The sequence below is a fragment of the Xenopus laevis genome, chromosome 5L (assembly GCF_017654675.1).
Source record: "Xenopus laevis strain J_2021 chromosome 5L, Xenopus_laevis_v10.1, whole genome shotgun sequence".
Classification (NCBI taxonomy): domain Eukaryota; kingdom Metazoa; phylum Chordata; class Amphibia; order Anura; family Pipidae; genus Xenopus; species Xenopus laevis.
The window spans coordinates 99,244,450-99,532,807 of NC_054379.1; the positions used below are offsets into that span (position 1 = coordinate 99,244,450).

General features: G+C 37.4%; 4 protein-coding genes and 1 long non-coding RNA gene across 10 annotated transcripts in view; 2 read left to right on the forward strand and 3 right to left on the reverse strand.

The window, feature by feature from the left end:
- Positions 1 to 2,625, reverse strand: part of ptp4a1.L (protein tyrosine phosphatase 4A1 L homeolog) — a 22,523-nt gene extending 19,898 nt beyond the window's left edge. The window contains 1 exon segment of one of the 2 annotated variants that reach the window (NM_001093375.1): positions 2,407 to 2,539. The gene's annotated coding sequence lies outside the window, so the exon portion shown is untranslated. 2 annotated transcript variants of the gene reach the window in all.
- A 9,477-nt stretch (positions 2,626 to 12,102) lies between these two features.
- lgsn.L (lengsin, lens protein with glutamine synthetase domain L homeolog) lies at positions 12,103 to 25,553 on the forward strand. Of its 2 annotated transcripts, none has more exons than XM_018263505.2 (4): positions 12,103 to 13,212; positions 20,035 to 20,845; positions 22,990 to 23,180; positions 24,497 to 25,553. In XM_018263505.2, the coding sequence occupies exons 2-4, from the start codon at positions 20,098 to 20,100 to the stop codon at positions 25,475 to 25,477; spliced, it is 1,920 nt and encodes a 639-aa protein (XP_018118994.1). In that variant the 5' UTR covers positions 12,103 to 13,212; positions 20,035 to 20,097; the 3' UTR covers positions 25,478 to 25,553. The 2 variants fall into 2 exon arrangements, with proteins under 2 accessions (XP_018118994.1, XP_041419091.1); XM_041563157.1 differs by lacking the exon at positions 12,103 to 13,212 and adding an exon at positions 17,789 to 18,463.
- Positions 25,554 to 43,721: 18,168 nt separating this feature from the next.
- On the reverse strand, positions 43,722 to 61,294 carry LOC108716182 (isoaspartyl peptidase/L-asparaginase). The gene is made up of 7 exons (XM_041562372.1): positions 61,148 to 61,294; positions 56,784 to 56,989; positions 53,922 to 54,064; positions 51,292 to 51,455; positions 46,502 to 46,620; positions 45,263 to 45,373; positions 43,722 to 43,969 (listed from the first exon to the last, which is right to left on the reverse strand). The coding sequence occupies exons 2-7, from the start codon at positions 56,974 to 56,976 to the stop codon at positions 43,755 to 43,757; spliced, it is 945 nt and encodes a 314-aa protein (XP_041418306.1). The 5' UTR covers positions 56,977 to 56,989; positions 61,148 to 61,294; the 3' UTR covers positions 43,722 to 43,754.
- Positions 61,295 to 80,366: 19,072 nt separating this feature from the next.
- On the reverse strand, positions 80,367 to 90,114 carry LOC121393756. Its single transcript, XR_005961316.1, has 2 exons — positions 90,028 to 90,114; positions 80,367 to 80,688 (listed from the first exon to the last, which is right to left on the reverse strand). It is a non-coding gene; the product is annotated as an uncharacterized LOC121393756 (long non-coding RNA).
- On the forward strand, positions 89,507 to 231,388 carry khdrbs2.L (KH domain containing, RNA binding, signal transduction associated 2 L homeolog). 4 transcript variants are annotated; one of them, XR_005961314.1, is made up of 15 exons: positions 89,507 to 90,096; positions 122,745 to 122,872; positions 160,446 to 160,562; positions 168,130 to 168,276; positions 173,461 to 173,585; positions 180,100 to 180,292; positions 205,741 to 205,823; positions 216,607 to 216,665; positions 218,192 to 218,363; positions 219,001 to 219,685; positions 220,219 to 220,264; positions 226,404 to 226,454; positions 226,806 to 226,936; positions 229,100 to 229,183; positions 230,539 to 231,388. XR_005961314.1 is itself a non-coding variant. In XM_041563158.1 (9 exons), exons 1-9 carry the CDS (start codon positions 90,006 to 90,008, stop codon positions 218,287 to 218,289), a joined length of 1,041 nt encoding a protein of 346 aa, XP_041419092.1. In that variant the 5' UTR covers positions 89,508 to 90,005; the 3' UTR covers positions 218,290 to 218,935. The 4 variants fall into 4 exon arrangements, 1 of the variants encoding a protein (XP_041419092.1); XR_005961313.1 differs by having other exon boundaries at positions 226,404 to 226,936; XR_005961315.1 differs by lacking the exon at positions 219,001 to 219,685 and having other exon boundaries at positions 226,404 to 226,936.
- The last annotated feature ends 56,970 nt before the right edge of the window (positions 231,389 to 288,358 follow it).

A 288,358-nucleotide genomic window follows, 5' to 3' on the forward strand; every position in this document is an offset into this window, starting at 1 on the left:
GATCAGTTATCTGGAAACCCCTTATTCAGAAAGCTCCATTCTGGAAAGGCCATCTCCCATAGACTCCATTTTATACAAATAATTCAAACAGTACCTTGTACTTGATCCAAGCTAAGATATAATTAATTCTTATTGGAAGCAACACCAGCATATTGAGTTTATTTAATGTTTATATAATTTTCTAGTAGACTTAAGGCATGATCAGCCAAATTAGCCAAATTACTGAAAGATCCCCTATACAGAAACCCCCAAGTCCAGAGGATTCTGGATGACAGGTCCAATACCTGTACTTGGTGTGAACTGCAATGTGGCTTTGGCCTCTGCTTAATCCTAGGACAGCATGTTGGACTGTGCAATAGACAAGTCTCAACATGTTCTGATATTTAGTGATACAACACAGTGTATACTGAAAGAAAAATGTTTAAAATACAGAAAAAGGGAGAAAAGAGATAACCATCCAGTCTGTACTATATAAAACAACTAATGTTTCACTCCAGACTGCCAAAAATAAACTATATAGAGAGTGAAAGGTTATCAAAAGCAGGCAGACTATGCAAATACTACTAGGTACAGATAAAAACTGCATCTTTACAGCTCCATGTACATCAATGCCCTAAGGCCCCCATAGACGCAAAGATGTTTCTTTGATGAACGACCGATTTCAGTGCAAATTACTGTGAGGTTAGTGGGAATCGAACAATCGTGCATCCAAAGATTTTTCGTCTGACATCAATCAGAAAATTGATTGGCCAGGTTAGAAAATTTTCATTGGTTTCAGTGAAATCTATCTATTGTCCAATTGTTTGCAGGCCAAGCAGGCAGCTACCCTCAGTTTTCCTGGCTTCAATGATCGTTTCAAGATAAGCTTGGTCTTACCATAATGAAAAGGTCTTTTAAAAACCCAAACATCTATGTGATCTGTGATAGATGCACAGATAATATAGTACAAAACTAATTTTCGTTCGCTATTCGGTGTGTGTATGGTGGGAAAAGAGCCGATCTATATTGGCAGAAGACTTGGATATCAGTCGGCTCATCGATCGGGCTGGACGGAAAATTTTAATGGGTGCCTTTGAAGGCACCCAAACATCGGCAATTGTTAGTGCTGAATTGTCAGATACAGGTAGAAATCTATTGTTTCTACCTGTATATCTGACGATTCAGCACTACACGTGTGTATTGAAGCAAACGATCTTTCTTGGAAACATCTTTTCCAAGAAAGATCGGAATTGTTACGTCTATGGGCACAAGTAAAGCCAACTTTAGTCCAACTCCCAACACATTGGTAGCCCTGATGTAAAATATGGCTGACAGTAGTAAATCAGGTCATGACACAACCAGTCAACACTGGAGAGAGACATAATTATAGTACAAATCCAGCAAGCTCAGGCATAAAATAAACGACATGGGGAGTGTGATCCCAGAACCAACTGGGGGCCAAGAGACTGGGAGACACTGCCATGAAAGGTCATAAGAACAAGCTCCAGCAAGAAGTATGGGCTCGCACTACAAATGACAGCCATGGCAAATAGACAGACCACTAACTGAAAGTTGATGTTAAAGCACAGCAACAGTCTATCCATTGGGGCCAGAGATAAAGGGGCCTCTCGTTCTACAGAAGGCTTAACCCCAAATATCACAGGATCAATAGGTCTGGGAGACCCTATCTGCGACCCTGACGGCTAAGTTTACCTACAAACCCCAGCAAAAAAAAAATCATTACTTATTAAACAATTACAGGCTGTCAAAGTTAAAGCCTCTCTGCCGTATTTAGATAATCAAATGTTGGAGCAAGACACTCTAGTAGGTCACGTATGTCAGACTAATAAAAAGTAAAAATTATATTATATATATATATATATATATATATATATATATATATATATATATAAAAACACATCTCACACCTAACGCATTTCGCATCACTAGGACACTTAGTCATAGACAAGCCTGCCAATGTGACACAAAACAGGTTAGGCGTGAGATGTTTATACAAATACAATTTTCTACCTTTTACTTATTATTTATGCGTGACCTACTAGAGTGCCTTGCTCCAACATTTCTTTATCTACACACGGATTGTCAGGTGTCTTGGGCTGAGGGTCTGGGGCAGGACCACCTACTTAACTTGACTTATTCCATTGGCGAAGTGTTCTGTTTGAACATATATACCTGGAAGCCATTTACACATCCACAGCATTGCAGCCCACAGAGTCCTTTGTGTGTGACAGTGAAACAGCGCTAATATCCGAGTGACAGGCCACATGGAAGCACAAACGCCACCCCAAAAGGTATAGCGGCATTCTAATGTCAAACAGACCGAGCGTTTACACGGGCGAGTAGTAGTGGTGCGAGAGAAACACTGCATTTGCGTTAATACCGGCGCAGGTACAGCGGCATACTTACAGGGCTATGCTTACTCATTGAAGAGTGTATCTTAATCATACAGTCGGTTCCTAAGAATAAGGCGGTGATGGAGCATACAGCAGACTGCTGTTTCCCGGGCGTAGGGCGCGGTGATCCGGGCTCAGTTGACGCGGCCCAGACCTCCTTCCTTGATGTTCTCCTCCGTGACCAGTAAACAGCATGGGACGCAGATTACGTACAGCTGATACAGACGCCGGGCCGCCTGCGTCACTAAGGAATTATTATATATCTCGTGACGTACGAAAGGACCTCGCCAATCAGAAGGCAGAGAACAATAAGGCAGTGGGGGTTACGACGGAGGGACGTATCACATTGACGTCACGCCGCGGAAAGCCGGTGCGAACTGGTTGAACAAGCTGAAAGCTTCTGTCTACTATTATGGGGGTGGGGGAAAATTGACATATCCGATTGCCCTGTCACAATAGGTTGACCTTTATGCAGAGGCACGCCGTAGAGGCTCTGTAATCAGGAATGAAATAGTGTGTGCTGGAGCTTAAGTGACTCGCATTGTTCTTTTTTTTCTGTGTCGCAGTAGCCTAGTTCTAAGCAGAGGTCGGCGCAGTGCGTCAAAATATTTCACGTTGTTGTGCGATTAGTTGTTAGCGCCTGTCCAGAAGAACCATTTTGTACAGTGGAGGAGTGGTTAATTCTCCACGTACAGAGAATACAGTAACTTTAATGGCACAACAAGATGCTGTGTGTGTGGCTATTATTGTGTTTGTTGCAGTTATACCAGACATATTAATGAGCTGCCATTGCTGCCCATATCACTTGGGATACTAATTTAGTTTTTTGCTTTTGTATCTTAGTTGTTTGCTTTTGTATATTAATATAAAGCGGGCCTTGAGTGAGTTTCAAAAAAATAGTTCCAAACAAGGTTAGAGATCACCGCAACCCTTACATATCCTCAATTTCCTCTCTTGGTGCTCAGTGATAGAGGAATTGGCCACTGCAACCCTTGATTTTTATAGCCTTTTTTTCCTCAAAAACTGCTAATATTAAAGGCAGGCTCAGTGGAGCATTTGATGCATTTTTATTGTAATTTCTAATAATGATTCCCTCCAACCCTCCTGATATCATCCACCATTTAGTGGGCTGATCCTGCCAACACATTTAAACTTTCTTTCGCCTCTCACTCTGCCCTAACATTGTTGTGTAGAGTAGTGTTAAAGAGATATGTGACAGGCAAGCACAGTGCGCATCTCATTAGATTTCAATAAAATCGACTTAATTGAGCCAAGGGGCCAACTTTAACATAAAACAGAGCAGCCCATCTGGCCCAAATGGTCAGGCCTGGTGTAAAAGTGCCTTACCATCTGATACAGCTAGAACATGGACTCGTATGCAGATGGGCCCTCGCTAAGTGTTGGAGAAAGGGAGTTGGTGTTGTATAACGTCACCTCTGGACTTTGTAGAAATAAATATGCCAGAAGTTCTTGCAAACAAAACAAAAGGGGTTTTATTGAACCACACCACAAGGTTAATACTCACAAATAATACAGTAGCATTTGCAATCAGTTACAGTGAAAAGTAGAGCTGGGTTCTGTAACACCACTGTTGAAATGCTTGGTTGGTTTTAAGATACAGCTAGGTTACCAACTAGTGGCCCAGATCCAGGTCTGGACTGGCAGTCAAAATAGGCCCTGCCATTCCAAGTACACAGAGGCCCAAACAGCCCCCTACCAGCCCACTATATGGTAACTTTCTATGGAACCATATAGCAGCCCCTTTGGCATTTGCCAGAACCCACAGATTGCCAATCCGGGCCTGCCCAGATCCCCTACAGTGAAAACTGTTCAGGGCATGATACACCAATCCTGAATACCTTAGGCCTAAGGGTAAGCTACTTTCAACTATAAATCCTTAGGTGGTGCACAATCCGTACTAGCTTGTCTTACTGTCTTACCTTCATAGTATGAACTTCTGACAAAGCTAATCCTGAAATCTTGCTGAACCTCATTCATGGGGTCCTTGTTCCCCAATTTTCAATAAAGCGGTTGTCCCTCTAGGGCTGAACTTTTTACTGGGCCTTGTTGACACCAGGATTCTCAGACACTTCCACCTAGGTCAGAAATTGAAGGCAAAAGAGGAACAGCCACACCTCTCCAATCACTGTATTTAAGTGTGAGAGGAAGTGGTCAATGGATATATAATTACAATAACTTACATACATAAGCTTCTGCCTAGCAACTATGGGAATAGCACTTGTAGGGGATTTCCATCCATAGGGACTGGTAACCCTATGGGTCCATAAGCTTTTAATTACAATTTAGCTGGGGGGAAATTGTTTTTAAACTAAAATACAATGCTGCTATTTAACTGCTTTAATTATTTACAAAAACATACAATTTTAACTTTGTAACTGTATTCTTATGTATGAAGCTTTTTGATAGGCATTCAGTATGTAACCTTAATCTATAAACGTACTGTGTATTGGCCGAAGTAAGACTAATTACTTTAGGCCTTTCTCCAATTACCGCCTCCAATTTGGATTGGCAGTTAGACACATGCGACTGATTGGTTACTTTTCATTTAAATATGATTGTGTGTTAAATGTTTATTTAGCCTATACCCCCAAGGCACGAAACGCATGTGATGTTTTTGTTCCAATAAATTAACTTTTTTTTACTAAATCTATTTTTGAGTGTGATCCAGTTTGTGCCAGCCCACCACTATTTTTCTATTTTGCTACATTCCTTCCTGAGCCGAAAGTTTGGGGTTTGTGCACCTGGATCCCCTGTTTGTTGGGGTAAGTTAACCCCAAAATTACTGTCCAATGCACAGGCACTGAACATTTTTCTATATATGTATCCCTGAGTCTTGCTCTGTAGAGTTTGCCCTCCTATGCTGAGCCATTCGCTTGGTGAGCAGTTGTTTTGTCTCCCCAATGTATAGATCTGTGCTCTCCTCGCTACACTGAACTCTGTATACCACATTGCTTTGTTTTTCTTTTGGTGTTGGATCCTTTGGGTTTTACCTAGCAACACACTGAGTTTTTGTCTCAGTGTGTTGCTAGGTTTGAAAAACACAGGGACGTGATGTTTGTTGGAAATCCTCCTGAGTTTCTCCGACACTCCAGCTACATATGGGATGACTATGTTTCGCCTACTATGTGTCTCCGGCGGTTATTTCTATTGGTGTTCCTGTTGGGCTTGGTTGCTGCTGTTTTGACAAGGGCCCAGTCTGGGTAGCCACATGCTTTCAAAGCTCCTCTGAGATGCTTCTGATGAAGTGGCAGGACGCCACGAAACGCGTTAAGCGGGCAGCCAGGGTTGACTGCTGCTGTAACCTGTTTTTACATGTCTACTGAATAAAATTTCCATTTTTTTAATACTTTTACTGGACTCTCACAGTGCTCCGCTGTTTTTTCTTCTTATCCTTGGGATCCTTTTGACCGCATGGGATGGCGGCTGGCTGTGCAGCACGTTTGAATCTGGTGTCCGGTAAGTGCTCCCACTAAACATATTTTTTCTGGACAGAGTTCCATCAGGCAGTTCTTTTGCCAGACTCAGTTTCAGATGTTCCACCTTCTGCTTAAGGACATCAATGGTAAAGTTGATCTGTCTGACCCGTTCATTTAGTAGGAGTTTGGGCTTTTTGTAAAATCTTGTTGGCTCTTTTACTTTTTACGGTGGAACCTAGGCGTAGGCTACAAGGGGTGAGTCCCTGATGTCGGCATCTGAGATTAAAGCGTAGATGGTTTCGATAGTCCGCCACTTTTCTTGCTGTTCTTTCATATTCCCGAACCAGTTTTAGAGCATTCTCTCCAAAATGAATGGCAATATGACTATGAACATTTTCATTCATCCAGTCATGGTATATCTAGTATAGGTAAATCTAAAAACAACTGGACTTGCTGAGTAATCATTGAAGACGTTTCTCTACTCATCCGAGCAGCTTCTTCAGTTCAACTGACTGGTGTGGGAAGTTCACACATCCGTTCATGCAACTCTCACAAGTAACACCTGTTTCTATTAGTTGCATGACACATTGGATAATCCTATCACAGTAACTACACAGAATCAACACCTCTGTGAATTTCTTCAAATGTCACCTCTTAGAAGAGTTATAATGTGCCATTGTGATTGGATTAGTGAAAGAGTTTATATGATGAGAATTTCCCACACCAGTCAGTTGAACTGAAGAAGCTGCTCGGATGAGTAGTGAAACATCTTCAATGATTACTCAGCAAGTCCAGTTGTTTTTAGATTTACCTATACTAGATATACCATGACCTGGATGAATGCAAATCTTCATAGTCAATGTGCAGAATATGTTTTCCCACCAGAGATTTGCATTATTGCGAATAGGAAAGCATTTGCAGGAGATTAGTCAACCATGGTAGCAAAGATTTTATTGTGGGCAACTAATCTGTTCACATGCCAGTACTCTTAGAAATGCTAAATTTCTTTAAATTATATTGTAATTTACCCTGAAACCCAAATTTCAATTTCACTGTCTTTCCTAATGTGTGATTGCCCAATAGTTATCAGCACTCTCACAATGCCAACACAATCACTTTATATAGTTAAGACATGTCACAACCAATAGATTAAAAATGCAAATTGCAATTGCTGGACAAGAAAGGAAGATACAAGAACCTAAATTAAACTGTTAACCTCGTAGAAAGGTCCTAGACATGATAACTACAAAACCACAAAGGAGCCCTTAACACTAACAATAATAACAGTTTCAAATACAGGTATGGGATTTTCTATCGGGAACGAGTACGGAAATTGGTGAGAAAATATTGGCCTATACTAATGACAGATCCTAGTACACCCAAGGTATTTAAAGAGTATCCTAGATTTGCTTATAAGAGAGGGAAGAATGTAAATGATTTTCTGGTGTATACCGATCTGCAACCCCCTAGAACACCCAAAAAAAGATTTTTGGGTAAGCCAGTAGTTGGGACTTTTCCATGCATGTCATGCCAAAATTATAATGGAATCATAAAAGGAGATACAGTGCTGCACCCGACACAGGGCAATAAAATTAAATTACAAGGTTACTTTACATGTATGTCTAAGAATGTAATTTACTATCTAAAATGCCTGTGTGGAAAGGGTTATGTAGGAAAAACTGATAGAATAGTGAGGTTGCATATAAATGAGCATCGTAGCGCAATCCGCAACTTTCAGACAAAGGCTACTCCTATTAGCAAACATTGGGCAGAATGTAAGCACAACATGGCACAATTGCGATGGCAGGTCCTAGAAGAAATTAACCAATCATTCAAATGTTGATAAAAAACTTCTCCAAAGAGAGTCCTTTTGGATCTTGGATCTGGAAGCTAAACACTCTGTCCCCGAAGGGCTTAAATGAAAATTGGGGCCTAAACTGCTTTTTATAAATGATTATAAATGCATTAATATATGATCTTTGATATTTTTCTTGCAGTGTCAAGGTAGAACCCCACATATTTCAAGTAAGGTAGAGACATCTTTTTGTACTTATCCTTGTATATAGTCAGTGAGTAATTAATTATTAGTAAAGTAGATGACTTTTATTGATTGTATTTTATACTGATATTTATTACAGGTGGAATTTGATTAGGGATGCACCGAATCCAGGATTCGGTTCGGGATTCGGCCTTTTTCAGCAGGATTCGGATTCGGCCTAATCATTCTGCCAAGCCGAACCAAATCTGAATCCTAATTTGCATATGCAAATTAGGGGCGGGGAGGGAAATTGCATGACTTTTTGCCACAAAACAAGGAAGTAAAAAATGTTTTTGCCTTTCCACCCCTAATTTGCATATGCAAATTAGGGTTAGGTTCGGTATTCGGCCAAATCTTTCATGAAGGATTTGGGGGGTTTGGTCGAATCCAAAATAGTGGATTCGGTGCATCCCACTTTATACACGTTAGAGACTCACATGAATGAATTTTTAATGGCAAAGATGAAGGAAATTATATATTCTCTCGTATTGTAAAATGTTGTATAACACTTATGGACTTTAAGATGGACACAAATGGTTAAATAATTTTTTTATATTATAATTGTGGACCAACACTAGGGGTCAATTGGTTTGTCTATAAATTTTGCACAACTTCTCTGTTTGATTGTCACTGAGGAAGGGCCATGCGGTCCCGAAACGTTTGATCACTGTGAAGGACCCAGAAGATGGATGCCGTGAAATCCACTGCCAGAATCTGCAACGAGGGGTAAGTATAAAGTATGGGGCATTTCCATGGGGGGGGGCAGTTAGCCTGGGGGGGTGGAGGGAGGGGGGTCTACATGGGGTGGGGGGTACAGATTTTTTACAAAAGGGTTTCTCCTTTAACATGTTCCTCTTTTAACTGTAGTGTTTAAGATAACAATAGCTTTGGACATTATTATTGTCTAAGATGTCATCAAAGCCACTCTTAAAGACATTAATACAATTTGAGATCACAACATCACCTAGCAGGTCATTCCACAACCTCATTGCCCTCACTATGAAGAACAACAGTAGTGGGCCCTACTAACAATTAGGGTGGGCCCCCAATGAAAATTAAACCACACATGCATTGTCATACCCCTGACCTTGCTCCAATATACCAAAACGTCTCTTCCATGATCCACCCAAAACACTCCACCAGAACTTCCACCTGTTTTGTGACCTACTTATGCCACTTTGCATCTCTTGGGGTCCTATCCAGCCACAGGACCGTTTGCCACCCAATTTTGGCCCTGCTTGCTCTTATACAAATACACCAACTTGGAAGTTTTATCATTTTTGTGTGTCCACACACAAAACCCTACTCACCTACCCGACATAGACCCCCTCCCTCCTCCTCCCCAGCCTACCTGCTACCCCGGGCAAATGCCCCCAAGTCTTTACTTACCTCTCGGTGCAGATTATGTCCAGCGGAGCTCACGGGCACCATCAGCTGCTTCAGTAATCTTTAGGTCTTCTTCCGGCGCTCCGGCAATTTCCATGCGTTTCATTGCTCCAACTGCGCATGCGCCGATGTGGCACTTCTCGAAGATTACTGAAGCGAAAAAGATGGCGCTCGTGAATTCCACTGGACAGAATCTGCACCGAGGGGTAAGTAAAGACTTAGGGGCAATCGTGAATTCCACTGGACAGAATCTGCACCGAGAGGGTAAGTAAACACTATGGGGCATTTGCCCAGGGTAGCAGCTAGGCTGGGAGTGAGGGGGTCTATGTAGGGTATGGGGGTAGGGTTTTTTAAACTTGAGGGTTTGCTTCTTCTTTAACCACACCCATTATGCTCATGGCCATGCTCCTGCTCTGCCCAGTGCTGCCTATTCGCAAGTGTTTATTTGAATGCTTTTCAATGGTGGGGTTATTGTAAATTTGGGTGCAAATCACAAGGAGCAGGAGACTGGGCTGTTACTCAAAAATCCATGTGAGGTGAGATGCAACCTTTTAAATAAGTTATGAAATGAATAGCATCTCAAACAAAGTTAACAAGGTTATATAATTAAAGGCACTAAGGGGGCAATTTATCAACATTTAATTTTGAGTTTATACTCAAATTTAAAGCTACAAATTTGAGCTAGGGTTCTAATTTTCAGATTTAGGGGCATATTTATTAATAGTCGAATTGAAAATTTTAATTTTCGAATTTATTTTATGGTCAAAACTGTCAAATTCGACTAGGGAGTTATTAAAATTAAAAAGTTTTTTAAAAAATTAGATTTTTAAGAATTCAAATTCGACTATACACCCCCTAAAACCTGCCGAATTGCTGTTTAAGTCAATGGAAGAGGTCCAGGGATCAATTTGGAGCTGTTTGCATCCTTCCTGACATTAAAGTTTTTTTCAGAGAAAAAACCCGAATCAAGTTTAATCGAATTCTATTTGAATTTTCAGGTCATTTCAATTCATCCGAGTTTTAAAAATTTGATGTCGAAGCCAATAGGAGTTGTCCTAGGCACAGTTTAAGCATTTTTTGTTAAAGGGATCCTGTCATCGGAAAACATGTTTTTTTCAAAACACATCAGTTAATAGTGCTGCTCCAGCAGAATTCTGCACTGAAATCCATTTCTCAAAAGAGCAAACAGATTTTTTTATATTCAATTTTGAAATCTGACATGGGGCTAGACATAATGTAAGTTTCCCAGCTGCCCCAACTCATGTGACTTGTGCTCTGATAAACTTCAATCACTCTTTACTGCTGTACTGCAAGTTGGAGTGATATCACCCCCCTCCCTTTCCCCCCCCCAGCAGCCAAACAAAAGAACAATGGGAAGGTAACCAGATAACCGCTCCCTAACACAAGATAACAGCTCCCTAACACAAGATAACAGCTGCCTGGTAGATCTAAGAACAACACTAAATAGTAAAAACCCATGTCCCACTGAGACACATTCAGTTACATTGAGAAGGAAAAACAGCAGCCTGCCAGAAAGCATTTCTCTCCTAAAGTGCAGGCACAAGTCACATGACTTGGGGCAGCTGGGAAATTGACAATATGTCTAGCCCCATGTCAGATTTCAAAATTGAATATAAAAAAAATCTGTTTGCTCTTTTGAGAAATGGATTCAGTGCAGAATTCTGCTGGAGCAGCACTATTAACTGATGCGTTTTGAAAAATTTTTTTTTCCATGACAGTATCCCTTTAAATATAACCAAATAAGTAACGCTTGAACCATCTGTACACTGTGCACTGTCCCTCTTCTGTAAAGTTCTGTAAAGGGAAAATGGCAATTAGTCTAGGTACCCTTTTAAGGCTTACTCTGCTGTCATAGCAGTTAATCTTTGTTTTCCATCAGCAGAATGTATTACAAAAGAACAGTTACACAACACTGACAGAAGGGGTCCAGGTTAGTAATTTTTCTACAAATTACACAGCCTTTTCCTATCCTTCAAACCGAAGGCGTATTATGACAATAATACTACCAATAGTTTTTCCAGTCACTGTCAAAGACAGACTTGACAATGCTACGAATGGCTTCAAATCCAGTGTTTTTTTTGGAGAGACCAATTTTGACAATGCAAACTGAACTTGGGATAATTAAATAAACAACCAGTTACCTTCAGCAGAAAACTGCATTGGATCCAGAGATATCGAGGCAGATTTCCTAAGGGACGAAGTGACTAATGCTAGAGCAAATTCGTCAGCGCGACATAATTTCGGAAACGTCGCCAATTCCCTAACGGGCGCAGGCGTCACTTCTCTAGCGAAGGAGATAGACGTTAGCGTTGCTTCGCACTTTAACGCCAGGCAAAGTTTCGCTCTGGCGAATGGACGTAACTCCACAAATTCACTAAGATGCGAATTTTACTGAACGTTACCTCATTCGCCAGACTTGCTTTCGCCAGCTCAGACTAGGCGAAGTGCAATAGAGTGCATGGGACTTCCTCAATTTTTATGGCAATATTTTTCAAAGTCCCAAAAAACGCTGGTGTCTTTTCCTTTTTTCTGAGTGATAGACTGCAAAGGTCCGTAATTTTTTTTCTATGTAACCAGGTTCCCCCCTCCATTTTCTAACATATGGAACATTAACTATAGAGTGGGCTCATGTGTAGGGCATTATAACAACTCTATTTTATTTATTAAGGTTCCCTGAACTTGTGTAATGTAATGTATTTGCTGCAACAAATATGTCCATGTAACTTTATCATTTCCCGCCATATGCAAATTAGGCAACGTTAGTGCATCTTTGCTTTGACTGCCAACGTAACGCTAGCGAAAATTCAGCAGCTTCCGGCGCCCTGGATGCAACTTCGCACTTTAGTGAATCGGCGTAGTCGGAACGAATTTACGCCTGGCGAAGTGTTGCGATGGCTGCAAAGCCGTCTCTGGAGAATTTTTGCCGCATAGGGAAATTGCCCCATAGTCTTCTGAAATCTCCCCTAAATTCCATTTGATCATGCGCATATTGTGATTGACGCCCTTACTGACCTATAGACTGGCAAATTATAGCCCTTATTTAGCAACCACTAGGAATTTTATTTACAGTAGTCTAGCTACCGAAAACTTTTTATATTTGAGGGAGGAATGCAGGTCCAGAAGGCTGGGGACCTTTGTTTGAGTTTGTGTTACTTAAATGGTTCACTTAGCAACTTTCACATTTACATGATATTAAAATGCATTTAGTAAATATCACTTTCATACAATTTTTTTACATTACGTACATCAGCATGTCTGACAAAATTCAGTTATACATTGTAAACTAGCTAAGAAAAAAACAGCTTTAGTGTAAATTGCGTGTTGGTTGCAGCCATTGTTGGTTTGCTGGTGCACCCCTGTGAAAGAGATGCATCACTTTAGTGATTTATAACAGTATAATATTTGCAGAGGATTTGGCAGAATAGAACTAAGAGGTTTACCAGTGCTTCAGCAGTTGTATAACCACCTAACCCACCCCACATGGGCACAGTGCTGACACAGTACTGATTTTTTCACAACATCTGTGTTTGCATCTCATGGTCAGTATCTAAGCACTCAAAACATACAGTATAATTCCTGCTGCTCTGTAGATTCCTGGAGTTAAGAAGCAATGAGTTAGCGTTGGATAACAGTTTTTTCTTTAGTTTACAAGTTCCTGTTATGGCAGGGCCAAGATTATTGTAAATGGTTACTTGGCCAATAAGGTTGGTCTCTAGAAATTAAGAGATTTTCTGCACTCCTAGAGTCAAGACTTGATGCAGGTTTAAACATGTAACCATCATTTTGAATATTTGACACTTGATCTGCTCTGCAAACTGTTTCATTACAAGTGAAATGTGTCACACAATATTGTTAGTTAGTCCACAGGTGCTTTTTGATCATCCACCTGTTGCTGTCAACCCAAAAGAAGCACCCCTGACTCAGAATTGTTCTACAGGTGAGTAAATAAAATGAGACTTTTTTTTAGGCAATGTTTTATTTGTTTTTATGAATAAAAACATTAACAACAATAAACAATTGACATCTAAATGTGTGTCACTGAAATTAATTTAACATTGTTTCAGAATCTTAGCAGCACATCTTATGCATTTACTATGTGATTTCTTGGTTGAGTGCCAGGACCCGATTCCCAGCAGGGACTCCACACCTTATCAAATTTGCGGGTGGTACCTCTGGCTTCGTATGTGAGCTTAATCAAAGGTATGACAGAATCAACTAAGTTGATCCAGGAATCTCTTGTGCAGGGGGGTGGCGTACATTTTTCTCTGGCGTAGAATAGTAGGGTCTGGAATCTCAGCCTTCCATGTGTGGTAGGCACTAGGTGTTCAACTACACCCAGTAGACAGACAATTGGAGATAGCACCTGTGGGAAGTCAAGGGTGGTTGCAAGGGAGGCCATTACCTGAGACCAGTATGTTCTTATTACTGGGCAGGCCGAGATCATGTGTATAAAATTGGCCATTGGGGTTCTACACCTAGGACAGGTATCATCATCTCTTTTACCCATAGCCTTAAAGGGATACTGTCATGGGAAAAACATTTTTTTTCAAAATGAATCAGTTAATAGAGCTGCTTCAGCAGAATTCTGCACTGAAATCCATTTCTCAAAAGAGAAAACAGATTTTTCTTATATTCAATTTTGAAATCTGACATGGGGCTAGACATTTTTTCAATTTCCCAGCTGCCCCTGGTCATGTGACTTGTGCCTGCACTTTAGGACAGAAATGCTTTCTGGCAGGCTGCTGTTCCTTCTCAATGTAACTGAATGTGTCTCAGTGAGACATGGGTTTTTACTATTGAGAGCTGTTCTTAGATCTATCAGGCAGCTGTTATCTTGTGTTAGGGAGCTGTTATCTGGTTACCTTCCCATTGTTCTTTTGTTTGGCTGCTGGGGGGGGGGAAAGGGAGGGGGATGATATCACTCCAACTTGCAGTACAGCAGTAAAGAGTGATTGAAGTTTATCAGAGCACAAGTCACATGACTGGGGGCAGCTGGGAAATGGACAATGTCTAGCCCCATGTCAGATTTCAAAATTGAATATAAAAAAATCTGTTTGCTCTTTTGAGAAATGGATTTCAGTGCAGAATTCTGCTGGAGCAGCACTATTAACTGAATCATTTTGAAAAAATGTTTTTTTCCCATGACAATATCCCTTTAAGTATTTGTAAAGTTGATTGAAAACTTTATACTGAGTCTGTCTCTCACTGATATTATGCTATTATACATAGTTTCTGTGGCCTCATCCCAGTTTTCTTGGGTGAGCTCTGGGATCTGTTCCTGCCATTTAGTTTGTGCTGTATGAAATGCAGGGCAACACTGGCTAATAGGTTTTGGTAAAGTCTGGACACCAGCTTTGTAGGTTGTTCTATTGAGAGGGTGTCCTCTATTGCCAGTGTAGTCACGGCTGGAGAGAGTGTACCAAACTGAGCCTTAAATACGTGACAGATTTGAAAGTATCTAAACAGCGGGAGACTCTCTGGGGCACATTTAGCTTTGAGCAAAGGATATGAGATGAATGCATTGTTCTGCAGGAGGTCACCCAAGTATTTGATTCCCTTTTGTGGCCAATACAGGAAATCATCTAAGTTTCGGAAGTGTGGGAGATTGGCATTACCCCACAACGGCAGGATGGGGTTCAGATGGTTAGGTCCTTTTTTGAGTGTTTTCAATCCTTGACACCAGGCCATGTGGGGTGTAGTAATGGTAGATGGAATGTTGCCTAGATCTGAGAGCTTCTTTAGGCATTCTAAGGATCCTACTATGTTGGCTTGCAGCACCATATTGGGATTATATTGATCAGGGTGGTACCACCAGTGCAGACAGTATATATGTGCTGCCAGGTAATATAGTTAAAAGTTGGGTAAGGATAGGCCTCCTTACTCTTTATCAGCCGTCAGTTTCTCCCAGGCAATTCACGGCACTTTGCGATTCCATATAAAGGGAAGAATCAGGTTGATTTGTTTAAAAGTAGACCTGGGGATATAGGTTGGGGCATTGTGCAAATGGTATAACAATTTGGGGAGATACACCATCATAATGAGATTGATTCTTCCCCACAATTTGAGGGGAAGATTGGCCCAAATGTGGAGATTGGATTCTTGCTTTGAAATGATAGGGCTAAGATTATTCTGTACGAACTGAGAAGGGTTCGCTTGTATGTTGATCCCAAGGTATTTGAACTCCTGAACCCGCTTTAGCGGGGGATGGGGGGGGCTGGTTATTGATGGGAAATAACAAGGATTTCTTCAGGTTTATCTTTAGGCCCAAGAAAAATTCGAATTGTTCTACTATATTAAAGAGTGTGGGTAGAGAATTTTGAGTGTCTGCTAGGTTTATTAACAAATCATGCGAACAGAAAGTGTGATAGCGGGCAACCCTGGCGGGGTGCAACATCTTAGATGGAATGGGGTAGATATCAATCCATTAACTCTGACCCTTGCAGTTGGCTGATGAGATCACATTTGCAACCATTTGATAAATTGTTCCCATAGGTTGAACCAGCACAGAGTCTCCCAGCTCCCAGAGATAGGGCCATTCAATTGAATGAAAGGCTTTGGCAGAGTCTGGTGAGGCCACTACTCTGGTTCCCACCTGGTCTTGCTGTATTTCTATACTGGTATGCAGTCTCCGGAGATTAATATTTGTGGATCTGCCTGGCACGAATCCAGATTGGTCTGGATGAATCAGATCAATTTTTGCGAGTATTTTGGCGTCAGTGTTTATGAGGGAGATTGGCCGGTATGAGCTGCACTGATCTTGATCTTTGCCCGGTTTTGGAACCACTACAATGAGAGCTTTACTGAACGAGGGACGGGAGGGACCCTGCTCCAAAGGAAGTTTAGAGAGTGGTAGTATTCCAATTATCTGGAAAACCATCTATCCCTGGCGTTTCGTTGGATGGGAGCAAAGCTATGGTGGTCTTAACCTTTTCCATAGTTAAAGGTTGATTTTGTGCGGCTTTGCCAGCTGGATATAGAGCCAGGATGAGAATACTGTCCAGAAATGGGCAGTGTGTGTTATTAGAGTGGCCGGTACTGCGGTAGTGGGGTTCTGTGTTTTTGCAAAATATGCTAACATACGCCCGTTCTTGTCTCCCATTTCAAAGTATCTCTGTGATTGGTATAAAAGAGCTTTCTTTGTTAGGATGGTATTATGTTGTTCCAAGGCACTGCATTTCTCTAGTAATAGTGTGTATGACTTTGGTGTTGGGTTAGAGGGATGATCATTTTCTGCCTGCAGGGCTTCTGCTTGTTCTACCATTTCCGGGCTTGGTGGCAGGCTAGTAGTATTGCTCCGGCTAGGATGCCTTACTGCCTTAGATGCGACCCATAGGATTGCTTGAGAGGCTGACCCTGTGTAAGTTTCCCAGTAATTGGCATATCCCTCAGAATTGGCTGTTTGTACTAAGTCATTGGCCAACCAGAGGGGACACAATCTCCACAACCTTGAAGTTGTTGGGATTGACCAACGTAGACAGAGTGGGGAGTGGTCAGAAAGGATTCATGGGAGGAACTGCACTTTGTCAATGAGGGGGAGGACGTCTGTAGTTACAAAGGCCAAGTCAATCCTTGAGAAAGTCTGGTGTGTGGTCGAGTGACAGGAGTACTCTCTCAATTCTGGGTGCTTTCATCTCCAATCTACCAATTGGAGTGCTTTCGCCCATTGAGCTAGTTTTGTGGTGCTTGTGTCTTGTGATTTAAGGCGTTCTATTTGGGGGTCCATTGTGGAGTTAAAGTTCCCTATTATACACACTGGGGCAGCTGGTAAAGTTGCTAATTTGTTCCAGAGTAAGGTGGGAGCATCTAGATGTTAATAATTGTAATAGGTTTGTTGTATAGGGTGCAGTTTAGTATTATATATCGACCATAGTGGTCAGTCATAACCTGTGCTAATGTGAATATCGTGTTTTTCTTGATCAATATTGATACCCCTCGTGCATGTGTGGAGAATGTGGAGTGATAAGACCACCCGACCCAAGGTCGTTTGAGGGAAAGAACCTTTTGCCCTGTTAGGTGCGTTTCCTGTAATAGGAGAATAGAGGGCTCATGTTTCTTAATATAGTTATGCATAAGACTGCATTTAAATTTGAAGTTGAGACCCCTAATATTCCATGAAATAATGTTACAGACTGACATAATATTGGGAGCAATCATGTATGTGCAGTATGGGTCTTAGTACCTGTATATTAGGTGTATTGTGACCCTGCCTGGCTATTGACGATTCTGAACTCTTGTATCCTGACCCTTGCCTGAATTCCGACTACCTCTTCTGCTTAATCCCTCTGATTGATCTCCTGGTTTTGACCTTTGCCTGCCTGACTATGTTATTCTCTGCCTGCCTCAACCCGGCCTGATCTGACTACTCTATTGCCTAACGCCTTGTACCACGACCTTCTGCCCAAAGACTTTGCCTTAGAGTTGTGCCCCTCTGCCTGTCTAGAACCCCTCGCCTTGCACCTCTCGTTATAAGACCTGGCGGCATCTGAGTAGCTGAGGGCTCCTCCCGAGGCCAAAGGCGGATGCTACAGGCAGAAGCACGAGCCGAGACCAGGGTGCTTGGCTTTGGTTCTAGATTTAGGGAGCCAACTGATACACAAGGACTGATAGGAACCCTACACTTGACAGGTCTACTCATTGGTCTAGTATGTAATTGCTATACATCCTAACCTGCCTTTATCTGTAATATAGTTAAATAATAGCACAGTGGGCAGTTTTTCTCATAATTTTTCCTTTGGAAAAGATGCTAAAGCACAAAACTAGGAATTGTCAGTGAGAAAAATGATAAAAATAAAACTCCTATTCTGGTAAATTTAACTTGTTATCAAGCTAACAGAGAGAAAATGTGACTAGCAGCAGATTCTCTTTCCAGAAGGCATTCTGTGTCCAAAATGTCCTTTCATAAATGAAGCACAAATCAGCTTTTTTGCCTTCCTTTGTTTAACATTCACAATTAACTAGCAAAGCATCACTCGACTGTTCCACTTTTATTACAGTATACTCATGTGCAAATCACATCAATGTATTTACAGCACTAGAAAATACTGTCCTTCCAAATGTCACATCTTTCATTATTGTAAAATGACCTATAAATGTTGTGTATCGTTTATTTCATTTTGACCTGCAATTTTGCTCCTCATGGTGACCTAAACTGGCATTTACTTGTAATGGCTAATGAAATTAATGCTGTGGTAAGATTTATCCTACTTTATTTATCTGTGTAGTTGATATTAAACAAATCATACACACTTTCATGAGTAATACATTATAAATTTAGTTGTCATTTTAGCTGTTCCTTCATCATAAAAATAGTACGCAAACAAAAATGATTAGGTTTACAGGGAATATATATATATGTGCATGTATATGTACTCCCAGTGTGCACCTGTCTACATCGGATATATATATATGTGTGTATATATATATATATATATATATATATATATATATATATATATATATATATATATATATATATATATATATATATATATATACTGTATATATATATCCGATGTAGACAGGTGCACACTGGGAGCCTTTAAAAGTTAAAAACGTATTTTATTTATTAATACGTTTTAAAATTTTTTAACTTTTAAAGGCTCCCAGTGTGCAGCTGTCTACATCAAACTTTTTAATCATTTCAGATTGTTTTGTTAGATGACCTGTTCTGAGGCAGGTGTCCCAGGAAATATAGTTTTTTTTGCCCTAACCATAACTTAGCTTAATTACATTTTAAAACCGTACCCCTTTTCCTTCTCTACGCTTTATTCTCTTTTTTGTCTCTGCACTATTCATTTTTCTCAGTCCCTTTCTCTTTTCATTCTGCTCTGTTTCTCTTTCCTGTTTTATCTTTCTTGTTTTATGGATTGTTCCCATTAATCATCCTGGGCACCTACTGTGAATGTGATCGATCTCTGTCATATCAGGGAGCCATGCTACTAGTTTTGATAGTTTGTATATGCAGTCACGTTTCCTAGTGTGACTCTCTGATATACCAGTATAATTTTTTGTAGATTGCACCATGCAATGCAGCCTTCTGGGTGGCAGCTGGACAGCCCTGTTGTAGATGACTGTAGATCCTAGATCTAGTCCTGATTAAAGATGACTCTTCGTTTATTCTGAGGGAGGGCTAATACACCTTTAGAAAGATGTACACCCTTTTACATGTGCATTTGTTTTGGAAGCAACTGGTTGACCTGCTGCTGATAATTGCTATATTTTACAATTTTTGTATTATTGAACATTGCATCAGTTTACTTCTTACGTGAGTCAAATAGAGAAATGTGACCTATGGGTATTTTTTGCTGAAAGAGGCTTAGAGTAAAGCTGGCCACAGACAAAATTTCCAAAACACAGATTCTGACCTATTTTGGGCACACAAATCGCCAATATATGATCGTTTATTTGAGCTTACAAAAGGTTAACATGGTGGGTCCTTGGAGACCTGTTGGAAGATGACCACCTCCATAGTCTGCAATCCTTCCCCAAATGGAATATTCTGAATTGGATATTAAGTGAAGAGGTAATCATTATGGCCCCAATCACGGGCCATTAGGCTGTCAGTTTGGTTGAGTGGCATTCAAAATTGTCTTATATGTGACCAGCATTACTGTCATGCTTTCTTAATTAACAGGGTTAAATATGCACTTCTCAGTTTTAAGTAATTTTATGTTAAATGTTACATTTGGCTGCTAAACCAAACCCTAACTAATTAAGGGAATATATTAATGTTATATATGACTGGTTTTGGTGAATTCAGGACCTCTATGAAACAGATTTTTGTGAAGTTGATGGAAGTATAATATCAAGAATAAGAAGAAAGATGGGTGTTAAAGTAACTGGCAAGTATATACCTCCACTGGAATGGGAGAAGAACAATACCTCATCTTCTACAAGATACTTGAGTTGGTCACCTTTAGATAAAGATTGTACTGACACAGACAACAACAAAGATGCACATATTGAAAAAGTCAGTAATAGGTCTGCTGAACCACTCCTCAAGGATTCAAGAGAAGCTACTGACTACCCAAATTACAGAGAAGAAGAAACTTTTAAAACAGAAGAAAAACATATCATGGACAAGCAGCAGGTGGAATCTCTACAAGCCAATACTAGCCAGATATGTCTGGCAAAAATAAAAGATGCAAAAGGGACAAGTAAATATAATTTTGGGAAAATAAATGATAAATTAATTCTGTTTGGGCCAGCAATACCCAAGGAAACATTGAAAGAAATAAAAAGTATCTCCATGGAAAGACCATCAATAACTAATAAATGTAATATTAAATACAGACCAGTTGCAACAGAAATAAAACTGGCTAAATATTATGACACCAGGACTGAGAAGGCAGGTTTAACATTTGAAACATTCAGGCCCACTGTGCAAAAAAGCAGCCAAAGTCTGTCCATTAAAAATCCTGAGAAAAAATCACTTTGTGAGTCTGATTATAGTTCAAGTGAATCAACAGAGCCAGTGAAGAGATCATTAAATGAAAACCAGTCTCAAATACAGGAAAAATCAAGCACTGCTGCTGGAAAGCATTTGGACCACACATCCCCTGATATCTATGGTAAGGAAATAACATTTTATAAAAGTCTGAAATGCTGAAAATATCTATCAACTTAATGCTAGTTTTAGCACTTATTTAGCAGTATTTATAGCAAGTTTATTACTTAAATGGGAACTATTGAGAAAAGGAAAATGTAATATAAGCTTGATCATACTGAAATAAGAAACTTTCTAAATACAATTAATTAAAAATTCTGTATTGTTTCTGAAATAATCAAGTTTATCTTCACTATCCCTCCCTCAGCATCTGTTTCTTTTCATTCTGTCTTCTTGCAGCAGTTGGGTGTCAGATAATCATTGACAGTTAGATCCAGTAGGGGGGCTCCGTTTGCCTAGAAGATGTATTAAAGCTCACTCTACTCTAAAATCACAGACATCATATCTCTCTACATGCCAGATTTGTGCAAAAGGCAGTTATTTTGTTAGAATTTGTTTGTACTGGAATCAGTTATTTGAGTGAGCTCTAATACATCTGCTAGGAAAAGGAAGCCCCCCTATAAGATATATTGGACTATATATAAATTTAACTGTCAATGAATATCTGACACCCAACTCCTGCAAGAAGACAGAATACAGATGCCGAGAGAGGAATAGTGAACATAAACTTGATTATTTAGAAACAATGCAGAATTTTTAACTGATTGTATTTATTTCAGGATGAAGCTTATATTAAATTTTCATGCTAGTTCCCCTTTTAACTCATTTTAAAATGCACCTTTCATTATCTATTCCCATTATATCAAAGTAGGTGCAAACTTACTCTTTAGATTGAAAAAGTACCATGTGATATAATTAATTTTAAAACATAAAGTTGTCAGGTGTTGTCAACACTCTAAGGGGTTGTTTACCTTTAAGTTTTAGCACGATGTAGAGAGTGTTATTCTGAGACAATTTGCAATTGATTTTAATTTGTTATTATTTGTGGGTTTTGATTTATTTTATCAGCAGCTCTCCAGTCTGCAATTTGAACAATCTAGTTGCTAGGGTACAAATTACCCTGTTGACCATGCATTGAGTCGAATAAGAGATTCAAATATGAAAGGGAGAGAGCCAGAATAGAAAGAGAAGCAATAACAAGTTGCAATAACAATATGGTTGTAGCCTTACAGAGCATTTGGTTTTTAGATGGGGTCAGTGGAAAGAGCCAGAAGAAAAAGGCAAATAATCTAAAAAAACTGAAAAAATAATAATAAGGACCAACTGAAAAGTTTCTTAGAACTGGCCATTCTATAACTTACTAAAAGTTAACTTAAAGGTGAACGACCCCTTTAACAGGAATCTGTTTTCCATATCTTGCATTAGTTGCCTCCTCCCGCTAGTGTGTCACTAAAATGTCTGCTTCAAGCAACATGCTAAAATGTAGACCTCTTTTCTGCCCAGTGCTTAATAATGTGTGGCTTCTGCATATCTCCTCATGTTGTTATGTAACATTTCTTGTCTTTTATTTTTCTATTCAGCTGCACTTCCTTTTCTGCAGACACAACATACATTGGCAGGTGTGATTGATGAACCAACTGATATCCACTGAATTAAGATATTGGTTGGGAGCATCTAAGTACATGTACTTTACCTTACAGAATACATTTCGGCACAAGATATCACTAGAATATTCTGTCCCAATATGAATGTAGTTCAAGTGTAAGACAAAAATAGACAATTGGTGTTGGGGGCCCAAAGAAACTTAAAAATGTGATTCACTGGTTGCAAAGGAGGTGGGGCTTGTGGACAAGTGGGCAGGGTTTGGTAGATGCTGGGTGAGGTTTTACATAATGGAGCATAACTGGGTTGGGTCAGGGGCATGGTCTTCGGGCACAGGCCATTTTTTTATTGGGCCAATTGTACTTGTTGGCAGCACTCTACTCCCAGGGGCTCGGGTAGCCAATAGGTTAATAATAAATCGCTCTTGGGAATGGGGTTTGATAGTAGTATAGGGTGAAGTATACAAGTTGGTTTTGGTGGCACTGTTCAGATCAATACAATTGCTTTTCAGTTCCCCTTTGATCAAATTACTCCAAATAAATACATCACTTGCATCTCTAATTTTGTCACCTGGGGTAGGAATGCATAGGTATTATGTGAATGTTGTAAATAAATATAGTTTTTGTTTAATAATGTTTTAATAAACAAAGAAAATGTATGTTTCAGGTCACAGGTCTATTGGAAGTAAAGACCTGCATTGTGGCAAAATTGGAATTCCAGAACCTCTTTATATTAATTCCCATATTGAAGTGATTAAACAGCAGATTGCTCAAGAAGACATACATTTTATACGATTTGAAGCACCAGACCTTCATGGGTTTCCTAGATCTAAAACAATTCCTGAACGCTATTTCCATGTAAGTTACAGTAAGTTTTTAACAAGGGTGAATCTAAACAAAATGAGAAAATCACTTGCTCCTATGTAACGTTCACCCACTGATTTTCGGTACCTATTATAGACAGGGTTTCAAAAAGTTCCATTTGAGACACCATGGGGGTTATTTAGTCTGAATTTATCTCAATATTTTCTGCTACAAACGCCGGTCAAATCCGCTCAGGTTTTCTACGCTTACTTATTATTGCGTATTCCCAAAAATTTGCTTTGCGTGAAAAAATAGGATTTTCACTATTTTTTGGATTTTCTATCCGATTTTCACAATTTTTTCGGAATTTTCACCTGAAAACTCAGAAAACGTGGGTCTTCTCCCACTGATCTATAAACAACCTCAACAGGTCTGAGATGCCGGATTTTCCGATTCGAACTTTTCCATCCTCTGGGTTTAATAAATTCTGAAAAAATGAGTGATTTTTTAAAAGTCAGATTTTACAAAAAAAAAATTTTTTTGGGGGATTTTTGCATTCGGAGTTTAGTAAATAACCCCCCATGTGTAGTCGAAATCAAGTTTTATATATAATTATGTTCAATCCTAAGGCTTGTGCAATCAGTTTATTTGATTACTGTGATATGCAATCTAACATTCAACAATGTGAATTCATTAAAATGTCATGCATTATTTTTTAATTTTATCTGGAAATATAAATTGTACATTTTTTTATATGATTCTGAGGAACTTTTGCAGCCTGCTTTACAATGTTTTGCCCCACAACCACAAGTGCGCAAAGGGGATCATAGGTCTATTTCTGCTCATTGGTGCAAAAGCACTTGCATTCTAAGTCTGGCTGCATACACCACCTAGCACCAGATTTCCTAGATGCAGAGTGTAATGCCAGCAAGTGAAAGGCAGCCCTGGTTGGGGGATGTAGAACCATACGGGCCAACCCTTGTTCTCTCTCTCTACTTGCCAACCTACATTCTCTCATGAATCCAGTGCTGCCAAACACAGACAACATCATGGCAGCTTGGCAGTGAGCCTAGAGCAAAAAATGGCAAATTACATGCCTTTATTTGTATTGTGCACCCTGCTTTGCATTAATTAAATGAGCCCCAGTATTCGACACAAATTATTCCACTGTGATCCCCCCCATTTTTGAGTGCATAGACCCTGAGGGGGGTCAACCTTAACTATAATAATTATCAACCTCTACTGATAATTATTATGTATGGCATATTTATACCCAGCCTGTGCTCTGTTGAGTATATAATTATGCCAATGTGTTTGGAAAAATGTAAAATTGTAACATATTTTACTCTTATTTCTTTATTTTTGCATAGGAGAAAGCAGTCAGTGGTATTCACATGCCAAGAAGTTATCTAGAATCCAATATGAATCCAAAAGAGCCCGAAATAGACCATAAAAGGGCAACATACTTTAACTGTGATATTGTCTTGAAACCAGAGCTATCAACCTTCAGAGTTCTACCATGGGCAGAAAAAACTGGAAATGTTATTTGTGATGCATATACCATTATGGGAGACTTACTGTTAACTTCACCAAGATATCTAGCAAAACACTTACTCACACAACTCCAAGAAAGTGGGTTTTCTCTCCATGCTTCTTTCACTTATGAATTTAGTATTTTTGGAGTTGCAGAAACTGTAGATTCTAAGCAAGTTGTATTCCCTGCTGCAACATTAGTGACTGACAATGACCAGTCAATAATCCAAGAACTTTTTGATAGAATGTATTATATAGGTGTAGACATTGAAAGCTTTTGTTCATCCAGTACACCTGGGCAAATGGAGGTTTCTTTCCAGCCCGAGTATGGCCTGGCTACTGCTGATAATGCTTTTACCTTCAGAAATGGTTTAAAAGAGGTAGCTAAGAATTATGGGTACATTGCTAGTTTTTATAATGATGTAAGTGGTATTTTTAATTCTGGGGTTTTCTCACACAGCTTGTGGGATTCAAGTGGAACGAAAAACTTGTTTAATGATGGAAACCGAGTTCAGAAACTCACAGACATTGGCAAAAATTGGCTTTCTGGTTTACTTTTGCATTCAGCAGCTCTCAGTTGTTTAGTGTCCCCTGGTGAAAGCTGTCGCATGCATTTCGCAAAAGGTGCAAAGGATTTACAGCAAAGTATAGAAGTTACTTATGGATTTAATGATACCAGCTGTTCATACAATGTCAAATGTCATTGTTCTAATGGCACCTACATAGAGAACAAGCTATGCTCAGCCTCAGCAAATCCTTATCTAGTGCTCAGAGAGAAACAAATTTCTAGAGTATTTCATCTAGATCATAACATGTAAACATTCAAATTAAAAGTACTTATAAACACCAAGGAGCAGATTTATCAAGGGTCGAAGTGAATTAGAGAGAATTTTCAAAGTAAAAAAATTCGAAATTCGAAGTAATTTTTTGGATACTTCGACCATCGAATAGGATACTACGACTTCGATTCGATTCGAAGTGCTATGTTAGCCTATGGGGACCTTCTACAACCATTTTCTAAGTCTTCACACATCAAAGTTAAATCTTTCGATCGTACGCTAAAATCGTTCGATCAAACGATTTCACTTTGATCGTTCGATGGCCAAATTCGGTGAAAAATACTTCTACTTCAATATTCGAAGTCAAAGTATTTTAATTAGAGGGTCAAATTTCGAAGTATTTTACACTTGGAAATTTGACCCTTGATAAATTTGCCCCCAAATGTAATGCTCACATACGCTGCAAATTAATATTAGTATAACAGTGTAATCGGATTTAATAGATTAAAAAAAAACCTTTAATTCATAACAGGCTTACAGATACTGTATATGAAAACGTTGTTTAATCTGCCATTTAGCCATAGTTCCACTGATATATAGAGAATCAATTAACAGTTCACCCAAAGTCTTGCTCTAATGGACCTATAATATGGGCTTCCAGGTGTATCAAGTACAGAAAATAGGTATTCAAACAATATATGTCTCTAACTTGCCATCAGGCAAATCTTTTAGCAGTTTGGACACCACAGCGTCATACTGAAGCTCAGTGCTGTCCAACTTTTGTGGAACCAAGGGCCGGAATATTTCTGGCCTACGTGGTGGAAGGCCAATAATGGAAGCCAGTGTTGACACATTTATGGTAAATATCTGATCACTGATCAATCATATGTGGAAAATTTGTCATATTAAAACATATCCTTAAATCCATACGCCTCCTCCACTGTGGATAGCACAGCAACACCCAGCACATAATTAAACACCTTAAGGGGCCCCTAACAACCATTTCCAAATGCTAAGAAACCCCTACCAGGCTCATGTCCCACAAGTCGCTTAGGGCAGGCAGAGTATGGCACACATAGGGAAGGCAGAGCATGGCACACACAGGGGGCACATGACAGGCAGAGTATGGCACACACAAGGAACATAGGGCAGGCAGAATATGGCACACACAGGGAGCATAGGGCATGCAGAGTATGTCACACACAGGAAGCATAGGGAAGGCAGAATACAGCAGGAGACAGGGAAACCTATCATGACCTCTCTAAGGAACAGTTCATACTGTGCTACCTACAGTGACACAATGCTGGTGCCCTTCCAGCAGTTTGTATGAGGTTTGAACAGGTGGACAATGTATGCGCTTTAAGTCTGAGGTGTGAACATTACAGGGCTTTAAGGGTGTGAACAATTGAGGTGTAACAGTTGTGAACAATGCATAAGCTTACTGTCTGAATTTGAGGTGTAAACAATGCAGGGGTCGGTTAATATGATATCTTTTAAAACTTACAAAGGTAAGCAGACACAGCAGGCAGACTTTCATGTGGGCGCCTCACAAGAGGGGGGGTGGTTGCGGACCACCAGTTTGACAGCACTGCTGTAGCTTATCGATAAATAATGCCAGTTTACTCTTCCCATAATTTACAAAATCTGAGCCCATTTATGCTAAGTGATCAAAATTTCAGTTTCCTACTGGTACATTCTCATAGCAAAACAATATTAATTTGGTTCTACTAAGTCATGCAACAATCTTTTAATTTGGCCATATACTAAAACAAATCAAGACTATCTATACATATATGCTAGAATGGAGAAAATAACAATTAAAAGGTTAGGTATATGTAAAAGTCAGTATACTGTCCTCACATCAAATGTTTTTTAAATCTATGAGGAATACTAAAAAACTAAAAACAGGAATTATAATTATACCATCATCTAAATAATATAGTGCAACAAGGGTTTTACAATTTATTTTATTTTTTTGAAATGTATACTTAGTTTAAAAAAGAGAAGACTGTTTTTTCATCAATATATCAATGAAATCCACTTACAAACTATTTTTGCATAATGAATAATAATTCTAAGCTACTTTCCAACTTGTATGAAATCGTTCATTTTAAAGTTATTTGTAAATATGAATGGTAATGAAAGAAGTATCTGCCTCTAACTATAATTTACACTAGCTTGAATCAAAAATTGCCTCTCCTCCAGCCAGTGTTCAATTTCCCACAGTGCCTTGCTGGTTCTATGATTAACTCGTCTGAAAAGAAAGGGATATAAGTGCAAGACACTGAAGGATTCAATTCTATTACATTGTTTCTGGTCACGAGAATATCGAAAAAAAAAACAATTACTGCTTTTAACTACAAATAACTACAAACATCCTATAAATTTGCAAATTTATATACATATTGCAAAGTTGATAAGAATCATTTATTTCCTTTGTGCTAACCCAACATAATAGTATAAAACAAATACATTTGCGTTGAATGGTATTGTGTTTTTCCATAGGTTCAACGCTTTGTATAATAAAAGCTTCATGATGCTAAAACTGATAATTGTTTATTTTTTCAGCAGCTTAAATCAAATTTTTGAATAAAGATCGGGTATCCAAACACCCATCTACTTATGCATTGAAGTGGTTCCAAGTCTATGAAAAAAATTCAAGTAAAAAGTAAAGGTACTAGGGGAATGTAAACAACATATTAAAGAAATAAATCTTCACTCATATAGTTAACAACGCTGAAACAACGTTATGACTCCATAAGTATTCAAACCTGTCTTTAAAACAGATTTTTGTTGCAATAAAGCAATTAAAAGTAATAAAAGTTGAGCATTTAACATAATTTTTCTGTTTTTAGACTGGACGGGACTGATTGGGTTGTGAAAGTAGCAGAAATTAATAAACAAATCAATGTATGTTACATATAGGGTATACCAAAATTATGACTATGTATTTAAAGTATACAGCTCAGAAGTGGAACCACTCACAGATAATACAAAATTAATTTATTAAAGTTTTACAAACTCCCCCACTTCAACGTGTTTCGGTTCTCCTTGAACCATCGTCAGGATGCACTCAGAAGTCATCACCTGATGCATAAATTCAAACAACTACCAATCATTGAATACAGTTAGTTACATGTTGTGGGCAATTTATATAATATCATTAATGTGTTAATATATAAATATATATTTATACATCCACTACAAAAGTTCAAACACATATTTAAATGATTTGTAAAACTGTGTAAAATGTACAATCTAAGAAACTTTAAAATATGATCAAATCTATTTAAAAACGCCAAGTATAGGTTGCCATAATACTAATATCATATGGTTCTAAAAGGGGAGGTTTTATACCTTATATAATTACATCAAGATCTGAAATGTATCAAGTAGTAGCAATATTGTATCACTATGGTATTATATCTCTGCCATTTTGTGAGATCATCAGCCAGTGGCTACATACTGTATTTGCCATGCATCTTGTTATTTAATCAATTACATCCTACTACTATATTGGAATGGCTGCTTGTTTAGTCTCATAAGCCATTAGGGCACATTCACAATTCTAGTATTCAGTCTAGAAAAGAACAGATCCCTATTGCTAAAAAATGCTCATTCCAAATTTCCATTTTATCATTATTCAAGCTTCCTGTTCCAAAATTTCTTTTACAACCATCTTGTATATAATCAATTAAAGTGCAGACTAGTGTACTTAGTGTAAAAACTGTGCAAATACATCACAAATTCTACCTTGCCAACAAGGTTGAAAACTATAGCCCACAAACAATCCATTAGAATAATGTGATTAAAACATTTCAAAAAACGTTTTCAAGTAAACAGAGGGACATGACCGTTTCTATATAAAACGAATGACTACCCCTAGGGGGGACAGTGTCCAGAGTCCGAATCCACTTAGCCTCCTTTTGTAACTAAATTCTTCCCCTTCCCCTATGTTTCAGGAGGGGTACATGGTCAATCAGCACACATTGAATAGAGGGAAGTGAATGACCAAAATTCAGACAATGGGGCAAAGTGACTAACAGTAGCGAAAGTTTGCAAGCGTGATGTCATTATGGAACTTCGCAGATTCCCTAACGGGTCACAGGTGACATTTGCAGTGATAGCCTGCAAATGTACGTAAAAAAATTTTTGGGCAGAAGTATCAGATTCTTTGAGAAAAAAAATAAATGAAAGGCAATTTCACATTAATCTAAATACCCATATTAATCCTTACATTATTTATAGGGATAGACTCCTACCTCTGGCCTAAGAAGGCATGACTATAACCAGATTATACTAGGTTCTAATTACATATCAACACCTGCCAACACTGGTGCTGAACATCAGCTTTGGGCACAGTTTCAACTATTTTATCTTTTTAGATTTCTTAATACAAGGACTACATGATAAGAGCTAAGAAGTGATTCCTTTTTATTTTCTCTATCTTGAAAATATATTTGTCAAGATTCTCTTCAGGCCAACTTTACATGCTGCCACAATCTGCTTATTTATACAATATATATAATGGTGCATTCACTTACCTTGACACAGTATGTGACACTGGGGATGTAATTTGGGCTCCGAATTTGACACAACTGTGCTGTGTCCAGTGCAATGGTCTCTGATTTGTCAAATTCAATATTTTTGCAGTCTGTCTGGTGTCAGTTCCAGTAGTGTGCAATGATGATTCTTTAGATGCAAGTGTGCTGTTTCTTTTGGCGCAGGGTTCTGTGGGAACCCTGGAACTACCAAATGGTCAGGAGGTGACAGTAGCTCCAGGTTCACATAGGGGCAGATTTATCAAGCGTCGAATTTCAAAGTAGAAAAATCTTCGAAATTCGACCATCGAATTGGAATACTTCGACTTCGAATATCGAAGTCAAAGTTTTTTTTACATCAAATTTGGCCATTTGCGGTCGAAGTAAAATTATTCGATTTTCATCTAATGGATGTCATCTATAGATCGAATGATTTTGCTTCGACTTCAAAAAACGTAATTCTTGAAGGTCCCCATAGGCTAACATAGCTTGGCGAAGTATTGAAGTCGAAGTTTTTTAAAGAGACAGTACTTCGATTATTGAATGGCCGAATAATCAAAGTATTTTTACTTCAAATCGAATTCGAAGTCTTAGTAGCCTATTCGATGGTCGAAGTATCCAAAAAAATACTCTGAATTTTAAATTTTTTTACCTCTAAAATTCCCTCGAATTCACTTCGACCCTTGATAAATCTGCCCCATAATGTCCAGTGGTAGTAGCCACAGCAACTAAAATGTACAGGAGTACCAAGACATCATTAGGACTCAAGTTCCTTTAATGAAAATGGTTTTAGACACATCTCACTGCAGGAAAAGTGCAATTTGCCCACTGCATCTTTGGAAGAATATTAGTACTATAATATTAATGTATCATTTTGAAATGTCTTTATTTTGTTCTCTGCAATATCCTATTGTAGCCACTAGATGTTGCCCTGGTATAGTAATCATATAACGTTTTCAATATATTATTTTATTAAATGTAGCAATTCCTAAACAATGACACAATAAAACAAATATGTTTATTTGGTTTGATTTTGTAGCTACAAAAGACAGTGGGGCTTTGTATAAGGAGTGCAAAGTACATACAAACATATTCAATCTATATGCATTTTTGCATCCCAGAATTCCTAATTCCAGAAGGCATAATCTCATTGAAAAGGGGCTTAATGAATGGTAAAGTTCATGTAGCCCCCTATGCCTGCATAATGGTTGCACTGACAGCTCTGGTTCTGAGTTAGCAAAGCTGGTCATACACACAGCAATTAAATTATAAGAAACTAAGTCTTGTTTGTGGTGTATTTCTCATGCTATCATTAGTGAGCCATTGACTAGGGTGGCTTTAATGTGCTTGTGTTTTCAGGGGGTGGTGCAAAATTGAGATAGATGCACAAGGCCAGCCTTGGGTATCACAATCTAGTAAAGGTGATTGTAATACCCCATTATTACCACTAGATGTGGTCCTGACCTAACAATACCACTACATCACTACATTCCTTTCTACAGAGTGTTTAAAAAAAATATTTTACTTTCTCAAACATTGCATTTTCTTCTGGTTTATCAGACAATCAAAGAAAAACATAACCATTTGTTGAAGGATAATCTAAGTAGTGAATTGCTTCTAATTTAATGTTCACAAAAGTCAATCAAGACAGGCAAGAGCATTATCTTATAACTTATATAGTAATTATTATTATAGTAATTATGAATGTGTATGAATGAAATCTAATCTCTGTTTACAGAACTGTATAATATGTTGGTTCTATATAAATAAACGAATAATGTTCCCCATATTGTTTGTATAGTATCATATGTGTATGAAATATTCTACAATCTATATACACAACTGCCTTACATTTTATATAAATAAAGCTAATGGCAATAATTAAATAACTAAGTGGCATTCATTTCCATACACAGAGTGGAATGAGGAGAAGGAGAAAGACAGAAACAAAAGTATGTGTGTATGTCCTAAGCACAACATATCACATCTTAAACTTAGTGGCTGTAAAAGAAAGAAGTTAAGAATTAGGAATGGCTTAGATTTAACTACATTGAGATTTTGTGGCAGGACCTTAACTGAGCTGTAAAAGGATTCCTAACAGCAAACTTTATTACACATTTATAAAGATATAAAAGATATGTATGTGTAATAAAGTTTGCTGTTAGGAATCCTTTATGTTTGGACTTTCATGGACAGTAACAAGAACACAACTGACCACTGAATGTATGGATATTTAAGCATGAAATCTTAAGGTACGCCATGATATTGGCATGCAATTTTGTACAAACAATGCTGATGATATAATTTGATGGAATTTTTTTAAAGTAATTATCCCTCTCTCGGTTGTACCATGCATTTTAATATGCACAATATCAGGGCCGCCATTAGAACTCAAGGGGCCCCATACAACAAAATTTTCAGGTGCCCCTGGGCCCTGCCTTCCCCATCCCCCAAGCCCCACCCCACACCACAGTTAAAAGACCACACAGACATCAGCAAGGTAAAGGTAAAAACGGTAAACCCCCCTCACACAAGTTTTAAAAAGCTATTAATGGTCAGAGCCCCCATAAATTAAAAGAAAATGTTGGCACCAGGGCCCCCATAAAAGTTTTTTCTAAAAAACATTGGCGCCAGGGCCCCCATTACAAGTTGAAAAAAAACCATTGGGGCCCAGAGAATATTTTAAAAAACATTGGTGGCAGGGGCCTATAGAGTATTAAAATAATACATTTTTGGCTAGGGGTTTAAAAAATAAAAAAACACACATTGGTTTTCGGTATAACTGAACTCAGTACTTTAGCTTCGCACTTTTGCACTTTTCGCACCTTTGGGACTTCAGCTGTTTGGGAGGCGGCAGGGCTTTGGTGCTGTCAAGGGGGGCCCAAAAAAGTGCAGCACAGCCAGGCCCCCCTTTAGGCCCAGGGCCGGTACAGGAGTACTCCCTGTGCCCACCTGATAGTGGCCCTGAACTATATATTATTGATTTAATGCTTCACACTGAAAGATAACACACAGTTACAAGCCCTAAACATGCTACAGTATGTTTCCCATATTTGTATTTGATCTATAGATTTTTTTTGTGTTATTTGTTGCAATGATGATTAGTTCTTCTGCCTTCAGAAATTCATTCCTTTTTTTAGAATGACATTTTTTTTGTTCGTGGTAGATAAAAATATTTGTTCTTTTGGTTGTGCCTATTAAAAGTAGTATATTTAAATGTGAGTGGGGTGAATAAATGTACTTTTACCTCCCTTCAGTATTTTCAGTGTCCACAGTATTAACATGCACATGTGAAATCTAGCTGCAGGTACTCCTGGAGTATTGATAGCGGGAGTGTTTTTGATTGACTTATTATTTAGATCCTAGGTGATAGTGTTCTCACTAACATACCTGTATATGACAAGCAGGATCAACTGGTTGCTGGTCATTTGGAATAAATTTATGAAGAGAAAGATAAAGGGGTATACAGAGGCAAGGGAAGAAGGTCACAGGGTAAGGACTAGGTTGGAAATCTTGAGCTCCAGTGGAGATTGGTAGTGGACTAAGAATCCCAGAGGAACCCACCAGAACAATGTGTGACTCTGCCTGAAGCGTTCCAGATAGTCAAGAATGGCACATCCAATTATTAAGCCCTATCATTTATATACAGTATGTCTAGAACCTATGAAGTAAAGAAACCTTGATCTAAATACTAAACCACAAAGTGAGATGTGGATTGAAAAAAACAGAAAACCTCTAGAGAATAAGCCTCGTATATGCTTTGATCTTATTAGAAAAATACTATTCAGTTATACTCATTTCACGTGTTCCCATAACTCGATTGTACAGATTCTTTAACTCACTTAGAAGCAGCTATCATTGTTAGAATTGTTTATTGCAGCACTTTTTCTGCTTTCTTTCCTCTCTTAAAAGGTCTGATAACACTGAAAGATGGCTTGTTCCTGGGCAAACACCAAGAAAGTAGAAAAAAGCAGCACATTTTGTAGTAGTGTTTCATGAATACTTAATGCACTTTAATATATTTAGCTGTAGTCATAAGATGGTCATAAATGGGCAGATGTAAGATGCTGATTTGGCCCCTACAGAGCAAGTCAGCAGCTTATCTGCCCAAGTATGGACCCTCCTTGATTTTCTCCCTGGCAGATATCTATCTGGCAGGTTTAAGAAACCCTTTGGGGCAAGAACCATGTCAGCTCGTTGATATGGTCCTCCCCCAACAGCCTGCATTGGCCTCAGTTATGATCCAATCCTTGGATCAGCCATATATGACCCAGCCCATTGGTGGCCATATTGGCTAAAGATCAGCTTGTTTGATGACCTGGCCAAGCAAGAAGATCTTCAGGTGTTTGGCTACATTTAGTGCGTTGCAATCCTTAGTTAAGAAAGATAAGTTATCTTTATATTTTGATATCTAAATGCATGTGAGCCATTCATTTAATTACAGTAGATATATGCCATATGTTAATGAAAGTTATATGAAGTTTTGGATAGTAACATTGGCTGATTTTGTCAGTTAACCAGTAACAACTTATCTGCAGTCAGGAGCCAATTAGAGGTTTGCTTAGTATTTTTGCAAGTAGAACTGACTGCAGATTAGTTGCTACTGGTTATATGAGGCAAACTCAGCCCATCATTCATATAATGCCTTAGTAAACAAGTCTTTTGTAATTAACTTGTAATACAACTTTTGTTTGGCACATCTTGGTGTTGACAGCTGTTAAAAAGTACAACTGCATTTTTGGGGAAGTCCAGTTTGTATTAATATTACATAGGTTCTTATTTACCAAACTGGGTACATTTGCATTTGGAATGTAAAAATAGCAACCAATCAGTAATTAGCTTTGTTCAGTCAGCTGAAGGAAACATACTGGGTTAATGTAATGTGCATTTGCCCACTGTTAGTAAATAAAATTGCTTACTATATATATATATATATATATATATATATTTAGAGTAAATCGGCACTCACCATTCATATAGTTAGGGGCCGGGTGCAAACCAAATTCGTAGATATCAGTCCAGCGAAAGCACTCACGGCATTGACTCCTCAAATATATATCAAAGGATTTTTATTAGTGCACCATGCACTATATATATATATTTTATATATATATATATATATATATATATATATAAAAATTCTGGGTCAAATAAATATATACTTTAATTTTTACAATCCCCCATAAAAACATAATGCAATGCAAGGTCATGTCATGTACAACTGTATTGGTCTGGTTTGTTCAAATCTCTCTTCTTGTCAAAATCGTGAAAATAGTTGTTTAAACCATTTTATTATTTATTAAGTGTGTGTTACCATGGAAACGTACCTTAATGATTGTAAATGGCAAGTTGCATTTTACCTTCTCAAGGAAGCATAAATACTAAATATAGATATAGCATAGTGTTCAAGTTGTATGAAAGTATGTCATTCTTTATTAAATACAGTGGAATTGAGTGGAATTGAATGCTTCAGTAAATAACAAACAAATACATATATGATTGGACTGAAAAACATGGTTCCTTTCACTTAAGAACGTGGTTTTATGATGTCAAATAAGGTGTACTGAATAAAAGGGTCAGGCTATTAGCATAAGCACAGATGTCCTCGAAATATAATTGTCTTCTTTTTCTTCTGCTCTGCTTCATTGCATTTTTGGGCTGCACTCAGTCTAAATAACGTGGAGCTTGAACTGTCAGTAATATCCATATGTGTGTATCCTTTTGTGTGATGATGTAAGCATGTTTTTAATGTAACTGGGATCATTTTTGTCTATATTCAAAATGGGTTTGCTGTGTATTTGCCTATTATAAATAATAATAAATAGAAGAAAAAAATACATATAAGGGAGGTATTACCTGAGCCCTCAGCAACAGGGGAAGTGCAGCAGTAGAATCAGTATGGAAAAAGTGATTTCTTACCAAAAAACACATGTAATGTCGACCAGTTTTCATTAAAGGGAGTCTGTCACAGAAAATGTGTTTTTAACAAAACGCATCAGTTAATTGTGCTGCTCCAGCAAATACATTACATTACGTTACTCCAATGCCTCACCTAGTGGTAGATATGAGAATAGCACTTAATAGTAAACATCCGGCCACAACTCCTTCAGTTACATAGAGTCGAAGAACCCAGAGGAAGGCCAGGCCGGCCAGCAGCTCTAGGCAACCCAGCTGTCCAACTTGCCCCCCCCCCTTCCCCCATCGTGGATGCTTGTGCGGTGGTGTTGCACACGTACGCATGGGTCGAGGAGCGCGCAAGCTGTGTGACAGGTGAGTCCAGGCTAGGTATAGGCAGAAGAGGTATCTGCCCAATGCCCCCCAATCGTTGCACCCTAGGCAGCTGCCTCTTCTGCCTACCCCTAGTTCTAGCCCTGGAAGAAAAAATAGTTTATCTGAAAGCAGTTCCACTGTGTGTTGGCTCTTTTTAAAGCACAGGATCAGGCATAATGTCCTGAGAGGGCTGTTTCCATACCAATATTACAACAAAAAAATACATTTATTGGTTCAAAAAGAGGAGGAATAAAATATGTCTATATATATAACATACTTGAGTTTTTGCTAAAGTGAACTTCTCCTTTGACATGGTTTTCTAGGGTAGGTGTCATTTACAAAACAGGACACGGTGTGCAAAAAAGGCCACAGTTGTGATATACTGTATGAACAATATAATATTCGCCAGTGAATGGTTTTACACGCAGATTGCATAGCCAGGTGTCTGTGGAAAAAAAATATACCTTTAATTTGTAACACATCTCTTTGGGGCCCATTCACTAAGTTCGAGGGAATAGAATAAAAATTACTTAGAATTTCGAAGTATTTTTTTTGGCTATTTCGACCATTGAATGGGCTACTTCGACGTTCGACTACGACTTCGACTTCGAATCGAACAATTCGAACTAAAAGTCTTTCGACTATTCGTCCATTCGATAGTCGAAGTACTGTCTCTTTAAGGAAAAACTTCGACCCCCTAGTTCGCGACCTAAAAGCTACCGAAGTCCATGTTAGTCTATGGGGAAGGTCCCCATAGGCTTTCCAAGTTTTTTCTGATCGAAGGATAATCCTTCGATCGATGGATTTAAATCCTTTGAATCGTTCGATTCGAAGGATTGAATCGTTTGATCGAACGAATTGCGCAAAATCCTTCGACTTCGATATTCGAAGTCGAAGGATTTTAATTCGGCAGTCGAATATCGAGGGTTAATTAACCCTCGATATATGACCCTTAATACATCTGCCCCTTAATGTCCACATTAACAGTAAACAAATAATAATAAAGATGTTTAGCTTAATGTGCTTATTTTGAAGGCTTGCAAGGCAGGTCAATCAGTTTGTAAAATGTAAAGCCAAACAAAAATTAATTTTGTCTGAGCTCTTTTGCAGTTTACCTGAATAATGTTTTTGATGGCAAGGAAATATAAACAAGGCAAAATAAAAATTCTATATTATTAATATCAAAATACAAACAGGAACTACACCTTTTTGATGTGTGTCTTTTGATGTGTACATTTGTATATGTATAAATATGTATATTGTGGAAGCATTTTTTTGACTATAAAATTCATCCAGTAGCCTGCATTTAGATACAATTGTTCATCCATAATTACATTACTTTTTGTGAAGAGGATGTGGCAGATGCCTTGAAAAAAAAACAGCCAGCTGGTTTATAGACAAAACATCACAATCAATTAGGGCTACAGATTAAAAGTACATAAAACATCTGTACTCATCTAAAAGCTTGACGTGGTTTTATATCTTGTGCACAATATCAACCACAATTTCTATAATTAAATGCACATTTTGTTGATTGAATCTTCTAATTTATTCATTTAAGGTACCAACTTTCTGAAGGGCTTCACTATTTTGAGGTTAACACATGTCTTGCCTTTCCACTTTACTTTTAAAGAAAAAACTGAGACAGAAAAACTGAAAAATGTATTAATAAATGATGGTGGGTGGTGATGACCACCATGGTAGTTGTTAGGACACAGTGAGATTTGTTTGTGTGCATTCATGCACCATATGACCAGTGTTTCAGACTAATCATAGAGCAGAATACAAATAGAATCATGAATTAACCCTTGGATCATAAACATTTTTTAAAATGAGAGTATGGAGCTGATCTATTGAAAACCTTAGACGAATATTCTTCACCAATGATAACACTGCTTACATGCATATCTATAACAAGAGACAATTTGTGTGTCACTATCTATCTATTCGCTGTGCCCATGTGGCAGGTTGCATGCATGAATGCATTGAAGCATGTGCATGTCAAAGTGCATGCATCCATATTCACTGATGTGTGCGGATCAATATACATGCACAAGATATACAGCAAGCGATCTGTAGGATAAGTAACAAATATCAATTTTCTCTTTTTGGATGGGGTCATTGACCTTTGGTGACTACATAAACATTAATGTGCTGTCTCTTAAGAAGTCATCTGCATTCAAGGACAATGAGCAAGAATGTATACTAATGGGTACATCGGACATGACCTCTATTTATACCTCTTTACCCCTCAAGGAAAGTGTTATGGCCCTATGGAATTTACAAAGACCAGAACTGTGAATAAAAGGTTAGTTTCATTTAAAATTGTTATCAGCTGACTCTGAAACATTCTGAGCCCCAATAAAACAGGGATGAACTTCGATTTGGGATGCAGACAGTTTGGAATTTTCTCGACAAGCAGTAGTTTAATGCATTCCTATTCTGAGCACAGCTTCCAAGTATCACAGTGCAATGCGTAGCATTTTCCAATATGAAACAGATAAAATGAAACAATTATATACACATTTAAACTAACATTTCAACTCATTTTAATGTTAATTATAATTTAACAGCAAATTATTTGTTAAGTCGCACACCACATAATATCATGACGGGAAAAAATCATTTAAGTAGTTCTGCCTCTACAAGGGATATATAATTACTTGTACTTGACCTTTATTCTTAACTATCCAAAAAGACTATCTGCCTATGAAATTATGAATTGATTTATTCCATTAGAAGACATTCTAAGCAAAAACACTGAACAATGCTATACATTTAAATGTGGGTCATACTAGTATGTTTTTAAGACCCCACCTTTAAATGAATTCTTCTGGAGGAAATAAAACCTACATGAGTAGGATAATTTGTTTATAAGAGAAATTGCTACATTACAGCTTTCATATCTGCTTATAATAATTACATTGTACTAATTTTCAGTAGCCATTAAAACACTACTATAATAAGCAATTATTCTTGCCAGGCTATGCACACTAATCTGGCCTTAATTCAACAAAACTAACTTTGCGTAAGATGGATGATTGATTTGATGAATTTCTTCCGATCTGCCAACCTTCAGTGGTTTCTCAAATGAAAGTGTTTTGACGAGCAGCGAAATATTTTTGCATGATGTTGCTCGTCTATGTGTGTATTAAAAGGACATTTGTAAAATAGAATTTTAACCTCAGTAGGAAAAATTAAACTGGGAACAGCTTCTCATACTGGGGCAAAGTGACTAACACTAGGGAAAATCCACCAGCGTGACGTCATTTCGGAACTTTGCCAATTTACTAACGGGCGCAGGTTTTACTTCGCTAGCGAAGGAGATAGACTCTAGCGTTAGTCACAATCTGATGCCGGGCGAATTTGTGCTCTGGCGAATAGACATAACTCACGCTAGGTAACGTTCACTAAGATGCGCATATTACTGAACATTACCTGTTCCGCCAGACTTGCCTTCGCCAGCTCAGACCAGGCAAAGTGCAATGGAGTGTAAAGGGCTTCCTCAATATTTTGTTGAAAACGCTGGCGTCTTTTCACTATTTCAGGGTGATAGGCTGCAAAAGTTTGTAAAAATGTTTTTGGGCACCCAGGCTCCCCCATACATTTCCTACCATATGTCATATAAACTATACACTGGGCTCATGTGTAGGGCAATATAACAAATCTATTTTCTTTTATTAAGGTTCCCTGGACTTGTGTAATGTAATGTATTCGATGCAACATATACGTCCATTAAGTATTTAAAGTATTTAATTGTATTTATTCCAACAGGTTGGACTGTTATTTATGGACTATTTTTATGGGATTTTTTCACCGTTTTTGAGATGGTATTCCTGTTATTGGTATATATTTTTACATGCAACAAAGGAATGGAGTTATCCATGATGTCACAAGTATCACCTGGAACACCAAAGGGGTGGGGTTACAATTGTTATTTAATGTGTGGTAATTGCTTTTGTTCTTTACTTGAAAAAGGGACTGGCTCCCGAAACATGTCGTGAGTGAAAATACACAAGGGTGTTTGCAGACTAAAGTACTGCCTGTTCCTGGTCTGTTTCTTATATCTTCAAATTGTATACGTCCATTAAACTTGAACTTCCCGCCGTATGCAAATTAGGAAACGCTAGCGCAACTTCGCTCTGCTTGCCAAATGAACGCTAGCGCAACCTCGCCAACGTTCGGCATCCTGGACGCAACTTCGCATGTTAGTGAATTAGCGGTGTCTGATCGAATTTTCGCCTGGTGAAGTGTTGTGCTGCCTGCAAAGTTGTCGCTGTCGAATTTTCGACGCTTAGTAAATTTCCCCCCCTGTGTTTATATTTGTAATAGGAAAAAATAGTGAACTGATTTTGTGATGACGTGGTCATTCTTTGAGTATTAAAGTAGAATGAAATGCTAATATTATGTTATGTTTATGTGTAGTTTACTAAGTTTTACTAGTTCATTTACTTCAAAACAGAGCTGTCTATCTGGTAACCTGCAGGACAATCCCTGCCCACGGATGTTCCCTCTTTGGCCTGTAGTCTTGCAAAGCGCTTCTCCCTTTAAATGCTATAACAGAGAGAGAAAACAGTACTGTTACCTGAAACAACAGAGCTGTGTGAGGATTCAGGCAAGTGGAATGAGATTTAAACAGCTGTCAAACTGAACAAAACCCCATGTGGCTTTCTTGTCTCCTGTCACGTAATGGCACTATGTAATCTTTCTGTCATAGTGGTTCAGGACAGAATAACCTTAATGGAAAGGGATATGTATATAAACATTAAAAAAATAAGGGCGAAAGAGTCATAAGGTGCAAGCAAAATACAAAATGCATACAGAATGCATTTTACCATATGTGTTCTCATTTCTGAAAGTGCCCAAGAACTCAGACTCACTCAGGATGTCATAGTAGATTAGAGAGAGAGAAGGTATGTGAGCTTTAAACCTCATAGTAACTGCATGCTTATCTAGAATAAAGAAGAATCATGCCAAAAACATACAATTCATGAGCTACTGTATTTATCTTCAAATGAAAAGTAATATGATGAAACATAGTAATATACATAGTATTAGGTAAGCCTAGGGAGTCAATATACTAAGCGGCGAAAATTCGCCAGAATATAATTCGCCAGATGAAAATTCGCCAGATGAAAATTTGCTCAGACAACGCTAATTTAGTAAAATGTGGACGCTGAGCGCTGGCGAATTTTCTCTAGCGTTACTTCAACAATCAAATCAAAGATGCGCTAGCGTTGCCTAATTTGCATAAACCGGGAAATGATAAAGTTGAATGGACGTATATGTTGCTGCAAATACATTACATTACACAAGTCCAGGGAACCTTAATAAAGAAAATAGAGTTGTTATAATGCCCTACACATGAGCCCACTGTATAGTTTATGTTCCATATGTTAGAAAATGGAGGGGGAACCCAGTTACTCAAAATAATTTTTACCAACCTTTGCAGGCCAGCGTTTTTTGGGACTTTAGCACTAAAAATTGAGGAAGTCCTATGCACTCCATTGCACTTCGCCTGGTCTGAGCTGGCGAAGGCAAGTCTGGTGAAAGAAGTAACGTTCAGTAGAATCCGCATCTTAGTGAATTTGCAGAGTTACGTCCATTTGCCAGAGAGAAAAATTCACCTGGCGTTAGAGTGCGAAGTAACGCTAGCGTCTATCTCCTTTGCTAGCGGCCTGCCTGCGCCCGTTAGTTAATCGCAGAAATAACGAAATGAGGTCACGCTGGCAAATAGTCATCCTTTAGTAAATGTCCCCTAAGTATTTAAATTAATTCTGAAATGCTTTTCAATGTGGGGCAATATTTGAAGTGATTCTTTTGAATGATATGGGCTTGCAGCTTTCAGTGGAGCTAATTGTTCAAATCATTAGGGGGCATGTTCTCACCACATCACTGTTGTGAGCCTCCAAGGTTTGATGTCAGTTGTGTGAAAACCCCATTAATTAAAGGCTCCTTGCACTTGCACCATATAGTTGCACCTGGCGTGGTTGCTCCTGTTCTAAATTGAGCACAGTTGTGCCTATTACACAGACAGCTGAGAGAACCCTGAAGCTACTCTCTGTTTTGTAAGTGGGGTTGCTGTGGGTCCCCTTTGCGGCCTACATAATAGGCGCAACAGTCCTCAATCCAGAACCCACACCAATCTGTTTCAATAGGTGCCAAATAAAAAAATTACACAATTCAGCACAATTTGCATCTCAGTTATAACAATTTTAGTGCATTGGCAGTAGCTGGGTCAGGTGCATTTTCCCCGGTGGCCTTAATTAAACTGACATCATAAGAAAAACACTTAATTGTGGGAAGAAATACATGCCTATTGCATTTAATCCATTTACTGTTTAGACTGAACTAAGTAAATGACCCCTGTTTTCTTATTGCTTCTGTGGGATATCATATATGATATTCTGGTGCTTTCCTGTTCAATTACTAATTGTTCAGAGGACCAGTAACTAGTGATGGGCGAATTTATTCGCCAGGCGCGAATTCGCGAAAATTTGTGGCAAAAATTCGCTGGCATAAAAAAACGGGCGTCGGTGTCAAAAAAACGGGCTTCGGCGTGAAAAACGGGCGCCGGCGCCGTTTCGCGAATTTCATGCGAAATTCGCAAATTTTGCGCCGTTCCGCTTCGCCGAAAAATTAGCAAATTTCGCATGAAATTAGCGAATTTTTCTGCGAATCGAAATGGCGCAAATAAAGTAATATCTTGCATTAAAAGGAACATTAACTCAAGGGATGGAAACATAATTTTGCCTCTTTATAGGTCCCTGGTAAGGCCTCACCTGGAGTATGCAGTGCAGTTTTGGACTCCAGTTCTTAAGAAGGATATAAGTGAGCTGGAGCGAGATGAATAGAGACAAGCAATTAAACTAGTTAAAGGGATGGAAGAAATCAAGGGTAGAATGTCAAGGCTGAGGTTGTTTTCTCTGGAAAAAAGACTTTTGCGAGGGGACATGATTACACTTTACAAGTACATTAGAGGACATTATAAACAAATAGCAGGGGACATTTTTTCCTAAAAAGAGAATCGTTGTACCAGAGGCCACCTCTTCAGACTAGAAGAAAAGAACTTTCATTTGAAGCAGCGTAGGGGGTTCTTCACAGTCAGGACAGTGAGGTTGTGGAATGCACTGCCGGGTGATGTTGTGATGGCTGATTCAGTTAATGCTTTTAAAAGGAGCTCGGATGTTTTCATGGACAAGCATGATATCCAAGACTATTGTAATACTAACATCTACAAATAGTATAGATATTGGTATATATTGTTTATGTGAGTGTATGGAGGGATCAGTGACAGTCTGTGTATATATAGATGCTGGGTTTTCATTTGGAGGGGGTGAAGTTGATCAACTTTGGTCTTTTTTTTAACCCAATGTAAATTAAATGAGAATTGTATTTACTTAATGCACATAAATCAAAAACAAAACTACACCACCATGTTATCTTTCTAAACCATTTGTAAGATGGTTAAATATAATTTTCCATTTAACACATCTTCAGAGCTACTAAGAGAAATTGTCTAGAGATTCTTGAAATATTTCATCAGGGTTCAGGCCAAAGGTTAAAACTCCATCTTGAATGCTGGCCCAAGCCATTCTTTTCGTGGTAAACCGTGCTGCCCACTGTCCGTTCTTACTGACAACTACAAGCCCTCCTCTCCCATGTACTCGGTTTATCATGTACTCAAGAGCCTGGTCTGCAGCCTTCTGTGGTGTTTCACCTGCGCAATAAAAGTGTGTGTATTACACACATTCTGTATACAAATGTTACTTTTGAAGTATAAAAAGAATGTGGCATTCGTAAGAATGTTAAATAATTAACCCTGCTTCATATTGTATTAGTCATTCAAGATTTAAGATCAAGCATTCATGTGCATTCATTAAACTGGCAATGTTTCAAGGTAATGGGTTTCACTTAATGTACCAGAAACAGGCTTGTAGGAAATAAATAGCCTATTATTAAAGGAGGCAGGCTGGTAAAATACAGGGTGGCTCTTTGCCTCCTACATAAGTCGGATCTCATGAAATCACACATTAAAGTATTCATACTGGAAAATTCAGTTCTTTAAACATACGGTATCAGTTTTAGGGTTTTGCTTTCATCTAAAGTCTCCAAATGTCTTATTCAGGGGCAGAAACTGTGCTTAAACGCGTTTTGTGCCGTCACACCACTTCCTTGGAAGCAGAAAGTGTTGTGATGCCACCAAATACAAGAAACAAAAGTTAATTTATAACTTATGACACTCCATTGCCCCATGAAGATTTTCTCTCCTTAGATAAGAATAACCAGCATTCCACTTTACACCTGTTAAAGAGTTACGTAGAACTGATATTGAGCATCGCTGCAATTTTTCTTTCTATCTCAATTATGCTTCAGGCTCAGAATAATTATTAGTTCATTAGTCCAGTTTTTTCTTTATCAGGAGCATTTTAAACAGATAACTGGAAATGAACTGCAAGTAGTGATGCTGTGTGAAGAAGTAAATGCCAAATTCTGACATTTATACGTGAGATTTACAGTATGGGAAGCGAACATTTTCCTATCAGCACTCGATTTTTATAATAATATCAGTCTCTATTGTGAAATCTCTTTCTCTTGAACACTTACAACTGTATCTTAGGAACTATCCCTTTGATATGTATTTGCATTGGTTTACAGTACAGTTTGTTTACTACAGGTATGGGATCCGTTCTCTGAAAACCAGATATCCAGAAAGCTCCAAATTATGGGAAGGCTTTCTCTTGAAGAAAAATAGAGGCCAGAAGTGTTATATATCTTATTGTAAATGTATTACAGATTGTAGACTATTCTGGTTAGTGATATAATCAGTACCACAGATCATGCAATTGATAATAAACAATAGCATAACAATAGTGTATGCTATTTAGCAGAACTTACATGTTTTGGGGCTTTTTTTTATATTTACATAACATTAATGGTATGAAAAATGTTTACATTTTAGTAATTTTAGTAATTATAGGTTAGTTAATTAATGCTACTGCAGAGTTCTTACCTTGTTCCATATAAAAAAGCACAAGCCTTGCAAGAGTGACTTTCATAATAGACTCCCCATGTCCTGTGGTAGATACAGCACCAACATGATTGTCTGCATACCCTCCACAGCCTGGCAGAACAAAATATTGTTAAAGCAAGTAGCTGTGCATTGTAACAGATTAGGACAATGCCAATATACAAGCAAAGTGGTAGGCAGAAAATTAACTATCAAGAGTTGGATCCCGATTTTACGTTTTTCAGGGACTAGGAAAAAATTGTGTAAAAACCATGAAAATGGATTACTGTACTTGTAAAATCGGTGAAATGTGTTAAAGCAACTTATTCTTCAAGTACTAAAAGGATATAAATACGGGAGTCTGGTTTACTTTAAAATCTAATATTTACTGTATTAATTAGAAGGGTTAAGCATTGCAGCATTATTGTTACACTATCGGGGGAGGGCATTTGCAAGGTCAGTCACATGCCGGGCACCCTAGGCAACCTGGCTGGCAAGCCCTGCCCCTGGCCAGTAAGCCCCACCCCCTGCACGAGTGACGAGTGAAGAGATGGGCGGGGAGGTGTTAGTGACAGATGGAGGGGACAGCAATGGAGGGGAACGACACGAGAGGGGAGGGTGTCAAGAGGAAAAAAGTAAGACTGAGAGGTGCGGACTAGGGGTAAGCAGAAGACAGTTTTAGAGGTAGCTGCCCAGCGCCCCCTATTATTGCGCCCTAGGCAGCTGCCTCTTCTGCCCACTCCTAGTTCCAGCCCTGACCGTAAGCAATTGGTAGTTTGTGCATGACTATATAAGGTGCAGACTAATTGGACTAGACTATTTTCTGACAGAACCATGACAAAATATGCATCTGTTTAGTATTTTAAACATCTTCATTTCACTATTAATAACAATCGAGACGAAAACTAGCTATTTTTGGGAACATTAGAACAAAATTTTGGTTTAAAATCCGGGACACACATGATATAAAACCAAAGAAAGCATCCACTGAAATGCTAAAATATTGAAATATTGTTTTTGAATTGTAGCAGGATCACTGATATGACAATATTATTATATATTTATATATTTAGCCAAGTTATAAGATAATTATTAACTCTACTCCAGTTTCTCAACAGCTTCCATACATATGTATAGCACATTGCATTTCTCTAATAATCAAAAAAAGACAATAAAGCAACGTGTTGCAAAAACTCCAAAATTAACACTCTTTATTTTATTGTGTTTTGTATCATGCAATACCTATTATTGGACTGTCTCCAACACGACCGACCATTTTGTTTGTTATTCCTCCAGTTGATGTGGCACAGGACACATTACCCTGACAATCTATTGCCACAGCCCCAACTGTATCATGTACCCTGGAATATAAAATTCAAAGTTTTGTGAAGCAAGAGTGTTACAAATCATATTTGCAAATCTGTGATATCAGAAAAGTTTCTTAAAAACTGCAGACTAAATTTGTCCTATTGGCTTTATTGGGTTACTCTAGGTCTGGAGTAGTATATAATATAATGGTTTATTTTTAGATGTTATTTTGAAGGCTGGGTTCATTTTTGTTTTCAACAAAGCTTTGTTGTAGTTAATTGTAAATGACGGGCAGAACTTTTTTTTAACCTATTCTTGGACCCAAAATGCATAAGCAAACATCTTTATGAACAAATGTAATTTATAATTACTTTAATTATGTTGTAATTTGTCAGAAGTGATGGCTTTCTAGTTCGATTCCAACTATAGAAATAGATCTGGTATTTTAAGTGGCACCAGTTATTTTAATAGGAAATATGACAAAGAGACAGGAAAGACATCCCCCCCCCCCAGCAATTGTTGGGGGAAAACTTTGGTTTAAGAACAATGCAACATACTATAAATTAAGAAATAATGTTCTGGGTACAGTTAAACAGCATGTTTCACCTTAAAGGATTTTTTTTACCATGATACAATTTTTTTGTGTCTAAAATTGCAAATTCAAGTTTGCAGAACATGAATTTTTAAGTGCACAAAATTTGGCATCTAAAAGTTGGAAAGTTCACGTAGAAGTCAATTGGAGTTGTATTAACAAAACTAAAGTTATTTTCAATTGGAGTTCTCTAAAGTAATTTAAAATTTGGCAGACTCATTGAAAATGATGGGTTGAATATGATCTAATTTCTTTCACGTTTTCCTTTTATGTTTTTTCATGATCATATTTTTGAAAAGTTTTCTAGTTTTCAAGTTTTTTTTCAAATGAGAAGAAAACTAAAAAATTAACCTATAAAAAATCTCTTCCATAGCCACACATATGTACAGTATATTTTGTTTCTGAAGCACATATACAGTTTGTACTAGTACATCATATTTCAATGAATGTAAACCATTTTTTCTATTTTACTGGTCCTTTAAAGTACTATTTTCAGGCAGTGTTGCAAATCCCTTCTGCTAAACAGTAAGTTTAATCCCAGTTGTAATTGAGATCCTAGTATTCTGTTTTCAGATAAAAGGCTTTTCGACTGCCAGGACATTACTCAAAGTATTGTCATCAATAATGAAATAGAAAAGAGGATTAAAGGTATGAAATTAGCACATTGCTTCTTGGAAGAAGGCAGACTTTCTTATTACAGTTCTATTGAATGCTACCTTGCATTCGGTTATCACTAACGCAACCCCTCACTTGTTCCCTGTTCAGCTTTTATCTCTATAAATTCAAGGTGACAATGAAACACACTTCTGTAAAATCCTCTTGGCAGTTTTCCCTCTGCCTACTGGACTGATTTAATCCCATTCCATATGTCTGCAGTTTAAAATGGCCTTGCTGTGTAATGCAGCTCGGAATATTCCTTTTTTTCTTTAAATGTAACTTTTTGCATTGCTTTATTTTAATACCTGTTGTGATGTGCCAGGCATGCCACCATCCACATCACCTATACTACCCAATATGCATGTAGGCAATGCAGTCAACCACCTACCAGTGTCCAGTGATGGACTGGGTCTACCACCATAGTCATAGACCCTCAGGTACGTATTAAGAAAATACAACCCTGCCCTCCTGCTAGGATGTTTAAGTTAAAAATCAAAACCCCTGTACTACCCACAATTAGGTTATAATTCCCTGTGGCTACAGAATTTATTTAATGTGTGGTAGAATCCTGACGTGTCTAAAATACAGTATATAATATTATTAACCAAGGCTGATTTTATACATTTTTATTATGCAGAGAAAATGGGAGCAGATTAAATGAATAGATTAGACAGTAGAACTAAATAAATAAAAGAAGAGAGGTTTACATCATTCTTATAGATTTTGTATTCATGGATACGGTTTATGCATAATAATAGGCAAAAGCAAAGCTTAATTTTATTTTTTGTAAAGCATCTAAAATCCCTTCTGCTTCTCCAGAAAGATATTACATATATTGCTTATTTTACCATTTATATTGTATACAGCTTTGAAAATGAAAAATATGAATTATATGTTTTTTCATTCCGTAAAAACAGCAGTGGTATTATTATTTTTAACCTTTTAAATAATTGTTGACAGTTTTTGATCATAAATAAAAACGACATACTGGCAAGTTTATTTGTACAGGCTTTTTCAATTCCAAGCAAGGAATATTATAAGTTCACTAAATCATAATCAGTAAAGCAAATAAACCAAACCCAATGTTGTTTGGTCCTATATGTAACTCATATATAATAATGGTTCTGGAAACCTTGACTGTGGAAGACAGAAAGCAGTGCCATGGGTATTTTTTTCAGCTTAATAAGCTCAACTTGGACAAGGGCTTTTAATATTCTGTATAGCATGGATCAATTGTAAGGCATATCACTGTACTGCAAGTTATTACGTTTCTCAAAAATAGGGAATGCAGGCCAAGGCAATGAACTTTCTCTCTCCAAAGCTATAATACACAATTAAATAGCTGTAGCCACATCAGGAACTGGCAGAGCAAAGTGAAAAGGGTATGGGAATGTGTGCTGGAAAAATAATGATGAGTAATAGATTAGAGGGAGCTATCTTATCATGCGGAGTAGAGGGAAGTTTTTAAGGGTAAATACATTTGCATATAAAAAAAGCCAAAATACTGTAGATATTCCAGGGCAGGTCTGATCACTGGCTCATAATAATAATAAATATAATATAATAATAAAATGTCTTTGATAAAAATAAGTTGCTCAACATAAAAGAAATATTCTTAAAGCTGACTACACTTAAAACACAAATGTTACATACACATAAATATTCCAAGACCTCAACAGATGTTGATCAACATTGTGGGGGTTATTTACTAAACTCCGAATACAAAAATCATGAAAAATACCTGATTTTTTTTTTATAAAACCGGACTTTTAAAAAATCACAAATTTTTCGGAATTTATTAAACCATGAGGATGGAAAAGTCTGAATCTGAAAATCCAGCATCTCAGACCTGTCGAGGTTGCAAAAAAGTCAATGGGACAAAGTCCCAATGATTTTTGGACGTGCGCTGGTTTTCGTGCAATACCCCGAAGTTTTCAAAGTTTTTGGGTGGAAAAATTTGTGAAAATTGTATTTTTTTTGCACAAAGCAAATTTTCTGGAAAATGTTATAATAAATAAACGTAAAAAAACCCGAGCGGATTTAATCGGAGTTTATAGCAGAAAATATTGAGATAAATTTGGACTTTGATAAATAACCTCCTGTATGTAACTATTCTGAACATTGCTGCAAGCAATTGATATTGATTATTCGACAGTGTAAGACTTAGATGGTCTCTATAGGTGTCATTTATGAACGCAAGCGCAAATACCAAACTCAAAATTGTGAATACAAAAATACTTGTATCTATACACACTCATTTATACTTGTGCTTAGTGCCAAAACCTCCTGATTAAGGTGCATAGTGCAGGGCACATAAATTCATGGGAGCAGCTCTAGAATTAATACTTGCTTTGAGGAAGTTTTACTTCCATGGTTCACACACACATAACTGATTAGTACAGAATGATCACACGCCAGTTTTTTGGTGCTGCATTGCCATGCTGGAAATGACAGTCCACACATATATTGACACTAGAAAAACACACACAGATGCTTATTTACACCTGCCCTGGTAAATCACACACAAGATGCAGTACATGCTATTTTGTGGGAGCCCAGAGTAGTATGCTGAAAGCAGAAACAGAAATCTGGGTTTAGTTTTGAAGTTAGAAATGCCACACATGAAATAAAATCTTCACTCTTAAACTTCAACAAACAAAACAATTACTTGATATCCTCCAAGGGCTGTAAAGAAACAGAATACACTATCCAGAGAATTTGTGCTGGCAAAACAAAATAAAAAAATATATTTCAAAAATGAAATGTTGTGACAGTTTTATTTATACATAGACTTCTCTTACTAGGTGGAAATCCTTCTGCTCTTTTTAGAATACAAAATAGCTTGCATATCATATATTTTGTTTAGAGACGGAACTAGGTGGGGGCGGGCCCTGGTGCGGGCCGTGCGGCTGGGCCCACCCCCACCCTCTTCCGTGCGGCGCTGCAGTGGGGCGCGTGACTGCCGGGGGGCCCTGCGGGGTGCGGGCTCTGGCCCAATTGCACCCCCTGCTCCCCTGGTAGTTACGCCACTGATTTTGTTTCTTGCAGTCAAGCAGAAGATTCATCAAAAACATATTCATCGATATATTAAATATAGTTGTTTCTAAATCTCTATCAGTTATATTGTTATAGAAATAGCCCGAAAAATAGTATGTAATATGACACTTCTTTGGATATCTGGCAACTTTTTGGGCTGTTTTGTCAGTAAATTTACACAGCTCCTGGTGGCAGGAAGGGATTTCTGTACAAAAGGAGCCTTTACAACATCATTCATACTTCTGCTGTGCCATCTCATAGTTTAGCCATTATTTAAGCTATGCCATCAAAACAAAAATGTCAAACTTCCACAATATTGTAGATAAATTGTTCTTAAGGAACCTTAGCTACTTGCAGCTGAATCTACTGTTTGTACATTAGACAGCTAGGAGGTTTATTTATATTGAGCATGTCACCAATATAGTTGTATTCTACTTACTTTTCAGTATTAAAAAGGTTTGTGACACTTTGCTTATATTTATGGTACTGTTCCCATTCCTGAATGGCATGTTCTGTTACCAACTCATCTCTCGAGACTCTGGCAATATTCATCTTTTCAGCATATGCATCAGCTCCTTTTCCAGTCAACATTGTGTGCGAAGTCTATGAGAATTATAGAGAATTAGGAAGTATATTTAATGCTAAACATAAATTAAATGCATGTTTTATATTATATATGTAAAATGGTTCATATTGTTTAATGAAAATCATCCAAAGAGCGCAAAGAAAAAAAAGCCTAATCCTTGTTCCTTGGACTTGCTGAAATTACACTTAAAATATCAACATTTAAAATCTTTATTTGCCATGTTTGCACACTATACCACCACTAACTACAGAAGTTTATAATATTGCATTAACTATTGATTTTATTAATGGCAAATTTATACAATAATTTCTTGGTAAGAATTCAAAACTCTATGAACCTAAAGCTGCTCCATGTGTATTATGAACAGCAAAACAATGCAGCGCAGGCTAAGCACTCTGATCCTAGCGCTAAATCTTTAAATCTTGATTGGCTTGTGATTTAAGCCATTAAAATATTTTAAAGATATCAGAAGCTGAGTTGGGTGACAATAACGGTTGTGTACATATATATTTACAGTCTTCCTTTACCATGTAACCTTCAGCAAACAATAAGTATTTAATGCATTATTTAACTACACAAGCTCATTAAAGGAGAATTCAACCCTAAATTAAAAAAAACCCTACCCTTCTACCCTACATAGACCCCCCTCCCTCCTCCCCCCAGCCTAATTGTTACCCCGGGCAAATGCCCCTAACGTTTTACTTATCCCTCGGTGCAGATTCAGGCATCAGAGTTCACAGGCGCCGTCTTCAACCACTTCACTAATCTTTTGAATGAGACTGGCGCTTCAGCAATTTTCATGAGTTTTGGCGCATGCGCAGTTGTCACGAAACAGAAAACTGCTCCAACTGCGCATGCGCCGCCACTCTGGTCTCATTCTGAAGATTTTTGAAGAGAAGAAGATGGTGCCTTTAAACTCCGATGCCTGAATCTGCACCGAGGGGTAGTAAAATGTTGAGAGTGATATTCTGAGACAATTTGCAGTTGGTTTTTATTTTTTATTATTTGTCGTTTTTTTAGTTATCTATAGCATACTTAAAGTTAACTTAAATGTAAACCACCCCTTTAAACTCCTTATTAGTTTCTGTGTAGTGATGGGCAAATAAATTCGCCAGGCGCAAATTCGCGGCAAATAAGTTCGAACATACGCCCTGGCATCAAAAAAATTTAAACGCGCGTCAGAAAAGTCGCTTGCATCAAAACCGTTGTGTCAACACTATTCGGACGTCCATTGACTTTAAAGCCAGTGTCAAAATTGACATGAGCATCAAAATTGGTCGCGAATTTACGCGGGCGTCAAATTTTTCCCATCACTATTTCTGTGTATTATAGGACCAGGTCAAATATTGTGCGTAAACTTTTCAGTAGCGTTCTATCCCATCCACTACCCAGAGATTGTTCTCCATTTTCTGAGTTAAATTTTATGGATGTACTATATATGAAAACAAAGAAAATAAATCAAGCAAATAAACTTGTAAATTGGACGGGGGATTCTAATGTTAAATTATACAATAGACTGGGAGAATTTGTTTTAAAATTAAATCAATACCTGCCTTTTGCACTAAAGCTAAAGTAACTACGGAGATATATATTTTTTACATAGGTCCACCTCCTTCAATCATTAATATACTATGGGCTTTATGAACAGCTGGAACTTTTGAATCTAAGGAAATATTTCCATAGCTTTCATAGTACAGGTAGTATGTTTGCCCCCGTATATAACTATTGCCTTCTGTTTGTACCTGTAAGTAACCTACGAACTGAGACTGTAAGCTATACAGGGCAGGGACTTTCTCTTGTCTCTTTTACAGTTCAAATATAATCTTGAAAATAACTGTAGTTTGTATTTGTTTATATTTATATATAATACACAAAAGCCATGAATATCTTGTAAATTATTTCCTTATAAACGGTGAGTTCTGATGTCATCAGTTATAAACGGTGAGTTCTGATGTCATTTCTGTCACATGACTCACTGAAACTTGTGTATTATAATAAATAAAGAACCCCCAGTTGTAAAATATGAGGATATTAGAAGTTACCTCGGAGTTCCATGACCTGTATAAAAACACTCCGCCTTCGGCCTCGTGTTTTTATATGGTCATGGAGCTCCTCGGTAACTTATAATATCCTTATATTTTACAAGAGGGGGTACTTTATTCACTATATATTTTATTGTTGTATTAATATCGATCTGTTATGTTAATTATTTAATGAATTATTTAATGCACAGCACTGCATGTACAATAAAAATATACATATAGATACATACAGTATGCAGAGAGACACAATGTAATTGAAATGTGTGAGCACATACTGTAAAAGCTCTTTTTACTTTGCCTAGAAATACTTTATGAGCAAAAGTGTGCATTGTTCTCGCCATGGTTATTGATTACATCTTAGCAACTTTCTACTACTTTAGTAACTTGCTACGCTACTGTTCTTACCAAGTACACTGACATCCTATTAAAATGTTTACTAACCTTTTCTAGGACTGTACGAGCAAATGTGATTGGATTTGAAATATTTTTAATGCAGGAGACAGAACCGGCAGCAAGATTTTTGCCATCCATTATGACTGCGTCAAGCTCGACATCACCATCAGCATTCAGTACAGCACCGTGACCTGCAGGAAGCAATTCAGTTTGTAACAAAAACAAACGCATATGCCCTAAAGCTTTCAGGACAAATCAGACAAGCAATTTCATAGCTGTTTACTATAATCATTCCGACAGCTATTTGGAACTTATATTTGCTTTCATTGTCACAAGCTTCTTAGTAAATAAAAACCTTGCGGCAACAAGCAAGACTTTGTTTTTCTTTTGTTTAAAAACATTTATTAATTTATTTCATTTGTACAGTTTAAGTTAGCAGGGCAATGATTTCCCCATATGACACTTACTAAATGCTTTTCTTCACACCTGAGTTACTCGCAGAAAAACATGAATTTTAAAATAGCCCTGCCTTGTTAGTAGGAAATGTCCAGAGAAAAAGGCTGTAAATGTTGTTCTATAGTAAATAATGTAAATGCTTAATATATGCATGTAGAAATCTAGTTACAGACATCAATAAACATTCTGTAGGGAGTTTTAGTGGTCTTATTGTTCACTATGGGTGCCCTCATGTTAGTTGTTGGTAGTAACCTTAGAACTGACCATGTTCAAACCCCAGTTTTGTAGGAAGGCTCAAGGTAGCCTTAGGAACCATAAGAAGGAGGTTGAAGCTGGAAAGTCCACCAGAACTATCCAAGCAGAGGCCAGAGAAGGAGTCAGAACCAAGAAAGGGGCCTGTGAGCCTTAAAGAATAACTAAATCCTAAAAATGTATATGTTGAAAAAATGCCATATTTTATATACTGCACTTATTGCATCAGCCTAAAGTTTCAGCTTGTCAATAGCAGCAATGATCCAGGACTTCAAAATTGTCGCAGGGGTTCACCATCTTGGAAAGTGTCCGCAAAACTCACATGCTCAGAGGGCTCTGAGCAGCTGTTGGGAAGCTAAGCTTAGGGGTCATCACAAATTTACAAGCAGAACATTAGGGTTGTCTGTAATATAAGCCGATGCTACAAGGCTGTTTATGAAATTTTGATGCAAATTGCACTGGTTCTCAGCTGCCATGTAGTAATTATCTGTATTACGTACTAATCAGCCTTATATTATGACATTTATATTCTATGTGTACTGTATATTGTGAGTTGGTCCCTAAGCTCAGTAAGTGACAGCAGCACAGAGCATGTGCAGTGAATCAGCAGAAAAGAAGATGGAGAGCTACTGGGGCATATTTGGAAGCACAGATCTTCCCTGCTAAAGGGTTGTGTTTGCCTGGGCTGGTACAGAAGCCCAAAACATAATGTACAACATTTCTAGCCTATTTCTTTAGTTAGACTTTAGTTCTCCTTTAAGAGATCCATGTAGCAAGTGACTACAAAGAGGTCTGCCCAGAGATGCCTAGGTTTACCAGTAGCCCATAATATGACCTAGCTGGGAAAACAACCACCTGCTGGGGGCCCCAATCAGAGCATCCTTAAAAGACCAGTAACATAAAAAAACAATCCATTGTGCGGCGCTCAATTTCTCCTCCCTGCCTTCTATAGGAGATAGCTAGGGAGGAGAAATCCAGCGCTACACATTGGATCGGCGCCCTGTCGCCGTTTCTGACGCAAGCAGAGAATCCGTAAGTAATTTCTTAATAAAGAATTTGCGAATTTAAACTTAAAACTTCCTTGGGGTTTTTTTTCCGTTAAGTAGAAGCAAATTTTTTTTAAAGAGACAGGTAATCAAATGTAGTAATTTAGTAAATGCAGTTCTAGTGTGTTAAAGTACTGCTTGAAGATATACAGAGACTGTACCATTTTTACTATAAGTACTTTTAATAAAACTACGGTGGGACTTATTTCTGCAAAGATTGTTTCATTTACTATGTTTAGGGGTAGTGCTAAGGGGTCATTGACACCTTCTAAAACAAATGATTAGTGAGGTTACAAATGTATTGTTATTGCTGCTGTTTATTACTCATTTTTCTGTTCAGGACCCCTCCATTCATATTCTAGTTTCTCATTCAAACCAACACATAGGGGCACATTTACAAAGCTCGAGTGAAGGATTCGAATTAAAAAAACTTCGAATTTCGAAGTGTTTTTTTGGCTACTTCGACCATCGAATGGGCTACTTCGACCTTCGACTACGACTTCGACTACGAATCGAACGATTCGAACTAAAAATCGTTCGACTATTCGACCATTCGATAATCGAAGTACTGTCTCTTTAAGAAAAACTTCGACCCCCTAGTTCGGCAGCTAAAAGCTACCGAACTCAATGTTAGCCTATGGGGAAGGTCCCCATAGGCTTGCCTGCGTTTTTTTGATCGAAGGATATTCCTTCGATCGTTGGATTAAAATCCTTCGAATCGTTCGATCGCAGGATTTGCGCTAAATCGTTCGACTTCGATATTCGAAGTCGAACGATTTTAGTTCCTGGTCGAATATCGAGGGTTAATTAACCCTCGATATTCGACCCTTAGTAAATCTGCCCCATAGTCTCCAGAGTAATAAATAATAAAAAAACAAAAAAAACAATTACAAATTGTCTCAGAATAGCATATCTACATCATAGTAAAAGTTAATTGAAAGGAGAACAATGCTTTTAAAATAAATGCCATATAAAACTGTATTATTATCGTTAGTTAATGTAATGGGTGCTTTTTAGTGTCTGAGAATATTTTGTTAGTTTTTACATTTTTACAAAATTATCAGTACAAGATTTATACGTTTTAAATATTCCTTGGTCACTCATTGATTTGCTAAAGTATATTTACAAAAAAAAAAGCATATAGATGTACTCAAACCTGCATCAAAACTTATATCATCTTCCAATACCCGCACAGCAGATTCAACAGCCTGCATGCTGCTCCCTCTGTTTACAAGGACCGAGTATCCGCATTTTGCTGCATTTTTTACACCAATTTTGCTGCATTCTGCAAGATGATCAGGGATTGCCCAAGCACCACCATGGATCACTATAACTGGTTTCAAATCCATTTTATTTTTGGAACTAAAAGTAAAAATGAAATATTGATGTGATATACTGTACTATAATAGGAAAAAGGCTCATATTTTCCAGTGTATGATGCATATCTTATAATTAGAATAGATCAATAATATAATGTGTAGAATATGAAAGCAGAAGGAAAATAATGTGTTACAGAAAAATATGCAGTCTATCATCCTTAGCTACCTTAGAAATGTTTTGCTGCTGCTTTCTTTTATAGAATTACTATGTAGGAGTATATTTATCATGCTGCATAAAAAGTGGAGTGAAATATTACTGGTGATGTTGCTCATTGCAACCAATCACATCTTTGCTTTTGTTTTATAACTATTGAAATCTAATTGCTGATTGGTTGCTCTGGGCAACATCACTGGTAATGCTTCACTCCATTTTTTACATAGCATGATAAATAGGTCCTTTAGGGGGTTATTTATCAAGGTCCGAATTTATTTCAATATCGGCTGCTACAAACTCTAAGCCACTCGGGTTTTTAACGCTTATTTATTATTACATTTTCCTGAAAATTTGCTTTGCGGTAAATACTCAGATTTTCCCGGTTTTTTCGGAGGTTTCACCCGATTTTCACGATTTTTTCAGAGTTTTCAACCGAAACCTCAGATTTTTGCCCGAAACCTCCGAAAACTTCGGGGTTTGGCACGAGACCCAGCGCAAATCAATAAAATCATTGGGACTTCTCCCATTGATTTATATGCAACCTCGACAGGTCTGAGATGCCAGGATTTCAGATTCTGAGTTTTCCACCCTCGGGGTTTAATAAATTCTGAAAAATTTGTGAATTTTTAAGAACACGATTTTATAAAAAAAAAAATCAAGAATTTTTCATGATTTTTGATTTCAGGGCTTAGTAAATAACCCCCTTAGTGTTGTATCCTCCCATTCCTTTTATCCTCAGTGTGGCAATCACCAGCTCCTGTCTCTCGTAGTATAAAAATAGTGACAGTAACTGCTTTTGTTCTCCTCAGTAAGGGCATTGAATTGCAACTCTTTTGAAAATATATACACAGAATTAGAGATATTCCCTATGCCATTTTTAGGAAACTAAATTTTAGCCTAAAAAACATGCCACTTAAAGGAGAAGGAAAGCCTTCTTGCACTTGGGGGTGCCAAATGTTAGGCACCCCCGTGAATATATTTACTTACCTGAAACCCCAGGCTGATACTCCTATCAGCAGAAAACTGCACCGGCCCGGGGTTCTTCCAGTAAGCACCACGGAGCGATCCTCTCCTGTCTTCCTCTTTCTTCGAACGGCTGCGCATGCGCAGTAGAGTGAAAAGCCGAACCTTAACTAAAAAGTCGGCTATTTTGTTCTACTGTGCATGCGTCTCCCCCTGGGAAATTGAAGAAACAAGAAGCCGGAAGAGGATCACTCTGTGGTGCTCGCTGGAATAACCCCGGGCCGGTGCAGTTTTCTGCTGATAGGAGCACCGACCTGGGGTTTCAGGTAAATAAATACAATCACTTGGTGGTGCATAACATTTGGTACCCCCAAGTGCAAGACAACTTTCTTTTTCCTTTAACATCCATTCTTTGTAGGCATCAGTAAAAAAGTACCACAGATCTGATTTGTGTTGAAGATAAAAAGTTCAAGATAAATTCAAACATGAAGTGGTTTTTGCGGAATTCAAAAATTCAAGCTATTTTTGTTATTCTGTTGAAGCAAAATAAAAAAAAATGCAATCACATTATGCTACAGTGGAGATTAATTACAGAGTTTGAAGGATCAAAGAAAATATTATCGGAGAAAAGTCACAATTACATTTTGACGATTAAGCTAGTTTTCCCCCTAAAATCTAATTTGAATAAATATTTAATATGTTTTTTTCTCTCTGTTTTATTTACTTTATAATGCTGCAGTTATGTCCATGGTATAAACTGACACTCTTAAAGGCGAACAGTTCTCAAAGAAAATGTTTAACTTTTAAAACAAGAGAAAAAGTAATCTTAAGTCAATCTTTACATTTTAAATTAATGATTAAAGCAGAGTTTGAGCAAAGTTCAGTGTTAACAGAACATACATTTCATATCACAAAGCTACAGATCTTTATGAGGGCTGGAAAAATGAACTTTTCAGTATGATGTAGACAGCAGTCTTGATTTTTTTTTTTTTGGAATTGAAACTGCTGTGGTGGCTAGGGCTTATTTTCCAAGCAACTAGCCAACTATGGCAATGTCAGAATGAAGGTGTACAGGAAATGGTCTGAAACTATTGATCAATAATATAAGAATAACAATAAAATTGATCCCTTACTGTCTTACTGCCTTTGGCTGCCAGGGTCACTCACCCTGAGATTTAGACAGTATTTTCAGACTATAGTCAGGCAGACAAGAAACCGTAACCAAGCATTGCAAATATACATCTGAATTTTAATTATATATATATATATATATATATATATATATATATATATATATATATATATATATATATATATATATGGAAAGAAGATCAGCACTCTCTGTAGTTTTGGTGAAAATTGTGTTGATTTATTAATCAAGAATCACATCTTATCCGACGTTTCGGTCCCACATGGGGACCTTTCTCAAGGATCCTTGAGAAAGGTCCCCATGTGGGACCGAAACGTCGGATAAGATGTGATTCTTGATTAATAAATCAACACAATTTTCACCAAAACTACAGAGAGTGCTGATCTTCTTTCCACATATGCATTACGTTTGGATCGTGCACCTCTGGCTTCATTCTTTGGTTTGAGTGCAGGCACTGTGGGACTCTATATATATATATATATATATATATATATATATATATATATATATATATATATATATATATATATATATATATATATATATATATATATATAGAAGATGGGTTACCGGCACTCACGATTATACAGTATATTCTGCCTGAGTGTCAACCACAACAATTGTAGTATTAGACATAGCAAGAAGTCGCACTCACAGGATTTAGTAGGAAAAACAGATTTTTTTTTTATTATCAAAGCCCTCAAAGGCACAACTAACGTTTCGGCTGACTCCTCACTCCTGACGCCTTGGCTGAGGAGTCAGCTGAAACGTTAGTTGTGCCTTTGAGGGCGTTGATAAAAAAAAAATATAAATATATATATATTTATATAGGTAATGCTAGAATGCACATAAAAAATAAATAAAACAAGTTAGGGACCGCCATTCGGGGTTTACCTTGACGTGGTATGGTGGCTTATCAATTTTATGATCATAACTTTGTAACAAAATAACCCCTGTTTTGGGTACATATGCAGTAGCATTTATTATACTTATATATATATATATATATATATACTTTAAAGCCTTTAGAGTGCTCCCACAACCCCCCTGTTTTGATATTGTATATATATATATATATATATATATATATATATATATATATATATATATATATATATATATATATATATATATACTGTGTTTATATTTAGAAAATATTATATTTAGAAATATAGTGAGGCAAAATGCATTTCCATGTAGTGGGTATTTATATTATCCAGAGCTTGCTTACTATACCCTCAACATGGTTACATGCCAAAGAAAAAATAGCATAACAGGGTATAAGCTATGTTTAATATTATGTTCATGAGTTGCATCCAGTGTACCAGGCTATTCAGGCTAGTCACATGCTTTAATAAAACATAAAATATGAATTTAAATGTCATAACAACCACACAAAGTTATACTAACCTGCAGCTACTCTAATCACTATAGTACCAGCGTATTATGAAGAAAACATGGATTTCACCTAATATACAAAAGTCTAAACTTTCAACTATGCATTTAATATATATATTTAACTTATAAATACACTTTATCAAGAGTTCAAATATTGGGGATATTATGGCTCATTTACATCTGCTTTAATTGACCCCATACATTTTAGGTACATATGCTCAAGCCTGTGCCTCGCACTTCATATTTGCGCTCAGTTTAGCTCCAACTTCACCATCTTGCTGCAATTACAATGGAATTATGGGGAAATGCTACTATTTGGGTAAAAAGCATTGTGAATTGCATTCAAAACTGAACTTTGTGCATTGCTTGTAAATATTGTTTTTGCAACTTGTATATTTAGCTTTCAGAAAACCTGACTTCACAAAGATCCAAACATTTAAGTTGAAAGAACAGTATAATTGTATCAATTACATTACCTGTAGTTTGAAATGTAACCTTTCAAGTTCCTTATAACAGTTTAGCAAAAAAGAAAGCTTAACAATGTCCAAATGTGTTCATTGTAAATATTCTTCTTCCATTCCTTCTGTAGTTGGTACCTCTGTTCCTCTGTTCTTGTACAATTATATCAATGAGGCTTGTATTGGCGCTGACATACTAAACCTGTTAATAATTCTCTATGAGCTGTGACAAATCTGTATTTTTCAGCTGGAATGCAAAGCTTTGACAGTCATGCATGTCATGCAAAGAGTAAACACGGTACTCACTGTGTCCGGGTGTGTTGGTGTGGGTGGTTGTGAGAGGGAGGGGAAGCAGGGCTTACAAAATAAATATATGTGATACAGGTGTATATATAACTGGCCCCTTTACCAATGCACCGGTACAAGAATATTGTACATGCCAACAGTAATGAAGCAAGTGATCCCAGACATTCCCAACTTTTGCACTCTACAGGGGGTCATTTATCAAAGTCTACATTTTGTTTGCGGGAAAAAATCTTAAAAATCTGATTTTCACGATTTTTTATGATTTTTTACCCGAAAACTCTGAAAACTTCAGGGTATTGCCAAAAACCCAGTGCGCATCAAAAAATCATTGGGACTTCTCCCATTGACTTATATGCAACCTCGACAGGTCTGAGATGCCGGATTTTAAGATTCGGACTTTTCCCATCCTCAGGGTTTAATAAAGTCTGAAAAATTCATGATTTTTTTAAAAGTCAGATTTTATAAAAAAAAAATCACAAATTTTTCGTGATTTTTGCATTCGTTGTTTAGTAGGGATGCACCGAATCCAGGATTCGGTTTGGGATTCGGCCAGGATTCTGCCTTTTTCAGCAGGATTCAGATTCGGCCAAATCCTTCTGCCTGGCCGAACCGAATCTGATTCCTAATTTGCATATGCAAATTAGGGGCGGGGAGGGAAATCTCATGATTTATTGTCACAAAACAAGGAAGTAAACAATGTTTTCCCCTTCCCACCCATAATTTGCATATCTTTCGCGAAGGATTTGGGGGTTCGGCCAAATCCAAAATAATGGATTCGGTGCATCCCTTTTGTTTAGTAAATATCGCCCTAAATGATGTGCCAGCTGGAGTGTTCCTTTGGATTCCTGCTAGCTTCCCACAATGCAGACAGAACATACAGAGTTAGAGTTGCACCTTGCAACCAATCAGCTTACATGAATGGGACAAGGTGCGAAGTGCAATAAACACTGAGTCCCTTTTTTGCATTCTGTACCTTGTCTACTTGTTGTTAAATGAGCTGAGTGCAATATACCTTTTCTGGCAATTTAAATGCACATTTTCAAATTGGGGTTGTGTCACTGTTAGAGCATGTATTCAAAATGGAGTTTGCATCCAATTCAGTGGGAACTTTGGTGATACTGCCAGGCCCAGAATGGAAGTGGCTCCAGGGTTCCCCAATATCAATAGACACAGTTCAATAATAGGCTCCATTCATCAGTAAGGATGGATGCATCATTGTTCAAGTGCAGGAGCATTTGGACATGGGGCATGTGTGACAAGCCTCCATTTTGTGGAAATCATGGCAGATGGACTTGCTTTTTTGCGCACAGATTTTTTTCTGTGTGATAATATTCCTAAATACATAGCCAAATTTGATCCTGAACTATGCTACTCTGCCTGGTTTCCTAGTAGCACTTGTGAGAGGTATACAGGGTATCACTGAGCACAAAGTTTAGACCTGAGCACAAGTTAAAATAAGAGGAATTATTTATGAATGGATATTTTTTTATGAAATAGAATACATTTTTAATGATACATTGAAAGTGCTTCGTTATTCTTAACCCCATACATAGCTTCACTGTTGGTGCTGCAGAAAGAATTGGGTTTAAAGGACATGTAAAGCCTACATTTTCCTACCATGTATATAAGTTGGGCATATCTTCCCCACCCAAGCCACATCATTTGTACTGCATATACCCCCTCCATTTGCCAGCGCCATCGCATTTTCATAAAACAAATAGCAGATTTCACCCGACGGCCATTTTCCCTCTGACACATCATCAGTAACATTGAGACATGTATGCTGTAAAGTTCATGCAATGCAGAAAGCAGATTTACACAGGCACAACATGCTTTGATAAAATGTTGTGCTAGGGTTGAGCACTGATCTGAGCTCAGAAGAGGTGTTTAGGAGGTAAAAATAGGATCAGACAGCTAGAGTTTCTATGGGAACCAACAATGCTATTTCTTAATTGGCTGTTAGACTGGAGGGTGTGATTAGTAATTTGAGCTGATAAGAACTGAGCATGCTCATAAGTCAACAGCCAAAGCAAATTCCTGAGGGAGAGGGCTGAACGGGTTAGAGGAGGAGAAGGATTTCTAAGTGATTAAGGGGATGCTGCAGCTTTACTTTTAATCTTTTAACAACCAGAGTGGCAGTTATCTAAGGATTTCAAAGAGGCTGTTCACTGATTAAATGTTTGTGGAGGGGGTTTACATGTCCTTTAAGAGTAAACCACTATTGGGACAACTGCATTCTAGTTACCAAATTTTTCTCTCACATCAATGTTGGGAAATTGCTTTTGTGATTAAAATCCTGTTGTTTTTTTCCCAAATATCACCTTACTTTGGTTCTAACAGAACCAGCTGTGTATACAGAATTCCATATTGTTTAAAGTAAAAGAGGATGCAGGAATGAGTATGTTACAAAATGTGTAACCCACTCTAACAGCACCTTACCCCGTACCCTCTCCCCCCCCCAGCCTAGCTACCCTGGGCAAATGCCCCTATGTCTTTACTTACCCCTCGCTACAGATTCTGTCCAGCGGAGTTCATGGCAGCCATCTTCTGGCTCTTCAGTAATCTTCAGAATGAGACAAGTGTATCGGCGCATGCGCAGTTGAAGCAATCTTCAGCTTCAATACTGAAGAGCCGGAAGATGCTGCCATGAACTCCGCTGGACAGAATCTGTACCGAGGGTTAAGTAAAGACATAGGGGCATTTGCTCGGGGTAGCAGCTAGGCTGGGGGAGGAGGGAGGGGCTCTATGTAGGGTAGGGGGTAGGGTTTTTTTAACTTTAGGATTAAATTCTCCTTTAAGGTTAGTTCTAGCCCATAAAGGTGGGAGGGTGTTTAAAATCTTACTAAAATGAAGCTCAACAGATATACTTTTAACATGTAAAACACGCCCTACACATTTTTAAAGCTTACAAGCAACATCCATGTTGATATGCAGACACATTTTTTTTTAACAATCCTTCATGTTTAAAAAATAGACATATTAAAAAAAAGACATAAGCCTTGGGAATTGTTGTGTGTACAGAATAAACTACAAAGCATAAAGTGAAAGCTTGTACACCACAGGGCAGATTAATGAATCAATTTTTTAATCATACTGGCAAGAAAGCACATCCATAAAAGTAAAAGAACTTGCTTTTGGCGGTGGGTGATTCATTCTACCATTACAACTAGGGCTGTTCCTACTGTGGCCTTTTTATTGTCTGCATTAATTCTCTCAAAAGAGCAGTGCAGGTAATATGGAAAGGGTACATTTTTCATAACTGGCTGGCAGGTGCATTCTACCCAATAAACTTAATACACTGCAGTATATTAGGTTTTAAATTTGTTGAAAATATAGTTTCACGTATACATAAATACTTAATAAATATGTTCTTTAAGTGCATGTGCCAAGCTACACTCTGTTGTTATGCAAAAGTTGTGACATGTATAGCTACTAAAGAACATGTATATGAAGAAACAGAAATGAAATAACATTACTTCAAAATTGTTACATTAGTTAATATTAAAATAAAGCATTTGCATACATTTGGACATTAAACCAATGTTTGTTGTTAAAGGAAAACTATACCCCCCAAATGAACACTTAAGCAACAGATAGTTTACATCATATTAAGTGCCATATTAAAGAATCTCACCAAATTGGATTATATATTTAAGTAAATATTGCCCTTTTACATCTCTTGCCTTGAACCACCATTTCTAGATGGTCTCTGTGCTGCACCATAGATCACCTGACCAGAAATACTACAACTCTAACTGTAACAGGAAGAAGTGTTGAAGCAAAAGACAGAATTCTGTCTGTTAATTGGCTCATGTGACCTAACAAGTATAGTTTGTTTGTGTGCACCGTAAATCGTACAATCACAGGGGGTGGCCCTTATTTTTTAAAATGCCAATTTTCTATTTAGGATTATCCAATCTCCAATACTTCTAAAAAACTATATTGTTATGAAAATGGTTTATTTACATGAAGCAGGGTTTGACATATGAGCTGTTTTATGCAATATCTTTTTATATAGTTTTCATATAAGACTGCAGTTCATTTATTATATAGTAGGTAGTAGTAGGTGTAATTATATAGTAGGTCAATAAGCCCATGAACAAAAAACTTAAATCTAAGTCTTCCTATCTGACTGCTCCCCTGGGGTAGAAAGCAAGGACCTAATGGCCCACTGGAGTTGGCAAGTGAGATTTAAGAATGGGTCTGTGTGCATTTATACCATTCTTTTTATTATGAGGAAGACTCCTACTTTATATCAGATGCCAGTTGGACCTATGGATCCATCTCTAAATGAAATGCGAACTTGTAAATTTGCTGCCACAAGCAGGAACAGTTCAAAAATACAAGGTAGCTTCCAGTAGCAAGATAATGCAAACACACTGGAGGTTTTACAGACTTCTAATCAAGCAGCAATATGTACAGGCTCATAGACTCCTGTGTGTTTGATTCACAGACCCCACTCTCTTGCTCTCTCAGTGTCTATAGTCAATCTCTGAACAGTATAGAAACAGTATAGAAGATCCTGAGCAACTTTCTAAGACAATTTCTAAGAGATTTAACTGTCAATGTTAAAAAGTAACCTCTAAATAATAGCTTTGTCTTTAGACAACATGATAATGGCTAAACAAAATAAAGGGGGCACTATTTGATTTAATTCCCTATATCAGGGGTTTCCAACGTTTTTGTAACCGTGAGCCACATTCAAATGTAAAAAGAGTTGGGGAGCAACACAAGCATGAAAAAATCCCTTGGGGTGACAAATAAGCTCTGTGATTGGTTATTTGGTAGCCCCTATGTGGACTGGCAGCCTACAGGAGGCTCTTCTTGGCTCTATACTTAGATTTTATGCAATTAAAACTGGCTTCCAAGCCAGGAATTCAAAAACAAGCACCTGCTTTGAGGACACTGAGAGCAACATACAAGGGGTTGGAGAGCAACATGTTGGTCACGAGCTACTGGTTGGGGGTCACTGCCCTATATGAATAGGAGAGGTCCTTACAGGGCATTTGTTTTTAGATATGGTCAGCTTAAGAGTCAGAAGAAGAGGGCAAATAATTAAAAAACTATATAAAAAAGATAAATGAAGGCCAGTTGTTGCTAGGAATAGGACATTCTATAACATACTAAAAGTTGACTTAAAGTTAAACCACCCTTTTAAACCAAAGAAGTTGTAATACTGTAGCCTCTTAAAAGTGGCCTCAGATTTAACCTACAGTAGAAATTCAGACACCAAGTAGGTTGGCAGCCTCCACTTCATATGTATGCAATAAAATCATTGCTGTTCAGATTTGAGATGAATTGACTGAAGGACTGTTATGTACTGTAGTCATATTACTAAAAGTTACAATGGACAGAAAAAACAAACTGAAATATTTTAATTATTCTGCTGGAAATCTAACGAGAACCATATTTTAAACAAAAAGAAATAGCATATTATTGAAAAAAAAAACATGCTGGTGTGGCACCCACTTGACAGGTATGATGTAGGAATCTAACTGCTGCTCACAGCATCTGTTTGCAGTTACCAGATATCACCATAGCAACTACTGAAGAATTTAGCAGTTGATGCTAGATGCTGAAACTAATTTGCTGATTGTTTTCTTTCAGGGATGAATTTTATAAATGTCAGACAGGTGATAAGGAATTGTTTAAAAATACATTTCCCATTCATTTTCTCTTAGAATTAAATACTTGCATTGGAAATGTATATTAATCCAAAAGACAAAAGATCAGCCCCCTCCTCCCAGGAAGCAGAGAACATTGTCAAGGAAGAGATAATAATCTACACATTTCAGCACATATCCCTAAGGATTTAACTGCAGTTGGGCAAAGGTATTGTTCTGTCTCCTCGTATTGCAGTGAAACAAAGGAAAGTCATATCAAATTCAACATTGCACAGAAATGACAATAAACCAACAAGCATATTTTTAATAATAAAAAGAGAAAAACGATAACAAAAACAAATCAGGTGTGCAGGAAAACAGTCTTTTATTGTAAAATGCTGCTATGTTAATACAAACTGGGACAAATATGAAGCAAAAAATATAGCACAAAGGCCTTGTTTGTGTGCATAAGGACCAAAGGAAGAACTCTAAAGTCTGAAGAACACTGCTGGAGATTTTATTGTTGGATTGTATTTGCTATTGTGTACAAACAGCAAACGTGTATCAGTCAATGCTTAAAAAGACAAAGGGTGCAAGGGAAAACTCCCATAGTGTATCACCAATGATATAGTTACAAGGTTTCAAAATCCTGTTACCAAGTAGCAGGGAACAGTGTCTGACTGGCCCGGCGGGACACCGGGAAAAAACTAGGGATACACCGAATCCAGGATTCGGTTTGATTCCTTGTGCCTAGCCGAACCAAATCCTAATTTGCATATGTAAATTAGGGACGGGTAGGGAAATCATATGATTTTTTTGTCACAAAAGAAGAATTTTTTCCACTTTTTCCTTTCCTGCCCCTAATTTGCATATGCAAATTAGGGTTTGTATTCAGTTCGGTATTCGGCCAAATCTTTCACCAAGGATTCGGGCGAATCCCAAATAGTCGATTCGGTGCATCCCTAGACAAAACCCGCTGGGTCCTGATCCTCGTGGGCCCCTGTCGGGCCTGGCCCCCTTTTCCGATATTTAAATTTTGGGGAAAAAAAAGATTTTGTCGAGTGGTGCCGCTCGCACATGCGCATGTGCCGTTTACGCATACGCACTGAGCAGCCCATTCACACAGTCGTGTTGAGCTCAGCGCGTTACAGTAGGGGGCCCCCCAGTCTGACCCTGGCAGGGAATGTGAGTAATATGTATCAGGTCCACCACAGTGCTCCCCCTCCCACACCTTCCTGGAAGCCAAGAGCAGTCTGCATCTTCTCCTTTGATATTTTTACTATCCATTTTGCTATTTTGCTTTAATGCACGGTTGTATCTTTTATTGTTCTCACACACCGATTGAATGAATGCCACCGCTGAAACACTGAGGGATCAAATTGTATTTTGAAAAGTAACTCTCACCATTGTGCCTGTGTGTATATGAGTACATGTTACTCACATTCCCTGCTAATTGGTAACAGGATTTTGAAACCTTGTAACTATACCATATGGGAGTTTTCCCTTGTTCGCTCTCTCTTTTCTGGTTGGTGTGTATGAAGCTGAGGATTGTACACTACTGAGAGCTGCCTCCATTTAGATTTGAGTTCAGTGCGAAACCTTTTTCTTTTATAAGTGTTTAAACGTGTATCAGTACCTGTGCCTCCAACTCTTTCTTTTAGTCTCATTTGGAAGAACTAGAATCACATGGATATAACTTCACTGAAAACAAACAGTTCCTCTAAAAAAAACAGCCAAATGGCAAAGTCCTTGTAGTTTTAATATGTTTAACACGTAATTCCAAAAGCACTCTCTCTGGACCACGGGCTTCTCCACCACTTTCAGCCTCAGAACCTAATATATAACACAGTTACATAATCTAGTTAAGATGGGTTGAAAAAAGGTCCATCAAGTTCGACCCCTTCAAATGAACCCCAGCGCGCATACATACACACACTCATAATGACACCAACATACACTCACATATACAGGTATGAGATCCATTATTCAGAAACCCGTTATCCAAGGTCATCTCCCATAGACTCCATTTTATCCAAATAATCCACATTTGTAAAAATGATTTCCCTTTCCCTCTTGAAATAAAACAGTATCTTGTACTTGATCCAAACATAATATAATTATTCATTATTGGGAGCACAACCAGCCCATCGGGTTTATGTAATATATATATATGATTTCCTAATAGACTTAAGGGACGAAGATCCAAATTACAGAAAGATCAGTTATCTGGAAAACCCCAGGTCCTGAGCATTCTGGATAACAGGTCCCATACCTGTACTTTAGATTTTAGAATCACAATACCCCATGATATTATGCTTATCCCAGAAAACATCCAAGTCTCTCTTAAAAGCATTAACAGTATCAGCCATCACAAAATCATCCGGCAGGGCATTCCCCAAACTTACTGTGAAGAACCACCTACGTTGCTTCAAATGAAAGTTCTTCTTCTCTATTCTACAGGGGTGGTCTCTGGGGTGCTGATCCTTTTTATGGGAAAAAAGATCCCCCGTTATCTGTCTAATGTGCTCTAATGTATTTATAAAGTGTAATCATGTCCCCTCACAATCATCTTTCTTCCAGAGAAAACAACCCCAACTTTGAGAGTCTACCCTGATTGAAATCTTACGTCACATCTCTGCACTCTCTCCATCTCATTTATATCCCTCTTAAGGACTGGACCCAAAACTGCACTGCATACTCCAGATGAGGCCTCACCAGGGGCCTATAAAGAGGCATAATTATGTTTTCATCCCTTGAGTTAATGCCCTTTTTTATGCAAGACAGAACTTTATTTGCTTTAGTAGCCACAGAAGGAAACTATAATTAGACAATTTGTTATGTGCAAAAATCTCAATATCCTTCTTAACTATGGAAACCCCAATACATTGCCATTTAGTGTAAAGCTTGCATTTATATTATTTATACCAAAGCACATAACCTTGCATTAATCAACAAGTAACCTCATTTTCCAGTTATCAATTTAGTCAAATCATTCTGCAAACTTGCAGCATCCTGCATAGAAGTTATAGTTCTGCACAATTTTGTATAATCAGCAAAAGTACAATCAATGCCCACCTCCAGGTTATTAATAAACAAGTTAAAAAGCAAAGGACCAAAGACATACCCCTGCGGTACTCCACTAACAACACTGGTCCAATTAAAAAAATGTTCCATTTACCACCACTCTTTGTAATCTATTCTTCAGCCAGTTCTCAATCCAAGAGTACATACTATGTTCCAGGCCAATATTCCTTAATGTAAAAAATAACTTTCTGTGCGATACTGTACCAAATTCTTTAGCAAAGTCGATCACATCCACTGGCATCCCAGAGTCGAGGTTCCTGCTCACCTTCTCATAAAAGGCAATAAAATAAATTTAGTCTTGCAAGATCTTTTACACGTAAGCCATGCTTGCACAAACTCATAGGGGCCTATTTACTAACATTCGAATTCTATATTTTTCACAAATCAAATCTAACTAATTAAAAACTTGTGTATTTTCTTATTTCTCAAAAACTCTGAAAACATGAGATTTACTGTATATAATGTAAAAACCACCAAAAATTCTAATACAAAACTTCAGCAAGTAAAAGAAGTCATAGTCCTATAGAAGTCCATGGGAGCTGCGCTGATCCTTATGGACCTTTTTTTTTTACATTCTTTGCCATTCATGACTTTTTAGAGGTTTTCTGCTTTTTTCACTAATAATTGTCAGAAAAACAGGTTTTCAAGGTTTTCATATTTTTATAGCATTTTTTTTTATTTGTGATTTTTATATTCAAATCTTCTTATAAATTACATGGCATTTTTGGTTTTAGAGAAAATTCGTTTATTCGTGGTTCCAAAAATCTCTAAAATGAGAATGTTGATACATGGGCCTCTTGTATTGTAATTTCCAATTAAGTCAAGAATCTTATCCCTTAGGGTAGGACTATACGTACATTTTTGGCGCGATCCGAGACACTGCGACAAAATGCCAGCGTCAAATCACATGCGACGGAAATAAGGTAAGTGAATGCATTGTCGGATGAAGTCGCAGCGTTGATCCGACGCGACTGTCGGATGCAGACGCTGCATGCTGTATCCGACAGTCGTGTCACAATGGATCAATGCTGCGACTTCATCCAACATTTCTATCTCTTACCTTATTTCCTTCGCATGAGATTTGATGCTAGCGTTTTGCGGCATCGCGTCAGATCGCGCCGAAAACGTCTGTGTAGTCCTACCATTAATACCCCTTTGAAAAGCGTTCCTACCACTGATGTCAGAGTAACTGGCCATTATTGGATGTAATCCACAAACTAGGCAGGTTATATACAGGATGAACTTGATGGATGTGTGTCTTTTTTCAAATTAACTAACTATGTTACTGTGTTAAAATCTGATTTTGCATCTCTGCAAAGGGTTTTCCTCTCCTTTAAGTTTACTTTTCACAAATTGTTTAATCGTCACTTTAATATGAGACCTATGTTCCCCATAATGAATTTTGAACATACAATTTATTTTACCAATATAGCATAAGGAGCATGGGCACTCAATAAGGTATACACATATATATGTGTGGTGTCACAAATATAGAATCTCTTACCTGTATGCACGTGAAAAAATATTATCCTACCAAAAGTGCATTACAACTGATACAACGTGGCAATGGAAACAGGTCAAAACTGGCAAGCATACCAAACTTTCAAATTTTTTCTACAGGTCCTGCGTTTGATCACATATGTTGCAATGTCTTTGCAACCAAGACATCTAGAAAGGAGATTCTCTGCAAATGACACTCCATGAATGCCAACCTTTGAGGCCACCGTATATAAAAAGTCAACAAAGTTCAAAAGTTCATCATAGGAGCCCCAACACACCAAAAATATGTAATCAATAACACCACCAACAGGCAGTACCTAAACATTTAAATTCCTCAACTTCCCATTGAGGGTCTATCAACTTGTAAATAAAAGATATTCTCAAACCTAAATACTTTTCAATGTGAAACAAAACTCAACAGGTCAGTTCGGAATACACATGGTGGACCACTCGTGTGACTAATTCAGAAGAAATGCAGGAAAATAATAATAAGATAGTAACCCTAAGCAACCCTCAAATAACTGTATTGTGTGGTTCTGGGAGGCCCATTTATTAACATTTGCATTTAGTGGTTTTAGAGGTTTTGGAAATCATGAATAAACTCATAAACCACAAATGCTTATAATTTATTAAAAGATCTGAATATAAAAAGCAGAAAAAAATGTTGAACGATGCACTACAAAACACGTAAAACCCTCTAAGACTTCCAAAAATTTGAATTTCAATTACTCAAAAGGATGAGCACAGTTTCCATTGATTTCTATAGGACCTTGACTACTTTTTACTTTACTTTTTATATTAGAAGTTTTAGAGAAATTTAAAAAACACAAATATTTTGAGAAAAAAATTACCATTCAGGACTGAAATAGACATGTCAATTTTTAGTAAATTGGCCCCTTAATCAACAATTGTTTAAATCTTTTTCTGTCACCCAACCAGCCTGTACTGAAAACTGGACAAGACTCAGGATTTGTGATGTCAGGGATGGGGCCATGATGTAGCAATTAGTGATCGACTAATCGCTGCGTCATTCAAGGAGTGTGTTACAAGAAATTAGCAAAAATTTAGCAACTACTTTCCAGTGAGCACAGGTGCCTAATGCTTTTTCTGATTGCCATGTAATATTAATATATCAAATTGAAAAGTTTGTCAGTTATAAAACTTTTAAGTGTGAAAAAGGATTTAAATAATGTTATATCTAGTAATTAATATTCTGCTAAGTTTTAATTGTTACTTCAAGCTGTGTCTGCTTTCAAATATTGTTCATTTGGGTAAAAGAGTTATTGAACTAATAGACATTTTTTGCATCTATATTGCACTTTCAGCATATCTCTCGTTGACAATTTAATTAAAAACAATGTTAAATATGCATTATAAATATATTCCACTTAATGGTGACAAATGTTTTGTTATGCAAAAACATCCTCGTTCTTTGTCAGAGACTATCAAGTAATTTTTTCTTAAGAAATTAATACAATTTGTTGCTAAAATAGCAAATAAACAGCTGGTTGAATTTGCTGCTCAGGTCAGTTGTTTGAAAACAAATATTTGTTTGTACAGTATGTAGTAGAATTAAGTCAAAGGCAACTGGACATTTACGGGGTTATTTACTCAAAAAGGCATGCCGGTATTCCAGATATATACCCCAGGCCCATCAATCACCAGAATACAGCAATTAACCAATGGAGTTGCTGTATTCTGGTGATTGGTGGGTCTGGGGTATATATCTGGCATACCGGTCTGCCTTTCTTTATGCCCATGATTAAGTGCCGGATGGCAGAAAATGCGTAAGGCTATGTATTGTCTTATTTTTTGCCCTAAAATAAAGTTTTCAGTTTTTTTACAAGCCTGTTTGTGGGATCTGTGAGTGCCTGCCGCTTTTTTCTTTGGTTGGATACCTCGAGCTGTAGGTATTGGGCAAGAGCACCCAGAACCCACGTACCGGTGAGATAACTTTTTGACTTTACGTTGGGATTTTCTTCTTTAAATGCGTTTTTTACAAAAATGTAAATTTATCTCCTTATTTATTAATAAAAAACTTAACTTAATTGGATCGTGAAAAAACTCGACTGAAAACTTGAATGGTGCAAATTTTTAGGGCTTTTTCCCGAATCACTCAAGTTTTTTACGGAAACCTCAGAAAAAGTCGAATTTTCGGACTAAACCCACCGCAGACCACAATAACATCAAATTATGATAGGTGCCTCTTGCTTTGACTTATACGGGACCTCAACAGATCTGAGATGGCGAATTTTCAGATTCTGGCTTTTTTAAGCATTGGAGTATAATACATCTTGAAAAAAATCAAGGTTTTTTTCTCTAAAAATTCGAGTTTTCCAGTTAAAAATACTAAAATTTTTCAAGATTTCACAACTCAACCTTTAATAAATAACCCCCTAAGAGGTTTCGCCACTAGAATGTTTACAAGGAAAATCCTATGGGGAATATTTATCAAAAGGTCGAGTTTTTGATACCTCGAATGAACCCACAAATCGAATGGTTTCTAATATAAGAAAAAATTTGAATGGAAAAAACTTGATTCAGCAAGTTCATGGTTGTAACCCGAAAACTCAATTAATTCAAGAAAAAATATTTGAATCAATCGAATTGTTCCAGTTTTCGGGCAAAACCCTCAGAAAAAAACTAGAACATCACGAAAGCTATTAACATCTTCAACCTCTACCATTGACTCCTACATGACCTCGACAGTTTTTAGATGGTGTATGTTGGATTCAAGCTATTTCGAGGGTAGGGGTATAATAAATCTTGAAAATAAAAATTTTTTAACCTGAAAAATAGATTTTTGACCAAAAAAACTTATGTTGAAAACTCATGGAGAAGGCAGCCTGAAGAAGAGATGTCCTCAGTAAGGAAAAATTCTACTTTTTTGTGGAAAACACAACTCGATTTAATAAATCTGCCCCTAAATGTCCAGTTGCATTTGACTTAATTATACTAGATACTGTATAGGCATATAGGGCATTATAGAAAAGCCACTATGTGGCAGGAATAGAGAACTGGGCTAAGAGTGGCAAATGAGCATATTTTATCCTTTTCCCCACATATCCCCAATTTTGTTCACTCCCACCTCCATCGAGCACCCTGGGGGGTTAAGCCCAGCCATGCCCCCCATTTTTTTGTTTTTTGTTGAACCACAGTGGGGTAGAAGGGTTTGTGGTATGTGTGCCCATTCTACAGAGGGAAGCCTCATAAGTATTGCTTGCTTCTGTAGTAATGGGGTTAGGTTGTACTTGTGGCGATTTGGAGGGGTGAAGAAGTAGGGTTTGATAACCAAATGGGTAGTTTGGAGCTAGCAGGGCCCAAGTCTCCTGCAGGACTGTGCAGCGGCCGGTGGGAGTAACAGAGCCACCCTCTGCAATTTGAAATGAGAGGTATAGTGAATACATGTCCAGGGTCGGACTGGGCCAGCGGGACACAGCGAAAAAACTCTGTGGGCCCTGGTTCTTTTGGACCCCACTGGCACAGACCCACTCCTGCACTCCCTCTTTTTTCTGGTTGCACTGCAGCATGGGAAAAAGTATGTGCATCTGGGGGAAGTTGCAGCTGGGGGGCCCAGGGGATGGTGTGGGGGCACTGGGTACGCCATGTGTTATACTTTTCCATTACCCATTTTTGTAAAGGGGAGATGTTAGATTCATAGTAGTTTTGAATTAGAAGCTCTTCTTCCACTCCCAAATATGTGAATTTGGGAGAAATAAGATCTTCTGTGTCTCCTTAAGGGTCGACCAGTAATAGGACTGATTTAGATGGGCTTATTTTTAGACTTGGCACACTTCTATCAGAGTTATGTTGTGGCGTGGTTTGTTTGGAGTGTGGGTAGGGTGAGAGAGTGCAGAAAATGATCTATTTTCGCTGTCACTATTCAACTTGGAACAGTACAATGATGTACACTCAGTGCTGTCCAACTTCTGTGGTACCAAGGGCCAAAATGTTACTGGCCTATGGGGTGGAGGGTCAATAATAGAAGGCAGGGTTGGCCACTCCCCCTTTTAAACCACACCCACTGCAAACCAAACCCATGTTACCACAAGAACTTTTAAGATCATATCCACATTAACGGTGGTAGCACACCAAAAAACCAAATGGTTGGTGTTCACTGCAGGGTAATTCCTCATCACTTATATGTGAAAAATTGAAGTCATGTTAAAACATACCCTTAAATCCATATGCCTCATCCTCCACTGTGGATAATACAACAACCTCCCAACACATGATTAAACACCTAAGGGGCCCTTAACAACAATTTCCAAATGCTAACAAACCCCAAGAATAAACCCATAACAGGCATACATCCCACAGGTAGCAAGGTAGTAGGACAAGCACAGAATGGCAAACACAAGCAGCACTGGGCAAGCAGAGAATGGCACACACAAGCAGCACTGGGCAAGCAGAGAATGGCACACACAGGCAGCACTGGGCAAGCAGAGAATGGCACACACAGGCAGCACTGAATAAGCAGAGAATGGCACACACAAGCAGCACTGGGCAAGCAGAGAATGGCACACCCAAGCAGCACTGAGTAAGCAGAGAATGGCACACGCAAGCAGCACTGGGCAAGCAGAGAATGGTTCACCCAAGCAGCACTGGTCAAGCAGAGAATGGCACACACAAGCAACACTGAGTAAGCAGAGAATGGCACACACAGGGAGGGAAGGCAGTGACACAGTACTGGTGCCCCATTAGCATTTTGAATAAGGTGTGAACAGGTGAATAATGTGGGCAGTTTCAGTCTGGATTTCAGGTGTGAACAGTACAGACCTTTAGGATATAAACAATAGAGGTGTCACAAGTGTGAACAATGCAGGGGATTCGTCTGAATTTGAGATTTAAACAATGCAGGGGCCAGTTAATCTCTGTAGTGATATCTTTTAAAGTTTACATATGGTAAGCAGACACAGCATGTGGGGGGCCACAGAAGGGGGGGGGGGGTCAGCCCTGATGTACAGTTGGACAGCCCTGATGTACAGTATAAAAATTTGTGAGACTTTGCTGGATTTGAACGGGATTAGAAGTAAATTCTCTAGTGGGTGTGTTAAGCATAGTGATAGCAAGGGGTGTTGAATGTACCCTGACCAGGTATGCCAGCATTTTCTCTGCTTGTTCCCCGTATTCTAGTACAGTAAGCTTGGCGAACAGGTGCTTGCGCTGTGCCTTTTATTTAAGGTAATGTGCCAGCTTTGTTTGTGCAGTTTGCAGTTGCTTAAATTTATCAGGGTCTGGGTGCATTGCCAATTCATCTTCTAGCAGAGTAACTTCTCTAGGTCGGTTTGGTCTCTGCGATCTTTTTAAATTGTTTATCTCAGAATTGAACAGAGTTTTGCACAGTTTTGCACAGTGCCCCAACAGCTGACAGAATTTAGTACCAAACCTGAAACAGGAACAAGATAACTGTAAGTGGGCTGTGCTTGCTGCGCCTGGTCTCCCCAGACCGCGAACAGTGTAGCAGGGAAGTGTGTCTCTACTGAGCAGCCTCCGGGCCAAGCCATCGACAAGACATTAATGGGCATTTCCCAATTTGTCCTGGGCAAGGCTGCAAGTGTTTTTGAAAGAGGTATTTGGATCTAGAGGGAAGCTCAATATGGTTTTACCTTATGCACAATTAGCCTGTCATGGCTAAGGTTGCGTACCTCTTATGACAGACCAGTAACAGCTGTGGTTCGGAGCAGGTGTCGAGGCCTGTAGGGGAAGGATTTGGTTTTTATACTGGCCTGTTTAAGGTGAGGAGTAGGGATGGGCGCGCTGCGGAAATGGCGCCCATAGACTTGTATGGAGTCTTGCAAAAGAGGCGCGTCAAAATTTTTTGGTGCCCATAGATTTTGATGGGCGCCGGCGGCGAATTTTTGGAGAAACTAAACAGGTCAAATTCACCCATCCCTAGTGAGGAGACGGTGTAGCTCTGTTCTTGTATCAGAAGGTTGTGTGCCTTTATCTCCTTGCGTCAGTCCACAAGTGCAGAATTTTCTCTGTTTAGTAAATTTACCCCCAAGTCGGGTTTCTGGTAAGAGTGAGTAGAGTGTCTACTTCCCTGATGTTGAAGAATCTTGCAATGAGAGGTCTTGCAGGTGTCCTCCTTACGTTCATTACCATACTTTTCTGCCATGTTTTGTATATTGCACAACAAATACAGCAAGTTAGGGCATGCTTTTTCTTGAAACCAATAAGTTTAGGGTCCTAACCATTCAATTTTCATTATGTACGCCTGCCAAATAAAATGTGCACATTACATTAGTATGTGGTTTATTGTAGTTCTCATTTAAACTATCAATTAATTATTCCCTTAGGTTTTACAAGCTAAAAAAGGATATAATTGGTAAGTTATGCAAATACCTTGTGCTGACCATACATATCTGTATGCAGATATTATTTGCAGACCAATTTATTTTCATATATATATATATATATATATAGCATAATTTTGCCACAACAATTAGTGGCAAGGTTTATTGGATCCATAATGATCTCTTCTTCAGCTATACAATTCATATTTCCCTGGTGAATATGAACACATTTCAATCATACTAGTTGCAAAGTGCAGCACTCTGGAGAGCAAGTTAACCCTGTATTTAAAACCTGCCTTGAGTAGGTGTATGTACAATCCTACCAAACTGACGCCCTTCTCATAGCACCTGTGGAATGACAAAAAAGGAGGGTTGTGGGTGCACACCTGAGGCCAATTTCAAAAAGTCTTATTCCCTGTCTCAATAATTCAAGTAAATATGCTAGTGCATGTAAGCAGAGAGGTAAGATACCTATTTTACTATGATTAAAGGTAAACAAGTTAGGGACCACCTTATGGGGTTTACCTTGACATGGTATGGTGGCTTATCAATTTTATGATCATAACTTTGTAACTAAAAAACCCTGTTTCAAAACTACATGCACTTGCATATTTACTTGAATTATTGAGACAGGGAATTAGACTTTTTGAAATTGGCCTCAGGTGTGCACCCACAACCCTCCTTTTTTCTATTTGTATTTTTTGTACCTGTGGAATGACACGCTGGTAGTAATGAGCAGCATTTTTCTCCAGGCATGGATTAGTGATGAAATTCTGTGATTCGCAAACAAAAAATGTTTTTTTCAAAACCGCAGAAAAGTTTTGCAGTGAAAAGAAAACACCAAAACAACCCCCATTGACTCCAATGCAGTTTTGCTACAAGAAAAGAAAATTGTTTCCAAGGCATTTAGATGCATTTGTGTGAAAAAAGGTCCATTGTATCCTCAAAATGCCCCTAGACGCCAATGCCTATTGTGCAAGAGAAATGGAGTGGTGAAAAAACGCCCATTGACTTCAATGCATCTTGTTTCTTGACTCAGTACATCATGGTTTCAGGAATTTGTCAGCCAAGCTAATACAAGGTGTTTACATGAATGCCCATGGTCTATCATGTGCTGCCTCCTATATAATGTGGTAGAGGTATGGGCTCAGTTATACGGAAATCCATTATCCAGAAACCTGTGAATTACGGAAAGGATGTCTCCCATAGACTACATTTTATCCAAAGTTATTTCCCTTTTCTCTGTAATATAACATTACCTTGTACTTGATCTAAACTAAGATATAATTAATCCTTATTGGAAGTAAACCCAGTCTATTGGGTTTATTTAATGTTCAAATGATTTTCTAGTAGACTTCAGTTATGAAGATCCACATTATGGAAAGATCTGTTATCTGAAAATCCCCAGGTCCTGAGAATTCTGGATAATAGGCCCCATACCTGTATAAGAAATGCACATACATCCAGCAGGAATGTATTAGAGACTGCACAGACACTATTAGAGCTGCAAGGTCTTATACAAAGTATCCTGACAGATTTTGCAGAATATAGTCAATATTTGTCACCTCTGGTCAGTAAAATATCCCAATAATGATGAAAACTATTACTCAGAGGCTTTACCAGTAAGGATCAGGCCACACGAGCAGATTTGGGAAGATTAGTCGCCTCTTCTTCGGGGCGACAATCTCCCCGAACTGCCTTCCCCAAGCGCCGCATGTGAATTGCTGCAGACGACTTTCATTTTAGCCAGCGGAGGGCAGGGGGAAGGGAGATTGTCGCCCCCAAAAAGAGGCGATTTGTCGCTGGGGCGACTAATCTCCCCGAATCTGCTCGTGTGGCCTGACCCTTATAATTGACTAGCCAAAACAAATCTTTTTTGCACACTTGGTCATTAATGAGCAATTATATAATATCTTGGCCTTTGAATATAATTGTGCATATAACTGTCTCCTTCATTGCTTGTAATGTTAAAAACACAGTGTTTACTTTAAGTCAGTGCTTAGATTTATTATGCAGTGCTTAGTAAAATGAACTTATTCTGATTATGTTTTATAGAAACTCTGTATTAGAAACCAAATAAACAAATGGCTTAATAATAATAAGCCACTCTCCATTAAGCCTTAGCATGCTGTGTCATGACTGCGTTCTTTGGATCAACCCCATTAAAAAAACATAAACGTTTACTCGTGGGATATTAGCTGATTGTATCAGCAGATACATGCTGTTAAATGTTATTGTTGTATATTCAAAGGGCACTAAGCAGCATTTGTTGCTGTAGGTAGGAATAAACAATGAACTAAGGAAAAGTGATGATCTGACAAAAGAGAGCAATAGGTTGCACTTGGTTTGATTAAAATATATAGACAAAAGTTATGAATTCATTTGGGCAAATGTTTTTCTTGGTCTAGTAACCCATGTTAATCAACCAGCTATTTCTAGTCTAAGTAAGGATATCAAACCGAACTGTTTATTGACTACCATTAAAAAAACCTTTTCTTAAGTTACTAAAAATTGAGCAGCACCCTAAACCTAGGGGGCATCCTGGGAGCCACAGCTCTGCAATGGAGACAAGACTGTGATGAACAGTGTCGGACTGGGGGGAGGGGTCTGGACCCACCGGGGCTGTCACATCAGGGCCCCCTGCCATAACGTATCGGTGTGCATCAGACGGGGGTGGAGTTTTTTGGAGGGCAGGCTGTGTGGATCAAGTCTGGACTGACGTGGCTCACCGTGTTTTTTCCTGTTGTCTCGTCAGCCCAGTCCAACCCTGGTGAAGAAAACAAGTGAGGCTTAAATTTAAAAGTAACAATAAACAAGGGCAAATAATGCAGTCACAATAAGGCTAAGTTAGCAGGTAATGACCAGGAATTAGGAGCCAATAGAAGATTAAAATAAACTAGGGATACAGGCAGAATAAGGTTTAGAGCTCAGAAACAGGATGCAGGAACAAGGACTTTCAGTTGTTTTTATTCTGCCCCAGTACTTTTACAGTATATACTGTAGCCTGTGCGCTTCCATAGTAAAGGGGATGTAAGCACCAACATATATATTTGCCTAATGCGAGAAATTGTATTTCTAAGCAACTTTCTAATATAAATTCTTTGAAAATGTAATTTGTTATAAAGTTATTTGTAAATGTAACCTTGCATAAGTCTTCACAGGTCTGTTAGTTGGTTTCAGCTACATACAGTAGTTTCAGAAGTCAAAACCACCCTTTCCTCTACTTCCTTCCCCTCCTTCCTTCTCCCCTCCCCTTCCTGACTCTTTTTTTTTCTGCACCAAGGCTTCTTCAATAGAGTTTATTGCATATGTAGATTCACAAAATAGATATATTTCAAAAGTATGATGGGAACAAGTTTGTGATTCCTTTGCTATCTTTGTATAGGTATCCGGAAAACCGTTATTCAGAAAGCTCCAAATAACAGGACAGCCATCTCCCATAGACTCCATTTTATCAAATTTTTTAAAAATGATTTGCTTTTTCTCTGTAATAATTAAACATTACCTTGTACTTGGTCTAAACTAAGACTTTATTTGAAGCAAAACTAGTTTACTGGGTTTATTTCATGGTTACATGATTTTCTAGTAGGCTTAAGGTATAGAGATCCAAATTACAGAAAGATCTCTTATCCGGAAAATGCCAGGGTCTGAACATTCTGGATAACAGGTCCCATACCTGTACAGAAACATTATTGTCATAACCTATGGAAAACTCAAAAAAAAGTAAAGTTTAAAAAATCAAAGCCAATAGAGCAGAGAAAAGAAAGCAACAGAGAGATACTACTAATTGTTCAGCTCAATCTCGTCAGTGGCTGACTCAGGATATGATTCAAAAAGTTGTAATACAAATTAATGTAAACAAGGCTCCAGGGCCTGATGACATACACCCCCGGGTTCTAAGAGAGCTTAGTTCAGCCCTTATTTCTGATTTTCTCAGATTCACTGTCATCTGGTTTGGTGCCTATGGATTGGAGAAAAGCTGATGTTATTCCAATATTTAAAAAGGGATTACAATCTCAGCCTGGCAATTATAGGCCAATAAGATTGACATCTGTGGTGGGCAAATTATTTGAAGGCTTGTTAAGGGATCACATTCAAAATTTTGTCCTAATGAATGGCATTATGAGCAACAATCAGCATGGCTTTATGAAGGATAGGTCATGTCAGACGAATTTGATTGCATTTTATGATGTGGTAAGTAAGATTCTGGACAGTGGGGGGGCAGTATATGTGATCTATTTGGATTTTGCCAAAGCGTTTGATACTGTGCCCCACAAACGACTGCTTTCTAAACTAAGGTCTGTTGGGCTTAATGAAGTCGTTTGCACGTGTATAGAAAACTGGCTACAGGATCAGGTACAGAGGGTGGTTGTTAATGGGACATTCTCTACTTGGAGTAAGGTTCTTAGTGGGGTCCCTCAGGGCTCAGTATTGGGTCCACTTTTATTTAACTTGTTCATTAATGACTTAGGGGTGGGTGTTGTAACTAATTTATCAGTGTTTGCAGATGACACAAAATTATCCAGCCCAATTAATTCCATCCAGGATGTGGCATCCTTGCAACATGATCTTAATAAACTGGCAATCTGGGCAGCTAAGTGGCAAATGAGATTCAATGTTGATAAATGTAAAGTCATGCACCTGGGATGTAAAAATATCCAAGCCACTTATACCCTTAATGGGACTGCACTAGGCAAATCCATTATGGAAAAGGACCTTGGAGTCCTTGTAGATGATAAACTTGGCTGTAGCAAGCAATGCCAGTCGGCAGCATCAAGGGCAAATACGGTCTTGAGCTGTATTAAAAGGGGCATAGAGTCAAGGGAGGAGGGGGTCATTCTTCCACTGTATAGAGCACTTGTAAGGCCCCATCTAGAATATGCAGTACAGTTTTGGTCTCCATCACTCAAACAGGACATTATTCTATTAGAGAGGGTACAGAGATGGGCAACTAAGCTGGTAAAAGGTATTGAAAATCTTAGCTATGAGGAAAGACTGGCCAAATTGGGGATGTTCACGCTGGAGAAGAGGCACTTAAGGGGTGATATGATGACTATGTATAAATATATAAGGGGATCATATAATAATCTCTCTAATGCTTTATTTACCAGTAGGTCTTTCCAGCTGACACGAGGTCATCCATTCCGATTAGAAGAAAAGAGGTTCCGCCTAAATATTCGGAAGGGGTTTTTTACAGTGAGAGCTGTGAAAATGTGGAATTCTCTCCCTGAATCAGTTGTACAGGCTGATACATTAGATAGCTTTAAGAAGGGGTTGGATGGTGTTTAGCAAGTAAGGGAATACAGGGTTATGGGAAATAGCTCATAGTCCGAGTTGATCCAGGGACTAGTCTGTTTTTTTGCCTTCCTCTGCATCAAATGGCAGATAGGTAGTTAAAAAAAAAAAAAGGTTGAACTTGATGGACATGTGTCTTTTTTCAACCTTACTTACTATGTTACTACTATAATAGCAGTTGTTTACAAATAACCAGGCAACCTGGCCAGTCGCGAGCTGCTGCTCACGGCGCACATACGCACATCAACGCAAGTGCATGGGCAAATAACACAAACAGTTGGAGAGAGGGGACCAGACATGGGGTAGGCGACAGAGGTGGTATGTGCCTTGTGCCCCCCCAGCTTTTGCACTCTAAGCAAGTGCCTACTCTGCCTACTATCAGTTCCGGCCCTGCAAATAACCTTAAAACCACTGAAAATGTGTAAGTTCTACTCCATTTATCTATCATTGGTTGTGTCTTGTTGATTTCTTTTTAAGCTTCTACCCACATGATAACTATCATGGCATTTAAAAAATCATTTTGAGAGCAGAAATTTTGTCAACTGGATTTTAGCACAATTGCGCCTGAATTCTGTCAAAGCAATTTGAGAATTTTATTAATGCATAAATGATCCCTATAGTTGGGGTTACCAACTTCTGCTGATTGGGCAGGGGGTGGGTCTGGTGACATCAGGATGGGCTTTGTGACTCCAGGGGCAGGGTTATGATGTGGTGATCCCTGATTGGCCTGACCGGATTTCCTAATTTATAATTCCAGACAGGCGATTTCACCCAGATAACTATCCGAAAACCAGGCTGTCTGGGTGAAGAACGATCAGGTGGCAACCCTTCCTATACTGTGCTGCATGGCATTACTTACTATATATAAAATAGGAAAGGTTCAGATTTGGGAGCTTGCTTATAATTGTACAGGTACTTTAGTTTTCAATTTAGCATAGAAAGAACAATCAAGGTCTATCCTGCCATTTACAAAGGTTTGTACACCTTTTAGAAAGATTCTATAGCAAACAGCCATCTCAAATTATTTTGGTAGTCATTTTTAAGAAGCCAAACATTTGATCTCAGTTTTCCATTACATTTTATTAAATTACTGTTTCTTTGCTTTAATTTCTTCCGGAAAACCCCAGGGCCCGACCATTCTGGATAAGAGGTCCCATGCTGGGGTTTTCGGGATAACGGATCTTTCCGTTATTTGGATCTCCATAGCTTGTCTATTAAAATATCATTTAAACATTAAGTAAACCCAATAAGATTGTTTTTGCCTCTGATAAGGATTAATTATATCTTAGTTGGGATCAGGTACAAGATATTGGTTTATTATTACAGAGCAAAAAGGAAATCATTTTTAGAAATTTTAATGTTTTGATTAAAATTAAGTCTATGGGAGATGGCCTACCCATAATTCAGTGCTTTCCCAATAACGGTTTTCCAGGTAATGGATCACATACCTGTATTACATTAACACAAAGGGAAATATGCAGGATAAGTCAATTACAATAGCTGAACGTATAGCACTGTGAATTCAGCATGTTGTATAGTTTTTTTTTAGCAGTGAAGCCCACATTGTATATTCAGCAAATGAAAACAATATGTTTGAGTAGAATTAAGGCAGAGGTTGTGCTCAGTAAGCCTGCAGCAAAGAAACCACTTGTCTGAAATTGGGTGCCCTTGGCTAGCTATTGCAGGGTGTAATAGGACTACACAAAGCCTTGTTCCCTCAGCACACAAGTCATAGTGCAACTATACCTATTTTGAAATCTGCTCAAAAGCAAATACGGTATATTACATATTTCACCTTTTCATTTACAATACATTTAATGGCAATAGAGGATTACCAACAATGAAAAACTGCATTTATAAAATCATAAAAAACGGGATGCCTATACTGTCGGAAAAAAATGAACTACTGCAGGAATCATGTTTTTAGTTTAGAGAGAAATAGCCTTGCTAAAATGTCAGGCAAAGGAAATTTATGACGAGGTTGGCCTATTCCTTATAATGAACACGCTCAAATTTCTTGCAATAGGAATTCATAAAATGGAACTATTTCAGACATAGCAATGAGATGCTAGAAGGTTCAGGGGGGAGTCCTTTCACCTCTTGGATCTATAACTCATTACAGATTTTCTTTGCCTTGTGCCCCTTTATTATATGACCACACTAATGTTTTTATATATTTTTTTTCTGCAATAGAAATACAGAAACTCATATTGATATCTCACAGCTTGCATGAAATGAAGCACCACGGCACAACATTGGTTACAGCACTGATATTAAAAAAAAATATATGACAAAGTGGATTATAATGAGTGATTTAAATGGGGTGAGGCACATTGAGTTATCTTAGCCAAATGTCTAGAAGTTTAGTCTTTTTGCAGCTAGTCTAAAAAAAGACCATGTCATTTTCCATTTCACACTAGTTCCTTATGGTTATAAAGCTGCTTGCCATGTACAGTATTCCTTCTATAGGAACTTTCTGCCAAATCATGTGTGTTTTTATGGGGGTACCCTGTAGCCCGGAATCTAGATGATACTCTTCTACATCTAAAGAGGAGGATGGCCTCCCTTGGATTCAATTCTAAAAGCAGTCAAACCTGACCCTTCAAAAAAGCAAGGGGCTCAGTCACGTCCACTAAAGGAATACACTATGAATCTGCACAGAAATGTTGCTCTACAGTACATTTGATAGTTGGGAAACATAAAACTTTCTAATCAGGTTAAACCAAAACTGGCATTTTGAGGATTATCCCTAATCCAGAAGATATTTGAATTTTGACCTGCTCTCTGGCACCTCTTAAATACAGTGCATCGGTCTGACATCAAGGGGCAAATTTACTTAAGGTCGAATATCGAGGGTTAATTAACCCTCGATATTCGACTGGTAAATTGAAATCCTTCGACTTCGAATATCGAAGTCGAAGGATTTACCGCAATTCGTTAGATCGAACGATCGAAGGAAAAATCGTTAGATACACAATTAAATCCTTCGAATCGTTCGTTTCGAAGGATTTTAATCCATCGATCAAATGATTTTTCTTCGACCTAAAAAAGCTAGCAAAGCCTATGGGGACCTTCCCCATAGGCTAACATTGACTTCGGTTGGTTTTAGGTGGCGAACTATGGGGTCGAAGTTTTTTTTTAAAGAGACAGTACTTCGACTATCGAATGGTCGAATAGTCGAATGATTTTTAGTTCGAATCGTTTGATTCGAAGTCGTAGTCAAAGGTCGAAGTAGCCCATTCGATGGTCGACGTAGCCAAAAAAAACATTCAAAATTCGAAGTTTTTTTTCTTCTATTCCTTCACTCGAACTAAGTAAATGGGCCCCCAAAAGTTAAAAGTTTTATTACTCATCCTTCTATAGAGGCCTTCTCCTATTTATATTCCAGTTTCTTATTCAAATCAATGCATGGTTGCTAGGGTAATTTGGAGATTACAAACCGGAGAGCTGCTGAATAAAAAGCTAAATAACTCCAAATGAAAACTAATTGCAAATTGTCTCAGAATGTCACTCATACTAAATGTATACTCAAAGGTGAGCAACCCCTTTAAAAGAAAGGCTCTGAAATATCTGTAAACCCCAAAGCAGGTAAAAGTGAATCAATTATTGGAGTATTGTATATAAGTTAACTGAAAGGTAAACATCCCCTTTAACAGAGTTGTGAAGAACTTTGCAAGATGGAGTTCTACTGCAATGTTTCATTAGACAAAACCATTAGTGCAGAAAGGGACAAGCTAATAAATTCTTTCAACTACAATTACAGGCCAGGAATACATCTAACATAGGAACATATAATTACTAAATTGATTCTCAAGGGCTCTCTCAGTAATTCTTGTTTTTGATGTATGAATGCAGTTGACCAAATATGAGTACACCATTTTTAATACATAATTCAGTTTATTAAAATATTTTGTCAGATTTAATGATTAATATTATCTGTGCAGAAACTCATCAGGGCTCAGCCAAACAGGTAGCATTGACTGTCACCAATTTAAAAACAAGCGTCTTATTGGTTGCTTTAGGGTACTGCTCCTGGCCAAATCTGGTATGTTTTATGTCATATGGGGCAGATGTGTTGTGTTCCTGCAGTTACTCTTACATGGGTGGCTAGATTGAGGCATGAGTAGGGTGTGTGGAAGTGAAAATTAAATACAGAGCTGCATTATTATTATTATTATTATTATTATTAATAATAATAATAATAATAATAATAATAATTCAGTTTATTTTATCCAAAACCACCGACTTCCTTATTTGTTATTATATGGGGAATAATGTAAACCCCACTGTGAAAATAGAAAAGGAGATTAGAAATCACCAAGCACCACTGTTATATATATATATATATAATACACAAAAGCCATGAATATCCTGTAAATTATATCCTTATAAACGGTGAGTTCTGATGTCATCAGTTATAAACGGTGAGTTCTGATGTCATTTCTGTCACATGACTCACCAAAATTTGTGTATTATAATAAATAAAGTACCCCCAGTTGTAAAATATGAGGATATTAGAAGTTACCTCGGAGTTCCATGACCTGTATAAAAACACTCGGCCTTCGGCCTCGTGTTTTCATATGGTCATGAAACTCCTCGGTAACTTATAATATCCTTATATTTTACAAAAGGTGACCTCTAATATCCCCGTATTGTAACACAGGGGGTACATTCATTTTACATTGGATATTGTTTCAGTTAGTCATGTGACAATCTAGGGGGTGATAAACGGCAGTGGGCCTAGGGGTGCCCACTGTGTAAATCTGGCCCTCCCCTCTTGTAACAATGTATTATAAATTGCCGAGGAGTTCCATGACCATTTAAAAACACAGGTCATGGAACTCCGAGGTGACTTCTAATATCCTCATATTTTGCAACAGGGAGTACTGTAGTTATTGTAATGCACACGTTTCAGTGAGTCATGTGATAGAAATAACATCACTAAGCTCCGACTATAACTGATGATACCACTAAGCACCGTTTATAAGGATATAATTTACAGGATATTCATGGCTCTTGTGTATTATAAAATAATCCATCCAATGCTGAAGAATTTTAGTTATATTGGAGTCCCTTAATATACTATGTAATAATCTTATTGTTATTTACAATATATGATAAAATATTGAATATGCACGTTTTTAAGGAACAACGGATCTGCTGAGAGAATACTATATCACTGTGTACAGAAAACATCTCATATGCACCAAAATATCCTGTGTACTAAACCGCCTGTTCCAACCCCCTCTTGCCCGTGATTCTTACTGCAGGCAGAAGCAATCTGGTATACAGGTGATTAGGGGCCATATAATGGATATTTGGCTGCTACTGCTGGCAGGGCCGGATTTACATAGCGGGCACCCCTAGGCCCACTGTCATTCATCGCCCTGCGTCCCCTTCCTTTTATTAACTCAAATTTATATCATCTGGACTGGAGCAATTAAAAAACATTGTATCTCATAGTATTTCTGAACTAATGTGGGTGTGGTTGGGCAGCATTCCGCCCCCTAAAATCTTTTAGGCCCGGGCCTTGGTGGCCTCTCCACAAATCCGGGCCTGGCTGCTGGCACAGATACATATTTGGGGGCAATATGATGGATTTTTTGCTGCTGCTGCGGGCACAGGTACACACAGCCAATGTGATTGATTTTTGGCTGCTGCTGTCACAAGTACATATTTTTTGGCTGCTGTTGGCACGGGTACAGATTGGGGGCAATATGAGGGATTGGCTGCTGCTGGCTCAGGTATATGGGGCAATATGGTGGCTGCTGGCACATGTGCACAGATGTTTGGGGCAATATGATGGATGTTTGGCTCCTCCTGGCATAGGTACAAATTAGGGGCAATATTATGTTTTTTTTAAAGATGGTTCTGGCATAGGCACAGATTGGGGGGTAACAATATTATGGATGTTTTGGCTTATACTGGCACAGGTACAGATTTGGGGTTTGGGACATTCTGAGGAATTGACTGCCGTTAGCACATGTAAAACTGGGGGCAATATGATAGGTGCAGGCACAGGTACATAGCGCAATATGATGGCTGCTGGTAGAGGTACAGGGGTCAATATGAATGGTAAGGTGGGAAATGTTAATGCAGGACCAGGTGGGGGGGGGACTAATTGAAGCCCTTGAATAGGATGCTAAAATACCTTGCCCCAACCCTGGCAGAAATGGCATTTGCCTGGAGACTGGAGTACAAGTCCATGTGAGGAGCAGCGAGCAACTCTCTGCTATTAAATCGCAGTCAGCTACTCGCAGTGTGATGGGACAAGCTGGGAGATAATTGCCTGGCAGAGTTATGCAAGTGTTTCCTCTAATCCTCCAGCAGCTACACCTGTGTGTCCATCCATGAGCAGCCTTCCACTGTCACCCTATCTCCCTTGGAGCCACTTAGCGCTGCATACGTCGGACAGCTCCCGTTGCACCGCAGCTCATTCATTTCGTGGCAATCCGTCGACGTGACGAGACAACCCGACCAATCCGGTTTTCCTCTCTCTCTTTTTAAAAAAAAAACTCCCGTTGCCCGAGTAGGGGGCGGGACTGGTGGCAGCTTCTCCCCCGTAGGCCGCCTGTGTGCCGCGCTGCACTGGGACAGAATAGGGCACAAGTGTCGCTTTCATCTTGTATGCTACTGCTACTGCCGCTGCTGCTGTGTGCTTTAATCGCAAGGCTTATTGGCGAGGCAGGTGCTTGTTGGCTGTGCCAGTTCTACTACTGCATCTGATAAGCGCCAGGACTTGGCATATCAAGGGCGTTGCACAGGACTGAGCGCTGAGACGCTCTTACTATGGAAGAGGAGAAATACTTACCGGAGCTGATGGCAGAGAAAGACAGTTTGGACCCTTCCTTTGTTCATGCCTTGCGCCTCCTGGATGATGGTAAGGATTTACTTACCCAGGCGCTGCTGTGCTGTTATATTGGTGCTGCTACATGGGTGCTGTTATATAGGTGCTGTATGGGTGCTGTTATATGGGTGCTGTGGGTGCTGAAGCAGCAGCATCACTATGTGGGGGTACAGACTGCAACATCAACTACAGGAATTCACCTTTGTGCAAAGGAAACTAATGGACCAAACCATTTGGGACAGAAAGTAACATGTATGGCAGCCAAATATCACCAGAGCATTTATTATTTGTTTGCTATACCTATATTCCCAATGGGCCCTTTTATCAAAACAAAGGTTTTTTTACACGTTTAATTTGAAAGGTTGTATTTCATTTTTCCCTGGCAAAGAAATTGCCTAAGTTATAGTTGTGTCTTTCTAAAATGCACATGAATGTTTGTCCCCTGCACATGTAGGTGCTGCATTCCTTTCTCTTTTTGGGCTAAATGTACTTGGCAGATTCCAGATGTACACGAGTCTGAATTCTGTACAGAACAGGCATGTGTTTAAAGGGGTCTTTTAGCAAAAAAAAACTGTTTTTGGTATAATGAAATGAAATGATGAGTACTGCAGTATTCCAATATACATTAATGACAACTGAAATGGTTTTCAAGGTATTTGTGAATGTAATTGTAACTGAAAGTAATACAGATATGGGGTTTATTATCCAGAATACCTGGAACCTGGGGATTTCTGCATAAGAAATCTTTTGGTAATTTGGATCATCCTACCTTAAGTCTGCTAAACATAAATAAAGCAGTAAATAAACCCAAAAGGATTGTTTTAACACCAATATGGATTCATGCAGCATAAAGTACAGGGTCTCGTTTTATTATTAGAGAAAGTGGATATTTCTGGATATCAGGGATTCCAGATAAGCATTGTTTTATCTGTATTTGTTTTTCCCTTTTTGTTCTCTGATTGGAGGAAAACTGAGTTTTCCTCTAGGTCTATTAATCTGCTTGCTTCTGCTACATTATCATGAGTATAACACACAGGGATATACTGCTTTCATTTACATTAACAAATAACTTTAAAACTATTGAAAATGTGTTTTCCATTTACTTTCATTATGCAAAGCCAGTTTTTATGTTGAGTTTTTATGTCCCCATTAAAAGCAGAGAACATAGGGGCCCTTGATTACTTGTTTTGCGGAATGACAGTCTGTTGGAAGCCAGAACATGTTAGTTACATTACTGAACAGTTTTCTCTTGTGTAAATGTGTAGTGGTGCCAAGACTGCAATTTTTGTAAGTTGAGATCTGTTATGATCTGTGCCCTGATGCTGCTTGTTATGTCTGCCATGATTGCCTTACCTCTGCCAAGCAACATTAATAATACATAAACATCACAAAATGACCAGCGTTTGCTGATGATAGATAATGCACAGCCCCAGCTTCCCAAACTTATCAAACAATGCAGAGACATAAATCAACTTTTGGGTTTGACTTCAGGATATACTGTAAGTGTTTTTGTTTGTGCAGCAATTGGCACAAGGTACAATTTCTAAGCATGACACACTGTAATTAGGCTTTCCTACGTCATGCTATTACTATAAAGCGTGTTGGCCCATGTCTGAGAAAGAAATGATCTTGCAGTGGAATCATTTTGCAGCAGGGGGAGCATGTGCTGTATGGCATTTGTAAATACCTTCCTAGAACTATAGAGAGCGCAAATGAAAACACCAAACTAACCATGACATGATTTATGGGCTACGTCAGGTAACACATGACATTATGTTATCTTCTTTAAATGAATTCAAACTCATTACATACCATTTTATGTGACTCTCTTTTGTCTAGTTGTCTGTAATAAATCACTCAGTGCAAAAACTTCACCCGTTGACTTGCATATCAAGTAGAAAATGATGGAGCAATAGAAGAACTTTAATTGCATTGAACAATATGCACAGCATGGATTTGTAATATAAAGTCTAGTTCTAGTGGTGGAAGAAGAAGAAACGGGTATTTACATGCAATGCCATACTGCTTTTGTTAATGTTGTAACCAGAGACAATACTGTACTTTGGGTCAACTTTTACTGTTTGCTAGAATGGAATTCTGGTATTGGATAGTTTAGGGACCCGGTATGGTAAATAACCAATTATTTCTGAAGTGGTGACTTTTCAAGTTATTTATAGCCCCATCATATATATATTTTACAGTTTTAAACTACTGATAATATAGAAAAAATATGGCTAGGGGATTGATCTAAAGATTTTGGAGATATTGGAAGACTATGGGCTTTGATCTACGGACTATGGTGTGTTACACAAGAGGTTTGTTATGGCTTCAGGTGGCAGGAAGACTGGAAACATATTAAGACTATGGGGTAAATTTATCAAAGAGTAAAGTTCCGCCACTAGAGTGAAATTCCGCAGCTCTCAATTAATTTTTATGGGATTTTGAAAGGCGTATTTATCACCGGGTGAACGTGAAAGTTCACCCTTTGATAAATACGCCTATAAAAATCCCATAGAAATGAATGGAGAGTGGTGGAATTTCACTCTAGTGGCGGAACTTCACTATTAACTTCACTCTTTGATAAATATAACCCTATGTCCTTGTTCCTGGAAAAATGAAACCAGTGATTGGCATAGGACTGAAATGCCCCCATAGAGAAGCTCTCGGGGACTAACATTGTCTCCAGCAGCTGTCAGAACTCTAGCTCTCCTACACTGAGTGAAGACGGTGGCCTCATTCATTCTGGCTCAGCACCAGCCCCCTGCATGTATTAGATGAGCTAGTGCAATTTGTAAAAAACATCCCCCCTCATTCCTTGATTTAATTGAGCAGGCAGAACATTTTTATCTTATACAGAGGCTCTCACTGTACAGGGTTCTCTATTAAAGGCTGAAGCACACTAGCATTTTTCATACAGTGGCAGAACGACACTGTCCTAGTGTCCCGTAACTCTATTCAGCATACTGAACATACAGTATTTATGTAGCTATAACATATTTTCATATAATTTCTCTGTTTTTCAGTGCTATTTTAATTTTACGTTCCCTTGTCTTTTCAGTTGGACCTGAGAACTTGTAAGTTATAGTCAAATTAATACAGATTTGGGGGCAGATTCACTAAGGGTCGAATTTCGAAGTTAAAAATACTTCGAAATTCGACCCTCTAATTGAAATCCTTCGACTTCGAATATCGAAGTCGAAGGATTTAGCGCTAATCCTTCGTTTGATCGATCGAAGGATTTTTCGTTCGATCGAACGGTTAAATCCTTCGAATCGAACGATTCGAAGGATTTTAATCCAACGATCGAAGGAAAATCCTTCGATCAAAAAAAGGTTAGCAAACCTATGGAGACCTTCCCCATAGGCTAACATTGACTTCGGTAGGTTTTACCTGCCGAAGTAGGGGGTCGAAGTTTTTTTTAAAGGGCAAGTACTTCGACTATCGAATGGTCGAATAGTCGAACGATTTTTCGTTCGATTCGTTCGATTTCGTTCGAATTCGAACGAATTTAACCAATTCGATGGTCGAAGTACCAAAAAAATACTTCGAAATTCGAAGTATTTTTCATTCAAATCCTTCACTCGAGCTTAGTGAATCTGCCCCATAGTGTTTATTTAGTCAAAATGCAATTATAGTGATTACATGCTTTGGTTTTTTTGTATTGACTGAGATGGTCATGGTATGAGTAGCTTGTATGATAAGAACCTTTAATAAATATAAACAAAAAAGACACTCTTTGAAAGCAAATAAATTATGTTTTTTAAAGAATCAGACAAAAATACAAATATTTATACAAAGAATTAAGAAACGCTTTTGGGCTTTCTGTTTTGAAGGGTAATGAGATGTATGAAAAAGCCAATTAGTTATTGAATGCAAGAATAAAGAAATATGAATATATTGATATCATTGACAGGGAAATTATCCAAAGAGTATAAAACCTACTAAACCAGCTATGAAGTTACCAGGAAGAAGACACAGATGTATCTGGCCACATGCACAGTAAGGAAGATGCAGAGGGAGATAAAAAAAAATCCAAGGTCACAGTCAGAAATGAACAGTGTCTGCACTTTGGCTATAGCAAGGCTCAAAAGCAACAACAAGAAATAATTGATAGTGACTGGAGTTTGCCATATATCCTTAGATCCAAGTGATATGGGCAGATGATGCCAAAATGAAATTCCTTGGCTATGAAGCTATCAATAAATTTGCTGTCAAAAGAGGGAAGCACATCAAAAAACGAGCCTTCTAATGATCATGAAACATGTTAGGGAATCACTGATGTTGTCTAGCTAACGCTGGGGCCCTTTCTCAGTTGAACAGCAGTGAACTGTTATATTAGTATGATTTATTTATACAGTATAATGCTGTCATATTCTGCCGTGCTTTATTCCTAATGTTTAATCTTGTACATTAGTCTCATTAGTCGCGTTAGTCTCTGTCTCACTGGAGTTAGCAGTCTCATTTCTCTATCAAAGACAAGCACTAGGGTTATCATCACAGGGACATCAGAAATTATTATTTAGCCTACCATTATGTGTTTTGACTTTTGGAAGAAACTGTAGGGAATCCTTTGAGAACTTATGAATGCAAGTACTAGAAACTCAGGATTATTTTGTAAACCCATAGTTTAAGAAATACCTGTGCTAGAATAAAAGCTTCTAGTGGCCTTCCACTATATTTTCTTTGTTTGGCTTTTTAAAGAGGTAGAACGCAAAATGTAAGCAAATATGCTGAAAGTACTTTCCCGAACACTATTGCAATTTAATTTGAAGAAAAGTTAACAATCCTCTTTTTCTTTGGTATCATTTACGACCAGAACTAGGGGTAGGCAGAAAATGAACCTGCCTAGGGTGCAATGGCAAAATGAGCACCCCCCCCCAAATAAAAGCATGATTTGTCTCTTCAGGGCCAGTAACCTGACAGTGGTAGGATAAGAAAGCCTTTTGATTGGAGAGACCTCCTACATAGATAATTAACTCCTGGGCCACCAGCCTTTCTGCAATCCTCATTTCACTGTAGGAACTCACAGACAGAAGTACAGAAGTATTCAGTGAAGCACTTTCTGCACATTTACGTTGACTTTTGGTTACTGTATCTATGTATGGATACTTTTAATGTATCCCAGCCACTGTTTTCATTGATCATTTAATAGCAGACACATATTTACACTATACATGGGCATTTTGTGATGTCCAATGCATGTTTAATTTTATGAATATATGATCTTTTACATATTTTTACCTATACTAAAAAGTAAAGCATTTAAGCAAATATTATTCAATAATGATATAAACAAAAGTTAAAATGCATATAAAGGAAGGTGTAAGATTCAGACCATGGACAAGGGAGCAGCTTATTGTAATTTACTCTTTTCAGTGTGCTGAAATACCTTTACTTGTACAACAAAGACATGTATGTTATTATCCTTGTGCTATTCTGTATTGTAAGCCTGTGTTTACTGCTACATCTAATGCTTGCATTTCTACTCAGTAGTCTTTCCACTGTATGGAAATCATAGCTTTAAACTGGTTTTGAATTTGTTTTACAGAAATGTATTATCCCACATCATAGTCAAAAGATTTGAGCTATATTTTCTATTATGATAACCTTGAAGGCCTCATTTGCAAAACGGTGTGCAAAGTGAAAAAGAGGCAGCAACTGGGGATTTGCTTGCACTTTGCACACTGTTTTCAGTTATATGCTAAAAGCTGCAGGCCTCTGCACTCTATTTGAGAGTACAGAGACCATTGGCACAGTCTTGAGATCCAGTGCTGACTATGTTGGTCAACGCAGGATCCAAGTGAGGTGGGCAGGGGGAGACACGTATGTGTGTATTGAGACCCCGTCCTAAGGCAGGCAGTACGGATAGGGTTGAGCTGCGCCTTCTGCTTTCTATACTGAGCAATGGATTTCAAATTACATGCAAGTTAGGGGCAGGTAGGGGGATGCCTTTATGCCTCCCATCTATGACCATTGGGTCCTGCTCTGACTAACACAGTCAGCTCTGGATCTGAAGGCCGTGCCGGAAGTTTCTGTGCTCTGAAAAGAACTACAAAAGCCTGTGGCTATTTGTACAAAGCCAAATGCAGTGTATAAGGTGCACCGAAAACCCAAATTTTTGCCTTTTTATTGTACTTTTAGGGGCACATTTACTTAGCTCGAGTGAAGGAATAGAAGAAAAAAAACTTTGAATGTTTTTTTTGGCTACTTCGACCATCGAATTGGCTACTTCGACCTTCGACTACGACTTTGAATCGAACGATTCAAACTAAAAATCATTCGACTATTCGATAGTCAAAGTACTGTCTCTTTAAAAAAAACTTCGACCAAGTACTTCGCCACCTAAAACCTACCGAACATCAATGTTAGCCTATGGGGAAGGTCCCCATAGGCTTCCTAACAATTTTCTGATAGAAGGATAATCGTTGGATTAAAATCCGTCGACTCGTTAGATTCGAAGGATTCAATCGTTCAATCTAATGATTTTTCCTTCGATCGTACAATCGCCGGAAATGCGGTAAATCCTTCGACTTCGATATTCGAAGTCGAAGGATTTTACTTCGACGTTATATTCGACCCTAAGTAAATGTGCCCCTAAATGCTGCATTCAGCTTTGCAAATAAGGCCTTCATTATTTTTAACACAAGACCCATGTACAGATATACATTTATGTTTCTTAACCTGGAAATTATTTTGATTGTCAAATGACCAAATTGCTTAAAATCTAACACAACCATGAACAGTAAAATACACTTTTGCGAGACTGCCATGCTTCTTTTCCCTGAAGAAAGATAGATGATGAAACAGCTACATGGAACAAATGAAAGAGTGAATTTATAATCCAAACAACGAGATAGTTTAACACGTTGGCCATTGGACTATTTATTTTAAATGGCATAATGGAGAAAAGAAGCTTCTATGAATATGTTAATAGCTGTTCTAATAGAAGTTCTATTTAAGACCCTTTAGGAGCTCCATGTACTGGATATGTTGGGCAATACCCCATATGGTATCTGTTGTATTTGTTTTTTAAGGAACCATTGGTTATCCTAAAGAGGCCTAATAGATCACCGAGTGGTAATGCGTTATTGTTTTGCAAATCCATCACCTGCACTTGTTTGCTGAATGGCAGAATTCCATTCATTTTAATAATGATTTTCCATCTTTTCCTGCACACTGATTGACTTTATGTGGGTTATTCAGTTACAGAGTAATTTAGCACAACCCTCAAGTGACCATTTGCACCTGCAAGGAATGATAGATGAAGAAATGTGTTTGCCTTGCGTTTTAGCAACATATTCCTCTTAATTCAAATTAGAATTCCGGATCACAGGCAGATAAGAACTTCTCTGTTCTTTTTAATCAAAAGTTATTTCTTACTATAAAAGTTATGTCTAAGCCTGTGTAAGTTTTATAAATGTATTTGTAAAGGTTTCTGTCTTTTGATCACAGTTTTAGTTTTAATTATCATAACAGTGGCGATAATGTATCTAATGGAATTATGCTGTGTTAAGTTGATATATATCAGTCTAGTTTAACCATGACTGTTACTAATGTTTCATCTGATATTTATTATTTAAAAAGAGACAGGGCCTTTGCTCAACTTGCTGCTATAGTTTGTTGGAGATGGAAATTATTACGTCACATGAGTATATTTCTGATATTTCAGACAAATCCGGAAATCCTGTTTTAAACAAATAATTCAAATTTGAAAAAATAATTTTCTCTGTAATAATAAAATAGTAACTTGTACAGGTATGAGATCCGTTATCTGGAAACCCATTATCCAGAGTGCTTTGAATTACAGAAAGGCTGTCTGCCATGACTCCATTTTATCCAAGTAGTCCAAATATTTAAAAATTATTTCCTTTTTCTATGTAATAATAAAACAGTACCTTGAACTTGATCCAAACTGAAATATAATTAATCCTTATTGGAAGCAAAACCAGCCTATTGGGTTTATTTAATGTTTCCATGATTTTCTAATAGACGTAAGGTGTGAAGATCCAGATATCGGAAAGATCCGTTATCTGGAAAACCTCAGGCTCCGAACATTCTGGATAACAGGTCCCATACTAATACTTCATGGCTTCTGTGGAGACCTCATTAGTGCAGGACTAGTAAGGGGTGGCTAGATCCTGTAATAGTCTCTCTAGGAGAGCCAGCTAGGTTTAGGGCTACCTAAATTGAGCAGCTTTTGGCTCCAACAAGGAGTTATAGAAGTTATTAGACCCCAAGGGCATTGTTGCCTAGTTAGTGAACCAGAGACAGTGCATATGGATCCCACCTGGGTTCCACATAAGAGGTTTTCCCAGAGGAAACAGGAGAAACTCTGGGTGGACTGATATTCCCCTCTTGAGCACTACCAGAGGGAAGACTCTGCTATTGGTCACTATTGGGAGTATTGCACTGCATACGGTTACTGTTGTACACACCATTGCCAGGCTCATCCCTGAGAATTATAGGTCTCATCCAGAGCATAGGTAAAGCTACAACTTGGAGTAACGGTGCAGATCAATTTACTATAGCCTTATACATAGCAGTAGAGTACATATTATACAGAAAAAAAGAAGGGTTGTTTAGATATTTAGATATCCCATGTGCATTATCCCTTTGGTTCCCTTTAGACACTTTTTGGGATGACTGTCTTGTCCATAAAGGTGTATTTGGGTCATTTTAATAGTTTTTATACAGTGCTGATCATAGCAAATAGTCTGTTCTGTGTGAGGCTTCATTTGTTTTGCTAGTCCTGTTTTTTATTGCTCATCTTTTCCTGTCCAAATCATCTTCTATTTTCACTTCAAAACCACTGGTCATTTGCTGGGGAAAGTAAGCAACTCTATCGCTGTATTAATTCCAAACTAGAAAGCTTAAGAATAAATATTATAATAAAAACATACAAATGGTGAAATTGCAAATGGTTTTGGAAAACTACTCCCTTCATCATAGTAAAGGTGCACTCCCACTTCCACTTTCATCCAAAGTCTCTCATCTCTCTTAATAACTCAGTCTAGTACTGCACATTGCAGAATAGCTAAATATTTATTTTATTAGGTGTATGTAAAAGAGGAGACAGTAGTTTAATAAATATAGTGAAGGGCAACTAAGCTGGTAAAAGGTATGGAAAATCTTAGATATGAGGAAAGACTGGCCAAATTGGGGATGTTCACGCTGGAGAAGAGGCGTTTTAGGGGAGATATGATAACTACGTATAAATATATAAGGGGATTGTATAATAATCTCTCTAATGATTTATTTACCAGTAGGTCTTTCCAGCTGACACAAGGTCATCCATTCCGATTAGAAGAAAAGAGGTTCCGCCTAAATATTCGGAAGGGAGTTTTTACAGTGAGAGCTGTGAAGATGTGGAATTCTCTCCCTGAATCAGTTGTACAGGCTGATACATTAGATAGCTTTAAGAAGGGGTTGGATGGCTTTTTAGCAAGTAAGGGAATACAGGGTTATGGGAAATAGCTCATAGTACAAGTTGATCCAGGGACTAGTCCAATTGCCATTTTGGAGTCTGCAAAGCACATTGATCAACTAGGAGAAAAAAGGAGAGCTAATACTTGTTAGTTAGTTGATGTTTTTTTACTTATTATCTGTGATTTAGAGCTGGGCTGAAGGCTCTGCACGCCCTGCTCAAAGGACTCATATATACTCAGGTGCACCCAAGTGCAGGCTTTTATAAATAGAATTGAATACAGTCATTAGGGTCATTAGTAAAATTATACTAGCCAGACCATTAGGATCAAGCAAAAAACTGAGCCTGTCTTCCTTTGTTTGTACAACTTATAGGTATGGGATATTTTACCTAGAAATCTCTGAATTACAGGAAGGCCATCCCCCACAGAGTCTAGATATAATAATTCAAATAATTCTCATTTTCAAAATGATTTCCTTTTTGAATAAGATAAGACAATATTTTGTGCTCAATGGTAACTGAACTGGCATAACAACAAACAGCTCCGTTCATTTGTTTTCAGGTAGTACATCATGAGCTTTCTTTTTTTATTTTTGACAATATTTCTAATATTAAAGGCTGAAGTTTAGTTTTTCACCTTCGGATGTTTCCATAGAGCTGATCTGGGAGGTGGTTTCATTCGCTACATTAGGGGGCAGATTTACATATGGTCAAATATCGAGGGTTAATTAACCCTCGATATTCGACTGCCGAATGTAAATCCTTTCGACTTCGAATATCGAAGTCGAAGGATTTACCGCAATTAGTTTGATTAAACGAAAAATCGTTTGATCGAATGATTAAGTCCTTCGAATCGAACGATTTGAAGGATTTTAATCCATCGATCGAACGATTTTTCTACAACCAAAAAAAATAGGAAATCCTATGGGGACCTTCCCCATAGGCTAACATTGCACCTCAGTAGGTTTTAGGTGGCGAAGTAGGGGGTCGAAGTTTTTTTAAAGAGACAGTACTTCGATTATCGCATGGTCGAATATTCGAACGATTTTTAGTTCGAATAGTTCGATTCAAAGTCGTAGTCGAAGTAGCCAAAAAAAACATTTGAAATTCGAAGTTTTTTTATTTTATTCCTTCACTCAAGCAAAGTAAATGTGCCCCCAAATGATACATTTATTTTCTTTAGCTCTGCTGAGCACAATCCCTGAGTTTCATAGGCAGCTTTTATAGTTGAATTGATAAATTGCTACTAATATACCACACATGCTGCTGAGAAATGTATCAGCTAATGTAGTCCCACCTTGGCTGCCGTGGAATTACAGTCAAAAACAAAATAGAAAACAATTGAAAAAAAAATACAGTTTACTATATGAAACAACTGAACTAAAAAACATTTTGGAAGGTGAACAACCCCTTACTGGGTTTTCTTTAGTAGACTTAAAGAAGAACTAAACCCTAAAAATGAATATGGTTAAAAAATCCATATTTTACATACTGAACTTATTGCACCAGCCTTAAGTTTCAGTTTCTCAATAGCAGCAATGATCAGGCCCGGATTTGTGGCGTAACCACATAGGCCCGGGCCTAGGGTGGCAAAAAATAGGGGCGGCAAGCCGCCCAGCCGCATTATGGGGACGTGTGCGTCCCCTTTCAATTACACCAGCTGCGCTGGCGCTTTTTCGCGGCCTAGGGGCGGCTGGCAAACAAATCCGGCGCTGGCAATGATCCAGGACTTCAAACTTGTCACAAGGGGGTCACCATCTTGGAAAGTGTCTGTGACACTCACACGCTCAGATGGCTTTGAGCAGCTGTTGAGAAGCTAATCTTAGGGGTTGTCGTAAATCATCAAGCAGAAAATTAGGTTAGTCTGTAATATAAGATGATGCTACAGGGCTGATTATTAAATTCTGATGCAAATTGTACTGGTTTCTGTGCTGCCATGAAGTAATTATCTGTATTAATTACTAATCAGCCTTATATTGTGACATTTCTATTCTGAGTGTACTGTATATTGTGAGTTGGTCCCTAAGCTCAGTAAGTGACAGCAGCACAGAGCATGTGCAGTGAATCAGCAAAAAAGAATATGGGGAGCTACTGGGGCATCTTTGGAGACACAGATCTTTACTGTTAAAGGGTTGTGGTTGCCTTGGGCTGGTACAGAAGCCCAAAACATAATGTACAACATTTCTAGATAATTCTTTGGTTAGGCTTTAGTTCTCCTTTAAGGTATGGTGATTCAAAATACAGAAAAATCCCTGGACTCCCAAGCATTTCAGATATTAGATCCCACACATTATATTTCTAAGTGATAGTTGCTACATATTTTGTATTTGTTGGGAAACCCCTGGAACTGAATCACATTGATGAGTTTTCAAGTGATAAACCATGATATAGCTTTTTCTCACTGAATTGAATCCTGGCCATTGTGTACTAATAAGCACAATTTAGCAACCCTCAGCTCTCCACCACATGCATCAGTCTTAGTTACTATTAAGTACAAGGTAGTACAGTTATGGGATCTGTTATCCAGAAGCTTTAGAATTATGGAATGTCCATCTTCCATAGACTTAATTTTAGCCAACTAATCAAAATTTTTTAAAATGATTTCCTTTTTCTCTGTAATAATAAAACAGTACCTTGTACTTGATCCAGACTAAAATAGAATTAATCCTCATTGAAAGCAAAACCAGCCTATTAGGTTAATTTAATATTTACATGATTTTCTAGTAGATGATCTAAATTACAGAAAGACTCATTATCCAGAAGGTCCCCAGCATTCTGGATAACAGGTCCCATATCTGTATCTTATTGCTCTTTTTTAGCATTCTGGTAAAAAGATCACATACCAGTATTTCCTTCCCAATACTGTAAATAATTTGGCTGTTTTTATCTTGTTCCCTTATTTTAAACAGAATAAAAGAAATAAGAGGCATACAGATGGTGCATTATTAAATTATGGGTTCTCTGGTGGCTAGGTTTAGATTATCAAATTGCTGTCAAGTGTGCTTTTAATTGCAAAAACAAAATTAATTACAGCCATCAAAGTTTATAAATAAAATAGAATTAATTTAAGAATCTGTTCACACACTTAAGCCATGATATGGTCATATTCCTTTTAATCATGGGGAGGAACATTAATAATATATAAGTGTTCAGGTAAGCGCTTTTTTGACTTGTATGAGCAATTACAAACTGTGGTTTATTCTCTGCCTACATGTGGTAGAAATAAATATAAGTACATTACAGTTCATGTCTTATGGAAGTTATTTACTGTTGTGGAGTAAAAACAAATATTCTTTCTACGCCAGTTATAACAGACCTGGAAAGCATTATGTGATATTTCTTAACCGATTGACAGTGTTGGCTTTTAACAAGGAACAGCATGTCCACCACACTGGCTTACTAATTAAGATTGAATATAGCTATAAAAAAGGCTTTGAGCAACCTCTATAAGTCTATGAGAACATTGGAGGCTGATCGATGGATTTTGCAGTTAAATAAATTCATTCTCTTCATTTAAGCATTTGCTTAGCAAGTTTCTTTCACAGGGGGGCCTGGGTGATGGTGTGGGGCCCCCCTGAGGCTGCAGACCCGGTGGGCCCTGGGCCCCCCAGTCTGACGCTGAGTATGACTGATTATCTGTTTGTTAAGATCCACCATAGCTTTACAACCAGACACTGGTTTCAATGGCACAAATTGCCATGGACAGGGAGCACAATCTTCGTCAAAACAGCTTCACTGTGGGGCTGATTCACTAAGGGACGAATATCGAGGGTTAATTAACCCTCGATATTCGACTAGAAACTAAAATCCTTCTACTTCGAATATCGAAGTCGAAGGATTTAGCGCAGATAGTTAAATCCAACGATCGAAGGAATATCCTTCGATCAAAAAAAGTTAGCCAAGCCTATGGGGACCTTCCCCATAGGCTAACATTGACTTTGGTAGCTTTTAGATGGCGAACTAGGGGGTCGAAGTTTTTTTTAAAGAGACTTCGAATGGTCGAATAGTCGAACGATTTTTAGTTCGAATCCTTCGATTCAAAGTCGTAGTCGAAGGTCGAAGTAGCCCATTCGATAGTCGAAGTAGCCCAAAAAGAACTTCTAAATTCGAAGTTTTTTTTACTTCGAATCCTTCACTCGAAGTTAGTGAATCGGCCCCTAAGTGTTACATGTAACAACACGTCTCCATATAGTATATATATATATATATATATATACCAATTATTCTCAGACCAGCACTCCCTGTTATAAAAGTCAATTATTTTATTGTTGCATATTGTTGTATCTATGCAACAATATATATATATATATATTGTATATATATATGTGTAAACCGTGGATTCCAACATATTCCATGTTTATGACTATGTTTTAAAAGGTAAATAAACATTATTTTTTACTTATACTGTATATGCTCTGGTACTTTGTAGACTGCTTTATGCTACTCAAGTGAAAACCCGAATCGTACAAATGTTTCGAATTTGATGCCCGAAAACTCTGAATTTTTCAGATCATCAGATCAAACCCAGAGCAGATCACAATATACTCAAATTGTAAAAGGGACATCTCCCATTGACTTGACTGGTTGAGATGGTGGCTTTTCAGATTCAGACTTTTTGCAGCTTCGGGGTATAATAAATCTTGAAAAATGTGAGGGTTTTTTTCCTCTAAAAATTTGAGTTTTTGTCCAAAAAACCAGAAAAAAAAAATCGAGTTTAGTAAATAATCCACTAAGGGGTAGATTTATTAAGGGTCAAAGTAAATTCAAATTATAATTTAAAAAATTTTTTGGTGTCAAAATTCACACATTTCGAATTTAGTTCCTCCAATTCGAATGTAAAATCGAATGTGAGATTTATCACTCCTCGACCATGGAAACAGTTCTAATTCGAATATTCGCTACCTAAAACCTGCCGAGTTCATTTACAAGTCAAAGGCAGAGGTCCGTTGAAAACTCGATTAAAATTTTCGGGTTAGGACTATTCGATTGAATATAAGACGTTCTAATTTTTTCTTAACTATCCTCCCATTCAAGTTGTGAGTATATTTAAATGTATTTTGTTGAGTTAAAAAAAATTCAGATAAATTCAAAAGTCGACCTTTGATAAATCTGCCCATTAATGTCAGTCTCATAATAATATCCATTTTTCTGAAGGCAAGCTGTTGTTTTTACTTTAGGAAGTGAGAAACTCATTTAAAATGAGTGGTGAGCTCTTATTTCACATTTTGATAAATCCGACCCAATGTCTGAATCCCAGCATTGTGGAATAATCTTTTTATATGTATATAGGTTTGGTGGTGGTAATTATCCATTATCAAGATTTCATATGAATTCTCATATTCACTTAACCTGTTCTATTATTTGATTTATGAAACATTTTAAAGCAATGTTATTATCTACAGACCATATACAGATAACCTTTTATATGTTTACTGTAATTAAGTTTAAAATGGATATTATTAATCCCAAAATGTTTTTTCAATCGGATTGTCAAAAGGCAGGGACCTGGAAACAGTGTTTTTTTTGCCACACATGGTGAGTACAGGAGGGAAGCTCTAATATAAATAAAAATACCGTAAAAAAAGTTTGATGTTTTATAACCTCCTAATTCTTGAATTTGAAACCTGCACAGACCTTACATTTAAAGCTGCTGATATATACCTGAAGTCACAGACATATCAGACTCTAGTTTCAGGAACAGCTGGAGTTACAGGCATGGAAACCTGAGCAGTGGACTGAGATATGGAAGTGATTAGAATGAAAAAACAGTCCCTCTCTTTGTAATGTCCCGTGAAGAAGTCATCCATTCTTTTATATCCTAAATCACTGTCCTACGTACACACTTAAAGAAGTATCACCCATGCCACAAAAAAAGAGACATCTGGAAGCAGCAGATGAAGAGAAATATCTTTTATAGATAATTCAAAATATCAATCTTGCAGAACTCTAGGCTTAGTCCAGGATGACCTTTTTAACACATTAGGTAAGGCAACCGAAAGCTTTTACAGAAGCCCAGTGTCAAGGTGCTATAAAATGCCAGGTCTTAATTGTGCAAGGTTTCCATGGCATCTGTAAGGGAGACAAATATAAAAGCAAACCAAGAATTAAGACTTAGTAGTCAGATAGGAAAGACCAGAGCAGGCTTGTCAGTGCACACACAGGGGGCAGAAGGCAGGGGATGGGATTGAAAACAGCCTGCCTTAGTCTAATTTTTTTTATGCTTTTATTTTTCATTTTCGGTGTGATTAAGCAAACAGTTGGGTGCACAGTACAGCAATTAGATAGAGAGAACATAGAAAGGAAGAAAGAGAAAACAAGGGGGGAGGAAGGGAGAAAGCAACATTGTGTCTCGTATTGTATTTTGTTCTAGTAAGGAAGTTGTTCACAATACGTGGGGGCCATTGGTATTAGAGTTCAGAACCCATATTAACCATATACCTATGAACTTATTCTAATGTATGCTGCTTTATAAAATGGTAAGGCATTATTTACAGTTTCTTTCCATCCATCTAAGGTCGGTGATTTCGGTCTGTTACATTTGAGGATAATAAGCTATTTAGTGTAGTAGGTTCTGCTTTCATTTGGAGGAGACAATTCCAGTGGCTAGTCCCAAGAAAGCGGTTTCCTGGGTAGGTTCAATTGTCAGTACCAATACTTTTGATATAAAAGCAAAGATCTGTGTCCAATAGTCCTGAATCTTGATGCAGCACCATGTCAGTTGCCAGTTCCCAGGGCCTCTCCCACGTCTAGGACAAGCATTCTCTCTATAAGAGTTGATGCGGTTAAGTCGTTCGGGTGTTATGTATACACAGAGAATAAATTTAACTTGTATCAGCTTGTCCTTGGACGATGCCAATGGTTCTAGCAGATGAGTTTAACAACATCGTCCAGTCACTTTCAGTGAGAGTGGATATTTAAGAACTCCATTTTTCATAGCAGGAGAGCTGTTTTTGATTATTTGGAGGGGTGAGGACCTGGTATATGGTCAATGTTTGCAGCTGGAGTTTGGTTTTCAGACAAATAGATTCAAACTTAGGGCCCAAGGCTGTATATTGGCTGGTCGCCGCATTTTTAAGTTGACAGTATTTAAACTGTATGTAAGGAGTTGGTTGTTTAAATTGCAAAAGCTGACCCAGTCGGGCCCACCATTGATATTCAGGTAGCCCTATTAGATGCTGAAAACCAGGATTCCACCAAAGGGGGAATGTGGGGAGTGAATCCGTTCATCTTTGGGTAGCAAGAGTTTTTGTGTGGCAGTTCAGACTTTAGGTGTAGTGATCATTTAGGTAGTAATACCTTGGTGTGCCTCCCTCCCCCTGTATGGCAATAAACATAATGATTCCAGAGAACCAACCACTGACGCTTCAAATACAGTAGCTGGATTAGAGTATAATGACTCAAACCACCAGCACACTGACACCAGTACAGCTTGCCAGGTAATATATGTAGAAATCTGGTAAGGCAAGCCCCACGGTAGTTAACAACCTCTGTAAGGCCAATGGGCTAATTCTAGGGTTTTTTTTTATTCCATATAAATGAAATTACCAATGATTTAGCTGTTTAAAGAAAGCTTTGGTCAGCCAGCTGGGGGTTGTTCCTGAAGACATATAGGAACTTTAGCAGGTATTTCATTTTAATAAGATTCACACGCTCCAGGAGAGATAGTGGAAGTTTTTCCCAGTATAAAAGTTTGACCTACATGTCCGCCACTATGGAATAAATATTGTTGATCTTGTGTTGCTTTATATCATGAGTGACCAGTATTCCAAGGTATAAGAATTTATCTACCCAGAACAGGGGAGTGGCCAGGTTCAGGTAATCGTTTGCTTTCTGCTCTATAGCAAAAAAGTTGATTTATTACAGTTTTTTTTTAGCCCAGAGTAACTGACGAACTCTGTAATCATATCTAGCACATTCTGTAGGGCCGGCCTTGGGTTTGGTCTATTTTTTTGTTAGTGGGGTCAGCAACCCTGACAGACAGATTACTGTTTCATTTGCAGTCTGGAAAGGTGATTAGTAAAGATAAGATGAGTAGTAAAACAATACATTTAAAGCCAAAGATATGATATAATGAAGAATAACAGTATGTAAACACAAATCATTAGGTTGCCAAAATCAAATACAATAGGGAAAAAGTGTGGCAATGCAGATCCATCTGTAGTTTTTAAACAATACAAAACAATACATTTAGGGTTGGCATCTGCCCGGTATTTCACAGGCCTTTAAGATACCAGCTAAAGTTGAGGTTGCTATTACAAATTTACCAGCAATGTACATGTTTAATGACTATTTTTCCAACCTTGGCCTGCCTTTGAACCACCCCTGGCACACCTCTGCTTCCCTCTCCCAGCTCTAAAACTACCCATCAAACCACTCAACATGCTCACTAAATTTTCTTTATTTTCTAATTTGTTCTTTTGGCATTGGTCAGAACCCCATCTGTTTGGGTATAGCTCTGCTCCTCCCTCGGACTATCCTCACCCAGACGGTCAAAAGGTGGCAACCTTAAATACGTTATACAATGTTTTATAAAATTAGCAGAAAAACTATATAAGGGCTAATCTAAATAAAAGGACAATACATATGAATGTTTTGTTCAATTTATTTAATACTAATGATATTTATACAACGATCTTCTTATAGTGTTTCACAGCTTGTTAAAACAATGATACGCAATAATTCCACTGCAAGTAATATAATTGGTATATAAATACCAAGGATAAAAAAAGAAGTGTCAATCAGATACAGGTGAGGGACAAAATGGTTAATTAATCCATTATTTTATATCATCAGTTAATTCAAGGGCCTATTTCATGTTAAAGGAAATACTTCTAATGTGGAGGATCAAATAGAAGTCAATATAACTGTGAAAAAGGAAATTAAGAGAAGATCAAAGATAGATATTCAGAGTGGTGAAGCACTTGTGAGTGTTTATTAAGGATTTCTGTTTTGCAAAAGGTACATTACATTTCAGACGCTTGAAAATATGAATAATTTATAGACGGAGATGAGTGAGCTGGCACTGCAAGTTACAGGAATAACACCTGGATATTTCAGGTTTTATCACTGATCATTTTTCAATTTGCTATTTTTTTGTACACCTCAGAACTTTGCTTAAATAAGGTTCAGAACTAATAGTAGCCTTTGCAAATGTGTTTTTTGCTAAGTTGTTTTTTTATTGATTCTAAATGCACCTGGACGTGTCCAAAAGGTGTAGAGAAGAACAGTGTAATATAAACTGTATAGTATAAACATATTAGATTACATGACAACACAGGACCCAGTGCAGTCTGCCTATTCTGATTATTATTCAGTCTTGCTGTATCAGCTTTTGGCAGATATTATTTGACTTGTGCTAATCCCTAAGCAGCCCAGACCGCACTGAGCATGTGCACAGTCTTGGTCTTGCAAACATGTTTAACAAAGTTACAAGATGGTGACCCCCTGTGACCAACTTTGAAAGCATCAATCATTTGTTTGATTAGGCTTCTGGTGCAGTAAGTTCATGCTTATGTTTAGTATACAAAATACAGCATTTCTAGCCTTATTCTATTTTAGACTTTACGTCCGCTTTAATCAGGCTTGATATTTTAGGAGTCAGAACCAGTAGTGCAGAGAATCTAAACAATCATACAAATGTGTTTTTGTGGCTAACACAGTGACTACTTTTAGTATAAGAGTCCTTTTACTTTTTGATGTTAGTATCCCTGAACAATGTCTACAAGTGTTTATGAAAATAAATGAATATATTCTGGTATTATAAATTACCTAGGTTAGTATAATGCTGTAGGGCTGTTGTTAAAGTAGAAAAACATTGAGACAAATATTAGCATTTTACAATATATATGCTATATACAATGTAATATTCTTCATTAGCCAGTGTAAATTAAACATATTAATAAAAAATATATATTCTTAATTAGCTGTTTAAAGGTGGCTTCATTATTTTGGCCCAAACTTGGTCTTTTCGGTATGAGATTTTATTACATACTCTGCACAATTTTACAAAATTTGCAAAGGAAAAATTTCCCTTTGACGATTAATATATTCCCCCTTATGAATATACTGTATGTTCCATATGTAAATAATGGAATTCCCTGCTGTTAAGAAAAGAATGTTGCTGGCTGTAGTTATTATAAAAATGTTCACAAAGTATCATGAAAATAACCCAGACAGAAGACATCTCTTTGAAGACTAATATATTCACTATTAGTCTTCAAAGAGATGTCTTCTGTCTGGGTAACTTTCAGGATACTTTGTGAACATTTTTTTTTCTGTGGAAGAAGATGTTAAATTGCTTAGCCCAAGCAATGGTACAAAACGCAATGGTTTTGTTTTCTGTCTCTTGGCTGGATAATGAGCTATTGGACAAATTGTACACTGTCGGCCATGACCCTTCCATTATCATCTTTTTGATTAACCTACATATTTTGCTTCCACTGCTTTTTCTGTTTGTTTTTGTCCTGTTTGGCATATTTATTATCAACATCAAATATTTAGGGCCTGGATTTATAATATGCGAGGCAGATTGATGGCGATTCACACTTGTTATGTTAGACATGAAAAATGACTGGTACAAATGTGTCATAGGGTATGATTTTCCAGCACTTTTTTACAAAATAATAAATGCTTATTTTAGGCTTTTAGACACTTTTCCAATGACGTACTGTAGGATATAATTTACAGTTTGGTCCCAGAGGATAAATGATTGGGTGATAATAAAGTATTCAGTGACAGAACTACCAGGGGTGGGGGGGGGAGCAACTGCACCAGGGTGGCACCCCCTCAGGGCCCACCGATGGTTCGCACATGCGAGAATCTGCCATATAAATTGCTTTCGGGGGGGGCAGCTGCACAGTCTGCACCCAGGCCCTGCAGGGGTAGTTACATTATTGGAATTATAGAGGAATAAGCATAAAGCTTTCACTAAATAATTTTGTATGTCTATTTCTAAAAGACCTGATGAGTTCTATACTGTCATGAATGTCCTTTAAATTATATTGGTCTAATACACAAAAGCCATGAATATCCTGTAAATGATATCCTTATAAACGACTCTTAGTGATGTCATCAGTTTTCAATTATCAGTTATAAACAGAACTTGTGTATTATAATAATAAAGTACCCCTTGTTGGAAAATATGAGGATATTTGAAGTAACCTCGGAGTTCCTTGACCTGTATAAAAGTACTCGGCCTTCAGCCTTGTGCTTTTATATGGTCATGGAACTCCTCTGTGACTTAGGTATCCATATATTTTATGACAGGGGGTACTTTATTCACTATATAAAAGCTGCTTATTGATTGCTGCTTGTGATTTGTGTCACAGCCTCACTGAAACTTGGGAATTGTAACATATAATGCACCTCCTGTAAATTATGAGGATATTAGAAATCACATTGAGGTTCCACTGGGCTTTCATTCTAGTGCCTCCAGAAGTGACTTTTAATATCCTTATGTATTACAATAGGGGGTACATTATTCCTTTTATAACCATTAAAGTGAAATGAGCAGTGCTCAAGTCTCTTACCTGGCAGCTGTCGATTCCTCCTTTTTCATGTCCTGCACACAAGTTGTATTCCTTTACAGCTCCGTTGTACCAAGGGTGGGTGTTACAAAGCTCATTACTGATCTTATTTACTCGGGCTTCCTGCATAAAATCTGATGACTGAGTATCTAACGAAAAATAACAAAATGAAAGACCACAATGGCGATCTGCTGCATAGCTAAAACATGAATCTATTTTAGCGCTTCTCCATGCATTTTGAAAAAGTATTCTCTGTCACATTCAGTGTTGTGTGCAGTGTGTGTGCATCATTCATTTGCAAAAGAGGAAGTCTGATTGTATACTTACTGTATGGGGATGACATTTAAAATGACTTACCATCTTCTTCCAGTACACCCCATCCTGCTATAAAGCAGTCAGTCTTGGTGTCCAGATTAACTGATTCTGCAGGAAAACAAGCTGGTTACACATAGTTGTTAAATGTGATGGCTTTATCCAATAGTATAAGGGCAATGTCATTTGCCTCTTTGGATGGGTCATACTTTTCATGCACAATCACTTTTGTTATCATTCTGATTTGACTGTCTTTTCCAGGCAGGGCCGCCATCAGAAATCGCAGGGCCCCATATGAAAAAATGGGCCCCCTGGGCTGCACCCACCACAAGCCCCCTCTACAGGTCCGCCCTCCCCACTCCACAGGTCCTCCCCCCACCACACACTAAAAAAAAAAAAAACATTGGTGGCTGCGGTTCCCACATGTTAATAAAAAAATATTGGTGGTCAGGGCCCCGCATTTAGAAAAAACATTTGTGGTCAGGGCCCCCCATTAAAAAATATTGTGGCTAGGACCCCACATGGGGAAAAACAATTGGTGGCCAGCCCCCCCCCCCCCCCCCACTTGTAAGAAAATTGGCCCACCTGCTGCCAGTGAGCTGCCAACTACAGAAGGGAGGAGGGGAGCACAGGTGGCTGCATCTTCTTCCAGTGACAGCATTTTCTTCCCTTATTGGTCACAGAATTTCAAGTCCCGGTAAAGCTGCATGGTGATTGGATGAGCTGGAGGAGAAGTTCAAACCTCAGCTATCCAATCCCTGAGCAGCTCAACCGGGACTTAAACTCAGTGGCCAATAAGGGAAAGGAATGGACAGAAGATACCTCCCCTTGTGCTCCCGCCCTGTCTTCCTGAGGTCAGCAGCTCTCAGAAAGCAGGGGGCCCGGCTAATCAGTGTGGCGTCGCTGGCCCTCCCTTACCTTCGGGGCCCCCTACAACTCTCCCCACTGTCCCCCCCTAAAGGCTGCCTTTCCAGGTGCTGACAGTTTGTTGGTGTTGAATTAACAGTGCAGCATTCTAAGAAAGAGAAAATCAGAGTGCAATTTTTATTCTAATGTTCAGGCAGATGAGTTATGGTATTTAAAAATCCAAGCATGTGAGCTGTGGATCTAGACATGAAAATATTTGTTTACATAGTGAAACAGTGTGCAGTTGTCAGAACCCACTGCTGGTCTATGACGGTTCCTCCTCAAAAATTCACAAATCCCTTGCCTATCGGTTTTTGGAGGGTGACCATCCAGGGCCATTTGCCTGGTGGTGATTTGACAACTCCAATGATTTGGGAAGCTTTTGTGTCAAACAGAGGGCATTTTCCACAAGTTGCTGGAGACAAAAGTTTTGACAAAGGTGAGCAACTTGTGTAAAATTCAATTACAATATCAGTGTCCTGTACTGTGAAGGGATACACACATTGAGATTTTGTTGGGTGAGCTATATTGAATGGCAGCTTTTCTGCAAGGTACATTTGACTCCTCATTGGCAAGCTAGAGTTGTACTGGGGTTATGCAAAAGTAATGTTTTTTTTCTACGTGTAAATTCCCTTTGAAAATTCAGCTGTGTTTTTTCCCATTAAATTGTACTGGAGGAAATTTTGTATAGAATATGCCATGGAGACATGACGTATGTGGGTTATTAGCAGGGAGGTGGTGACATATATAATGATATGCAAAAGTGGCTGCTGGTCTTTATAATGACAGTTGGCCTGCTTGAACCTGAAGAAATTTCACCTGGCAAAAAAGATGTGAAAGTTTGCAGATGTAAATTAAAGCACTAAAACGTGCTGTACTCTTGTTTTAATATATTTTCATGAACTTTTTGAATTGTAACTTTTGCCCATAAACAAATATGGCCCTTTGTGTACTAATCCGACAACAACAGCTTCAGCGTTGCCAGCACCATAAAGCGCCATACATAGGTGTTCACCCCTTGTAGAAACAAATGTGGAAAATCTAAAGGGGATGACCTCTGCATAGCCCTGTACAGTGGCGTAACTACCTGGGGAGCAGGGGGTGCAATTGGGCCAGGACCCGCACCCCCTCAGGGCCCCCCGGCAGCTCGCGCGCCACTGGATTCCGTCCGAAAATAGCGCACGGAGGGGGGTGGGGCACAGCTGCGCATCCCGCGCCAGGGCCGCCCCCTCTAGTTACGTTACTGGCTCTGTAGTATATTTATATGTTTGTGCACATGTTTAAGATTAATATATCAAGGTTTTAATTATATCATTGAACATGATAAAGGTGATGCAAATTCTTTTTTATCATCACATAGAAGAATTTTAGTTGCACTGATAAACACATTTGGGGGAATGTAATAAAAGTCAGTAACTATTATTTTTTACAATGTGAAAAGTTATGTCTTTTGTGTGACCAATTTTTTCTTTGTGTGAATTTAATATAACTTTCCCGAACCCGGAAACTGTTTAGCAAATTCTTCCGACAGTGGAAAAAAGTTTGCAAATGTTTTGGTTTGCGCCAATGCGTAGTGGCAATTTCTTGAGAAAAACATCTCTCATTGTTAGCCTTGCTCGCGGTGCATCAGTGGCGGGGGGCCCAGAGGCAGCAGCACCGGTGGGCAAAGCATTAAACTGTAATATTAACACAGTGCTTCATTTTACTAGAAAACTTGTCATAAAACAAATGTGTGAGGAAATATGGAAATAAACGTATTATGTAATATACTGTATATCTTATACATAAGTAATTAATTCAAAGGCTCATTTACAAACACATGTGCAGTTTGGCAAGTACAATTTCAGACGCCACTTATGTTTTTACCCACAAATCAGCATCCCCCCCCCATAATTCTAATTGAAATTGCAATTTTAAATTGAAAATGACATCTTTGCCTGATTCTTTAGTACTTTAGCAGAACAAAACAGACAAAAATTGCTTGACATTATATTTTTAAGGGGCAGTATACCTCTTGTTCAACATGAATGCAACCAATAGAGATTGTGCTGAGCATACTAGTGCTTATAGTTAGTGATGAGTGAACTTGTCCCCAGTAACGTAACTATCCATATGCGATTTTTACTGCAGCTTCAAGTGGTGAGCGAGCTGCCGGTCCAATCACACCCCCTGCTCTCCCGGTAGTCCCACCACTGCTTGTCCCGTTTCATTGGAAAAATTACAAAACTGCCAAAAAACGGCATTTAAATGGGTGTTTTTTTCTCAAGTTTTCCTCTCCCCACAACAAATGAGGAGTAATAAACGTAGCAATAATTATAAATTTGTATTCTTACAGAGCATTTGTTTTTTTTGATGAGGTCAGTGATCCCCATTTGAAAGCTGAAAACAGTCAGAAGATAAAACATCAGAAAATATGGGCAACAGTGGGGTAAATAGTAGGGATGCATCGAATCCAGGATTCGGTTCAGGGTTTGGCCAGGATTCGGCCTTTTTTCAGCAGGATTTGGCCAAATCCTTATGCCTGGCCGAACCGAATCCAAATCCTAATTTGCATATGCAAAATAGGGGTGGGGAGGAAAATCACATTACTTTTTGTCACAAAACAAGGAAGTAAAAAATGTTTTCCCCTTCCCACCACTAATTTGCATATGCAAATTATGATTCGGATTCAGTTCGGTATTCGGCCGAATCTTTCGTGAAGGATTCAGCGGTTCGGCCGAATCCAAAATAGTGGATTCGGTGCATCCCTAGTAAATATTTGTAATTGCTATGCATTGGGCTTGTTCTGTCTAAAATTAAAATCTAGAACCCCTAGAAACATTGCAATCCTATAAAGTAATGTACCCCCTAATGTAAAATATCAGGATAATAAATATTAGGATAATATATGTCACTGGGGATCATATAAAGTGTATACAGGTCATGGAACTTCAAGGTGACAATATTATTTTATCCTACAATATAATATATCCTCGTATTTTTTATATTGTTATAGGATCTCTAATCCAGAAACCCATTATGCTGAATGCTTTGATTACAGGAAGGCCATCTTCCATTTTATCCAAATAATTCTAATTTTTAAAAACTGATTTTCTTTTTCTCTGTAATAATACAACAATATTTTGTACCTAATGGTTACTATGCTGCAAGGCAAAACAATCCTATTGGGTTTATTTAATGTTTAAATGATTTTCAGCAGACTTAAGGAACAGAGATCCAAATTATGGAAAGATCCCTTACCTGGAAAATACTAGATCCCAAGCATTCCAAATTATAGATCATAAACATGTAATACACAAGTTTCTGTAATCATGTGAATTAAATTACCGTATATACTCGAGTATAAGCCGTCCCGAGTATAAGCCGAGGTACCTAATTTTACCTCCAAAAACTGGGAAAGCTTATTGACTCGAGTATAAGCCGAGGGTGAGAAATGCAGCAGCTTCTGGTAAGTTTCAATCAAAAAATTGAGGGTTTCTGCTCCCATTGGAAGTGCCGGCGTCTCGTTTTTGGATGCCGGCGACCATTCTTGGATGCCAGCGAATATTCTTGGAGACTATTCTTAGACGCCGGCGACTATTCTTGGAGGCCGGCGACTATTCTTAGACGCCGGCGACTATTCTTTGCGTCGTGATTGCGCTTGACCCGAGTATAAGCGAGGGAGAGTTTTTCAGCATATTTTTGGGGCTGAAAAACTCGGCTTATACTCGAGTATATACGGTAGATCACAAAGCACTGATTGTAATGGCTGACATCACAAAGCACTATTTATCATTTACATGATATAAATTTGTTTATTATAGAATAATATATAATATTTTAAATATGTTCATATACATAGTGATGTAACAGAAGGATTACGAGGTTACAGCTGGTTGCCTTAATCATTCTGTATAGAAAAGAAGGAGGATTCTCTCAGTGTATGTGATCAAGACTTAAATAAAGCTTTCAATTACATAAGGAAGTTGAAAGGTTAAAGGAAAGAAATTGAATTACATGCTCATGGTCATAGCCTGTGTGAATACTACAGACAAATGTTAATCCTTAGAGATTTTAGAATTACTAATGTTGCTAAAGGGACTATTAGAAGAAAGGATAAAGATTTTTGCTGTAAATGGTGTTCAATATTAAACAGAGCCTGGCTGGTTTTAGCTATAGAACAAAACTGTAAGCAGTTATCTCAATTTGATCAAAACAGAATTGGAAATAAATAAAAAGCACTCATTTATGAACGCATGTGCAGCATGTTTTCCCACAATTCCAGCATCATTGCAGCCTGAGTTGCACCTAATGCATCAAAATAAAAACCAATTGCGGGCGTCTTGACGATTCAAGCCAAGCTTATTACTAAATTAGAGAAATCAAATATTTCGAGAAATCAAACAATAGAGAAAATCAAATATCTGTAAAGTACTATGGCCACCAAAAGCCCTCCATTGTGTGGGTTCTTTTATATAAGTTATAACACTGTAAATGTTGCCAGCAACGTTTGTGTTGTTGCCCTGACAAAGACCCGGCACAGAAATAAATACATTTATTGAGTACAGATTTGCTTTTGCATTTTTCTCATATAGTACCATTTTGAACACCATTTATTTTGACTTTTATGTACACAACCATAAGTTCAGGGTGTAAAGGTGCGTGTACCATGTTGAGGTTTGAACCAATTGTTAGAGGATCTTGCTTCACATTCACCTCCCTTTTCATACATGATATTACAGTATCTTCTGCTGATACATTGGGAAGGTAGATCATTTGGGCATTTATTTCTTATAGATTTAGATCTGACCTACAGCTTGCAATTCCAACCACAAGAAAGACTTTTGACTTGATTTGTCTTCACGCAGATTAATGGCCCACCATTAATAAACTGGAAATAAGTATAACCATCAAAGTGAACTAGTGAAGTAATGCTTACCTGGCTGATGTTGATACCTCCTTTCTTGTGGCCTGCAGATAAGCTGGACTCCTTTACAGTCGAATTATCTATTGAACACATTACTGCAAATTCTGGTACTTAAGTTAAAGACATCCAAACTGTTCCTCCACCTGAGGTGCAGGATAACAAATCTTGCACTGTGTTTGGAGGGTAACAAGATTTCTCCTTTCCCCTGTGGCTCTTAAGGATTGTTTTTTTTTTTTTTTAAATAATTTTGTTTCCCCCATTCAGATTGCAGGGTCTGTAAGCCCTCACCTCCATTTGAGGAAACAATTTTGAAGTGATACAAGTATGGGACCTGTTATCCAGAATCCTTGGGTTTTCCAGATAATGTATCTTTACTTAATTTGGAAATTCATACCTTAAGTCTACTAGAAAACCATGTAAACATATAATAAACCAAATAGGCTGGTTTTGCTTCCAGTAAGGATCAATTATCAGGCTCAGATTTCCCTCTTTGGCGCCCATAAGCTGCATGGTTCGGCAAGTGCTCAGTAGTGTTGGGGAGCTGCGGTCCCCAGTGTTCCTTAGAATGCAGCTGGGGGCATGCTGCCCTAGGCCTGGACTTTTGTGGCCTTGCCACAAATCGGAGCCTATTAATCATATCTTAGTTTGGATCAGGTTCAAGGTACAGTTTTATTAGAGAAAAAGGAAAACATTTTTTTTAAAATTTGGATTAGTTGGATAAAATGGAGTCTATGGGAGGTGGTCGTTTAGGGTATTTAAAACATATCACTTGTATTTTATCGAGTGTAAAAACACTTGTAAAAATGCACATTACTTTGATCCACAGCTTATAACTTCAACCATAGAAAAACTTGTGATTACTTTATTTTGCTCATTAATGCATAACAATCAAAGTGAACTGAGCAGTGCTTCATTGTTACCTAGCAACAGTTGATACCTCCTGTACCTCCTTTCAGGGGCTGCTACTCAAATTCCGTGCAGTATATTAAATGCTTTACAGAATAGCGTAATTGTTAGCTATGACCCAGGGCTACCAACCCTGAACTCAGTCGGAGGAATTTTTACATATGTGCAGCGTTGACCCAGTGAGGTCACTGTACATGTGCAGAAAGCCCCCGCTGATGTCACTGGGTACTCATTGCGCATGCACAAAGATCCTTCATCTGAGTAAGGGGAAAATTAACAAAACCGGGGGATTGCCATATGGTGACAGGAGACAGGAGGGGTGGGCAACTAAAAAGGATAACTCTAGGGAAAACAAGGGGATATGAAAGTGATGTATGTATGACCGTCAGCTGTATTTTAGGTCTCCAAACATTTTGAAGAGATAATGTTTTTCACTACATTGCATTTTTGTGCATGTTGAATAAATAAATGGATGCCGCATTGGATTGGAAGAAATTTAAAAATGGCACCTTATGAGACACATCCATACTAAATTTATAGGCAGACATCTTAAAGGGCACCTGTTACAGCATGTTTTAACAGAACCTGCACTTCAGCTGGGGAAATAATACTATTTTTGCCAGAAAATGCTCATTAGTTTTATCCAGCCACACCAGCTGGGAGACCACCTATCCCTTATGTGCATAATGAGTGTTGTGGAGCACTTGCTTATTATGAGAATGCATGTGCTCCAACATGGCCACCCTTTTAATGCTGGTGGCATAGCACTCACTAAGCTCATTTTGCTGTGTCCTCTATTAGGGGCAAATTCTCTAAGCGCCGTAAATTCGCCAGTGACGGCTTTGCAGCCATCGCAACACTTCGCCAGGCGTAAATTTGCTTACGACAACGCCAATTCCCTAAAGTGTGAAGTTGCATCCAGGATGCAGAACGCTGGCGAATTTTCACTAGCGTTACTTTGGCAACCAAAGGCGCAGATGCGCTAGCATTGCCAAATTTGCATATGGCTGGAAATGATAAAGTTACATGGACGTATATGATTCAGCAAATACATTACATTACACAAGTCCAGGGAACCTTAATAAATAAAATAGAGTTGTTATAATGTCCTACACATGAGCCCACTGTATAGTTACTGTAATGTTGGAAACTGTATAGTTATGTTAGAAAATGTAGGGGGGAACCCGGTTACCCATAAAAAAAAAATTTACGGACCTTTGCAGGCTATCACTCTGAAAAAAGGAAAAGACACCAGTGTTTTTGGGACTTAGAAAAATTTTGCACTAAAAATTGAGGAAGTCCCATGCACTCTATTGCACTTTGCCTGGTCTGAGCTGAAAAAGGCATCTGGCAAATGAGGTAACGTTCAGTAAAATCTGCATCTTAGTGAATTTGCGGAGTTACGTCAGTTTGTCAGAGAGAAAATTTGCCTGGCGTTAGAGTGCAAAGCAATGCTAGCCTCTATCTCCTTCACTTACGAAGTGACACCTGCGCCCATTAGGGAATCTGAGAAATTCAGAAATTACGTCATGCTGGTGAATTTTCGCTAGCATTAGTCACTTCACCCTTTAGGGAATCTGCCCTCTTGCCTGCACCACCAGTGGGGAATATCATTTTGCTATGATAGATGCCCTTTAAGAAGCAGCAGGGTTCTTTTATTGCTGATAGGCTAGATACCAGGTATGGTATCTTTACTTGCTGATACACATTTCCCTTATTGCCAGTTATTAATAGGAAGGAAAAAGTACAAAAATAGAAAGGCTGGTGTTTATTTATGTCCAAGATGGCATCCCTTAATATAGATTGATTTCTTCACATTCAGTCAGGTGTGTTAATTGGCAAAGGCTTATTTATATTGCAGCAGATTCACTTGTAATAGATTTACACGCATACACAGTATAGCTCTCTTTTGATGAAAAACTCTATATACACTGCTGTGTTACATGTTGGGGGTTATATAAAGAAAGTATTACAGGTATAGAACCTGTTATCCAGAATGCCTGGGACCTGCGCTTTTGCAGATAATGGGTCTTTCGGTAATTTGGATCTTAATACATTAATCTACTAGAAAATCCACTAAGCATTAAACAAACCCAACAGGCTGGTTTTGCTTTCAATAAGGATTAATTATATCTTAGTTGCGATCAAGTACAATGTACTGTTGTATTATTACAGAGAAAAAGGAAATCATTTTAAAAAATTTGGTCTATTTGGATAGAATGGAGTCTATGGGAAATGGCCTTTCTGTAATTCAGAGCTTTCTGGATAACTGGTTTAGGAATAACTGATCCCATACCTGTTTATTATTTCCTTTCAACAGATGTCATAATGATAACGTTTTCTGTGACTACATATATATACAGAAGATATCTACAGTGTTTTCCCCCAGAATTTCACAGACATTGCGGACACTAGTGATGGGCGAATTTATTTATTATTCGGCTGCAAATTTGCCCGTTTCGCCGCCAGCGAATAAATTAGTGAAAAATTTACCGGGAAATTCGCCGCCGCCCATTTTGACACCAGTGTCAAAATCGCTGTTTTGAGAATTTTATGCCAGTTGTGCGAATTTCGCAGGAAATTCGAGAAATTCGTGCGAAGTGAAACAGAACAAGTTCGCCCATCACTAGCGGACAACCATTATATAACATGTGCTGCAACTTGCATTTAATTGACTAATTAAGGATGAATATTTTAAATTGGTACAATTCTCTGGACAAAAGTTACCGGTATTTATATGTGTTGCCAATACTTGCTAAGGGAACCCTGTAAGTAACACAAGTGTTATTTGCAAGAATTTTTTGAGCTTGAAAGATGTTGCAAGTCATCAGAGCAGGCTGAACAGTAAGGAGCATGCATAGGAGCAGAATTGATGATCATAGCAAGTGTGTATCATTTTTACTATTTTAAAAACTTGAAAAAAAACCCTTAAAACTAAACAAGTATGCAGTTTAGTTCTTTGTACATACTATATTCTTTCATTTTCATGTTATGTTTAACATTTATAAAGCCATTGCTTTCAGTCTGTTTCAGTGTCTTTTTCTAGTATAGATATTTTTGTAGCATATATGATTTTGGAATTCCTATCCCAGGAAACCATAAGGACTGTCACTTGCCTCAAGAATAAGTCTGTGAGCAAATCTAAACGATTTTTTTCTCATGCAGAATAGGCTTTGATAATTGTATCTTCTATGGTTTGATAAAATTGGTGAAATATTGTCTTTTAACTATTTCAGGCTCAGAGGAAGCAACTTATGAGGCAAAAATCCTTCCTCTCCATGTTCTTCCTTTAAAGGGGTTATTCACCTTAACTTTTAGTATTATGTAGAGGGTGATATTCTGAGACAATTTGCAATTGGTTTTCATTGTATATTATTTTTGGTTATTGAGTTATTTTGCAATTTTGCAATTTCAGCAATCTGGTTGCTAGGATCCACATTACCCTAGCAACCATGCATTGATTTGAATAGGAGACTGGAAACTAGGAAAGGCGCTGAATAGAAAGATGAGTAATAAAAAGTAGCAGCAATAATACATTTGTAGCTTGACAGAGCATTTGTTTTTAGATGGGGTCAGTGACCCCTATTTGAAAGCTGGAAAGAGACAGAAGAAGAAGGCAAATAATGAAAAAAATATAAAAATATATAAATAATGAAGACCAATTGAAAAGCTGCTTAGAATTGGCCATTCTATAACATACTAAAAGTTAAGTTAAAGGTAAACCACCCCTTTAATCGTAAAGGAAAGGAAGCCCCATTTGCTCTGCAGAGGTAAATGAGTTGTGTGCTATGCCAAGTTATTTTCTTATGATGCCCCGGTGATTCAGTAGCAAATGGAATGAAATGATGGATTTCATAATGATTTTGCATAATGTGTATCCTGTATCTTTGGATCATCCACAAAGAGCAGTACTCTCTATGGACAAGCTAAACAAACATTGTGGAATATGCATGAGAACACACCTGCGGGCAGATTTATCAAGGGTTGAATTTCGAGGGTTAAAAAACCCTCGAATTCGACCCTCGAAGTAAAATCCATTCGAATTTGAATATCAAATTCGAAGAACTTTAGCGCAAATGGTTCAATTGAACGATCGGATAAAAATAGTTCGATCGAACGATAAAATCCTTCGAATTGAACTTTTCGAACGATTTTAAGCGATCGATCGAAGGATTTTTATTCGACCAAAAAAACTTAGAAAAGTGCTGTGGAATGTCCCCATAGGCTAACATTGGACTTCGGTAGCTTTAATTTGGCGAAGTATGAAGTCGAAGTTTTTTTTAAAGAGACAGTACTTCGATTATCGAATGGTCGAACGATTTTTACTTTGAATCGTTCGAATCATTCGTTTTGATCGAATTCGACCAATTCGATGGTCGAAGTACCCAAAAAATTACTTCGAAATTGGAATATTTTTTGATTCGAACTATTCACTCGAGCTTAGTAAATCTGCCCCCTAATATTTTTTTACAAGGATAACTAAATCTTAACAGAAAAATAGGATAGAAATTTCTGGATGAGGGTTTTGCAAAGGTTAACTTAATGCCATTATTACAGGCTTGTTTACTAATCATCCATGTGCTGACATTAAAAAATATTATGCAATAAAACCCAAGAGCAATGAAAGTTACATTTTAATAGGTGATATTTGTTGTGCTGTAATTCAATTGTTTATATGCTTTTTTTTGTACTTTTTTTACAGAGATTGTAAAATTTCAAGATTCAGAGGGAAACAAAGAAGATGGGGAAAAGAAATACTTAGACATAATCAGCAACAAAAACATAAAGCTTTCAGAAAGAGTACTAATACCTGTTAAACAGTATCCCAAGGTAATACACTTTCTTCCATACCAGAAAATACCAGAAACTTTCAAGCCAGAACATTTACTAGGTAGGAGAATGTTATCGTACCATAATTTCCTGTATGTATTATTTATACAGATTTAAGTAATACTATATTAGTACTTCCAGAGGTCAAGGGGAAGCTAAAATACATTTTCATTGATAGACAGCAACAACTTTTTGAAAATGTTTTGTTCCTGTATGTTGATGATAAAGATGATGATGATGACGATGGTGATGATTATTATTATTGATAATAATAATCATCTTTATCATCATCATTATGATTAATATGCTTCCCTTCAAGGTGACATTTTAAATATTTAATTTTTTTTTAATATCAGGGTTCTTGGCAACAGGAGAGCAAAATCACAAGACTATGTAAATACCTAGATATTGTTGTCATAGTAAAAATGGCAATAACATTGTAGCCTCGTGGTCAATCTAATGCAGCATTTTAAAATTCTTGATTGGTTAAGAAAAATTGAAAAGGAAAGACCAGTATTTACAAAGGAAAAAACTACCAAGAGAATTATGGGTACAAATGGTCTATATTTAGTTGAACATCTGCAATGTGTTTTTCAAATGTTTTTATCAGCTTGCTAAAGTTGCTATACTCTGCATTTCTATGTGTATTTATAAATATACATACGTATATATCACCCATAGTCTTAACTCAAACTTGATCAACCTTTGATGAAAGCTTATCTTAAATTTCCTATAATATGTCTTCTATAAGATTTCTTGTTAATGAAAAGGCTTGTTAGAAGGCCAGGCCAGGGCCGGCTTTATACATATGGGCCCCTAGGTCGGGCCACTTGTTGCCCCCTCTACCCGTCCACCTTCCCCTTCATATGCAGCTGTCCTTTCCACAAAGCGGGGCCTGAATCAGGCATGGCACATTTGCATAGCTCTGATAAATATAATTATGTCTGTTTCAGACCCACTATCAACAATAATAGATATAATAAATGTATCTCTAAACACACTAATGAAACAAAACTCTTTGCAAGATAACTGATTGTAAGTTATTGAATTGTTTGATTTGGACATAGCAGAGAATACTTGTGAGATCCGTTGTGTTGCCTTTGGCTTTAGTTATTTGTACAAATGCCATATAATCACTCATTTAATATAGCAGTATTATAGCAGTCATGAAACTTCTGTCCTATATTACTCTTGGAGGTGATAGACCCCCGCAGTTAGTTATTGTCTGCTTCTTAATCATGTGACAACATAATTATATATAAGTAAGGCAATAGGAAATTGAGCAGGGAATTTTTACTCTCACTATGAGCTTTACCCTAATAATTGCTCCCAACGTGACCTCTAATCCGCAGGGGGTGAGCCCTTGCAACTGTGTGGAGGTAGGGTATAATACACTGTAATCAGTGCTATTAATAAAGAATGGGTGCCGCTGGTTCTTTGAACAATAACTGAATTGATTTATTTAGAACAAATCCACATCAGAGGATAGAGCAATAGTACACACAATAGTCATTGAGCAGTCTGTACATACTTACAAATGAAGATCATTGGTGGCACAACTCTTCTGTAGAACTTGAGAGAAGGGTGTATGTAATCCACCCAGAGTTTCTCCTGTTTCCTCTGGCACTTCTTAGTAGAACCCAGGTGGGAGTCTATCTAGTCCCTATAACCTGTCTCTGATTACATGATTAGGCAACAATTCCCTTTGGATATAATCCCTTCTAGTACTCCTCAGTGGAGACAAAAACTGCTAATCTAGGTCTGGCTTTCTGTCCTAGAGAGACTTGTAACAGAATCTAGCTACCCTTTACTAGTCCTGCACTAACGATGGCTCCACAGGAGACTCTGATCCACTTAAGAGAGTCTCAGGCAAAACCCTCTGACAAAAAGCCCTGGGACCACATGGCTCAGTCATAATATATTATTACATAGTGCAACCTAGTGGCCCACCTTGGGATAGATAGGGTTCATGCTTTGACCCAGGAAGGGAAAAATTACTCCCTCCATTAGACTAAGGGCCCCTGTAACGGATAAACCTTAGGGGAATGCACTATAAATGGTGAATACATTTATCAGCCCCCTACACATACAAAATAAATTCCGACAGCAACATGGGAAGGCTAAATTTTCTGTCATATTACTTGCACTGCAGAAATATCTTGTATTTCTGGTGGAGACAAAATTTTAATATGCTATGTCAGCAGACACTTCTGTAAACTGCTGCTATCACAGCCTCGTCACGCTAACCCCATAGAATAGGAGTACTGTGCTGCTTCACATGGCTCAACACTTAAATGAACAGTTCAGTGTAAAAATAAAAACTGGGTAAATAGATAGTATCTGCAAAATAAAAACTGTTTCTCATACAGTTAGTTAGCCAAAAATGTCATGTATAAAGGCTGGAGTGAGCGGATGTGTAACATAATAGCCAGAACACTACTTCCTGCTTTTCATCGCTCTAACTCTGAGTTAGTCAGCAAATTGAAGGTGCGCTACATGGGACATACCTGTTCAGTGAGTTTGCAATTGATCCTCAACATGCAGCTCAGATTCAAAAGCAACAGTTATGACCCATGTGCCCCCCCCCTCAAGTCACTGTTTGGTTACTGCCTGGTAAACAATCAGTGGAAATCAAGAGAGCTGCAAAGCAGGAAGTAATGTTCTGGCTATTTTGTTACACATCCAGTCACTCCAGCCTTTATACACTGATTAACTATATTAGAAACATTTTTTTATTTTGCAGATCTATTTACCCAGTTTTTATTTTTACACTGACCAATTCCTTTAAGCAGAAACAACCTGCACATTGCCACTTTATTTCTGGGTTTCTCCGGTGCAGTCCTCCTCCTCCAAATCTTAGTCTTAGCACATACACAGTCTAGAGCAAAACAGCAGTCCAGTGTAGGGTTGCCATCTTTGACTTTCATAAAAACGAAACAAGGGGACAGGGTGATGACATCGGGGAAGAGCATGACATATGAGGGTTTGGTTATAATATTTGGGGGCATGTTTGTGCCTCATGTGGTTTTTTGATATTAGAGTTGGTTATCGGCCACATTATTGTTAGGGATTCACGAGGCTGAAGCCCGAACAGGCAGTTGTGACCAGAACAGCCCTAAGAAAAACCAAACTGTTTGGATTAAAAACCGAACAGGTGGCAACCTTAGTCCAATGCCTTTGCAACAAATACATCTTATTTTCCTCCTGAATTGTTCATGTATGTTATGTATGGAGTAATGTATCTCATACATACTGCCATTTTGTATATTCTATGATCAGACTTTTCAGCAACTTTTGTGTCTAGGAATTTTAACAATTGTTCTCATCAATCAAAAACAGAATATGGAGCTCAGAAAGGACATGTCAAGAGTGTACCCAGTAATGTATTCATATTTAGATGGTTATCTGCAGAAAGCCGTACTCCCACGATATTCAAGCTGTGCTACTCCATAAGGTCAAGCAGCCCCAATATATAATTATCCAGGTATCTACTTACTAGACAAATCATATGCATAGTGTATCTTTAAAATGTTATCAGTTCTGTACCTCTTCTCGGTAATCCATCTTGAAACAGAATAAAATAGCACAATACATATACATCGGATCTACAGTTATATAGAGCTAAAGAACAAATACTAGAACCCATACACCCAAATGAAGAATTGCATACATTCCCAATTGACCATACTGTCTTTCATAGGGAATTCAGGTCAGGGCTAAAGTGTATGAATTGCTCGTTTTCTAGGAGTGTTACATTATGATATAAATGTTCTGTCCATTCTGCCTGTAAATTCCCCATAAGTCATTACAAAAGGTTTATCTCTTTTGATATGTTCATCCTGCATTGGACATGTTCAGTCTCCAAGTAACAATACTAAACTGTAAAATCATTTGCCCTGACAGTTTTGTATCTAGGGAAACTGATGATCTGAAAAAGTGTGTAAATTAGTGGGAATAGGTGAAATAAAGATCACTATATCATGGAGATATGTGTCTGGAGTGTTGCCTTTACAGGTGGCTGGCTTATTGAAAAGTAAATAAATCTTAAACACATTTGTAAGACAGAAGTAACTGGCTTAATATGGCTGAACTGGAATATAATTTGATACCAAGAAAAAGGATGAAACCAAGAAAATATTTACTATTATGATTTACTACCATTTTTGCTAGAGTTCCTTTTCATAAGGAATATGTTTCTGAACATTTAAATGAGTAATGCTCATTTATGAACACAACGGCAAGTGGGGTGTACTAAAATAGCATGAAAAGTAATATATTTGAGCTCATATATGCTCCATGTGTACTTGCAGAGCTCGCTAAATGCACCCACCCAATCTGCTCTGATGTTATGTGCAAGTGCACATATAAATGCAATACTCACTGCTAAACTGCTCAAACACAGTAACTCCCAGCAACTGAATGATAAGTTATCAGATCACCTTTCCAAAAGCTACAACCTGTTCTGAGAATTGCAGTTCAGCAACTGAAGGTCCAGGGGAAATAGTGCACTTCATGTAATCATTTGCTCAAGAATGTTTATCCAGCTTCCTTACTTCGGGTTGTAATCATTATTCTGCTAAAAGGATATATCATAAGGGCAGCATTGCCGGAAGTGATTCTTTTCTAAACTTCAGTAACTTCGCTGACAAATTACAAGCAACTCTCTTTCCATACCTAGTCATCAACTGATTATGGAGCAGGGAGCTGCGTTTTCAAGTCTTGTAGCATTGTTTGTAATCCATCATGCACGCATTTTATTATCACTTAGGGGCACATTTACTAAGCTTGAGTGAATTATTAGAATAAAAAAAACTTCTAATTTCGAAGTTTTTTCTTGGCTACTTCGACCATCGAACGATTCGAACTAAAAATCGTTCGACTATTCGACCATTCGATAGTCGAAGTACTGTCTCTTTAGCAGAAACTTCGACCACCTACTTTGCCACCTAAAACCTACCGAGGTACAACCGAGGTCCCCATAGGCTTTCCTGGCAATTTGGGATCGAAGGAAAATCGTTCGATCGATGGATTAAAATCCTTCGAATCATTAATCGATTTTTCCTACGATCGTTCAAATGAACTAATTGCGGTAAATCCTTCGACTTCGATATTCAAAGTCGAAGGATTTTACTTTGACAGCCGAATATCGAGGGTTAATTAACCCTCGATATTCGACTAATAGTAAATGTGCGCCTAAATATTGCATGCTTTAGACATTGAGATGGAGTCAATCTCTATCTATGTGGAGTCCATATCTATCTATCTGCGGTAAATCCTTCGACTTCGATATTCAAAGTCAAAGGATTTTACTTCGACGGCCGAATATCGAGGGTTAATTAACCCTCGATATTCGACCAATAGTAAATGTGCCCCTAAATATTGCATGCTTTAGACATTGAGATGGAGTCAATCTCTATCTATGTGGAGTCCATCTCTCTCTCTCTCTCTCTCTCTCTCTCTCTCTCTCTCTCTCTCTCTCTCGCTCTCTCGCTCTCTCTCTCTCTCTCTCTCGTCATTTTAGGACCCAGAAACATTTTAGATAATGCAACGCAGCATAAGATATTACTTCATGAATAGAAAACACCCTATTCATCATAAGTTGATAGCATTGCACATGTATTATTTATCATTTATGGAAGGCAGAGCCTTCTCTCATGTTACATCTACTCATATTGCTTACTGTTATTTACTGTTCCGTATAGGATAATGGCAGCTGAGATGCAGTATTTATATTAAATATATTCTGTGCAAGGCATTCATGAGCTAGTATTTTTATGAATATGTTTAAAGGCTAAGTATTACTCTAAAGCTGGCCATACATGGACCAATATTTGACCAAAAGGTAGTCTGTTCTACTGATTTTTGGCCTTGCATCAAAATTTGAGCTGTTAATGAGGCCCTCTCCTGATCAGTCTGCAGTGTCGGACTGGGACACCAGGGGCCCAACATAAAACCTTAGACCAGGGGCCCATCAAAGAACCCTAGACCAGGGGCCCACTCTCAGTATTATTATTATTCTTCTCCTCACTCAACCTCTATTCTCCTATTCTTTATTCTTTACATACTATAATCTATTATTCCATATATTTAACCTGTTTGTTCTGGAAAAAATATGAAATAGCCATGAAATAGGCAAATCTTTAGCAGCTCAAGGGCCCCCTGACACCTGGGACCACCAGGAGTTTTCCTTGTATCCCGGTGGGCCAGTCCAACACTGTCTGTCTGCATAAGCTCCATCAAGATCTATTTGATGGCTTGAGGTAGCTATATTAGCAAAGATCAGCTTTTTTTACTAGATGGTAGGAGTTTTACCAGTTAGGTGTAAGGAGTTGTTTAGATAGCTGTAGTCAGTCATAGCTACCAGTAAAATCATCTGGTAGGTGAGACGGAATCGTTTGTGTGTGAATAAACTTTAACCTCCATGTAGACCAGAACAAATGTTCTTTGTACTATTTCACATAGCTGGTTGCTCACACTTTTATATGATGCTACTGCAATTATAAGGGGCCCATTTAAGATTGCTCAACCCGATGTGAGGGTTTTGTGCTGAAAAAAGCTTTCATATGTTTGTCCACATTGGTTTTTGGCCTCAGGTGTGCATCCACAATCCCCCCTAGTTTCACATTGGCTTTTGTAACTAAGAAAAATTTTGCTAGCTTTCGATCTTCATTTTTTAACCTTGTTTTGTGATTTTTCAGTTGTTTAGCTTTTTATTTAGCAGCTTTCCCATTTAATATTTTAGCAGCTATCTTATTTACCCCAACAACCAGGCAGTGGTTTATATGAAAGACTGGAATATGATTAGAAGAGTGAGTGAATAAGAACAGAAGTAATAAAAAATAACAATAGCAAAATAAAATTGTAGCGTCATGGTTTTTTGGCTGCTGGGGTCACTGACCCCCATTTAAAAGCTGGAAATAGGTAGAAGAGGAAGGCAGTTAATTCAAAAACTATTAAAAAAGGAAATGAAGATCAGTGGTAAAGTTGCTATTAATAGGACATTCTATAACATACTAAAAAGTTAATGAGAAGGTAAACAACTTATTTAAACATATAGGAAAATGTAATGATTGAAAACCCTGTTTAATCTGAGCAGTTTTACCTGTACATATTTTATATAAGTTTTACAAACCTGTATCTACTCATCCTATATCTGTCATCAGAAAAAGAATGAGCATTTATTTAGTATGTTCCAGAGCGCAATGTATGTTATATAACCTTACAGTGAAGGTCCTAGACATTTTTTTGTTATTTGTTTTTATTTTGCTTGCACCTAAAAGTCTCCAGATGTGCAGTAGTCGGATTTCAACAATGTTGAAGAAAGTTAAATGAAAGCATTCGGGGTGTAACTACCAGAGGAGGAGGGGTTGTGTGACATCATTGGGACATGCTACTCCAGTGGGGCCTGTCAGGAGACCTATATTACTGAGGACGGAATTCACTGAAGCCAAGAAATAGTCCCATAGTGCTGCAGGGCTCAGAGCTGTGAGATGATTACACGTGGTTGAATGGAAGCAATGAAAAGTCCAATATGAACATTTTGTAAGCCTTTATAGCAACTGGTCAACGCCACAGCGTGAGTTAGGCCGAGCGCTGGCGATTTCTTTCTGTGTTTTGTTTACAAATTTTAGCCATATATTCTCACCCCTCCTCTCAATAACAAAAAGGCAATTGTCGTTATTGAATGCATATTTATTTATAACATTTATGCATTGTTATGGTATCTAAACATCCACACGAAACACTTTGTTTATTGAAAATACTAAACTATTTTCAATAAACAGTTTAAAACCTAGAAAAAGATTTTAGCCAAATTTTGCCTATAGCTGCCATTCAGCCTTTAAAACAGGGCATCCCTTTCAGGTGTATGTTAATTGGCTGGGGCTAAAAAGCTCCTTGCTTTTTCACTATAGCCCTGAGTTAAGGGGAAGTGTATCATGGTCTTATTACTCAGTCATATTGTTTACTGGGGGCCTTGATTTTAAATGCTCTACAAAGGAAGGTAATTATTCACAGGTGTATGTTTGTTGGCTGGGGCTTAAAAGCCCCCTGCTTTCCCACTAGAGCTTCTGAGCTACGAGTAAGTGCACATTGTTCTTACTACTCAGTCACATTGGTTGCTGGGGGACTTGATTTTAAAAGCACTACAAACTTAGAATGCTCATATATAGTGTAGGACTCGCGTACAATGAGGGGCCTTGACGTGGCACGTGAGCTTACATATTTTGGCCAAAGTATGGTACTAAAACCTAATTTTTTGTAAAAATAATTTTTAAAGGCAAATTGTGCGCTGACACTTTTTCTCCTTTTTCTTGTAAGCCTTTAGTTATACCTATATGTAGGAAAATATCTATTTTTTGAAGTGCAAATTGTAACGGTAGGGTGAAATTAATAATTTATATGCTGTACCAGATATTCCACAATTACTCAGTGTGCCTCACAATAAGATAGTGTAGTAAATAGATATAGTTATGGGGTAAATCTTTTGAAATGAAGCATAACAAAGTGGTGTAAATGTGCTACTTATATTGGCTAACTAAGATAATAATCACACAAGCTTTAGAAACATCTCGGTTCCTTTTTTAAGATCTTTGAAAATCTCTAAAAAAAATAAAATTAAAATGAGGTGCCTGATTATTTATAATATAATTATTGTCTAATGGAGCTGACTACCAGATTTTATCTTGATCCTCTAAGGAAAATGTTAAAAAATATAGCCCCAGTGATGTTCTATCTCTGAACTGGAATGCCCATGACCTTGCGAGACACTATCATTATTTAATTTGTTTCCACTCTTCGGTCAACTGTGCCTTATCATTTTATAAATTATTAGTTAGATGAGATCCTCAGCAAAATCCTCCCAGTGTTCCCAAATAGCTTGTTTTTGAAATATTAGAATGTCCTCTTATTTTAAAGACATTGGCCCTCCTCGATTCATTGTGACACAAAAAAGATAAGCATGGAGGGTGCGGACAGTTCTTTAAATAATCCAGGACATTTTGATAGCTGGCTGGTGTTAAGAAGGTTTACTTTGTACTCCCAACTGTTGATGGTTTTTTTTTTTATGTTTTCAAGTTAATAATCCTGATGCCACACTGATCAGGAAATGGTAAAATCATGTTCAGCAATATTTGCAGAATTGATGTAATGGATCTATTGTCAGATCATGAAAATAAAGTCTGCAGAATTGACATAATGGAGTTATTGTCAGATCATGAAAATAACCTGCTGCTTTGTTTCTTGAGTGGTCTCGCCACACCCATCCATTCTTCTTAAAAATACATCTAACACATGTAATGGACTGTTAGGTTTATAGAATTTCAGTCGTGCACATAAAACTGTCAAGAATAAAAAAGGTTCATTAAAACATGTTCACTTATTTAGGTCAATATTTTACAAGAAAGGAGAACAATGTGCCACTATCATGCTACTGAAAATATGTGTTTAATGGAGTACTAGAAAAATTATGTGAAAATAATTTACAAATACAAGAACAAATTGCTGGCTTCTAATCTCTAATGGACCAACTTGACAATAAATTTGTGTGCTTGCTACTCCTAATCACTTTAACCAATTTAAACAAATCGAGTATAACACTCTTCGATTACGATTAAAGTAGCAAGCAACCAAACGGTAATCCTCACCGCATGGAACAGGATGGCCTGGGTGTCCAAACCCCAGGCCCTTCACTTGCAACGAAAACGATTCTACTTCAAATATACAGCTTAGCTTGGCACTCACCACGTCTGTCTGATGGCCCGGGTGCCGTGCCCCGAACCCGTAGCTTAGGCGAAACCAATCCTCAGAAATGAATATGCACGCACTCCTGCAGCCGTGAAAATTGAGGTAAAAAGTGTAGCTTTATTTCTTCATGTTAAAAGCAGCGTCCTAACGCGTTTCGTATCAAAAGATACGTAATCATAGGCACATAATTGGTTACAACTGTTTCAAGTATTTAAACACATTTAAAGGAAGTGACGTCCATATTCACCTTACATAGGTGTGCTTAATGGACTCCAAATCATTAAAAATTAACTGTTAACATTCAGAACAAATCGTCTACAAGGTAACTTTTTTCAAATACAAAATGTCATTGTGTGTATTACTACCTAAATACATAACAATTTTGAAATACTCATAACTATTTTATAATATGCATCAATGTATAATCTATGTAAGTATATCATTGTGGACTATGTATCAATTTCTAAATGGATTTATGTATACCAATTAAACAAATATTGATATCTTAAAGCACTTTAAGATATCAATATTCGTTTAATTGGTATACATAAATACATTTAGAAATTGATACATAGTCCACAATGATATACTTACATAGATTATACATTGATGCATATTATAAAATAGTTATGAGTATTTCAAAATTGTTATGTATTTAGGTAGTAATACACACGATGACATTTTGTATTTGAAAAAAGTTACCTTGTAGACGATTTGTTCTGAATGTTAAGAGTTAATTTTTAATGATTTGGAGTCCATTAAGCACACCTATGTAAGGTGAATATGGACGTCACTTCCTTTAAATGTGTTTAAATACTTGAAACAGTTGTAACCAATTATGTGCCTATGATTACGTATCTTTTGATACGAAACGCGTTAGGACGCTGCTTTTAACATGAAGAAATAAAGCTACACTTTTTACCTCAATTGTCACGGCTGCAGGAGTGCGTGCATATTCATTTCTGTGAAAATAATTTGATTAATGATGCTTATTGCAAGTAAATACCAATAGTTCCTTCATTTTAGATGATCTGTTAAACCATGAAGATAATTTCAGAGCCTAGACAAGGATGAATGAAAAAGAAAAACAAAACTTTATAGAAGCCAACGCAACCCTGAAAAAAATATATTCATAAATTACAGTCATTTCTTACTAATTGCATATACATTAAACAAATACAAAGGAAAATACCAAATTATGTTATAAACTGACAAACATTTAGCTATTTCTTTCCAATTAGGAAGTAATGAGGAGCATGTTTTCTTTGTGATGCAAGTGAAAGCATAACCAAAATATGGATAGGGAGACGATAAGAAAACCTCTTTGAAAATATGCATTTCTGTATAAAGGCCCTACATATAATATCACTTTTGGCTGCTTTAAAGATTTTTATTAAGACTAGGCTGTGTTATTTAGGTTTGCTGCACACACAAAAATCATAAATGTGATCAAACATTTCACACCAAAAAAGCTGTAAAAGCTGGTGTAAAATAAATGGATTATTTATGAAACATGTGCCCTTGTGTGTTCTTAAGGGTAGGACTACACGGATGATTTTGAAGCGATCCAACGGGCTGTGTAAAAACGCAAGCGTCAGATCGGATGTGACGGAAATAAGGTGAATGAATTTTTGAAATAAGTCACAGCGTTCATCCAACGCAACACGACTTGCTACATACATAGATACAGCGCGCAACATATGTATCCGACAGTCGTGTCACGTAGGATCAACGTTGCAACTTCATCCGACAATGCATTCACTGACATTATTTCCGTGGCATCCGATTTAAAGCCTGCGTTTTTGCGCATCGCGTCAGATTGCTCAGAAATTGTCCGTGTAGTCCTACCCTTAGTGTCAATGAATGTCTTGCAGTGCTCCCACATAAGTAGTCCATTTAAACGAGCTAACTGGCGTACTATAAATGTGTTTGTTATGCCAAAGGACTAAATTAGGTGAAAAATGAGTCCCGACATAAGAATCCTGTATAAGAAAATCATCAGGACTCTGTATTGGTTTTTATGTAACTTTTTTTTTAACTTATGCTTTATTTTACACCAAAGAAAAATAGTAGTAGTGCAGGAGCTGGTGTTCAGTGGAGTGGGAATTAGTAGCGGCAGATTCTAATTAATGCGCCGCCTGAGACGGTTCCTTCAATGCCGCCCCCCTCGCTGGCAGGAACACTATTGCGAGGATCAAGGAACAGTATTGTGCTCTCTCGCAATAGTAAAGCCGAATTTCCGGTTTAAAAAACGGAAATTCGGCTCTTAAAGGTACCAGGATCGGCTTTTTGCCGCCCCTGGATACCTCTCCGGCGTTGCCGTCTGAGGCGAGTTTCTCAACTCGCCTCATTGGTGGTGCGCCCCTGAGTAGCGGGTCAAAAATGGGATCTGCATGTTGAGTAGTGATGCTCACAAAAGTGTGTGTGTGACCCTTTAAGTTACAAATGCCTCATTCTGGCAACAGAAAACATGTTGTTTATGTGGATATAATTTACAATTTTGGCACGATTTATAAGAGTATAATTTAAAGGATATTCAAGAGCCCATGGGATCTGTTATCCAGAATGCTTGGGACATGCGGTTTTCCATATAATGGATCTTCCAGTAATTTGGATTTAGTCTGCTATAAATTAATTTCAACATTATATAAACCAAATAGGATTCTTTTGCCACTTGATAAGGATTCATGCAGCTTAGTTAGGATAAAGTTAGTTATAAAATATAACTGTAGAAGACGACCTTCCTGTAACTCTGCATAAAACCTTTTTAGATAAAAGGTCCCATACCATGTATAATGTTTCCTTTGTGTCCAGAAAATATGCAAGTGCTACATATGTTGTTTGCCTCATTTGATACAAGCCTCGCACCTGAGTGCCAAACAGATATCTGAATGAGATGGCATGTATAAATATTATGTGTATTATTAATATATAGCTTTACTATCTAAGTGAGTCAGATATCAGCAGAATCTTTCAGATGCCAGCATCAGATGTCACTTTTGTAAACGTTATTGATTGCTGACTAAGTTGTCCTATCAGGTAACAGCGTGAGAGAGAGAAACCGAGACGTGTTTGTGTTTTCATTGTGAGTGAGATTCTTATATTGATAATTGTCATGAACATGGATCAGGTGATAAAAAAAAGAGCTTTCTTATAATTTTCTTGTAAACCTAATCCTAACGATTAACACTTGTCATCATAATTGGTAACTTATTCACTTGTTTATGGTATGCCATAGAGAATATTTTGCTTTCTTTGGTGTGCCATAGTCTGCACAATTCCTGGTTTATAGAAATAGCAAGGGGCCGGGCCAGGTCTGTCAGTTGCCCCAGGCAACCCAGTTACCCGTTAGCAACTTAGGTCCCCACCCCAGCTGTGCGCAATGGCGCACAACCGAGGACGCGCATGCGCAACCGTGCGTAACCCAGAACGCACGCGCGTAGCCGTGCGTAACCGAGGACGCGCGTGCGTAATCGTGCGCAACCGATGACGCACTTGCGCAATGGCGCGCAACCTAAGGCGCGCGTGTGTGGTCGTGCGCAAAGCACTTCGACTTCACAGAGCGCACCCATTTTTCTATGTGGTAACAGTTGCCGGACTAGGGGTAGGCTGCATGTAAGTGCCTGGCGCCCGCAAGCTTTGCGCCCTAGGCACGTGCCTCTTGTGCCTACCCCTAGTTCAGGCCCTGGCAAGAGGTGTTCTGACCCCTGAGCATGATATACTTGGTAACATTACTTCTAACCAGTGGAGAGTGCATATGAGCACGCCTCATGAAGAGAAATACGTTCCCCCACGTAAATCAAAAGTGCAGCATCGGTTCCCTTCAGCATCCCAGATCACTGAAAGCCATTGTTTCTAATGTTTCACATGTCAGAATAAATAAACACATTTTTTATGCGTTGTTGCTGCCCCCTCAGGGCTGTGCCCTAAGCTCATATAGCACAGAGATATCCTAAAGCCAACACAGTCTGATTAGCTGCCACACATTGAACGGATCTCAACAGGTCATTGACTGATGGCTTGTCACAACTTGCTGGCGGGAATATCCAGTAGTATTATATTCAGCTAAAACTGTGTATTTGCATTTAGACAGGTGGGGTAAATTTACTTACCTCTGAAAATCCGCCAGCCCTGGCTTCACGCACATCGCAACATTTCACCAGGTGTAAATTTGCCTGGACAACGCTAATTCACGAAGATACGAAGTTGTGCACAGGGTACCAAACACTTGCGAAGTTGCGCTAGCGATAATACGATCAGCAGTTCGAAGTTACGCTAGCATTGGCTAATTTGCATACCGCGGGAAGTGAAAGTACAATGGACGTATATGTTGCAGCAAATACATTACACTACACAAGCCTGGGAACCTTAATAAAATAAAATAGAGTTGTTATATTGCCCTACACATGTGCCCACTGTATAGTTTAGGTGCCATATGTAAGGAAATGTAGGGGGGAAGCCGGGTACCCTAAAAAAAATGTACGCACTTTTGCAGGCTATTACCCTGAAAAAAGGAAAAGACGCCAGCGTTTTTAGTATAATTTTCAACAAAATTTCAAGTAAGTCCTATCTACTCCATTGCACTCTGAGGTGGCGAAGGCAAGTCTGGCGATAGAGGTAACGGTCAGTAAAATCAAAAACTTATTGAATTTGCGTAGTATCACTCTTTTGCCAGAGGGAAAATTCGCTTGGTGTTAGAGTGCAAAGTTGCACCAGAGTCTATCTCCTTCGCTAGCGAAATTATGCCAACGACCGTTAGTAAATCAGTGGAGTGCCGAAATGACAAAATAGTAAATTTGCCCCACAAACACTTGATACATGCTCAGGGACTGATATCATCTTATCATTGCTACAGACCAACTATAGTCAACTACTCATAACTGAAGAAATGAAAAGATGCTGCCCCTGTCTAGCCTTAAGTGCCTTTTTACAAGCAGTGACAACTCCCTTTCAAAGTAATTCAAAATATACTGAACATCTGCATGTTCTCCAGAGGGGAACTCCAATTTTCTCTTTTATTTATAGGATTAGGTGCATATTTATTAAAGGGTGCCAAACCAACAATCATCACCATTTTCACTAACTTAGGCAAGTGACTAGAGAGCTGTGACTTTTTCCAGGGGTAAAGTGTGGCAGGATCCTTTTTCACTCTCTGAACTATGGCCAATGGTTTCTAATTTTACTTTAAAAAGTGCTGATAATCATTGTTTTATTATAGATGAAGTTCACATCTTGACACTGATTCTCAGTTGGGTTGAGATCAGGGCTTTGACCATCATACCACATTCACATTCTTCTTTCTGAAAAACCCCATTGCTGCTTTACCTTTATAAGGGCTCATTGTCCTGCTGAAAGAAAAGCATTAATGAAGCCTCCTATCCCAAACTTTACAAATAGCATTACTTGTTCAGTAGATAGCAGCCTGGAACCGGTGGTTGTCTGGAGAACCCTATCTATTTTATTTCCTAGATAAACCTAAAAACCCTGATTAAAGGTCAGTTGGACTAAGATGTTAGGTTAAATGCAATCTTACAGTAACGGGCCCATTCACTAAGGTTGAGTGAAGGAATAGAGGAAAAATAGTTAGAATTTCGAATGTTTTTTTTGGCTACTTCGACCTTCGACTACGACCATCGACTTCGAATCGAACGATTTGAACTAAAAATCGTTCGAAAATTCGACCATTCGATAATCGAAGTACTGTCTCTTTAAAAATTTCTTCGACCCCCTAGTTCGCCACCTAAAACCTACCGAGGCCAATTTTAGCCTATGGGGAAGGTCCCCATAGGCTTGCTAACAATTTTCTGATCGAAGGATCAGGCCCGGATTTGTGGAAAGGCCACCTAGGCCCGGGCCTAGGGCAGCAGGATTTTTGGGGGGCGACATGCTGCCCAACCACAACCACATTGGTTCAAGAACACTGGGGATGCGCTGGAGATACAATTTCCCATGCACTAATCCCCATTGCTCCAGTTCAGATGATGAAAATTTGCACAAATAAAGGGAAGGGGATAGGGGCGACAAACGGCGGTGGGCCTAGGGGTGCCCACTATGTAAATCCAGCCCTGCGAAGGATAATCCTTTGATCGATGGATTAAAATCCTTCGAACGATTATTCCTTTGATCGTTCGATCGAACGAATTGCACAAAATCCTTCGACTTCGATATTCGAAGTCAAAGGCTTTTAATTCAGCAGTCGAATATCGAGGGTTAATTAACCCTCGATATTCGACCCTTGATACATCTGTCCCTAAATATCTGAGATATGCAAGCTTTCCTTTTTCATTTAGGGTTTATATCTGGCTCAAACAAGAACTGTCATAGAACATGGCTTCCTCTGAATATGAATGGTTGTGTGTGAAGACCCAGTGATCTGAAATATCCCTCTGAATATTTTCTGAGAGGACTATAGGTAATCAGAAGCTCATTGCTTAAGCCCAGGCAAATATTATTGAATCAATGTAACAATTACAGTGATTTCAAATCACATCAGAAAGTCAGTAGTCAGCATCTAATTGGAAAAAAGAGCTTTTATAGCACAATTACTTACCCAGATACTTTAAAAGCTTGGGCCCTTACTTCTGCAGAACCAACTGCATTGCAATGTTTTGCATATTGGGCTGCATACCTTTACTGACATGCTTATAATATTTTCTTATTAGAGCATTCAGTTATTCTAACTGAGAAAACAAATCTATCTGAGAGGTCTGTTTGGCATGCAATTCCTGAATTAGTGAACATTGAATGTTGAAGACATTGCCCTGAAGAATAAACAGTAGTGAATGTTAGAAATTGTGTGGTTTAGCCTGAGATAAAATAAGAATAATCAAAAGCCAAGAAAACATACAGTATATGTATCTACATCTTTAGGGTAAGTGTAATCATTTCATCTGTAGTCGTTTGTTTTCAGGTATCCTTAGTCAGACCCTGCAGTGCTACGGTCAGTGGCGTAACTAGATATAACTGGGCCCCAAAGCAAAATTTTCAGGCCACCAAAATGTCTAGAGATTGACCTGTTTTACCAATATTTATTGAAATTGTATATGAATAAGGACCTCTTAAGGCAACTATACCTCCTGGGGCCCCTGCAGCTGCAGGGTCTTCTTCCTCTGTAGTAACGTTCCTTTGCTACTGTATATTTCCTCCAGACCCTCCATGACAGTATTTTAATTCCATATTCATTTTCTCTGTACTTTGTCTGGGACTGACTGCTGCTAATTGTTTCTGTGCCTACTTTTTTGAAAATGTGACAAGCTGGCCAATGATATTATGCTACATTATTGTCGCTGGAACTAAAGTGATGTTTTTGTGCCAAAATTTGCACTTTAATAGGTTAGTTAATGAGGTTCAGCATATTAATAAACATTTGAAATTAACTGGATTCCTTTTTTCAAAAAGTAATTCACACAAAAATAACGAATCCACGGATAGTATTTTAATTCAACCCTATATACATTTCTAGGAATACTCATTTAAAAGCTGGTAGTTTTTAATTCAGAGAAGCAAAGCCCTGTGAAATATATTTGTGGATATAATGTTACAGCCATAGAAACAAGCCTACAGTATTTTAATTAAATTGTGGATTTTCATTATCAATGCAGCTTATTCTAGGTTATAACCATTCTTCTGCGTGTGAGCTGTCCTCACAGAGAGTGTAGCAAACAGCCATAATTAAAATAATACTAGGAAAGGAAGACAGAAATAGCCAGGTACATGAACAGGAAAGAATTATAGGTTGTTTTTACTATCACCAATAACAGAACAGTAGGAATTTAAAATTAAAATGTTGCTAAATTTATTAGCATACTATATTCCATATTTCCAGCCTTTTTTAAATACCTTTATTTATTATATTTGTATTATTTTTTCTGTGTATTTCGATTGATATTTAACATTTTGCATATATATATAACTTATTTTACAAAAATATGAATATTTGAGAAAATGATTGCAAATTTCATTTAAGATGAATGTAGAATGTGAATTGTAATTATGCAACATAATTCAATGCGGCGAGAAATGTGGTTAGTTATTAGACTGAATAATTTTTACATATATTTTTTTTTTTTTATTTCTATTTATTTGTGAAAATGATGTTCTCATTATGAATATATATTTTTCTGAAGTTTAACATATTGTTTTTTTGTCCTGAGAAATGTTTGTTTGCTGCATTTCCCCTGAGTTCTGGCATTTATTTCCATATTTTCTGTATAGGCATAATTTGAAATCAGACAATCTCATTGATTACCTTTACTTTGAAAGTTATTTGGCATTGCAATTTGCTTAGGGTGAAATGGGAGGTATTGCTAAAATGTGTTTTTTTTTAAAAAAAAAAAGACAATTTTGCAGCACAAAAGTGAGACACAAATTACAGATTGGCATGTTTTCTTTTAGCAGCAAATGGAACCAACTATCGATCGCTTTTAAAGTGTGTAATCTGACATTTTGTCATTGCACTTTAAAACATTTTACAGGAGCAAGGGGAAATATGTTTCATCGTTTGTACTGCAATATGACAAAAAACCCTTTTTTTGAAAAGTGTATCAGTTGAAGAACCATTTCGCTTGTTCAGGCAAAGTTATAATTTTAGAAAGGGTTGTTGTTGTGGCTGGAACCTTTATGCAATTGCTGGTATATTGTTTTATTCACTTTACCATCATCAGTTTATTTGTATAGTGCCAACTAGTTACACAACAATTTACATTATATTTTTAAATAAAAAGAAAGCATTCTGCTAAAAGATGTTATGATATTGCAACCCCCTTTAAATGGGAAAATGTATATGACAAACCTGGATGGCTTCACATTTATGGGTCTATTTATCCTGCTATGTAAAGAATGAAACATTACTGGTGATGTTGCTCATAGCAACCAATCAGATCTTTGCTTTTGTTTTTTAATCTGTTGAAATCTAATTGCTGATTGGTTAACATCACTGGTAATTCGGCCCTGTCTCCTCCCCCCCACCCTCCACCGATGCGTGTATGCGTGTGGGTGCTCAACACGGCGTGCACAAAAAGTTTTCTTTTAGAGAATGGCTGGAGGGAGATTCTAGTGCTGCAGACCCTGTTGTTTGGGCCCCCTTGTTCCCCGCCCCCTTCCCCTGTTACACACCTGAGGATAAACAAATTGCTAACAGTTACAAGTGTGTGCATAGAGGGTATTAGCATTATAATTGTGTTTAAGTATGCATAATATTGTGTGTGGATTTTGACCCCTGTCATGCTTTTTATCTTTTAGTGTAGTTTCATCATTGTTTGGTTTTTTTTGGAAGTATGAATGCTCCAGAGCTGTCAACCCCACCTATTTTTCAAGAATTATCTGATTTTAGCCCCCTTCCTGTCACCCTACCAAATTCTCCTGATTTTTAAATGGTATCTTTAAATTCCATGGTATGCATGCTCAATAGCATTCAGTGATATCATAGGGGAGTTTTGTGCATACATGGGTAGAATTCAACAACTTCAGGCAATAATCTGCGCACGTGCGTGACGTCACTTCCGGTGTAGTGTGTGCCACATGTGGTGTCACATCCAGTTAGCGGCTATTTTTTCAAGCTGCATGATACTCACACCGCAGAGTACCCCACATTGCTTATTTGCCAGGTTGACAGCTCTAAGTATACAATGTGAAAGAACTTGCTGGTTACTGCTCAAAACCAGAACATAAAAAGACCAATGCCTAAAATATGTGCCTTGCCAACACAATGCTTATCCCCTACACTCAAAGAAAAGAACAATATGTGTATAAGTATGTGATCTCACACAGCATGGTCCAACCTATTTTGAATCTAAACTGCACCCATAAATAGAGCATTTGCCTCTATAGTACTGGAAGGTACAGTATACCTTGCACCAGATAATAAAAAAAATCAAATGCAAAGCACTCCACAGTGCTGGTGTTCATGAGTGTTTCAAGTTAGGGATGTTGCAAGGGAAGCCCATGTGCCACCCACTTCTCACCCCACCTGTATGCAGGACTGAGGAACACTGGCAACACTTAATACAGAGTGATAAACAACCCTATGCAAAATGCAAATCTGAAAGGCACAAAAATGCAAGGTGCTTTGTGTCCATCTTTTGCACCTTGCATCAATTTTTGTAACTGAACCTTATGGTTTTCTAATAAGCATTCTGCATAATCATTATAAACCCAATCATATACTCAGTAATATTTTGCAGTATTTAAATATTTGGCTTAGTCCTAAATCGTTAACATTTTCTGTATTCATGTGACTTATTTTGTAGATTTAAATGGTACATTTATGGCTCTTATTTTTCATTTCTGCTTCTTGTATCTGCTAGCTATGCCTTCCCCATTGACCTTTTTCTGCAATAACATCTGTTTTATTTATTCCCGAGGGATGTTTTATTCCCTTTTAAAAATTGTTCCTTTGTACAGTTTCCATACCTTTCTTTTGCAAGAAGTCATTTGTGGAAAATGTAGAAAGCAAAGCAGCAATTTATCCAAAGCTTGGCACCTGAACTAGATATTTATATTTCACAAGTAGTATCTGTCGCAGTTTTAAAGGTACAGAAAGATAAAATGCCATTGTAAAATAAACTGATATTCCTTATGAAACTGACTTAATGTGTTAGGTCTTTCAATATGGCATTCTTGAAGTTGTTTGAAAGTCTGAAGAGACTGGGGCTGCTGTAAATTGCCAAAGAAAGTCACTATATATTGGGCTGGTGGGGGCTGTTAGGGCTGCTGTGTGGCTTGTCAGGGCCTCTGTATACTTAAAATGCCATTTTGAATCTCAGTCCAGACCTGACTTCCATAGTAGTGATGGATGAATAAATTCACCAGGCATGGATTTGCAGCTAATTTCCGCATTTCAGCTCCCGCAAATAAATTAGTGAAACTGCTGCAATTGGGCCTCAAAATTGTCATGCGCATAAAAATTGTCGTGTGTCAAAATTATTCGGACGCCCATTGACTTTAATGCATTTGGAAAAAATAGTCGCACGTCTAAAAATATCCGCTGACGTCAAAATTGGTGCATGTCAAAATTATTTTTCCGCCCATTCACTTCAATGTGTTTCGCAAATTTCTCCGCTGTTTTTTCGCCATTTTGTGAATTTTTCGGCAGAGAGAAGTGGTTCAGATTCGCCCATCACTATTACATAGTTGTATGTGAATCCTGCAACATTATTTGCACAGTGTCTCAGTAGTTATCATTGCTTATTTGCAGCAATCGAGTCTGATGCGGACCTGGGCATTGAGTTTGTTCTCCTGTGGGTCCCCCCCAGGTGATAGTGTTTATTTCCACACTCCAGAAACATACAAGCAATTGACTCTTGATAAAATTGGCTATAGTGTGTTTAAATGTGATAGGAACCTCAGATTGTAAAATCCACTGGGGCAGGGATTAATGAAAATAATGAAGAATTTCTGCAGATTCACTTTATTGCTGCATTGCCTTTCCACTGCTTGAGTTGTTGTAACATAAGAACCTATGACTTAACCCAGAATAACAGTGCTCCTAAAAATGGCACTTCAAATGACAAAAGATTTGGACAAACTGAATGTATTTTGCAAGACAAGCCATAAGAAGGGTTTTTGCAAGACAATGCACATGCCACATGGGGCAGATTTTTTCAATAATTGGATCAAAAGAAGGTCACAAGAATACCTGTAATTAGTAGTATAATCCTGCCCATTGGTGTGCTCCTTCTGAATCTAGACTTTTTTGGAAACAAATATGGAAGTTGTAGCAAATAGCATTTGTTAAATATCAAAAAAAAATAAAAATAAAAAAATATTTGAATTTATACTATTATGAATGTTTTACTTATGTCAAAGAAGTGTTTATTTAAACCACTTAATATTTTTGTAGAACGCTCTAAAGAAATACATTGATAAAATATGCCAAGTTAATGCTATTTTATTTATGAGATATTAATATTTTTATCCTATTAAAATGTAGAAAATTATCCATAGACTATTTCTGGCTTAAGTCTTGAGTCTTGACCTTTATCTGCAGGCTGTTTTGTAGGTTGTGCACAATTAGGGGACATAACCTTCAATTAAAGTGAGAAATAAATGAAGAGTTTATGTAATGAGCACTTTCGTGACTCATAATTAACAGAAGCATCAAGCAAAGGGCTTCTTAAATCTCAGGAATATCAATAATGTCTCATTTTTCAGGCAAGATACACCAATCATTTCCTGTGCCTAGTAAGATAAAAATAGTTATAGGAAAAAATGCTGAATATATTGCTAATGAATTCCATTTTTGGGAAAGACTAAAGATCAATCGTGTAATTCACTTCTATTTTTAGTATTTCCAGCTTAAGTATTTGCTTGAGCAAAGTTTTATTAAGCACTGGGATTCTCCTTACAGTTATCTGCTCCTTCAGGCCTGATGACAGTGGTTTTGATTGATCTTTCTTGGCTCAGCAGGGGGATTCTGAAAAACTAGTCTCTTAATGGCCAATATAAATTGACTTTCTCTGCTGTTCATCTGCACAGCATTAACATTTTCAGTGCCTGCGATGGCTAAGTCTGAGAAGATGGCATTGCAGAATTGCAGTGGAAGCTGATACCTGGTATTTGGTTTTCAGCATAGGAATCATCTGCTGCACTAGAACAGAGTTTCTGTCACGATCGGCAGCTAGAATCCAGAACCAATGCTAGACTCCTTGGTCTTGGCTCTTGCTTCCACCTTTAACTGCCGTCTTTCACCTCGGGAGGAGCCCTTGTCTAATTGGATGCCGGCAGGTCTTAATAAGAGAGGAGCCAAGCTAAGGATTCTGAACGAGCAGAGAGGCACGATTGTTAAACAAAAAAGTCTTCGGACAGAAGGTCACAATTCAAGGAATAGACATAAAGCGTAGTCAAACAGGCAAGGTCAGTGCAGGCAGAATTCAAGAGAAGTCAGACAGGCATGGGTCAAAGCCGGGAGTACAATCAGAAAAGTTTTCATCATGCCAGCGCCAATGCGCCTATAAAAAGGGGAAGTGCGCGCCGCGCCTGCTTTAGGAACCGACACTAAGAAGAAGAGGAGCAGCGTTGCGGGTATGCCCGCAATGCCTTCGGTGGGCGTTGAAATCAAGACTTTAAGCAACACCATTTATTTCAGGGCAGATTTATTATATTAATAGATGTATATTATTTCAAGTAAGACAAATTGCTGGTCCCAGCATATAAGTTCAAAAAGTGTATCGCTGTGAATTCCTTGGAGCCTGTGTCACACTCCCAAAAGGTATAAGATACTGTGATAAAGTTGGAATAAACAGCTTCAAAGCAGTATTTTCAAACTGCATGTGTTTCTTTTATTAGCAGTGCAAAACACTACATGTTTCGGGTACAACCCTTTTTCAAGTGTATTTTTTCAAGGGCTGTACCCAAAACATGTAGTGTTTTGCACTGCTAATAAAAGAAACACATGCAGTTTGAAAATACCTCTTTGAAGCTGTTCATTCCAACTTTATTACAGTAAGATATATATTATTTATATGAGAATATATATATATATATATATACATATATATATATGTATAGACCCGCACTCCAATGTTCAGTGAATCAACTTATTTCTATTGTATACATCTGTGCATCCAAGGTGCGGGTATAGATGTGGGTCTGCGGGTCGCAGGTTGTGGGTCAGGTTGCGGGGCTCATCTAAATTTCTTATCTTATGTTATATTGTCTATATTTTACTCCTTTTAAAATTTTATAAAACGTGTTTCTGTCCCTGCCTACTTTTGATGATGTCACTTCTGGTTTTGCAGCAGCATGTTTTCCTGTTTGATGGTGGTCGGCGGGTTGCGGGTCGGGTTGCGGATAAGGCAGTTGCGGGTCCGGGTCGGGTAGCGGATCAAAGTGGGTAAATATGCGGGTTCATGCGTCGGCTGCAAGTTTGCTTGTTCAGATTGGGTCCGGGTCTTAGAAATTGGTTCTGCGCAGGATTCTACCCTAAAGTGGGCCAAAACGTTGGCTATACAGATGTATGCAATAAAAACAACTTTTTTTAACTTGAATACTGACAGAGTTCAGCAGGTTTCTTTGCTTTCCATGCCTTTTTGCACCTCCTTTTCTTCATGTGTTCAATACTTATTCCCTGCGTAATTCCACTTTATTACACATAACTTAATTTATGGATTTATTTGCTTTGATTTCTTTGTATGTGTGGATTATTTGGATTGTTACAGACATCTGGTGTAAATTTCACATCAATAGCCCCATTAGAAATAATTTACTGAAAAAAACGTTGATGAGTTCAATACTTATTTTTACTGCTGTATAGTATATTGTTGTATATAAGTATCCCACAATTAAACTAGCATATGACAGATATGAGCAAACTGACTTTCTGGAGAATTAAATAGGACCAAGTTGTTGCATTACTTGAGATACGGGTCAAGATTTCACATTGCTTACATTTATGTGATATGCGTTCATATCTAATGTCATCAATAACCAACAAAGATACCAATTATTTTTTTCATTCCTTTACAATGTTGTTTTATTGTAAATAACATTTGACCTTCCAGGAGGACTATGTAGGTAGCTGTGATATATAATCTCTACTACTATATAGTACAGGTATAAGAAAACAATTTGTACTTGCCCTACAAATACAAACATAGGTTATCTCTCACATGTTTAGGGAATTGTAATGCGGCTTATAAATATCTGTGGATACAAAAGCATTTTAACCATGTATATAAGCCAGGCTTATTTTTAAATTACCCGTGATTCATTCTGTGCTCCCTCAAAACTTTTTACTAATTCGGTTCCCACAAACCACTACAACATTACGTCAATCTGAGCTGTGCCATACACATTGCTGCAATTAATAAGGAATGTTCAGTAATGACAAACCATATGTAGCAATATATTATATTGGTAATGACTCAGGTATTTCATTGCACCAATCCATCTGCAATGAATATGGGGACCTGAAAAAAGGGAATTAAATAGTGATGTTGCAGGAATTCAGATATTACACCACATAATGACATGGAGCCCAATTCTCAATATCAGCAACCAACTGTCTTTACTGTATGCATCATGTACCAGCAGTTCAGGCACCTTTCTTTTGTTGTAATAGATTTTGATTTGTCCTGGCATATACGTGTTTTTCATAGTAATTTTTTTTTATTTTTATGTTATGTTTGCACTTCTACAACTTAATTAAATGGAAAGGTATACAATGGTTTAGTAATGGTAGTGACTTCATTAAAATGACTTCATTAAAATGCTATGTACTGTACCTAGTGCTTGCGCATATTTGCACCTGTTTTTTGGAATGTGTTGAGCTGGTTGAACATGCAGAATCAGACCCAAAATGCAGCTCAGGAACATGGAAGCCCTGCATTGCAACCTGGTGAAAACGGCGAGTGTGTAGTGGAAATATATTTTCTTTGGTTTATCAGGAATCAGCGCTGCCACAGCTTATGGAGACAAGTAGAATGGTACTATATGGTGAAGTATGTTTACACTCTTTTTTAGTTTAGTCAGCCCACTTTCCAAATTTTCGATCACACAGGCTTTTTCATATGCTGCACACTCGAGTGTCATACAAGATGTATTACAGCTTAAACACCTTGGGGCAAATTCACTGAGCGCCGAAGCGCCTAACTCTAGCGTCAATTTGCTAGGGTTGGTCATTTTCGTTACTTCGCAAATTCACTAACGAACGCTGGCGTCCATTCGCTAGTGTTACTTCGCACCCTTACGCCTGGCGAACTACGCAAATTCACTAACGCGCACATTGTGCTGAACGCTACCTTTTACGCTAGACTTCCTTCGCCACCTCAGACCAGGCGAAGCGCAATAGAGTAGATAGGGATTGCTTCAAAAAAAGTTCAAATTTTTTCTAAGTCCCAAAAAACGCTGGCGTTTTTTCTATATTATGGGTGATAGGCTGAAAAAGATCGAAACATTTTTTGGGGCTCCCCTCCTTCCCCCCTACATTTCCTAACTCTTGGCAACTTAACGATACAGTGGGCACATGTGTAGGGCAAAATAAAAATGTTATTTGATGTTTTGAAGGTTTCCCAGGCATTTGTAGTGCTGCTACATATTCCTCCATTGAAATTTGAATTTGGCGCCGTATGCAAATTAACAATCGCTATCGTAACTTCGCTTCGCTTAGCGAATCAACGCTAGCGCAACTTTGCAACCTTATGCTACCCCTGAGCGCAACTTCGGATTTTAGTGAATTTGCGGAGCTCTAGCGAAACTACGCCTGGCGAAGTGTGGCGAAGTTACGCCTGGCGCAACTACGAATCTTAGTGAATTTGCCCCCATGTGTAGTTTAAGAATACTCACAGACGTTTAGTATAGTGATAAGCCCTTCACGGTATCTTTGGTCCTAGTCCTAGTCCAATCTCACGATACTTTAAAAAGGAGCAGTACATAGCATAAAACCTTTTAATTTGAAAAATATATATTTTCAAATACACTCACAATTGTGTTAGTTAAACGAGCAGCAGTCTCTAAGTTACCCGCAATTCACATTGGTCTAGGAAAGCCCTGGAGGTATAAACGCAGGGGCTGCATGACAAGGGATCCGAATGACCAGCAGCAGTGTCGGACTGGGACATCAGGGGCCCACCCAAAAATCTTAGACCAGGGGCCCACCAAAAGAGCTTAGATCAGGGGCCCACTCTCAGTACTATTATAATTCCTCTCCTCACGCAACCTCTATTCTGCTAGTCTCTTTTCTTTTCATGCTATAATATATTATTCAATCTATTTAGTCTCTTGGTTCTCATAGAAATAGAGAATGGCCATGAAATATGCCAAATGTTTTGAAGCAGGAGGGCCCACTGACACCTGGGCTCACCGGGAGTTTTCCTGGTATCCCTGTGGGCCAGTCCGACACTGACCAGCAGCCAGATTACACTGGTTTATATTTAAAGACTGGCAGAATCAAATGCAGCTGTGATTGGGTGAGAAGGAATGAGTTAAAGGGATACTGTCATCGGAAAACACACCAGTTATTAGTGCTACTCCAGCAGAATTCTGCTCTGAAACCCATTTCTCTAATGAGCAAACAGATTTTTTTTATATTCAATCTTGAAATCTGCTGAATTTTTAAATCAGTTACTTCTTTTTCTTTTAATTATGACAATTTTTTTAATAGTAGAAAAGCATCCAACACATTTTCAGAGCATGATGAATAATTACCACCTCTCTTGGCAGGACATTTCATTACATAACTCATATTGCAGTAAACAAACCTTTCCTGTGCTGATGAGGAAATTCTTTGAAAAGAGTCAGTGAAATGAAAGCAAAGCTCTTTATTATTTGCAGGAAAGTATATGATAAACTTTGTTTCATGCACTTACTATTCTGAATGAGAACACGTTAATCAGAGGAGACAAAGCCTACAGATTAATTTACCACTGAAGCTTTCTGAAGCTCCTATAATAATTGTCAGTGTAATATTGTCATTCAAATGCCATTTGTAAATACATTTAAAACATATATATCATGTTTTACAGCTAAAATACTTTTGCCAGTAAATATGAATGATAAAAGAGTCATATTTTCTTTTGTTTTATCTCCTTTGGGACCAGCACAGAAAAACTCTTACAAAGTTTAACTTTGTCACCTTGACAACTATAAGTATCGATGCCATCATCTTCCCAGACCTCTGTATAATGTTTGGTGTGTCCTCTTTGAAGAAATGCTCTGTGATTTTTCAATTATAAAAGCCTTTGTGTTCTCTGTATTCCCTTTATTTTAGGACATCTTTTTCCCTATGCTATTGTTCCTAGCAGGTGTATAAATAATTAAATAGAAGTGTGCTGCTTATTGCTCACTCCTGCTTAGTTCCACTTTATTCTCCCTCACCTTTATGTGCTGAACTCATATTTCACCAAATCTCCTCTGATGTTGCCTTTGTTTAATGTCTCTCCGGATAGTTCCTTGGCTCGTTCATCTGCTAATACCCTGCTGTTCTTAAAGCACACACCATACTTTCTGTTTTCTTTATTTCACAAAAATGAAAAGCTTTTTCTGTTAAATCTATTCTTGACATTTGGAAATACTGTTTTGTTATTTTATATGCATTTTATAACATCCAATTAAGCACCCATACAGTATTTGGAACACTTTTTATGAAACAAAACCTAAGGATCACAAGCTCATACAGTATATATAAGCTCAATAAGTATAGATAAGGATTAGACATTGTTTGTCCATACCACCTTAGATATATTTTTGTGTGTATATATATATATATATATATATATATATATATATATATATATATATAAAATATATAGTGATAGATAATATATAGTGGATATTATAAGTTACAGAGGTGCTGTTCCATGACATAAAAAAAAAACCACGAGGCCATAGACCGAGTGTTTTTAAACAGGTCATGGATCTCTGTGGTGACTTCTAATATCCTCATATTTAGCAACAGGGGGTACTTTATTATAATACACAAGTTTCAGTCATGTGATAGAAGTGGCATCACTAAACTCCAATTATAACCAATATCATCACTAAGTACTATTTATAAAGATATAATTTAGAGAATATTCATGGCTCTTATATAATATATATATTACCCGCAATAATATTATTAGGGTTCACAAGGTTAACAATACAGTATTTATGTTTGGGAGAAATTATATAAACTTAACAGAACCTTATGGGGCATTTTGACACGCAAAGCAAGTGGCACTCCAGTGGGGGATGAGTGTAGGCCGAGATGATGAGGGGCGAGTGAGAACAGGGACAAGACGAGGCGAACATTGACAATCAGGAGTATTGGGGCTCTAGGGAAAGGTAACGAGTTTATTGGATGGCAATCACAGCTACAGTGAATGAGGGTGAGAATAAAGCTTACAAACAGGACAAGCAACACCAAGATTTTTTACATCCTCAGAGAATGACACTTTAGTAGCATATGTAACACAGCTTGTGAAACAATGTATAATATATTTAAAATATTGTTACTGAGTATTTTGTTGTTGTTTTTAATCTGTGATTTTAACTTTTTGCTAGTTGCACAAATAATAGATCTATTTATAATGTAATCTAATAAGGAGTATTTGTGATAAAAAAAACTGTTATTGAACTTATGTGACATTGAGTAACAGATGTAATAACGGTAGTATGCCTTTTTGGCAGTCATCACTGCTGTTTCTTTTTGGCAGTCATCACTGTTGTATATAATGCTTGTTTAGTGTTAACTAGTTACTTTGAGAAAGGCCTGAGTGGAGGCCAAAACATTAGTCTGTAGCTCTGAAATAAAATATTTTTTAATTTCAAAAAAAGACCCGTGAGTGCGGATCTCTTTGGAATTGAAATTGATATATATATATATATATATATATATATAAAAAAATTCGTAGAAATTCCGCACACCATTACTGAACACGATTGACCCGAGTGCTACTCACAAATTGGGAATAGATAAGAAGCTTGGATACGTGGGTGCACATCAGGAGCCTTTAGACAAAAAGAAATTGGATTAAAAATATAAACTTTTATTAGAACATTTTAAAATTGGCCAACGTTTCGGTCTCCACCTAAGACCTTTGTCAAGACCATAACAAATATTAAAATGAACCTAATTAAATAGAGAAAGTATGGAAGCACTCACCCAATCACGAATAGCAAGGAAGGTCACATGAGTAGAGGTTGAATAACCACCCCAAAAGGAGAAGAAGCCCAGGTGTTCTTAATCACCACATAGTCAAGGAAAAGAGAAAATGAAAATCCCTGTGATGAAAGGAAACATGAACACAGTAAATAAGAAAAATAAATATAATAAGTTAAATTAGAAAAAAGAAAACCCACGCCAATACCAACTATATAGAGACATGTAATGTAAAGGGCAAAAAGATACATAAGTAAGCCACTTGTTACATAATAGGTAACACAGTCTCGCAACACTGTGTCTGAAACTGTCACGAGCTGTAAGCTCTAAACGTATCAAAAATAAAGAATAAAGCAATAAAGCAAACAAAGGATCAGCGTTGATTTAAAAAGCAAGTTAGAGGGCAATTCTCATTCAAACCGTTAGGGGCAAGAGTGTTCAGCTTCTTAATCCAAAAGACTTCCCTCTGGAGCAGCATTTTTGAACGATCACCCCCTCGCCTTAAGGGAGGAATATGATCGATTGCTATATATTTGAAAGTTGGGAGTCTATGTCCACATTCAAGATAATGTTTAGCCACCGGCTTGTTAGTCAAACCATCCCTAAAGGCCGTACTTATGGCTGACCGATGCCCATCCATCTGTAATCTAAGGGTCTGATCCGTTTTGCCCACATATGAAAGGCCACAAGGGCACGTGATCAGGTATACCACAAAACTCGTGTTGCAATTAATGTGTTGTCTGATCAAAAACCTCCTACCAGTTTGTGGATGTAAAAAAGATTGTCCTGGTGTCATATGTCGACAGGAGATACAATTTGGGCATCTAAAACACCCCGGCTTAGGACCTGTTAACCAGGACTGTTTGATATTGGTGTAACAATCCACTGGGTCATTTTTTACTAGTAAATCCCGTAAATTAGTGCCCCGTCGATAACAGATCATAGGGGGATCCTGTATAATCCTACCAAGTTCCTTATCTGCTTGTATGATGTTCCATTGTTTTTTGACAAATTTACCCATGTCCTTGGTACAGGCATTATATTTTGTACTGAACACTAAACCTGAGTGGCTAGCATTGGGCGCTGATAACCCCTGATAACGTTTGATTGCTTTTTCTAAGGCCACCCTTAGGACACTGTCGGAATAACCCCGTTCTTTAAAACGGTCCCACATATCAGAAATCTGATGGTCACATACCGATTGAATAGAATTATTACGCAGTACTCTGCAGAATTGGGAAATGGGTAGAGACATTTTCATGGGACTTGGGTGACAACTCGAAAAATGAAGAAGAATATTTTTGTCGGTCGGTTTACGAAACAAAGAATAATCCAGAGTGTCAACACTTACAGATAATGTGACATCCAAGAAATTAATTTTGGTGGGATGTAGCTCATGAGTAAATCGTATGGGGCTGTCTATTGAATTGAGCTCACTGACCATCTCAATGAACTGTGTATCAGTGCCTCGCCACACTATGACCAAATCGTCGATATAACGACGAAAAAAGAGAAGTCTATCTCCGAATTTTGGTAAAATATGTTCCTGTTCATACTGATGCATGAACAGGTTGGCATAAGCGGGCGCCATGGCAGCACCCATAGCTGTCCCCGAGGTCTGTAAATAATAACCATTTTCAAAACGAAAGTAATTCAGAGTCAGAGTTAACTCAAGCAGACTTAATACAAAAGGAATTGGGGGACCTGTATAGGGACCAAATTCTTCAAGTGAGCGTTGGACTGCTGCAATACCGGTACTATGGGGGATGCAGGTATACAAACTGACGACATCCATGCTAGCCAGCATACAAGGTTCTCCCTGTGGTAACCGTAGAGATTTAATACAATCTAACAAATGACTGGTATCCTTCAAATATGTTGGAGTATTGCGAACAACTGGCTGCAGGATGGAATCTAAGTATAAACAAATTGGATGGAGTAACGAATCACGACCTGACACGATTGGTCGGCCGGGTGGACAGGTCAAACTCTTGTGAACTTTGGGCAAAGTATAAAGCACAGGGCATTTGGGGTGTTCATGTAACAAAAAACTTTTCAACTGAGTACTAATCAAACCTTCATCAAACGCCTTAATCACCGTGTTATAAACTTTAGTTTTAAATCGGGTCACAGGATCACCCGGCAAACAAGAATACACATTAGTATCAGACAACTGTCGCATAATATCTGACTTATAGTCACTGTAATCCAATATAACAGTACCCCCACCCTTGTCCGCAGGGCGGATTACGATGCCTTTGTCACTCACAAGGGTTTTTATGGCAGCTCTTTCAACCTTAGTTAAATTGTTCTTATAGGTGCAGGATGAGGATCTCATCACTCCTTCCTGTTCAATAGAATTTCTAAACAATTTAATAGCCGGATTAGCAGTTGGTGGGGTAAAGAGGCTTTTCAATTTAAGGGCATGTCCAGCAGTCGACTCCTGTTGAGTATTCTTAAAGTGATCTTTTAGATTCAATAGGCGTCCTGCGACCCGATTTAAAACTAAAGTTTATAACACGGTGATTAAGGCGTTTGATGAAGGTTTGATTAGTACTCAGTTGAAAAGTTTTTTGTTACATGAACACCCCAAATGCCCTGTGCTTTATACTTTGCCCAAAGTTCACAAGAGTTTGACCTGTCCACCCGGCCGACCAATCGTGTCAGGTCGTGATTCGTTACTCCATCCAATTTGTTTATACTTAGATTCCATCCTGCAGCCAGTTGTTCGCAATACTCCAACATATTTGAAGGATACCAGTCATTTGTTAGATTGTATTAAATCTCTACGGTTACCACAGGGAGAACCTTGTATGCTGGCTAGCATGGATGTCGTCAGTTTGTATACCTGCATCCCCCATAGTACCGGTATTGCAGCAGTCCAACGCTCACTTGAAGAATTTGGTCCCTATACAGGTCCCCCAATTCCTTTTGTATTAAGTCTGCTTGAGTTAACTCTGACTCTGAATTACTTTCGTTTTGAAAATGGTTATTATTTACAGACCTCGGGGACAGCTATGGGTGCTGCCATGGCGCCCGCTTATGCCAACCTGTTCATGCATCAGTATGAACAGGAACATATTTTACCAAAATTCGGAGATAGACTTCTCTTTTTTCGTCGTTATATCGACGATTTGGTCATAGTGTGGCGAGGCACTGATACACAGTTCATTGAGATGGTCAGTGAGCTCAATTCAATAGACAGCCCCATACGATTTACTCATGAGCTACATCCCACCAAAATTAATTTCTTGGATGTCACATTATCTGTAAGTGTTGACACTCTGGATTATTCTTTGTTTCGTAAACCGACCGACAAAAATATTCTTCTTCATTTTTCGAGTTGTCACCCAAGTCCCATGAAAATGTCTCTACCCATTTCCCAATTCTGCAGAGTACTGCGTAATAATTCTATTCAATCGGTATGTGACCATCAGATTTCTGATATGTGGGACCGTTTTAAAGAACGGGGTTATTCCGACAGTGTCCTAAGGGTGGCCTTAGAAAAAGCAATCAAACGTTATCAGGGGTTATCAGCGCCCAATGCTAGCCACTCAGGTTTAGTGTTCAGTACAAAATATAATGCCTGTACCAAGGACATGGGTAAATTTGTCAAAAAACAATGGAACATCATACAAGCAGATAAGGAACTTGGTAGGATTATACAGGATCCCCCTATGATCTGTTATCGACGGGGCACTAATTTACGGGATTTACTAGTAAAAAATGACCCAGTGGATTGTTACACCAATATCAAACAGTCCTGGTTAACAGGTCCTAAGCCGGGGTGTTTTAGATGCCCAAATTGTATCTCCTGTCGACATATGACACCAGGACAATCTTTTTTACATCCACAAACTGGTAGGAGGTTTTTGATCAGACAACACATTAATTGCAACACGAGTTTTGTGGTATACCTGATCACGTGCCCTTGTGGCCTTTCATATGTGGGCAAAACGGATCAGACCCTTAGATTACGGATGGATGGGCATCGGTCAGCCATAAGTACAGCCTTTAGGGATGGTTTGACTAACAAGCCGGTGGCTAAACATTATCTTGAATGTGGACATAGACTCCCAATTTTCAAATATATAGCAATCGATCATATTCCTCCCTTAAGGCGAGGGGGTGATCGTTCAAAAATGCTGCTCCAGAGGGAAGTCTTTTGGATTAAGAAGCTGAACACTCTTGCCCCTAACGGTTTGAATGAGAATTGCCCTCTAACTTGCTTTTTAAATCAACGCTGATCCTTTGTTTGCTTTATTGCTTTATTCTTTATTTTTGATACGTTTAGAGCTTACAGCTCGTGACAGTTTCAGACACAGTGTTGCGAGACTGTGTTACCTATTATGTAACAAGTGGCTTACTTATGTATCTTTTTGCCCTTTACATTACATGTCTCTATATAGTTGGTATTGGCGTGGGTTTTCTTTTTTCTAATTTAACTTATTATATTTATTTTTCTTATTTACTGTGTTCATGTTTCCTTTCATCACAGGGATTTTCATTTTCTCTTTTCCTTGACTATGTGGTGATTAAGAACACCTGGGCTTCTTCTCCTTTTGGGGTGGTTATTCAACCTCTACTCATGTGACCTTCCTTGCTATTCGTGATTGGGTGAGTGCTTCCATACTTTCTCTATTTAATTAGGTTCATTTTAATATTTGTTATGGTCTTGACAAAGGTCTTAGGTGGAGACCAAAACGTTGGCCAATTTTAAAATGTTCTAATAAAAGTTTATATTTTTAATCCAATTTCTTTTTGTCTAAAGGCTCCTGATGTGCACCCACGTATCCAAGCTTCTTATATATATAGTACAGTTCCACCACTATGGAATTTGTTACATTGAAAAATTCCATCCATTACTTAGGCCACTATGCCATTTTGAAGGTCATTTTAAATTAATCAAATGGAGGAAGTAGGATGTAGGAAGCTACATTAAAATAATATTATACTCCATCCCATGCAACTGATTAAAAAGGAGGTATTTTGTCTCCCTGGTTATGTCATTCTTAACCTAGCTATTCAGTGTCCCTGTAGATCAGGTAGTAGAAAAAAAACCCTTATTTACAATTTAAATATATCCAGATTTGCAGTGTAGTTTGATAACCAAATTAAAACAATACTCCTTGTTACAGTGTCTGATCACAAAGGCATTACATTCCCTGGAATTAACATTATAGATTTATCGGACAGTTATCCACTTCCACCCACAGCAGAGTATTCACTTCTTTCCTGCAGCACCAGAAAAGCTGATTTAAAAACTGTCTGTGTCTGTGTTGTCCAGAGTTCAGAGTCGTCTGTGGTAAATACTCTTGTGATTATGAGAGAATACCAGCAAATGCTTTAATCACTGGGAGGCCACTCCAAAGTAAGGACACAGCGTTTCTGTTTCTTTGCTAATGTGGAGTTGGTTAAGATTTGCACAGGGAGGAAAAAAAGCACATTTTCTCCAAATGAAGGAAAATACGTAGCTTGCAGTTTTTAAACAATATTTATGTAAGCAGAAAGGGAAATGTGCTAAATGGCCATATAAATGTATTGCAAATGGGTGCTAAGGATTTACAATGGAATGCAGGTACAAAAAATATGCTCTGCTAGATGTCAAGATGAAAATATTTTAGATATTTCAATGAAACAGATTATGAACTCTGTGTCAGACTAAAAGTGCTTGGTTCGATTGGCTATTGTTTTTTTTTCCAGGCATTAATAGTATGGAAACAAGAAGTGTTATTAAACCCCAAAAAAGAGTATAGGCTTAAAAAAGAAACATTTTTTTTAAAAAAAGTATATATATGTTAGTTCAGTGAGCAGTAAAATCCGGCTGTCATGGTTAGCACCCTAAATCCAGAACCAATGCTAAGCACCCTGTTCCCGGCTCTTGCTTCCGCCTTTAACAGCCGCCTTTCACCTCGGGAGGAGCCCTCGGCTAATCAGATGCCGCTAGGTCTTATTAAGAGAGGTGCCAAGTGAAGGGTTCTGGACGAGCAAAGGGGGCACGACGGTAAAACAAAGTCTTTTGGGCAGAAGATCATAGTACAAGGTCGTAGGTGGAAAGTGTAGTCAGATCAGGCCGGATCGAGGCAGGCAGAGTGCAAACGGAGTCACACAGGCAAGGGTCAAACCAGGAGATCAATCAGGAGGATTATGGATTTCGGAAGTCAGAATTGTCACAAAACAGGCAGGGGTCACAACAGGTATTAGAATCAGACAGGAATAAACTCAGATAGGCACCAGGAACTCACTAGGAATGAACCTATAACGGGCAAGCAAAAACATATTCTGTGGCTTTAAATACTTAAAGTTCGCGCCACTGCGTGCTGGCGTCATAACGCGCAACTTAAGAAGCAGAACCAGCAGAGGAGCAACAGTGTGGCGGGCGTCCCCGCCGAGGAGTCTGCAACCGTCCCTGCAGGCCCCCTCCCACTAGACCACCAGAGTACGTTATTACACCGACTTAATGAACTCAGCCCTCACCAGCAAATCAGTTATATAATGATTTATGTGTGGCAAACCAGAAGACCAAATGGTGCTTAGCTTTAGATCTATGAAATGATTGTTTAAGCTACCTTCATAATTGCACTCCATTATCTAAAAAAGCTTTTAACAGATGATAAAAACCTGTCACTTGTCCAAAGAATCAATAATGCTAAAAACTCTCACTATACAATAAAATGCAGGCATTAGCAAAGGCAAGTCAGATAATCATGTTGAGCTAATGATTCTAGCTGTGTTCTTACTGTATTTGTTACTCGCATCACATAATCTTCAGTGCCGTGATGTGCTACATGAAATATCTATAAAATATATATAAGGTGTGAGTGGAATGCCATTATATCTGGAAATTATTGACTTTAACATCACAAACTTATTTTATTAGCAAATGTGCAAATGTGTTCCAGTGCTGCAATCCCTTATATATTTTTGCTGCAGAAATTAATAAATTATTACTTGTGGGTTATTGTGATTAAATTAAATGGGCCTTTAATATATTTTGCATGTTTGTCATTTCTCTTAATAATTTTATTTTGACCCTTTAGTCTGGTTTTTAGCCATTTTCAGTTTAAACCCCAATCCTTCAATAGTTTTATGAATATCTAGGATAACAGCAACCTGATTCTCTACAGCCTGATTTTCTCATTTTACTTCACAAACTAGAAACATTCATTATATTAGAGTGGGGTCAACATTCATATTTATCGACGGGTGGAGGGAAATTTTCCAACAAACTCTACAGATACATTTACAAATACATTTAGAATTTAGTGGGCCGGGCGTTATTTTGGATTAAAAGGAAATAGCTGGGGCAGATCTGCATTGAATGAATGCATGGCAGGTAGTTAGAGTACAGGTAATGGGTGCCCAGTGGCTAAGGAATGAATTGCAAGAAGAGAGCAAAAGCAACGCAGGAATTGCTGGACTAGCAAGGGGCTCATCCAATCCAAACTCAGCCTCTCCTAATCCATTTCATTACAAAACCAGCCTGGCTGTTCTTTGTTGCTAGATTGGCAGCATTGAAAAATGTAATGTGTCCAAAGAATCAATAATGCTAAAAACTCTCTATAATAAATATTCACTGTATAATATACAATTTAGTGCATGGCTAAATGCCATATACCAAAAATAAACAGGAATGTGGTGAATTAGTAGCTTGAACTGCAGTGACCTTGGACATTTTGGTAAGAATATTAGCCCTTGGCTTTGTCTGAAAAAATAAATCATGTCATGATCAAGTAATTCATAATTCGTAATTCATTATTCACAATAAGTAATAAAGGGACAGAAGAAGTAAAATGCAATGTGAAAATATGGCCCGTATTTATCAAACACTAGAGTAGTAATATTTGTTACATTTAGTAAAAAATAGGCAATTTTCTATTTCCATTAGGATTTCTGCAGCACTTACTAGAATATAATTTGTATCTACAATTATTTTACCATCCATTTTCAAACACTTTTTTGATGATTTATGAACAGTCAATTATTTTATCAACAGAGAATTAAATTGTATTTCAGAGTTTAAATAGGTCCTTAAATTACAAAGATCATAAAGGAGCAAACAGACTTGCGGTCATTCTACTATTGTAAGGTATTGCTTTGCTCTGTGTGCTCTGTACTATACATAAATTAAAAATAAACTTTGTTATTTGCTCTTCAGCATGTGATCTTGTGGTAATGCTATCAAAACTATTTATAATGCAGTTGCTGTAGCCATTGTAAATTGTTGGCCTAATGTTAATTTTTATTTTTCAGTTCAATTTTGTGGGGAAGTTGCTTGGCCCAAGAGGCAACTCTTTGAAGAGGTTGCAAGAAGAGACTGGAGCAAAAATGTCAATCTTAGGAAATGGCTCAATGAGAGACAAAATCAAGGTACCATTTCTTTAATGATGAATATGATATATTAGATCAATTATCTTTTAACAGGCATTATATTGTATATAAATGATAAGTAAGGTCCTTTCATATGAAGCTTTGGGCATCTTATTGGAAGTCTGAGCTCTAATGCTACAAATCTTGAAAAAGTAATCATTGTGGGCCTGTGACAATATGGTTGTAAAGTTGCAGATGGATTGATTAACAGTATACATTTGCATTGTTGTCTATATTGTGTACCTCGTCCAATGATTAGAAAGGGGAAGAGGAGAAAAATAAGGGACAGGTAGGTCTAAAGGTAAATGGAAATGAAAAAAAATTAAAAACTATCCAAAATAGGTAGGAAAGAAAAATATGTTTTAAGGAAAGGACAATCCAGAACATTATTACATTGATTAAGACTATGGTGAAATAAATGAGAAGCATTTTCTCCTATTTAAAGATGTAACTTGTGTGTCAAAATGAAAATGTGCATTACATGTAATATGGAGATTGTAATATGAAAAATTGTCCAATAAAAATCTGTATAAATAATTTAGAAATCAACAAGCTCTGAATTGTTTTGCTTGACACTTTGGGGCTGAAAAATATGTCTTTTATTGTAGACTACTGAATGCAAAGTCAGCCCAAGATATTTACTATTTTATTTCACTTTGCACTTCATATGAAGTTTCTTTGAAACTGCATTTCCTGTTGAACAGTGACAAACAAAATCCTTCTTTTTTCTGCCAAGGACAAAATCATACATTTCCTTTGTGTTCATACAATATTGAGTTTTTGCTTTATTTGCATCACAAGCAGAACTGTATTCAGCAATGTCACTGATTCATTGTATCGCTGACACATCTAAGAACATGGTTGGCATAATACTGGTTTTTATTTATTTATTTTTCTACTTGTCCTTCATTCCCTTACTTTTTATCCCTAGGATGATTGATTACTTAAAGCTTTTCAGCCATTCACAAAAATGATATCAAGCGCAAGAAAGCATTTTCTACATTGTTGTTTAGAAACTGCATGAAAACACCTACAGTATTATAATACATTTTAATGTTAAACCTCAAAGCAGCATTTGTTACTTGTTCTTTCATGTTTTCAAGGGCAAACTGATCTAAGATTGCATTTATAAAACTTGTGCAAGTTGTTTTCACATTTCTTGTTCTACAAAGGAGGGGTCTCCTAACTCCTGTGTTTCATATGGCACTTAATCATTGTAATTGCATATAGATATTTGTGTGGTTTCCTCCTATGCTCTAAAATATACAGGAAGGTTAGTTGGCTCCTGATAAAAGTGACCATTGTATGTGTGCTTGTTAGGGCTGCCACCACCTTTCTTCTTTTGGAATTCCAAATGAGGGTTGGCAGTGACGTCATGGGCAGGGACAGTTGACATCAGAGCAGAACTGTGATATGAGGGGTGGGGCTATGATGCAGTGATCAGCGATTGGCCAGCCGCAACAACAACCCAGGAGAGTCCTATTCACATTGCCTAATCAGGGAACCTATTTTTGGTAAGGGCTTTATAGGTCCAAACTGGTACAAGTGAAAGAGACCTTAGATTGTAAGCTCCACTTGGGCAGGGACTGATATGAATGATCCATAATCTCTATACAGAGCACCAGAATAGATTTGCGCCACATAAGTAAAGTCTATACAAGTTGCACTTCATTAAAAAATGCATAAATACCGACATCCTGTAAGTGCAGGGCAACAACACATATTTATTTAGTGATGGGCTTATATTTCATTTCTTTTTCCTGCTTTAAGTATGTAGGACTGATATGGCAGAGGGAAATAAAGTTCAGTGTAATATTTACATTTTCAAGCAATGCAGTAAACAGTTTACCAATTATTAAAGATTTCAATATGCTGTCATAAGCTACTATTAAGGTAATAAACCAACTGTATTATATTGCTACAGGCTAACTGAACACAAGCAATTTTGTCATGAGCAGGTTGTACCATGCTATTTTTTGTCTGGCAAAAGCTGGCGTATAAAATAGATATATGCACTTCCATATCCTGTATACAGGCCAATACTGTTTTACCGAGTTACAAATCCTACACTCTATATTCTTCTTTGTGTTATTTATATTTTCCAAGAATCAAAATTTGACAATTTAGAATTTGAAATAATTGTCTTTTCTCCAAAAATGTAATTTGCATTTGGGAGTTTGGATTTGAACAGTTGATGTCAATATCTGATTAAAAATATGTTTATTTTCAAGTTCAATTTCATGGGGAAGCGTTATTGATATAGAGTGATTTTAAGGAACAGTGCCACAAAATATAGATACAGCAAACATTATTTTAACATCACACAAAGCACCACAGTGCATATTTTCAATCTTCATCTTAAGTGAAAGACGTGTGCTAAGGTTCTTTTTAAAATGAAGGACATTGTCTCATTGAGTCAAATATCCAGATAATGTGTGCATCATTCACAACTGTTTTGCCAGTTAATGATTCTGTTTCATTCCATATCTTAGTTTTATAACATACACAAGGCTGGGCTATTAGAGATTGTTCTATCCTTGCATTAGGTCACACAACAGCATTTCATATTACAAAAGTATTTCAGGGTAGGAATTTTCCTTTAGTCATTCAAATACAGTATTTGAAAGGGAAGAAATTGTTCATAGATTATTACATTTTGCATTTAATTTGATTTCAGAAAGAGGATTGCTGGATAATTTACTTACCCAACACCTCACTACCTCTCTACACAGTAACACAGCTTTATAACATTTACTAGACTATGCCTTTTGCTTCCTGTGTTTGCACTAGAAGTAAATAAAACAAAAACATTATCATATCATTGGGGTGTTCAAATTGTTCTTTAATTATAAAACGTTACCAACATTTAAGTTGATTGGGCTGCAGGGCATTCTTCTCTATGTTTATTTCTTTCTCCGGACATTAGCTTGATACTGGGTTTCTCATTCATTGTACAATTACCTCTGACTCAGTTCTGTAACCTGGGAGTCTGCTTACTAAAGTGCCACAGAAGGTGATAATTAATTTCACCAGAAATAGCACTAGAGCTGGTTTACTGAACGGCAATCACTTCTGTAACCTCTGTTGCTATTAAATTCTGTGTATGCAGATTCCCCCGGGAGCCCCCCTGACTGGATGGATTCTGTTCTCAAGTAAGCCTTGCACACTAGTACCGTGGCCTTGAGGCAGAGACACCTGCTTGGCTATAAAAGCAATTCTTTGTTTTTCTGTGCTGTGGAGTGATATCTCTATGCTTTCCCGCCAGTAACTTCCTTTTAGTCCTGTACTTGTACATTCTCATGTCATAGGTTCCCAAATCTATAAAACTCTGTGGTTATTTGTTTTGGGTTCTGACTATTTGTGAGTGCAGGATCAACTGAGCTTGTGTCAAATACACTTGGTGTTTCACCTCAAGTGGTCTCCAGTTCCTGAAATTCCATGACACTACCTAAACTGTTTTACAATGTTTACTAAGGTCTAGCACCAAGATTATTGCCTAGTCATGCCAAATTGATGGCAATTTGTATCAACAACCAAAAAATTTCATCATGTAAAATAATGGCATAAAACTGTATAGTGGGGGAGATTCAGTGTTAGTTCGTAGCATGACCAGTGAATAGCGGTTGGTCTAATATGTAAGACAACTATACTTGTAGCATTTGTGAATTCATTGAATGAAAAAATATCAAATATAATAATAATAATAATAATAATATTGGTAACACATTAATTGGAAGCCAAAGACAAAAAAAAAACAGATGATAAACATTATTTCCGTAACCTCACAACTAGGTGGGTCCAGGTGTTCATGCATCAGACGTTCATCTTAAGGAATATGCCATGAGCAGACCATTAGAAAATAGGCTGGCACAAACCGGACCACAGTCGGCTTCTACTGTTTAAATTGTTTATTAAAAAGTTATGGCACCCATGGTGCAAACAAAAAGCCTTACACTTTATGTGCCTTCAAGGGGGACTTAATCAAAGGCTAATGACAGAAACAAAAGACACAGAATTTAAAGGAACTTAATCCAGTCATAAAGATCATAATTCCAATTAATCACAAAATAGGTTACAAACCTAAATACAAGCTTAGTTTACATATTTACAAGTACTACCATTTGCAAGTGATACACCTCTGTACTCCATACTTGTCATTTCCAACTGTATTCAACCAATTGGTATTATGGGCATTTCAGGATTTATTATACTCCAAGGATGGAAAAAGTCTGAATCTAAAAATCCAGCATTACAGAACTGCCAAAGTTGTATGTCAATGGCAGAAGTCTCAAAGATATCCTGATCTGCGCTGGGTTATGTGCAATAATCTGAAGATTTTGTGGTTTTCGGGCAAAAATCTGAAAAAGCAGAAAAATTCCTATGATCCAAATTTTCCATGTTTTTTCAAGTTTTTTCCCGAACTGTAATTTTTTGGAAAATGTATTTATATATAAATAAAGGGAAATAACCTGTGTGGATTTGGTTGGATTATATTTCAGAAAATAATGAGATAAATTCGGATTCTGATAAATAACCCCCCCTAAATGTAGTTTAATGAATGAACTCCCAGGATTTCAGTCTTTGCCTTCTGCCTGCTCTCCCCTGGCTAGTTAAATAAACGTATCACTCTCAGCACAGGTAAAACAACATGCTTAGGGAAAGCTCTATTCTGTAGCTTGTATGCCTGTGAGTACACACATGCACAACATAGAAGCTTGCACTTTTTTTTTTACTTATTGTAGATGTTGGGGAAGGGTATTCACAAATATATTGACGCTTATATAAAAACAATATTGTATTCATCCTTTTTTATTACAGTCAGGGGCTGATTCACTAAATTCGAGTGAAGGATTCGAAGTAAAAAAACTTCGAATTTCGAAGGTTTTTTGGGCTACTTCGACCATCGAATGGGCTACTTCGACCTTCGACTACGACTACGAATCGAAGGATTCGAACTAAAAATCGTTCGACTATTCGACCATTCGATAGCCGAAGTACTGTCTCTTTAAAAAAAACTTCGACCCCCTAGTTTGGCAGATAAAAGCTACCGAACTCAATGTTAGCCTATGGGGAAGGTCCCCATAGGCTTGCCTAAGTTTTTTTGATCGAAGGATATTCCTTCGATCGTTGGATTAAAATCCTTCGAATCGTTTGATTCGAAGGATTTAAACGTTCGATTCGAAGGATTTAATCGTTCGATCGAAGGAATAATCGAATTTTCTGCGCTAAATCCTTCGACTTCGATATTCGAAGTCAAGGATTTCAATTCCTAGTCGAATATCGAGGGTTAATTAACCCTCGATATTCGACCCATAGTGAATCAGCCCCTCTCAAGATAGATAATGAAGGGCAGTTTAATTGTGATGAAGGTTGTTGAACAATACCATTTTCTAATTGCAGTCTGTGACTTACACTGGATTTATTTGCAAGTTAAAAGCTTTAAATTCCGCTTTGTTGGAGAAAGGAAAATGAAGATCTCATTCTCTGCAAATAACAATGCTCACAGGGAATGGTATACAGGAATTGTATTTAAATTTGAGCAGATTTTGAAAGATTCCAACATTATTGCTGATGCTTGTATTGAAATATTTAATCTTGTTTCTGGCAGTGTTTCTATGTTTATAAGCTCTTTTTATCCCAAGTTTACCCTAAAGGATTTTACATTTGCAACATAGCTTAATCCGTTTTTAAAAGCTGTTACATGGTGTGCCTTCATTGAGTTTCTATATTTCTGCTCTCAGCAGTTAACTTTCATTGAATCAAACTTGAAGCTCTTGCCTGTTTGACCTCTCATTATTCAGAGATGCTCAGCTATAACAGCAACTTGTCAGTCCAGTCCACCTATAGGCTTGAAGGGGTGAGGATGTCACATTCCAAGGGACATTTACAGTCTCCAGACTGGCCACGGGCTTCATAATCTTGTTTCAATGACATGTTATTTTTATAACTGCCGAGGAACATGTGGTATATTGGATAATAGCCCAGCTGTTTGAAAAGCTTTTTTCATAAAGCAGTATATAATACTTTAAAATGGAAATTAAAACATCATTTTATGTTAAAGATCTATCACTTATTCGAGTGGTTATAATATTAATATGGAAAACAATATTGAACTGAGTAAAATACAATCCTTCATTTAAAATGAATTCCATTGTGAATATTGGACTCATCTATGGCTTGCTAAAATTGAAGTGGTCAATGATGTTATGTACACCTGTCATATTTTAGGTCAATTCCTCATCACACACAATTTCTACACCCATATAAAATGAGACATCTGCCTTGACTTGTAGCACAGTATTCTCTGTTTTTGCTTAATAAATTTACTGTCTATTGACATCCATTCTGCATAAAACTGCATAACTGTCGGTCGCAAGCATAACCTCAGCCACATGCAAGGCTCCAACTTTGAGTGTAAGGGGTTTACCATTTAATCCACATATACAGAAAAAAAGAGGCATTTGTGGTGCAAAATAGTGTTCTACACTTATATGGTAGAATTGTTCATCCGCGTTTTCATTAAGGGTGAAGATTCTCCTGCAGTCATACAGTCACAATATGATATTCTGGGGCGCATATAATTTTCTTTGAAATGTAATTCAAATAAAGTTATATTTAGTTGCCAAAAACTACAATGCTGATTTATGGATGAAAATTTGTTCACCCTATTTTAAAGATTTATAAGCAAATATTATAATATTATTAATATTATTAAATAAGCAAATACTTGGTTGATATTTCACAAAACATATTTTTCTTTTGCTTGTCAGAAATTCAAAACGTTTCGCTTTGAATTATAATTAATCCTGTGTGCAGCCTTTGGGATTCATTGCTCCAATTTTTTGTGATACAGGTTTTTGATGATTGTAACATATACATAATGGTACATTTGGTACATTCCCTACATGGATATCACTTCAGAACCTTTTATATTGTGAAAATTAGTTCTGCCTCGTTATTTTTTAGATATTGCATGCATGAATTTATTTGATTAATTCCTATGTTTATTAATTTTATGAGGATATGCAGGCAATTTTCTTGGTATACAAGTGGTATAACTTTAATGTATTATTAAATGATAACATTATGTTCTGCACTGGCCCTTGATTGGATGTAACGTCTAATTCTGATATAATACTATATACTTATTTTATAGGTATATAGTATATTGTATTTCTATGATATCTGCATGGGGAAGTTTCTGTTGAATTAAATAATAATAAAGAGCTTTACATTACAGTTTTTTTTAATCTAGAAACTCAAATCAGCTATGGATTATTTTAGGGATTATTAGACAGGTTGGCAACCATAATGAACCCGAACCCTATAAAATCCCACCATCTTTTAAAATAATCCCAAACTTGAAATAAGGATACAATATTTTGCCAAACTTGTAAAACCAAGTTATTGTTTAGAATATATTTCAATTATATAGTTTCACATTGCCTGGAAATTTTTTTTTAGCTTTGTTTATAATCAATGCAAAAAAAAAGTTATTGTTTATAATCAATGCAAAAAAAAATTTATAAAAAAGTTATTTTATATATCTATAAATATTATATTTCAGGAAGAAGAATTAAGAAAGAGCGGGGAATCAAAATATGCACACTTAGGTGATGAGCTTCATGTATTAATTGAAGTGTTTGCTCCACCAGGAGAAGCTTATTCTCGCATGAGCCACGCATTAGAAGAGATTAAAAAATTTCTTGTTCCGGTAAGTGTCAAAAATCAGTCTGTTTTCATACATCTAGATTTCATTTTGATGACTGAAACTGAAGGCTAATTGTATAATATTTTAAAGTGACATACACTACTTTTTAGCATGAGCTCAACAAATAGGACTTGTGATGAACATACTTGCCTGTTGTTTTAAATAAGAAATATTTATTTCGTTATTTCTGCACTAAACAAGAATATGAAACTATTTTTACTTTGGCACTTCCTGTCACTTCCTGTGCCACAAAAGCAATGGATGATCTGCTAAAACTAACCAAGTGTCCAGAGCAGGACTGAAACTAGGGGTAGGCAGAAGAGGCACCTGCCTACGGTGCAGCATGGGGGGGGGTGCTGAACAAATTACTTTTTGAAGGGTTTTCTGCCTACCCCTAGTCCGGGTTTGCTTGTTCCCTCTGCCCCACTTCCCGCATCTCGTCCCCATAGCACGGGGGAGCGAGATGGCTGGTTGGGTTGCCTAGGGCACTTAGTTGGCTTTGGCGGCCCCTTGTTCACATAGAACCTTCTCATAATGAGCTGCTCAAAGGCTCCTGCTGTCACACCTGGTTTCCCAAAACCCAGAACAACCCTCAATGTCCCAGTCTTGGCTCACCCTTCTGCCTCTAACAACCGCCTTTCGCTTTGGGCGGAGCTCTCTGCTACTTGGATGCCGCCAGGTCTTACTTGAGAGACGATCAGAGGGATGTGTTCTGGGCAGGCAAGAGACCCCGCTGCAGGCGTCCCCACTGCCTTCCCACCGGACCACCATGGACAGCTAGACCACTAGGTACTCTTACAGCTGCTTAGATAAAGAACTTGGAACAAAGTATCTTGTTTACAGGGGGGTCAATGAAAAAAGCAACTTTCAAATTAGTGCTTTAAAATAGGAAAAAGTAGTATAACGTGGATTTTTTAAATTAAAAAACAAACAGAATACATTTTCAACAAAAAATAAAAAATCATGAGCGATATCCAGAGAAGAGTCAAATGTTGTTAACCCCTGTATAAACATCCATAGGTTAAAAATGCTACTATAACATTCTGAAAGATAGACATTCATTTACAAAGGCATAGTATTAACCCTGCATTCCACATTGGCAAAGTCACTATACAAAAAAAAGTTATTTTGAACTGCTGCAGTTGTCACACCTGCTACAGTATATGACCTGGAAACAGAAAGAGCTAGCTGCCTAGGGCCTAAACAAAAGGGATTCTGTCATCATTTTTATGGTGTCATTTTTATTTCTAAATTACACTGTTTACGCTGCAAATAATTCACTCTACCATATAAAATTTAATTCCTGAACCAATAAGTGTATTTTTTTAAAATTTTGTAATATTGGTGTGTAGGCGCCATCTCAGATAATTTTGCCTGGTCATGTGCTTTCAGAAAGAGCCAGTGCTACACTATGGAACTGCTTTCTGGTAGGCTATTGTTTCTCCTACTCAATGTAACAGAAGAAGCCACAGTGGGACATGGATTTTTACTATTGAGTGCTGTTCTTATATCTTCCAGGGAGCTGTTATCTTGTGTTAGGGGGCTGCTATCTGGTTACCTTTCCATTGATCAGTTGTTGAGCTGAGGGTGAAAGGGAGGGAGGGGGTGCTATTACTCAAACTTGCAGTAGAGTAAAGGGTGAATGAAGTTTATCAGAGCACAAGTCACATGACTGGGGGCACCTGGGAAACTGATAACATGTCTAGCCCCATGTCTGATTTCAAAATTAAATATAAAAAAATCAGTTAGCTCTTTTGCAAAATCAGTGCAGAAGTCTGCTGCAGCAGCAATATTTACTGATACATTCTGAAAAAAACATGTTTTCCTATGGCAGTATCCCTTTAACAAGAATATGCTACCTTAATGGTGTGTTAAAATGCTGTCAGCTATGAAGAATGAATAGGAATGAGGAGAATTTTGCTTAAAACAAGCATATTGTAATTCAACAAAATCTCTTTAAATATGTGATATGTGTTCAGTTCCAGTACGTTCATAATTTTTAAATGTAGTAGGCTTTTTAAATAAGGCTGATCTGCTTAATTTAATATTTCCTGATATATTTTTTTAGCTCAAAAACACACATCTAAACTTGAGTTTATTTAAGTTTTTATTAAAACAAAGTCAACCTAACTCCCATACACAAATTGAACTAATTTATCAATAATTCATCTCAAAAAAGTAGGTGCTAAAAAAAACGTTGCAACAAATTGGTGCGTCAATTCCAATCGTATGATTGACACTCCGAAAACTTGACTTTATCGAATTGTTGTTTGCGAAAACTCAACTTTATTGATTATCAGAGGAAACGCAGTGGAGACCATAATGTCAAAAAACATCTTCAGGGAGATCTGCCATTGACTTCTTCATGACCTCAACAGGTTTGAGATGCAGTATTTTCAGATTCAGATTTTTAGCAGCTTTAAGGTTTAATACATTTCTGAAAATTCACGTACTTCTTAAATATATAAAGAACAGGTTTTCAAACGTTCCCAAGGCCATAAGAACAAAACATGTATTCTGTATTATTATGATTCTTTATTTAAATAGGGTGGACACATTCTGAAGTGATTTACAGAGATTATATATAGTGATGGGCGAATTTATTCGCCAGGCGCGAATTCGTGGCGAATTTGCACATTTCGCCGCCAGCAAATATATTCGCGAAACACCTGCGAAAATTCGCGACCCGGCATCAAAAAAAATTTTCCCGAAAAAACAGACGCCGGCGTCAAAAACGGGCGCTGGCGTCGGAAAAAACGGGCACCGGCGTCAAAAACTAGACGCCGGCGCCGTTTTGCAAATTTTTCGCCGTTTCGCGAATTTCGCACGAAATTCGCTAATTTTTCGTCGAAACGGCGCAAATTCGCCCATCACTAATTATATATCATTCACATCTAAACTAAATTATTGAATATACTATGTCCATAATTTAATATCAGTTGTAAAATGTTCAGATTCATTTAGTATCATTGGCATGTAACATTTCCAACATGTTTCTTTATAACGCAAATCTAACTGTGACTATTACCACTTTAGAGGCAATGGTCCAGAAAGTCCTGTATGAAAAATAATCATCTTTACCCTTCAGTCTTTATGTAGGGCAATTGGATCACAATTCCTGTGCAATCTCAGTGTGATTAATTGGTACCTGTAAAATGTTATGCTTAGCCTTTGTAATAGTGGTCAAGTGCAAATGGAGAAAAGCCTACACAACCTCTGGTTCTGTCAAATGATTTAAATGTATAATAGTTTATGCATTACACGCTGCATTATGCAATAAACTTATATTATCAGATTAAAATTAGGTAAAATACTAATATGTCATGCCACCTAATCATACAGTACATCTGTTTTTATTTTTAGAAAAACATGGTCATTTACAGAGTCCCCAGACACAGCAGCTTTTTTGTGCCCTTGGTGCTTATTCAAAAAATAAATTGAATCCCTTTTTAGGTTCTGATTAGGGATGGACGAATTTAACCCGTTTCGTTTTGCCAAAAATTCGCCGCTGGCGAAATGTCAGTGACACCCATTAAAGTCTATGGGCGTCAAAAAAAAGTTTCCGCCCGGCCAAATTTTTCTGACGCGCATCTTTTTTTTTGACGCATGAAGCCATACAAGTCTATGGGCATAATTTCCGCCCATTTAAACTTCAGTATTATATAAAATGCTACAAATAGAAAAAGTCTTTATTTTTGGTGAACTATCTGAAAACAACTGAACTGAAATAAGTGTTTTAAGGGAAACACCCCCTTTAACTTCAGATTATTCTAAACCCTGGTTTGATATGCAAGTTATACATTTGCATTATAAAGATGCATATGCCAAAAAAATAAAATAAAAAGACAGCACTTACAGTAATGGAAGGCAGATTTATCAAGGGTCGAATTTTGAGTTTAAGGGTGTTTCTAAGGACCCCCATCAACTTTGAAAAAACGACCAATCGAAATTTATTCTTTTTTTTTTTTAAAAAAAAAAAACGGGTGAATAGGATTGAGCTGCTAATTCGAATCAAATTCGATTTTGGTTTTTCACCCAAAAATACATTTTTATTTTTGAAATTTTTTTTTTTCAAAAGTCCACCAAATTACTCTAAATTGATTGTAAAACACTAATTCAGCAGATTTTAGATAGTGAATAGTCGAATTTTAATTCTTAAAGGGTCAGTACATGATACAGTTCAAATTTCAATTTTCTTAAATTGTAATCAAATTTGGATCATTCCCTAGTCACATGACAATAAAACAAACTCGAAATTTGAATTTAAAAATTAAAATTTTCAATTCCACCCTTGATAAACCTGCCCCTTAATAGATATCAAATTTTTATATCTTTTGAAAATAATGAAATAAACACAAATTTTTTGAGATTTGCAGACAACATCACAATCCGATTGTTAGTAAATGGTCTCCTTACAGTATAACTGGGACAGAATTTAAATGGCAGCATAATGTGATCCAGGATTAGTTGGGTCTTTCCTAATAATCTTCAAACGTTTGGGGTAAAGGAGAAAATTACAAACGTAAAAAAAACTAGCCCCTACATCTGTGTAAGCATATCATTATAAAAAGGAGGATTTTTAAGGAATGCTCAATTTAAATAGAATTAAATATCAGCTGTAATGCAGAATATCTAAAATAATATTAAAACAATATATCATATACTATTTCATAATCTTTCATGCTGTTTTATATGGCATACATTTATGGGGTTATTTGCTAAAGGTTGAGTTGTGTTTTTCCCGAAAATTCAAGTTTTTCAAGGGTATTTTCACTAAAAACAGGATAAAAAAACCTTTGAATTGTTTGAGATTTATTATGCCTCGTAGCTGCTAAAAGCCTGAATACAAAAATACTCCAGCTAAAGCCTTTCATTCTCTAGGTCATGTAGAATTCAGTGGCAGAGTTCACTAGAACCATTTGAATACGTTTTTATCTTTATTCATGATGTTTGGGTTTTTTTCAGTGGTTTTCGTTGAAATTTTCAAGGTTTTCCCCCCAAATTCACTGATTCAAGATGTATTCCATTCAAGTTTTTTTTTATAAATAAGCAAACATTGGAGTTGTGAGTTTATTTGAGGTATAAAAAAAAAACCTCACAAGCCTCACAAACTTGACCTTTGATAAATAACCGCCTAACTGCACAGAAAAGTCAATGACCTGACAATGGATTCTTCTTTCCCTCCAGGATTACAATGATGAGATTCGGCAGGAGCAGTTAAGAGAGCTGTCCTACTTAAATGGATCTGATGATTCAAATAGAGGAAAGGGGGCAAGAGGTAGAGGAATCAGAGTACCGTCAACTCCTTCTAGGTGAGTTATGACAAAACACCACTGGAGATATGGATTAGACAATACCAATGTACCATATGATAGAAATGTGTTCTTTTGCTCCTTTAATATTATTTAATGACATTATCATAAATGAAATCGAATTTTTGAGCAGGGCTAGGTTGAAATCTCTGCAGCTCCACACTTCCAACATTCCTAGGAGCTGGATGCTGTGCAGTTTTCAAGACAAATATTTGTGAACATTTTCATGGGCTTTCAAGGCAAATGTGGAAATGTTGGTATGCTGCCAAGTGAAAGGAGAACAGTTTGGCAAGATGTTACTGTCTCTGTATAGCATCAGTGCTACATTCTCATAATTATTTTCCTCTTGGTATTTGTAACCCGCCCCACCGGTCTCCCATCCTCGCTTACCTCCAGACGCATTGACCGGCGGGTTCGGGTTGGGATGTGCTCCCTCCCAGAGCAGAGGAGCCCAGTGATTACGAACTCCTTGTGTCTACACCAATAAATGTTCAATTTGACGCTGATTGTTCAAGTTTTCCTACCATTGGTTTCCCTTATTGTCTATCTTGGTTTCTCTTCTCCCATTGGTTATTCTGCCTTTAAATAGCTTCTTCATTTTCCTCCTCCTTTCCCAAGCTGGCTTCTGTTTATCCAGTTCCTGCTTAAGCTCCGTACATATCGTCACTCTGGTTTTTGACTCCTACCTGCCTTTGACTCCGATTTTGCTCAGCCCTTTTCGTGTCCACTAATTTTGGTTTTGACTCCTGCCTGTCCCGAACCTTGCCTGGCCTGACTTCGCTTTATGCCTAATCCATGTCTGTACTATTAGTATCCTTGACATGTTCAGGTTCCCTGATTGATTCTGCAGCAGAAAGTCCAGGGCCCCAAGAGGGCATCGGTGAACATCAGTAATGTCAGGGATGACCTTGTTCATTGAAAGGTACTTCTTGGGTTCCTTGTCAACTAGCGTTACAGTATGTTTGTATTTGTGGTTTCCTTTGCTCTTTTGTACCTTTAAAAATCACTGGGAAGTTACTGTACATGAGACCAAGCTCTCCTGTGTGAGGTATTTTTCATAAATGTAAATTTAAAAGGGATTTCTGCTATTTATTCTGTTATACAGACTGATCATTTGAAATATCTCTGCATCTCTCTGGAGCATCGCTCCATTGTATATGTATCCCAATCTAGACTGCACTGTCCACTTTGATGTGCAATAATCAGTACATATTATACCCTAGTGGAAGAAACTAATTTATAAAAACATTTCCCTGATGCAGTTGGCAGTTTTTATTGCAGCAAAAAAGAAAGTAAGATAGAGTTTACTGCAGCACTACCGCAACATCTTTCAAGTGACATGGAATAGATAGGTTTGATAATAAGGCATGGCATTGTATATATCTATGTTTTGTGTATATCCTCACAGCATTATAATTAAATCAATTAGTGGATAATTCTTACCAAGCCACTTATGATGCTGACTGATTCAGCTATACAACTGTGTGGATATATAAAATATATACCACCTGATGGTTCTTTTGGGAACCTATGCTGTAGGTAATTGAATATGGCAGGAAACAGAACGGGATAATGTTTTGGCAGGTTCCTTCTTAACGACCTTTTATAGTTGATAATGGAAAATGCCTCCTTGCAAAAGCTTTAAGCTTAAAAAGTCTTGTGGTTTTGCTGTTAACTATTGCATTTCTAAGCTAAAATATTCACTGTCCTCTTGAATTTTTAAAAGCCAAACCCTGGGAGATATAGAAATGAAGAGAAGTTCATTAAACGGTGTGTAGCGACACACACATGGGATTTTGTATTCCCCAGTCATGCAAATTTGCCTTTTTATAATGAGGTTTGGCAGTGAGCCGATATTACTGGGCGTTGAAGCACATGGTTAGCAGTGTATGTGATCATTTGGTGTGAGAAAATGTAAATGCAGCTGCCTTACAGGCATTGTTATATTTATGCAGCATTTCTCACAATTAGAATATTGTAGTTGGCATCGCTCCCCATTCATAGGAAATTCCCTCCAATCAGCAAGAGGGGAAGTTGTTCTTGTCACTAAACTGTTTTCAAACCATAGGCAAAGGTGCAGTGAGAGTGTGACCAGGATGTAAAACAAAAGCAGGTCAATTTCTATTATACTAAAATGCATATAATACTGTATACCATTTGGTTGTTATATTTGTTGCACCTGACTGTTAGCAATTGTGTAATGTGTAATGTATTGTATTGTGGTTTATAATTGCAAGCCACTTTCTATGAGCCACACTTCCATTGCAGAGAGACCACACACCCTCTGTGCTGTGATGGCAACTGAAATGTAATATGTTTGGTCTCACATAACCCCAATATCTAGAGGTCCCTTAAAGCCCACGCATAATTCCCCACCCCGTTGGATGAAGTATTATATATGTTACTTGATGGGAGTGAATGGGCAATAAACCAGTTGTGTACCACTCTGTGCCCTATCTATTTATTCCCCATAGCGGGGCGAAATGGCAAAAAATATGCAAAAACTTTTTGTTGCTCATATTTTGTCACGCATCATTGTTATGGCAAATTACATTGTTATGTCTGTGGACTTTTTTTGTGGCACTTTGTTTCTGCTTTCTGGCGGCAGCATTTTTTCTTTCATTATACTGCCACACACATGCCCTACATTGTAAATCTCCTATGTTGCCAATTTCTTAAAAACCTCTGTGATTTTTTACATTACCTCTTAATGACTGGAATAGTATCTACTACTACATTATACTAACAACTAATAATACACCTGACCACCAACAGATGATATCTGATAGCTTTGTATCCCACATTAAAATTAATAAACTATATACTTATTTGTATGTCCTTATATAGACAATCTGAAGGGTCAGATTTCTTTGGTTCATTTTTATTTTGTTGCGTTTTATTTTGTCACGCAGAGCAAAACAAGCAGCTGAGCAAATATTTTACAAAGTTTGCCGCAAATCTGAACATGATCAAATTTTTCACTCATCACTACCTGTGAGCTAGATGCAGGCAATAGCACATTAAGGAGCTATTTAAGACTGCCTCTCCCATGCCCTGCTGCTGGATTATTATCCCTTATTCTTTGTCCAAGCCTTGAGCTCCAGTATTCCAGAGGTCCCAAATTCATGTTGCTGTATCCTGTGTTCAGTTTCTGCCGTGCATTTGCCACTTGTTTTCTGTCTCCCTGGTTTTCACCCGTGCCCTGATATTTGGTATTTTGCTTGTCTACCACCTGCCCTAACCTTCTGACTGATTGCTTGTTGCCTACCCTGACCTTGTGCCCAAACTTGGACTTGTTGATTGCTGCTTTTCCAGACCTATTGTCTGTATGCAGACTTGTTTTTCTGTCATGTTTTTAGTTTTTATTATTAAATCTTCCTTTTGAATATTAATTTCTTGCCTCAGTGTGTTAAATAGGCGACTCACAGGATATAGACTCCCCATGCCCTCGCCACAAATCCGGGCCTGAGCTGAGACTCCCTCCAGCTAGTTCAACAAGCACCTTTAGCAAAATGATCCAGCCTAACAATCAGCAGTAGTAGCCAGTAAATACAGGGTCCCTGGTTCTAGTACAGGAAGTTCCAAACCCTCACCTTCTACTTTTCTTACATTACATCCACAGCAACTACTAAAGTGAGGGCCTATAATTTAGCATTTTAAGCATTTAAAATATAAAATATTTTTGAACCTGGGCATACTCTACCTAAAAAAATGTAAACATTCCAAATATACTTTCATCTCAGATATACTAAGTAGTTTGTAAAATAAAGTGCATAAATCTACTAAAAAATGACAAAAAGTAAATTTGAAAAATCTGGATCCTTGTGCTTTGTGACAGTTGAAGCAAGACTACTCTAACATATTCCATTTGGATTAGCCCTGTGCAACTCTTATCCCTGCACCTTTGATTATCTTCTTTCAGGCTCATCTCCCTTTCTTCATCAGTGTATTGTGACCTCCCACTGCTTAATTGGCCATGCATACAAAACCGAATGAGGACACATATAAGGTGGCACACAGCAAGAAAGTTCAATATGTAAACCTGTGTTAAGTGTAATTGTTAGAATGTGAGATTAGAATCTGGATCATTCCCTTTTTTATCCAGGTCAACAGATTTGAAGTAGAATTACTCCTATCCATATTATGTTGCCTTTGCTCTGTTCCCTAGCCCACCACAACGTTTTTATAGATTCTTTTTTATAGCTTCTGTAGCAAATATGCACATATCACATTTCACCTACAATAAGCTCTTGCCTAAAACATCCCACTTTCTTGGCATGTTCTGTTGTGTAAAAGACACACTTGCTTAAGGTGCTGATCATTGTGATTTTAAGAACAGTCTGTTCACAAAGAATTTGTGGTGTCAGTGTATAACCTTTATGTATATTATACAGTAAAAACATAATACCGTTTTACACATATAAATGCTATAGTATATATTACACTAAACATATATATATATATATATATATATATATATATATATATATATATATATATATATATATACACAAATGGAATATTCAACACAGATGGTTCAAAAACAAAACATTAGGTCAGCTACACTGTATTTAAGATATACTATTTAGGAAATGTAACACTTTGCTCTAGAAACAGCTAGCCTATTTAATTCTGAAAGAAATTGTGGATTTTGAAAGCACAGGGAAGCTATTTCAATACAAGTGTTACTGTAATGTTGATGCTAATCTCTAAAATTCAGAACAATTCCATAATCTCTTGCAAGACAACAGTCACTTGACTATAAACTGAAACAGTGTATAATTTGATTGTTTTGTTCAAGCTGCGCTACAATCACAGAATGGGAAAAGCTTATTAAGAAAGCTAGCTGGACGTTTAATAATACCCCCAAACATTTGCAGAAATGCATTTGCTTGTTCTCTAGTAGCTACTAAGATATACAACCTAATCCAGGGTATAATTACATACAATTATTCTACCTCTTTTCGGTTATTAATTAGCCCTTAATAACGTCTTTTATTTATTAGTTATTAGAGGCAGATTTGAATTCAAAGGAGAACTAAACCCTTAATTTAAAAAAACCCTACCCCCCTACCCTACATAGACCCCCCTCCCTGCTCCCCCCAGCCTAAGTGTTACCCCTGGTAAATGCCCCTAACTCTTTACTTAACCCTCGGTTCAGATTTAGGGCATCTGCGTTCACGAGCGCCATCTCGGCATATCGGCGCATGCACAGTTGGAGCAATCTTCTGACAGTCTTCGCAACAACTGCGCATGCGTCTGAAAGTCATTGAAATTGCCAGAAGAAGACCCAAAGATTAGAAAAAAGTGGCGCCTGTGAACTCCAGTGCCCTGAATCTGCACCGAGGGGTAAGTAAAGAGTTAGGGACATTTACCAGGGGTAACAGCTGGGTCTATGTAGGGTTTAGTTCTCCTTTAAGCACCTTTTTTAAGCAATAAGCACCTGTCACTTGACAGCACTAGTTGCTTTTCAATACATAGTTAGATCGGGTTGAAAAAAAAGTCCATCAAGTTCAACCCCTCCAAATGAAACACAACATCCGTAAATACACACACTGACCCCTTCATCTACTCACACAAACTATAAATCCTCATACACTAACTATAGATTTTAGTATCACAATAGCCTTGAATATTACTGTGGATATTCTATTTAATGGATAAGTTTACCCCAGGTTCTATTTTATAGTTTGGACACATATCTAGTGAATTGTTGTTAGTGGCCGAATCCCGAACCGAATCCTGGATTCCCTAATGCCTATGATTACATCAGTTAGCAATTTATTTTATAAGCTAAGGATAGGATGAGTTTGGGGTCCATAGACCCAAAATGGAAAGGTTTCTTTAGACTGCCTGATTTATCTCTCATTTATGAGTAGAGTGCCACTATAAATATTGCAGTTGATATGCTGTATTCAAGCATTACTGTCTCACATCACAAGTTAATAAGCCTTATGGTTATTGTTGGAACACCCAAAGGAGTTTACTTTAGCTGTTGCCTAATGAGCATGCTCAGTTCTTCTCAGCTCAGGTAACTAAACAAACCCTCCAGTCCAACAGCCAATGAAGACATAACATTGCTAATTCCCATGGAAACTCTAGCTGTCTCATCTTATTTTTTTCTCCTTTCCTGAGCTCAGCTTAACCATTACAGTGCTCAACCCCAGCAGGACCTTTTATCAAAGGATGTTGTGCCTGTGTAAACCTGAATTCTGCATTGCATGAACTTTACAGCATACATGTCCGAAGATGTGTCAGAGGCAAAAATTGCCCCTGGGTGAAAGCTGCTATTTCTTTAGGAAAATGTGATGGTTATGGCAAATGGAGGGGTATATGCAAAACAAATGATGTGGCTTGGGTGGGGAAGATATGCCCAACTTATATACATGGTAGGAAAATGTAGGATTGATGTTTCCTTTAAGGGCTATATCAAAGAAATGCATATGGTATCTTAAAAGGCTATGGTAAAAAGTATACATTGAGAGTATTAAAAATGTGAAAACTTTTATCATAGGAATCGTGGAGGTGTTACCCCTGCTTATTCAGGACGAGGAGCTTCTACTGCAAGAGGAGCACCTATAACACGTGGCACCTTATCACTTTCTACTGTAGCCCGTGGTATCCCCACTCCAAGAGCAAAGGGTGCACCAACAACACCTGGATATAGACTGCCACCACCACTCACAATTGAGGCCTATGATGATTATGTAAGTAAATACAAGTTGGGTGGGTTTTTTTGGACAATATGCTGGTGGCTGAAGCCATGAATCTGCTTATAATAGACTAGATTTTAAAACCTTACAGAATAGAATTATGTGAATCATTAATCACCGAATGAGTTTTGCATTGGGGATTAATGATCAAGATAGGTTTAGTGCTCAATGCTGCATGACTGCACAAACCGGCTGAACACATTAAAGCTGGCCATAGATGTTGAGATTTTTAAAAGATCAGATCCTGATCGTGAGACCACGATCTTCTCAGAACGATCGTACGATCGTATGAATTTACCATCAACTAAAAAGACCAATTTACCAGGAAAACAAAGGGGAGTTGCCTGCTTGGCCCTGCAAACATAGAGAGATTGCACTGGGACTGACAAAGATTTTTAGACCTGCCCGATCAATTTCCCGACAGATGTCGGCCGAAAAATCGTAAGATGTACGATCGTTCGAATACCACTAACCGCACGATAATTTCGAAGGATTGGTCGGGCTTCCCTAAAATCGGTCGTTCGGCAAGAAGAATCGTCGCGTCTATGGGGAGTTTAAGATGAATTGGTATCAACAAAATGCCAACACTGCTACATAGTTTCAGTGTGGCTACACCCCTTGTCAATGACAATAGTTGAACTGGAAACAAAACAAAAATACTCATCCACTCCTTGGTGCCTTCTTTTATTACGGCATTTTGGTGGGTAATTAAAGAAGGTACCAAGAAGTGGGTGAGTATTTTTGTATTTCACCCCTGTTATTCACTTAGTGATGAATTGACACACCTACTAGTTTTGGTTAAATGTATCAATTTGCTGGAAATTTTGTGTTGACAAATTAGAAATAATATCAAACTGCTGCAAATCTGAGATTTCCCAGTTGGATCTTTAATAAATCTGTCCCAAATATCTGCAATATCTACAATGCATGTGAAATATTTCATATTGCCATTCTGTTGCTTACTGTTGGACTATATAATTTTTATTTACATCATTTTGATTTGTAGTAGTTCAGGCCTAGTGTTTAAAATTGTAGTTTAATGTTTGGCACGTTACAATGCCAGTTTTGCAAAATCAACAGCGAGCTTGCTGTTCTCATCATACAAAAACCATAAGAAAACACCAGCTCTTTCTGTTCTCTGCAGTGATTCATTATTATTATTAACATGTATTTTTTGACAACACAAAGAATGTTTCATAACCAATTATTTAGCACATAACTATAGAGTTGTTTTGGTATTGCACATACTTAGTGGACTATGTGACAATGTATATGTTTTATATACTTAAGCATCTCCAATAATTAGGGGAATGTAATAAAAGTCATTAATATATATATATTATTATATATAATTTTATAGTTTGCCCAAGTGTGCAGTGTATTTAATAAAACTTCTTAAAAGTTTTATTTGCTCCAAAGAATTATGCCACCTTCAATCATGCCTTAAAATTGTGTAATACACAGTTAAAATAAGCAATTCAGTAACAGGCTAACAAAGAATATTATTATTTTTTATATTTTTTTCCATTTATGAGTTTACTACATTTCCATCTATATTCTCTGGGCTGGTGGGCACTGGAAGTTACATGTCTCCACTATTATAACTTGTCTATGGAACCTGAACTATTAGAGTAAATGCTTCACTTGTTCCATAATGTGACGTTCTTATGGCATCAATAATGAATGCGATTAAATGTGTAATATAACCAGATAAAAATATGTGTGAGAGAATCACTAATCATTGTACAGTTGATTATACTCTTCTACAAGATTAATTGTACTAAAGGTTGCTAACAAAGCCCCCTTAGGAAAAGGGGAAACCGGACTTGCAGCATCCCTATGTAAGTTGGACCTAACACAGAACACGGTACAGCAACTTTACCTGCAATTAAATTGGACCTAGAAATTCAGGAGGCTTTTACTGCAGAATTTGGGTATTTAAAAAAAACCTGTTATTTTCAGAAGCTGGGACCTGAGTATGATACACCTGTGGTTTTTATAAAGATGCTGGCAGGGCCGGAAATAGGGGTAGACAGGGAAGGCACCTGCCTAGGGCGCAATCACAGGGGGTGGACTTCCCAGGAGAATTTTCTTTTTTCATTCTGTTTTTATTGTGTCCACTACTTGGCCATTAAAAAGGTATGTTAACGGAATAGTTCAGTGTGAAAATAAAAACTGGGTAAATAGAAAGGCTGTGCAAAATGAAAAATGTTTCTAATATAGTTAGTTAGCCAAAATTGTAATGTATAAAGGCTGGAGTGAACAGATGTCTAATAAAACAGCCAGAATCCAACTTCCTGCTTTTCAGCTCTATAACTCTGAGTTAGTCAGCGACTTGAAGGGGGGCCACATGGTACATATCTGTTCATTGAGTTTGTAATTGACCCTCAGCATTCAGCTCAGATTCAAAAGCAACAGATATGACCCATGTGGCCCCCCCCTCAAGTCTCTGATTGGTTACTGCCTGGTTGCCAGGGTAACCAGTCAGTGTAAACCAAGAGAGCTGAAAAGCAGGAAGTAGTGTTCTGACTGTCATGTTATACATCAAATCACTCCAGCCTTTATACATTAAGTTTTTGGCTAACTAACTATATTAGAAACATTTTTTATTTTGCACAACCTATTTATTTACCCAGTTTTTATTTTTACACTGAACAATTCCTTTAAGAGAGCTGCCCATCCCAACCATCTTTGAGCTTTCCTTTTTGCTTTCCCCAACACTCCTCTTGCTGGCTTGTACCTCATTGAAGTTAAAATCGGACTTTTCTGAAAGGCACATGTGCAGTATATGCGTTCTGACGTCATTGCAAAGGCTCATGCTCTGAAGCTAAACTTGGTGCGCTGGTGTGGCTTGTACGCATTGGAGAATGTGAACGCTGTCTGGACCAATTTTACTTAGCTGTCTCCTGGCACAGGTACACGGGAGCAGGAAGTGGATATACTGGATGCTGGCACAGGTTCAGGAGGGAAAACATCACAGGGGCTGGTTAAATATTTAATATGGCTTTACTGATGCTGGACTCTGGTACAGGTTTAGGGGGGCAATCAAGAAGGGGGGTTATATTATGTGGCTGTACTGGATACTGGCACAGGTTCAGGGGCAATTGGGCAAAATGGCTCATTTTATGTGATTAGCTACTGGCACATTTACACAGGGACAATAGGAAAGTTTTTTTTTATTTACTGTTTACATAATGTTCAAGTTACATTTATTAATGTGTTGCAAGATTTATTTATTAAAACTTGAAATGTTAAAATGGCAAGGTGGGAAATGGTAATGTGGGACTACAGTGGGGGTGCCAACTGAAGCACTTGCCTAGGGTGCCAAAATACCTTGGCCTGGCCCTGGATGCTGGTATCACTTTAGATGACGTTCTCATGTGAAACCAGCAATAAGTTCAACTGTAATTGTTGGTAGGACACAGATAATGTAAGATACGTTTTTAATTTATTTGATTTGATCCTGGAATTATTTTTAAGTAGGATATGAACAGCTGGATTGCATACAGATTAAATAAAAATTAATAGACATTGTGCACTTAAAAATAGACTATAATCTGGTGACACTTGAATGATCCAGTTGTATTTCAGTGGCAAAAGCAATAACATACTGTAGCATGATATTGCTACAGAAAGGTAGAGATGTTAAGCATAAGTACATTAATTATAATGATTGGTACTTAAAATATCCTAAACATTTGTGCACCTATTTGTGCTTAGCTTTTTTGCAACACACACAAAAAGCAACATGTGCAGCTGATGAAATCTTTTGCAATTAGAGTGGTTGAAATTTGTAGAAAAACACTTGTGTCATTTCACCCAAATATTTTAATAACATTTTGTTTTCTAATGTAGGGCTGCAATTTCATAAGGTGTTATCGCTGTAAAAAAAATTGCACTCTTGAATTCCTGACAAAATTATACTCTTAGATTGTAGTGTTAGTAAAAAAATAATTAAGCTTATTAGAGTTCTGATATTTCTGCTGGCAGAACTCAAAAATAAATGTTTTTAATTACCAACATCTATGTAACAACCCTGTTTAACACAGTGGTCTTGAAAGGCAATTAACACAATATGTAAAAATAGTGATTAAAACTGTGGCATTGAGCAAATGTTTGCAGAACCACAAAATGTAGCCAAAATGTAGGTGTTTTTTCTCTGCAATAGCATATGAGTTGCCTTGCTTCTTAGTGAAGCTCTTTTCCAATATGGTACAGCTGTTCTGCATAGGAGAAAAAAGGCTTCTTATACAAGTTGAGGGCCCAATCCCATTGGTTGATGTGAAAGCCAAGGGGCAGATAATAATGATGTTTTTTTCCGGCACAACAAAATGCATTTTTCTCTGGTGAATAAGACCACACGATGAATTTCTAGCATAGGTTTGTGAAAAGATTTTACTGCAAAACTGTACCTATAAAGTTTGCTTCTTGTAGGTAGAGTTAAACATTCAACAAGTCATAAGACTCATACATTATCAAGGCAACAAGTGGTGAGTATTGCAGCACTTGATGTCAGTATTCCAATCTAAATGCTGCACAATGTTGATAATGTCTCCTAAACTCACCAAGGCTACTTGTGTTTAGGTACTGGAGGCACAGGGTCATTTCCACAATCAGAATGGATTTTGGAAGTAAAAAAGAAAACAGTATTTTCTAATTCTCAACTGCTCATAACCTCCATGGTAAGAAAATTCAACAAGCTTAATAATAACTGGATTTGTTGGATGCAATACATGAATTAGAGCAAGCTGATCAAGGCCAAAGATTCCAAGAGGTTTACAAACAAGCGTAAGCTTTGTCTGTAGAAAAATAAATGAATGTGTGTTCTTACACTTCCAGCAGGTCAGTTCAGTCCCTCTTCCCCTTCTCTCCCTTATTCAAAGTTCCCACTATATTGTGATCCTTTTAGTCTGCTTCATTTTACTTTATTTTATACTGCATGTTATGGATTGATATGTTTGACTAACCTCTGTGTCAGCACTGGATATAGGTCATGCACTCCTTGCCACAGCATTGGCCCTTCCTAGAGGTAGGAAACAATTCTCTAATTGCATTGGACCTCTCAGACAAATGTAACCTTTTCTGTTCTCTAAAGCATGATAAGAAATTCTATAGAACATACTATATAAGGGTGTATTTCAAAGTTTCCTAAGTGCAAAGCACCATGTTTTTTTTAGCTTTTGACTTGCCCATGTTTTTTTTTTTGTGTTCAACTGCCACACTCAGACATTAAGGGGCACATTTACAAAGCTCGAGTGAAGGATTCGAATTAAAAAAACTTCGAATTTCGAAGTGTTTTTTGGGCTACTTCGACCATCGAATGGGCTAGTTCGACCTTCGACTACGACTTCGACTACGAATCGAACAATTCGAACTTAAAATCGTTCGACTATTCGACCATTCGATAATCGAAGTACTGTCTCTTTAAGAAAAACTTTGACCCCCTAGTTCGGCAGCTATAAGCTACCGAACTCAATGTTAGCCTATGGGGAAGGTCCCCATAGGCTTGCCTGTGATTTTTTGATCGAAGGATATTCCTTCGATCGTTGTATTAAAATCCTTCGAATCGTTCGATTCTAAGGATTTAATCGTTGGATCGAACGAATAATCCTTCGATCGTTCGATCGTAGGATTAGCGCTAAATCGTTCGACTTCGATATTCGAAGTCGAACGATTTTAGTTCCTAGTCGAATATTGAGGGTTAATTAACCCTCGATATTCGACCCTTAGTAAATCTGCCCCTAAATAACCAGAAATCTAAATAAAATATCATGTCCTAGTTTATATATGAAAGCTTTTTTTTTTAATGATTTTTATTTTATTGTTTTCCAAAAAGGAGATGGGGGGAGATACAGAAGGAAAAAGGAGGCGGAGTGGGGAAAGTGAGCAGGGGGGAAACAACAAAATTAAAGAAAAACATCACAACAACAGGCATAATTTTTAAACAAAGCATTACACAAAGGCAATACAGCAACAATTACAGTCCCCTCAAGGTTATATGGATAGAGGGGATATAGCATGTTAACAACGTGCAGTAATGCTCAGAGTACAGATTGAAGAAACCCCTAATAACTAATATATGAAATTTTTTAGTCTGGAGGCCTGCAGAGAGACATGGATGCCATTTTGGTTATTGGCTGTGTAAATATGAGCATTTTCACCTACAGATACAGCCAGAAGGAATTGTACATCTGGCGCGCTGTAACGGATCAAGATAAACGCGCTGGTCGCGTTACATGCAGGGAAACACGATGCCCCGACGTTCAGAAAAGAAAGGAGCTTAAATTAAATTAGGTGTGCTTCCATGAACGACCACCAGGTGGCGCCTGATCTTACACGCTATTTACAAGTTGTATTCTGTATAGGTCTCCTGTGGCACTAAGTAAGATAAATCCATTCAAACATATACTGGAAGTAGCGTTGTGGATAGAGTGCTGGTTTTAACTCCCAACATACTTTTATTTTTTCACTCAATTTGTCTCTTCTGCCGATTTTACATTTTCCCCTGTGTCTGTCTCTTCTGACGATTTTTCATTTTCCCGTGTCTGTCTCTTCTGCCGATTTTACATTTTCCCCTGTGTCTGTCTCTCTCTCTGAATTTACATTTTCCCCTGTGTGTCTCTTCTGCCGATTTTACATTTTCCCCTGTGTCTGTCTCTTCTGCCGATTTTTAATTTTCCCCTGTGTCTGTCTCTCTTTCTGATTTTACATTTTCCCTTGTGCCTCTCTCCCTCTTATTTTTCATTTTCCCCTGTGTCTGTCTCTTCTGCCGATTTTACATTTTCCCCTGTGTCTGTCTCTTCTGCCATTGTTACATTTTCCCCTCTGTTCCTCGCTTCCCGATGTTTCATCTTCCTCAGTACCTCTCCCACGGCATTCATTCAATATGTGACTATTGTAGTGTAGTGGTGAAGGAAATGGTCTTAGAAATGAAAGGTCTTAGATTCGAATCTTGATAGTGCTTTTTTTTTTTTAACTCTAGATCAATAAAAACTATATTTTAATTACATGTAACAGAGCTAAATAAATGTAAATGTATGTACATTTCAATCTTGGCTTAGCTACATTATGTAACTAGATAAACAGCTACTATTAGTAACTACTTATCATGGCTACAAAATGCACAATAGTGATACTTGATAATAGTGTCTTACTTAATTATCACTATTGTGTATTTTATAGTTATGAGAAGTCGTTGCTACTAGTAATTCTGTGAGTCTTCACTGTTAGGAACTTTTCTTTACAGAATCCACAAATCAGTGTGTCATTGGAAACCCTTTGTTACATAAGTGGTGCCAATGACGTGTGAATGCTCAACTAATTCTTGTGCTTTATCAAATGCAAATCAGCTGTGGTTCTATTCCAAGATCACCTGTAATTGGAAAAGGTGCCCGAGCTCTGCTAAATCCACACAATAGATTTTTCATTTTCCCATGTCTGTCTCTTCTGCTGATTTTTCATTTTCTCCTGTGTCTGTCTCTTCTGCCGATTTTACATTTTCCCCTGTCTGTCTCTTCTGCTGATTTTTCATTTTCTCCTGTGTCTGTCTCTATCTCTAATTTTTCATTTCTCCCTGTGTCTGTCTCTTCTGCCGATTTTACATTTCCCCTGTGTCTGTCTCTTCTGTCTATTTTACATTTTCCCCTGTGTCTGTCTCCTCTGCCGATTTTTCATTTTCTCCTGTGTCTGTTTCTTCTGTCTATTTTACTTTTTACCCTGTGTCTGTCTCTTCTGCCGATTTTTCATTTTCCCCTGTGTCTGTTTCTTCTGCCGATTTTTCATTTTCCCCTGTGTCTGTCTCTCTGATTTTTCATTTTCTCCTGTGTCTGTGTCTCCCTCCGATTTTTCATTTTCCCATGTCTGTCTCTTCTGCTGATTTTTCATTTTCTCCTGTGTCTGTCTCTATCTCTAATTTTTCATTTCTCCCTGTTTCTGTCTCTTCTGCCGATTTTACATTTTCCCCTGTCTGTCTCTTCTGTCTATTTTACATTTTCCCCTGTGTCTGTCTCTTCTGCCGATTTTACATTTTCCCCTGTGTCTGTCTCTATCTCTAATTTTTCATTTCTCCCTGTGTCTGTCTCTTCTGCCGATTTTACATTTTCCCCTGTGTCTGTTTCTTCTGCCGATTTTACATTTTACCCTGTGTCTGTCTCTATCTCTAATTTTTCATTTCTCCCAGTGTCTGTCTCTTCTGCCGATTTTTTATTTTCCCCTGTGTCTGTCTCTCTCTCTGATTTTTCATTTTCTCCTGTCTGTTTCTTCTGCCGATTTTACATTTTACCCTGTCTGTCTCTATCTCTATTTTTTCATTTCTCCCTGTGTCTGTCTCTTCTGCCGATTTTACATTTTACCCTGTGTCTGTCTCTTCTGCCGATTTTTTATTTTCCCCTGTGTCTGTCTCTCTCTCTGATTTTTCATTTTCTCCTGTGTCTGTCTCTTCTGCCGATTTTTCATTTTCCCCTGTGTCTGTCACTATTGTCTATTTTATAGTTATGAGAAGTCGTTGCTACTAGTAATTCTGTGAGTCTTCACTGTTAGGAACTTTTCTTTACAGAATCCACAAATCAGTGTGTCATTGGAAACCCTTTGTTACATTTACATAAGTGGTGCCAATGACGTGTGAATGCTCAACTAATTCTTGTGCTTTATCAAATGCAAATCAGCTGTGGTTCTATTCCAAGATCACCTGTAATTGGAAAAGGTGCCCGAGCTCTGCTAAATCCACACAATAGATTTTTCATTTTCCCATGTCTGTCTCTTCTGCTGATTTTTCATTTTCTCCTGTGTCTGTCTCTTCTGCAGATTTTACATTTTCCCCTGTCTGTCTCTTCTGCTGATTTTTCATTTTCTCCTGTGTCTGTCTCTATCTCTAATTTTTCATTTCTCCCTGTGTCTGTCTCTTCTGCCGATTTTACATTTTCCCCTGTGTCTGTCTCTTCTGTCTATTTTACATTTTCCCCTGTGTCTGTCTCCTCTGCCGATTTTTCATTTTCTCCTGTGTCTGTTTCTTCTGTCTATTTTACTTTTTACCCTGTGTCTGTCTCTTCTGCCGATTTTACATTTTCCCCTGTGTCTGTCTCTATCTCTAATTTTTCATTTCTCCCTGTGTCTGTCTCTTCTGCCGATTTTACATTTTCCCCTGTGTCTGTTTCTTCTGCCGATTTTACATTTTACCCTGTGTCTGTCTCTATCTCTAATTTTTCATTTCTCCCTGTGTCTGTCTCTTCTGCCGATTTTACATTTTACCCTGTGTCTGTCTCTTCTGCCGATTTTTTATTTTCCCCTGTGTCTGTCTCTCTCTCTGATTTTTCATTTTCTCCTGTCTGTTTCTTCTGCCGATTTTACATTTTACCCTGTGTCTGTCTCTAGCTCTATTTTTTCATTTCTCCCTGTGTCTGTCTCTTCTGCCGATTTTACATTTTCCCTGTGTCTGTCTCTTCTGCCGATTTTTTATTTTCCCCTGTGTCTGTCTCTCTCTCTGATTTTTCATTTTCTCCTGTGTCTGTCTCTTCTGCCGATTTTTCATTTTCCCCTGTGTCTGTCACTATTGTCTATTTTATAGTTATGAGAAGTCGTTGCTACTAGTAATTCTGTGAGTCTTCACTGTTAGGAACTTTTCTTTACAGAATCCACAAATCAGTGTGTCATTGGAAACCCTTTGTTACATTTACATAAGTGGTGACAATGACGTGTGAATGCTCAACTAATTCTTGTGCTTTATCAAATGCAAATCAGCTGTGGTTCTATTCCAAGATCACCTGTAATTGGAAAAGGTGCCTGAGCTCTGCTAAATCCACTCAATAGATAGTTTCACTATTCATAAAAGATCATAGTAGTGGGAAAGGAGTTACAGTTATGCAGCTAATACAATCAATAGACGGTGGCAATGTGCAAGACACAATGGAATCACTAGTTCTGTGGATGAATTGGAAACACTATATTTTCCAAAGACGAAAATGTTCATTTTCGTACAGATTTAACACTTTAAAAGGAAAATTAGACTGTTAAATAAAATAACAAAATAAGATGAACACATTATTGCCTGTCTACTGCATATTTAGCCTATACATATGTTGTCCATGCAACCGTTATCTTTATCCTGAGCAGTGAGTGAGCACAGGGAAAAATGAAAAATCAGAGAGAGAGACAGACACAGGGGAAAACGAAAAATCGGCAGAAGAGACAGACACAGGGTAAAATGTAAAACAGACAGAAGAGACAGACACAGGGGCAAACGAAAAATCAGCAGAAGAGACAGACACAGGGGAAAATGTAAAAAAGACAGAAGAGACAGACACAGGGGAAAATGTAAAATAGACAGAAGAGACAGACATGGGAAAATAACAAATCGGCAGAAGAGACAGACACAGGTGAAAATGAAAAATCAGAGAGACTACACTACAATAGTGACATATTGTGTCAATGCTGTGGGAGAGACACTGAGGAAGATGGCTACAAAATGCACAATAGTGATAGCAAGGAACAGAGGGGAAAATGTAACAATGGCAGAAGAGACAGACACAGGGGAAAATGAAAAATAAGAGGGAGAGACAAACACAGGGGAAAATGTAAAATCGGCAGAGACAGACAGACACAGGGGAAAATGTAAAATAGACAGAAGAGACAGACACAGGGAGAAATTAAAAATTAGAGATGGAGACAGACACAGGGTAAAATGTAAAATCGGCAGAAGAAACAGACAGGAGAAAATGAAAAATCGGCAGAAGAGACAGACACAGGGGAAAATGTAAAATCGGCAGAAGAGACAGACACAGGGTAAAATGTAAAATCGGCAGAGACAGACAGACACAGGGGAAAATGTAAAATAGACAGAAGAGACAGACACAGGGAGAAATTAAAAATTAGAGATAGAGACAGACACAGGGTAAAATGTAAAATCGGCAGAAGAGACAGACACAGGGGAAAATGTAAAATAGACAGAAGAGACAGACAGGGGAAAATGTAAAATCGGCAGAAGAGACAGACACAGGGAGAAATGAAAAATTAGAGATAGAGACAGACACAGGAGAAAATGAAAAATCAGCAGAAGAGACAGACATGGGAAAATGAAAAATCGGAGGGAGACAGACACAGGAGAAAATGAAAAATCAGAGAGACAGACACAGGGGAAAATGAAAAATCGGCAGAAGAGACAGACACAGGAGAAAATGAAAAATCAGAGAGAGAGACAGACACAGGGGAAAATGAAAAATCGGCAGAAGAGACAGACACAGGGTAAAAAGTAAAATAGACAGAAGAAACAGACACAGGAGAAAATGAAAAATCGGCAGAGGAGACAGACACAGGGGAAAATGTAAAATAGACAGAAGAGACAGACACAGGGGAAAATGTAAAAACGGCAGAAGAAACAGACACAGGGGAAAATGTAAAATCGGCAGAAGAGACAGACACAGGGAGAAATGAAAAATTAGAGATAGAGACAGACACAGGGTAAAATGTAAAATCGGCAGAAGAAACAGACACAGGAGAAAATGAAAAATCAGCAGAAGAGACAGACATGGGAAAATGAAAAATCTATTGTGTGGATTTAGCAGAGCTCGGGCACCTTTTCCAATTACAGGTGATCTTGGAATAGAACCACAGCTGATTTGCACAAGAATTAGTTGAGCATTCACACGTCATTGTCACCACTTATGTAAATGTAACAAAGGGTTTCCAATGACACACTGATTTGTGGATTCTGTAAAGAAAAGTTCCTAACAGTGAAGACTCACAGAATTACTAGTAGCAACGACTTCTCATAACTATAAAATAGACAATAGTGACAGACACAGGGGAAAATGAAAAATCGGCAGAAGAGACAGGCACAGGAGAAAATGAAAAATCAGAGAGAGAGACAGACACAGGGGAAAACGAAAAATCGGCAGAAGTGACAGACACAGGGTAAAATAAAAAATCGGCAGAAGAGACAGACACAGGGTAAAATGTAAAATCGGCAGAAGAGACAGACACAGGGAGAAATGAAAAATTAGAGATATAGACAGACACAGGGTAAAATGTAAAATCGGCAGAAGAAACAGACAGGAGAAAATGAAAAATCGGCAGAGGAGACAGACACAGGGGAAAATGTAAAATCGGCAGAAGAGACAGACACAGGGAGAAATGAAAAATTAGAGATAGAGACAGACACAGGGGAAAATGTAACAATCGGCAGAAGAGACAGACACAGGGGAAAATGTAAATAGACAGAAGAGACAGACAGGGGAAAATGTAAAATCGGCAGAAGAGACAGACACAGGGAGAAATGAAAAATTAGAGATAGAGACAGACACAGGAGAAAATGAAAAATCAGCAGAAGAGACAGACATGGGAAAATGAAAAATCGGAGGGAGAGACAGACAGGAGAAAATGAAAAATCAGAGAGACAGACAGACACAGGGTAAAATAAAAAATCGGCAGAAGAGACAGACACAGGGTAAATGTAAAATCGGCAGAAGAGACAGACACAGGGAGAAATGAAAAATTAGAGATAGAGACAGACACAGGGGAAAATGTAACAATCGGCAGAAGAGACAGACACAGGGGAAAATGTAAAATAGACAGAAGAGACAGACAGGGGAAAATGTAAAATCGGCAGAAGAGACAGACACTGGGAGAAATGAAAAATAAGAGATAGAGACAGACACAGGAGAAAATGAAAAATCAGCAGAAGAGACGGACATGGGAAAATGAAAAATCGGAGGGAGAGACAGACAGGAGAAAATGAAAAATCAGAGAGACAGACAGACACAGGGTAAAATGAAAAATCGGCAGAGGAGACAGACACAGGGGAAAATGTAAAATCGGCAGAAGAGACAGACACAGGGAGAAATGAAAAATTAGAGATAGAGACAGACACAGGGTAAAATGTAAAATCGGCAGAAGAAACAGACACAGGAGAAAATGAAAAATCAGCAGAAGAGACAGACATGGGAAAATGAAAAATCTATTGTGTGGATTTAGCAGAGCTCGGGCACCTTTTCCAATTACAGGTGATCTTGGAATAGAACCACATCTGATTTGCACAAGAATTAGTTGAGCATTCACACGTCATTGTCACCACTTATGTAAATGTAACAAAGGGTTTCCAATGACACACTGATTTGTGGATTCTGTAAAGAAAAGTTCCTAACAGTGAAGACTCACAGAATTACTAGTAGCAACGACTTCTCATAACTATAAAATAGACAATAGTGACAGACACAGGGGAAAATGAAAAATCGGCAGAAGAGACAGGCACAGGAGAAAATGAAAAATCAGAGAGAGAGACAGACACAGGGGAAAACGAAAAATCGGCAGAAGTGACAGACACAGGGTAAAATAAAAAATCGGCAGAAGAGACAGACACAGGGTAAAATGTAAAATCGGCAGAAGAGACAGACACAGGGAGAAATGAAAAATTAGAGATATAGACAGACACAGGGTAAAATGTAAAATCGGCAGAAGAAACAGACAGGAGAAAATGAAAAATCGGCAGAGGAGACAGACACAGGGGAAAATGTAAAATCGTCAGAAGAGACAGACACAGGGAGAAATGAAGAATTAGAGATAGAGACAGACACAGGGGAAAATGTAACAATCGGCAGAAGAGACAGACACAGGGGAAAATGTAAAATAGACAGAAGAGACAGACAGGGGAAAATGTAAAATCGGTAGAAGAGACAGACACAGGGAGAAATGAAAAATTAGAGATAGAGACAGACACAGGAGAAAATGAAAAATCAGCAGAAGAGACGGACATGGGAAAATGAAAAATCGGAGGGAGAGACAGACAGGAGAAAATGAAAAATCAGAGAGACAGACAGACACAGGGTAAAATGAAAAATCGGCAGAGGAGACAGACACAGGGGAAAATGTAAAATCGGCAGAAGAGACAGACACAGGGAGAAATGAAAAATTAGAGATAGAGACAGACACAGGGGAAAATGTAACAATCGGCAGAAGAGACAGACACAGGGGAAAATGTAAAATAGACAGAAGAGACAGACAGGGGAAAATGTAAAATCGGCAGAAGAGACAGACACAGGTAAAAATGAAAAGTTAGAGATAGAGACAGACACAGGAGAAAATGAAAATCAGCAGAAGAGACAGACATGGGAAAATGAAAAATCGGAGGGAGAGACAGACAGGAGAAAATGAAAAATCAGAGAGACAGACAGACACAGGGTAAAATAAAAAATCGGCAGAAGAGACAGACACAGGGTAAAATGTAAAATCGGCAGAAGAGACAGACACAGGAGAAAATGAAAAATCAGAGAGAGACACAAAAAAATCAGGAAGGAGAGAGAGAGAGACATGGAGATGGCTGAAGGAAAAAATCTGGGAGGATAATATATAAATCATTTTTTTAATATAAATTATCTTTATCTTTTTAATATAAATTAGAGGGGGAGAAAAGTTACATATAGTGCGGGGATTGAACATTGAACCCCTTGGCAAAAATGCAAGCATTTAATCCATTAGGCCACTACTACAACGTAAATGCCTCTATCTCTTTTCTCCCTTAGTAAACCATGCACTGCATACTGGAATTGATCACAATACCTAGCGCTTAGCGGCCTCTAGTGGCAGCAACTTGTATTACATGTTGGTAAATGCGCGAAACGCGTCGAGGCTTCATGACACATCGCACTTTCTGCAGCTCAACTAGCGTTACAGCGCGATAAACGTACAAAATAAAGTGACTCCATCTGTATTTAGCTAGAATGGCTGACCACATAGATACAAAGCACCTTATTGATATAAACCAGGGTTCCCCAACATTTTTAACCCCTGAGCCATATTCAAATGTAAAAAAAAAGTTGGAGAGCAACATAAGCATGCAAAAAAGGTCCTGGGGTGCCAAATATGGGCTGTGATTGGATATTGGTAGAACCTATGTGGACTTGCAGCCTACAGGAAGCTCTGTTTTGGCAGTAGACATCGGTTTTATGCAAATAAGCACCTGCTTTAAGGGCAACTGGGAGCAACATCCAAGGGGTTGCAGACCAACATGGTGCTCACAAGCCACTGGTTGGGGATCACTGATAAAAACTCTTGTAGTGTTTCTTAAAGCAGACACGTTATATTGAAATGCACAGACAACATTTTGTCCCTGTAAGTACAGTAACTACAGAACAGTACGGTCAACTGATATGTCAGTCTGGTGCAAGGCAGAAAGCACAGTTTACATTTGTAAATGGCAGTAGGTACAAAAGGTTTTTTTATGCAGGATTTTATGAAGGGTAAGTTCCAAATTAATGTTTCATCATGTTTCTAAGACCAGTAGCTATATAAGAAATTGTAGGCTTTGCTAATATATTTGCATGTGGCATACGTTCAGTGTTCAGAGGAAATAAAGGTTCTATTCGTCTAAAAGAAAAGCCAAGCAAGAAAAGTATTTTTAATATAATTAAATCTGCTAATAATATCACATAGTGGTGTATACAGAAAAACAAATGTGTACTGGGTCTCATTTAAAAAATAACCACAATGGTTAGTTCAGACACAAAGAGCCCTTACACATAGGCTTTCGTAATTGTGATCCCATAGAGTGGCTTTTATGTAGGTTCCACAGCATTGGCACACTACATTTAAGTGACCCCATTTTCTTCTCTACAGGGACTTTATCCACAGGTGCAAATTGAAAGACTGAGTGCAGATATTCAGTTCATGTGTTTTATCTGCGTTTCATTGCTCTCCCATGAGTACAGTGCCCATAGTGCAGTGAAATGCCCAAAAACCATGTGGGAGCATACTCATGCCCTTATTTGCATGAATTCCAGAGAGATGTACCAGAATGAAGAAAATTCTTTGCATCTAATTCACTTTTTTTTTACCTTGGAAGCATGAATATTTATCCTATATGGTAAAAACAGGGCAAAAATACTTAAATAGATTGTCATTTGCATGAATGCACGTTTATTCTGTATATTGACCTATAGTGTAATTGACTGCTCTGTTATCTGATGATCACCCCATAGCTACATACAATTAAGCAGATCTGCCGGTGCCCTATATGAACCATTAGATCAGAATTTCAGTACGATGGCCTGTGTAGTCTGCTGAGGTGACCACAAACCTGCCGGAGGTTGCACAGTTAAGCTAAAACTGATTTATTACCGGGGTGTAACTGCAGGGGAAGCAGACCCTGCAGATGCAGGGGGAACCGGAGGTTTAGGGGCCCCATGAGGTCCTAATAAATTTTGACAAATATTGGTAAAACAGGTTAACGTTGGGGGTCCTAAAATTAATTAATTAGCTGTGGGGCCCGGTATCTAGTTATGCCACTGTCAATTACCTAAGCTTATTTGTACATTCAACCCTATACTGTATATGTTGTTCTCTCTTATATAAATAACATAATATCTACTATAATATGGCAGGCCATTGCAAAATTAAAGCATTATTTATTTGATGTGTGCGGAATTACCTTCAAAAGTATTATTATTCACTCTCTTCACTAAGGTTAAAACCTGGTTTTAGATGATATTAATACCAATACCAAAAGAAGGCCAGGTCAGACCTGACATTATACTGAAAATTTTTTTCATTGGAAAAATGACAAAGCTTTCACTGGACACTTGTATTTTCCATATATATGCCTCTGCACAATTGTTGGTGAGCTAGTGATGGGTAAAGTTTTTCACCAAGTTTCACCTTGAAAATGACGCCCATGAAAACATTAGTCGCGTCAAAAAAAACTTCCATGCATTTTGGCGAATTTTCAATGGGTCATATTCGCCCATCACTATTGGCGACCATTATTAACAGTTTTTGGATGTATAAGGATATTGTTTCCCCTATTTTACAAAACATTAAAACCGCATCTTCAAAATGAGAAAATATTGACCTTAATGAATACAGTAAATTCTTTATTAGATGAGATGGGCTAATGGTAGAAGATGTAACAATGTCATAGGGCCCCTCTGCTAAGATATTATCATTACCAATATTCTATATTTATATATATATAGATAGATAGATAGATAGATATACACCTATTGTTTTTTATAGCTTGGTATTATAAAAACAGCTCTCAAAATTCACATTTAATATGTTACTTTTATAATGATGTTTTGGTGCTTTTGTTTCTAACGTATTGTTACATTAAGAAGTGAAATAATCAGTAATATAAAAAAGAACAGACTGTACCATTGGGGGGGGGATGACCCATGCTATTTTGGCAATAGGACAGAAAAAGGTTGAAGTGGTCAATCAATTTATTTGCCTCAGACAGAAACACGCAGCACAGCATCAGCTAATTGTTCCAAACTGGAACGATCTCAAGCATTAGTGAATTTAGTTAATAGTGTTGTTTCAGTGTGTGTGCTGTGTTTTCCATAATCTATGGATTATAATATTCTGTGTGGTCTGTGTCTCAAAAAGAGATGCATCTACACTATCCCCCATTACAAGCAGCTCTGGGAGCCCTGTATCTTGAACCAGTCTGTCCCTCAACTGACATTTATTTTTGAGACAGATGTAAACTGTATGAGTGATGATTGCAGCAGACTGTCACCTGAGGTGAGCTAGAACTAAAAGATGCTGTGTTGGGTTTCTTAGCACTGTTGAAGTTTGAAATGAAATACTGGTTTTCTCTTGACAAACTGATTTGTGAGTGTTTTTGAACTTTATTGGCTCTAGGACATTTGATTTTATGATACTGTTTTTTTATTTTATTTTTTTACCTAAAATCCAGAGAGATTATTATTATTATTATTATTATTATTAACATGTATTTATATAGCGCGAACATATTGCGTAGCACTGTAAAGTAAATGTGATTATACAACTACATCGCATGAATTACATATATAGAATATATGGAGTAACAAACATCACAATCAATACAGGTACAAAGAGGTGAGGAAGGCCCTATGCATAGGCATACAGTCTAAAGGGAAGGGAGTAATACACAAGGTGTGGGAGTGGGCAAAATCGAAGTAAGTGGGTATGAAATGTGGTACTGTATGTGGTGTTGCGTTTGGTAGTTAAGCAGAGTGAGGGTAGGCTTCTCGAAAGAAGTGCGTTTTCAGAGATTTTTTGAAAGCAGAAAGGTTGGGAGAAAGTCGGACAGACCGTGGGAGAGCGTTCCAGAGGAGGGGTGCAGCCCTTCCAAAGTCTTGAATGCGAGCATGTGAGGAGGTAATGAGAGAAGAGTTGAGTAGCAGGTCAGTAGAGGAGCGTAGTAAGCGAGTGGGTGAGTATATAGAGATGAGTTCAGAGATGTAGGGTGGAGCAGAGTTGTGAAGTGCTTTGAAAGTCAGGGTCATTAATTTGAATTTGATTCTGAAAGGTAACGGAAGCCAGTGCAGGGATTGACAGAATGGTGAGGCAGAGGAGGAGCGGTTGCTGAGGTGTATGAGCCTCGCAGCAGTGTTCATTATGGACTGGAGAGGTGACAGTCTCTGGAGGGGGAGGCCAATTAAAAGAGAGTTGCAGTAGTCTAGACGCGATATGATGAGAGAGTGAATAAGAATTTTGGCAGCGTCTTGGGTGATAAATGATCGTATTTTGGATATGTTCCTTAGGTGGAAGTGACATGATTTAATAAGTGACTGGATATGAGGAGTGAATGACAGGGCAGAATCTAGGATAACCCCAAGGCACCGGGCCTGGGGAGAGGGGGTGATAGTGGAATTGTTAACTATGATGGATACTTCGGGGATCAGTTTCAAATTTATGAAGCAGTTTTAATGAATAACAACATAAGGTTTGAGAGATGCAAATATCATAAAGAAACCAAGCTAGCAAAAATATAGCTTGTCAGTATCCACCTGTACCCAGATTATCAGATAATATTATTAATTTTGTCTATTTAATATTTGGATTTGCCAGATATAAATACCCTATTAGACTGATGTTCTGGATACATTGGACATTTTTAAAAAAAGCATATAAGTACAATATATGTACGTTTTTGTAGTCAGCATGTGTTTGTAAATGCATAAAAAAGGAATGTGTGTAATTGCCCTTATTGGTGATTATTTCCCAAACCAGGGACAAACCCAGCTTGAGAACCTCAACTTTTTAGATCCCACAAATGTGATATGGCATAAGACTGTAAAGTCTTTCTTTCTTTCTTTCAATGCAATATATTCAAACTTAAACGTCAAATAAATAGACATATGGGGGCTTACACCTGTTTAAGCATTAAATATTAAACTTATGCAACAGAATAACTATGCTGCTTTGGTTTTAAGTCTTAGAAAAAACATAAAAAGACCATATATAAAATAAGATACAGTATATGGTTTTCCTTGTAATCAGATGTATGGGATTTGCTTTCAATAAAAATTGTATTATTATTAATCAGCAATATATCAATAAATTATTAATAAATATTCAAGAAGATATAAAATTGTCTTTCCTGTTATGTATAAACAAATCCCATAACAAACCCCAGTTCTCATCAGCTGATACAATGTTGCTAGAACCAAGGTGCATATTATTTATATTTATGGATGGGAGTTTGCCACAGTTGAACAGAGAAACAATTTACAGGACAGGACAGTTGTACATGAGTTTTAGAATTCTCCTTTTGGAGTCCGTGGGCAAATGGCTATCATTTGATATCAAACTTGCTGTCTCTGTTTAAATAAACATAGATGACTGTTATGATGATGCAATATGCCTTGGTGTACTTTTTTTAACCCTTTCATAATTATGCCTCTAAATATCTTATATATTGTACTAGAATTATGCAAATATAGGAAGAGAATAAGGGTTATGGCTAACACAGTTTTGCTCACTCATTCTGCTACTGAATCAGCTCTTCTACAATTAGATATTTTTACGGTTAGTTTGTGTTTGCTGAAAAAGTTAATTATTCCAAGTAATTAATAAGAAAAAAGTATGTATCAAAACAAAATTTTTTTCACAATATGAGTTATGAGTTTAATTTAATATTACTGAATAGATTATACATTTATTTTATAGAGTCAGAGTTGGTTCCCAGCCTAAGGTTGGATCCAAAAAGAAGAAGCACAGTCTGGCAGAGTCTTAAATCCAATGCATTTGAAATGTGTCCCTGAAGGAGACCAGAAAAATTGTCAAGTAATTATATAGTAGTTTCATTGCTTAGCTTTGACTGCGAAGCATAGGACATAAATTCTAATTGCTTTGGACAGGAGAGGCTGTCAGTCTACAAGAGCATATCGGAGACAGGCTTGGTTACATCAGTAACCTAATTACAGAAAGTCTGGCTTTTCACCAATATTATAACACTTGATTTATTTTCTGTTCAATAGAGCTTGAGTTAATTGGTTTTCTCAATGAGTGCTAAAATATAAGGATCTGGCTTCATTAAAGGAAAGTTCAAGTTGCTATGCTTCATTGAGTTTAAAGTCCATTAACAGGTTAGAAGATTATAGAACAATGTCATGGTTTCTTTCTGATTTTGAAAAAAAAAGTTCCTTGTACCTTAAAGGTGTATAATTAGGTGTATAATCAAATCCACAATACCTTATATTTATTAATATTAATAAGACATACAATAAAATTGTTAATTATAGCACAATGGATGTAGAAAATAGTATATTCGATTATAATATTTTTGCTTTCTACAAAAAATGAATAATATAGGAATTTTATTCTGTCTGTTCAGCTTTGTTAAATCTGTCTCTTCTAAAATCAGTCTGTAATACAATATTAATTAGGTGTCACACCTGCCAGCAGATGTGGAAGAAGAAAACTAGATTAAACTACAGTCTTTTATAAATGAGTTCTATTTTTCTGGTTGAGAACATAAAAACTTTTCTGTGGAGCATGAATTGTCGCAAGTGACCACTTCGCACCATTTCGCCGATGCTAATTCACTTAAATGTGACAATAGTTTTAATAGTTCTTAATGTATAATGTATTAAAGTATATTAACAGTGTATACAATATACACCTTAAGCAATGTGACACTGCAGTTACTAAAGTACTAGCACAACATTTTAGCAGAGTGACAGAGCCTTACATTTTATACTGCAGTTCTAACTGGAAAATGTCTGCAGGGAAAATTCACTAAAATTTGATTTTTTATACAGAATTCATACTCGGGCCCCAAAGAATTTTAATATGTTTCTACTAACCTGGATAATAGCTAATTTTACCACAGTACTATATTTCCATGCAGTGTGCCAACTTGCCTCTGTTGCAGCTTAATTGTAATACGTAGGCAGCTCTCGTGGGCAAACATCTCCCTCTTTATCAGTGCAGGTATAGGATCTATTATCAAGAATGTTCGGGATTGTTTTGCCTTCAACGGGGATTAATTATATCTTAGTTAAGATCAAGTACAGGAGTCTAGAGAGATGGCCTTTCTGTAATTCAGAGCTATCTGGATTATGGGTTTCCAGATATTGGATTCTATACCTGTATAATGGAAACCCAAATGGAGATTCTACTGATGTTCATAGAATGTCCTAAAAGTAAATGTGATGTGGTTTGAAACTATGCCATAACTCACAACTGTCCCTTTTTTTTGCGGGACAGTCCCAATTTTGACAGCTCAATCCACAGTCCCGGATTGTTACTGAAATGTCCTGATTGTCTCTTTGATCTCCTGAACTGAACAGTCAGAAAAAGATACAAAGTTTCTAAAACTTAATTGAACAAGAGTCTTTTGGCTGAGAGCCCAGAATACGTGGCAGCTGCATTAAAGGTGGCCACACACGGGCCGATAAAAGCTTTCGACGGCTTATTGGCCTGTGTATGGGGCCCCCGATGGGCTTTCCTGATCGAGATCTGGCCGGAAGTTGGCCAGATCTCGATCAGATGGGACTAAAAATCCCGTCGGATCGCGGCCGCATATGTTCGTTGATGCGGTCCCGTGATCCAACCGCCCGTAAAGCCACCGTAGGATCCGATCATTGGGCCCTAGGGCCCACAATCGGATCAGCCCGATATTGCCTACCCCAAGGTGGGCATATCGGGGAGAGATCCGCTCGTTTGGCGACATCACCAAACGAGCAGATCTCTCCATGTATAGCCACCTTTAGACACATTTGTAACGATTTAAGATAAGCAAAGATACAATTGTAACTATTTAAGATAAGCAGACCTCATTAGCAAAACTGTAATAATACAAAAAACCTGACCCCAAAACCCCCAGAAATGTGTTCAAGCTTTCCATAACCTGCCAAATTTTGTAAAATGGATGCGGTATTTATTGGGTGTGACTGTAAAATAGGCGTGATCGTTGCTACACACGGTAAATTTTTTTGTTCCTCTTTTTCATTGACTACTTTTGGGAGGAATGAAATACTTTCAAGTATATCCATGGTTAGTATGATAATCTAACATTCTAATGTTTAAAAAAGCAATGCCAGTTGGTGGTCATGTTCCTTGGTCTGCTGCATCAGAGGCAGGTCTAATTTACCCCAAACAGATGTCATTGTGGAGGATCAAGAACATTTTGAGAATTAACTGGTCATCAATTACCCTATCCTTTATATCAGGTTTGCCACTGTGGAATGCAGTTTCAGTAACACTATGCCTGTCCTTTAGATGACATAAGATAGTGCTTGGAGCTCCACAGAGAATCAAGATTTTTGTTACTATATAAACATTTTAGCAACATGGGAGTTTTTGTCTGAATAGGACAATATAATGTATTGCTTCTGTATACAAGAAAATAACTCAATTCCCTATGGGCTGCATATATTCTGCAGGATTGCAAACAAGTTCCTTTTAAAATTCTTACTTAAAGTCCAGTCACAGGCAATGGGAATTTCAAGAAGTGAATTGCTAGTCTAACATTCATTGCCCTAAAGCAAGAGAGAGATGGTTAACTGCATCAGTAGAAAGGTGCTGCCTGCAGACATTGCCTCAACGTGTCACAAAAACAAAGTTGCACACAAATAAAAATAAAAATTTGCATGTTGCAATATAATATTCTTCATTAGACTTTTATTGCATTGCAAATCTTTATTGCTAACTTTTAAAAAGAGCTTGAAGGTGGCATAAACTTTTCGAGCAAACGTAACAACTCTTTTATTACATACACTGCATTTGCTCTTTGAATGAAGACAGACCAGGGTTGTTCTCATAGTGCACCACAGAGCCCTTTTCTTCTTCTGCTTCTTCTTTCTTCAAAATCCAGGGCTGGTGCATGTGCAGTAGATTGAAAGGGATGTTTTTTTGTTACTTTCTGACTATTCACACAACACCCATGTAGAGAAAGAAAGATGAGAAAACCCCTAGGCTGGTGCAGTTTTCTACTGATAGGAGCCAGCCCGGCTATCAGGTTAGAGAATACAATCACTGAGGAGCCTAACTTTTGGCACCCCCCAGTGATTGTTGACTTTCCTTCTCCTTTAACCCCAATAATATGTTAAATTATGCTGGGAGTTGTAGTTCAGACCCAATTAAGAAAAGTGTGGTTGAGCAAAAGCCTTCAATGCCTGAATAACTAGGGATTTGTGGATTTTAAAGTTAGAAGCAATAATGTATAAGTGCATTCTTAGAATGTGGGAAACTGTTGGTCTGTAATTTTTGTTAATTCCCTCCATAGCTAGAAAAGCCATCACTTAGTGCTCAGTTAAAAGAGCAGGTCAGATACTTCTTTCTAAAACTTAGTCTAACTAAAATCAGTGTGGGTAATGCCACTACATATAATGAATATCTGCATTCTGGCAACATCCACACTAACAATCAGGATAGTTTGAGAAGAGTTTGGTTAGTCTGTGAGATTTAGGGGGATTATTCAACCAAGGTCAGGTTTGTGAGCTTTGTAAGGTTTCTTTTTTATACCTAGAATGAGCTCACAGCTGGAATGTTTTCTAATTTATGAAAAACTCAAATGTAAAAAAACTCAGATCAGTCAATTTGGGGTGAAAACCCCAAATACTCAAATTAACCAAGTTTTCGAGTGAAATCCACAGAAAAAAACCCCAAAGATCATAAAATTTTCTATGTAATATCTATTCAGTCACTCTTTTTGGCCAAGATAATGCAGCTAATCATCATGAGTCTGGGAATTTAAAAGGAACAGAAATAGCACAAGACATAAAAAAACATAGATATTTCTTAATTAAAACAATAGGGAAAATATATGTTCATCATAACCCTCTTTATTATATCAGGGGTTATATTGCCCCTTTAAGTCTATAGTTAATACGGTAGTTCCAATTCAGGATGCTAGAATAGAGTACTATGTATTAATTACAATGTGAACATATTTGCTGCCGAGTTGCACAAATGATACTGGGACTCATTTATAAACTTTGCTCAGGGCAAATTGGTTCGCACAGTGGGGCTTTTTTATAAACTTTGCGCAGGGCAGTTTGGTTTGCACGGTGAATATATTTGCACTGCGCCATGTTACATTTATAAAGCTGAATAAGAGTGTGCAAACAGAATTGCGGTTTTTTTCGCAATTCGAATTTCTATAAGAGCTTTTTAAATATGTCAAAAATCTCAAATGGCGTTTGAATTACGCCACAACTTTGGTGGCAGAGAAAAAATAGTTTTGCAAACTGCAAATTTAAGTTACTGTCAACGCTATTTTCGCGCACAACAACCTCGCACAGTGGGCGCACTCACGCAAACACCCGTTTTATTTGCAAGCTATTTGCGAAAATGTATTCACAATGCAAATTAGCAAAAACTGGACAGTGCAATATTTTAGCATTCAGAAAAAAGCAGGGAAAAAACATTTGCGAATAAATATGCGTTGCACAAACTTTATAAATGTCCCCCAATGAGTTTCCCAATAAAATGTAAATGCATTAAAGTAATACGTCTCTGTTCTAAGCTCTGTTTTCTTGTAATTATAATTTTTGTAGTCAGTTATAATGGTGTTCCTCTAATTTTCTTATTTTATGTTAGTCTAGTTCAACTGCCATATCATGTAGGCTGCGCCATAGTTTAATGTAAAGAAAGGGCTAATTTGGTGGAGATATCTGTTTAGTACAGGTATGGAACCTGTTATCCAGAATCCTCGGGACCTAGGTTTTTCCAGATAACAGATCTTTCCATAATTTGGTTCTTCATACCTTTAGACTACTAGAAAATTGTGTAAACATTAAATAAACCCAATAGTACAAGGTACTGTTTTATTATTACAGAGAAAAAGGAAATCATGTTTAAATTAGTTGGATTATTTGGATAAAATGGGGTCTATGGGAGAAGGCCTTTCCGTAATTCAGAGATTTTGGATAATGGGTTTCTAGATAACAGTTCCCATACCTGTAGTGAATCTAATTGAGTGAGCTTGAATTTCATTGTACTTGCAGTTTGGTTTGCAGCCATTTTGCAGGTGTAAACAAATTGAAGTTCCCACCCCTGTAAAATACCCTTTCAATGCATAAAATTGGGAAGATTCACTGTTTTAAATCTTTCTTTTATTTCTCAAATAACATTAATTTGCAAGTAGGTTACTGTATTTTTAAAGGATCAGTAATATAAATTTGTGCATTTCCACTGCTGGAGTTTTTTAATTTCTAAAAGTTATGCATTGTGTTTATACACAGGGCTATGATGATGGCTTTGGAGAGGATTATGATGAACAGAGTTATGACGTCTATGAAAACAATTATAACTCACAAGCAAAGAGGTATGTTTTGGTCAACTCTGAATAAATAAGATTAATGAAAAGGATTCTAAAGAATGCTAAATATAAAATGCAATGTTATCTGATTTCTTTAGAAATGCCTTAATATTAAGCTGAAGCTTACAGTATATTTGTCTAGAATGAGTCATTTTAAACGTTAATACCTTGGGAAAGCATGAGAAATAATATACAATTAGGGGCCTATTTATCTGGCTGTTTAAAATATGAAAAGCTTGAATACCTGACATCTCACCATTTAAATGACAGGCACCACTTAGTAAAATAAAGAGGCTTATTGTTTTATTGTCAACCAAAAAGCCTTGTGCAAAATTTTGGGGTAATAAACAGTAATTGGTTTGTATTGTTTTTAGGAATTTCCTTTCCCTTAATTTTCCTTTTGACTTGAAAGTGTCACACCAGGTCTTCAGTGACTTAAAATAATAGCATAAATGACGTCACTCCGGCAGCTTAAAAAAATACCTTTCTGAGTACTGTAACCAGTTTGTTGTAAATCAATAAGGAGAATTACACAGCTTTATAATTCCTCCATTTATTTTACACTACTTTATACACTTTTACCTTCATATCGGTTAAGCAGACTTCCTTAATGGCGCTGTGCTGAGTTGCAAGGAATTTCAAGAAAAGTATGGTGTTTGATAAGGCAAAAAAATCTTGATTCCGTTTAGCAGGAAAAAATGAACTTGCTGAGAAATTTACTTAGGGCTGGTTAATGAACCTTTGCTGAGCAGATATGGACAGACTAAATTCTTGTTACTGGAAAGACACAGCTTGTAGAGCTGGATGTGGCATAGCTGTTAAGCAGGCAAAAATATGGATGCAGGATGGATAGAACTGGAAATAACTAAAAAATGTATGCAGCAGACACTTGTAATCTGTACTAATCTTCACATTCCCATCGGCCATTGTTTTCTAAGGAAGCAATATAAACATTTATGTAACAGTAATTTTTATGAAATCAGTCGAATCAGTTATGTAAATGCACATGTAAATGGTATCCAGATTATGTTATCAAGGGTCAAACCATACTGGTATATGTAGTCCAGCAACACCAGTGTTGTATTCTTAAAGCAATATTGCTTAAAGGGGATGTAAAGGCAAAAAAAACAAAATCACATTTTTACTTTCTTTAATGAACAAGAAACCTATCTCCAATATGCTTTAATTAAAAATGTCTACTGTTTTTATAAGAAACCTGACTGTATGCAGTGAAATTCTCCCTTCTTTTACTTTCTCTGACTGCTGCGGATAGGAAACTTCAGACGGTCCCCAACCGCTCTGCAGGAAAAGGGTCATACTTTCAAATGGCAGGGGGAAGAGACTTCCCAGAACTTGAGCAGCTTTGTTTGTTTCCCTGATGAACAGCTGGCGACCATGTAGAAATTCATATCTGCAGCAGTCAGAGCAAGTAAATGAAGGGGGAATTTCACTGCATTCAGTCAGGTTTCTTATAAAAACTGTATAGTATAAGTATATTGGGGATAGGTTTCTTTTTCAGTTAATAAAGTAAAACGGGGTTTTATTTTTGCCTTTACATCCTCTTTAATTTTTCCAGCTGCAGGGACAAAGATCATGGAGCCATTTAAACAGATAAACTAGGATTCTATTTGGAGGATTTTATTTTTTTGATGCAGCCACTGGTTCTGCAGAGTTGGATACAGTTTGTACTAAACAATACAAACCTATAAAATCCACAATAGATTACATGACAACACAGGATTGAGTGCAGTCTGCCTATTCTGATTATTAATCAGTCTTGCTGTATCTGCTTCTATGGCAGATATTATTTGACTTGTGCTGTTTTGATCATTTATGACGATCATTAAGCAGCCCAGACCACACTGAGCATGTGCATAGTCAAGGTCTTGCAAAGATTTTGAACAAAGTTACAAGATGGCGACCCCCTGTGGGCAACTTTGAAAGCATAAATCATTTGTTTTATTAGGCTTTGGGTGATGTAAATTCATGTTTATGTTTAGTATACAAAACACAGAATTTCTAGCATTATTCTATTTTAGACTTTAGTTTCCCTTTAATTAAACTTTCCCCAGCTCTCCATGGTCAGCACCACCACGAAAATGCCAAATAAATCTCTTATGAGAACCCATGCCTGATCTGTGTAAATCTGCCTCTATATTCTTTGTTCCAACAGCTAGAGATAGAACTCAAGAATTATCTTGTATCAAACACATTCACCAATATAGTTTCTTACTTCTACCTGTTTCTTTGGTAGACTAAAATGTTTGATTGTTATTTCAGAAACATCAGAATTTGTTGACATTTGAGCTCTGTGTATGGCAAGTTAAGCTAGAGAAGGGGTGTCCAGACTTTGTTACTCTGCGATCTACTCTCGACACCTGGCCTCCGCCATGAGATCTACCGTGATAAAACTAGTGGGCCATCTACCATAAGGCACAAGAACAGGGGGTTGCTGCAGTGATATTGCTAGTTGTTCCAGTGATACTGATAAAGAGCAGGGAGTTGCAGTGATATTGCTATTGAGCAGGGAGCTCTTGTAGTGATTTTGTAATTGAGCAAAGAGTTGTTGCAGTGATATTGCTATTGAGCAGGGAGTTGCAGTGATATTGCTATTGAGCAGGGAGCTCTTGTAGTGATTTTGTAATTGAGCAAAGAGTTGTTGCAGTGATATTGCTATTGAGCAGGGAGTTGCAGTGATATTTCTAATGAGCAGGGAGTTGGCGCAGTGATATTGCTATTGAGCAGGGAGTTGCAATAATATTGCAACTGAGCAGGGAGTTGCAGTGATATTGCAATTGAGCAGGGAGTTGCAGTGATATTGCTATTGAGCAGGGAGTTGCAGTGATATTGCTATTGAGCAGGGAGCTCTTGTAGTGATTTTGTAATTGAGCAAAGAGTTGTTGCAGTGATATTGCTATTGAGCAGGGAGTTGCAGTGATATTTCTAATGAGCAGGGAGTTGGCGCAGTGATATTGCTATTGAGCAGGGAGTTGCAATAATATTGCAACTGAGCAGGGAGTTGCAGTGATATTGCAATTGAGCAGGGAGTTGCAGTGATATTGCTATTGAGCAGGGAGTTGCAGTGATATTGCTATTGAGCAGGGAGCTCTTGTAGTGATTTTGTAATTGAGCAAAGAGTTGTTGCAGTGATATTGCTATTGAGCAGGGAGTTGCAGTGATATTTCTAATGAGCAGGGAGTTGGCGCAGTGATATTGCTATTGAGCAGGGAGTTGCAATAATATTGCAACTGAGCAGGGAGTTGCAGTGATATTGCAATTGAGCAGGGAGTTGCAGTGATATTGCTATTGAGCAGGGAGTTGCAGTGATATTGCTATTGAGCAGGGAGTTGGAGTGGTATTGATATTGAGCAGAGAGTTGATGCAATGACGTTCCAATTGAGCAGGGCGTTGCAGTAATATTGCTACTGAACAGGCAATGTGGTAGCAGCCCTGTTGGCAATTAAGTGAGACAGGTTCCTGTGCTCAGTACCCACACGCTGGCGCTTGCTGCCTTGAGATGGCTGGAAAGGAGCCAGTGCCCCGGCTGCAGTAGCAATCTATCTGAGGAGAAACATACAGGGCACGGTTGCAGTGGGAGCCGAAAGTGAAGGGTTCCGGCAGCAGGAGCCAAGGCAACCCTCTTTACTAAGGGACCGTGCGTTCCACAGCGGAATGCATGGGCCTTCACCAGCAAGAAGAGCGACCTCTCTGGTCCAGGCAGGTCGCAGTCTACCAGGAACATTACCGGAATCTACTGGTAGACCGCGATCGATGTCCTGGGAACCCCTGAGCTAGAGCATTCTCTATAGACACTACTTGGTCAGCAATCTTACTGGTAAATAATCAAAGGTATTGTTCCTATAGAGGTCTATTGAGAATGCCTCAAAATTTTAAGTACTGCAGTTTTCATTCAAATGTTTATTGAAATGCAAATATAAATAAGCACTTCTTTGCTATATGTGCTTTTTATGCTTGAGTTATATATGGCTTTTGTCTATGCTGCCTGTGGTGCAACTTGCAACGGACCTCCCACGGAAGAGTGTTGATGTGCTCCTTGCACAAGTGCCAAAAAAATCCCCCTGCCCGGTCACCCGTTATACCATCTATAGCGTCTTCAGAGGGCTCTTCATATGCTACTGTATGCAGCCTCTCTTAGTAAATCTTAGCAGCAAAAGAATTATTGTTTTAGTATTCCTACTCATATCAATAAATATTAAAATATTTGGAGCAAAGCTAAAAAGGAAAAGCACAATAAACAAGGTATTTGTTATTTTAAAATGCACCTATTACACGTTGTACTTTTCATAATATAGCTCTGGCATGCCATGAAAATATCAATTTTTCTTAAAAAATTATATATTTTACAAAATGGTGTTTTTTATAATTTATTACTTGCCTCTTTCCTATTACATTAGTGTCAGTGCTAAATTGTCTGTTTCAGGTATGCTAACAAAACCTCTACTAGGAAACTCCCCTTGGGCATTATAGAGACATGCTTTATTGCAAGCAATTAACCTATTTTATTTCTCTGAACATGTTCTAGACCCTTTTATTAACAGGTTCAATCCAATTTTTGCCTTTTATAGTTCAGATTAAGTAAAGGTTAGATAAAAAAACAAGCACTCGTCCCATATTTCATGCTCAATCTCTGCTCAGCAAGAAAAGCACTTGTCGCAGGTTGTACTTAGTAAAACAAAAGGAAGGACTCAAAAGCACAGTATTGCACATTTATGCAATAAAATTAATTTAATAACAGCAATTTCTAGTCCAAATTACAGTTAATATTGAAGAAAATATGTTGACTCTGCCCAGATTAAAATTCTCTTAGTCCATATCATATGTATTTAGTTATGTTTCAGAGCCTTGGATTCACTATTATGGGAGTAACCCTTCCAAACCAGTTTTTAGTATTAAATGGCAGTTGCACAATGCAATTCAAATTATTAAAGCAAAGATCTGCAGCAGGGATTATCGATGCTGTTTCCACATTCTAGGTTTGCCTACCTTCCGATTAATATTTTTATTATGTTTAGGTACAAGACTAGTCGATTCATTCCATTCCTTTAAAAAAGAGAAAAATGGTTGCAAATAAAGAGATTCTGTTTTGAATGTGGCTGAACAGATTTTATTGAAAGGGATTCTGTTATGACTTCTGCACTGAAATCTGTTTTTCAAAAGAGCAAATAGATTTTTTTTATATTTATTTTTAGTTTTGAAGTCTGACATGGTGCTAGACATGTCAATTTCCCATGTCAGGTGCCCTCAGTCATGTGACTTGTGCGCTAATAAACGTTAGTCACTCTTTGCTGCTGCACTGCAAGTTGGAGTGATGTCACTGACCTCCCTTCTTCCCAGAGCAGCCTATGAATAGAGCAATGGGAAGGTAACCAGATAACAGCTGCCTGACACAAGATAACAGCTTCCTGGTAGATATGAGAATAGCACTCAATACTAAAAATCCAAGTCAATATTACAACAACAAAAAAGGAATATACTCTTGTTGGTTCAGGAATAACATTTTATATGGTACAGTGAATTATTTGCAGTGTAAACAGCATCATTTAGAATTAAAAACTACACCATAAAAATCATGACAGTATCCCTTTAACTGATATTCAAACTACAGTTCCTATAAACTATTCTGACTAGCCCTGGGCCCTTTAATTGTGCACATGTGTGTGTACACGTGTATGAACGGAATGATAATTAGTGATGGGCGAATTTGCACCGTTTCGCTTCGCCGAAAAATTCGCGAAACGGCGCCGGCGTTTCGTTTTTGACGCCGGCGCCCGTTTTTGACGCCGGCGCCCGTTTTTCGGAAAAAAAAATTTTGACGCCTGGAGAATTTTTTCGGCTAATTTATTCGCTGGACGCGAATCGCGCAAATTCGCCGCGAATTCGCGCCTGGCGAATAAATTCGCCCATCACTAATGATAATATCTGTTCTTCACAATTCTTTATAAAAGCTCAGTGTACCTCTTCTTGTTAATTAGATACATGCCATAGGCTTTTGTTATTGGAGCTATGAAGCATGAGAATGAATAAGCATTGAAAATGTAGGCAATTAAGCTGAGAGGGGAAAATCTGTTGAATACCTTTCTTTGTGTTTTTTTTTCATATTTCAGTTTTCTGTATTGGATTACAAGGATTTTAATAATTTTTTGCTGTCAGTATTGAAATAAAGGATACATTCTTGCATTTTCTTTAAAAAAAAATGCAATTTTACTTTGTAACCCAATATTCAAAACAAGTGCTCTCTTCTGTACTATGATGAGCCTTCAAACAAAGAAAGTGTCTGGTAACTGCACTGACATTTATGAATATAATTAAATGTGACTGTTACATATGATGGGGGTATTTACTAAAACTCGAAATTATCAAAACCAAGTCGACCTAACTCCCATCCACGAATTTAACTCATTTATAAAATAATCAGCTCGAAAAAGTTTGTGCTGCAAAAGTCTAGTTAAGATCATATGAAAATTTGGATTACACTACATTTTTGAATTTGACGCCTGAATTATGATTTTTTTGAGTTGTCGCCCGAAAACCCTGATTTTTTTCGTATTATCCAGCGCAGATGATGATGTCAAGAAACATCTTCAGGGACATCTGCCATTGACTTCTACATGGCCTAGACAGGATTTAGCTGGAGTATTTTTGGATTTTTAGCAGCTTTGGGGTATTATAAAAATTTGAGGGTTATGTTTATAAACTCAACGAGAAAAAAATCAAGGTTTAGTAAATAGGCCCTTAATGTGAAAAGTTGAATCCTGTTGAACTAGCTCTGGATTATTGATAGTAATCACTGATAATAGTCTACATATCGAGCTGAATTATATGTTTGTTTTTCTTAAATATATCTGTTTTCCAGAATTCTTGGGATTTTCAGAACATGTGTTTTCCAGCATTGTATTAATTCTTCAAGCAAAGCGAAGTTACGCTAGCGATGCCTAATTTGCATACAGCGCCAAGTTAAAGTACAATGGACGTATATGTAGCATCAAATACATTACACTACACAAGCCTGGGAAAGCTTCATAAAATAAAATAGAGTTGTTATTTTGCCCTATACATGTGCCCAGTGTATAGTTTAGATGCCATATGTTAGGAAATGTAGGGGGGAAGGAGGGTACCCCCAAAATAATTTACAATCTTTTCAGCCTATGATCCTTAAAAAACGCCAGCGTTTTTTCAGATTTAGAAAAAATGTAAACTTTTTTTGAAGCAAGAGAATCTACTCTATTGCACTTCACCAAGTCTGAGGTGGCGAAGGCAAGTCTGGCACAAGAGGTAACGTTCAGTAAAATGTGCAAGTTAGTGAATAAGCGTAGTTGCGTCCCTTCGCCATTGTGCAACTTCGTCTGGTGTAAGGGTGCGAAGTAGCGCTAGAGTAAATCCGCTCCACTAGCGAATTTATGCCAGCACCCGTTAGTAAATCAGCGAAGTAACGAAATGATGCCACACTGGCGAATTTACACTAGCGTTAGCCGCTTCGCACTTTAGCGAATTTGCCCCATAGTGTTTGGGGTACATGGCTCTGTGTCTACAAACTCCAATTTCTTCTGAAACAAGCAAGCAGATAAATGGACATTCTCCTACCTTTTACACACTACTATTGTTACCATTTACTAACAATCAAATTTCAGTTTTTTTCCACAAATCTCTACAAATTCATGGTTTTCCTAGATGTATTAAGTGTAAAGACTACGAAAACCTCTAATACAAAATTTGCCAGGTAAAAGTTGTCATGGTCCTATAGAAGTCAATGGGAGCTGCACTGATCATACTGGATCGTTTTAAAATCAATTCAGACTTCTAGAGGTTTTAGGATTTTTTTTCGCAAGGAATTGTTAAAAAAAACAACTCACATTTCTAGAGGTTTTCTCGGTATTTGTATTTTTTAGAGCATCGTTCAGCATTATTTTTGATTTCTACTTTTTTATTATTTGGATCTTATAATCAAATCAGTTGAGTTCAAGGTGAGACAGGAATGAGATCTGTTACTCAGAATGCTAATCTTAGCAGTCAAAACCCCCGATCCACTTGTATATGTACGTGAGAAATGCCATTCAATCCAGGTGAAAAATAACAATATTCAGCCTTTGCTATCAGTCACATCTTGGTCTGCAGTTTCCTATCAAGTTCTGTCGTTAAGCCAATATGTCATGTTTTACACTGCACTTTTTAATTGCTACCAAATCCCTATACAAGAGTATAAAAATGCAAAAGCGTTGGATCCAAGCCAGGGTATTTAATATATACCCCTCACTGAGCATATGTTTTGAAGTCTGCATCAGCCATAACACTATTTATTATTTAATGAGTAAATTAATCCTATTTGTATCGTGGCATGGTTTAAAAGGTGATTAACCCATATAGATACTTATAACTATATATTACACAACAGAAGATCACATCTTTAAGATTGCAAATTGCTGTCTAAGAGTGTTCATGCACAGTCTATTTATTGTAGGGACAGCACAAACTATTAACACAATTGAACTCTGCCCAGTGTCGGACTGGGATGCCAGGGGCCCACCAGAAAGCCTTAGACCTTGGGCCCACTAGAAAATCTAAAACCATGAGCCATCCAGAAAACCTTAGACGGTGGACCTTTCCAAACTATTATTCCTCCTCTACTCACTCAACCTCTTTATTCTCCTAGTATTTTATATATACTTACAATATTCTCCCATTATTAAGCATTTTCCCCATAAAGAAATAGGGAATGACCATGAAAAAGGAAAAATGTTTAGAAACAAGAGGCCCACTGACACCTGGGCCTACCGGGAGTTTTCCTGGTATCCCGATGGGCCAGTCCGACACTGACTCTGCCTATACAAAAAAGTATGTCTGGGAAGTAATACAGTATATAGTCATTATAGAATATGTGGGAAGATTTGCTTTTAAATGGTAGGAAAGACATTAAAAATATAAAACAGTCTTTCTCACAGATGAGATTGCAGTCTTTCTGGCTACCCCAGAGCCTCTCCCAGACTGGATCACTAAAGGGTTAATACTCTTTACTAGGGTTGCTACCACACACCTTTAATACCGGCCAAATATTGATTGCACGTCCTACATGGCTAATTGGCAATTAATTTCGATACACATTGCATGGCTGCACATAAATCAGTTCAGGCTGCAGCATGTATTTGCAGTGATTGCTAATTAACCATGCAAGGATCTGGATTCAATATGTGGCCAGTATTAAAGGAGTATGGAGGCAACCCCTACCTGTTACTCACAGCCTACTTCCAAATCAGCTTCATTGCTGCACTTTCCAAAACCATTTCTTTCTTCAGGCACAGTCACAAGCCCCTTGGCACTCTCTTTATCTCTTAGGCACTGGGAACAGCCACAACCCCCAGGTATTGATTTTCTACAAGCTCTTTGTCAGGGATGGGCTATACCTCAATAATGTTGGTGCAGGGAGAGAATGGTTAGAAGACTTTAATCTAGACATATGTGTAACAACTCACTCTGGTGGTCCAGTGCCATCGGCGGGGACGCCCGCCACATGCTTCCTCTTCCGCCGCCATTGCCTTTTCTTAGGGTGTGCGTGCCCCCTGTCTCGTTTCTATTATTGATGCCGACGCGCTGGCGTGATGATGCCGACGCACAAAGGGACGCAATGGCGCAAAATATTTAGGGTATATAAGGGGAGTTCAGTCTTGTGCAAACTGCCCATGATAGGATCTTGTTCCTGGTGCTTTGGGAGCTTCTGTATTCTGATTCTGGTTTTGACCCCTGCCTGGCCTAACGACTATCCTGACCTCTATATCTGACCCTAGCCTGAATATTGACTACCCCTTATGCTGAACCCTCCTGTCTGATTGATTACCCGGTTTTGACCTATGCCTGCCTGATTACGACTGACATCTGCCTGCCTCAACCCGGCCTGTTTTGAAGACGATTCTGGTTTCCTGTTTTGTATCGTGACCCTCGGCCTAAAGACTCTAGCTAACAGTCGTGCCCCATTGTCTATCCAGAACCTCTAGCCTTGCACCTCTCGTTTAAGTCCTGGTGGCATCCAAGTAGCTGAGGGCCCCTCCCGAGGCCAAAGGCGGTCACACTACAGGTGAAGCACGAGCCGAGACCAGGGGGCTTGGCATTTGTTCTGGTGTTCGGTGCCGACCGTGACAATATGTGAAAGATAGGTTAGATTAGATTTAGGGCATAGTAAGGAAAAATAGGGGTGGAGATTTGGTTGGGGAGATCCATAATGGCAGGGATTGCAACAAGTTGTATTTACACAATATACAAGCTGATACCAGTATGAAATGTATGTTTAGGAATGCAAGAGGCCTGAAAATAAAATGAACTACTGCCAAGAATAATCTATAACTACATAAATAATATTTTAAATGGAACTGTAGCACTCTCTTAGATGGTTTCTTAGCATCTGGAACCCACAACTTCATGAATTGCACATGGACTGTTCGATTGCACCACTTCCTCCTTTTCTCCTTACCAAATCAGCCCATCTACTTACTATATCTACAAGGCTTCTTTGTATTAATCTTGCTTTAACCTATTTTTTTTTTCAAAGTGTCTTTTTAAAGGGTTCATATATTCTTCTATCTTCCTACCTCTTTTTATTTATTTATGTTGGTACTTAATTGTTTTTTTGTATCTCTTATTTCTTGTCTTATTTATTATTTGATTTTATGTTTTTTTTCATTAGTTGGGATGTCAGAAAAAAAGGAAAACATGGTAATATTTGATCATTGTTACAACCTTTTTCATTTTCTTTAAACAATGAATTAATATTTCATTCTCCTAGTGTATCAGAATATTATGACTATGAACATGGTACAAATGAAGAAAGCTACAATCATTATGGTAAGGCTAAAGATGTGTTTTTGCATAGTTTGCAGTTAATTGGATTAAACTAATGTGGGATATTTGAAAAATTATAGCAACGAATCATGCATTAAGAGAAATGTCTGCTGTCTTTTTGCCCATTCCTATAGAGCAGTGTTGTTGACCATGAAAGGTGATTGAGTCTTTTTGAACTATGTTTTTTCCTCAAAAAGTTGCAATCAGTAAAGCAGTAAATACAGCAAAATCATTTTAAAAAAGTAATTGTTCTTAGTAAACATAAATTACATTCATAAAATGTTTAACCTTTTGATCACTCTTCAAACAATGTTAATCATCTCTGATGAACAAAGGGCAAAAAAAAAAAAAAAAAAAGCTTTAAGTATGGGTTATGTTTAGTTATTTCATAATGTTTTTCCCTTGTTTATTTCATCAGTATCAATCATGATAAATGAAACCATGGGCAATCTGATGAATCACCAAGATGTTAGTACAGTAGCTTTGTTGTTCTTTTATGCCCACTGAACCCATACAATATAATGTAATTATATATAATGTAAACTATGTACTGTACTGATGAATACTGGCACAAATAGGTAAAATACCCAGAACACTACTTGAATAAGGTGACATGGTCGCATGTCCTACTTACTGCAACTAAAATAAGTATACGTCAATTATAGATGAATTATTCTACGCTTGAAAAAAATGTTCATCCAATTTCAATAATATGTAGAGGCAGAAAAGTCTATTAATTAGGAATTCAGATTTAACATTACAGAAAGGTGTAATATAAGACATAGACTGTTTCAAATAAGGTGAAAACATTTTTGACTTTGAAGCTAGTCCAGCTAATTTTAGAAATGGCAAAAGGAAGATAAATCAAAATTACACCTCCACATTTCTTAGGACAATTTAATATACTGAAAGCAACAGACTTTTCTGTGTTTTTAGGTTTTCAAAAGATAAACCAGAATACGCTAGAATTGTGGGGGCAGATTTTTTCCTACAGTTAAAGAGCTTACTACTATGACTGATCTGCCCACCCTATTCAATTACAAATCTTGCATTAAAAAGAGTTTTTTTGCAGTTCTTTAAACGTTAATATGTAATTTGCATTTTGAATTCACTACAATGAAATCTGTTGCATTAACATGACAAGGAATTTAAACAACATAGTGAAAAACGAATTCTGTGAACTGAAATTATTTCACTTGTGTATCCGATGTTACTTTGTAGAGAAAAAGAATCACTGCATTTGAAATTGTACTTTGCATTTGAATTTTAATATTGCCTTTAACCTATGAAGGTGAAGTTACTTACACAGAGCCTCTTTGCAGGCAATCAACTATTTCCCATCTTACCATAAATGTTTAATAACATTAAAGTATCTATTTCTTGTATTTGTTATATAAACTACCTATGGTTAATGTTTCCAACTGAAAATTAAATAGCTATAACAATATTCTATAGGGAGCTTAGATACTCAATAGAATTTGTTTGTGAGGGTACGCAATTCTACAGCTGTTAATCTTATTTCATTCTAGACCAAGAAGAATGGTCCAAGTTGAGATCCACTTTAAAGGCACCACTTCAAAGAGCACCTAGAGCAGGCTACCGAGAACACCCATATGGCAGATACTGAAGGTCTTCAGCATTTTTGGCCATCTGTTAGACACTTATTAGCCTTTGGCCTCTCCATAAGCAGCAGCAAGACAAGTAATTGTCCATTTTTATCTTGGGGATTGCAGCTTGAGGTTTCCCTATGTACTAATTGAGATTGAGATAACATTGCTGTGACATTGGCTTTAATATTTTCTAATGTGGACTCCAAAATTTTTGCAATCAATGTCTATAATCATGACATGGGATAACGTGTGTTGGTTGTTACTCATTGTGGCGTATAAGCATGGATGTGTTATCACTCTATTAGCTCTTGATACCTGCAAAAATTGCAAAGCCTGATTTATTTGTGTAGGGTTGCTAAATATGTAATATGATTTTTGGACACAAGACAAGTGTAGATAATATGTTTTAAACCCGCTTTTTTAATATATGTGAGAACATAAAATGTTCAGTATTAAGTTTGTAAATTTAATTTAAAATGCTGTTTTAATGGGGTTGAAAAAAATAAGCTACTGAATGAATGTAGCTAACTGAATTTGTTCAGTGTTTTAATCTGTATTTGTTAAAACAATTACATAACGGTCAATGTGTAATCTTCTCTAAATAGGAAATCATAATTTGTCAGCTATGTTTGCCAAAATTTGTCAATAAAGCTGAAAATTTTTTAAGAAATAAAATTTGCAATCACTTGCTTTCTAGCTCTAAATATCTGCTGTATTTCCTTTTCTAGGGATGCCTAAAATGTCTCACTTTTAAAACTACAAAATGAACCCAAGCCTGCTATAAGTATTTTGTGTAACATTTTTAAACTGTATTAATAACTTTTGCTTGTTAAACTATTTAATAATTAACTTCCTAAACTGTTATCTGAATCTTAGGTAGATGCCACTAATGTACAAGTTGCTAATGGGACAATGGACCTAGCATGATAAATTGCATCTAAACTTTACTCTAAGCTTGATTTTGCTAAACCAAAACTTTGACTGACTTGTCTGTACTACTAGCTTGTCTCTCGTGAGAATGTAACGGAGTTAAAAGAGGTAAGAGTATGACTTACCACCATTAGACTGTCCTAATGCCTAGTTCTTCAAACCTGGAATTTCCCCAAATATTAAATATCCTATTTAACATGGGAGCATTGTTTAGATACCATTCTGTTTTTCACTCTCAGGAGTGGGCTGACTGCATCTGCTTAATAAATTATTTATCTTTACAATAATCATCAGTGTCACTTCCCCGTTGTTGCTATTTAACTACAACTTCAAAAACTGTATTTGTAATTTTCAGTGCTAAATATCACCAACCTTGAAAGCAGTTTAGAGGGCTGATATTTCTTTTGAGACTATCAGACTTGATGGCTGATGATTATTAAGGAAAATGTCGCAGGATTCAAAGGATGACTAAACGATAAACAGGTAACACTAATAGTAACTCTCTAATTTCCACTATGTAAGAAAATGTTACATTTTCTCAGTCACGAAATCTGTAGTTAAAAAAGTAAACCTTCAAGAGCATAACAACTAGGATTATAGGCAATTAAACAGATTATTAATATTTAACTAGTGTCAAAATCATTCTTCAAGTCTTAAACTTTAAGTAACTAAACAAAACTAAAATTAACCATAATAGTAATGCAACTCTTATATAACTTAATATCTTCGGGGTATGTAACTGAAAAAAAAAACAGACTTTAATATAGGGACCCCAAAAGATCCATATTCCTAATATTTCCTCTTCCTGGCTTTTTGTCACTGTGATTGGTTTACTTTTTTGATGAGAATAAAGTATACATGTTTTACTACTAGGTAAATGTATGCCCTATATAGATTTGCAGCTGGAGTTGCATAATAAGATCTGAATATAAAATGACACTTACTGTGTTTAACAAAGATTTTTTTTCTTAAATTGCAGCATTTCTATTGTTTAGTAATTGTTTTTTCTGTTTCAGATGTCCTGCGCTCATAAGCTGGATGAAAGTGAAGTTAGAGTTTAAGGTAAGCATAAAGCGTAGCATCACACTAGTAATAAATTATTTTAGAAATATTGGGTTTTTTAACACCACTTTGTAAAATATTTGTATAAAAATAGAGATTGTTTATAAATTAGGGAATAAAGAAACATTTGAGAGAATCAAGCCAATAAAAAATCAAGACTTTGATTTTTTAATAAAAGATAAATTAATATAAGAGAACATTTTTTATTTTGTTGTGTATTTTACTGTGTTTATTGTTATTATTCGGACCTGTGCATTTTTAAAGGTGCCTTTGAGTATGACTTTTAAAATACTTGAGATACTATATTCAGCTTCAGTAACATTTCTATAAAAACCCAGGAGATTTATTGTCTTGTAATGCAATACACAGCTTTCTGACAGAAAATAATAGTTAAAATTGCCATGAAAGCTGGTGTGTAATATGCTGAAAAATAAAAGAATTAAAGCAGCTGGTGTATTTGGTGATATAAATTTTTGGTCAGATTTATCTAAGCTTGTTACATGGAAACACTTGTAATGATTTGTTAAATCCTGCATAGATTTGGGTTGGATTTTTTTTGGGAGCTTAAAATGGTAAGGTGGTAATGGTCAGTGTGACTACTAAACTCTAACACCTAGGACTAAATTGAATTAAGTATTCAAATCAGTTCTGATAAACTGGAAATTCTGAGGAGTTTGATAAATGTGCAAGTTCATTAATACACTTTCTTGGCTGTCAGATAAAATTCAAATTGCTGGCAATCCCTCAGGGCTACTAAGACTGCCCTTGTGTTTTGTATGTGGCTAGAAACTAACGAGAAGAGAGAGAACTATTAACCTATTAACCAAGAGTGAAAGAACCATTGTGGATAGCAAGAAGGGTGGCTCCTCACAGGTGTTTAAGGAATTCATAGTATTCTTTATCAGTGGAAAACAGTAATATTAGTAATATGGTATTTTACCCATTAAAGGAGAACTAAACCCCTTTTCTAATATAAACCCCTACCCTCCATAGTCCCCCTCCCTGCTCCCCCCCCAGCATAGGAGTTAACACAAGTAAATACCCCTAAGCCGGTAATTGCCCCTTGTTGCAGAGTCAGCGCAGCAGAGCTCACGGGGGGCCACCTTTAGCCGCTTTGGTAATCTCAGTAAGGAAGCTCCGTATTGGCGCTACAACTGTGCATGCGTTGAAATCGACGAAAATTACCAAAACTTTGGAAGAAGACCCGAAGATTACTGAAGTGGCTAAAGATGGCCCCAGTGAGCTCCACTGCGCTGACTCTGCAACAAGGCATAATTACCAGCTTTGGGGTATTTACTTATGTTAACTCCTGTGCAGGGGGATCAGGGACTGTGTAGGGTTGGGGTTTTTATTAGAAAGGGGGGTTTAGTTCTCCTTTAACCTCTCTTGGACCGTGTTATTTTTGAGGAAAGCCAAAGTATGCCTACTGAATTTTTTTTACAAATGCAACAAGATGGCCAACACTTTAGATGGCATCCTCCTGTTTCTCCTTTAGGAGAATGGTAATATGTACTTGTGAATGGCATGTCCTTTATTAAAATAGGAATTTTCATTTCATCTGTATCATCAATGTATTTTATCACAGTCTTTATTTTTTGCTAAAGATCAGCTCTACTTAGATTTCAATAAGAACCTTTAAATTGGCTTGAGGGGGAAGTTCTAATGCAGTGTGCAGTAAAGAGAAGCAATACTAATGCTCTCCTACTGAGTTTATTGTAATAGGTTCAAATGGATATGGAAAAGCAGTTCCACCAGTCCTCTGCTTGTCTGTGCATAAATTATTTAACACTTTGATCTGCTACTGCTGTCATTTGCATTTTGCTTCTTTGCACTTTCCAAGAAACAGATAAAAGTGTATTATTGCTTCTTCATGGCTGTGACCTCTAAAGTTGTGCCTGTGCTGCTCAATTCTGAACATCTGCACAAGCCTCAAAACTGCCAGGTCCTCATAAGGAGAAAAGTCTCACACCAAAAACAATTTGCACAAAATATACCTTGAAAGGTCTGAATCACCATTCTGTTAAAGTATTAAGAGAAAATTGATATCCTTTAACATAAATGATACATAACCTTCCTATCTTACTACTGTAATTAATGCTATGTCTCGTAAACAGTGCATACATTATTACATGTAAAAAGTTGATGCCATCTGTTTCACACAGTTTTTCAATTACTAGTCAAACCAAATGTTATTGCTTTTATACTGTTTCTACCTGCCAGGAAATGTTTATATTACCTGTCAAAATGATTTTGAGTGTCTGGTGGTGCATATCACTAACATTCTTGTAATCTAAAATTGACTAAAACAGTTGTTAAAGGAGAAGGTATTTTATTGCCAATAGATTATCCACAATAGTGCAAGATAGAACTCTATATTTTTTTTGTAGAATGCTTTACCATACCGAGTAAACAGCTCTAGAAGCTCTCTGTTTGTTTAAGATAGCAGTTGCCACATATTAGCTTGGTGTGACATCACTTCCTGCATGAGTCTCTCCATGATTTCTCATAGCTCTGGGCTCAGATTACAAGAGGATGGGGAGGAGGGAGGAGGAAGAAGGGAGGGAGAGAGGAGCAAACTAAGCATGCTCAAGTTTATGCCCTGGAGGTTTAAGCTGAAAGAAGGCAGTCTGATGTGTACATAATAGAAGGAAAGAAATGCAATACTTCTTTTGACTAAGCAGCATTACTTTGAGGGTTTACTGGTGTGTTTATATAGACCTTTCTTATAAAGCTTACTTAGTTGTATCCTTTCCTTCTCCCACAAAAGGGGAGATGTGCCTTATACCCTGTAGGCATTATACTGTAACCTGAAAAGGATGCAAAAACAATATAGCAGTGCTCACTTGCTCTTCTTCTAAACTGAATTTATATAAAGCAAGGCACAAAGTATAGCAATGTTCTGGTCCATAATGGTCCGTCTTTATGATAGTAATCCCAAAGGAATGCCACAGAAATAGATATAATTTCTTGCCCCTTACAGTGGTTCATGCATTGGAGTGTTTTTAACCCAATACCACTGAATCTCTTATACCTTTACTATAGGAAGTGTTAAAAAACAACACTCTAAATCAATGAGATCTAAACCATGGGGTTGACCCCTAGGGGGTCTTAAATCAGCTTTTGGTGGGGACATCCTGAAAGCAGATTAGGATGGAATTTAGGTGAAATGCCATTTTACTCTCCTAGAAACTCCTGGATGCTCATTTGATTAGAACAATTTTCTGCTGTCCTATTTATTTCTGAATGAAAACAGCAATACCGTATATCCTATTTTAGCTAAGGGGGGAAGTAACCAAATTTTGGACCTAAAAGGGAAGCTTGAGTCAAACCCAAAACCACTACACTAGAATACTAGCTGAAAAAAGGGCAATTTCTAGAGCGATTATTTACATGTGGTCACAGTATCCAGCTTGTTTATTTCCCTTGCCTGATGTTTAATGGCAGATTAATACAGAGAAATGCATAAAACCGTTTAACCCTTTATTCTTCTGAAATGGAGTTAGTAATGTTATTGCACCTCTGTGACAACTTAGATGGTGTTTCTGAAAGGTTAACTGCTAACAGACTACACTATAATATTGCTTTCTGTTATTGCGCATCTACTAAATGATTTGGGGATTGTCTTAAAAGGTGGCAATGGTTGGATACTGTTGGCCAGGAAGTGGTGGGGGGGAGTGTGACATCCATTATTTTTGGTTCATCCATTGAACAGACAAACCCCTAATAGAGACATCAGCTGATGTAGATTTTAACAGACAGAATAAGTGCTTTCAAGTTCAATCACCGGATGTTTGGTCAAAGCTGTCTCCTGAGAGGCCAACCTATAGGGCCAAAATCAGCCATTCTACCCAGTAATAACATTCTGAACGTGGCTGTCTTTGTTGTTTATACTGCAACTTTAGCAGTTTACTCAACCACTGGTAAATTTTGTGCCTCTGGGTTCCCCTGCTTTATTGATACAACAATAGAATGTGCAATGTTTTGTTTGTATTGCACTTATTTGATAGAAGAATAATGTTCTAGGATATTGTGGTGTATTTCACTAAATAGTGTCTCTTCAATGTGGTTCAGAGAAATAAATTAGGAAATGTACCACTTTCCCAATAAATGATATGGGTGTATTTACTTTTTGTAAATAAAAATGATGTTTGTGAATAAAATTTACAAACAAAATGCTCACTTGAAAGTCTTGAGGGTACCTAACTTCAAATAAATATTGATAATTATAAATTTGCTAATTGCATACGTAGTCATTGACATGAAAGTATAGCTACTACTGCTTTTCTAAGGAGCTGTACTTTCATCGATTCCCACATCCATTAAACGTTGAACCCAACACTGGAAAATAAATTTGGTTTTGCATCAGATGAATATGAATGACTGAATTGTGCTGAAGTATAAACATTTGGATGCATCCCAAACTGGGCCCTGGACTTGGTTCATCCTTAAATAAGTTGTTTAGTAATGGTACCTAAGAAAGGCATGACCCTATAAAAGATTCTAAGTTCCTCCTAAAACCTACATTTTCTGTATTTTGCACTGTAATATGAAAACATCTAATATGTTTAAGGCTTCTATTCTGGTTAAATTATATCAGCATAATCCTATTCTGTCAAATTTAATAAAATAAGATATTTGTTTATTTTAATGGGGGTTATAAATTAAAGGAGTTAGATTAACTACACTGTATGATTAATATAACGATCCTGTTGTATTGTTTCCAAGCTTAATTGCAAATTATTTAAAGGTGACCTGTCACACAGACATAAAAAGCTGTATAATAAAAGTCCTTTTCAAATAAACATGAAAACCAAATATTTTTTTTTAATTAACACATCCATACACATTAAAAAGGTATTTAAAAGTCTCAGCTGTCGGTCATGTATTGCCTGCCCGACCAGACAATTACTTTCACTTTCCATTTAGCAATGTCATTGCTCTCACCACAGTCCTTCTTCCACCTCACCGCCTCATTGTGTAGTCAGTGCATGGGCATAGGCATCAGGTCCCCCGTTCTGGCACAAGAAGAAGATTTTTGGTTGATGCAAAGCTTGCCTCGATAACAGTGTTCACAAAATGGCTGCTGCCTGCTTTCTGTGGTTTTGAATTCAAAGACTAAAGGAAGTAAGATATACATCATTTATACAGTGTTATAAGTTTATTTTGCTTGATAAAATAGAAAATAATTTGGAATTATTTCTTAGGGTGACAGGTCCCCTTAAAAGAGACTGTGCCCATTATAATCATATTAGCCACAAATTCTACATACTGGAATGTCTGCAAGTTATACACTAAATGGCAGTGTGTTGGGAGTTTCCTTAAATGAGAAGGATCTAGGGGTCTTTGTAGATAACACGTTGTCTAATTCTGGGCAGTGTCATTCTGTGGCAACTAAAGCAAATAAAGTTCTGTCTTGCATAAAAAAGGGCATTAACTCAAGGGATGAAAACATAATTATGCCTCTTTATAGATCCCTGGTAAGGCCTCATCTGGAGTATGCAGTTCAGTTTTGGACTCCAGTCCTTAAGAGGGATATAAATGAGCTGGAGAGAGTGCAGAGACTAAGTGCAACTAAATTGGTTAGAGGGACGGAAGACTTAAATTATGAGGGGAGACTGTCAAGGTTGGGGTTGTTTTCTCTGGAAAAAAGGCGCTTGCGAGGGGACATGATTACACTTTACAAGTACATTAGAGGACATTATAGACAAATAGCAGGGGACCTTTTTACCCATAAAGTGGATCACCGTACCAGAGGCCACCCCTTTAGACTAGAATGTCCAAAACATTATCTGCCTTGCAAACCTAAGTGCTGCTGTTTTTTTCTTGGACACTGTGTTTGGTATCTACTAAATTATTTGTTTTAATGACTTTGTAATTATACATTGTTGTAATATACAGTGGGGGTCATTTATCAACACTGGGCAAATTTGCCCATGGGCAGTAACCCATGGCAACCAATCTGATTGCTGCATTCATTGTTCTGCTTACAGCTGGCTTTAAAAAGCTAATCACTGATTGGTTGCTATAGGTAACTGCCGATGGGCAAATTTGCCCAGTGTTGATAAATGAGCCCCAGTATGCTTTATTAAACCACTTGTTTGCATACCTTAATTGTTGTTTTCTGTTTATTTGTTACAAGCCAGTTGCATGTGTAGATGGAAGACATGGAAGTAACATCTCATCAAGGCAGGTGGTAATTCCAGTCATGGACTATTTACAGCTTACCCCTTATGCAAAGAACATGCACCCTTGTTGCTAGTTTACAGAAATGTTAATTGCAATTTTATTGGTGCAATATTGTGTCTTCATTAATTGTAGAGTGGAATCTACTGTAACAATGATTATGGTTAACCTGGGTAGCAAATATTTTTAAAGCTAAGAGCACACGGTTTTAAAAATGCCCCTCGATTAACTTGAGTTGAAATCGCCACTTAATGTGCCATTACCCTAAGTGACCTGTCCTTTAAATGAAGTGAAAATAAAGGAATGCATTTATAGATCATTAGCACTGGTTTAATCCATCTAATCCTTATTGCTGCAGCGAATCCTTGATTGTTTATGAATATCAAGAATGTTGAAATACTCAGCAGGAAATGGAGAGAAATCCAGAGGATTTGCTGTGGGAAAAACAATATCACAACAAATGTGTTCTTAAGAAATACAGAGGATAAGGTAAATATCACTTCTTGACATGAAAAAGCAAGTAGTTAGACTATAACTAACAAAGTATGCAATGGTTAAATAGCTTTCTATCACATTGAATCTCAGATTTTATTTTGCAGGCAAAGGACAGATGGAGTAAACCATATCTAGACATTTTAGGTGGCTTGCTATGTCATATTCTGGTAGATCATTGTCACACTTTTATTTTTCTTTGAACGTATGTTTCAATGCTGCATTTTGTGAAGTCAAAACAGGGGTTTTCTCCATCTGTGCCTTGTTATAAATTGGTCATGACATACTGTATAAATGTTTTCTTCACTTAGGTGAATTTTATCAGTAGTGGGTCAGCCCACTGAAACATAATTTAACCCAAACTTATTGACACACCTGAAACGTTTAACCCTTACAAAGAAAGCTGACACAATATTAATTATAACCATATACTGGCTTTGTATCTAAAATGATGGCCTTGCCAATGAGTAACTAAGAGGATAAAATATCAATATTGGTAATCTTCCCTAGAGAGTATGGGGCCAGTGTCGGACTGAGGTGCCCAGGGTCCACCGGAGCTGCTGCCTAGGGGCCCCCTACTCCAGCCACAAGTGCCGCCACCATCCCCAATCACAAGCTAAACCAATCCCGCACACAGTACATACCTTAAGCGTGATGAGATCGCGCTGGGGGGCCGGAGCTACGGTACCGGCTCCTGTAGGCAGAGGTTTCCAGCAGCGCACCAACAAAGGCTATGGCCCATTGGGTTTTCTCCCAGTGTCCTGTTGGCCCAGTCCGACGCTGTATGGGGCCCATTTATTACAATCGAATTTCGATTTTTATATCCACTGATCTCTAAAATTTTATGGTTTCGTTTTTTTTAAAAAGCTGTACAAACCACAAAAGCCACTAATACAAAAATTTGCCAGTTTAAAGTTGTGGAGGTCTTCTAGAAGTCAATGGGAGCTGCTCTGATCCTATTGGACTGTTTTAAATCAATTTGGACTTTTAGACGTTTGGGCATCAAGTTATTACTCTGTCTAAAATGAGAGGTAAACTGCTTTTATGCTTGTGATTGAAAATCTTGGTTTCAATCTTGTAGCTCAAATTGCGGGAACAAATTCATGTTTACACAGATCCTGTGGGATTTTAACTATAGGATTATTTTGCAGTTTAAAGTATAAGGAAATTAAAACCACTGTGGATGCCAATTTGTTAGGCATCCCACCATAGTAACTTTAATTACTCACATACTACCCTAGCCGGCACCACTCTTCTTCAGAAAGTGCACTAGCCAAGGGTACTTTCGTTCATAGTGCATCTCTGTCATCTTGCCCAGGGCTGACAGATATCCAGGGCCGCTCCTGAAAGGCGACAGTGAGCGAACAGTTACCAGGGTGACAAAAAAATCTGCCTCTGGTAACTTTAAGAGCTAAAAAAGAAATTCAGCTCCGCTAGTTCAGAGAAAGCAATAGCGCTCACTGCACTAGCAATGCCCCCTCGACTTAGCACGTTCCAGCACTAAAGTTCTATTCGTGGAGCGAGAGAGGAGGCCGTAGCCCCAGAGTTGGCCCTGAAACTATCCACTGAGCTCTTTGCCTAGTCTCAAATTTCTTACATGCTAGTTTATAGATAATCATGTGCAGTGCAATTTCTATGCATTCTTGCAATCTAAATGTAGCAAATCAAGAAACAAATATATAAAGGCACTCCAAGCAAGGTTTCTGAAGGAGGTACTTTCTGAGGTGTAAGAAATAATTTTGTTTCAACTGTATGCGTTATATACTTTGAAAGGGTTAGCTGTTCCTTTCTGTAGCAAATGATTGTTATCTTGACAGCAAATTACTTTAACGTATGGTTTATTTAGAAACTTGCACAAAAGAGTAGATTTTCTGCTACAACAAATAACATTTGATGAGTCTGCATTTTACTTTCCTGCCCGGAATGTTATTTTCCCCTTCAAAAGTCTAAAGATTTTTTCATATAATGCATTGGGAATCTGACAGAGATATTAATGCATAATAGTAAAATGCACAATGTTGCTACCAGAAGAAAGTAAATGTGCAGTGTGCCTGGAAATTAGCTTTTATAATCTCGGATTGGTTCCATAAGAAGCTTGGGTCTTTTTTTATTTTAACGGGCTGTTAAATTATTTACTTTTCTGTTCTGTTTCTCTCCAAGATGACAGGCAGTGTGCTAGCTGGGTGCTTGGGTGAGCAGCCCAGTTAACCACGGAGCAGATCAAATGTGAAGCTATTATTGCAGGTATGTGGTCTGTAATCCAGAAAATCTGGAATCACAATAGGCAGGCACGCCGAACATAATATCTCACAGAGAACAGGTGTGAATCAAAGTTAATTAAAGATGCAGCATCAGCTCAGCCTCTGTGTTTCAGGCTGTACTTAAAATTGACTCCTAGACTATGGGTACAAAAATCTAAAAATCTAAAATCTATAAACCGATTATCCAGAAGGCTCTGAAATACATGAAATGCCATGAACCGCATTTAATGGTTTTTAACCAGAGTTATTGTTTTTTAAATCATTTGCATGATGCATTCTTATGGCAACAAATGGGTTTTTCATGTTTGCAAACAGATTTCATAATCATCAGTCACCATCATAATTCGATCAGGAAAATACATTTTTTCAAATCTTTTTAAAAAACTTTTATACAAAGCCATGTTTACATATATTTATGATGTATTTGTATAGCAAATTGCAATATTTTAGCCTTAAGACAGTTCTGCAAATAGCGAAAAGGACTGGAAATTTTTTAAAAACTTTTTGGCTAATAGATTTCACGTCTGTCTTACAGTATATTTTTATAGGTTGACCATATCCTGATCATATTTAATGTACTACAGTGTTATTGCACTTTGTTCATTTAAATGATTTCATTTCACAGTTTGAAATTTGAAAAGCTGTAGTGCATAAAGCTAAATAATTGAAAAAGAAGATAACACAGTTTAAGTTAAACATTCACTTTAAGGGTTTTTTTGGTTTAAGCTTGGATGGACTCTGTTATTAATAAGATTAGCTCCATCCAGCAGACCCTAAAGAAAAAAGAATTTATACCAAACCTACTGGAACATTTCCTTTGTTAATTTGCCAGACTTTGTTAGGTGTTATCACTAGGATATAACACATCTCACAGAAAGACATGTAAGGGGGTATTTATAAACACTGGGCAAATTTGTACCTGGGCAGTAACCCAAAGCAACCAACCATATGCTGGCTTCAATTGTTCTACTTACAAGAGGCTGAAAAAAAATCACATTGGTTGCTTTGCATTACTGCCCAGGTGCAAATTTGCCCAGTGTTTATAGATTAGTCCTATAATGTCTGTAAAGAACATTATACATTTGTTTCTTTCCAATATATATATATATATATATATATATATATATATATATATATATATATATATATATATATATATATATATATATATATATATATACCGCAGATGATATGGGTGAAAAACATCTCAGTTTACAGAGTGGAATTATAAAGCATTGGCCAAATAGGTAAACATTCAAATATGCTACTTGTAAAATACTGTGTTGTATTGTATGTAAGTATTTATTTGCATCTAATTTTCAGTCTCTTTATTTTCAGGTGATGACAGTGGAGAAGAATTATTGCGCTTTGCAAGCAACCGAAATCCTTGTCAATTAGATACTAACACCTAAAATTAAACTTTTTTTTAAATATATAACAATATTGTCTTTGCTTGAGCTTTATCATTTTGCCCTAAAAGTATTTCCTGATGCTTCTACATTACCTATTAAAACCCCAAATGTTCCTCTAGGAGGGGGCTGCCATATTTGTGCAGCAGTAATCTGTTGGCATTTGAAATTGACAGTTTAAGAAGGGACATTGAGGTTGACAAAACAGTCAGGTTTAGGAACTTCAAGCAACAATTACTTACAAAAGCAAACCTATCTGCGAAAAATGAGCAACATGATCTGTATGTAACTTGTATATCCATGAATACATACATAATTAATTCATCTGAGAATCATTTGTTCATGTCAGTATCACTTTAAGATGCAGTTAAGCTAACTGCACCCTGACTGCCTTTTCTCTATATAGTTTACATTTACAGGGGCCTTACTGCTCCCTGCATCTTGCACCACATTACAAATTTTGACACCTATGTGCCCAGCCCACTAGACACACGCAGCATTGTATTCATAGGGGAGCACAGGTTTGTTTTTCTTATATCACCCTGTCCTGCACTTTGTAAATTAGCAGACCAATGTATTCAAAAGTATATCACTATATTTTTTGTTGCCCTACCCTCCAATCAGTCTGTAGCCTCTTTGGGGCAAGGCTTTTCCTCCACTTATATTTATTATCTGTATTGTCATTATTTGTCACCATATTGTATTATTGCAAAACATCTAAAGCCTTACTTTGCGATACTAATAAACGTATGCATATATTCATACAGTTCTAAAATTAAGACAGTTCTACTGATATTTCTCCTGTTGTCATTTAGTAACGCTTCCTAAAATCAACTGCATTATTCTGATCCTGCAACAAAGCCAGACCAGGTCAACACCAAGTACAAGATATGTTATGTGATCATTTTTCAAAAGAAGATGATTTCTTAATATTTTGATCTTTTGGTGGGCTTTTACCCCCCCCCCCCCCGTGTGCTCCTTCAACTGGCAAATATAATTGGTATGAGCGATGGGAAAATTCTGTTTCTCCTTAAACAACATTTTAAAGAGTGAGTTATTATGGGGTGAAATAATCACACAGATTATTTCAGACAATTTGATAAATCAGTCAAATAAAAAAAGCACATCAGTCACATTTTTTTGGAAACTGTTTTCCATGAACCTACTTGTTATCAGCATATAGGTGTCAAGCAATTCTAAGCTGATTCTGGAAATAATTGCTATTTATTTTTTGCAATCATGTCAGTTTGAAGACTGCCAGTGGAAGATTAAATGTGAAACCTACTGGCACAATTATGTCCAGACAGATAGTTGAAGCATTATACTGTTGTCATGGCAAAAATTGATTGAAACATGCTTCACAAATTACATAAAGATTGTTTGTAAAGTGCGCCTTCTGTGCGAGTGATTTTGCCATTTCAAAGAATCAAGCAATTTGTTTCATTTGTGTAGGTGTATGTCAGTAGCTATAGTAACCCTTTTTCCCAACTTAGTATATCGATAAAGCCAGCCTTTATTCAGTTACAAGAAAAAAAATGAGGAATGTACATACTTTTGAAAAACTCAAATTGAATAAATAGTTTACATTGGGCTGGGACAGCTTCCATATCTACAGTTCTACATGACCTCACAAGCTATACAATTCCAAAGTTAGCTTTTTTTAAGGTTTTTTTTTCCTGCTTAATATCAAAAGAAGTGTTTTTTTTTAAACCATTAGTCACTTTCATGATTTTCAGCCTTAAGAAATTTGAATTGCAGAGAAATATACGACTATTGGTAAATAACCCTTAGATTGCAATCAAAAAATGTGTATTTTTATACAAGCATAACAAAATAAAAACAATAATAAAGCACAAAGCATAATTTATAAATGGTTTTGAGTTTTATACATATGACCCAGCAAATGTCATTTACTTTACGTGGTGAAATGGAAGTATTTGTTAAGGAAAAGGGCTAGGATAAAAAAGATGAATTTGGGCGATGGGCAGCACACAATGCTGTTATTCCTGCTATACTGATAATAATGTCAAGCATGAGGAGGAAAATACAAAGAAAGAAAGCAACTGTTTTCATACAATAGATTAAATTTACTATTACAGGAGCAAAGGGAAAAGGTTAACCCACAATGAGCAGCAGAAGCCTTCTGTAGATTGAGACCGTAAACTGGACTATGTGATAGCAACCCTGCAGATAAAACGCTTCAATGGCAAAAACGAAGTAATATGTGAGATTGAATAAAGTGTAGATATTGCACACACATCAGTCGGTAGGGTGATAGATGTGGCACATAATATAGTTAAGAGGGGGCAAGGAATTACATAAATAATATATGCTATAGTGTATCATATAAAAAATGGGAATATAATGGATGACTTAAAAATGACAGTTAAATTCTTTGAAGGGAAGGATACAGATGATCATATAGGCACCTTGTATGATATTCATGTGCAATGGCAACTTTCCACTAATTAAAGGAGAACTAAAGCCTAACTAAAGAAGTAGGGCAGAAATGTTGCATATTATGTTTTGGGTTTGTGTGCCAACCCAAGGCAACCATATCCCTTCAGCAATAAAGATCTGTGCCTCTGAAGATGCCCCAGTAGCTCCCCATCCTCTTTTCTGCTGATTCACTGCACATGCTCTGTGCTGCTGTCACTTACTGAGTTTAGGGACAGATGCACAATATACTGAATATTATGTTACAATATAAGGTTGATTATAATTTAGAGTTTTGGTACATGTCAGCTCAGAAACCAGCACAATTAGCATTAGCTATTAATAATCAGCCCTGTAGCACCAGCTTATAAGACAGGCCAACCTCATTTTCTGCTTGATAATTTGCAACGACCCCTAAGCTTAGCTTCTCAACAGCTGCTCAGAGCCCACTGATCAATAATGATATGACTTGTGTCAGTCAAGTCATTTGTCTGTTTTTTATTCCTTTTTATGTCAGTTACATAGACGTATTTATTATTTGTTTTAATATGTTCCTGAGCTCATTTATTGAATTAGTGATGACGGTGAGTGGTGGCTTTGATGTCACAGATGACAAAACATTACAGGGCTCATTTATAATGCACAGCGCAATTGGCAGAATTGTGCATTGCTTTCAATGTCGGGGTCATTCGTTTGAATTTTATTCTGAAACATAGTGGGAGCCAGTGTAGAAACGGGCATGGCGGAGGAGGAGCGGTTGACAACTGCAGAGTTTACTCTGGATGGAAATTCCAGTCAACAGAGAATTCGAGTAGTCAATATGTGATATGATGAGAAACTGAAAGTGAATTGTGGTGCCATTTTGGATTCTGAATGATTGTACGGGTATTTGGGAAATATTCCCTAAGTGAAAATTATATGATATAGTTATAGGTTGGATATAAGACATGAAATACTGGGCAGATAAGGATAACCCTAACACACCAAGTCTGGAGAGATGGGTTGAGTGTTTATAGATACTTCTAGAATGTTATGGGTGTTAGAGGGGAAAGTAAAATATTTCTGCCTTAAAATGGTTACATTTATAGAAGTGTTGGGGCATCCGAGAAGAAATCCCTAAAAAGTTATAAGAGATCCAAATGAAAAGATATTGGTTGAGACTGGGAGAGGAGAAAACCACTAGGTATCCTCATCATACAGAGGGTATTGAAAACCATATGAACTGATTCGCTTGTCTAGGGAGGACAATATGGGGCCTAACAGCATTGGGCTGGGGAGGCGCTTTTGCCTCAGGGCCCGTACACTCCGTGGCAACTCCACACACCCCCTGTCCGTAACCCCCACGCCCCCCTGGGTCTCCTGCCAAAGCAACAACCCCCTCTTCCACAAACCTCCCCCCGCATGCATTATTTTTATTGTTGCAGTCGCAATCTGTCCGGAGAGCAGGTAACGGTGCAGCAATTAGATTAACATAATGCAATAACCTTGTACTAATTTAATCTTGCCTTGCAATTGGTTTGTTTGCTGAATATTTATTTTACAGTTATTTACCAAATTTTCTGTCATAAAACTGAAGCTCATATAAATGCAATGAATGAAGTAAAATAAATTGCCCTGCTATTAAATTGACCCTATAACAGCATAACAAGTAAAGCATCTTCCTTGAGCCACAGCATCAGCACGAACCTCATTACAAAACACTAAAAAGTTTCTGAATGTTTCTGAAGATTTCCATGTATTGCAATTAACCCATATAACTCAGTTAATTGGGAATGCTCTCATTCATACAATAAAGAGCACATTCTTTTTCTTCTCCATCACTTTTTGTTTATAATGGAAACACGAGGATTAATTTGATACAAGTATGTTAAAATATTCTGCAGGGCACCACACCATAAAGCAGTGCAACAACCTGTGTCTTCCTTAAATGTATTACTGTAACATACATGATAGCCGTTTTGCATTGCAAAAACAAATGCAATCATAAAAATTAAACCTTATACTATGCAAAGTAGCCAGCCAGAATTATCAAGAGTAAATGCAAATTAACTCTACAAAGGAAACAAGCCAGTTCCCCCATGATCTAGCAACTGCTTTGGAAAATTTTGTTTTCAATGCCCTTTCAGAACCATGATATATGATATTTTAACAAAAAAATGTGCTTCTTTTATAACTAGGATATCTTGTCAAAAACAATGAGTTTTTTTACAGAGGTCCCCCGGGTCCTCCATCTTAAGGGCCCACCATCCTCACCTGTTCTGGAACTTCCCACCCCAGCCCCAATTTGCGTACCTCTTCTCCCAGCCCATGGATCTTAGGGGTCCGTTTACTAAAATCTGACTTTACGTTTCCGCATGTTATCGCTGAGAATATTTTTCCACCAGAATATTCGCAGCGACTAAGTTTACTTAACAGCGATGCGCTCAGAAGTCATTGCGATCACTTACGTTAGCGGTAATATTAGTGAGTTGCGAATTTTCTGGTGCCAAATTACGTTTTTGCAAATATTTATGCTATAAAATAATCTTGTTTTATGGCGGTTATTATGGCAATTTTTACTGTGACATTTATGGCCAGAAATGCATCTTCAAAACTCATAAACTTTATTGACTGATGATTATACCATCCAACAACATTACCAGAGTAACACCAATCAAACATGTCTGCATCATATAAACCCTTCTGCCAATAGAATCATATGAACAAGAAATCATACCAGTCAATCTCTTTGCTTCATAGAAATGCACAGTTTAATGTAGCCAATCACAATGCAACCAAAAAAGCGTAGAGGCTGACGAATCCTTGGACTGTGATGCCCGCTGCCAATAATACACCTCTGAGCTGAAATTGCTGCTGTTGCAACAGATAGAAGCAGAAGCCAAAACATCCTGTCAGCAATAGCTACAGGTCTCCCTCCTGTCAGCAAAGAATGATGGGTAAAAATAAAAAAAGTATTATGGGATATTTCCTGCCCCTTGAGAATTTTCTGGTGAAAAAATACTTTTACGCCACTACATAGGTGGCGGTACAATTTTCCGAATATTCTTGCGTAAATTTAGTCTTTTGCACATTTCGCTGTTTAGTAAACCAGGCGTTAATGCGTACGTAGTGTTATTTTCAGCGAATGCGATAACTGGCAAAAACATATTTTTGCGCAAGAAAATTCGCAAATTTATATTTACCGCAGGTTAGAAAACCAGCGAAAACATATTTGGCAACAAATTTGTCTATATTATGTGCGCAAATTTTTACCGCACTTTAGTAAACGGACCCCCCAGCCTGCTTGGTGGGTGGTGGTAGGTCTCAGCCAGCAGTAGGGGTGGGGTGGTCAGCCCACAGATTCTGGCCAGCAATATGGTGTGTGGGGCCTGCAGACTCTGGCAAGCAGGGAAGTAGGGAGGCAGCAGTGATGTGGAGACCCCAGAACCCGGGCAGCAGGAGGGAATAAGGCAGTGCTGCTTGTCGAGGGAGCCCATGAGGGTCTGGGCTCAGTGGGTTTTTTCCCGGCAGCCCAATCCAACTTTGAGAGAAAGGATTAGTGATACTTAATTAGGGAGACATTATATTAACATCAGACATCACACATCCACATCTATGCATAAAAGATGAACGAGTGGGCTCCCTCCAAGAAATGTAACTGGTTTAACAGTGCTTTTATTAAAAAAAAAATCTTATTTAGGGGGTAGAGAGAAATTGCTACAGATTAGTTAAGACCATTATAAAACATTTAGTTTTTAATGTACAGTATATACAGTTATGCTCATATTCAAATATTTTGGTGTCTACTGCCTACATACCTGGAATATCAAAATATGTTCACCCAATTACATGTATGGAAGTATACAAAGTTATAGAATTGTTTTTACCCACCAATAAATCCTCTCAATACATGATGAAGGCCCTACATGACAGTATTTTGATTTCAAAACCTGTAAAATAAATAGGATTTAGTCAATGCAATGCAGATGACATAGTATTTCAGAAAGAGAATTAGAGGCTAACTTTATACAATTGTGTCTTAAGATGCCTATGCCATTATAAAATTGGTATTAAATAAATGTTTAGTAATTTTCTAACACACAATTTTGGAGACATGCAAAATCTTAATTTTCTTACCTACAAAATGGTAGTTTGCAGAATGCTAGATAATAATCATTAAGGTTTTTTCTGTAATTCGCAGAACAATGAATATGGTACATATATTTTCTTCTCAATGAACAGTAGCAACCAGTAAGCAATCAAGAAGATATTACTACAGATGTTGTGATTAGTCAGTATTGGTTCCTGTCCGGATAAGCCATAACTGCTGCGGCTGAGCTAAGAAATCACTTTGTTTAAATAACTGCCATGTGTTACAACTTGTGTTCTAAAATCTACAATTTATACCATGGCATATGGAATATTATTCATTGTTTAAATATGTTTTAAAGTTTCTTGAGGTGTCCAGAAGGACTTACAATGTGTTGAATATTCCCCATGGTAGCTGGGCAAATGGTTAAAAATAAGTGATTTTTTTTTTCTGATTTTCCGTTATGAATTCTGCTTAGCTGACAGGTTTACAGCTTACACATATTTAATTAGCCAAACTAGAAATACTTTAATGGACGAGGCAGCAATTTACTTGGCTAAAGGCTGAGTGAGACATTAAATTAATGCCAAATAAGCAAGCCCCTGTTTCCTAGAATGAGGACAAGCTTGCTGAAGCTTCAGATTTGTTCTTTTTAGTAATAAGCATTAGGCATAAGGTTGGTAGAAATGATACTGTAAGAACACTGACTAAATCTCAAAGTGCAGTTCTGGGCAATGTGAAGCAAGTTACAAGTAGGAGCTTATATTAATAGAGCAGTCTCAATGGGGTGGTTGTTGAATGGATTCCATATTGAAACGAGAAACAGAGGTGCACGAGGGAATAATAAAATAAGGGCTAGAGCTGTAGGTGGGTGAGAATTAGAACTTTATACATTTTGAAGGGTGTGATGGGAGAACATTAATTATTTTCATCATATGCAAGAGGGACTTTAAGAGAATGCTGATGCCACGAAGGTTATTCTGCTATGGAATTTGTATAGACCACAGAAAAATATTTATATGTTTTTCTTTTGTTTTTTCTTTAACGTTAGGACCTGAATCTGACTTGTACTGTCAGGGTACTAGAAAAGTAAACATTCATGGTGTTTGGCTGTTCTACAGGAATGAAATCACTGAGGTCCATATGCATCATCCATAACACTGGTCGTGTTCATAATGGTTTTGGGTCTCCCTGATGGTTATGGCCAATTCAGCCTGTTGAGATGCATTTATTGTTAGACAATGGTGATGAACAAATCGGTCCCATTTCGCTTTACCAAAATATTCATAAAAATTCTTGAAACGCATAGGCGACAATTTTTTAGTGTGCTTAATTTTTTTCTCTCACTCCAAATGCATAAAAGTCAATGGGTGTTTTTTCTTCTTTTTTTTGTCTCAATAACTTTTTGTCTTTGTGACAGTCAGTCTGTTTTTTTTCTCAGGTAATGATGGGCGAATCTATGCTGCTTCGCTTTGCCGAAAAATTCGGGGAAGTCAATGGTTGTCAAAATAAATTTGACACGCATCAATTTTGATGTGAGCGTCAATTTTTATATGTGCGACTATTTTATCCAAATGCATTAAACTCAATGGGAGTCCGAATAATTCTGACGCGCAACATTTTCTATGCATGCGCCAATTTTTTTTTGATGCAGCAGATTTTACACCTCAGTTTTTCAAAAAGTGCAGCGGAACATGGAAATTCGCCACAAATTCGTCCCATCATGATTCTCAAGTTATTTCTCACTCAAAATGCATTAAATCCAATGGGCATTTTTTCTTAAAGCAACTTTTTTGTCTTGTCTTGTTTTTTTCTTTTTTTTAGCCTTGGTCGCAACCTCTTCTCATATCGTAGCAGAGATCTCAAGGCATGCAGACACCAGCAACTAAGTCTTGTAAGAAAAATACAGTTAATACAATTAATAAGGATTAATTATAATGGCATGCTGAGTTTTTTCATTTGAAATTTCAAACTGATCTATTCTTTATGCAGATGTAAATATTATTGCTCCTATAGACTGGAGGCAAGAAGTAGTAAATGTAACCATTCTGCAAAATAACCATTTCTTCTTTTCTTATTTGATTGTAGACAAATAAGAGTAAATATATTCATGAAGTTTAGCAGTCAGGATCATTTTTCAGTTGTCACTTTTTTTTGCACATATGTAATTAGATCAGTACAGCTGATTGGCTGGTTGAATTTAATGTAGGTACCAGGATTTCAGATTTATGTACACTGTTCTTTCATAGCTCTTCAGCTATAAAGACATTGATTAATTTAATTCTGTCAATCTCTTCCTTAACAAGCCCTTTTCTGCATGATTCACTATACGCTTTCACAAGTTCCATGCTGAAAGGTCAGTTTAGCACACTGAACTGCATATTGCTTGAACGTGTGAGTTCATAGTTAGTTCAAAGACAGAAAGTAAAAGCAGAGTGCGCCAAGAAGTTGTTCTCATTCAGAATAATAACATGTAACTATTTCTTTGATGTTCTCCTGATGACTTTACCTTTATTGGTGTCCATTTCATCACTATGAAAAGCAGAATCGGGAATCCGGAGGGGATTTGTTTGTTGTAAGTGCATAAAGCTGCTTTGTTTCTCCTGAGATTTTAATACACAAAGATGGCATTGCATTCATCTTTCAGACAGATACACAAAGGCATATCTTATTGATTTTAAAATTAAAACAGTCTCTTTCACATCCAAAGCTGAATTGTGTATATGCATCTATGCTTTAATTAATCTATAATACTGTCAAGGTGTTATACTTCTCTTCTGACAAAAGAGGTGGAAGAAGGTTATTCTGTATCTGCATTTTTTACTCATATTTTAAAGATGTTTGATGGGTAAGATGACATTTTCTTATGTACCGCTAAAGTAAATGCAATAAAAAATAATTACTTTTCCTAAAAACCTTCCTGACTCTGTACCTCTTTTTACCTTTTATACATGATATAGGTATGGGATCTGTTATACAGAATGTTTGGTACCTCCCTTTAGATAAGGGGTATTTCCGTTATTAGGATCTCCATAGCTTAAATCTACTAAAAAATCATTTAAACATGAATTAAACCCAATAGGATTGCCCTGTCTACAATAAGGATTAGTTGGGATCAAATACAAGGTAATGTTTTAGTATTAGAGAAAAAGGCAATCATTTAAAAAATGTAATTATTTGAATAAAATGGAGTCAGTGGGCGATGGCCTTCCCATAATTCAGAGCTTTTTGGATATTGGGTTTTCGGATAACTGGTCCCATACCTGTAATATAGAAATGAGTCATTCTTGGTTGTACATATGTGGAGTAGATAAGTAAGAACTGTATTAGTAGGTTATAACAGATATTAAAATAATATAATGTTTATGGTGTTGTTGACCTTGAACCATGTATATTTTTCTTGCTCCTGCAGGATAATTAAAAAGAGAATACAGTCAGTGATGGATAGCTAGCTGTTAGGCACCCCCAGTGATTAAAATTACTTACCATTAAGTACCTAAGGCTTCCAGAATTACCTCACAGGACATCCTACCTACCTCACAACAAGCACTTGATCTGTGGGATGCAATCACTATAAAAATGAAACTAAGCACTCCCAACTCCAGATTTAGGACTCCATTTTACAATACAGACTTTACTCCAGGATGCACCCCAACAGACTTCAGCCCCTGGATAGCAGTAAACATGCTTACCCTCACTGCCTCCCTGGTAGATCAGAAAGTCATATCATTCCAACAATGCAAAGAGAAACATGACATCCCACACTCACAGTTCTTCCGATACTTACAAACCAGACATTATGTGGAAGCTGCACTTAAAACCCAAACAAACCATACACTGACCTATTTTGAAACCATCTGCCAAAAACCGCTCATACCCAGCACATTTGATCTCCTCCTTATAAAGCAGCTTAGCGTCAGACACCACTGATACACACCAGCCCTATATGACAAAATGGGAGGGAGAACTAGTCCTCACAATCACTGAAAAATCCTGGTCACACATATGGGATACAGCCAAAAAACACATCTATATGAGAGAGCATATAAGATCATATACTATTTACTATTCCCCCACACATATCAACCTCAGCGGAAATGCGGTCCTTGCGACCTGTTTTAGAGGGTCAGGGGAACGGGGATCCTTCCTACACACCTGGTGGACCTGCACAATAGCCCAGGAATTCTGGAGGATGTAGCGACTCTGCTCTCCGAGGTTCTTCATTGTACCATACAAGCAGCTCTCCACACATTCCTCCTGGGCATGAGAATTAGAGCCCTACACACCCAGAGCTCATGTAAGCCAGCCACACATATCCTAAAAACATTAAGATAGTTACTAGCAGCAAACTGGAAAAAACACAACTTCCAGGACTGCAAACGTTGATCACTAAGGTGAATTGGATAAGGGCGATGGAAGCTATCAGAGACACTCTTTTGGATAGAAGCTAAGATGGGTAGTTGGAGTGGCACCCATGGACGAAGAACCTGGAAATCCTTCAGGGGGACTAATACCGTAACAAAAGGTACTTTATGCAGAACTCGTAAGGAACCGAGCTTCTCAGTTGGTGTATGTAGTAAGCTGAACAACATTTCTTTACCTTTCTCTTCTCTCTTTCCTCCTTAACTCCCATCTCCCCATACCCCCTCCCCCCACTTTCTTACCTCTCCCATTCTCCCCCTCGCTGTCACCCCTCTCACCTCCCGTCCCCCCATTACATTAAGGTACAGCTGACGAAAGATAGAACAGAGCCAAACTCTTTTTACTGCTTCCACAAAGCACTCTTGGTCAGGGCACAAGCAGAGTATAGTAATTGTTGGATGATCAGTGCATTATTCTAGTGCCCAGCTTCAGGTGATGCAAGGATTACCTGGGAAAATCAAAAAATGATATCTGGTGGATGTCTACCAAATGGGGACCCCACCCAGTTTTTTGAAATGTCCTTCTCCTTCAGTGTTGGCATACCTAAAGATAATTGCCTCATTTATACCTGTTTCATAGAGATAGTGCCATTTTTTGCAAAGGAAGGTTCTCAACTTACATAGTTACATATAGTTATAGACTTAATTTGGATTAAAAAAAATAACAAAAGATCATGCGGTTCAACCCCCCATATGCACATACTTGTACAGACCTATATATACACTCACATATATAAGTGATATATACTGCTAAATATACTAACTGTAGATCTTAAGATCACAATAGTCTTGAATATTACACTTGTTCAAGAAATCATCCAAGCCATTCTTAATGGCATTAATAGCCTGGCAGAGTATTCCATAACCTCACTGTCAGTGTCAGACAGGACTGCCGAGTACCAGGAATTTTCCCAGTGGGCCCTTTGCCCTTTATGGAACACAGAGCATTAACTATTTTCTATTTTTGCCAGGTTATGCTAGCATATCTCAAAAAGGTTCCAGTTTTTGCTGGACAGTCCTGATTTTGTCAGCTCAGCCTGCAGTCCTGGATTCTTATTGAAATGCCCAGCATTCCTCTTTGATCTCCTACACTGAAAGCCAGAAAAAGATACAAAGCTTCTGAAACTGATAAGAGGCTTTTGGCAGAGAGCCCAGAAAACACAGCATCTGCACTTAGCTACAATTGTAAATAATAAGATAAGCAGGTCCTTGTGGGAACTGAGACTTGCAGCTTAAAGGGCAAAGAAATGTGTTCAATTTTGAAAAATAGACATGGTATTTAGGCAGTGTGGTCACAAAATGGGCATGGCAGGTCCCTCTTTACATTTTTCAAATTTCGGGAGGTACAGTTTGTGCTAGTGTATCATTTATTTACAGCAGTTAGAAAGATATGGGGTCAGGGAAAAGACAGACCATATGTATGTCCACAAATAAGCAAGAAAATCCAAGGAGGCTGTTAATTATACAGGACTGGAAGGGGAAGCTCCTCACAAAGAATGTATACTGTGTAGAGTGTCTGATTCCTCAGATAACCATATAATCTGGGCTATAAACCAATATGATATGTTCTACCTGCACACTGTCTGTGCTATCCTCTGTCCTCTGTTTTTATCCATTGTATTGTTTTGTGCTCTCACACATCTGGTACTAGCAATAAGGGTACAACTACACAGGAGGTTTCGATCAGATTTTGTGTTAGCGCCTGCACGCAACAGTACAAGACTTGTAGGATCCTAAAAATTTCGATCCCCCTATAGCTAAAATGTAAAGTCAGATCAGATCTGAAGCAATGTAAAATAATGGAGGCAAATCTGGTGTTTGCATGGTGTAAAATAAAACACACCTTGGTAAATTTGCCATTTATATTACACATCTTTTTACAATGTTTTTTCAGCGCATATCATTTTACTCAGCATAATAAATATGCCCCTTGATGTATTTCAATGGGTAAAAAGTCATCAGACACCTTATCAGATTTTATCTTGTCGGACACAACATGCAACGTTCGCAACGACAGTCGTGCTGCGTCGGATAGAAAATTTTCCATGTAGTTTAAACATCCTATTTTTGTATCAGTCCCATTATGTTTTGACTCATGTGACTACATCCTACTGGTAGGCTGAGATTTGTCAATTCAACACATCCTACAAAATCCCCCATGGAGTGTAGCCTAAAAGGACCAGTAACATCAAAAAAAACTTTAAAAAAATTTGTTAGTATACCACAAAAAAAAAAACCCAAGAAAAATTAAACTTTAACATCGCACAGCCTTTATTAAAAAATAATTTACCGAAACTACGCTTGCGCTCCTCTTCAGAAAAAGTGGCACGGCGACCATCCATCATGCGGTGCTCGATTTCTCCTCCATGGCCATCTCCTATAAGGAAGGCAGGGAGGAGAAATTGAGCACCGCACGATGGATCGCCGGATTGCCTTTTCTGAAGTGGAGCACAAGCAGATTTTCTGTAAGTTATTTCTTATGATTTTAATGTTTAATTTGTCTTGGTGGTTTTTTTTCATGGTATAATAACAAATTTTTTTAAAAAAAGTTTTTGATGTTACTGGTCCTTTAATGCAATAAACAACACACAGGACATCACAGCTGCCCCATAGAATAGTCTTGAATGTGTCTATATGACAGCAGCCACACTCGTTGCTGTGACATCTCTACAAATATAATGTTCCCATCGACTTCAGTGAACTGGCATCTTGTGGGTAAAAACAGTGCCTTTTAATGAGATACATTTATTTGAATAAATAATTTGAATTATGAACTTCTCAAACATGGAGATACCAGGGTTTTTCTCAATAAGAAGAAAAGATTTTAGAACTGGTGGGCCCTTGATATCAGGTTCTCTGGTAGATCCCATGCCTACATGCTCACTGTCCTTGCTGTGAAGAACCACCTTCTCTGCTTCAAATAATTTGGTTCATTGATCTTTACTTTGTGAAAATATTTCCCCACTATCAGTCTATAATGTCCTCTAAAGTACTTGTAAAGAGTAATTACTGTATGTCCACGGAGAATGTTGCCAGAGATTTAACTATATTGGAGAACTGGGCAGCAAACTAACAAATATGGTTTAATTAATACAGTATAATTAGCTACTTTTCTTGCAGCTGCTAAAACTACAAACTCAGACGGTGAGTAATTTGTAGGAGATTCCCAGACAAAAAGGCAAAAGTACCTCCTGACAATTATCTGCTTCATTCTATTGTTCGTTTGGGTGTAAGTTCTTTTCAGTAGAAGCTTTGCTAACCTTCATAGGTGTCAAGCTACTCAGCCTCTTCTAGAAAACAAAATACTGTGCACTGTAAATTGTGCACTGTTGTAGGTAGCAACATTTCTTCCTGGAAAAGCTATCATTTTGCAACAAATAAAGAACAATTATGTTGTTTCTCTCTAAAAGTTATATTAAGAACAATATTACATTAAGAAATGTATTTTTTAATTAATCGTTATTTTTATTCCATTTTTAGATTAATTACTTTTCCCCCAAAAAACATTTAGTCTGCATCTCTCAAATAAAGAGATTTAGCAGCATAAATCTATTTTTACTATACTAATACATGGTTTAATATAGTGGTTTAGTTACTTACTGTAATACAATGTCTATTTGGCTTATCTTGGCCACATATTATGAGGTTATTTGCTTTGTACTGTATCATACAATTGTACATGTTTATCTAAAACACTATACTAATTATATACTATATTACTAAATGTTATACTAATTATTATGTACAACATTTACTCTACATTAATCTGATTAAGAAAGACAAGTTCAGTGAATGACCACTAGACAAAATGTGTTTAGGTTTATATTCAGAAAGTTAGGAGTTTCTTCCTATACAATAGAGTTGATGTGTTCTTCATATGTTCTGAAATGACCAGACTGGGGCACTCATTTGTGGAGGATGAGGTTCACTGTTGTGAATAAATGATAATGCCCTGCAGTGACTAAGAGATTGAATTCCATCTGTGCGTGGAATTCATCAAATATACTGCTGAGGTGGAAACAGACATTACTGCCAGACTTTTACCATGTCAGCTTTATTTTTATTGCTATGGAATTCAGTAAGGACACTTCTATGTGAACTATATAAATGTAACCAAAATTGAAGTGAACATTTTAACTTTATTTGATGAGATAAATAGCAGTGAAAGAGTACAAGACTAACCCGTGCTCATGCCCAAGTCAGTCCTTAATTCCACGTAATGCAATAAAAATTTCTACTTAGAAATAAAGACAATGACAATGTATTATTACAAAAAATTAACATTATATACTTAGTAAATAATACAAACATATGCAAGCTCATACACACATGGTGCAATCATAGCAGAGTGTGTGTAGTTACAGTTACCTTTGTGAATATTATTTTAATAGAGGCAAGTTTGCATTTTCGAGGATTCGTACGATGGGATCTTTGCGTCTATGGCCAGCTTAAGTCTTTTTACAATCAACCCTACCTCTAGAATCACATATGGCTGCTTCTGGATAACCCCTCTCTCTACATTTTTGACACATTAACTCTTGTTGCCTGAACCTTTCATTTGAGTCACTTATTATTCTGTCAACCTAGTTAGCTGACTTTACATGTTTGGGATGGTAGCTCTTATAATGATAAGCTGATTCACAAACAATGTTGTGTCAACCCCACCCTCTTGTCTTTTACAAACCATTACATCCAAGAATTGTATTTTCTGGATATCATGTGAAAGTAAAAAAGAAATAGTGGGATGAATTTCATTCAGTCTAGCGTGGAACATAGAAAGGCACTCAAACTATATATACACTCCTATATACCTATAAAGAGACAACGTTATGTTTTCATCCTTTGAGTTAATCCTGTATTTTATGGAAGACAGTACTTCATTAGCTTTAGTAGCCAAACGCTTGTGTCTACAACAATTCCTAGATCCTTCTCAATTAAGGATACCTCCAGCACACTACCATTTATAGTACAACTTAAATTTATATTATTTCTACCAAAATGCATTACTTTGTACTTATCAGCATTGAACCTCATTTCCCAGTTTGCTGCCCAGTTTCCCAACTCAGACAAATCACTGCAAAGTGGCAGCATCCTGCATGGAACCTATAGTTCTGCACAATTTAGTATCATCTGCAAAAATAGAAACAGTATTTTCAATGCCCACCTCCAGGACATAAACAAGCTAAAAAGCAAAAAAACAATGACAGATCCCTGCAGTACACCACTGACAATACCAAGGTCAGATCCGTGCTGTACTCCACTAACAACACTGATTCAATTAGAAAATGTTCCATTTACCACCAATCTTTTTTTTTTATACTTTATTTTTTTGAATTTTCAAAATTGAAATACAGTTATTACATTTGACATAGATGAAACTGTAATAGTCAACATCCTGGTTATACATTTCTTGTTGTAAACAGTCATCATAGATCATTGCTGTATATAATAAGAATTAACATAGAAAGTAAGAAAAAGGAGGATGGGGAAGAAATGGAAAAAAAACGAACATAGAAGCATAGATTTGCAATTTATGAACAGAATCAGGGTTAGGGTTAGAAACAATAGATCCAGTTGCCTCATATTTAGGCATCAATCTATTACTTAGGGCAGAAAGATATTCCATCCGTTTTACTTCCTCTATTTCATCCTGAAGTTCCCTTTCCTTCGGCAAAGCAGCCTCCTGGCCACTGTCAGAATATGATTCATCAATTTCCTGGCTGCCTTGGTGTAGTTAAGCTTAGGTTTCCCCAGAAGGAAGGTCCATGTGCTCTCTGCATGGTGGTTCCTAATACTTTTTGCAAAAGCTTTTTCACCATTTCCCAGTAGGGAATAATCTTGGCACAATCCCATAGAATATATGACAATGTCCCCGGTTGCCCACATTCCTGCCAACATCTATCCGAAACTGAATGGGTATATTCTATGGAGTTTTTCTGGGGTATAGTAGCAGTTTAGTAGGATTTTATAAATATTTTCTTTATATTGGACACAAATGGAAGATTCCTTAGCGTTGTCACAGATGCCTTCCCAACTCTTATAGCTTATCTCTGCTGGGAATTTGTCTTCCCAATATACCATATATTTATATTTTGGGAAGTTATCTTTGGGTATCTGTATCAGTATATCATAGATATTGGACATAGCCTGTTTTTGACCTGGACCCCTGTAGCAAATATGTTCAAATAAGGAGAGTGCCTGCTTTATATTCATTTTCATTTGAGTTCTAAGATAATGCAAGTTTTGCAGGTATTGATAGAGTGGGATATTGTGATTCCCTGATTTTGTTTTCAGGGTTGCCAAGTCCAGGGGTTTTTGCTTGGCCGTGTCCCATAAGTCCCAGATATGGAATAATTTTGGATGGCCCCAAATCTTTCCAAAGTCTGTGTTCTGTCCCAGAGAGAACTCTGGATTCCCTAATATGCTACGTAAGGGGGAAGACTGAGATTGTAAAGTATGTTGGGATTGGGCTGCTTTCCATATTTTTCGGGTGAAATCAATAGTGTGCAGTGGCCAGGTTTCCCCTCTCGCTATCTTACCTGGGCCCCACACCAAGTTGGTCAAGTGAAGTGGGTAAATAGCTGCGTTTTCTAATCTCATCCATTTATTAATGGGATATAATAGCGTCCAGTGAAGTAATCACCTGAGATGGCATGCCCAGTTATATTTCTTGATGTCTGGGACTGAGAGGCCGCCTTGTGACATTTCTCTGAATTATACCTCTTTATTAATTCTAGGTTTGCAATAGGCCCATATAAATTTAATGAACATGGTTTGTATGTTTTAGAACTCTGGTGGGCACTTCAATTTGGAGTGTTTCAAAAAGGTACAGTAAACGTGGTAGTACATTCATTTTTAGGGAAGTCATTCTCCCAAAACATGACAGGGTGCCCTGATTCCACTTCTCTAAATCTTTTCTGATTTGTTGCAAGAGAGGAGGAAAATTAGTATTGTACAGGTTTTCATAGTTCTTGGTTATTTGGATTCCTAGGTATTTGAATGAATCAGATTTGCCACCAATCTTTTAATCTATCCGTCAGCCAGTTTTATATCCATGTACAATTATTATGTTCCAGGCCGATTTTCCCTAATTTACCCATTAACCTTTTGTGTGGTATTGTATCAAATGTTTTAGCAAAGTTTTAATACATCATATCCACAGCCATCCCAGAGTCAAGGTTCCTGCACACTGTCTGATAAAAGGCAATTCATTTAGGTTGACAAGATCTGTTATGCATAAAACCATGCTTGCACAAACTCATCATACCGTGATTTGCAATGAAATTATATATCGCATTCCTAATTACCCCTTCCAAAAGCTTTCCTACCACTGATGTCAGACTAACAGGCCTATGATTTTCAGATGGGATCCTTTTTGAATAGCAGCACCACATTAGCAATTCTCTCTGCACTGTGCCAGACCTCAATGAATCAAGAAAAATTAAGTAGAGGTTTGGCAATCACAGAACAAAGCTTGTTAAGTACCCTGGGATTAATACCATAAAGTCCCAGACCTCTGTTTACTTTTATATGTTCAAGTCTCTTTTGAATTTCCTGCTGAGTGACCCATGCATCAGTAGTTATATTTCTAGAATTGTGTCTATTAAAAAGGAAGCCTTCATTAGCTGGTTCCTCAGTTGTGTAAAAAATAAAACAATAAATTAAAAATAATAGCTCAGAATCTTTGCTTTTTCCCTGCTTGCACCAGCCAACTGGCCTCCTCTAATAAGGGTCCCACCTAGGGATGAGTAATATATTTCACTGCAAAAAAAAAGTCCATAGACTCTAATGCATTGCAAAACAAAATGTTGCACAGTTTGAAAATTGTCATATGGAAATCCGTCCATTGACTTCAATGTATTTGGCTAATTCTTTGCTGTTTTTGGAGAAGCCAAACGGGCCACAGTCGCTCATCACTAGTCCCACCCCTTCTTGCTTCATTTTTTAAAGGCAATCAATTCACTAGAATCAATTAGTAGTTACATTTGCATATTGGTAGAAGCCGATAGAATGAGGGCCCTGCCAGGGAGAGCTTGCAATCTAAGAATCTAGATCTCAAATACAGGTGATTTAGCAAAAATACACAAATTGACAACTTCACAGCTTGATAAATCTGTCCCCAAGACTTCCTAGAATTCTATGATATTCATATTATACTTAAAGCGGAGAGGGATAATGCACAGTGTTTTTGTGTAGGTGAAATAAATCATGCAGTATCTAATTATAAAAGAAATTAATTATATGTTAATGGGTTATACTTGTATTACAAGACATTCTGGAAACTGAGCTAATCAATAGCACTTCTAAGTGCTTGGTTTTGCTTTTTTTTCTGTGACCACAGTTTCTCTGAGGGCACTAACTAATTAGTCAGAATTGTGAAAATTTTCCTCAGTCATTAAGCAAACTGTAGGCAAGAAAAAATTTGAGTTCCTTCTGTAGAACTGAAATGACAAGCAAATGTGTATTTTATACTATATTCATTTAAATCCTGTAAAATATTTACATAAAAGGGAACATTTAGAAGGAAAGATGTAAAATGTATTTCACTAGCTTGGTAAATTATTTTACGGTTTCAGGACTTAATATACATAAAATATATAAACTCATATTTAAAAAAAAATCACTTGAAGATCTATATCCTCACAGACTTAATAAATATTTACTTGTTTAAGAATATCTCTTACATAATTAAACACTTTAGCTTCCAGACACGATGCATTGAGAATTAACTTAGTGATAGAGGGTAAAGTTACCATATGTTAGGTACCTCAAATAAGCCATAATAACAACTCCCTGAACAAAATAGGTTATTTCATCAAACACACCCAGTGTTCAGACTCTGCTGTTTGAATATAAAGTCTATATCAATTGGATGTTACTACAGGTATGGGACCTGTTACCCAGAATGCTTGGGACCTGGGGTTTTCCGGATGATGGATCTTCCTGTAATTTGGATCTTCATACCTTAAGTCTATTAGAAAATCATATATGCATTTAATAAACCCAATAGGCTTGGTTTGCCTCCAATAAGGATTAATTATATCTTAGTTTGGATCAAGTACAAGCTACTGTTTAATTATTACAGAAAAAAAGGAAATCATTTTAAAAAAAAATTATTATTTGGATAAAATTGAGTCTATGGGAGACGGGTATTCCATAATTTGGAGTTTTCTGGATAACGGGTTTCTGAACAATGCATCGCATACTTGTATATAAATGGTTGCCGTAACAGAGGCATTGTGGAATGCTACAAAGAAAAGGATATGCAGTGACTGAAAGCAGAATTAAGGGAATCAGTTCCCCATAATTTGAGCCATTTTGCATTTTTATGTGATGCTAAAGACTGTATAAGACAGCTAGAGAGCTTTTTGTATTCTAGTTAGTCAGATGTGTCCCCAGTTGCTGACTTTGTATTGTATTGTAGGTGTGTTTATAATTTTATTCACAGTGCGACTTCCAAACTCATTAGGTCTCCCATCAATACTCTCAGGGGATTCCCAGGTTTGCCTGACCACAAGCAGGTGGGTGATAGTAATATGGTGAAGTATAATCCTGTCCAGCACAGGTTCAGTATATATTACAGGTACGAGATCTAATAAGCTCCACTATCCAGAAAGCTCAGAAGGTGGAGGAAAATCGATCCTATTGCTTTTATTTAATATTTAAATGATTTATTAGCAGATCAAAGTATGGTGATCCAAATTACAGAAAAAACCCAGGTATTCTGGATAACAGGCCCCATGCCTGTATGAAAAATAAAATTGTACTTGGAGAAACGACTGACTGAGAGAGGAAAAAAAGTGCTGTTGAAGGCTAAATTTGTTATTGAAGCACCGATGGGATCTTTTATAAGACTAGTCCTCTTTACTGTTTGGTACTGGCATTGTAGGTGTCTATAATAACAGAGGTCACTATTGATTATTACAGAATCAGATATGGACATGGGCCTAACACAGAAAAATGAGTATACTGTGTTGCTCATAAGTCACAGCAGACATCATTCTCTGCTAAATTCAAAAAATCCTTCAATTAATTGGTACTGGTTATTAGTATTCCATTTTGATAAATAAGCACAATGGGCATAATAATGCCAAAAGAGGGAGAAGGTAGAGCAACTTTGTCTGCTGTAGCATCCCACATAGATCACACAGAATAAAAACAGGTGAAACAGAAACTACAAATATTCGTAATTAATGCTAGAACACCAAGAGTAGTCAACTTTGATACATATCGCCATGCATCAAACACTTACTAAATTAAAGTGAATTAATTAAATAAATTGTCCAAGATACATTATGAAAAATGTGTACATGTGGCACCACTCTTCCCCTCCCCCAGTACAATACATTGCAGAGGAAAACTGTATTTGTTGAAATAATTTATTATTATTATTATTATTAGCAGCAATCCGGTACAGAATCCTCTTACCGGTTATAAGGAATTTACTGACTTGGTATAAGCATGTGTTCAATACCCTCTAGAGAGAACAGATACACATCATTATTTAAACAAAAAAATGGTTAGTTGTTATTGTGGTTATTTATTGGTTCTATTGTTTTAGCTGTTTGAATAAAGGCTTTAATTACAACTACTGGCCCATGGAGTGCGTGCTTCTTCGCTGTCTACATTGATTTATTGCAGATTTTTGTGCTTATTTATGTCCAGTTCTGGATCCCAGGGATTTAGAAATAAATTAGATGAAAGTGAATGTAGGACTGGCCAGACAAGGGATGACTATCATGTTGTTGGCCAACTTGAATATATTACAATCTTTTTCTTTTGTTTAATGTGGAAGAGAATGTTTTAGTAGCTTTATGCACAATATGTTTTCATATCCTTACTATATTGATGATAATAAATAGAGGATTTTTGTGGTCACAGCCTCGTTGCACCCTCACCTAATTGTTTAAAATGTAGGGGAGAGCACAACTTTCCCTTGTTTGCTATAGTTTATACAGGAGCAGTGACCAGCTCAATGTTGTTGCTCCCACCCTTTCTGCTATAGTCAGGTGATCCCAGTGGTTGCCAAAAAAAGGGCAGCCAAGTTTGGGAGTTTTAACCTTGAGAGCACACAAGCTGCAGGTAAAACTTGTCCCTGGGTAAAATGTATAATGAAGTAATAAAATTCTTAATCAAATGAAAGTTGATTGTAGGACTGGCCAGATATGAGATGACTTTGACATAGTTGGCCAGCTTGAATATATTGCAATATTTTGTTTAAAGGGAAGGACATTCTTTAGTAGCTTAAAGCACAGCATGTCTTAAAATTCCTAATACAGTATATTGATAATGTACAGAGGACCTCTTTTTAGTGATAGGCTAATTTTGTATAATATTTTTTGTATACAAAATTATTGAAACTAAAGGGATTAATTGTTTAATGGTTGTGTAACTATATCTCGGTACTAGAGCGAACATTGTTACAGAAGTAAAAATAAATGATTATAAACTGAGTCAATTGACTATCCAATTAGATTTTGTACTATTTTAATCTATTAAATTATTTTTTGTATAAACATTGACATTATTTAACTCTGAGAAATGTTATTGAGAACCTGTATTTAAATTATAAACTACAATAGATTCGCTGGTTGAGATTGTTTGCTTTCAAAGCTTGCATACGTGCACCTTCTTTTTCTTTTTTAAATAAGATTGCTGTTAAAGGGGTTAATATGTTAAACAATTGGGAGAGTCTAACGTTTAGAGGGTATAAATAGCATGTGTGCAATATGGTCAGGAGGTCTCTGATGTGACACGAAACGCGTCAGACCTCATGGCGCTATGTAAATGGTGTACCAAGATGTTCAATTAAATAAAGGAAATTTGTTTTAAACTATAATCTGGAAACGAGCGATTCTGTTTGAAAAGGACCCTGGAGTGCGCTGTCCAACCAATACCCTGCAAGTTGTGGATACGTTTTCCTTGGTGACGGACTCAGGGCGGCAGCACCTGGGTCACAGCACATCCTGGGTAAGATTTTTTGCTGAACTTGATGTGAGGGGAGTTTCTACCACTCCAAACTTACTAGCGTGAGGTCCGGGGCATGGGGCACCCGGGCCACAAACTTTGAACGGTAAGCGAGTGTTAAAACTAGAATATGTATATACCAGGAATTGTTGGCCATAAATTGTGAACTGGGAGTTTTCCTATTTCAGCGCCAGGATTTGTGTTTGTCAGGATCTGAACCTGGATCATTGAGCTTCCACCAGAGACAGGAACATTAAACCTTAAAACTACAATTTTGGAAAACAAATTTAAAGCAGTTAAAAAAAGTATTTTTCTGGTGAACAATCTGAAAACAACTCAACTAAAACAAATGTTTGTAAGGTGAACAAGCCCTTTAAGCACTTCTTTTTATTGATTAAAGCTTATATCAGGAATTCTAGTTAGGAAGACAATGAAAAAGTCTGCAGGGCTGATATTTTTTCAAGGACCAAATGTTGGTAAATTAATTAAGGAAGTGGTTCCCACACTGTTTGAGTTTCTATCCAAGGGGTTCCATTCAGTAGGATGAGAGGAGCGCAACAATTGTGTCCATTTTAGTACATTCGCATTTGAGGCTACATTTGCAAATAAGCCTTAGGGGCACATTTACTTACCTTCGAATTTGTGCCAGCGTTGCCTTCGCCGCACTTCACCAGGCGTAGATTCGCCAGGGAAGTGCAAATTCAGGAAGATCCGAAGCTGCGCACAAGTTACAGATCATTTGGGAAGTTGCACTAGCGATGTTAAGATCAGCGGTTCGAAGTTACAATAGCGATCGGAAATTTGCATACAGCGCAAAGTTTGAATGGACATGTATGCTGCAGCAAATTAATAACACTACACAAGCCCAGGGAAACTTAATAAAATTATATAGAGGTGTTCTAATGCCCTACACATGTGCCTACAGTAGGTGCCATATGTTAAAAAAAGTAGGGGGGAAGGAGGGTAAAATTTTGTAAATTTCCGTAATCTCGCCCCTTTCACCAGAGAGCTAGGAACCTTTTAGTAAATTGGCGAAGTGGCAAAATGACTTAACACTGACGAATTTTCGCTAGCGTTAGCCACTTCGGCCGTTAGTGAATTTGCCCCTTAGTGTTTTTAACAATAAAAAAACAGTTTCTTGGGTGAGATATTTCAGATCACTTTTAGAAAAAAGATATAGCTATTTCTATGATTGTGCAAGGCAATGGATTTCCTGCAACCCGTGTGAATGTTCTCTTGTTTTGCTTTATGGCAGGCATTCTGGAAATACTCTGAACAACTCTCACATGGCACAAGGAAAGAGGAGTTATGATTACTCTGAAACATTGCATTTACCAAAAGTTTTTTAATATCATTTAGTGACAAGAGTGGAAGATACTATAGAACAGTTTGGACGGGGCCCATAAAATGATTGATTTTGACAATAAATTTGCCTTCTGATTAATACAGATAAATATTTGGTTATTTTTATTTACAATGTGTATTTTTTTTCAAAATATTTTGAATAAAAATTACATTTCATATTTTGCTGTTTTCTCATAATTTTGCTTTTGTATTGATGCTGATTGAGGTAATGTATTTTTGGCACACAACAACATTATTTCCCTAAAAATAAAACTGCCCACAAGCAGCATAATTACCCCCTTACCTTTTTGCCTAGGGAAGTCTTTTTCCACCTCCATTCAGCTCAAGCTATCTCCTGCCATAAAGTTATTAAGAAAAAGTTGCTAGCAGCTTGCTGTATTATCATATATAGGCATATAAATGATATTCCAATTAATTGTGAAAATCATGTTTCAAACATCTTTAAATAAAGATTCTACTGACCTGTTAATTTGTAATGTGTATTGTTTAGTTTTTCTTTCATTTAAGAAACAAAAGATGAAGTATTATAGTGCCTTATTAAAAACAACTAAACAGAGTTGGACTTCTCTTATAAATTATGCAAAACAGTAATGGAGTGCATTGTGTTCCAGGTGGTGTGTGTAGTAAGCACAGTGGGGGATATACTGTTTGATCCATGGAATTCTGTCTTTTGTCTGTTCTCTGCTTTTCTGCAGGTAAGCATCTGCATGGAAATATAAATCTGTCACTTTCAAAGTATACATGATGTATTTTTATTTCAAGCTTGTTTTATTTTCTCCCTATCCCAATGCAGATTTTTTTTTTTTGATGAATGGAAAAGAGAACTGAAAATACTTTTTTTTCCCGTGGTGTGTTTAAAATAAATGACTTGCTGTTCTTATTTCCTTATTAAAATTAAAATATTTTTTCACATCATTCAATAAACATTCAGCAGGAGCCACTTTTCCATTAAAGCCAGTGCCAGCAATAAAGAAATTCAATTTCAGCTCTTATCACAAAGCTGTGTTTCTTGTGAGCTGGCAGAGGAGAGTTTTTTTTCTTGCCTGTAATACCACAGTTGGTGATGTCCAACTAATTCACACACCATCTTAGTGTGTGGCACGAAAACTATTCTAAAAGCATGAAGGGGGCATTAACATATTGTGAACGGTTACTGTAATTTTCTGAACATTTTTACTGAACTCAGATGGAAAAATCCTTACAGAGGCACTGCATGTAATGTTATTCACATTATTTCTAGCAGTAAGGCTTTGTTTAGTTGTACATACCCGAGGAGAGTGTTGAACTCTTTTTCGGAAGGTTTAGCTCAGTCATTCCTCCAATTTTCTTTGCCTGTGAAGCCCAGAGTGTGCTAGAGTTGTGAATGTATGAACAACTCTGGAGATTCTGTTGTACTGCTTGTTAAAGTACTTTATTGCTTTAGTTTGCATTAGTCATTTGTCAGTTAGAAAAATATAATTTCCCTTTAGTGTATATCCATATATCCTTTTGCATCTTTAGTGAGTTCCCATGAGATCTCATTAGACAGTTTTGTTTTCTTACAAGGGGAAAAAAACCTGCTTTTTGTAGGCATTGCACTAAGATTTATTTATTACTGTGTGCAAAATATTGTCTTTATTGAACCCTTTCCATTGAAAAGAAAGGAAGGAGATGGCACAATGGTTCTTCTATGTCAGCACCATAAAGTATATGATTTATGCCACTGAAAGCACTAAATTACCATATCAAGCATGCCGTAATAATGCTTAGACAAGCAACAGAATAATATATCTTTTTGTTCTGCAGATTGCCATATAAATGTCATCTTTAATCTTATATTCTTTAAATATAAGTTAAATGGATTTTTTGAGCAAGCATAATAAAATGCTATTATGATACTAAAATCTACAATTAGTATAGGTATTAGCATATATAGTCTGTATATGTGAGTGTATATAAAGATTGGTATAGTGTGTATATATACACTGGGATTCATTTGGAAGGGTTGAACTTGATGGTCTTTTTTCAACCCAACTTTGGAAGAAGGAGAAGGAGAAGAAGAAACACGTACAGAGAATTCAGCCATTTTTATTTTCATCAACTGAAATATCAAGGTTACAATGACTGCAAAAATATAATGGGGCAGATTTACTAACAGGCGAAAACTCGTCAGAGACCACTTAGCACCCATTGCTACACTTCGCAAAGGCGAAAATTCACTCAGACAAGGCTTATTCACTAAAATGCAGAGTTTTATTGTGGGTGCCGAATGCTGGCGACTTTTTGTTAGCGTTACTACGGCAATGCGAAAAATTCAAAGCGAAGATGCGCTAGCATTCATTTCTACCTAGCACAACTTCGTAGAAGTCTTGCACAGAGATTAATTTGCATACAGTTGGAAATGTAAAGTTGTATGGACGTCTTTATGTTATATGTTGGAGCAAATACATCCACTGTTAATTACACATGTCCAGGGAATCTTAATAAAGACAATAGAGTTATTCTAATGCCCTACACATGAGCCCACTGTTTAGTTAATGTTCCATATGTTAGAAAATGTATGGGGGAAACCAGTTAACCAAAATAAAAAAAAATTAGGACTTTTGCTGGCTATCACACTGAAAAAAGGAAAAGACGCCAGCGTTTTTTAAACTTTTTTCCACTCACAGAACATGATGTAAGTAACAGAGGATTGAGGAAGATCTATGGACTGGTGAAAGTAAAATCAGCATTTTATTAAATTTGCGGATTAACATCCATCTGCCAGAGCGAATTATTGCCTGCCAATAGAGTATGAATGAGCACTAGCGCCTATCTCTTTCTCTAGCAAATTGGCGCCTGTTAGCAAATTGCCAATGACCCGGCGGGTGGTAACGCTTGTGAATAGTCACCAGTGTTTGCCACTTCGCCCTTTAGTAAATCTGCCCCAATGAATTTGTAGCAAATAGTGTCATCTTTGTTCTTTTTAAAATGTTATAATTTATAGAATTCTTTTTTTAATACAGAGTCAAATATTTCATACTTTTCTGCAATTTATATGATTTACACAGACTTAAAAAAATGCAGGTCTTTAGTAAAGCCTATATTTTATGGGCCTCAGTGGAATTAATTATGCAGAACTGGCACATACACTAATTAATTTTATGCACTTGAACACCATCTGCAAATACTTTGCTTCCTATAAAAGCAGCATGGTGTAAAACTAAAATTACAAGACAAGTTCTATAAAATGGGGGAAGGTGGAATTAAACTGCACAAAAAAATGTTTGCCAAGAATGCACTCTGTTTTCCACCAGAATGTAATGTAAGAATAATGGCAGAGTATGAGACTGCTTACTCTGTCAGAGCAAGCAGTTTGATCCCATTAAAAAATAAGTCGTTTTGGAAGTAGAAACGTATTTAACAAATTAGCTCCTTTTCTTTGCACTTGCCTTTTGCTTACCTGATTCTTGGGTTCATCACTATCCCGCTGGAGTAGGAGGTCACTAACCTATGATGAAGTTATTGTAATTGGATCATTTAACCTGTGTTACTGCTTATTCAGAACATCATCTCTGTATAGAATACACAGCAGTCCTTTTAAATGGTTTGAACGGAAATGTTTGCTTTTTAACATGTGCCCCTCTAAAGCCTTCCAGTGAGCTGGGTTTCTCTTGAGCATTAGGATGACAAGCACTTAATGTGTATCTCTGTAGTGATGAAAATGTCATCGAGAGAAAACGATATGCCACAGAGATCTGGTATTATCCTTCCATGTTATAATGAGTTTCAATTGCAACTGAAAGAAAAGTCGGAAAATAGCTCCATAATAAATCACCTGTAATTGCTATTAAAGTATAAAGTTACAATACATTGTTTTTCTTTTTGGCTTGTAATTGCCAATGCAAAAAAAAAATATAGTATATTAATTGTGCTGTGAGATAGGAAACATTTGTAATACTGAAAAGCAAAATGTCTTGCATTTTATGCAGTGCAAGCTATATTAATTAAAAAGAATGAAATATATAAAAGTTCTTCAATGATTTATGCATGCTATAAAATGCTGTTTTAGGTGACTAATAGCATGTGTCTAACTGGTCTCTCTGGGAGTTGTGCACAGCATGATTTTGGACATAAACCGTGAAACCCTTTGTAAAATGCATATTCAGTCTCTTAGGTTAAAGACCGTGACAATAGAAACCGAATATTCAATTAGCTTGCCTCTAAGGAGATGATTCACATGCATTCATTAAGCCATCACAGGTAGTGATTGCACTTTATAGGTTAATATTACTCTTTCATCAGATATTTCCTTGCATTTCACTGCAATTCTCTGGATTGTGGAAAACAGGTAGTAAGATTGGGTGTTTTATTGGATTATCTTGTTTACTTCAGCCATCAACCTTCATATGGGGTTAGCTTGTAACGCTTGTATAGCTCGAATGTGTAACATTCTACAAATACAGCAAAGTCAAATATTTCATATCTAGTACTGTCAATATTTCATGGCACAGTAAATGTATTGATCAAACCAAATTAAGTCATGCTGATCAAATGGAGGACATTTGCAAGAGTGGTGTTTCTCCTTAGAAGTGGCATCCCCAGCATTGGTTTCTCTTTTATAAATAAACAATAAGTACACATAGGGGCTGATTCACTAACTTCGATTGAAGGATTCGAAGGTAAAAAACTTCGAATTTCGAAGTTTTTTTTGGGCTACTTCGACCATCGAATGGGCTACTTCGACCTTCGACTACAACTTCGAATTGAAGGATTCGTAGTAAAAATTGTTAGACTATTCGACCATTCGATAGTCGAAGTACTGTCTCTTTAAAAAAAACTTCGACCCCCTAGTTCGCCATCTTAAAGCTACCGAAGTCAATGTTAGCCTATGGGGAAGGTCCCCATAGGCTTGGCTAACTTTTTTTGATCGAAGGATATTCCTTCGATCGTTGAATTAAAATCCTTCGAATCGTTCGATTCGAAGGATTTTATCGTTCGATCGAAGGAATTATCCTTCGATCATTCGATCAAACTATCTGCGCTAAATCCTTCGACTTCGAATATCGAGGGAGATCGAAGGATTTTAATTCCTAGTCGAATATCGAGGGTTAATTAACCCTCGATATTCAACCCTTAGTGAATCGGCCCCATAGTGATGGCAGTATGTCAATGTCTGAGGTTATTTGGTGGCCACAGGACCATGCTACTGTTCAGATCAACCATTTACTGAGGATCTAAAGACTTTTGTCACTGATAAATACAGTAGGTGCATGTCAGGCATCTTGTAGAGCCACATTTGTACATACCATTACTTACCAGCCAGACCGGAGTGGTGGGAGTTTCAGAGGTAATTAAGCTAGGGGACAAGAGCTTTAGCAAATCTAGTGACAAATTTGCAACCGTCTTTGAGGATATTGTCTACAATGGGGTTCGTCTGGTGAATGGGTTATTTTTTATTATTTTCTTTATGAAGGAGAATTGGGGACTATACATGAAAATACATAATGTTCAGATCATACAAGGGAGACCTGTTGGACACAAACTGCATCAATATGCCATTTAGTCCTTGTCTGGTATAAAAGCATCTTTGTGTATCACTAATCCTCAGCAATGTAGCATGTGAAATTCACTTGTTCCCAGCTTCAATCGGCAACCCATCGCACTAGTAAGAAAGAATTCTGCACGCCATTGTATTTACCAAAGCACCGCACATTAATCTAAATCCAAATAATATAAAATCCCATTATTCTACTGCACTAGTTGATGTATCAGTTCAAACACTGCACAGATAAACTCCTCATGCTGCACGGTTGATTAATAGTCAATGGATGTATAGAGTGGAAGTTCACCTCTACATTAATCACTATTTAGTAGCATTTTAAATGTAAGCGGGAAAATGAAGTTGTTCTTCCCAGTAGCATCTCAGTAAGTCAGATCGTACTGTAGATCTTCAAAACTCTTAAACTGATACATTAGTTAGTACATTGCTTAAAAGAGTGGTTCACCTGTTAACTATTAGTATGTTGTAGAATGCCCAATTGTAAGCATCTTTCCAATTGGTCTTCATTATTTAATTTTTTTTTTTATAATTTTTTAATTATTTCTTTAAATCTTCTGACATTTTCCAGCTTTCAAATGGGGGTCACACAAATGTTCTGTAAGGCTTCACATGTATTGTTATTGCTACTTTTTATTACTCATCTTTCTATTCAGACCTTTCCTATTCATATTCCAGTCACTTGTTCAAATCAATGCATTGTTGCTAGGGTAATTTGGACCCTAGAAACCAGATGAATAACAGTGGGCCTAGGGGCTCCCGCTATGTAAACCCGGCCCTGCTTGCATTAAAAAAGATGAATAATGAAAATTAGCAATAAAAATACATTTGTAGCCTTATAGAGTATTTGTTTTTAAGAAGGGGTCGGTTACGCCCATTTAAAAGCTGCAAAGGGTCAGAAGAAAAAGGCAAATAACTATAAAACTATAAGAAATAAATCATGAAAATCAACTGAAAAGTTGCTTAGAATTGGTCATTCTATAACATACTAAAAGTTACTTTAAAGGTGAACCACTTCTTTAATGTTAAAATATATTTATAAGATAGAACTGTAATTTGGAAGAACTCAAGTTTTAAGCAATTTGGAAAATAGAATCCTTACCTGAATATAGTAAATTGAAAATCAATTGCAAATGCTTTTAAAATTACATTTTTTATCCACGTCGAATTAATCTTTTATACAATGTTGTGTTCAGGTATGATATGGTTTTTAATCAAGCATTGTATTTTTTATGTCTGTATTTCAATCTCAAGAAGAATGTGCATAACAAAATAAACTTAAATTGCTTTTATATATTGCATGTATAAGATTTGCCAGAATGAAATTCCCCCAAAGATATACAGTACATTACATGAATGTAAGGCTTAACTGATAGTTCAAATAGAGAGAGAGAGAGAGATCCATAAGAAAATACTAAATAATTACGTCTATTCTTTTGTGTGTTTATTGAGAAACATATTGCCTGGTTAGATTGATATCTCAGTTATTCCAGCAGGTACCAGCAATGTGACTTGTGAATTAAAAACGGGATGCAGAAGAACATTGTGGTTCAGTTATTTCATTTTTAAAAAACAAAAATAAAATGTTACATAATGAAAGAAAAGGTAATGCTAAGCAACTTTTCAATATGCATTAATTTTCAGTGGTTAAGTTATATATATATATAGAATTGCAATTGAGAGCAGCATTTATCTGCCCCTTTCTGCATTGTTTCTTGAAATAAAGTAAGCCTTCCATAGGTCTGAACAACCAGGGCAGACAATAAAACACGGCAGACAGAACCTGTTTTTAATAATAGTTGTATTTATAAATAACTTTAAAAGCATTGAAATGTTTAACTAATTAATACATATTGTAAAGTTGCTTAGAACTTCCTTTATTGTTTTACATACTGTTTAATTTGCTTTACATATTTACTCGCTAAGTCATTTTAATAAGAAATCTAAAGACTTTCTTTTCCCTGTAGGTGAAAAACGTAGCAATTTTTAGGGTTTACAAGCAGAGACACGCTGCTATTTCAAGAGATTAGTTGCCCAGTGACAAATTGCTTCTTCTTTGGGCGACTAATCTCCCTGAACTGCCTTCCCATTGGCTAGAATCTAAACTGCCAGCGGGATGGCACTCGGATCGATTTGGCTTTCCGAAGTCGCCCAAAGTTTCCTCGTGAGGCAACTTAGGGCGACTTCGGAAAACAAAGCATTCCAAGTGCCATCCAGCCGGCGATTTACATTCTAGCCAGTGGGAAGGCAGTTCAGGGAGATTAGTCACCCAAAGAAGTGATTTGTCGCTGGGTGAATAATCTCCCGAAATAGCAGTGTGTGTGTGTATATATATATATATATACTGTATATATATATATATATATATATATATATATATATACTGTATGTATATATATATATATATATATATATAATAGAAATGTCACAATGGGATACTAATCACCCTTGTTTTTTTTTAGAAAGGAAGTAGAAATAGTCACAAGTGGCACTGAATTGTCCATGCAAATATAAGAATTCATTTACACTATAATGCATATTGTTTCCATAAAAAGTAAAGTTTAAGCATGTCATAATATGAGACGAGGAGGTTGATGAAAAATGTTCTAAATCCTGTATCAACAGCAAACATACACATATCACTGCATGTGAACTAGAATGTATTAACTCTAGGCTGCCACAAAAAGAAAACCTTTGCAAAACCAAAATAAATGATATAGGTATTGTAGGAAGATGTGTTGTAGAAATGGTAGGCACATGAGTTTCTTATGCAAAGAAGAGACAGGGACACAAAAGTGCAGAAAACTATGACTTTGCTTTATTGTTCACTTGAAAACATACCTACACGTCTTGTCTTCTCAGAGTAGCACAAAATATAACAGTCTCTCTTACATTTGAGAATGAAGTATTGCTGACTGCCCCAGGGCTAGGGATGTAGCGAACGGCGGAAAAAATGTTCGCGAACATATTCGCGAACTTGCGTCAAAAATGCGAACGCCGCGAACCCCGTAGACTTCAATGGGAAGGCGAATTTTAAAAGCTAGAAAAAACATTTCTGGCCAGAAAATTGATTTTAAAGTTGTTTAAAGGGTGCAACGACCTGGGCAGTGGCATGCCAGAGGGGGATCAAGGGCAAAAATGTATCTGAAAAATAAATTGTTGACACAGCGCTGCGTTTTGTGCTGTAAAGGGCAGAAATCACACTACGTCACTCAGGTGATGTTTCTGGACACAGAATGTGAAAAAGCTCACACAGCTAGGTGGCACTTGGTTAAAGACTGGGCAAACAATGCCTGCAAGGGCAACGTATACAGTAGTGGATACGGAATATATTATTGCTGCTGTAAAAACATCACTCAGGTGATGTTTACGGACACGGAATTATTATTGTTATTTAGACAGAATGTGAAAAAGCTCACACAGCTAGGTGGCACTTGCATACCTCCCAACTGTCCCTCTTTTGACCACTCAACCCCCTGTCCCTCTTTTGTACTGGAAAGTCCCTCTTTTCTCTGCACTGAACAGCCAGAAAAAAAACAGTTTCTAACTTAATTAGCTTTTGGCAGAGAGCTCAGAACAGCTAACAGGTGCAAATAAGATACTTTGTAACAATTTTGACTCTGGTTGGTGCTGGTAGTGGTGAACTACTAGGAGGAGCAGCACACCAGTCCCTCTTTTCTCTGAACTGAACAGCCAGAAAAAAAACAGTTTCTAACTTAATTAGCTTTTGGCAGAGAGCTCAGAACAGCTAACAGGTGCAAATAAGATACTTTGTAACAATTTTGACTCTGGTTGGTGCTGGTGGTGAACTACTAGGAGGAGCAGCACACCAGTCCCACTCCCCAACACAGCTAGACTAATAGCACTGGGCTCTTACAGTAGCAAAGTAAAAAAAACAAAAAGAAAATAAAAGCAGTCCTTACAAGGACTATTGGGTTACAGCCAGCAGTCAGCAGATGAGATCAGCAGCAGGACAGCTGCCCACAGCAGCTACATACAGAGCACTGCAGTAGAAGGTAGATTACTAGTCAGCAAAGCTAACTAACCTAAACTCACTGTCCCTCAAATCCCTGCAGAGTTCTGTCCCTACAATACAGAGCAGTATCAAGTAGATTACTAGCCAGCAAAGTTACTATCAACTGTCCCTCAAATCACTCAACAGCTCTCTCCCTACACTAGCTCTTCCAAGCACACACAGGCAGAATGAAAAAACGCTGCAGGGCTTCAGTTTATATATGGAAGGGGAGTGGTCCAGGGGGTGTGGGGGTGGTCCAGGAGGGAGAGCTTCCTGATTGGCTGCCATGTATCTGCTGGTCTGGGGTGAGAGTTAAAAAATAAGCGCCAGCTAAGGCGAACCCAATTGGCGAACGTTGCGCGACGTTCGCGAACATTCGGCGGACGCGAACAGCCGATGTTCGCGCGAATTAGTTCGCGGGCGAACAGTCCGCGACATCTCTACCCAGGGCCTCTCGCAGACATTGGGCCACCACAAGATTAGTACCCAGCACACAAAGTTTACCATCAAAGACAAACTTCAGCCAGGCAACACAGCCTGATCTTCATTGATGCCACTTTTCCAAACATGGCCTTTTTCTGGGCAGTTTACTTTCTCACATGTCCCTTGGCACTCTCTCTCTTTGGGGCAGAATTACTAAAGGGCGAATTGTCTCCAGGTGCAAATTCATTACCATTACGCTAATTCACTAAAATGCGAAGTTCTGTCCTGGGCGCCGAACGCTGTTGACTTTTCACTAGAGATACTTCTTCATGCGAGTATTTCACAGCGAAGATAAACTAACATTAGTTTATGACTAGCAAAAAGTTGCTAGTGATCTTACGCTTAGGTCAATTTGAATAGGGCGGGTACATTGAAGTCTCTTTATTAGAGATGTTGGTGCAAATGCTTGAAGTTACCACTTTTTATTACAAATTTTCAAGGAACCTGAATAAAGACAAAAGAGATCCTATGTTCCATGCCCTTTAAATGTCTGGGGAAAAATGTTAACCCAAAAAAGTTTAAGTTAGGACTTTTGCAGGCAATCCCGCTTAAAAAAAAGAACATGTCGCCACTGTTTTTACAACTTTAATGCATGTTTGTCAGACAGGATATGATGTAAGTGACATGAGATTGAGGAAGATCTAGCTTCATTTTAGAAGGTCGCCTGGTCTGAGGTGGCAAAGTCAACTCTGTTGTATTATTATCGACCAAACTTACAAGAAGTTTATCATTCCAAGCACAGTGTCACAGTATACATTTTCCAGTGAGAGTATATATCATTTATATCTCATATCAAGTTATTACTCTGTTTAATAAGCTCAAGAACTGAGATATGTTCAGAAAGAGTTTTCGTCTATCAGTGAAAATGTATTGCCATGTGGCCAGGCCAACTCTGCAAAGTCATTGTTGGGCTACGCCTGCTTTGAACTATTAGTTAGCCACAACTTAACCCATTGCTCCTTGCTCCAGTGTGAATGTTAGTTTTAGAGGGTTACTTTTACAGGAACATCTGATCAAATAAGCAGGGAATCATGTGTAGAGTTATATATACTGAAGATATTTTATTCCTAGGAAACACATGTAATTTAGAAAAGCTGTTAGATTGTGAATTTGGAATGGCTTAATAAAGTTGTGATCTTATCCTAAATCTATTGTCTTCATGTAAAACAACGTGCCTATCTAGGACCTCAGAGACGGTAACAGTACAGGATTTCTTTCTGTATTACATTTTTCTCATTTCCTTTTCCCCATTGTTCCTCTAAGTACCGTGGCTAAAGTTACATTTGTAAAGATTAAAGACAGGTCTGTTGTAGCTTATAGTCATCAAAAGCTATGAACAGTGCAAGGATGGTGTGAACAGCAAGATGCAGTTAGAAGATGAAAAAACATCCTATTTTAATTCTTGCTGTGATTGTTCGCTGCTTCTTTTGCTGGATTTACACATGTCCAATTTTACTGATAAATTGTACTCTCTGACGGATTACGGGAATTTTGTTCCCTACATAAATGAATCCTAATTAAAGCAATGAAATAGTCACAGAATTTAACACTCAAAATGACCTCCTTGTGGCAGCAATTTTCCATATATTGAAATATCCTTTACAAGATAAAAGCATAAATAATTCCAAAGCTAATCGGTAACAATAAACACACTCCTTGACTATTGTGCATGACAGAATCTCTTCATAATGTAGTATCGTTTTAAATGTGATTGTGAAAGTAACTAGGAACCCAGTGGGGCCAAAGAAGAGGCGCAACTGGGATGTTTAATGAGGCAGGAGAATTGGTTGGAAGTGTTTGTAAAATGAGTCTCAGTAAACTATTATGGGTTACAAATATTTTAGGTAACAAAGCAGAGAATTCTCTGAAGTTTTTAAGGGGCAAGGAAAGGATGAGATATTAACTTCATATTCTGTTACACATGTAAAGGTGCTCAGTAAAGAGGTGTCTCAGAACTAATATTATAACATGACAATCCAAAATGTTCTGATAAAAGATGATATAATAATGGAGTATTTATAAAGCAGGAATAAATACTATGGATTGTTATCATGGAAATAATTAATTCCAATCAGCATATTTATAAAGTGTGTTATAGTTTTACACCATTCTAGATCTGGCATTCAAATAAATAGGATACATTCAGGTGGCAAATCAATTGGTGTAAAAATGCTGGAATTGAATTGTGTTGTTTTTACATCTTTTTTTCTGCTCTTACTTTTGTTCTCCCTGTACAGCCTCTCTTTGTGAGACCTCATCCAGCTCATCTAGCTAGCCAATAGAATTCAGACTCTGATCTATAACAATCTCCTTGTTATCCAGATTGCAAACTGATCCTAATAAAATTGAAACTGGTCATCGTTCCAACTAAATCGTACCCTACCTACCCTTTTACAATTACTGCTGATGACATGCCCATTACTCCTGGCAGTTCAGTATAGTTTCTAGAGCTGATCTTTAGCGCTTGTCTTACTTTTGTAATCATAGTAATGCCATTGGCAAAACCCAATGATTCCTTTTCTAATATTACCAAGTTCTGTCCTTTTCATTCTCAAGATAATAAATAAAACACTTATTCATGCCTTAATACAGTCCTGCATACACTACTGCAATGGGAAATGTGGACTGGTGACTAATATTCAATGGTCCAGAAGAAATTCTGCATTTTATGCTTCTGGATTGATGTACAAATGTTTCAGGTAAACATTACTCCATTTCTTATGCACCATGTCACTATAGCACTAATGCAACCTACCACTAGCCATCATTTCAGATTCCCACCTCTCCAGCTTCAATCTGTCTTAAATACTGATCAAGCAATATTCTGTTAAATACCAAATTTTAGTACAGTCAACATGGATGTATATTTACTACTGATATTCTTAAATGTGGTCATTCTGCATAGAAAATATATCTGAAGACATTCAGTATATTTTTAGATGAAATGGAATAAAATACTCTCATACATAATGTATAAATTTGGATTCCCTTCACTCAAATATAAAATAATTTGTAAATGATAGTGCCCTTCAGAATCTTCCTCCTTGGAATAAACAGGGGGAAGGGATTCAGAAGAAAACAGATAAATCCCCAAGGGGTATTACTCTACAGTAATGAGCTGTGTTGTATGTCTGTACAGGTTTATTTATAGAACATGACATCACAAAGTGTAGGTTTTTAGTGAATTTGTTCCAAAAATCCAACTGTATCTGTGACAAACAGACAAAATGATAACACTTTGGGACAGATTTAATTTAACTTTGGGCACCTTTAGTTCTCCAATTTCTTGCCGTCTTCCTATAGAAATGTTCTAATGGTGTATCCACCTGTTAAGAAACTGCAGACAGGGTATATATCATGATCTTTTACCACAGACCTTTAATACCACCACAAGATCAATATGTCTCTATTAAAAGCATTATATTCTTTACAACTCTGTAAATTTAGAAGCCCAAATAGAATTAGGTGGCAGAGTGGAAGATAAAAGAAAGGTAAACAAAAGGAAAGAAGCGAGGACATGATAGCTCAAATACATCTAATTTTCTGTTCGGAGACATTAAAGCTCATGAATAACCTATGCACTGTGTATCAAGTATTTCATGTTCTCACACACTCACAAATGTTTTGAAAGAGAAATACACCTATGCTATTTAACAAACTATGTTCTATTTCAAGCTAAATAATATAATTCTTATAACGCTTTAATTTTTTAGATTATTTGACACAATGGTGTCACATCAGTTCTCTCTCTATATAATGGACTCTTGCAACTGTCAGAGTATAGTTTATTATTAGACCAAAGCAGGGGAGGCTTTGTGTTCATCAATTAACTCATATATCTATGCAGCCACCCACATCTCAATGATGACACACCAAATATGCTTGCTGCTACCAAAACATGAATTCATGCAAGTACAACTTGTATTGACTTGGCTGTTTGGGTTATTCTAAAGGCATAAATACTTAATTTGGGTCAATAACGAATGGGAAAATATACCCAAAGTACCTCTACATAATATTCATCTGGGCTGCGATTCATAAAAATGTATATATATATTATGTTTATATTTTTATATATTTATATAAAAATATCCAACAGGCCAAAAAGGTCCGCACTCGCAGGCCTAATGTAGAAACAATTAGGTCATTTTATTAGTTTTAATTTTTTTAATTTGTTTTTATTTTATTGGCTACAACAGTTGTGACATCATATTACATCACCAATGTGAGACAGGGTCGGCAAGATATATTTGCATATAGCAGTTACATAATAAAAACTAGAGTCACTGCAAAACTGCAAAAACCCTCCAAAAGTTGCTAATAGTATCAACCTGTTTTGCCATCAACAATGAAAAATAAACAGTACTTAAGAAGAAATATTTAGGATTTAGCTAAAGATTGTCCATGGAACTATGTTAGTAATGGTATTTGGAAATATACCTGAACAAAGAATAAGACAACGTTGTGAGCCCTACACCAGAAAGACCGAAAAGGAGGAGCGTGATAAAGATACAATCAGGGAGAACAAAAACAACAAGAATATAGAAGAACCACAAGCCCCACCTGTACTAGCCACTGTATCAGTAATGTCAGGAGCCATTAACAAAGCAACAGCTGTGATACTTCTGGTATGGCACCAGTGTAAAATCTAAAGCATAAGTTTAGGGTCCTGAAATCCTGATCCTGATCCTGAAATTTTCGGTATCCTTTAGACGTTGCACCCAGGCAACCATCGTACCATATGCTTAGTGCTTCCATTTATTAACTGTTTATATCTTATATGGATTATTAGGACTGCAAAACCTCCCCATTATGCATTAGAGGAAGCCTATTAATTATACTTAAGTATAATTACCATAATTTGATATACCTTGTAATTGCAAATATATTTATGGAATGTTTCCGTCTCTGGTATAATTGTTTCACATAAATTGTGACTAATTACTGTCTCAGTGATCAAGAACCACAAGGCTCCATTTGTTGGAACTTTTAATGTGTTTGTTTTTGGAAAGTCAATAAAGTCTTCCACTCAAACATTCACTAGAGAGATTTAGTCCCTAATGCTTCACAGTCACCTCGCAGTAGATTAAATCCCAGGAGCAAGACAAATTTAATAGCCGGAGATGGGACAAATGCTGAGGAAGACAGTATTAATAACCCAGAAAATATCTTTATACAACAGGACATCACTTGTAGTGCCCTATTCAGAAATAAATGTCTATGGTGGGTAGCATAAAGGTCTATTTGTGACCTTGTGTTTTTACAATGTACTTCCAATAGTGAAAAGTATTAGTCGTCTTTTGTAGACTTTCAGTTCTAACTCTTTCAGAATGCAACCAGAGCAGCACCCTTAGAAATGGGTATTTGCAACTCTCATTACAGGTACATTATACAAAAGGTTTGCATAGGATATTTTTTCATAGTCACGTGTAAAATTTTATTATGTTAACTCATTAAATCCTTTCTACCAATACCCTGCCTCTTGGTGCACTGGTCACTGGTTCCGTTTGCCCATATGGTTCATTGCACAGCTGCATGTTCCTTTACAAATGGTGGGTGTCTCTACATCACAACACAAAATGTGCTGTTACATTTGAAACTGATATGTCATTGTATTGCTTTTTGTGTGTGTACCTTTATTGTCTTTAGGCTGTCTGTGGTATATGCAGTATTATTTGCCAGCACCATAACTCTGAATAAGAATGTTACAAATAAAGTTTTTTCGTTCTTAACTTTTTTATGACATACTGCCTCCTTGTGCATTTTTAATGAAGTGTCGCCTATCTTCTTATGAGCAATGTTACTACCCAGTGACTGGGGTTTGGGTGATTCACTTTCACCTGCACTTTCATTAGCTTTGAACTTTGCAATTTACTTGTACACATCTTGAGCAGAAAATGCCTCAATTTAGGTTGTGGGTCTTACCACAATTCAGATGCCTCAATGTTCTTCCTGTCCTGCTTCTTCAATTTCCATCTTTTCCATCAATGTTATTATTAAACAACATAGTCAGGACAATTCATATCTGTTGATGCAAAGAAATGTTTTGTTTAGGTACTTCATGCCTATGGTCATTCTTTATTTACTTTTTGAGCTATTGATAGCGTAATTATGTGTCACGGTCAGCACCCAAAATCCAGAACCGATTCCAAGCACCCGGTCTTGGCTCGTGCTTCAGCCTGTAGCAGCTGCCTTTGGCTTCGGGAGGAGCCCTCAGCTACTCGGATGCCGCCAGGTCAAGGCGAGGGGTTCTGGACAAGCAGAGGGGTTCTGGACAAGCAGAGGGGCACGACCAGATAGCAAAAGTCTTTGGGCAGAAGTTCACTGTACAAGGCATGAGAGATATTCGTAGTCAGAACAGGCCGGGTCGAGGTAGGCAGAGTATAAGCGTAGTCAGGCAGGCATAGGTCAAACCGGGTGATCAATCAGAAGGAATTAGCAGAGGTAATCGGTATTCAGGAAAGGGTCAGGATTCAGAATTCAGAATTCAGAATAGTCAAAAAGCCAGGTAGGGTCAAACACAGGAATCAGATACAGAATCAGGATCAGGAATAGGATCAGAACAAGCTCAAAGCACCAGGAAACAAATCTTATAACGGGCAGTGAAAAACGACACAATACCCCTTTAATTACATTTGAAATTCGGGCCCTTGCATGCGCCTATAAATACAGCAGAGGTGCGCCGTGTGCGCCCTTAGTTAGCCGGCGCAGGACCAGGGCGGACACATGGCGGGCGTCCCCACCAAGGGGGTGGCAGGCGTCAATGCCATCCCCCCACTAGACCACCAGGGTAAACTGTTACATTATGAATTACTAATCCAAGCATCTTCATGCATGTTTTTTCTCTACAGTTAAATTGTTGAGTTTACCAGTTGTCCATATTTAAAGGGCAGATTTTTATCAAGGGTCTAAGTGAAAATTTGAATTTCAAATTTGAATATCGACATTCGAATTTGAGGGTTTTTTTGTGAAATTTGACTAGGCAATAGTTCGAAAATATATCATGTATTGGCCCTTTAAGAATTCAAATTCGAATATTTGCCACCGTAAACCTGCCGAATTTTTGTTTTAGCCTATGGGGGATCCTTGGATCAATTTGGAGTTGTTTGCAGCCTTCCTGAAAATTGAGTATTTTTCAGAGGAAAAACTTGAATCGAATTTAATTTAAATTTGCGAGTCAATGCACACAATGTAATTAATAATACATTGCTATAATTGTTTACCAACTCGCTAATGACAATTAAGAATAACCTGTACATGGTGTTGGCCACCCTCAGGGTCAGATTGGTGCAGTTGGGGCCCACTGAGTTCTGAACCCCGGGGGCCCATGCATATGCACAAAAGCCTGTGCGCATGTGCGAATGGCAGACGCACTGCACGCATGCGAGAATGACAGGCCCACCGTGAGCATTCGCGAACGACAGGCCCATGCGCTAACGGTGAGCATACTGGCCGCACAACTTCTTCTCAGTTCGGGGGGCCAATCCAGGACCAGGTCTGGGGGCCCAAGAGGGCCGGGCCCACCAGGTTTTTTTCCCGGTTTCCCGCCGGCCCAGTCCAACACTGGCCACCCTCATTGTTAAAATAAATGTATTTGGGGACCAAAACTTGGCTGTTGCCACATTAATCTTCCATTGTATAGGAGGGATGAATAATGGTTAAACTCAATGGATTTGTGTACATTACCTTGTCTCAAAGCACATCCACATTTCTGTCTGTTAACTCCATAATGAACTATGATTGAGTAATGTAATGAAGAGTGTATACATAGCCCCAGGAAACCAATTTTCAATTTAGCTACCAGCAGGCTTTTTTTCCTCTATTGCAGCCTTTGCATTTCTATGGTATGGCAGGTGGATTCAAAATGCGGCTTCAATTTAAAGAGGATAAGAGATATTTTTAATCCCTTCATACTTATTTACTAATGAATTCCATTCCTTCAGATGCATTTTATCCCTGTCCTTGACTGTTACAAACACAGCTAGGAAAAAAGACACCGTTGGTGAAGATTCTCAAGTCTTGAAAAATAAAGGATATTCAAAGGTTTTTAAGAAGTCGTTTTTTAATGTATTTATGCATGCTCCAGGTGAGCTAGGGAGATTAATCAAAGCTCTCAGATGCATATTTGAGTGAGTATTTCAGCAATGCACTTTTTTTTATTGCTAATAGCATTTAAAGGAAAGAAAACATTTTAAAAAGTGCCATTATCCAGCACTGACACATTTGTAGCCAGTAATTAGAACACCAGCTGTTACCTAGAAGAATATGTTTTCTTCAGGGCCCTTAAATTTGCTTCCACAAGTCTCTTACCTGGAGCAGTAGTAGATTAGTGCAGAAGAGACTGGAATCACATTGTGTTCTTTGTCAGCAGTGGATGCCACGCTGTGAAGCCAATAACTCCTTAATTTGTATTGTAGGTGACCTTTTCAGTTTGTGCATTATAATGAAGCAGATAGTATTCTCATTGAGATTAACAAGGTATAGAATTACTTCCAGCAACATTATTAATTCATTAATGAGCTATTCACAGTAATTGAGCATTAGAAACCAATAATAAATAATATGCGGTAATTATAATAAATCCTTCACTGCCAGTGTTTATACCTGTAAGGCACTTGTATATGATAATTGTTTGCGTTATAGTAATATTTTGACAGCCGTTAAAGAAATATCTGGACAAAACTTCTAGTTAACAAACATAGCTGTAATTTAAGTATACTTTCTAAGCTGTATTCATTATTTCATGCAATTTGTATATATTAAAACCAGTAACATAAATAAAATCCTGTATCATATCCAGTGCTCCCGAATGCAGATTCAACAAGATTGTTTTTTTTGTCTTACAAGCTAACAAATGTTTCTACAGAAGTTTCATCTAGAAAAGTCCTAGACCTACTGTAAGGAGTAGTATTAAGAAAACTCGAACTAGGGAATTCTTAAGGTTAAGAAAAAAATATAAGTATATAAATATAAATATAAGTAATAGCAAAATATATTAAGATGGATACAAAACAAAGAATGTTGGTACTTTGAAAGGCTGAAAGGCTTGATAGTAACTTACTCTCATTCTTTGTTTTCAAAAAGAGGGGGAAGCTTTTTGACTATTATATCATTTTCTCGAGGTGTAACTGAAAAAACAGAGGAGGAATCTTACAAATGAATGAAGTCATTTGTGTTTTTAAATTATCAGAAGTTCCATTTTTTTTAACTCACATATTTAGCAAAGCAGGTGTAGACCTAATTTGGTTATTAGATTATGTCCAGCTAAGGAACAGTAGAGCATGGGTTACACTGGACATGGACTTTTTCCTGAAATTTTTGTAGTTTGGAGTAATTTTTCGTTCTGGCCTATATGTATGCACTTGCACTTATTGTCATTAATTGAATGTAACATGTTTCACTAATTAACTTAATTGCTATGCTTTTAAATTTTTATGTGCACTAATATCCGGTATGCTTGAGAAAGGGGTCACGCCCCGAAACGTTGCATCCGCAATAAACGAGCAAGGTTAATCCTGCTAGAATTACCCATGTTGTGCCGGTGTGTTCTGTGTCTACGCTGTTTTTGAGGTTGCCCAATTCCTCTAACATCGAGCACCTGGGATTCGTTTGTTTTTGGACGGCCAGGGTGTGCGAGTGTAAGTTTTTCTTTTTTACACTGGACTCTAAAACACAAGGGTGGGTCTTTACTATGTGAAAGGAATGAAAGGGATTAGTAGTGGAACTACAACTCAACTTAGGCTACTGTGTTTAAATAAAAAGGATGCTAGCAAGTTGAAAAAAACACTAGGACAGATTTATTGTCCAATACAATATCCACAGGGTTATTATACTCACACTCTACAGTCAATGAGATGAGACAGTAGCATGTGACATCATATGGAGATAGCTTAGACAAGTTAAAGGGTCAGTCCTAGGGTTTCATTGCCCCATGTGGTCTGGCTCCCATGCAGCAGAAATGAATCAGGGAGAAGAATATGCCTGATTCCCTATGCAGTGCTGAAGTTCCTTCATTTAGGGACTAAATTGATACATTTAGTTGATACATTACTTATCTGTATCCCTGCTGAGCAGAATCTCTGGGTTTCATTACAGGCAGCTGTTAGAATTGATATAATAGTTGCTAACACTCGAGAGATGCTGCTGAGAAATGTATCAACTCAATGTTGCAAAATTGTAACAGTTCAGAATCTTCACCTGAATTACTGAGCTGCCAGAGTGAAACACCAGAGACAGGGACATTTAACTTTAAACTTAGATTTTGGAAAAACGGTAAAAAAAAAAAAATGGAAAGTAATTAAAAACGATATATTATTTCTGAACTGAAACAAAGTGTTAGGAATATCAGAGGTATGAAAGATAGAGCTTCTAGAGCAGCACAAGAATTATCTTCACATGATTAACTGAAGGCCTAATAAGTGAATGGGAGTCTGTTAAATTTTGCATGTGCTGTCCACAAAAGAAAATCGGTATTAATGTTTTTACAAAAAGATGACATGTTTAATGTTTTTTTTCAGAGGTTATAAAAATTGCCATTCACTTTCAGGGATTCACCTAGATCATTTTAATTTAATGGGTAACCATTGGTATTATAATAAAAATAGCCTGCATATAACCTTAATAGTTAATAAGAACTTACCTTACCTTGGGTAGCAGCCTCACTTATTATGCCAATTTAGAAGTGGCCTTCAAACGAATGCATAATGGTGCAAGTACATGTGTATAGATACTCAAAGAACAGGTGCAGGAGAAAGTCACATTGAGGCACAATGAACTGTTTCCTTGGACATATATGCTTTGTTATTAATTGGAAAGCAGTTCAACTGCATTACAAGAATTTTGCTCATTAAAAATAGAGTATGAGAGAAAGCAAATGGGTTTCCCAGCATGAAAATTGCTTTCCTGAGCATAGAATGATACACAAAGATGTTTATTTCATAAAGAGTCAGAAAATTTAATTCACGTTTGCCCAGAGGAAGCGACAAAGTTCACGACTCTCAAGCTGTTATACTAGAATGTTATGCAACTATACTAGGGCTAGGAATAGAAACTCATGATAAGAATGCACAGAAGAATGGTCAGGGGAGGCAGTGTGAGCATTTCATAGCAAAGCTAGCGTTTGTTTGTGCCTAGTGAAAATTCGCTAGTGATCTTGCGCTTAGGTCAATTTGTATACAGCATGTATTAAAAGTTGTATGGAGGTCTTTATTATAAATGTGCAAATGCTTGAAGTTACAAATGTCCAGGGAACCTTGATAAACACAAGAGAGTTAATATAATGCCCTACACATGAGCCCACTGTATAATGAATGCGCCATATGTTGTAAAATGTGTGGAGAAAACCGGTTACCCAAAAAAAGTTTGTCAGGACTTTTGCAGGCAATTCCGCTTCAGAAAAGCAAAAGTCGCCAGCGTTTTTGGAACTTTAATGCATTTTTGGCACACAGGATATGATGTAAGTGACAGAAGATTGAGGGAGATCTCAGAAGAGAGGAATGAGGAAGAACTCATCCGCACTTAAATGAATTTGCGGAGTAGAGCCTGTTCGCTCGAGCGAAAATACGCCTACTGTTAGGGTCCAAAACTGCACTAGCGACCATCTAGTTCGCTAGTGCATTGCCGCTTATGCCTGTTAGTGAATTGGCGATGTCCCTGCAGGTGGTAGCACTACCAAATTGTCGCTAGCGTTAGCCACTTCGCTCTGTAATAAATCTGCCCCTTGCTCTTTTTAAAAGGGATTACAGAGACATCAACAATTATCTGCAAATCTAATATTGTTGAACAAGATATCTTGAAAAATTTACCTATTGTTTAGCAGCCGTTTAAAAAAAAAAGGGGGCTATAAGAATGCTTAAATGGAGCACAACTTGAACACACAATAAACATGCTTGTAACCACTTTTGTGTATGTACCTAAAAGCCACTATGAATAAAAAGCTGCAGCATTTGACAAGGGAACATTGTGGCACAGCAAAGTCTACTGTAGCGTGCAACCCTGCGACTAACCACTTGGCTGAAGTTCTTGTTAATGTAGAAATTGCTGAGTATATGTAGCAGCTGAAGCAAATAGAAAGACTTGGAAGGAAGCATGTAATTTAGCTTTATTCTGATTAGAATAGTCAGTTGTGATGTTACGGAAAGCAGAGGAAACACTTGACTAATGTAGTGGAAGAGAAGAGCAATAAGGCGGAAATGTAAAAGCAAATAGGAAAAAACCTTACATCTACTTTGTCTGCAGCACTTTAGAAATTCATATTCCAGAAACCAGAAAAACAAATGAAATATACATGAGAACATTTGTTAGATTACTTTTCTGACTTTTTGATTTGAGGAAATTAAGTAGGAATTCATTGAAACCACTATTTTAGGATTTGGCTAAATCTTTTGTGAAAGATTTGGCAGAATACCGAATCAATCCGAACTTTAATTTGCATATGTAAATTAGGGTAATGAGGTGGAAAGAGAGTAAAAAAAGTGTAAAACATGTTTGACTTCCTTGTGTGATAATAAGTCACATGATTTTTTGGATTTGGATTTGGTTTTGCCAGGCACTTGGCCAAATCCCGAACTGAATCCTGGATTCTGTGCATCCCTAAAATCAAGCAAGAACTTTCAAGCCCAAACCAAGCATTTTATATTTATGGGATAGTTACCTTACTAGACACAGCTAGTATACCTTTAATTTAAAGCTTATACATTCTATGCACATTCTGTGGTCAGTATTTGCCTATAAACTTCACAGTTTGACATTGCAGCCAGAGCTGCTGTAGTAAAATACAACCAAATGGATCATATCTACACTGTAACATTGATTATTTAGCACAGTGCCAAGACTGATATTCTTGTTTTATATATCTCCTCTATTCTTGACAGCACATTATGTTAAAGTTAGACTCTACATTTATTTATTTAGGGTTCAAAATGTCCTGTTCTGTTGATCTGACAACCAATGAAAATAAAACCCATGACTTCTTCAATAGTGGTCTTTAGCATGATGCCCCCATTCACAGCTGTCACAATTTAATTTTCTGGGTGGTATTTCTGCTGTCAGTTTTGGATAACACTTTTAATACTTGAATTACATTCCCCCCTAATTTCACAAGGATTTGTGATTTGAAAGTTTAGAGGAGAAAGATATATTTGGTCATTTTGAGTCGTTCAGAATCTGTAATTTCCAAAAAATTGTGGGGCTTTGCAACACAAAAAAAAATTGAGGTCATTTTGAGGTCTAGAGTAGCCACATATTTTTGGTACTTTACAAATATATCAATTTACTTTTATACTGTAGAATTTGGCCTTACTTATGTATTAATGTACTTCTATATTGTAGAATTTTGTCTACCCAACAGCATGTGAGGACTATTTATATTTGACTTTTTATGGATATTCATATAATTATTTAAGAAAACAAACTGATTTAATAAAAGCTTAGTTAAGTTGCAGTATTCTGAATTCAGTACAATGACTATTCAAAAAATATAGGTTGTGGAGGCATAGTTTGGAATCATGTATTATGGCTTCGTAGTATGAAGTAGGATAGTTGTGTTGCTTTAAAAAAATGTTTTGCACTTTCTTTTAATAAAGAATCTCAAAAAATTATACATATTGGTATGAGTGGGCTTTTAAAAGGAGAAACTAAAAATGTAAGCTAAAGTACAAAAAAGTACACTGCATATCACAAGCCTTTGTCTATTTTTCCTCTGTTTTCCCTTAGTTCTGCTCTGATAAATAAATATTGTAGGTGAAACCAGTCACAATGAATATACACATTCCTTTCTACTCTCCTTTAAACATACAAACTAATACATTGAATTCTTTATGAATACATTTAACACATTTTCTAGAATAAATAAAATTACATTTTTGTATTCCTACTTTCCAACATTTTATATTTCCTTCTAAAAGCTAACTTTATCTGCTAGAATGTAAAAGCCAGTAAGGGAAAATGTATTTTTCTAAAGTGCATGCATTAGCATTATATTTCATTTCATGAAAAGTGATATCAATTATTTACCCTGTTATTGCTATAAGTAATGGATGACTTTTTTTTTCATAAGACATATTTTAAATTAGCTGAAAAGTATTGGTATATGCAAAACTAGGTTAAAATTCACAGAGGGAAAATAAGTAGCACTCAGAGAGCACATACATTGACAGCAATATATTCAATGAGATTTCTTCTTGGGTTTGGAATTATCTGCACAATTGAGCAGGATTTAAAGCAATATAAAGATAAGAAACTGGATAAGATGCAAGCTTTATTGTATCATCTACAAAACAATGAAAATACATTTGAAAAAAAGAGACTTTAAACAAATATTTGCTATTGTTTTCTAACTTGCAGGTGACTGTTTTCTCCAATGCTTCAAACAGCATGATACAAAAATGTAATAGTCAAAACAGAATGAAATCAGCAATAGTTAGAATATTTATTATGACTATATAATTTGTATAATGCATGGCTGATTTACCGAGAGGGGTCCAGCCATACATAATACAGGCTCAATACAGTACACTATCTTTATTTTCACATGCCATCTGTTGACACGACTCCAGACTACATGTAGGGCCCTATGTATCATGTTTTGTAATTAGAATTCAATTCAAAAATTAGAATTCAACAGTCACCTACAAGTTAGAAAACAAAAGCAAATATCTGATTGGTTGCTATGGGCTACATCTCAGGTAATGCTTTTATCCAATGGTTAACACATCATGATAAATAGGCTGGGTTGGCAGGCCAGTTTCCCGTTTGTCCCGCTGGCCCAGTCCGACCCCGAGTATGGCTACTAGTATAATGGAGTAGGTGTTTCTATCAGTGGGTTTTTGATGTGTAATGAAATATTGCAGTTTGAAAGTATAACTTGGATGCTCTGTGATTAGACAAGGTAACAGACTGGATAAAAATTTACAATTCAAATTGACACAATATACCATTATATATTAGCATTTAAACACTCACTTTCTAACATTTACTTTTAAAGGGGAAACAAACCAAAAAGTTAAAAAAGCCCTACCCCACCACCCTACATAGACCCCTCCCTCCTCCCCCCAGCCTAAGTGTTACCCCAGGCAAATGCCCCTGTTTTTACCCCTCCATGCAGATTCTGTCCAGCTGAGTACATAGGCGCCATCTTCTTCTCCTCGGTAATTTTCGGAATGAGACTGGCAGAATGGTGCATGCGCAGTTGGAGCAATTTTCTGTTTCACGACTGTGCATGTGCTGAAACTCACGAAAATTGCCAAAGCGCTGGTCTCATTCCGAAGATTACCGAAGCGGCTGAAGATGGCGCCCGTGAACTCCGATGCCTGAATCTGCACCGAGGGGTAAGTAAAGAGCATTTGCCCGGGGGGGGAGGAGGGAGGGGGGTCTATGTAGGGTAGGGTTTTTTTAACTTTTGGGTTTGCTTCTCCTTTACTTTAGTTATCAATGGTGCCACAGAGGATGAGCTGAGGGACCAAGGCACAGAACGGTGATGTGAAGAGTTCACAGGCTGCTTGGGAATTCATCCAGTAGCAATGACTCGGAGGAGGAGCAAGGCACAACAGTGTGTATGGCACAGAATTGATCAAAGTTTCATCAAAGTGGCTGGAAACAATATAAAGGAAAAAGTATGAAGGAGACCTCCAAGCCTTGGATCGAAGTAATTAACTTATGCAAACACCAGCAACATTATATTCCAGGATTTATCTTTTATGTTCTCAGTAACAGGGCACACATTTTGTGAATATTGTGGACAATTTTAGATTTACACACAATTTGCATCTTTAAGACCTTTTTAAACAGAGAGTGCCTCCATCAGTAGAGGGAGATTTAAGTGCATCCTTTAGAGCAAAAAGTGATTGTGATTGTGGCACAAAACATTTATGTTTATTCACATTTTCTAGGATGCTAAATAAATCTGTTACACATTTTACCAAATTGGTTGAACAGGGGGAAATCACACTACGGAGGAAGGGGCAGTACTTTAATCTCTGCAGAGAAAGGTTTATTATAATTAAACCCGCTGATAAGGGTGAAGTCATAATGGCCTAAAATTGTCTATAATACAGAACAGTAGATGCAATTGTCTAACACTATGTGCTACCCGCAATTAACTTTTGATTCTACCAATAAATTTCAATTACAGCTAAAATTTATATTGGGCACGACATGTGTGCACAGCCTATATACCACATCATGTAGGTATAGAGGCCTAGAGATCTAAAGGGTGGCAATGTACTGTACAATGGACCTCTAGTTGAAGTCATATTATTACTTATTGACGTTCATACTGTTTAAGAAGTACTTTAAATTTGCGAACCAATTTTTCCTACAGCTCTACGGACTTCCATATCTAATGGAGCCCCTTCATATACCAAGACATTCATGTATCAGTATGAAACACAGTGGGGGTCATTTATAAAGTTCGGGCAGCGCATATTTATTCGCAAATGGTCATATTGCCTATGCTTTTTCCTGAAAGCTTAAATATTGCACCGCTGTGCCCGTATTTCCGTTTTTAGCAAATTCACATTGTGAATAAATTTTACAAAAGGTTTGAAAATGAGACAGGTGTCCAAGCTCTTATGGACATTTACAGTATAAAAAAAATTAGCAATTTCTGTCCTTAAAAATTAAACTTCTAAAACCTGCCAAATTACTGTTTTAGCCTATGGGGGACCTCTTAGAACTCATTTGGAGTCAGTTGTTGGACTTTGAAAAATCTAAGGTTTTAAATTCGAAATTCGACGCTTGATAAATCTGCCCCTAAGTCCACCACTCATCCAGCTTTATAAATATAACCATGCGCAGGGCAAATGATTTCAATGTGCAAATCATTCTGCACTGCGTCAAGTTTATAAATGAGCCCCAGTATATAAATATCCGTATATTTGCCAGCCCAGAGGTGATGAAAACAGTTCCAATATGAACATTGTTACCAACAAATATGATAAAAAATATATATATATATATATGTGGGTGTGTGTATATATATATATATATATATATATATATATAGTAACCTGTTCAGTACTGGAGATTAGTAAATTAAAAAAGAATTTAGTTATGTAGCAACAAGGTAAGTGACTAAAACAATGATTTCTAAATATAAATAGTTACAGGTATGAGATCCATTATCTGAAAACCCATTATCCAGAAATCACCAACGTACCAGAAGGCTGTCATCCATAGACTCCATTTTATCTTTATCACCATTTTATTTTATTAAAACATTTTTAAAATGTTTTCCTTTTTCTCTGTAATAATAAAACAGTATTTTTTACTTGGTCCAAACTAAGATATAATTAATCCTTATTGGAGACAAAACTAGCCTATTGTGTTTATTTAAGGTTTACAGAATTTTCTAGTAGACTTAAGGTATGAAGATCCAAATTATGGGAAGAAACCACAGGTCCGGAGCATTCTGGATAAAAGGTCCCATACCTGTACTTGTATTATAGGATAAGAGCTGCTCAATGTGCATTTACTCTCACATACGTTGTATTATCATTGTAATATTAGAGAAAAAAATGATTAACTTGCTGCAGAAATACATTCTGCTTGTTTATAAAAATTAACATAAGTCAAACCATTTAATATTGCATCGGAAGAATGTTACAATATCTATTTATGAAGTTAAGACACATTATGAGAAAGTATTTGTGCAATGATATTATGTTCAGTAGTCCAACATATTGCCGTGAGCCTTCCAAGACAGATGTATTTACAATGGTATTAACAAGAGACATGGCAGAATAGACTCAGAGTAGAAATTGCCTTCTGGGCACCCATCATATTAATGAAATGGAAAGCAAGAAAGGAAGCTCAGACATACGGCAAGAAAATCACATTATCAGAGTTTTCAATTAAAATATGGCTAATAACAGGGACCTGAACCACGGAATGCTGAATGAGAAGCTGGATAATTATTTTAATGAGGTTTTTAAAAATACAATCTTAACTTCACGTTTTGATAGATGTTTGGAGTAAATATTTTGGAAAGGATAAAATGAATCCTTTTTTTGAGAAAAAAAACCCATCAGAACATTTTGCTGATCACGTTGTACGAATTCCAATATAAAATAAAGCCACAGGGTTACTAGTACAGGCGCACCCAGGGCTTAGTTATAAGTAGTGTGAGGAGGGTTCACAAAAATAGTCGCCACTTCAATATATATGTATAATGTGTTTGATTGTCAAATGTCTACCGTTGAGACCATTTCAGCATGTTCTATGGTGTTAATAAGCCTTAGAATCTCCAAAAAAACTTTGTTTTGATGTTTTAACTTCACTCTCCATTGCACAGTATTGTAAAGACAATATATGCTGCTGTGGCTGGAGTGTTGTTTAGAATTCTGTTTGCTTGTCATCTTTGGGGGTGGTTGGTTAACCTTGCAAAAATCTTGTTAACCTTGAGTCCTGCAGTTGGTTCCAACCAGGGCATTATATGGATGGAGGCTGTATATTTTACCTGTGGTTGAATGGGTTACCTCTGTTTTCTTTTTTACACTCTAATACATACAGGTTGGTTAAAGGGATACTGTCATGATTTTGATGGTGTATTTTTTAAAATTACACTATCCTGTGACATTCTACCGGCAAAATATTTATTTTCAAAGATATTCCTTTTTTCTTCCTTTATTTTATTCATGGCTCATGGGCAGCCTTATCTAAGCGCAATATGTATGATCCTGTGCTTGCAGAACCAGCCATCACAGCATTAAGCAAGTCTTTTAGGGTAGGACTCCAAGAGCGTTTTTGTTGGACATAATTGTTGGATGCAGACGCTGCACACTGTGTCTGCATCCGACAGTCGCGTCACGTCAGATCAACGCTGCGAAACCATGAGACAATTCTATTTCTCACCTTATTTTTGGCGCATGTGACAAGTCGCATGCATTTTGTCGCAGCGTGTCGGATCCAAACAAAAATGCTCGTGGAGTCCTACCCTAAAAGACTTGCTTAATGCTGTAATGGCTGGTTCTGCAAGCACAGGATCATACATATTGCCATATGGAATAGATTGAAACTTACAGTCAGGCATTTCATATAAAATATTCACCATTTTTACCAAATGGATTTCAACACATGATTAAGACTGAGAAGCCCTATTAACTGTTGTGATTTGAAAACAGCATGTTTCCCATGACAGTACCCTTTTAACGAACAAACTCTGTAAAACGGTATGGGGATCCATTATGCAGAAACCAATTATCCAGTAAACTATCCAAATTATGGAATAGCTATCTACCATAGACTCTATTTTATCTAAATAATCCTGAATCCAGAAAATCCCAGGTTCCAAGCATTCTGGATACAAGTCTCATACATGTACATATAATGGTGGCCATATAAAAATAAAGGATAACAGTAAAAATAATAATATCTGCCAATGGCTAACATTATTTATGCTAAAATAATATAACTAGCTTATAGCATAATTAAGGGATGGTTTAAATACCAATTAACAACAACGTTTGCCAGTGTCACAATCTGAAACTAGAGATTTACTATAAATATATATATATATATATATATACGATTTACTTTAAATACAGTTTGTCTGATTACTCCCCTATGGAACAAAACTCAATAAACTAGGTAAAGAAACATCGCTCTGTGTGTATTGCTTTCATAAAAGCTTGTAAAGTTGATAAAAGAAAAGTGCTGAGTGCAGCTGGAACTATGCTATGGCTGGGTGAATAATTGCATCAATGTGTGGCAGCAAGAAGCACAAACATTTTTTTACAGCATTAGTTCAGCCACATTTATTAAACAGAAAACAATTCTTGGAATCATCATGTAGAAAAAGCAAAAATCATTTGAACAAATAATTTTTTTTCTGGGTAAAATGTTCCAATGTAAGTCATTCACAAAGTAACCAGGAACTTAACAAGGAATTATAAATGGACATCCCGTCTTTTTTTTAATTCCATGTCATTTTTCTGCAGTTTTAGTGTCATTGTCTTGTGACTCTACAGTGTGCATTTTTGCATTTTATTTTGTAAAATTCTTGTGTTGTTTATCATCATCTATAATCTGGCTCTGCAGAGTACTGTTTGCTTGAAACATTGGATTTTTTTTAATAAAAATTTTCCTTTGTTTTAAGTACCAGTGAGTGCAGTACTTGGTTTTTTTGAAGGGTTGTGCTCCTCTCTGCAACTATATTATAACAACAGGTCCCATACCTGTACATATCATGGTGACCATATAAAAATAAACCATTAAAGTAATAATAATATCTGCCAAAGGCCGACATTGCTTAGGGTAAGATAATATAATGTTCATGATGTTATAGAATGGCTAGTTCTGAAAAAAACTTTCAATTGGTCTTCATTATTTATTTGTTATAGTTTTGAATTATTTGCCTTCTTATTCTGATTTTCCAGCTTTCATATGGGGGTCACTGAACTCATCTAAAGAACAAATGATCTGTAAGGCCACACATGTATTGTTATTGCTACTTTTTATTACTCCTCTTTCTATTCAGGCCTCTCCTATTCATTTTTCAGCTTCTTGTTCAAACCAATGCATGGTTGCTGGGGTAATTTGTACTCTAGCAACCAGATTGCAGAATTTGCAAACTGGATAGCTGCAGAATAAAAAGCTAAATAGCTAAAATCCACAAATAATAAAAAATTAAAACCAATTGCAAACTGTATCAGAATATAGCTATCTACATCATACTAAAAGTTTATATAAAGGTGAACGACCCGTTTAATTGTATTGCACTGCAAATCATGGATTAGTGCACAGATACAACTGAAATTGTGCATGCTATGTTGCACTTGCACTTATTTTCATAAATGAGCCTTTATATGTATGTATTCAAAAAGCATGGCTTGTAAATCTTCTCAATACACATTTATTAAAAAATAATCATTGCTTTTACAGTTATTAATAAATGTAATTGCTATTGAAGAAAGTATTTGTCAGTTTTGGCTAGAGGCATGCTGGCTTCTGCTACATTATTTTATGGAAAAAATTCCGGTGGAGTTCCTCTTTAAAGGAGAACTAAACCCCCCCCGAGATATAACAGCCCCCTCAACTGCCCTCAAACAGTCCCCTCTACCTCTCCCTCCCCACACAGTATATTACTGATATAAACACTCCTGTTTGGAATCCTGAGTGCAAGAAGCAGAACAGTGCTTTGTTCAGGTATGATGTAAAAGAAGGTGCAGTGCTATAACAAGGCTGTTTTACGTTATATATATATATATATATATATATATATATATATATATACTGTACATCAAATCACTCCAGCCTTTATACATTACATTTTTGGCTAACTAACTAAACTATATAAGAAACATGTTTTATTTTGCACAGCCTATCTACTTACCCATTTTTTATTTTAACACTGAACAATAATTTATTATTATTACTATACTATTACATATATATAGTACAGAAAAGCCATGAATATCTTGTAAATTATAACCTTATAAACCGTGACTAGTGATGTCATCAGCTATGAATGGTGAGTAGTGATGTCATTTTTGTCACATGGTTCACTAAAACTTGTGTATTATAATAAATAAAGTACCCCTTGTTGCAAAATATGAGGATATTAGAAGTCACCTTGGAGTTCCATGACCTGTATAAAAGCACTCGGCCTTCGGCCTTATGTTTTTATATGGTCATGGAACTCCTTGGTGACTTATAATATCCTTATATTTTACAATAGGGGGTACTTTATTCATTATATGATCCAAATTAATCTTTTTTTTTCTTCTACAAATCCTATGAGTGATGGATTATTCTGCTTGCTATTGCTGAACTACAACTTAGCACCCAAGTACTTGCTGCATAGGAGTGTGCTTCCTTCTAATATGCTTATATATAAAATATATAATATAAAGCATTAACTCTATAGTTGCGGTAGATCTAAAAAATTATGGTGCTGGCTTTAAAGTACTATAGTGCCAGTGCTGTGGCTAGAAAGTTTTATCTTTCCTCTTTTATCTATACCATGCCATTTTTTGCTGGCAACATATAAGCCATATAATCATCACACAATCATCGCACAAAGGGTTAAAATTATATTAACGTACCGTATTTGCTTAATGTTTATTTAGGGGTCTTTTTTACATGGGCATAACCGTATATTCAGCCTATTTCTGTGTGAAAATCATCCATGATTGGAAGATATTCAGTGCTCCTCATTTGTAGAATTTATACGCAAAACACTGTTCAGTTACAATGCCATTCCAGCTTTATGCATTGCTACATTTTGGCAGTACTCTCCGCAGGTAGACAATCTGCCAATGTCTCCCACACACCACCACCTGTCTTTTTTATACGACTTGCTGTTTTCTGCTGCTTTGGATACAATTATTGTCATTTAATCCTCAGTGACATATTATTATACTCTTGTTGTGTGTGTTAACCAACTAATTGAATATGCAGGTCCTGTTCCAAAACTAATTGCATTATTAATAGGCCAATAATGTGTTTGCAATATTTCAGTTTATGTAAACATCTTTTGTACTCCCTTGTTCCAGTATGCAACCTTCCTCCCTTAATTATAATAAAAGTAAACACCAAAGCTTTTCATTTTTAAATGAATGTTATTTTGAAGGGACATCAGTCCACAGACAGATGGACACACTACTGTTGTTCATGGCTCCCATATATTCTCATTAACCTATTGTATATTTACAAACTGAATGTCATAGGGAAACGCATGCACAGATTTAATAGAGTCCACATTTCCAAATTAATATTCCTTATTTGTATCATTATTTCTTTTATATATGATGAATATCTTCATGTCTAACATTATTGTCCTGTACATTCTTTCTAATATGTTATAGTTCTTTAATGTTTTTAACTAATAAGCCTCAATTGTTTTATTTCTTTTTCTTTTCTCAATTGTAAAATTGATAATTGTAAAACTAATTTGCACAAATGAAATGTCTATTTATACCTGTTTCGAGCCTACAATACCGACCTATGCATCTTACCAAAAATCTTACAAAAATAACTCATCTTTGGGTCAAACTCTTTATACTATTCCTATTAAAGCTGTCCTGGTTAATATCCTGAACAGGCCTGCATGGTTGACATCTGGCCCAAGGGAAATCAAGCATAATCAGATACTGAACTACTGACTTTCCTGACAATTATTTATGTGGAGGCAAGATAGTCCACTAAAAATCCTTTTTAAGGGGGGGCGTGGCGTACGCACGGATGTGAGCAGTCGCGTTTACCAGAGGCTCTGGCTCCGGTGTTGATTCAGCCTATAATTGCACGGGTTATTTGCGCCCAAACTGACCCTAACAGACCTAGCTGATTCCTGCATGATGTCTAAGCGCAGGGGGAAAACATCGCCGCTCCAACTTACTGCGTTCTATGGGTCGCAACCTAAAGTATCGCACTTGGAAAAACGTCAAGATGGCGCCCGTCCTTCCTCTTCTGAATCCTCCCCGAGGCACAATGAGACTGAACCGGGATCAAGCGCAGATAAGTATACTCAGCAACCGCTTG

Bases quoted from the DNA above. Each gene is read 5' to 3' on its own strand.
- lgsn.L (XM_041563157.1), top strand. From the start codon at position 18,365: ATGTTGTGTATCGTTTATTTCATTTTGACCTGCAATTTTGCTCCTCAT. The intron at 18,464-20,034 runs GTAAGATTTATC...TGGTGAATTCAG, and splicing joins CTAATGAAATTAATGCTGTG to GACCTCTATGAAACAGATTT. The intron at 23,181-24,496 runs GTAAGTTACAGT...ATTTTTGCATAG, and splicing joins TTCCTGAACGCTATTTCCAT to GAGAAAGCAGTCAGTGGTAT.
- khdrbs2.L (XM_041563158.1), top strand. From the start codon at position 90,006: ATGGAAGAGGAGAAATACTTACCGGAGCTGATGGCAGAGAAAGACAGT. The intron at 90,097-122,744 runs GTAAGGATTTAC...CTTTTTTTACAG, and splicing joins CTTGCGCCTCCTGGATGATG to AGATTGTAAAATTTCAAGAT. The intron at 173,586-180,099 runs GTGAGTTATGAC...CTTTTATCATAG, and splicing joins GTACCGTCAACTCCTTCTAG to GAATCGTGGAGGTGTTACCC.
- LOC108716182 (XM_041562372.1), bottom strand. From the start codon at position 56,976: ATGGATTTGAAACCAGTTATAGTGATCCATGGTGGTGCTTGGGCAATC. The intron at 45,374-46,501 runs GTATTGCATGAT...TTGTTCTGCCAG, and splicing joins TGGAGACAGTCCAATAATAG to GCTGTGGAGGGTATGCAGAC. The intron at 43,970-45,262 runs GTAAGAACTCTG...TTTATTGCGCAG, and splicing joins GCTTTTTTATATGGAACAAG to GTGAAACACCACAGAAGGCT.